Here is a 288,358-nt window from a genome sequence, read left to right on the forward strand (position 1 = left end):
AACTGTTTATTTTTGTTATTTTTTGTTAGCACGCACTAAGCCGAAAAACGATTTTTTACTAAAAAAAAAAAAAATGCCAATCCGCAGGAAAATGAACCCAAAAGCGCAAACAATCGGGCACCCAATGCACATCCCTACTGTTTTGCATCGGCCTCATAGTGCAAGCAAAGAAAAGTAAGGAGTGGAGACTGTCAGAGTAGAGCACTGGATGTCAGGCACATAGGGTACTCAGCAGGGGGGCCAATGTAATAAAACCTGTGCTAATTTTTAGCACTGGTTTTACTTTATTCATACGCTAGCAACCTACAGTGTAGCAGGATGCACTAAGTAAAGTAATGGGATCAAATAGACCAGGAGTAAAAATAAAAAAGCATGCTGAATGGAAAAAAATTCACTTTTTATTTTACTCCTAGTCTATTTGCATGCTGTTAAACAGAAAATCCGTACTAAAAAAATCCAACGACTGTAGATGGAAAGTTAAGGGTTTATAGTGAAACACATTGCATAACAAAATTCAAATATACCCAATAATGAAAACTTTTTTTCACCCTGGAATCACGTGGCAATAGATGAAAATATTAGTAGTAGAATTGACCACGTTACTATGAACACCCCTTCCATTTACAGACCTCACGCAGCACAATATAATTTGTTTAAAGAAAATGGTGCTTCTTTGTGGGCAGGGGTGGGGAGAAAATGTTCTATTTTTTTTCCTTCTCCAGTGTTAAATTAGGATAGCCATCAAATGATAAAAGCAAGCCAAGGCTCTGGGAATTGGTCCTGCAGAGAGGCACAAGAGGCACAAGCTCTGGGGACCACTAGAGGCTGTCCAGCCCAACTTGAAGGGCTGTTTGGGTTATGGAGAAAGGTCACAGCAAGGACAAGATGATCCGGAAACTCTCCTTCTCCTCCTGGACTGACACTGGGCCTCAGCCCACCTTGGGCCGTGAATCCTGTGCTTATTTATTTCTTATTCTGAAATACAATTCTAAGCGAAGTAGAGAAAAAGCATAGACAGAATAACATAAAACAAAACCAGCAACATAGGCATAACAAATAAAATACTTCAAAATATGCACAGCACTCAGGGAAATGCTAGCTTCAACAAATACAATTTTAACTTTTTGCGGAAATACACAAAGCACAAAGTTCACAAGGTAGCTCATTCCATACTTGCGGGCCTTTGACACAAAACACCCAGCTCCATATAAAATGAAGCCGCAACTCCCTAAATCAGGGCTTCCCAAGCTGTGGGTCGGGACCCTAAATAGGGTCATATATCCTTCAGTTGGGATCCCAAGGGCCTCAAGTAACAGCACTCTTTGGGTGCCAGCAGTAGCAGCATTAGTAGTGGAAGTCAGCATAGGGCCTGTAAATAAGCGCACACTCATAGGCTGTGCAGTGACACAGCCCTTGCGTGAGTTTCTGTGGTTGCAGGAAGCCCTGCACAAGGAGGGATCAGGGCTGCTGCAGGGCCTGATGTGATCTGCATGCGGCAGCAGCTTGGGACCAGCCATGAAAGAAGGGGAGGGTTGTGTGTAGGGCCAGTGGAGATTTTCGCTGCCACCCTCCCCTCACCAACCACTGAATCTAAGCAAGAGAAAAATGTTACTCCTGTCATCAGCCTGCTCTCTTCCCAATCCACCTTTTGCCCAGTGCCCAAAGGAAAATGTTACCATTGACTCTAGCCAGTGAGATGTTTGGAAGAGGGGCTAATTGATAGGGGTGTGCATTCGTTTTCGACGTATTGGCAATCCGCAACGTATATGTCCCTATTCGTTGTATCCGTGGGGAAGCGAAACGTATCGCGTCTCCCCACGAATATAAAGTATCATCCATTTCATCCGTTGCACGGCGCGCGCACGCTTTTCTTCACCATCATTTGCAATTGGAGGATGCCTTTTGGGTGTAACCAGAGCCAAAAGCCAGCCCTTTCCTGTGAGTCATCAGTGACCTCACAGCCCTGTCAGAGTGGGTTGGACAGGTTGGCACGGATACTGGAATGCAGCGTATCAGCGATAACATTTTGTGAAATGCACTGAATGCAGCCAATCGTGCTGTCATTCAGTGCTCGATGACGATTTTCCTGATGACCCAGCACTATATATACTTAAGCATGTGGCATGCCACGTACTTTCTTTGAAGGGTGGTCTGGGGAGGAGGTCTCTGCGGAAGGTGGCTGCACTTAGAGCTAGTCTGAGTTCAGAAATCTGTATTTAATTGCTAGCTAGGCTAGTTACTTAAGAGAAAAAGATATTTATTCTTTATTTGGCTGCAGTGCCAGCTAGCCCTGTTTGTTTTTTAAGCAGTTTATTTAAGTGATCTGAGACGGTCTCTCTGTGCCAGGAAGAGAAGCTGCTAGCAGTGCCATTTTGTTTAATTCACCCTCTGGGCTGGCTGCTAGTATGCACCATTTGGGAGTTGTGGCTGGGAGAAATGTATTCAATTTTTAGCTAGTATGCTAGAATTTCAATTGGAAAATATATTTCATCAATTTTCCTGCTGTGCCAACAATTCCAGGTTTTTTTAACTGACTTTGTTTAATTGAACTCACTCATTCTCTCTGTGCACTGGGCATCAGTGCCAATGGGCCGGCAGTTTAGCAGACTCAAGTTTATTATTGGGACAGTCTGTGCAGTGAAATTCCCAGTCTGCCTCTTTTGTGCTTACAAGCAAGCTGTGTGTGTATGCGCACACCACACACATTACATTAGTGCATAGCAAGGCTATGTGACAGTGGGCAGTGGGTAGTTTAGCTTAGCAGACTGAACTTTATTATTGGGACAGTCTGTGCAGTGAAACCCCCAGTCTTCCTCTTTTGTGCTTTCAAGCAAGCTATGTGTGTGTGTGCACACCACACACATTTCATTAGTGCATAGCAAGGCACAGTGGCAGTGGGTAGTTTAGCAGACTGAACTTTATTATTGGGATGGTCTGTGCAGTGAAATCCCCAGTCTTCCTCTTTTGTGCTTACAAGCAAGCTGTGTGTGTGCCCACACCACACACATTACATTAGTGCATAGCAAGGCACTGTGACAGTGGGCAGTGGGTAGTTTAGCAGACTGAACTTTATTATTGGGACAGTGTGTGAGTGAAATCCCCAGTCTTCCTCTTTTGTACTTACAAGCAAGCTGTGTGTGTGTGCGCACACCACACACATTACATTAGTGCATAGCAAGGCACAGTTATATCTTATATCTAGTTATATGTTATATCTAGTTATATGTTATATCTAGTTAACATGATACGCGTTTTATTGTTCGTTGTCTGTATCAAGTTCTTTACCTGTATCAAGTTGTTATACTGTAAACCGGAGAGAAGGAAGATTGCTATTCTTCGGTATATAAAAGACTTTAAATAAATAAATATAAATAAATACATTAGTGCATAGCAAGGCACTGTGACAGTGGGCAGCCAGTAGGCATTAGGCAGTGACATTAAATCCATAATGGCAGGGAAAGCTAGATGTGGTCGCGTGATTGGGACTGGCAGAGGAGGCACTTCAAAAGGCACTAGTGCCAGCCCCCCATTAAAGTTAAAAAGGGACCTGTTGCAATCTAAACTCTTTGGAGAGGCAGGCAGTTCCAACCGGAAAAAAATTAAATCTAAACATGATGCATCGCCACCACCTGTTTCTGACCCTGTAGTTTTGGAGGTGAAGGAAGGGGAAGCTGAGTCATGCCAGACAAAATGTCGACACCCAAAAGCAGCAGTGGGACAGAAGACTCAACTAAGCATTGACAATGTAGCGCAGGCACTGTTTGCTTCTGATTCAAATGAAGAATCATCTTGTGTGGGATTCTCATCAGAAACAGAAGAAGTAATAGCTGACGAAGTTTTAGGAGGATCAGTTAGTCCTGTGTTAGCCTCCACTTCAGTGCAGCAGGGGAGAGATGAAACTGATGAGGAAGAGCAGTCAGCGCAGGCACAGAGGGTGACTGAGGCCCCTGGCATTACTTCTCAGGGTGCACCCACAACTGAAACTCCAGTGCCAGCATCCATCCCCAAAGCTATACAGAAGGGAGGATCACAAAAGACATCTGCGATCTGGAGCCACTTTAAAGTGACGGATGACCTGCATTTTGCTCAATGTAATTACTGTGGCAGAGCTATTAGCAGAGGCAAGCAAATGGGACATCTATCTAATTTTGGCATGACACATCATATGAAGAGGCAACACCAAACAACAGTACTGCCATCTGGGGATGGTGGCAGTACCAGTCAGGGGACCCCTTCCATGCAGCGTAAAGAGGTTGAAAAGCAGCAGAGTCAGCCCACGCCCTCATCCCCTTCTAGCAGTCAGGTGGCAGGCCAGCAACCCCCTGACATGTGGCAGAAGCGACAACCCACCATGGAGGAAATGGGGTGGAGTTCGGTAACGTTATCCCGGCATAGGAGGCAGGCAGCCTCAAAAGTTGTTACCAGGAGCATTGGAGAAATGATTGCCCTTGATGACCAGCCCTTGCAGTTAGTGGAGAATGTGGGTTTCAAGCGTTTTCTGAAGGTCGTAGTTCCAAATTACAAAGTCCTCTCCAGAACCACATTTAACAGAAATGTTCTCCCCAGCCTGTACAAGCAGTATCTCAGTCACATCCAAGTGCTGCTAGCTAAGGCATAGGGGAGTGTACATTTCACCTGCGATATCTGGACCGCCATGAATGCTGCACACTCTTACCTCTCCCTGACAGCACACTGGTGGGACCTGGCTGAGGCAGGGGCAGGCAGCAACTCTATTACTGAACAAGTATCAGGGTGGAGGTGGGCTTTACTGCACACCCACCTGACGGACTAGGCCCATACCGCAACCAATATTCTAACATGCACCAGACAGATGCTGGAGACTGGCAACTACATCAGCGAGACAGGAATCCTCATGCAGGGTTCTTTGTCACAGACAATGGTACAAACATGGTTAAGGCAATAAATGACGGGCGCTTTAAGAACATATGATGTTTTGCACACACTCTGCACCTGGTAGTGAAGTCAGTTCTGGGGTTGGATTCCAATGACCAAGAGAATAAATACCTGCATAGGTTAATACAGAAGTGCAGGAACATAGCAGCACACTTCCACAGAAGTGTGAAGGCGGGGTAGGTTCTCCGACAAAAGCAGACTGATTTGGACATGCCTCACAAGCGTCTCATTCAAGACATTGCCACCTGGTGGAATTCCACATTTATGATGCTGGAGAAGTTAGTGGAGCTGCAGACACCCCTTCATGAACTTTCTGGTACAATGGACATAGGTGTGCTGAATCCCCTATGGCATCATGATTGGTTAGTCATGAGTCAGCTGGTAAAAATCCTGCAGCCCTTCAAGGATGTCACGGAGGAGCTGAGTTCCAGAAGTGCCACCTTGGCTGACATCATCCCTATAGTTAATTTCCCTAATGAAAATTTGGAGGCCTTTAAACAGGAAGAGGGAATGACAATTGAAGTGCTGCATTGTCTGGACATTTTGCAGCAGCAGGTGGAAGAGAGATTAAGGCCTTTAACAGAACAGAACACATACATGCTCACCACAGTCTGTGATCCTGTGTGAAAGGGAAACTCGCCCTACAGTACGATTGTCTCTTATTGGTAAAGGACCTGCTGTTATCAAAAGTCCGTGAACAGGAGCGCCATATGCAGAGGCAGATTAGGCGTGAAGCAGAGGTGGAAACAGCGGCCACATCAGAGAGTTGTAGTAGCCCAAGCTGGAGCAGCACTCTGTCAGTGACAGCTAGTAACTCCTCCTCCTCCACTTCAGAACGCCAAAGGCATGTTGCCCATAAAGATTCATCTGTTGGGCTACGGGCTAGAGAGAAAGCAGCTAGCATGAGTGACTTTCAGCCCACCCAAGCAAAGGACACACCAGCACAGCAGTCAGTGACAAGGTATCTCTCAGAGCCAACAGAGAACATGCAGACAGATCCACTGGCATATTGGGCACACAAGTCCACTGTCTGGCCACACCTAGCCAAAGTGGCTCAGCGATATCTGTCATGTCCACCAACCAGTGTGCCCAGTGAACGTGTCTTTTCAATGACAGGGGATATCATGAGCCCTCACCGCTCAAGGCTGGCACCAGAGTTGATGGAAATGCTAGTGTTTTTGAAAATAAACCTGCCTTTGCTTGGGTTTCCAAATTTTCCCTGTGAATGGCAAGATGAATAAAAGCAATTGAAAGCCTTGCAGCAGCTCCAACTGCCTCCTATGCTCCAGATAATATAAGCACTGCAGCACATGTACCTGACCTGAAACGCTGTGCTTGTCCGTCCACTGTCCAGGCCGTACGTCCCTACAAGGGCCTGACCTGAAACGCTGTGTCTGTCCACATTTGGAATGTAAGAACATAAAAAGCTGACTTAAGATGTTTGGAGCTTTCATATTTCATATGCTCAATATTTCTCAAGACCTTGCCAACAGTAATGTTTCTAGTACTATTGAAAACTGGTGGTAGTTGTACTCTAGTTCATCTTCTCTGTTCCCATTGTTTACAGAGGCACTGTGTAAACCACAAAGTCAACATAGGTTGATATTGTAGATTTTGACTTGAGTAGTGGTTTCCTTATTTCTGAGAGCTCTTCCTGTTCCTTTGTCATCAGCTGAAGTATATAAGTACAGTTAATAGCTTCTGGGTATTCACAAATTATCTCCAGCTCAGTTCTTGCTTCACAAATGGCAGTCTCTATTGCTCTAAAAGCATCCTCTGTTGAATTGTCTTTCAGAAATGAAAAATATGCCATTTTCTTCAGGCAGTGAACCAGTTCAGGAAGAAGTGACAGGTCAAACCACAACATACCTGCACAAAGGAAATCCTCGAATGCTGTGCCTGTCCGTCCAGGCCTTATGTCCCTAGATGGGATTGCCCTCTGTCCTCGACTGCTGTGCCTGTCCGTCCAGGCCTTATGTCCCTACAAGGGTTGGACTTGATTGCTTTGCCTGTCTGTTCAGGCCTTATGTCCCTACAAGGGTTGGACCTCAATTGCTTTGCCTGTTCATCCAGACCTTATGTCCCTAGGTGGGATTCACCTCTGTCCTTGACTGCTGTGCCTGTCCGTCCAGGCCTTATGTCCCTAGGTGGGATTGCCCTCTGTCCTCGACTGCTGTGCCTGTCTGTCAAGGCCTTATGTCCCTACAAGGGTTTGACTTAGATTGTAAGCCCTCTGGGGATAGGGAAATACCTACAGTACCTGAATGTAATCCACTATGAAGTGATGGAAAAGCGTGAAAAGCGTAATATAAATAAATAAATTTAAAAAACCAAATTGCTTTGCCTGTTCGTCCAGGCCTTATATCCCTACAAGGATTTGACCTTGATTGCTTTGCCTGTCCGTCCAGGCCTTATGTCCCTACATGGGCTTGACTTCTGTCCTCGACTGCTGTGCCTGTCCATCCAGGTCTTATGTCCCTACAAGGGTTGGACCTCGATTGCTTTGCCTGTCCGTCCAGGCCTTATGTCCCTACAAGGGTTGGACCTCGATTGCTTTGCCTGTTCGTTGCAAAGGGAAACCTCAGTCTCTGGCAATTCAAACTAGTAATCCTTCACAGCATGGATCCTTAAATAAAACAAACAGTTTTCTTTAGTTTCAGGGCAGAGAAGAGAACTTCCTCCGTCTTGCTTATGAAGTCATGATCTGTTTGCAAATGCTTAATCCTAACAATTTGTACCATTATACACTCTAGGGGCAAACCTATTCCAGGGAGCCCTTTCCTGCTCAAAGGAAATGGAACTCTCCCCGTTGTTGCAGCCTATCTCTTAGCACCTGTTGACCCATGTTCAGAACGAGAAAAGATCTCCAAGGTACTTAGACTGTGGCAAACACAACACAGTGAGACCATGCTCACAGTGATACCCTGCTCCATGTCACCACGCTTTGAAGGCTCATGCTCCACTCTAGGGGCCAACCCATTCCGTGGAGTCCTTCCCGGCTCAGAGGAAAGGGAACTCTCCCTGGGTGTAGCCAGCCTGTATCTACCCTCTGACCCATGTTGAACCACTGTTTACATGGTAACCTCCTCTACCTCGGCCTAGAAAATTCTCGTTTGTATATCTGCTAACTGTACCAGATTTTAAATGACCAGCGAAAGCTCACTAGATGCCAACGGAAACACCCCACTCTAGGGGCAAACCCATTCTAGGGAGCCCTTTCCTGCACAAAGGAAAGGGAACTCTCCCCGGGTGTAGCCAGCCTGTATCTACCCTCTGCCTCTGTGCCTTGTTGCCATACACCAGATGACTCACTCAACTCCTTGTGGTGTTCTGGCCACTATCATGGTTGCTTGGTGCTAGTCTTTCTGCTTGCTATGTTCCCCCTTCATTGTGTTGTAGGATGTTGATGCCACTTGTCTTGCCACTTTGCCTGTCGTGCTGCCTTCGAGGGTTCATGCATCTATTATCAGTGCTCTCTTTTGAAGCTGTGGTGTGTTTTTGACACTCTCGCTGCTGCTTTGCACCTCTATTAAAGCACTCTTCTTGCCACTCCTGGTATCCCTTTGCCCCTTTAAAGTAGCTTAGGCTATTCATGCCACTTTGGTACCACATTGCCACAGTCTAAGTACCTTGGAGCTGTTTTGTTATTCTGATGATTGCTCCCCAGACGTTTCATCAAAATTGATAATAAAACTCCAATTCTGCAGCCAAAAATAGGCTGCAAATACTTCCCCCATTGACTTTAATGGGAACCGGAAAATGAATGCACGTATCAATGTATCAGGGGCACCATTCAACGAATACAATGTATCTGGGCCCCGACGAATACGTATCCTGAATCCAACGAATACTTTCCGGCTGCACATCCCTACTAATTGAAGAAAGGGATGAGAGGCAAGAGGGGTTCTTTTGTGTTGGATAAGGTTGAAAGGGATTACTTCTGGAGAGTGAGAGATAAGGAATGACAGAAGATCAACTGAGGGATGTAAAAAGAATGGAGATGTGAAAAAAGGGTTAGAGGGAGGAGATGAAACTGGAAGGTTTGAGAGAGAGGATGAGAGGGAGGAGGCAATGGGAGATGGCATGAGGGAGCAGATGACAGAGAATCAACTGAGAGATGTGAAAAAGACTGGAGGAGGTGAGAGAGATGGGGTGGACTGGGAAGTGTTAGGATAAGTGAGTGAACCCTTTGGCCGAGGTGAGAGGTAGAATCACCAAGGGGGAGGAGCCCCGCAGAGCCTCACTATCAGGAGGCGGAGCCTCGGCTGTGGGATGGAGATACAACAGACGTAGAGGTGGAGACGTGGAAGGTGACCCCTGGAGATGGGCCACGGAACGGCAGCAACTGCTGATGTCAGTCTTGCTTGAGACAAGAGTCAAAAGAGGAAGCGGCAATACCCGAGGAGTGGGGGTGCTGAGAAATACAATCACTGTAACAGACTGAATCAGTAGTGGAGAAAGCAGGGAGGTTCCCTGGTGGAAGAATACGGTAGTGATCCGCAGACCGGGGTGCCCTGGCGAGGGTTCCTCAGATGATACACGGCACAGGTCTGTGAGTCCTCATGGCAATGGTCCGCAGAGTGGGGTACACCAGCAAGGGTTCCTCAGATGATATCACCGAGTGGGTCCGCAGAGCAGGGGGGAACCTGGAAGGGAGTCCTCATGGCAATGGTCTGCAGTGGGGTACACCGGCGGGATTCCCATGTAGCAATCAAGGCACAAATCCAGAAATGGTACTCACAGCGACAGGAAGCAAGCAGAAGTCCAGTAGAAAGCCTTAGGAGAAGGCAGGCTGGAAACTGGGTGAAAGGCCCTCGAGGAGCGGATAGACAATAGATGAGGGGGGCCCCCGAGGAGTGGGTACCCAGTAGTCTCACACCACAGAAGCAAACTGGAACAAGCAGAGTAGAATCTGGAACAACAGCAAGTGAACTCGTTGCCGGCTGTCTGGGCAGGCTGGAGTAAATATGAGAGCAGAGTGACATCATCTGGTAGGGACGCCCCCAAGGTTCCCGCCATGACATGGTTAAAGCTGATCGGGAAGCGTGCGCGCACGCCTAAGGAACCCCACAGGTAAGATGGCGGTTGGGAGCTTCCACGCTACTCATAGGCCCGGGAACGGAGGCCAGAAGGCTGATGGTAGCTGGCCGAAGCTGCGAATTCGCCCAATGGAGCCAAGGTTGTGAAAAGGGAGGTGAGCAATGGCAGCCACTGTCTGTGGCCATCTGTCTGTGGCCGTGGAGCGTAACAGTACACCCCTTCTTAGGGCCCCTCCCTGTGGGTTTGGGTTTCCTAGGATGAGACACTTGAAATTGTCTGATCAGTTCTTTATCGAGAATATTTGCTGCTGGCTCCCAATTGTTTTCTTCTGGCCCGAAGCCCTCCCAAGATAACAAGAATTCCCATCATCTTCCTCTTTTCCGAATATCCAAGATGTCTTGTACCTGATAAGTGATATCCTCCTCAGAGGCTAGAGGTTGCGGTTCGGGCGGTTTCTTGGAAAACTCGGAGAGAACAAGAGGTTTAAGTAAAGAGACATGGAAGGCGTGTTACACTGCGGGCGGCCTTAAGCATGGGATGCTTGGAGGCCTTGGTGAATCGTTGCGCTATGGTGATGGAGAGTGCTAGGAGGCACTTCCCAGCGTGGGACGAGGGAAGTGTGCCATTGTGGTAGGACTAAACCTAGTCTGGGACTGGGGCATGGAAGTCCGGAGGCAAGACATGGAGCTTGGAACTCTGAAGATCTTGGAACATAGGGGACGAGACAGGGTGAGCAAGGTCCCTCAGGCACCCTACACAGCCCGGAGGCTGGTCACGGACCACTCTGTCCTCACCATGCCCTACCAGCCGGAAGGCTGGTCGCGGACCATGAGAGGAGTGGGCAAGCACTGAACGAAGGGATAGGTCAGGACAAGTTACCCCTTGGATCCTCCGGAGTCAGGAACAGGAAACAGTCTTTAAAACCATGGAGCTTGGAACTGGAATCTGGATCAGGTAAAAGCAAGGAACCTACGGAGGCACAGGAACTCAGGACCTGGGACGACTAGACGAAGACATCAGGAACGTGGACTTCAGGAGTGAAACAATGGAGACATCAGGACTGGAACAGTGGAGACATCGGGACTGGAACAACGACGGAAGCCATGCAGGAATGGAGTGCAGTGAAGTCCAGGAGGGGAAGCTCCCTTGAGGACTGGCTCCATGAGAAAGCCAGGATGGACTGACTCCTTGCCAAGGTGACAATGGACTGACAAAGGAGCCCTTTTGTAGGGCTAGAAGGACAACGCCCAGGGAGGAGTCTGCAGATGGGCTAGTAAGACCCCACCTGGCTATCCCTTTAAGAAGGGAAGAGAGTCGCGGGCCTGCCCCCTAGGAGGAGCAGGAACAGGAAGTCCAGGACCCTGGTCAGCGGCACTGCAGAGCAGCGTGAGGAGGTGCCGGAGCAGGCCTCAACCAGGCCCGATGAGGGAGCAGCGGCATCCAAGCCGCGAAGGCAGGCCAAGGAGTGGCTTCCCTGCCTTAGGAAGGACCGGGGATGAGGGCCCCTCCCCCTGGAGGGAGCAAGGAACACTGGCGGCCTCCTGCCGAGTTGGGGAGTCCTGTGGGCTGTGAAGATAAACGCCTCCCGTGGCTCCAGCCGCGGCAGGAGCGCAACAAGGCGTTATGTATCTTGAGTGAGGTAGGCAGGCGTAGACTGTATGTAACTGGGCCCAGCTGACGAAGTACGGGGAATGGTCCAATATATCTAGGAGCAAAGCGGACTGAAGGTAGTTTCAGATGAATGAAGCGAGTACTCAGCCACACTTTATCTCCCGGACTGAATTGTGTTGCTGCCCGGTGATGCATATTGTAGCATTTTTTTTGGACTTCTGGGCAGCTTGCTGTATGAGTTGCTTAGTGTCTTTCCAGAGTTTATGCAACTCTTGAGCTGTGGCTTGCATCGCAGGAGAGGCCACTGACAGAGGCAAAGGAAGTGGAGGTAGGGGCTGGCGTCCATAGACCACTTGAAAGGGTGAAGACCTTGTGGACGCAGAGAGGTGAGAATTGAGAGCAAATTCAGGCCAAGGCAACAATTCGGACCAATCATTTTGTCATGAGTTGACGTATGCCCGAAGAAACTACTTCAAAGTCCGATTTGTTTGCTCCATCTGTCCATTAGCCTGCGGGTGATATGCCGACGTAAGATCCAATGCAATGTCAAACTTCCTGCATAAAGCCTTCCAAAACCTGGCTGTAAATTGTTCTCCCCAATCGGAAAGGATGTGCCTTGGGAGTCCGTGGAGTCGGAATATGGGTGGATGAACAATCTCGCCAGCTCCGTAGCAGAAGGAAGGCCAGGTAAAGCCACAAAGTGAGCCATTTTTGAAAACCGGTCCACTGTCACCCAGATGGTATTATTGCCATTGGAAAGGGGAAGATCCACTATGAATTCAGTGGCAATATGTGTCCAAGGCTCGCTGGGAGCAGGCAGTGGTTGCAACAGACCCCAGGGTTGGCCTGTCGGCGTCTTCTGGCATGCACAAGTGGGGCACGACTCTATGTACATCTGAGCGTCTTTCCTCATAGTTGGCCACCAGTAGAATCTGTGGAGTGACGACAGGCTCTCATTTTCACAAATGTGCACCCCCTTGCGTGCGCTGACCCCGGATTTTATAAGATACGCGCGGCTACGCGCGTATCTTATAAAATCCAGCGTACTTTTGTTCGCGCCTGGTGCGCGAACAAAAGTACGTGTTCGCGCAAATTTATAAAATCTACCCCAGAGAGTGCATTGTTTAAACTCAAAACCTCTTCCTGCCTGCTGGACCCTTCTCCATTTTAGGCTATACATGTTCTGCAACCACAGTTTTTACTAAAACTGTGAACCTCTCTCTTAAAGATGTCTTAATATCTAATTTTCTTAAGCAGGCTTTTGTCTTGCCTGTGTTGAAAATGAGCTCCTTACCCCTAGATCAGTGTTCCAGTTATGGTCCAATTACTAATTTGCCTATCCTAGCTAAGTTTATAGAAAAGTTAGTTGTGTCTCAACTTTATGAATTTTTGGATGACAATAACATCTTAAGTCCCAAAACATGCAGTTTATCCATTTCCACAGTACTAGGACAGTTTTACTTTTTCTGTTAAATTGTATGTTGCCTTAGATGGATAAAAGTGGAGCTGTGATCTTAGTATCACTTATTATCTCTGCTGTCCTTGATACAGGTAACCACCATATCCTTCTGGATAGGTTATTGCTGGGGTTTGAGGAGAAAGTGATCGGCAGCAATGTTTTATGTTGGAGCAATCTATAGCAACTTGGAAGGGAGTGATTAAAGGGATCCTTCAGGGTTTTGTTCAATATTTATTTGGAACCTCTCTGCTCTATTCTAGCCTCCTACAATATTAATTTAAAATATATGCAGATGATATGCAGTTGCTTTTTCCAGTAGATGAATGTTTGACCTCTAGAATTAACAAGTAACTGTTTGCATTTGAATTTAGCCAGATCAATGGCTTTGTGGGTTGCTCACAGCCCTATCCCCAAAGAGTGTTTAAATTTGTCTGTTACCAATTTTCTGGTATCCTTTATTGATTCCGTTCGTGATCGGGGTTATATTTTTGATTTATATTTCACTGTTAACCTACAGTTTAATGCCGTTATTAAGTCTGTTTTTTTAAAGTTAAGATTACTTCAGCAATTGAAATTTACTCTGCCTAAAGAAGATTTATGTACAGTAGTTCAGGCTTTTATTTGAACTAACCTGGATTATTGTGATCCTTTATATGTTGGTTTTTCTAAATATTCTATAAAGACTTTGCTGATGCTACAACATGCTGCAGCCTACTTGATTACAGATTGTTCCATAAGAGATCATACGTCTCCTGTCTTGTAGCAACTACACGAGTCCCAGTGCAATAGCAAGTGGATTTTAAGATTCTTAGCCTGGTTTGTAAAGCTCTTCAAGGTGAAGGTCCATTGTATTTGATGAATTGTATCTCTTCTTATATCCCATCTGACTCCTTGCATTCAGCTGATCATCAGTTGCTTTTTGTACCATCATTTAGGGCAGGGCTTCCCAAAGGTTTATCCAAAGTGACCCCATTTTGGAACTTGAAAATTCATATGATCCCAGAGGCAGACCTGGGAACTTTTGATTTCCTGTCACCCTGAGATTGTCGAGTGTTAGGATGGGGGCGGGGAGAGGCGATAGCAGCAAGCGCATAAACTTTCTCTCACACATTAGCGCACTCACATGTTCACTCACATACATGCTTATTCTCACATGCTCATTCATTTCCCTCCCTTGTCTGCATACATATGCACACTCACTTCTCTCCTTGTTCCACCATACACATGCACTCGCTCCTCTCCCTTTTACACACACACACACACACACACTCTCTTCCGAACACATACATTCACACTCACTCACTTTTCTCCTTCCACACACATACATGCATTCACTCCTGTTTTCCACAGACACAAACTCACTTCACTTCTTCTTCCATACATATCATGCACACTCACTCCTCTCCCTTTTCCACATATGCCCATAAATGAATACACTGACACACCATACACAATCATTTACTTCTCTCCCTCTTCCACACACATATGCACTCTCTTCTCTCTTCTCACCTCGAGTCTTATTAGCCACAGGAGCCTCCTCTCTCCCAGGGCACACAGGACATGTGCTCCACTTCCTCCTCCTCCTGCATTGTCTGGCTGCTCTGCCCTTGTTTTATTTTCAGTGTGCGGCCCAATGTTGTTGCTCCTTCTCCTGCTCATCTCGCTTTTCACGTCATTTTCCTGAGGCACCGGTGCTGATGCCCTTCCTTCCTTGAGCCTGCGCTGCTCCAGACTCTTTTTCTTCCGGCCGTCTGCAGCAGGGTACCCGGAGTTTTTGGGTGTTGGCCCAGAGCCCCGGCAATTCATTCAGAATTCCGGAGCCTCGGGGGGGCGGAGCCAAGATGGCGACGGTGTAGCAGCACAGCTCCATCGCCGTCCGTTTCCAACCTGAATTGCGACTGTTGCTTCTAACTATGCCCCCGAAAAAGAAAGGACGGGTTCGCGTTTACCCTGCAGCGCCATCCCGTCCATCAGGACAACAAACGACAAATGACACCACCCGCTGGGTTTGCACTGAGGTCCCGGCATCAAGCCTGAGTCCAGGCCTAGGCCCCAGTATCGGGACCCGGCCTACAGGTTGGTTCGTAGCCTTGGGCCTGGGTCTAGGCCAAGGCCCTGGAGTTAGGACCTGGCCTCCAGGTCGGGTCACAGCATTTGGTATAGATCCAGGCTGAACCTGCCTTTGGGTCAGGTCATGGTGTCAGGCCTGGTTCCAGGCCTATGCCCAGGCATTGGGACCCCACCTGGGTCCAGATTGAGGCCCCAGCTTTGGGACCTTGCCTCCAGGTCATGTCGCAGCATCAGGCCTGGGTCTGGGCCGAGGCGCTGGCATCAGGACCCAGCTCCGGGTGCAGTAGGTCACCATGACCTCCGGGTGCAGTAGGTCACCATGACCTCCGGGTGCAGTAGGTCACCATGACCGCAGCCTACTCAAGGCCAAGGCCAGCAGATCCCTACCAGATGGGGTAAATAGGAGCCGCGGGGCCATCCTGACCCCGGCATTTTTTTTGGACAGGGGGGCCTTTTTTTTTAATTGTTTGATTAATTTTTTTCTTATGAATGAAAATGAATCAAACAATCCATTCGTGAAAGAAAACCATCCCGATAACGAACTGAAAACGAAAACAATTTTTTTTTCCTGAACATCCCTATCTGCTATTTTGAAATAATGGTTTTGGGAGATAAAAAAATAGTATATGATTTTTTAATTATTTGATCAGCTACTTTGGTAATATTCTTTTTATTATTATGTTTTTACTATTATGATTATGTTTTTAGTATATTTCTTGATTTTATTGTTTGATTTGAGGAATGGTAATGGTTCTGTTTTTCCTTAGAATCTGGCATGTTGCAATTTCTAGTTCAGTTTTTGCCTGTATGTTTCTATTTATACTTTATGGATGCTCTGTTCTGTATTTGGTGAGGGTCTGTTAATGTTCTGCATGTCTGACCAAGGTGAGCTATTCTGCTAGCGTGTAGTTTCTGTGTATGGATGTATAGCAGCCTGACTTGCTCTGTTTTCCCTAATAAAAAGTACGTTGGTGTTTTAGGGTCTGATATAATATTTGCAGTACTGCCTTTTCACAGATAGGATTGTTACTGTTTGAGTGCTGGCAATTGGTACTGTTTTGGTATGGAAGGGTTATTATATTGTAATTGTAATTCAGTTTACTCATGGCTTTCTGAAGGTGAAGCACACACCGAACACACAATACAATAGGCCTAATATCATATGGGCAGGGGTGGTTCTATAATGAAGCAGAGTGAGGCAGCCACTTCAGGTGGAAACATTTTGGAGTGGCAAAAAGTGCCCTCCAAAATGCTTAGTGGCTGCCTCCCCCTGCCTCCTGATATATATTTAGCTAAACGTCAGCGAAGTTACAACCCCTGGCTGGTGAATGAAATAGAAGACCTTGCGCGTATCTAGAAGCCATCCCTCCAATCCAGCACATCAGCGCATCTGCTATCTAGCCTGAAGGACCTGTGGTTTCACTCCACAGCCTACAGTGGCGCTACGCTATGAGAAATTGCATAAGCACTTCCCCCTTCCCTCCTGCAGCAATGGCCAGCGTCTCAAGTCCCCTTCTTCAGACTTCCACCTGCGGCGCACAAATAAAGACCATTGGCATCTCTCCTCCGTCCGGCGGCATGCAATTAAAGGCTGCTGGCCCTTCTCCGTCCTGTGGTGTGCAATTAAAGGCCACCAGTACCTCTCCTCCCTGCAGCAGCACATGAAGAAAAGGCCCATTCAGGCCATCAGTATCTCCCCTCCCGCCCACCGCGAAACAAGGGAAGGCCCCGCAAGGCCATCGACACCTCCTCTACTGCCACGATGAATAAAGAAAGGCTGAAGCTGTTGACACCTCCTGTTGCTGTCCACAATGCATAAGGAAAGACCTAGCAGGTCCAGTGAGAGAGAGGGAGAGATGGAGAGAACACCAGTGAATGAAAGACAGCTTATATGTGTGTATGAGAAGGAAAATCCAAGACAGCTTGTTTGTGTGAGAGGGAGAGAGAGTGCCAGTGAGTGAGAGTTTGTGTTTGATAGAGAGCTTTGTGTGTCTGTGTGTATCTGAGAGTGTTGTCCTTGTGGCACTGTGGACCCTTCGTTGCAATGGAGATGACTCCGCCCATGGGGAGGGGCCCCATGGGGAACCACTGCGATAGGCTGAAAGATAGCAGACACAGTATGGATAGAGGCTTTATTGTACTGCTGTAGATAGATGATGAAAGCAGGAAGGTAAGGCACTGATCCACAAAGTGCCAATACGTTCAACAGGCTCAGAAGTGTAGTCTCACCCAGATGTTAACGATAGGCAGGAGCCCGCAGTGCGGGTAACGCTGCAGCTGGTGGGTGGAGCTGGAGCACCGGATCGTAGAGGTACTCACAGTAATGAAGGCGTCTTCCTGGTGGTGAAATGGTGGGACCGAAGATCCGTGGTGCAGGATATATAGCAGATAGGCCCTCGAGGAGCGAGTACCCGATAGTCCGATATCCTGAAATGTAGGAGCGGTTGTTTAGTTAGTGAGGACCCCGAAGGGTAGTTGGAAGTGAGAGACCCCCGAGGAGTGGGTGTCTAAAGATTCTACAGGAGCGAGGCCCTTGGAGTGAAAGCAGCATCTAAGCGGCTTAGAGCAGCTTAGAGTGGTCAGAGTAGCTAAACCGAAGTCTTTGCTAATTCAAGGTGGTAGCGGAAGCGGAGGCTTGATATACCCGGAGGTACTGACGTCATGCGGTAGGGCCATCCCCGAGGTTCCCGCCATGACGTGTATTTGAGCAGAGGAGATGTGCACGCTCGCGCCCTAGGAGGCCACAGGAGTGAGCATGGTGGACTGGGACGCCCATGCTAGTTTGGAAACGCCGAGACCCTCGGCACTCGGCACAGGAGGCAGCCATCTTGCCCAAGGAGAGAGAAAGAGGAGAAAAAGAGGTAAGGCAGAGCGGATGCAGCCATCTGCGTCCGACGGACGCAACAGAGAGAAAGAGAATGAGAGATATATGAGTGCTTGTGTGTGTCAGAGACTCAGAGAACTCCAGTAAGTGAGAGACAGTTTGTATGTGTTTGTGTGTGTGTGTGAGAGGGAGATTGTAAGACACCTTGTGTGTGAGTGAGAGGGAGAGAGTACCAGTGAGTGAGAGCTCGTGTGAAATAGAGAGCTTTGTGTTTGTGATAGAGAGAGAAAACGTTGTATGTGTGTGTGTGAGAGAAAGAGAGAGATAGAGAGTAAATAAGATATAGATGAGTGCTTGTATGTGTTAGAGATGGAGAGAGCTCCAATAAGTGAGAGGCAGCTTGAATGTGTTTGTGTGTGTGTGTGTGAGGGAGATTGTGAAACACTTGTGTGTTTGTGAGGGAGAGAATGCCAGTGAATGAAAGCTTGTATGTGAGAGTGAGTGTGAGACAGCTTTTGTGCATGTGACAGTGAAGGAGAGAGCACCAGTGAATGAGAGTGACCGCCAGTGAGTAAGAGAGAGCTTGTGTGTGAGAGAAACTGGGTAAGAGAGCCTGTGCGTGTGAAAGTGAGGGAGAGAGCCAATGAATGTAAGAGAGCCTATGTGTGAGAGAGGGAGAGAGAGCCTGTGTGTGAGAGAACCTTTGCCTGTGTGTGTGAGAGGATATGTGCATGAGAGTGAACATGTGTGAAAGAGAACAAACAAACATGTATGTTAGGGAGTGTGTGTATAGAGAGAGAGAGAGAATAAAGTATGCACCCTCTCTCTCCCTAACTAGTCCATGACAATCTCAGAGTGAATGGAAATCAAAAGTTCCTAGGTAGGGAGAGCGTAGGATAATTTTTATCCTTGTTTTAAATATTGGATTTTATTTGATGTATCTGCTGTTTTGAAATATTTTATTGGTGTTTGGTAAATTCAAATAAATGTTTATATGAGTTAATTATTGGATGTTATTCTATTTGACTCTTGTTTTGAAATATTTATTCTTATTAGTATGGTTTTCCAATTATGAGGTTTTATATTTCATGGTTTTATTGTTTGTTTTATGAGGAATGCTAATATTTCTGTTTTTCCATTCTTGAATGATATACATTGTTTGACTTGTTGCAATTTCCAACTATACGTTTCTATTTATACTTTATGATCACTGTTTTCTTTCTGTGTTGTGCATGTGTGACCGAGGTGAGGTATTCTACTAGCATATAGTTTCTGTGTAGGGATCTATGGCAACCTGTCCTGTTCTGCTTTTCTAATAGGTGGTAGAGATGTGCATCAGGTGCCCAATCGCTTCTGCTTTCGGTTTTGTGTAGCTGCGGGAAAAGTTTGTATTCCCGCAGATCGGCATTTTTTTTCGTATAAAATCTTTTCCGGTTTAGTGCACGCTAACATAAACCCGTTAGCGCGCACCCCGATCCTTCACATTTAATTATTTACAAAAAAACCCCCAAACCCACCCCAACCCTTCAGATCTAATTATTTACAATCCTCCACCCTCCCGACCCCCCCCCCCCCCCAAACTTGACTATAGTCCCTGGTGGTCCAGCGAGGGTCCCGGGAGCGATCTCCCGCTCTCGGGCCGTCAGCTGCCAGTATATAAAATGGCGCCGGTGGCCCTTTGCCCTTACCATGTGATAGGGGCTATCGGTGCCATTGGCCGGTCCCTGTCACATGGTAGGAGCAATGGACGGCTGGCATCATCTTAAAAAATGGAAGATTTTCTGTATTATAATTCAGTTCTCATGGCTTTCGGAGGACAAAGCCCACACCCAATATGCATTACAATAACCTAATACCATATACATTCCAAGAGTGTTTTTTGCTTTTTTTCAGGGTTTTCTGGTTGGCACATAACCATGCAAGTAAAAATAATATATATGTTGTTTTGATATCTTTACCTCAGAAGACTGCATTTTGAATGTCCTTTTTCATGTAAAATTAGTTATTATAAATGCAGAATTTGTAATTGTGGGTGGTGAGGGCAGGGGGATGTGGGCACAAGGCTGTACAGGGCCTAGTCTGTCTTATGCCCTTGCAATGGCTCGGAGAGAGTGCGCCACACACAGACCACCACCATTCACCCATCCCCCACTTCTCCAAGGGAAAAATGCTGGGAAACGGTGGGAGGCAGGTCTTAGGGTTCCTGGGTTTGCCAGCTTCCTAGAAGCATTATCACTCTGCCACTCCTCTGGGAACTCTGACCCCTTCTTTCCCCTTCTGCAACATTTCAAATCACTAAAATGGCCAGACTGCATAGAGACTCCCCTCTTGATGATTCGACCTGTGCCGTTCCCTGGCGGGGTGAGGTCAGGTGGCGCTGGGGGAGCACCACCTCATCCCTTGCTTCAGGCAGCAGATTCTCTAGAGCCGCCCCTGCAAATGGGTTCCAAGTATCTTTTAAGAAGGGATTTCGGGTTAGCACCACAGCAGTGCATGCAAATATAATATAATGTGAGTAACATTTTTATTTCAGAAGACTGTACTTTGTTCTTTTTCATGTAAAATCTATTATAAATACATCATTCCTAACTCTATGTGTGTGGGGAGGGCTGGGTGTGAGTATGTGTGTGCACGTGTGCAAGACTATAAGGTTTGCCTTGGGGAGGGAGTGAAGAGCCAGGGGTTCGGGAGGTGTCGGTTTTTAATGTTTAGATTGCTGGAAGGAGCTGGGCATTTTTTGTGGGCCTGGGAGAGAGGCTGAATAAATGAGGCTGGGTGGGGAGCACGGTAATTGATTGCAGAGGGCAGCAAATAAGCTAGCACCAGCCATGTCGTCACTATACCAAATTCCACCTACATTTTCTATTGGCATTTGTATTTTCCATATCTCTCAGAAAGTATGGGTTTTAGGTGTCACTCTTGATCTGACCCAATCCATGCCAGTTCAAGTAAAAACAGTAGTACAGGACTCATTCGCCAAACTCAAACATCTCTGTCACCTCAAACCACTTCTAGATCCCTCTGATTTCAGAATAGTTCTACAAACATTAGTTTTCTCATCCTTGGATTACTGTAATTCCCTATACCCAGATCTTCCACAAAGCATGATCAGGCCTTTGTAGATAGTCCAGAATGCTGCTGCACACATGCTCACTGGTACTGGCATCCATAAACACATTTCTCCATTGCCTCCCAATCCAGTGGTGCATGCAGTACAAATTAGCAGTCATAATGCATACATTTTAAAATAATATCACCTTGCCCTGGCCAAGCGCTACTCTACGGCTCTATACCCCTGCCAGAGCTCTCCGGTCCGCTAGGTAATAACTCCTCGATGTTCCATTTCCTAAATCTGCATAGCTTTCCATGACACATGAAAGAGCTTTCTCTACAGCTGGCCCAGTTTTTTGGAATTCCCTTCCACTCTAGCTTCATAGCTCGAAAGACTCTAAGGAGTCCAAAAAGACAGTGAATACGTTCCAATTTACTGCAGCCTTTTCAACAGCACCCTAACCAATAGCTCCTTTCTTATTACCATTGTCCTCTATTTGTTTTGTGCAGTTCTAGTATTCAGCAGTGATTTGTTATGGTTGGTTTGAACTGTTTATGTATTGCTTAACTTTTTTTATGTACTCCGCCCCAAACTTTGGAGGGTGTGTGTAATAAGTAATTTAAAATAAACAAATAAATAAAATGTAGACTCCTGGGTTGTTGCCAGTTGCCACTCTTAGTGCTGCTGCCCGGCCTACTCCTCATGCCTACCTCTCTTCTGATGCAGTGCCTTGCTGTGTTGCTGGGGCACAGTTTCTGCCCAGCCTGTTCCTTCTGTCCTGCTTCTCTTCTGCTTATACTGGGGTATTTTGGATACCCCCCCCCCCCCAATTCCAAAAAATAGATAAAATTAAAAATTAAAAAAGCCCTTCCTTGCACCACTCTGGATTCTTGGAGCCTTGCTGCTGCTGCTGCCCGCCATGCATGACATTCCTTATCCTCTGCCTCTCTTCTGGTTCAGTGTTTTGCTGTGTTATCTGGCCAATGTTGCTGCCTGGCCTGCTCCTTCTGCTCTGCTTCTTTCTTGGTTCAGCAACTTGCTGTTTGATGCCACTTCCCTTGCGGTCTTACTCTGCATCTGTGTCTTGGGGTGCTGATGCTAGTTTTCTTGCTGTCTTATCCCTCAATGTTTGGGAGTCTTACTATCTCACTTTGAACTCTGTGCATTGCCGGAGGTGTGGATGCCACTGGGCTTGCTGCCATACCCCTTACTCTATGCCTTGGGATCTTCATGCCACTGTTTGTGCTGCTTTGCTCCTTTCTTGTTGCTTGAGGTTTTCATGCCACTGTTGGTGATCTTTATTTGTGTTTTGGGGTATTCAGGTGCTGCTTTTGTTCCTTTTTTGATGCCTGGGGATCTTCATGCCACTGATGATTATGCCCTTTGTCCCTCTCTTAGTTCTTTGGGGTGTTCATGCCACTATTTGTGCTGCTTTGTCCCCTCTGTCAGTGCCTTGGGGTGACCAAAATGATAAAGGGGATGGAACAGCTCCCCTATGAGGAAAGGCTGAAGAGGTTGGGGCTGTTCAGCTCGGAGAAGAGACGGCTGAGGGGGGATATGATAGAGGTCTTTAAAATCATGAGAGGTCTAGAACAGGTAAATGTGAATCTGTTATTTACACTTAGATAATAAAGGACTAGGGGGCATTCCATAAAGTTAGCAAGTAGCACATTTAAGACTAAGCGGAGAAAATTCTTTTTCACTCAACACACAATTAAGCTCTGGAATTTGTTGCCAGAGGATGTGGTTAGTGCAGTTAGTTTAGCTGGGTTCAAAAAAGATTTGGATAAGTTTTTGGAGGAGAAGCCCATTAACTGCTATTAATCAAGTGGACTTAGGGAATAGCCACTGCTATTAATTGCTAGGGATGTGAATCGTTTTTTGACGATTTAAAATATCATCCGATATATTTTAAATCGTCAAAAATCGTTAGAGGTGATATACAATAGGAATTCCCCCGATTTATCGTCAAAAATCGTAAATCGGGGGAAGGGGGAGGGGAAGGGCGAGGGCGGGAAAACCGGCACACTAAAACAACCCTAAAACCCACCCCGACCCTTTAAAATAAATCCCCCACTCTCTCGAACCCCCCCCCCCACATGTCTTAAATTACCTGGGGTCCAGTGGGGGGGTCCCGGTGTGATCTTCCACTCTCGGGCCACGGATGCGTTAATAGAAATGGCGCCAGCGCTACCTTTGCCCTGTCATATGACAGCCATTTTGGTTCCTGTCCCCTGACGTCATGAGCGCAGGAGATTGCTCCCGGACCCCCGCTGGACCCCCAGGGACTTTTGCCCAGCTTGGGGGGGCCTCCTGACCCCCACAAGACTTGCCAAAAGTCCAGCGGGGGTCCGGAAGCGACCTCCTGCACTCGAATCGTATTTGCCGTATTGCAAAATGGCGCTGGCCATATGGCCATACGGCCGGCGCCATTTTGCAATACGGCAATATGGCCATACGGCCGGCGCCATTTTGCAATACAAAATACGGCCGGCGCCATTTTGCAAATGGCGCCGGCCATATGGCTGTATGGCCGGCGCCATTTTGCAATACGGCAAATACGATTCGCGTGCAGGAGGTCGCTTCTGGACCCCCGCTGGACTTTTGGCAAGTCTTTTGGGGGTCAGGAGGCCCCCCCAAGCTGGCCAAAAGTCCCTGGGGGTCCAGCAGGGGTCCAGGAGCGACCTCCCTGTGCTCTTGACGTCGGGGGACAGGAACCAAAATGGCGCCGGCGCTACCTTTGCCCCGATTTACGATTTACATGATTTAAAAAAAAAACAAAACCGCGATGATCCAATTCCCCCCCCAGCCAAAATCGATCATTAAGACGATCGATCACACGATTCACATCTCTATTAATTGCATCATTAGCATGGGATCTTCTTGGTGTTTGGGTACTTGCCAGGTTCTTGTGGCCTGGTTTGGCCTCTGTTGGAAACAGGATGCTGGGCTTGATGGACCCTTGGTCTGACCCAGCATGGCAATTTCATATGTTCTTATGACCCATCTGTTCCAGGTGATTTTCTACTCTTTAGTTTGTCAATTTGCCCTAGCAAATCTTCCAGGTTCATTGAGATCTTCTGAATCATCACCTTTGAATATCATTTCTGGCATGGGTATATCTCTTACATATTCCTCAGTGAATACCAAACCAAATAATTCATTTAGTCTCTCTGCTATGGCTTTGTCATCCTTAAGTGCCCCTTTCACTCCTTTATCATCTAATGGTCCAACTGACTCCCTCGCAAGCTTTTTACCTTGAATGTACCTGAAAAAGTTTTTATTATGAGTTTCTGTTTCCAAAGCAAGCTTCTTTTCAAATTCTCTTTTTGCCTTTCTTATCAATTCTTTGCATCTGACTTGCCAGCGCTTATGCTGTTTCCTGTTTCATTAATTCAGATCCCTTTTCCATTTCTCAAAAGATGTTATTTTACATATTATACCCCCTCTCATCTCACTTTTTAACCATGCTAGTAGTCATTTAGCTTTCCTTCCACCTTTTCTAATGCATGGAATACATTTGGTCTGGGCTTCCAAGATGGTATTTTTAAACAACATCCATGCCTGAGCTTAACTTTTAACCTTTGCAGTTGATCCTTTCAGTTTTTTCCTAACCATCTTCCTCATTTTATCATAGTCACCTTTTTGAAAGTTAAATGCTGTCGCAGTAGTTTTCTTTTTTGTGCTCCCTCCCGTTATTAAGTCAAATTTGATAATGTTGTGCTCACTATTGCCAAGTGGCTCCAACACTATTACTTTTCACATCAACTCCTGTGTTCCTCTAAGGACTAGGTCTAAAAGTGTTTCCCCTCTTGTTGGTTCTTGTACCAGCTGCTCCGTGAAGCAGTTTTATTTCATTTATGGATTTTACTACTTTAGAATGTCCTGATGTAAAATTCACCCAGTCAATGCTGGGATAATTGAAATCCCCCATTATTACCGTCCTGCTGATTTTGTTAGTTTCCCTAATTTCTTTTAGCATTTCATTGTCTGTTAGTTCATTCTGACCAGCTGAAGGTAATACACCCCCACTACTATTTTATTCCCTTTCTCACCTGGAATTTCTATCCATAAAGATTCAACATTGCATTTTGTTTCCTTCAGAACTTTTATGTTGTTTGAATCAATGCTCTTTTAACATATAGTGGCACTCCTCCATCAATTCGATCCAACCTATCATTTTGATATAATTTGTATCCTGGTATCACAGTGTCCCATTAGTTATCCTCCTTCCACCAGGTCTCTGAGATGCCAATTATATCTACCTCTTCATCCAGTGCTATACACTCTAACTCTCCCATCTTTTTTTTTAGATTTCTAGCATTTGTATGCAGACATTTCAAAGTATGTTTTTTGTTTGTATTAACAACCTGCTCATCAGCTGATGGGGTAATTTGGAATTTTTCTGCCCTTTACTTAAAGACACCTTGTTCACTTTCACATTTATTGCAGCCTCTCTACTGGGATGCCCTATTTACCTGTTCTCCTAGTATCCTTCAAAGATACATCATTTCAAACCATACACTTCCGAGTGACTGTCAGCTTTCCCCCATCATCTAGTTTAAAAGCTGCAGTATCTTCTTTTTAAAGATTAGTGCCAGCAGTCTGGTTCCATTCTGGTTAAGGTGGAGCCCATCCTTTTGGAAAAGGCCCTCCCTTCCCCAAAATGAAGCCCAGTTCCTAACAAACCTAAAACCCTCTTCCCTGCACCATCATCTCATCCATGCATTGAGACTCCGGAGCTCTGCCTGCCTCTGGGGTCCTGCATGTGGAATGGGGAGCATTTCAGAGAATGCCACCCTGGAGGTTCTGCATTTCAGCTTTCTACCTAAAATCCTAAATTTGGCTTCCAGAACCTCCCTCCTGCACTTAGGAAAGTCATTGGTACCCACATGTACCAAGACAGCTGGCTCCTCCCCAGCACTATCTAAAATCCTGTCTACTATCCTATCTACTATCCTTCCTTACTCCACTCCCCACTCTCTTTCCATTTCTATACAATTCCTTTTTCCTTCAATTCCCAACACAACCCACAGTACTCTGCCTCTCTGAGCTTTACTCAAATTACTCAAATAACTATTGTGTAAATATGTTTGCTAAATTATCCAAATTATTCAATATCCATTTATGTTATACTAGGTAATTTTATATGCTTAACCAAAGTATTATCTCTCTGGTACTTAGCTGTTACTGTTCCGTGTTCTATGTAAAGGATATGCCTATTTCTAGTGGCCCCTATTTTGTTATCTGTAAACCGGTACGATGTGCAAACGGCTATCAGTATATAAAAAATGTTAATTAAATAAATAAACAAATACATAAATAAATAAATAAATAAGATTCACCACCTTCACACCGGTTAGGCAAGTTACCAAGTGATCTTCACATCCACCAACCTCCCGGGTATCAACCTTCCTAATAACTGAATCACCAATTATAATGGCCATCCTAACCCTGGAGACCTATCCTTGGTGCAAGAGGATACCACATCACCTTGAGGGCAGGTCCTAGCTACAGGATTGCTTCCTACCTCATCAAGCTGATGCTCTCCTTCCATGTGACCTTTCTCCTCCAATGCAGCACAGGGACTATCATATTGGAGGTGGGACTTCTCTACTATGTCCCTGAAGGTCTCCTCTATATATCTCCTGTCTCCCTTATCTCCTCCAGATCTGCCTCCAGATATTGGACTCGTTCTCTGAGGGCTTGGAGCTCTTTGCACTTAGAACACACATAACCTCTCACCAGCTGGGAGATAATCATACATGTGGCATTCAGTGCAAAAGACTAGAAAGCCTCCCTCTCACTGCTGGAATACTGTTGCGGCGCTAGGGAGCGATCCCACTTTCGGGGAGAGTGGTGTGCCCTTGGACCACGACGTGACTGCAGAGAGGAGCTCCAGAGAAGCGCCAAGGCAGGAGAGACATGTCCCAGCACAGGCGGACAGGCAGAAGACCAGGGACTCGGACCTCCGCCAAACCTGACGCATCAGTAGAGACCCAACAACACAATGCTGGTCTCTGGGGTAGCCCTCCGGCCACTCGATAGCCCTTTCGGACCTGCCGTACAGGAATGGCAAATGCGCCAGGACGGACAGAGGTTGAGGACAGATGATGGAACAGGAACAAGACGAGACTTCAAGACTGAAGACGATCAGATGATACTTGAAGACGAGGATTGGATAAGGATGAGGCGAGGCTGTTGTGTCCGTTGCTGCTCGACGCCCTCACCGCCCTCCTTACCACTGTGGCAACTCCCTCTGGGCCTGATGGACGGTTTGCTGCCGCGGCGTCTTCTTGCCGTCTTCCTCCGGCGTCCCCGGAGCGGCACAATGCTGTGGATCCACCATGTTCCTGATGACGTAGGGTGCGCGCGCTCTGAATGATGTACCAGCAAAGGCGCGAACCTCGAGGGCGTCCCCCTGAACTGACGTCATCTGCTTCCAATATAAAAGGTCTCAGAAATTGCTAACAGATCGAGTTACCAACGGGTATTGCTACCTAAGCTACTCTGCCTCCTCGGACTTACCAGGGGTACCCGCTCCTCGGGGGCCTCGCTCTCTTTTCTCTATTTCAGAATGCTGATAGGAACCGGTACTCGCTCCTCGAGGGCCCATGTTCCTGAACACTCTGAAGATTCTCTACTGCCTGGAAGCTATCACAGATACAGACAATTGTGAGTTACCATCGCTCTCTCAGAGCTTTCCTCGAGGGCCTAACCCTTTCCAGCTACTGAGCATTCTAAAGACCTTATGTGAGATCTGTCATCCAGTTCTGGCTATGAACACCGTATACTGTCTACTCACTATCTATAGTTTCTCTACAGCTCAGCTACCCTGGGATTGTGGTTCCAGTATCTGAAGGACTTCAGCCCTGTCGGGCTTAGCAGCTCACTACTGCCACCTCTGGTGGTTCTACTACCTGTCTAATAAAAGAATTCTGTGTCTGTCTCCATACTCAAGCCTAGCCGGTGGCCCCTCCCAGGATATCCTCCTGGGGGCGCAGTCATCTGCCATCGGCCCAAGGATTCACCTATCTACATTCCTCTACAGCTGAGTGTCCTCTCCAAGCACTCCGCTGGTAACAGATGGCTACTCCTTTCCTACCAGGAGTCTTCAGCAACAGATTCATAACAGCTTGCTAACTCCACCTCCTTCTAGAGCTAGTACACAAAAGATTGCTACTCCTAGCTCTAACACAGAGCTTTCCTAACAAGATTGCTAACTCCTCCTCTTCATAGGAGTTTAACCGTAACAGAGTGCTAGCTCCTCCCTCCAGAGGAGCTCGCACATAACAAGATTGCTAACTCCTCCCCTCTCAGGAGTCGAAGTATAAGAGATTGCTAACTCCCTAGCAGATCCTTAACAGATTGCTAACTCCTATCTGATGTCTCCGCCCATCCAGCATCAGATCCATAACAGAGGCTGAAAAGAAGGACATCAGGGACACTGATGAAGACACTTGCTGAATGGAAAGACGACAGAAGAGTTAAAACTCAGTATGAAGGTATCCAGCCATGACTCGTAGCAGCATCCATCCTGGACTGAGGCTTCGGGGATCCGGCGTAAATGGTGCAGCCAACCTAAAGCAGTGGCGGCTTCAGACCCAACGCAGAGAATGAATCAGAAGGTCAACTGAAGTTGAAGAGGACGGTCCACTAGGAGGTAAAATCCGGAACCAGGATATCCGAGAGGAAGGCTACCCTGATGAGGGCGCCAAAGAGTCAGAAGGCTTCCTTGATGAAGGAGCCCCAAGGTTCCAAATGCTTGACAGCGAAAAGGACAGGACGTCAAAAGGATTCTGAAGATGAAGACAACTGGACACGAAGATGACAGATATATCAGGACATCTGGACTTCAACCCCCAGGACACTCAGTCAAGAGCATCAAGGAGGTGTCAAGTGAACTGGAGAACAAGACATCTGGGACATCTGGACATCTGGACTTCAGGCCCCCAGGTCACCCAACCAAGAGCAGCGAGGAGGTTCCGAAAGGCAGAACAATAGGATGACAGACTTCTGGAAGGACAGGACATCAGAAGATGAGGACTTCAGGAAGTTCTAAAGATGAAGACATCAGGAGGGTCAGACGACAAAGACTTCTGATGACAAGGACTTAGGATCCAGCGAGAGACCAAACATGGAACGAAGATGAGATGAAGGATCAGGAACCACAAAGGAAGACAAAGGAATTCTCACAGAGTGCCTTGAAGAAGTGGAGCTGGACAACAGGAACTCCTGGACCGAAGAGCTGGAATGGAGGATCCAGGAGCAGCCCAACTCCATGACTGACTCCTTGCGAAGGTGAAGAGGAACTGAAGGCTGAGCCCTTTTGTAGGGCTGAAGAGGAACACCCAGGATGACATCATAAGGAGGCGCCAAGAGGACTGACCCTTTAAATCCAGAGAGGAGGCACGGCCTTGCGCCTAAGGAGGTAGGAGGCAGGCCCCTGTAGAACGGCTATGCTGCAAGGAAGAAGAAAGCAGACCCAAGGCGTTGGAGGCAACTCCTGCCGCTGAAGAGATGCTGGGGGTGGCTCCAGCCACTGAAGAACACTGGTGGCGGCCTCCGGGCCGCGAAGAGGAGCTCTGGGGCGGCCTCCTGGCTGCAGAAGAGGAAGGTGGAGGCAACAGTCCTGCTAGCGCCGAAGAAGGAGGATGTTGGCAGCTCCAGCCATGAAGAGGGACGCTTTGGGCGGCCTCCGGGCCACATGGGAACGGCGTCTGCGGCCTCCTGGCCACGGGATGGAGAAAAGGCGTCAGTGGCTCCTGCCGCAACGAAAAGAGGACATTGGCAGCCTCCTGGCTGCAAGAAGAAAACAGCAGCAGCGGCTGACCCACCACGGAACATGGCGGTGGCTCCTGCTGCATGAAGATGGCATCGGGGCTGGCTGGCAGGAAAAGGTGAGAGACTGCGGGCAGGATCGTAACAATTACTTCCTGCATCATAATTTTGTTGATTGGTTATCAAGTTAAAATTTCCAAGGGATGTAAAGCTAACCTAAAGTACTTTTAGTCTACAGATTTATTTTATACTAGCTGTACCCGGCCATGCGTTGCTGTAGCTCAGTCTGGTTAAATGGAAAAGAAAGAAAAGAGAAAGCGCACGTTTCTAATATGTTTAATTTCACAATGCACATTTGCTCTGCTCCTGCCGTCCCAACTCCCTCCCCCCCCCCTTCCCTGGTGGTGGACGGACTGGCTCAGCGACTCTTCTACCCTTTCCTCCTCCTGTGTGTAACTGTCCGGCAGTCCCTACTCCCTCCCCCCTTCCCCAGTGGCGTTTCTCGGAGTGGTGACTCGTCTGCCCTTTCCTCCTCCCCTCTGTGACACCCAGCATGTAGCGCAGAGCTCTATGGTCTGCACATGAGCGGTAGAGCTGCTCTCTACTGCGCATTTGCGGTCCGTCGGTCAGAGCCCATTTATATTGTAGATAGCGTGTGTTGCTTTTACGTCCAACAGATGGCGCTGTTTTTCCAAAAAAGCATGTTTTTACCTGTCACAGGTGTGACATCTATATAATATAGGTATATAAAAACACGCGCATATTCGAATGCAACGTTGTGTCAAAATTTCAAAGCGATCGGTGAAGAACTTTCAGAGATTTAAGATTTTGAACAAACGAACATTTACATTTTTATTTATATAGATTTGTCTTGCAATGACCCTCAAAACACTACAATTAATCTACCTATAATCTTCCTAGTTACCCATCTTATTGACTCTTGATTTGAATTAAATTCCTTCTATATAAAATCTGTAGCAAATTACTCCTACCAAATACAATTAACATGTAAAATCAAAACATATAAAAACAAATAAAAACAAAAAAGGTCTAGTAAACAGATAAGTAATAGCAAGGTATGGATAGAGTATAGTAAGATAGTTTGAGGTGCACTTGCCGTTAGGTGGACATTTCCAGTTCTCTTCTGCTACAAGAGGTGTGAGGTCTCTGGAAACTGGGGCTGTGGAGTTCGAAGCCTGGATCGCTCACTGTGACTGGGGGGGGGGGGAGGGGGCTTTTTTTTTTTTGTAATGGTGATTTTCTGCCAAGTCATGCCAGGTCTCCAACTGGAACCTTTTTGAACTTGCTTCTTTTTCCCTATTTTATCTTAAGAGAATCATAGATACTCTCGCTGTTTACCTGTGTTTCATTGAATATCTTCACTTTGACATTCAGAGCATCATTGTAGCTGGGGTGGAAGGTAGAAATGGCTGCTGACCCCACACGGGTTAAAGAAAATTATCATTGGACATAGAACACAATTATAAAGACATTAGCAGTGCGCTATTGATGTCATGTCATGCAGGACTGAATAAACAGCGTGATGTTTCACATGCAGACTACACACTTTTTCTAAACCTATTTGAAAAAAGTTTCAGATTTTAAATATAGAATACAGAAGTGATAATGAGGAGAGCTGCTCATTTCATTAGACAGAGATGATTGTTACTCACTAAGATAAATTTCAGAATGATTTTTCCTCACTTAGGGGATATCTTATCCTTTCCAATCCATTAGGCACATTACATTTTTGCTTACACACAGACAATACAGTACTGGCAAAGTTCCCTTCCATCTGTTCTTTCAGACAAAAGACAGGTAGGGAAAATGGTCACATCCTATCCCAATAACCTTGTTGCTGGTCTGATCTGCAGCATGTAAAGAAAACAAGAGGAGATTAGGACACAGTGAAAGGTGCTCCAGCTGGACGGGCTGATTCTATTTCTGTAATGGCTCATGCTGTATTTAGTATTTAGCTAAAGTACCTCTTCATGCATATTTTACCTAGATGCCCAGTTAACAGCACAGAAGCAGCAGTTATATTGTCATATCAATATTTTATACCCCCTGGAAAGGATTAATGTAAATATGATTACCATTCATCATGCTAAATTACAGAGTTTATGAGTGACACTTCATTGGAGGTATGTATATAGCTCTTTCTTTGGTAAGGAAAATAGATGTGCTTATTTTTATCTCTAAATACAGTGGCAGAGCATGTGTGCATGTGCAGTGTCTTGGACTCTCCTCTGGAGGAACAGACATCGAGGGAGAAGAGGAACTGAGATTACTGGGGGAAAGGTGAAAGGAGAGCGCTGAAATTTTAGGGGAGAATAGGTACAGAGCAGTTATGATCAGAGCAGGAGAGATACCGAGGCGCTGGTATTAGGAGAGGGAGAAAGGCAAAAGAAAGCTCCTCTGGGGGTAAGTTATCAGTGCAAAGATTTTTCAGGGAGGAGGAGACGATAGCAGGGGGCCCTGGAAAGAAGGTTAGAGATGCAAGGCGATTCAAAAGCATGAGGGGCAGCTGCAATAATGGCATATGCCAATCTTCTATGGCAAACCAACGCAATGCTATTTTCTATTATTTCTTTGTATCCATTTTCATACAAAGGTAACAAAACCAGTACAAAAAAACGGAAACAAAATGAACCTCCTCCTTGTAACGCCCTAATCTGTCTTCAAGGCGTCAAGCGAGAAAGAAATACGATGAAACCGATAAATAACGAGGTCCCCGTCGGCGGCGCTAAAAAAACACAAAAATAAAAAGGACGACCCTTGGGAAGGACACATGGGCGGAGGGGGGGACGTCAGACATAGATCTGAAGGTAGGGGCGCTAGGGTGGGAGGGCGCCTGGCCGCAAGCAGCCTCGGCGGTACCGGCGCTGGGAGGGGGCGGGGCCGCCTCGGTGACATCATCGGGGGGCGGGGTCGGGCAGGGACTCCGGGGACGGGTGGGGGCGGGGCGCGGCGGGCTCCTCTCAGCCCTGGCAGCGCCAGCGCTCAGCCCCCGTGCATCGCAGGCGGCGGCGGTGGTGGCAGCGGCGGCGGCAGCTGCGCGCCCGTGGCTCCCGCTGCCCGGCAGCATGTCCTGCATCCACGGCATGAAGAACACCCTCCTCCTGCTCCTGCTGGGGACCTGCCTGCTCCTGCTCTCCGTCAGCGTCTGGCTCCGCACAGAGGGCAGCCCCCCTCACAGGTAACGAGCCCGCCCGGGGCTATCCTCCGTGAGGGATCGCCGTCGCGGGGCACCTTGCTCGGGGCTTTGGCAGCTTGCCTAGCCAGCCTCGAAGCTGGCCAGCTGCCCTGGGGTCAGCCCCGTACCCCCCCCCCCCCCCCCCACCCTTCTGACCCGGGCAAAGCTGGCTGCGACACCTCCGCGGACGCCGGCGGCAGATTTGGCCCCCCCCCCCCCCTCAAAGTAGCTGTACGGCATGGAGCTGCTCAGAGAAGCTCGTGTAACCCACAACTTCTCTAGACACTTCTGTCACTCCAAGAAAACGTGTCAAGACCCCCGCTGGCTGCCGAGGCACTGAAACTTGCATTATTCCAAAGTGTGGGCTCCACTGCCGTCAGCGCATCCTCTCCTCCCTGGTTTTCGAGGTCGGGTTGAAAGCTGTTGAATGTTGCCGTGCATTTCTCGGGCTCATCCCAAACTGCGCTAGTTTACACCAAATCTCAAGGTCGCTACAGCCCGGTAGGGCTTACAGTACGAGGATAAGGCAATACCTGTTGTACGTGAGCCACCAAATGAAAAGGTCCGAGGTAAATCTTACTCACACTGCATCTTATTACTCCACACCTAACCATCTATTTCACACCACGCCAGTAAGTACCTACCTGCCCTTAGCACAGTGACAGCAGGCATCACTCTTCATGCCACCCAAAAATGAATCCGATCCCCTTCCACACTCCGGCACACAGTCGCATACCCACTCCATGCTTGGTCACACGTTTACACCCAACCTAGCTAAATCCCAGAGCATGAGAGACTAAGCAGGGCATGGACCTGGCTAGTATTTAGGTGAGAGACTGCCTGGGAAGACCAGGTGCTGCGGGCTGCAGAAGGCAAAGGCAAAAACCCACTGCCGTCACCTACCAAGAAAATCGTGGTGGGTTCTGATATGGCAAATGCCACCACCAAAATACAAGGGTGTAGAGCTAGGGTGAAGGGCAGATATATGAGAACAGAGACTGGTCATGCCTTAAAATCCCTAATGAATGAATCACCTCTTTGAGAATCAAAACAGGAACATTTTATTTAAATATTACACTTGGAGGGCCTTTTTCAACGAGGACACTGCCCTACCTCCATTCTGTGACTATGGGACTGTGCAAATAAAGGCTAACACGTTATTATTGTATTCAGATGGACTAATATGGTAACCACACTGCTGTGCCCAAGAGAGAAATCTGTCTTGGCTAAGGCCCCCTGTGAGAATTAATTGGAAGCCTTAACTGTTGGTTATGCAATTCATTTATTTATTTATAACTTTTATTCTGCCTTTCTGAAGGCAAAGTGGATCTGAAAACTCTGCTAGAGTTGTCCAAGGTTCACCATGAATAATTTGGACTCAAAAGTGAATTGAAAGGGAGGGAGTTTTATCTGTACATAACTTATTTCCTCCTCACCTTCCAAAACTTGGGATCCTTTTGTTAAAAGCTTCAGTGATTCTTTTTCCTTTCCCTTTGCTGCTCCATATCCTGCAGATGTAGGTGAGACCTTGTTGCTTTTCTAATGCTCTAAATTTCATGCATGGGTCATGCCCACAATAAGGAAGCATCTAAAGGCAATGGTTGCGCCTCAGCACGCACAGCAGTTTTTGGATTGGGGAATGGGAAGCAAGGAGATCACCTTTGTGCTGCGTTAAGTACGATAAATGCATAATAGTTCAATTCAGTTTAAATGTGTGAGGCTTTTTTTTTTTTTTAAAATATATGAGACCATAGAAACAGAAAAGAATGTCTAAAACTGCCTTCAAAAGAATGCATCTTTTGGACTGCAAATGAGTAAACTTTCTTTGACAGGCTTGCCTGTAAGAAAAATATCAGGTTTTGCTCTCACAAAAAGTCAGTTTTGTTTAACGCATTTATATGGAGAGTGAGGTTGTGGTCTTTGGTGGCTGCCAGAGACTGAATAGCCTTTGCATGCTTATTTCCACCCTCTCGGACCAAGTGAGAGGGCCTCCGTCTCATCAGGTCTACTGCAAATTCAGTTGACTTGCATGGACCTCGCTTTTGCAGTACTGTGTGTGTGTGTGTGTGTGTTAGGTGCTGCCTTTGTATTCCTAATGTCTTTTGAAATCTCAGCTACAAGTCAGAGAGGGGAAGGCTGTGAGAGAAAGATAAGATTTTATTTTATTTTTTTTTTTACATGTGGCAAAAGAGACAGAGCACACTTTATAAGCACTGGACTGACAGCTTGGGCAGCAAAGGTAGAAGGAAGTGCACAGCAAAAGAGGAGCAGCAAAAAGAAAAGGCCAAATGGCATGTAGATAGATTAAAAAGAACGGAAAGATTGAAAGCTCATTTATTTTATCAGAGCTGAGGATGGAGGTCTTGTGGGGAAACTGATGCCTTCTCTTTCACTGTCATGCCATTTAATGGCTATAACTCTCTTCCCCCACATAATTGACCGTAGTGGTTATAAATATCATCACCCTGGTTAGTTTAAGAATTAGGCAGTGACAGTGATGGAGGTTCACCTCTCCCAGAATTGCCCTTTCTCAGGTTGAGAAGGCTGTATGGGGTGCTTGTGGTGTAGAGCAGGGTAGCCCTCAGCCATGTGCAGGAACCAAAGCGGCATCCTTCACACGAGCAGCTCCAAGACAGAGAAAATAAAATTGCTCAGCTACCTGAGAAGAGTAATGAAGTACAGCTGTTTGATTTCGCTTTAGGAAATATATTTGCTCTGATTACCTTTCAGTAGAACTGTTCTCAGAAGGTAATTAAAGTTGAGTTTGACGATGGTAACGCTGGGTTCAGAGAGCAACAATTAATTTACTGCTTGATCACAAGTTAAGCAAAGATTTGGTCAAGTGAAATATTTAGTTCTGCAGCTGGTGATTGTCACTAACAATGAAACCTTTCTGTGTCTGTATGCTCCTCCTCTTTGGCTTATTGCTAATATCTCTTCAAGTTGTAGGTTAATTTTTTTTTTTTTTTTACACATTCACTGAACTGAGAAAATAGAATTGAAAGCTCAGGTTGTATTTTTTTTTCCAGAGTGGATGTCATCAGATACAAACATATTCACACACACACGCACACCTTGCTCCAATTAAAAAAAACATACACCCTGCTGCTTGCTTTTACTTGTCAGAAACAGATGTGGGTCATGTTACTACGAGGAGGCGGCAGCAATGTGAGAGTGCATGTCCCGGGTGGCAAAAAAATGCCCACCCTGTTTGAATCTGGTGCCTTCTCAGGTTAACACCAGAGCCCTGTGAACCTGCTTCAGTTTCTGCAGTAGAAACTGGGCTGGTCCCTGCTTCGCTCGGGCATCTCAGTTTACAATTGTTTTGATGTATTTTTATTTTTTTCTTTTATTTTCCAGAGGGAAAGAGAATAAAGAAGAGAGACCAAGTACAAACATCACACCGACAGGGATCAGAAAGCTGGTAACAAACACTATGAAACTAGGACAGCATACTAATTCTTCTAAAGACAGGTACAGTTGATTATTCTTTTGTTATGGAGAATTCTTTGCTGCTTTAACTGTGTAACAGCAAATATTTACTTTAGTTCTCAGCATCTTTGAATAAAGTGATACCTTCATATATTATCAGAATGAACCCAACTGACTGACGTGTATCTTTTTTTAAACATTTTTCTAGTAATACGTCCCCATTTGACATCTGTGTACTAAATGAAGAGCTACCAAGTGTGACCTAGTTATTGGAAAGATACGTTGGGCCGAGCCCAGTTTTCTGATGCTCCCCTCTTGGCAACCTCACCAAAGGGCATCTGAACAGTCTGCCATGCATGGAGTTGGGGCTCTGATCTTCCTATTGATTCCCCTAAGAACGTAGGACATTAGGCACATGCATTCGTTTTTGACGCATTAGGAAATTCATGCGATATTTCCTAATTCGTCATGGATCGGTAAAACCGAAAAATGATTGCATTTTCCCCAAATTTTCGGGGAAAATCATTTTTCCGGTTAGCGTGCACTAAAGGGAGTTAGCGCGCATTAACTCCCATTAGTGCGCCCTAACCCGAAAACGATTCGCCACGAAAAAAAATACCGAACCGCAGGACATATGAAATTTCCCATGGTTTTACGAAAACGAAGCCCAATACAATTACCAGTACGATACACATCTCTATAGGACATTTCTATGCATGCAATAGGGCAAAACCAGTCCTACTTGGTTGACATGGGATGAGGTGGTAACCTTACTTGCCTTAGTCTGCACTTGTTAAAAAGCATCTTTTTCCCTTCCCTTCCCTTCGCTGCTAACCCAAATGCAGAGAGCCTTCCTTAAGTCGCCTGTATTTAAAAAGGATGTGCCTTTCAGCCCCAGGGGATACTGAGCTTCTTCCTCCTGTGACTGCCTGCTTTAATCTGGTTGTCAAAGCTATTCAGCAACTTTTGTATTTAGGGACGTAGAAGAGGTGTTGCATATGGCAGTAGCTGCCAGGTCTTTGGGCTCTGCTGGCTTAACTTCGTTCTCAGCTACAGGTAGGAGCGGTAGCAGAGATGCACAAATGATTGGTCAGAAAGATGTCAGGCCAACTAAAAACCAAAACAAGATGTAAGAAACTGCTCAGAAAGAGTAAGCGATTACTGCTTTTCAAAATGTAGTAGTCTTTTGACGTTAGGACAGGATGAGTGTTGCCTTGCTTCCTCTGTATTTGCAACCTGTTCCAGAGTTTAATATTTCCGATTGCTTTGTGTTTTCCTTTGTTTCGTTTAGAGTGCGCTAAAGTCATTTTAATGCGTGTTAATGATTTTAGCAAGTGCTAAATGAAACAAAACAGAAAACATGAAATGAAAGCAAAGCAAAACATTTTCCCTACACACTTCTACTTTGCAATATTTTTTGGGAAAAGTTTGCTGAAGAGCTGCAAGTCTGAATGCTTCTGCATTGAGAACATGGATCGATTTCAGACAGGTGATACCAGGTCAAGTGTAGGTCTGTGACTGGATCCTAAATGTGGCTTGATAATGTACCACACACACAGGTCTAGCCAGTAAAGTGCGGCCGCGTTTACCCTGCTCCTAACCCGCGTTCTACTCACTTTCCGGCCGCGTTAGCCCTTCCTGCGATCCACAACCCCCTTTAACCTACCCTCACCGCGTCCTAAAATCCCCGGGCAACCCCTTCCGCACGCGGCATGTATATTGCATGCAAACGAGCGAATTAGCTATTCCCTAGCATCCAGTAACCCGCGCCCTGACTATCGCTATTTTACCCTGCCATTTTGCCGCGCGTTTAACCTGCTAACTTACCGCCTACCCTTACCCCTGCGTTAGAGGCAGGGGTAAGGGTAGGCGGCAAACTTTCCCCCAGCCCCCGCTCACCTGCCTTGGCCGCATCCATGGATGCTGGTCTCCGGGGCAGCCCCAGTCCTCTCCCCTCCTCCCGAAGCAAAAAAAAAGCGAAAAAAAAAGTTGCAAGAGAGAGAGGGGAGAGGACGGGCAATCCTACGCTCGGCGACTTACTTTTGCAGCTCCCTCCGGACATCGTGGCTTTCCCCGTGCCAGTCCCCTCTCCCCTCCTCCCGAAGCAGGGTGCGAAAAGCAGCCTTGCTCCGGGAGGAGGGAAGAAGGGACTGGCAGTGTAAAGCGGCGAAGCGACTTACTTTTTGCACCCCACTCCGGACATCGGACGACCTCTCCTGCCTCCAGCTGCTCGCGAAGATGGACGCCTGCACGGCCGCTGAAGACGTGACATCACATGCCGTGACGCCAAACGTCTTGACGCCACGTCTTCAGCGGCCGTGCAGGCGTCCATCTTCGCGAGCAGCTGGAGGCAGGAGAGGTCGTCCGATGTCCGGAGTGGGGTGCAAAAAGTAAGTCGCTTCGTACTGCCAGTCCCTTCTTCCCTCCTCCCGGAGCAAGGCTGCTTTTCGCGCCCTGCTTCGGGAGGAGGGGAGAGGGGACTGGCAATCCCAACTTCCTGGTATCTGTCATTTCAAATGACATTTGAAATGACAGATACCAGCGTGGCCATGAAGCGTTAGGCCCGCGCACCCAGGATACTGTATAGGCGCTCTATACAGTAAAATGGGTTGCGCAGGCCTAACGCTTCACGGTCGCTTCTTAGACGCAGCTTGCATTTGCAAGCTATTTACATACAGGATCGAGCGGTAGGTGAGCTGCACTGTGCGTGCGGCAACTGTGGGTGCGCCGGGCACTAACGCAGCTCTTCCTACCGCTCGTTACTGGATAGACCTGACAATCAGTAGAACTGGGTTTGATTATCAATTTAGTTTCCCTGGAATAATGGTAAGTATTAGTGGGTACTGATTTTATATAGATCTCTAATCATAATCTATTGCAATTCATGCTCCCTGTGTTGTGATATATTTTGTGTGCTGGTTGACTAGTTTTTGTTTTGTGATTATTTTGCTTTGGTACCCTGGATGCAGTATCGTTTGAAGAGTTAGAGTAACATTCCTCTCCCTACATTTATGCTGCTCCTTGATTTTAGACTGGAAAATCAGGCTCAATTATTTTGTTGATGTTTCTGCTTCGAGCGTAAAGCAGCAGAAAAACGATTTCAGATACTTTTGCATGGCCGAAGAACTGAAGCACAATCTTCTAACAGCTTTGCTTCTTAGTACATTGATTCCCAAGTATTGCTTTTAACCATTTGACTCCGAACATTTTTGTGAGAAGGCAGAAAAGAACTGGAAGGACTGAGGAAATTGGGCTTGCATGTTTATGCTCTGCAGTTATTCCTCGTCTCTTTGTGTTTTCGGAAGTGGCTGTGAGGAGGAATTTTAGTGCTCTTGTAAGGGGTGCTCTTTCCTTTGATGTCCTTCTCTCTCTTAACAGCTTTGTGCTATGGCTGAGCAGTCCAGACAGTGCTGAGATGTCACCCACCCTCTCGCCTGAGTAAATGCCCGGGCCCCATGAGACACCCTGCTTTCATCCTTAAGATTAGTGTTACAGGAAGTTGATAACGATTTCCTTTCTGCTGGTCTGTAGACCTCAATTTGCTTGGTCATGCTGATTAAGCCGACTAACTCTTTGCTAACAGGCATCTCTTTTAAAGCTTGTGAAACTCTTTGAGTTTGGGAGGGGTTTTGTTTTTTTGTTTTTTTTTGTGAATTCCTGTTGGACTGTTATTGAACTGAATGGAGTTCTGTTCCTTCTCATTTTTTGGCAGTGTGGCAGGGGTTTGTAAGAAAATTTAGATTTAGAGAGCATGTCAGGTCCGTGCAGAGTAAATTAGCCGTGATGTGCTAGTCACAGAAATGACTTCTTGTCAGATCAATTGAAAGACAAGGTGAACAAGATCATCATGGTGGAATGTCAGATTCAGATAAATGTATTGGCGTGACAATTTTACATGTGTTGCCAGAGTAATATGTATAATGATTAGAATAAAAGGTTAGGAAATGGTAATAAGTCAAGTAAAGGTACAGGTTACGGAAAGTCCAGCATTAGGGACATATCTCTGGTTTTGGTGCTGGTCTGTGTTATCCCTGAGCAAGTTTCATTGCTGGCCGGTGGCAGGATACACACAGTTTGCTGCTATAACTGGTTTCTCCTTTTCTTCCAGGATTATGCACAGCTTTTTTTGCTCATTCTTTGTGGGACATCTTGGGTTTTCTCTGTCAGCTTTGGGAAAAGTGCATCTCTGATCTCTTTGTATTTTGCACAGGATGGGAGGAAATACATTTCTGTTTCTGTTTCTCCAGTGTTGTTGTATACAGAGTCTCTTCTTGGGATTTCCAGTTTAGTTTTTGTCTGCATCTTTCTATTTCTAGTCTGTGATCACTTTTCCTGTATTTGAGGGTCTATCTGTTTTTTTGCATTTGTGACTGAGGTGAGGTGTTTTGTTGATGTGTATATTCTATGTAGGTGTCTGTAGCAGTCCAACTTGTTCTGTTTTGCAATTTACTCTTCCCAATAGGAGGCTTATTGGTATTCTAGAGAACATTGTGGGGCAAACATGGAGAAGCACCATGTGATCTGCGATTTGAACCATCCCAACTTCAATAAATGGAATCAGTTCTCTCATGCTGATGAATAACAAAACAGGAATGACCTATCATGGGATACAGGAGGGAGGATAGGCTTTGATGGAAATGTTATTGGTCTGGGTGAAGATAGGGTAGAGGGCAGAGAGAGAGAGTTTATTTCCAAATTTAAGGAATACTTACTAAATAATCTGAATATTGGTGATGATTATTGTACTGTTTTCATAAATCATATGTATTTGCTTGAATTGCTAAACAGTCAGTTAAACCTTTTTCCTTTCCCAATTTCAAATACCAGAGAACTCAGATCTTGAATGCCAACTAACATTTGTTAGAAAGATGAACAGTTCAAACTCATTGTGGATATCAGTGTATCAAGAATAGCCACACAGATAGCAGAGCCTGGTTCAGCTGTTCTCTGGAGCCCAGTAGTCATAGGAGAGACATGTGTAACTGTAGTAGATGCTGTATATTCTAGTGAATAGTAGGGGTATAAGAATAAATAGACGAAAAAGCGATGCTCTAAGGAGTCTGTAGGGAAGGATAGAGGAAGCATTGTTAGCTTGTCAAGAACCTTTTCCCCCACAGTAATTATGTCAATCCCAGGCTGCTTTTGGTCAAGAGAACTCAGACACAGAGAGAGAGAGAGAGAGAGAGAGAGAGCAAAACAGGATAGATCCAATAAGGAGCTCAGAAACATTCAAACAATAACCAATCAGAAAAAAAACCCTCTACAACGTGCAGAGACTCTAAGCTAAGCAATATCATAAGATGACACTGGGTGGTAGCATAATAAAGAGACATGCACATAAACTGCGGAGGCAGAATAATTATAGGAATAAAGGATTTTTGTGGTTGATGCAAAGTGTTAAATTGCTCAGCTGTTACAAATGAGATTGGTTGCATTGAAAATGTATTGGTGGTTTTTGGATTTCTTCAAAGATGAACTGTGTTCTTGTGAGTTGATATTTCTACAAGAGAAGTTTTACAAATGAATAACAGGAAGTGACTTTTTTCTCTAATTTGAAAATGTTGAGAATTTGAAATCTTATTTCACTATTATTTTAAATGAAAAAGTGAGAGATTTCATTCTGACATTAAATTCATCCCTACAAGGGGAACTAATGCCTTGGTGAACAGACTCCTTTGATGGTTTATGCTTGCAGAAAATACTCCTGAAATCTTTATTTTATTTCATCTGATAACATAAAGGTACTTTGAATGTGTTTCTGCTACAGCTGGGGTGGAAATAATTTTCAACCTCCTGTCTATAGTTGTTAAATGAGGACTTAGAAATTATTAGCAGTCCTGCTGTGTACTTTGATCTCTTGGTCAGCTAAAAGAAAATCCTTGTATAATTTAGATACGCTCATGGTGGGTCATAAAACATCTGGAAAGCGACTCCTGGCCTTTCTGCACACTTGTCCTGTCTTCTTGTGCACCATATGATGACATTCCTTTTTCAGATACATCTCATTCCTTTTTTCACAGACTTCTTGTGCATTTTGAGTACAAAGGGAAGATGTAGAGCTGGCCTCCTGCTAGAACTTGCAGGGCAATGTGATTCTGGCTGGACTTTTCAGGAGTAGGTCACAAGTGATTTATTTTATAAAATGTATAGCCTGAATGCCCCACTGTTCACAGCAGGTAACAAAAATGCATACATAATAATAAATCAAACAATCACATGAAAACTACACCATAAAATAAATCAGAATACAAGTACAAAAACAAGTACACTATGATTATTTGGTATACTTATACAAATGAAGGGAGACTAAAACAGGGTTAATGTGCTCATTCATTTTTGTCTCAGTCAATAGCCAAGCTGCTGAATTTTGTATTATCTGTAATGGTCTTGTTAGGGAGGCAGGTAGAGGGCTCTACAGTGCTTGAAGAATGGACCAGAAATTGTCTTCAGGTAAATGTTTCAACAGACACAGCATACGTAGTTTAAAGAGTAACGGGCAAATTTTTAATTGGCCATGCACGTGCCACGCGTATTTTCAAAGGGGCCCAGCCACACACGTAACCCCTGTTACGTGCAGAAGTGCCGGGCCCATAGAAAGGGGTGGTCTAGGGGGCAGGGAGGGGTGGGGCTTGAAGGGTCGGTACAGCAGCCATTTGCCGCTGTGCTGGGGAAGTGCGCGTTGGCAGTCGTGAGCAGTAAGCAACATAAAAAAGGGAAAGGTAGGATAAAGGGTTTAGGGGGTGGGAAGGACAGGGGAAGAGGGAGGGAGTATGGGCAGGAGGGTAAAAAAGTTCCCTCCCAGTGCGCTTCTTAATTGGACTGAACTGGGAGGAAACTGGGAGAGGCCTGATCTCGTCGCAGCATATATCTTTATAAGATTAGGCCCCCACCCCCTGCGGGCGCTGCCTGCACGTACGCACGAGGATTATAAAATCCAGCACGCATGTGCGTGTGGCCCCTGGATTTTATAACATGTGTGTGCCAGCGCGCGCATGTTATAACATTGGTGTGTCCATGTATGCATGCTGAGAAGCGAGCGCACCTTTTAAAATCTACCCCTTAGGTTTTAGTCACCTGTTAACCTGAAGGTTCATTGACAAGTTGGTGTCAAATATCACTCCTAGATTACGAACAGATTGTACAATTGGAATGTTTTGGCCATCAAATCAGAGGACAGAGGGAGGATCTGGCACAGGAGTCCTACTTAGTATGATCAGCTCAGTTTTTTTCAAATTGAGAAAACGTTTGTTGTGATAAGAGCATTGTTTAATGGTTGATAGATAAATTATGGTAAGTTTCAAACAGTGGACCAGGGGGAAGTGAATGGAAAGAAAACCTGAACATCATCAGCATGGATTTTGTAATTAAGGTCCAAACCATCCAGAATTGTGCCTAGGGGGATGAGATAAATATTAAAGAGCATAAAGAGAGAGCTGAAACTTGTGGAATTCCTGTAGTCAGTTTGTACTATTTTGATGGGTTTTGCCCAATTCTCACTTAATGAGAGCACTTCGACAGATAAGATGAAAACCATTGGTAAACTATTCCTGAGATATTAATTTCATATAATCGAGCGTGCAAGATCTTGTGATCAGTTCTGTTAAAGACAGATCAAGGAGAACCAGAAGGTTTTTTTGTTTTTTAAGCTTTGTTTATTGAGTTGCACATATCATCACAACATGAAGAGTAGGCAAATCAGACTAGGCATTATACCCCACTTGGCAATCGACTCAATCAGTAAAATGTTTTTCTTTTATCCTAAAACACAATTCCCCCCCCCCCAGACATAACCTATACCACACCCCCCCAAGCAAACAATCAAACAGTCCAACATACAATTTCACCCCAGCAGGAATAGAGAAAACAAAATGTCTGTAAGACCCAGAAATATACACTTTACAAGTGATCAATATCCAAAATGCCTACGTGCCAAGGACCGCATTTGAAAATAGCTTTTGTTTGCTGCACACTGTTGAGAGTTACTCACACAGTCCATTGCTTGTAAAGTTCCTGTAACATCAGCTCTTTCCACTGCAAGTAGTTTGGTTGGTCTGCAGAGTTCCACACACCTATGAGAACTTTTTTCGCTAGCAATAACGCCACAGAGACATATTTTATACCACCCTTGGGGAAAGCAGTCAATCTTTCAGAAAGGATTGTAAATAAACCACCTTCCCAGACCAGGCCACTGTGCAATCCAAAACCTTTTCCAAACGTGCGCACACTTTATGCCAAAAAGTTTTTTTAATGGAAGCATCCAGAGAACATGTGACATAGCGTCCCTGGTTGCATTTTGCATTTCAGACACATGTCAGAGTCCCACGGCTTCACTCTTGTAATATACACTCTGTGTATCAACGTGAATTGTATCTCTCGCATATTAGCCGACAGCTAATGATTTGAAGGCCATATTGAGATTTGAAGTTTCCAAATCTCCTCCCAGATGCACATTCCATGCACTCACCAACCAAACCACCTTTCAACATGCCCATCCAGACAGAAATTTTATTGAACTCGGGGATTCTGTTGAAGAAGCTATTCTCCTCATCTGTGAAAGTCAACAATACCAGGCCTTCCTTTCCCATGTCCAAACAATAATGTCTCGCTTGTAAATAAGAAAAGAATTGACCCCTGGGAAGCAACCAATTATCCTGAAGCTGCTGAAATATATACATGGCACCCATATCTTCATCAACTAATTGACCCACACATTTTAACCCCATGTCCTCCCAATCCCAGAAATTTGCTGAAGAGAACCCCACTGGAAAATCCACATTGCCTCTAAAAGTTAGAAATGGTGATCAGCCCACACTGCGCTTCATAGCATTCCTCTACTAGCGCCAGGTTTTCTGGAGAACAACCATCCAGAAACTGGATTGACTTAACCCCTGTAGCCTATTGCTAGGAAGATGAAGTAAGTTAATAGAGTGATAGGGGTATCATTTGCACCTAGCAATGATTCAGGATCATATTTGTTGTTCATTGCTGCTGACCATTCCTGAATATACCTGAACAGACAAGCAACATTATACAATTGGTGATCAGGTAGCACAAGCCCTCCTTTGATCTTGACAAAACACAGTGCCCTGTAGCTTAATCGTGCTTTTTTACCTCACGAAATAAATGCTATATTTAAAGTGTTGCATTTGGCCGGTCATGGGTCTGTCCCGCGACTGGCTACTTTTATCTCCTTGGCCAAATCAGAGGGGGGCTGCCGCCGCTGCAGCTGGTGCCCGAACGAAAACGCGGCAGGCCGCCGCAAAGGCCTGACATGTTGTGCTAGGGACGCCACTCCATCGAGCAGGGTGTCCCTAGACGCGCATGGGGCTCAGCCCCATTTAAAAGGGCCCACGGCAGAAAAACCACTGCGGTGCCCGCAGATTATATCATATGCTCTCCACTATTTAAGGCCTGCTCAGACTTGCCTCAGATGCCTCGGCAATAGGTAGTACTCTTCTGAGCAGCCAATTGCTTTGTTCTTGATTCCTGGTTCTGCTTCTGTTCCAGTGTCTTGCCTTCATATTCCTGGTTTCTTCCTGTGTCTTTGAAGTTCCTGTGTTCCATCTCATGATTCCTTGTCTGCTCTCAGTGTCTTCTTGCTGTTCCGCCTTGCCTTCTTCCCCCTGGATTGACTTCTCGGCTTGACCTCTGTTCGGATCCCCGTTTTGTCTTCGTTTGGATTCCTGGCTTGACCGGACTGCTTCTTGATCACGTTGACTTCTGCCTGCCTTGTGACCTCTGCTTGCTCCTCGTCTTGCTGTACTCTGCCTGCCCTTGACCTCGGTCTGCTCTTGTCTCTGCTGCCTTCCCTGACCTCTGCAAGGATTGACTTTGTTTTCTTCCTGCTGGCCTCAACTTCTTTTGCGACGGATTCTTCTCTTCACAGAGGCCTGTGCCTACGTCCAGCCAGCCTCAGCACTCAAGGGCTCAACCTAAAGGGAACAAGGGCTGGTATTGGTGAAGTTCCTGTCCTCTGCTCCAGACAGCTCCACCTGCCAATGGTAAGGACCTGCAGTGCTCCTCCCCAAGGGTAGCATTAACCTCATCTTGGTCCACTTCTGAAACATAAAGAGAAAAATGTAATGACATCTGATTGCTTTATCCAAAAAGGTAACATTTGATGGCAATAAAGAATTTTTGGCAAAACTACCATTTTAATCAAAGCACACCTTCCCGACAAAGACAGGGCCAACTCTCTCCAGCATTTTAATAGTTTTTGGGAATATTCTAAAGCAGCCGTGACATTACACTTGTATGTCTTCCATATTGAAGTAGCAAGTATAATGCCCAGATATCGGAGTGAGGAGTCTGCCCAAGCCAAGGGACAAGAACCCTCCCTGTTCTCACTGCTGGGTATAATGGAAAAGCAAGAGACTTAGTGGGATTGATTTTTAGTCCAGAAAAACTGCTGAATAAATGTATCAAATCTAAAATTTTTTCTAAACTGTCTTTGGGATTCCCCCAATAAAGCAGAATATCATCTACAAACAGACTGAGACATACCAGTTTCTTACCAATGGGTAATCTCTCAAACCCACTCATAAAGCGTAATGCAATTGTCAGAGATTCCAGGAATAGGACAAACAATAACAGGATAGTAGATATCCCTGCCGAATACCTCTACAAAGCTGAAATGAGGAAGACAAGGTACCATTGACCAAAAACTGAGCCCTAGGTTGATTATACATATAATTATGGAGAGGAGGAATAGCCTAGTGGTTAGAGCAGTGGACTATAAACCAGGAGACCAGGGTTCAAGTCCTGCTGTCGCTCCTTGTGACCTTGGGCAAGTCACTTTACCCTCCATTGCCTCAGGTACAAAACTTAGATTGTAAGCCCTCTGGGGATAGGGAAATATCTACAGTACCTGAATGTAAACCGGTGTGATATCTTGATTGAGATTGAATGTCGGTATATAAAAATACTAAATAATAATAAAAAAAATTATACTGATTCAATACCCAATGCAGATATGGCCACTCAACACGATCAAAGGCCTTCTCTGCATCCAAGCTAACCAGCATGCCTCTTGAACCCTGATTGACTGCTGTTCTTATGGCAAGTATGACCTTCAACAAATTCAAGGATGAAAGTCTCCCCGCTATAAAATCTTTTTGGTCTGAAGAAATCAAATCTTGTATAATCAAATTCAACCTATTTGCTAGAACAGCTAACAAGATCTTGATATCTTGATTTAAAATGGATATGGGCTTATACAACTTTGGTAAACATGAATCTTTACCTTGTTTATGAAGAAGCACAATCGTAGGAAGATTGTGTCCCTCCTCAAAAGACCCCTTATCATGTGTCCCCTGGGACATATCAAGTAATAGTTTGGGCACTACTTCCTTCAGGATTTTATAAAATCTGGCTCCAAACCCATCCGGACCCGGGGCCTTCGGTGGTTTGAGCTCTGAGATAACTCTCTGGACTTCCACTATACTAATGGGAGCCTGCAAAAGTTCTTTGCATTCTTCTGTCAATCGTGGAAGGCCCAGAGACTGAAAAAATGTATCCCATACTTCCATATTAACAGGTCCCAAGCATATAAGATTTTATAAAAAGCTTCAAGTGCTTTACTTATTGCCTCAGTGGTAACGATGTGCACAGCGAGGAGCCAGATTGTTTCCAGTGTGCAGCTAAGAAATAACTATTTTTATTAATTTATAATTATTGTGGAAGGCTTCTGTGTATAATATATTGCTGTCTGCTTTCATTTCATTATAATCTCTTTCTCTTTCTAGATATTGATATAGTATATTAATTTGCTGTTGGGATTTCTTTGCTGTTGGGTTTCTTTAAGATTCAAGAACCCCACCCTCCCCCCCCAAAAAAACAAAAAAAACCAATCTAGCTTTTAATTAGATAGAATCTGTCTCTTATTTGGATTTAGCTGTCATTAATAATCTCTGTTTAGATATTAATATTGGGGCATAAATTGCTGAGGGATCATTTAAAGCAAAGGACAAAATAAGCTTCCAGAAAGTGTCGTGCTCTACCTAGCTTGGGCGTGGCTCAGAGAACCAGCAGGGGTCAATCAGATCCATTGTGGGCTGTACTCAGCAAGGAGCCAGGAAGCACTAAAGCTTCTTGTGTCCAGCTAAGCAAAAATTTAACTTAGCAAACCAATCAGGGGGGAGGGTCTTATCAAACTCAATTGCAGATACAGAGTCCTGAGAACATCCTTAACCAAGGGTTAACTGTTTAACAAATGCAAAGGGAAAGGGTGAAGTGGATCACAAAACTCAACTAAATAAGTCACAAAAGTAGTCCAGGAAAAGCAGTAACCTGAACAAGAAAAGCTGGAAAGCTATGAGCACAAATGCTCGTAGTTTTGGCAATAAAATCCCAGATCTGCAAGCCCCAATGGTGGAGGCGGACTTGGACGTTGTTGCTGTCACGGAGACATGGTTTACGGAATCTCATGATTAGGATATGGCAATACTGGGCTATAACTTGTTAAAGAAGGAAAGGGGGAGGAGTGGCTCTTTATGTCAGAAACAATATCCAAGCATCTGAGCTGCAAGGAAGATGGGGCAATGAAGAAGCACTATGGGCCGACCTAAAAAAAAATGATGGGGCATCCATTTTTATTGGAGTGGTTTACAGGTCTCCAAATCAAAAGGAAGAACTTGACAGAGATCTGGTTGAAGACATCAAAAAGATAGGAAAGAAGGGAGAAGTGGTGATCGTTGGAGACTTTAATCTGCCGGATGTAGACTGGAGAATCCCTTCTGCAGAATCTAATAATAGTAGAGAAATAGTGGATGCCCTGCAAGGGGCTCTGTTCAATCAAATGGTAATGGAACCCATGAGGAAGGGAGCTATACTAATGGAGATAATGTCTCTGATGTCCAGGTGGGTGCCCACCTCAGCACCAGTGATCATCAAACGGTATGGTTTCATATCACAAAAAGGATATGGAGAAGAAGCACAAAAACCCGAGTTTTGCAGTTCAAAAACACAGACTTTGATGAAATGGGGAAGGACCTGGAGGAAGAACTAGAAGGCTGGGAGAACGAGAGAGATGTGGAACAACAGTGAACCAAACTAAAAGGAGCAATTAGCAAGGCAACTAATCTATATGTTAGAAAAGTAAAGATAAGCAAAAGAAAAATGAAACCTATCTGGTTATCAAAGGAGGTAGCTGACAAAATAAAGGCTAAAAGAACAGCATTCAAGAAATATAAAGGATCCCAAAGGGAGGAGCACAAAGAAGAATATCTGATAGAACTGAGGGAGACAAAGAAAGTAATCAAGACGGCAAAAAGTCAAGTAGAAGAAAGGATTGCCAAAGAGGTAAGGAGAGGTGACAAAACATTTTTCAGATACATCAGAGAAAGGAGAAAAGTTCAAAGTGGTACAGTGAAATTGAAAGGTGAAAAGGATCAATGTGTGGAGAGAGACGAAGAAATGGCAGAAATATTAAACGAATACTTCAGTTCGGTGTTCACCAAAGAAGACCCCGGAGAAGGACCGTCCCTAATTAACAAGAAACTGGAGGGGAGTGGAATGGATGAAACTCTGTTTAAGGGAAGAGAATATATGGGAAGAGCTAGGAAAATTGAAAGTGGACAAAGCCAAGGGGCCTGATGAGGTTCATCCCAGGATACTGAGGGAGCTCAGAGATGTGCTGGCGGGTCCACTGTGTGTTTAATAGATCCTGTTTAATAGATCCCTAGAAATGGGAGTGGTGCTGAGTGATTGGAGAAGAGCAGTGGTGGTCCCGCTTCACAAGAGTGGGTGCAGAGAGGAGGCTGGTAACTACAGACCGGTTAGCCTCACCTCGGTGGTGGGAAAAGTAATGGAGTCGCTGCTGAAAGAAAGAATAGTGAACTATCAACAGTCGGAAGAATTGCTGGACCAGAGGCAGCATGGATTCACCAGGGGAAGATCCTGCCAGACAAATCTGATTGACCTTTTTGACTGGGTGACTAGGGAATTGGATCGAGGAAGAGTGCTCAATGTCATGTACTTGGATTTCGGCAAAGCTTTTGATACAGTCCTGCACAGGAGGCTGGTGAATAAAATGAGAAGCTTAGGAGTGAGTGCCGAGGTGGTGGCCTGGATTGCAAACTGGTTGATGGACAGAAGACAATGTGTGATGGTAAAAGGAACTTACTCTGAAGAGAGAGCGGTGCTAAGCAGAGTGCCGCAAGGATCGGTGTTGGGACCGGTCCTGTTCAATATCTTTGTGAGCGACATTGCGGACTGGATAGAAGGTAAGGTTTGTTTTTTGTGGATAACACTAAAATATGCAACAGAGTGGACACGCCGGAAGGAGTGGAGAGAATGAGATGGGATTTAAGGAAACTGGAAGAGTGGTCAAAGATATGGCAGCTGAGATTCAATGCCAAGAAGTACAGAGTCATGCATATGGGGTGTGGAAATCTGAAAGAACTGTATTCGATGGGGGGTGAAGGGCTGATCTGCACGGAGCAGGAGAGAGACCTTGGGGTGATAGTGTCTAATGATCTGAAGTCGGCGGAACAGTGTGACAAGGCAATAGCTAAAGCCAGAAGAATGCTGGGCTGCATAGAGAGAGGAATATCGAGTAAGAAAAGGGAAGTAAATATCCCCTTGTACAGGTCCTTGGTGAGGCCTCACTTGGAGTACTGTGCTCAGTTCTGGAGACCGTATTTCCAAAGGGACAGAGACAGGATGGAGGCGGTCCAGAGAAGGGCGAACAAAAAGGTGGATGGTCTTCATTAAATGACTTATGAGGAGAGATTGAAGAATCTAAATATGTACACCCTGGAGGAAAGGAGGAGCAGAGGTAATATGATACAGACTTTCAGATACTTGAAAGGTTTTATTGATCCAAAGACAACGACAAACCTTTTCCGTTGGAAAAAAATCAGCAGAACTAGGGGTCACGCTTTGAAGCTCCAGGGAGGAAGACTCAGAACCAATGTCAGGAAGTATTTCTTCATGGAGAGGGTGGTGGATGCCTGGAACGCCCTTCTGGAGGAAATGGTGAAGACGAAAACTGTGAAAGATTTCAAAGGGGCGTGGGATAAACACTGTGGATCCATAAAGTCTAGAGGATGTGAATGAAGAGAAGAGGCATGGGGGTGGCTTGCGGGAATGACAGCTACTACCTGGAGATTAATACCCTTATTCAATAAACATATACATGGTTAATGCGACTCCAACATTGCTCTAGGCTTCAACGGCAAGAGGAAATGTGGAAAAAAGGATTTGCATTCACAAAAAAGCGGGGGAGTAGCTTGCTTGTTGCAGCGGTTACTACCCCAAACCAAATAAGCCTGATACTTCACTTTCAATGCATATCCAGCAAAGCTCTCTGCTTCAACGGCAGGGGGGATGAAGAAAAGAGGATGTATATTCAGACAACCAACAAGGACTGAATTGCCTAGGTTGGGTAAACAAATAAGTGTGGGGGTAGCTTGCTTATTGCGGCGGTTACTATCCCTAACCAATTAAGCTAGATACTTAACTTAGATGCAGCTCCAGCACTGCTCTCTACATCAATGGTGCGGGGTGGAAGATAAATAGAACCAAAAAGTTACTAATAAGGGCCAAGAGTAACAGATAAGTATGAGAAAAAATAAGTGTGAAAGCTTGCTGGGCAGACTGGATGGGTCGTTTGGTGTTCTTCTGCCGTCATTTCTATGTTTCTGTGTTACTCATGTCCTTCAAGCTATGTATGACAGTTCTCTGTCTAGCATGCTTAACTAGCCTACCCAGTAATTTCTCTGATTTATTGCCCCATTGATAAAGGGAGTGTAAATTTTACAGAAACTGTTTTTTAAAGAGGCAAATTTAGCGATTTATCGATGATCCGAAGGGAGCAAGGCATAGGAGCGTCCTCTCAGTTGATTTCATTACCACGCCTCCTCCAAACCAGAAGGTAATGTCATCCGTCCTTAAAGACTCTCTGAGGAGACTCAATTTTTGCAAGGAACAGCAATGAAGATAGTCTAAAGTTAATCAATTCAGAGGCATCTAGAGTAGAATTCTTTAACACCAGACATATTGAGGCCTGTTTAAGGAGTGGTGGTAGTTTTCCTTCCCTTAAGGACAAATTAATGATTTGGGAGATAATGGGGTCATATCGTAATAATTTCAGCAATGGAGATGGACAAGGATTTAATCGACTAGAGGTACTATTCATCTTCAGAATAATATTGGTGATTTTAATGTTAGACACAGATTCAAATTTATCCCATTTTACGCCCTGAACTTGTGGTATAACAGGAAACGTACTTACACTACCACTATTGAATTGTTGGGGAATTTTCTGAATTTTACTGGAAAAGAATTTTGCAAATGTTTCACAGCTCGGGGCTGAATCAATAGTCACTCTTGACTTCAAATCTGATCTATTAAGGTTTTAACTAACAAGAATAATTTGTGAGAGCTACTTCCAACAGTATTTTTGCTGGAGGTATAGTAAGCTTTTTTTAGCTTCATTTGTAGCTGTTAGATATTTTGATTGCATTTTCTTGTATTCCACCAGATCAGTAAGACCTTTAGTTTTTCACCATCTACATGTTTTTTACATCTTATAGATCTTTTAAGCAATCTAAGCTCTTTAGTATACCACGGCACACAATTTGATCTATGAAGTTGGATACATTTTTCAGCCACAATCTCTTCAATTATGATAGATATGCAGTTTTACCAAGCCTCAGCAAATTGACAAGTATTTTCAGTTTGCAGGTCATTTAGTGTAGATATTAAATGATCTTTAGGAACCTCAGGCTCAATGCAGTTACATTGGGGAATGGTCATTTTTGATGATAATAGTCTAGGGCAGTGGTTCCCCAGCTGGTCGGGTTTTCAAGATATCCACAATGAATATGCATGAGAGAAAATTTGCATGTTATGGAGGCAGTGCATCCAAATTTTCTCTCATGCATATTCATTGTGGATATCCTGAAAACCTGACTGGCTGGGGGGTGCCCAGGACAGGGGTGGGAACCACTGGTCTAGAGTCTATACCACTATAGCGTACAGCTAGGGAGATCAACCTATCTCTCCAGGGAATCATCTTTGCTGTTGCAGCGTCATTTATCAATTTAAAGAAATGTTGTATTAATGAAAACAAGATCTAAAATATGACCTTTTTTGTGGGTTGGTTGTTGCACATATTGATTCCAGCCTTGCCCGAACATGGTATTAAGAAGAAACTCACAAACAGGTGAGTTAGGAGCTTTGTCCAGAAATTCAAATAAAGGTGAGAAGTTACACTCTAACAAATGCAGTGGAAAATAAAAGAGACAGATGCTGAAAATTTGAGATAATAGCACAAGTGATTTGTATGGAAGACTCATATGGTGATCTACTTCAGTTAGATTTAGTGAACGCTTATGATCATTAGACCACCTCCTTTCTTGGTTTCTCTATGGAGGGAATTGGCATTGTATTCTGGTGGACATATTTGATGAATAAGGACTGAGTTTGAATTTGTAAACAAAGTCTCAATAAAGCATACACAAACAGGAGACTGAAAACTATTGGTATTTTTTGTGCAGATATAGCTTGAGCATTAACAAGAAAAATTGACAGAGATAATTAATATATTATAGCATAATATTGAGTTTATTGTATCTATCCCCTGTCCTGATCCAGTCCTGGGTACATGGGTTCAGAGAGGCTCATGTCCTAACATAGGCCCCATGACTTCCGGGGTTTCTACCCAGAAGGGTAAAGATTTAACTCTTTACTGTGGTTTTTTTTGTTCATCAGTGCATTCAAAGCACAAACTGCTCCCCACCACTTGCACTCCAAACTTTTGTTAAAAAGAAAAGTTCTTTCCTGGCACTGATGGCAGGCAAAACACAAAGTCCAAAAAATAATGATACACCAATTGCTAGTGAACCAAATGGCAGCGCAAAGTACAAAAACAGCACAAAAAATAAATCTGTCACTTTTAACAGCAATAATAACTGCTGTCATACAAGTCAGCTGTATAGGATGGGAACCCTCCTCTTTTGGGTTCTCCTAGTATCTGCTTTAAAGGCAGCTCTTTATTTCCTCTCAGCAGCTTCTGAAATTCTGGGGAGCTTCTGGCTGACTTCTCTGCAGCCATGAACTGCTTAGCACTCCTTCCTCAGCTGCAGCTTTCTTTTTCCAGAACTCCCATAGGGACAAAGTACCTTCTCAGTAAGCACTTCTCCAAAATTTCTCTTGTCAGATGAGGAATTTTAAACACAATTCCTGACCTCTTCTTCTTCTTTATTTTGATCTTCTCAAGGTTCTCTCTGTTAAACCCCAGGGCCCCTTTTCCTTCCTGGAAGTACTGTATACCACTCCCTTGCGTTTCAGTCTCTGTCCCTGGACAGGAATTCTTCTCTCTCTCGATTCTCCTCAGTAGTGAGAAGGTCCCAGGCCACTAACTTTCTCTATAAAAGGAAATACCACACTAGCACCACTCCATGGGGAAGTGGCACGCTCAGACTGCGGGTTTACAGTCTCCTACTCCAAATTCCAAATCCTACTGCAGCACATAGGTGCAGAAGTTTTATTTAACCAATGACCCCCACCTGCTGGGGAATGTCAAACCTCCTAACACACCAGTCTACACTGACCTCATTAGCAGGGCAGGGTCTGTTGAGGACACTGATACTGCACTAGTGGCACACCAGGTCTGTTGAGACCACTGTGTGGCCATATCAGTTAAGAGCAACTCCAGTAGTAAGGGGCAAATATAGGGTCTCATTTAAATGGCTATTTCCATACCAAGAGCTTTGTAAGACTTAGTTTCTTGTATTAAATAAGCAAAGCCATAAATGTGGGATGCAATGGGTTCGTGAGCACCCCCAATATTGAGAAAATTCTTTCCCTGTGTCCAGGGATGGATAATTTGTGTTGAGCTCCTATGTAAATCCCAGTATTCTTCAGGGTGGGAAATAGGAAACAGCAGAATCAGAATCAGGCAGATAACTTTGGTCGCTTGTACTGAGGCTGATAAACTACAGAGAGTTGAGTACTGGGTGCTCAACTCTATGTTGGACCAGATCTGGCACATGCAGGTTTAGTTGCACATTAAAATTGTCAATAAGGAAAACAAGGCAAAAGGGGGACTTGGATTCAGGTGATAGCCAATGCTGGGCCCCAACTTTTACAGCCCTGGGTATGGATATGCAGACATCAAGGAAAAAGCACAGGACTGCTTCTATGGCCAAGTCCAAAAGCAAAACACATTCAAGCAACATTATCTAAATTATGAAGAAGGCTGCTCTCCCCGTAAAAGTGTTGCTAACAGTAATTTTTGTTATGGGTTTGACAGTTGCTTGATTTTGATTGGAAATATTACTACCCTTAACATAAGGCTTGGGGTAACTTACACAGAGCAGCAGTTACTACCCTTAACAGAAACATGGGGGTAAGCTGCACAGAGTGGAAGTTACTACCATAAGAAACTTGCAGAGCAGATTGGTTGTCAATTTGGTCTTTTTCTGCCATTGCTGCTATGCTATGTATTTTGTTCCATGTATGATTTATGCTAGCATTTCCATTCGGTGTCGATGCACACGCCATTGGCTGGCAGCATCTCCCATCATGCATGTTGTGCTCTCTGTTATAAGTCAGTGAAAGTAGCAGAGGTATGGAGGTTAATCTACATGTCGGAGCCTGTATTGTGTGCATGCAGTTTTGTATGCATAAAGTAATGCTATGTAGAATTGTCACAGAATGGAAGGGCCAACATATATTGAGTATGATTAGAATCTTCTTTTGCAAATGGAGCTCAGTAATATCAACAGGCCTCTGTCATTCTTCTTGTAAAGGCTCAGTTGAGTTCTCTGCTTTGAGATTCCTTGAGCATCCTCATGTACTTTGGTAATCCAGTTAATTTCCAGCAGAAAACCTGCTGTTTGTGCAAAATGCTGTTCATTGGTTTAGCCAAGAAGCTGAATGCAACACAGCAGATTTTTTTTTTATATTAATTTTAATTCTACTTATCTCACTTAACCTCGTGTAAACATGCACCGAAAAAGCAGCACTCTTGGTATGACTGGCTGTCAGTTTCAATGCAGTGCTAAACTGCAGTAAATAAAAAAGACAGATACAGGGTTTCTGTCCTTGATGCCGGTGCTGCTACACTGTAATCCAATACCTCATTAAAGTCAGGAGACTGCCCTCATGATGCAAGCCTTTCCCAATGAAAGTATCCTCACAGCAACCAGTGGCACCACAGGGCAAATAATCAAATGCATTTGACAGATCATAGTCTTATTTGCTCTACAGATACAATTCAGTGTGGTAAAATACTCATGCTTATCCTATGATAATTCCAAAGTGGATTTTATCCCAGTCTGATAATTAATTGGTACAAATGTTATAACAGTACAAAATCTAATAGCTCCCAAAAATACATTTTACAATGATATCTTGCAACCCCACCAAACCATTTATACTTATGTTTTAAATAGCCAGTGCTGGTGCAAGCGTGTGCAGCTGTGCCACGTGGCTATCTCTCTCTCTCTCTTCTTCCCCACCCCGAACTGCCAAATAATGCACCTACATCCCTGCTACCTGATATCTCCTTCTCGATGAACCTCCATTGGCACGCTGCTGCCGCTCTCATTCCTCCTGCACGCCTTTGAAAAAGGGCTCTCCGGTGATCAGCCAAGATGGCCGCATAAATGAGGAGTTCTGCAACCCCGATCACAATTTCCAGCCAATTCCATTACTTAAAGCCTGCATAATTATAATCTTTAACGATAATATTACTGGTCACACTTTCCGAATGGCGTCCAAATGAAAAACTGCCAATTTAAAGCAGTTTTTGTTCAGCAGATACGCTGCTGATCCTCCGGGTCTGAAGGCCCACTGCCCGCAGACATCCCTGATGGCTTGCCTATGGATGACACAACATCAACCCTCCTTCTCGCCTTCGACCAAGGATGAACTGGGAGTGTTGGTTTTTAGAAATCAGGACAGATCTAAAGCAACATAAAAAAGACCTCCTCGAGTCGATCTCTGAGGTGCAAGAGGACTTAGTGGCTCTGAGTACATGTGTGGATGAAATTGATGTCTAGGTCGAAGGCCATGCTGACCCCATAAATAATTTAACAGCGCAGCACAAGATTATTCAAATTTAAGCGGTGGCGCTGGCAGAAAAGCTGGAGTTCATTGAAAACCGCTCCAGGTGCTGTAATTTAAGGATACTGGGGGGTCCCTGAATATGTTACGTACAAAGTCATGGTCAATTGTGAAGAATATCTGCACTTTCATACTCTCTCTACAAGGAGATGCATCAGTGTCTGATGGCAGCCATTCTTCTCTGGTAAAAATTGAAAGAGCCCATAGAGCACTTGGCTTTAAAAATTTCAACAGAGTAAGAGATATTGTACTGTGCCTACATAGTTTTGCTCAAAAATCCCTTATTTTTGAGCTGGCTCGGAAGCAGATGGAACTGACTTGGGAAGGTCATTCCATTTCTATCTTTCATGACCTGGTACCCTCTACTCTTCGTAAGCGCTATGAACTCCGTGAAGTTACTCAAGCACTGAGAAATGCGCAACTCCGATACAGATGGACTTTTCCCTTTGGCCTGCTCTTTGTGGTTAAAGGCACCACATTTTGTATGAAATCCATAGCGGAGGTGGTGGAAGCTTTTAAGCTATCCAATATCTCCTTCAGCTTTTCTGCTCCTAAGATGGTGACCAATGTGTCAAAGGTGAATACCTACCTGAAATGGCAGCGTATTGGAAAATGATGCAGGAGACTCTGCAGGCAATTGGAGAATTCCCACTCGGCTATGTCTGACCAGGGGTGACAAGCGTCACAGATTTCCCTTTTCTGAAGTTCATTTGGACTTTCTTTGAGTCTAATTGCTACTAGCTATGGATTCTTTATCTTAGCATACAGTTCCATGCATATTGTTTGGGCTGCAGTGTTTTTTCCCCCCGTATTTTCATAGTTTCTATGTTGGAATACAGTGTAGGTTCTTTTTTCGCATAATACTTATGCTGGATGATGCGGGGGTTGGCTCTATTTCCATTTCAGTTGGTCACTTATGCTCCCCAGGAGTTGGTGGATCTGCTGAGGAGGTTGGGCAGATCGAATACAGGGTTTGGGGTATTTTTTGGATGGATATTTACGTTTGATTTTCCTTTCTGTATGTATAGTTATTGAAGGGGTTGCTTGCACTACTTGCCTGTACCACCAGGGTACAGTATATAAGGTTTTGCAACTCAGCTTAAGTAAATCAAATTATGACCAGGTTTTTTTCCTTGAATGTAAAGGGTCTTAATGTGTTTTGGAAATGTCAACTTTTATTTGCAGAACTCACACACTATAACGTAGCTATTGCTTTTCTACAAGAGACTCATTTATGGAAACAGTATGAATGTCTCCTTTTCCATAAGGATTATCCACATCAATTCTTCGCTGTTAGCACTATAGGGACTAAATAATACTCAGGGGTAGCTACCTTGATCTCAAACTCCCTTACTCATGAGGTAGTTTTCCAACTTTCAGATCCGGGTGGCAGAAATCTTTTGCTAAAAATCAGAGTGGGTAGTGACACCTTGACTTTAGTAAACCTATATTCCTCTAACTCAGGTCAGATTTCCTTTTTTAAAATGTTGTATGAAGTATTACTTTCCCATATGGAATGGCTTTTGATTATGGTGGGGGGGGGGGGGGGGGGGGGGGAGGAGGACTTCAATTATTAAAAGTCCAACGCTAGATAATTCACATTAGACTTGCACACAGCCACACGGGGCAAGGAAATTGCTCTGTTCTTTGATTTCTCAGTGGGGCATTAGGAATATTTGGAGACAGAGACATCCTAGCTCCCAAGTTAATACTTTGTCCTCTCCCCATGTGTCATACCCCCATATTGACCACTTTCTTACTGATAAACTATTGCAAAATCGGGTTACGGGGGCTGATATAGGGAATATTACCTGCTCCAACCATGCTCCTCTTTGGTTTGATGTTTCATTAACAGACAGGTTGTGGCCAGCAATTTTGGTGCCTTAATGAAAGTTTATTGAAAGATGTTATCTTTACTGATACTTTGGGCCAGCAGATGCAGGTATACTTCCGATTACATGCTCACACCTCCACATCTAAATCTGTGATTTGGGAGTGCTGTAACCATGCTATGCCATGCAGTGCAAAAAGGTAAAATAATCTAAATGCTCTCAATTTTAAACAGAGGTGGCACAGCTATTATGAGAACATTTGCGGATGCAATCTAAATTGACGTATTGTAAATTATCTTCAGACTGTTTAGAGCTACAATCATTAGATGATGCCAAAATAGCCCATCAGCTTGAACTAACAAAATAAGAATATTTTGAAGGGGGAAATAAAGCTGTACGCTATTTGGGAAGGCAACTTTGCATTTCCAGAACTCCATTGCCAAGGTTAAAAATGCACAGTGAACTGTGGTCACTAAATCAGCTGAAATTCGGAGCTACTTTACACAGTTCTATAAAGATATTTATAGTACAGATAAATCTATTTATCTGTACTATAAATTTATCTGTACTAAAAACCTCACCCAACCAATTCAAAACTCACCCAGAACTGCCAATCAGACAAACATCTGCAACGAGTTAGCTCAATTCTTTAACAAAATACTAAATCTAATCGCAAAGAACCCCAACGCAAGCATTGATGTCACAACAGACTCAAGCACAAACAACGACAAAGGGACACACTTCAAAAACGTCGCATCAACAGAAATGGAAGCAATCATACAAAACATCAATCCTGCGGCACATCCCATCGACCCAATCCCTATAAAATTCCTTAAGCAAATACCGAACACATAGCCAAACCAATAGCAAGCATAGTCAACCTATCACTCGATCAAGGCATTTTCCCTGATAATCTGAAATGTGCCATCATCAAGCCAATCCTCAAAAAGCCACAATTTGATGAAACCAATCCAGCATACTTCAGACCAATCTCGAATCTTCCCTTCATAGCCAAAATTCTCGAAAAAATTTTGAATCGGCAACTCTCCGAACACCTGGACACCCACAATATACTATTCCCTGCCCAACACACATTCAGAGTATCCCTCAGCACCGAAACACTGCTACTCTCCCTCTCAGACACAATCCTCAGAGGACTGGACTGTGATTACTCTTATTTACTCATCCTCCTTGACATCTCCTCGGCATTCGATATCGTCAATCACAAAACACTACTACACAGACTAAAAGAAATCAGTCTACATGGCACAACTCTCAGCTGGTTCAACTCCTACCTATCCAACAGGTCCTGTAAAGTCAAATTCAACGACACCGAATCCAAGCAGATCCCCCTCGCCCACGGAGTTCCGCAAGGCTCCTCCCTTTCATCTACACTGTTCAACATTTATATGACCCCTCTTTGTAAACTCCTAAACGAAATAGGATTGTTGTACTATGTATATGCCGATGATGTTCAAATTCTAGAGACTCGATTGAACACACCCTAAATCTATGGAACTCCCATCTAACAACAATAAAATACCTACTCTCTCAACTATCCCTCACTCTCAATCACAATAAAACAGAAATCCTATACATATCCAACAAACCCACTCCACCTCCCCTCACTGATCCCACCACACACCAACTAAAAAACCCCTCCACACACCAACTTATCAACCAAACACTCTCCTCAGTAAAAAAAAAAAAACAAAACCCAGGCATCGTCCTAGATAGCCAACTAAACTTCAAAAAACACATTAACAACATGTTAAGAGACAGATTCCACAAACTCCAGATCCTAAGAAAACTCAAACCACTTCTATACCCACAAGACTTTCAAACAGTTTTACAGGCTCTTCTGTTTTCTAAACTCGATTACTGCAACACCCTACTACTAGGTCTCCCAGCATCAACCCTTAAACCTATCTAACTACTTCAAAACGCTGCTGCCAGAGCTCTCACAAATAGCAGAATATCGGAGCACATCACACTCATCCTCAAAGAACTACACTGGCTGCCCATTCCACAGAGAATACAAAACAAGGCTTTAACCATCATACATAAAATTCTCCACGATGACAAATCCAACTGGCTGACCACTCCCCGTCACCTCCATACTCCCCCACGGAACCTTTGCTCCTCAAACACTGGACTCCTACAAACACCGTCCCCGAAAGCTACATACTGGTTATCAATAAGGGAACAAATGCTATCACTTGCCGGCCCCACCCTATGGAACAAACTCCCTATAGAACTAAGAACAGATCCATCCACTTAATCTTTCAAGAAAAATCTTAAAACCTGGCTATTCCACAAAGCCTTTGCAACAATAATGTGACTGAACCCTAAACCAGACCCTAACCCCTGCAGCTATGGAAAAACCTTACCGTTACCACTAAATCATCATCTACCTCTATATCCTACCCCCCCCCCCGCCCCCCAAATTCCTGTCTAATCGCTCGTCAATAATAATTGATTCATGCAATATCTACGCTGGTGATTTTTATTCAACTGCCTATCTGTCATAGATGTCATTTTATAATAGACAAAAAGAGTCCCTGAGCTTAACTGCTCCCCAGTTCCTGTATACCGATATGATATACAATAGCTATACCTTTGAATATTTGTTTAACCATTTATTAATTATAGATGTTCTCCTGTAATAAACAAATAGTCAAAGGTGTAGATATTATATAACGCCTATCCATTTTTCTGTTATAGATGTTCCTTGTATTAAACAAAAGGAAACACTTGGTTTCCTGCACCACTCAGTTGTCTGTAAACTGATGTGATATGTAAAATCGAACATCGGTATATAAAAAACAAATAAAAAAATAAATATTTCTGATACTACTATCGATTATTTCATTTCTATAGCGCTCCTTTGTCTTACTCTTGAACAACAGAGTTTTCTTGACAGCCCAAATAGTACACCTGAGGTTTTATAAGTTATTAAAACTTTAAAAGCGGGCAAATCCCTGGGATTGCATGGGTTGTCTAGTGACTATTATAAACGATTCTCCCATGTGTTGGTTGCTCCTCTGACAGATATGTTCAGTTCTTTGCCAGATGGGGGCTTACTTGCAGCTAACTCTTACATGGCAGGCATTTCTGTCCTTGATTTCTCTAATTAACTTAGACGCCAAAGTTCTAGCGGAACACTTGAATAAGATATTATCCCAACTAGTGCACTATGATCAAGTGGGTTTTATTCCACACTGCTTGGCAGCAGACAATCGGGCCGATACAGCAAAATGCATGGGAGAGCCGGTGTTCTGAGGCGAGCGCCAGCTCTCCCGACGTGTGCCCAGGCCACTTTCCTGGGCGCGTGATTTTGTATTCAAATGAGGGCCCACGGTAATAAGGAGGCGCTAGGACACTAGTGCGTCCCTAGCGCCTCCTTATAGGCAGAAGTGTCGGCTGTCAGCGGGTTTGACAGCTGACGCTTAATTTTACCGGCGTCTGTTGTCAAACCCGCTGACAGCCACGGGTTCGGAAAACGGACGCCGGCAAAATTGAGTGTCGGTCTTCCAACCCGCAAACCTCGGGCTGAATTTTTTTTTTTACAATTTTTTATTTTTTTTTATTTTTGAGGCCTCTGACTTAATATTGCTATGATATTAAGTCGGAGGGTGTACAGAAAAGCAGTTTTTTCTGCTTTTCTGTACACTTTCCTGGTGCCAGCCGAAATTAACTCCTGCCCAAAGGCAGGAGTTAATTTCTGAGAGTAAAATGTGCAGCTTTCTGTCTTGCTCGGGAATAACTAATATGCTCATTAAGATGCTCATTAAGATGCACTTGCATGTTGCGGGTGCTATTAGTTTTTGGGGGGTTGGACATGCATTTTCCTCGCACTATTACCCCTTACCGAATAAGGGGTAATAGTAGCGCGTCGAAAACGTGCATCCAGACGGGGGCTAATGGTGCGTTCGTCCGAGTGCACCGTTCTGTATTGGCCTGAATGTTCACAAAATTGTTGATTTGTTATGGTGGATCTGTAAAAAGAATGTGCCGGCATCATTGTTGTCTGTTCATGCCAAGGAGGCATGTTGCACTGGTCCTTCTTATTTAAAACTCTATGGAAAATGCAGTTTGGTTCCTTCTTTTTACATTGGGTTGAGAAATTATATAATTTTCCAGAAGCCAGGGTAAAGGTAAATGGCGGATATGGGGACTGTTTTGCAATAGGCCATGGAGCAAGACAAGGGTGCCCATTATCTTCTTTGCTATTTGCCCTTTTTTTAGAGCCCTTCACTACTCGAGTTAAGCTTTCAGACCAGATTAGGGGGGTTAGGGTAGGTAATAAACAGTTTAAAATTTAATTATTTGCTGATGTGATTCTATTCACTGTCACCAAGCCATCTTTTTCCCTAATAGGGGTCATGAATAAATTCCATTGTTTTAGCGAGGTCTCTGGGTTCAAAGTCAACATGGAAAAATCTGAGCTCTTGAATGTTAATTTGGATGTGACTACCCTGACTGGACTAAGTCAAAAGTTCCCCTTTCATTGGGATAAATCTCCTCTGAAGAACCTAGGAGTCCATATCGGACCCAATATAGATGACCTATTTCGTTTGAACCCATTAGTATGAGCTGTTTGTAGAGATTTGGATAAGTGGAACAGGGAATGCTTTTCCTGCTAGGCTGAATAGTCATTATCAAAATGAATATACTACCTAGATTTCTTTATTTATAACTCTTCCTAATTTTTTGCCTGCTGCTCTTTTGTGCTCATGGCAAAAGACCTTTTTTTATTTTATTTGGAAAAGGTGACCACCAAGAGGGGGGCTTCTCAGTCTTTTGCATAGAGTGTCACATGTATGATTTTTTTACCCACCGGTGAGAAGTTGTACATGTGCATGCGATGCAAAGAGCTCCTGGCTCTCAGAGAACGAGTCCGATCTCTGGAGGCTAGAGTGGCAGACCTGGAGGAGCTGAGGCAAACAGAGAGGTATATAGATGAGACCTTCAGGGACATAGTAGTCAAGTCCCAACTTCAGACTGACAGCCCTGGTGCTGCCTTGGAGGAAGAAGGTCTCATGATGGGAGAGCACCAACCAGGTGCAGCAGGAAAGGATCCTGTAGCAAGGTTCTGCTCTCCAGGTGATGCATTGTCCTTTCGTACTGAGGATATCTCCCCAAGGCCTACTGCCCAGGAGGGAAGGGTTAGGTCGGCCATCATAGTTGGTGATTCGATTATTAGGAATGTAGATAGCTGGGTGGCTGGGCGTGAGTATCGCTTGGTAACATGCCTACCTGATGCGAAGGTGGCGGACTTCACGCGTCACCTAGATAGGATTTTAGACAGTGCTGGGGAGGAGCCGGCTGTCGTGGTACATGTGGGCACCAGCAACATAGGAAAATGTGGGAGGGAGGTTCTGGAAGCCAAATTTAGGCTCTTAGGTAGAAAGCTTAAATCCAGAACCTCCAGGATAGCATTCTCTGAAATGCTCCCTATTCCACGCGCAGGTCACCAGAGGCAGGCAGAGCTCCAGAGTCTCAATGCGTGGATGAGACGATGGTGCAAGGAAGAGGGATTCAGTTTTGTTAGGAACTGGGGAACCTTTTGGGGAAGGGGGAGTCTCTTCCGAAGGGATGGGCTCCACCTTAACCAGGGTGGAACCAGACTGCTGGCGCTAACCTTTAAAAAGGAGATAGAGCAGCTTTTAAACTAGAACAAAGGGGAAAGCCGACAGTCGCTCAGCAGCGCATGGTTCGGAGAGAGGTATCTTCAAAGGAAACTAATGATGCATTAGAATTAGGGCATCCCGACAGTGAGGTTCCAATAATTAGAAAAATAGTCCAAGTGCCTGTAACTAAAAACTCACCTGAGCTAAAAAAATTCTAACTTATCCCTATCAATTAAAAAGCAGAATGAAAATACAAACAACAAAACAAACTTTGAAATGTTTGTATGATAATGCCAGAAGTTTAAGAAGTAAGATGGGAGAATTAGAATATATAGCAGTGAATGATGACATAGACTTAATTGGCATCTTAGAGACATGGTGGAAAGAGGATAACCAATGGGACAATGCTATACCGGGGTACAAATTATATCGCAATGACAGAGAGGAGCACCCGGGAGGAGGTGTGGCGCTTTATGTCCGGGATGGCATAGAGTCCAACAGGATAAACATCCTGCATGAGACTAAATATAAAATTGAATCTTTATGGGTAGAAATCCCTTGTGTGTCGGGGAAGACTATAGTGATAGGGGTATACTATCGTCCACCTGGTCAAGATGGTGAGAAGGACCTTGAAATGCTAAGAGAAATCAGGGAAGCTAACCAAATTGGTAGTGCAGTAACAATGGGAGATTTCAATTACCCCAATATTGACTGGGTAAATGTATCATCGGGACACGCTAGAGAGATAACGTTCCTGGATGGAATAAATGATAGCTTTATGGAGCAATTGGTTCAGGAACAGACGAGAGAGGGAGCAATTTTAGATCTAATTCTCAGTGGAGCACAGGACTTGGTGAGAGAGGTAATGGTGGTGGGGCCACTTGGCAATAGTGATCATAATATGTTCAAATTTGATTTAATGACTGGAAGAGGAACAGTGTGCAAATCCAAGGCTCTCGTGCTAAACTTTCAAAGGGAAACTTTGATAAAATGAGAAAAATTGTTAGAAAAAAACTGAAAGGAGCAGCTACAAAAGTAAAAAATGTTCAAGAGGCGTGGTCATTGTTAAAAAAAAAATACCATTCTAGAAGCACAGTCTAGATGTATTCCACACATTAAGAAAGGTGGAAAGAAGGCAAAACAATTACCGGCATGGTTAAAAGGGGAGGTGAAAGAAGCTATTTTAGCCAAAAAATCTTCATTCAAAAATTGGAAGAAGGATCCAGCAGAAGAAAATAGGATAAAGCATAAACGTTGGCAAGTTAAATGTAAGACATTGATAAGACAGGCTAAGAGAGAATTTGAAAAGAAGTTGGCTCTAAAGGCAAAAACTGACAGTAAAAACTTTTTAAAATATATCTGAAGCAGGAAGCCTGTGAGGGAGTCAGTTGGACCATTAGATGATCGAGGGGTTAAAGGCCATCGCGGAAAGATTAAATGATTTCTTTGCTTCGGTGTTTACTGAAGAGGATGTTGGGGAGGTACCCGTAATGGAGAAGGTTTTCATGGGTAATGATTCAGATGGACTGAATCAAATCACGGTGAACCTAGAAGATGTGGTAGGGCTGATTGACAAACTGAAGAGTAGTAAATCACCTGGACCGGATGGTATACACCCCAGAGTTCTGAAGGAACTGAAAAATGAAATTTCAGACCTGTTAGTAAAAATTTGTAACTTATCTTTAAAATCATCCATTGTACCTGAAGACTGGAGTATAGCAAATGTAACCCCAATATTTAAAAAGGGCTCCAGGGGCGATCCGGGAAACTACAGACCGGTTAGCCTGACTTCAGTGCCAGGAAAAATAGTGGGAAGTGTTCTAAACATCAAAATCACAGATCATATAGAAAGACATGGTATAATGGAACAAAGTCAGCATGGCTTTACCCAGGGCAAGTCTTGCCTTACAAATCTGTTTCACTTTTTTGAAGGAGTTAATAAACATGTGGCATTTAACATCATCAAAAATACATCATATGTATCACTTGGTGAGTAATTTATGTTGGAGAAATTGTGGGAATATAGGCACCTAAATACATGTTTGGTGGCAATGTACATTAGGGATGTGAATCGTTTTCCATATCGTCTTAACGATAGAAATCGTGTGGCAGGGCAAGAAAATCGTCTTAGGCACGATTTTTTAGTTAAAAAAATCGTTAAAAATCGTTTTTTCCGATTAGTGCGCACTAACTCTAGTTAGTGCGCACTAACGGGAGTTAGTGCGCACTAACTGGGAGTTAGTGCGCACTAACTGAAAATGATACAATTTGACACTTTTCAGGTCAGTTAAGGTCAGTTTAGGAATGAATATGTATTCCTATTGGCTGCCCTCTTATTTATTCATGTTACCAAGTTTCCTACTGACAGTATATGGGGGATGGGAAATGGAAACAGTTGGTAGCTTGACAAAACAAGTAATGTGATCAGTCAATGTGACTAGAACTTGTGCCCTAACCCTGATACCAGGGGTATTGTGATCTTCCTGCACACAGTGCCCTATCCCTATTAATACCAGGAGTGTTGTGATCTTCCTGCACACAGTGCCCTATCCCTAATACCAGGGGTGTTGTGATCTTCCTGCACACAGTGCCCTATTCCTGATACTGGGGGTGTTGTGATCTTCCTGCACACAGTGCCCTATTCCTGATACCGGGGGTGTTGTGATCTTCTTGCACACATCCCGATATCAGGGATAGGGCACTGCATGCAGGAAGATCACAACACTCCTGGTATTAATAGGGATAGGGCACTGCATGCAGGAAGATCACAACACTCCTGGTATTAATAGGGATAGGGCACTGCATGCAGGAAGATCACAACACCCCTGGTATCAGGGATAGGGCACTGTGTGCAGGAAGATCACAATACCCCGGAGGAGTGAGGGTCAGGCAGCTCCCCCCTGTCTGTGAAGCCAGCCTCTCACTAGTAATGCAGGGAGGGAGCTGTCTCAGACTTCACCATCCTCCCCCCCCCCCTTACCCACACACCATTCACTAGCTGGGACATGGGGGAAGTCAGGAGTGAGGGTCAGGCAGCTCCCCCCTGTCTGTGAAGCCAGCCTCTCACTAGTAATGCAGGGAGGGAGCTGTCTCAGACTTCACCATCCACCACCCCCCCCCCCTCACCCACACACCATTCACTAGCTGGGACATGGGGGAAGTCAGGAGTGAGGGTCAGGCAGCTCCCCCCTGTCTGTGAAGCCAGCCTCTCACTAGTAATGCAGGGAGGGAGCTGTCTCAGACTTCACCATCCTCCCCCCCCCCCCTCACCCACACACCATTCACTAGCTGGGACATGGGGGAAGTCAGGAGTGAGGGTCAGGCAGCTCCCCCCTGTCTGCGAAGCCAGCCTCTCACTAGTAATGCAGGGAGGGAGCTGTCTCAGACTTCACCATCCTCCCCCCCCCCTCACCCACACACCATTCACTAGCTGGGACATGGGGGAAGTCAGGAGTGAGGGTCAGGCAGCTCCCCCCTGTCTGTGAAGCCAGCCTCTCACTAGTAATGCAGGGAGGGAGCTGTCTCAGACTTCACCATCCTCCCCCCCCCCTCACCCACACACCATTCACTAGCTGGGACATGGGGGAAGTCAGGAGTGAGGGTCAGGCAGCTCCCCCCTGTCTGTGAAGCGAGCCTCTCACTAGTAATGCAGGGAGGGAGCTGTCTCAGACTTCACCATCCTCCCCCCCCCCTCACCCAGACACCATTCACTAGCTGGGACATGGGAGAAGTCAGGAGTGAGGGTCAGGCAGCTCCCCCCTGTCTGTGAAGCCAGCCTCTCACTAGTAATGCAGGGAGGGAGCTGTCTCAGACTTCACCATCCACCCCCCCCCCCTCACCCACACACCACTCACTAGCTGGGACATGGGGGAAGTCAGGAGTGAGGGACAGGCAGCTCCCCCCTGTCTGTGAAGCCAGCCTCTCACTAGTAATGCAGGGAGGGAGCTGTCTCAGACTTCACCATCCTCCCCCCCCCCTCACCCACACACCATTCACTAGCTGGGACATGGGGGAAGTCAGGAGTGAGGGTCAGGCAGCTCCCCCCTGTCTGTGAAGCCAGCCTCTCACTAGTAATGCAGGGAGGGAGCTGTCTCAGACTTCACCATCCTCCCCCCCCCCCCCCTCACCCACACACCATTCACTAGCTGGGACATGGGGGAAGTCAGGAGTGAGGGTCAGGCAGCTCCCCCCTGTCTGTGAAGCCAGCCTCTCACTAGTAATGCAGGGAGGGAGCTGTCTCAGACTTCACCATCCTCCCCCCCCCCCCTCACCCACACACCATTCACTAGCTGGGACATGGGGGAAGTCAGGAGTGAGGGTCAGGCAGCTCCCCCCTGTCTGTGAAGCCAGCCTCCCACTAGTAATGCAGGGAGGGAGCTGTCTCAGACTTCACCATCCTCCCCCCCCCCCCTCACCCACACACCATTCACTAGCTGGGACATGGGGGAAGTCAGGAGTGAGGGTCAGGCAGCTCCCCCCTGTCTGTGAAGCCAACCTCTCACTAGTAATGCAGGGAGGGAGCTGTCTCAGACTTCACCATCCACCCCCCCCCCCTCACCCACACACCATTCACTAGCTGGGACATGGGGGAAGTCAGGAGTGAGGGTCAGGCAGCTCCCCCCTGTCTGTGAAGCCAGCCTCTCACTAGTAATGCAGGGAGGGAGCTGTCTCAGACTGGTATCAGGGTTAGGGCACTGTGTGCAGGAAGATCACAACACTCCTGGTATTAATAGGGATAGGGCACTGTAAGAGATGACTGTAGTAGATTGAATAAAGATCTGATGTTTCTGCTCTCCTCACACCAAACAAAAACAACACACAAGCAGAGAAGCCCTTCTTACAAAGCTGAGCTAGTGAGTTAAGTAGGAGGAAAAGTAAACATACTTGTGCCAGTGTGGCTACTTAAAAAATACACTTACCAACAATCAATTACATATATTTGAACTGTGTACAGTTCCAGCCAGGACCACCTTTCTAAAATGCACAGTGATTGGCAAATTCAACATGCACTAGCATTTCAGGTGCCTGCTAACAAAAATAATAAACAAACAAGTTCTAGTCACGTGAGTGCTGATCATTACATTACTTTTTTTGTCAAGCTTCCAACTGTTTCCATTTCACATCCCCCCAACCATTACCTCAGTGTTAGCCTTGGTAACATCAATAGATAAGAGCACAGCCAGCCAATAGGAATACATACATACATATTCATTCCTAAGTGACCTTTACTGACCTGGGAAGTGTGAACACTTTGCTTCATTTTCTGTTGGTGTTCGTTAGTTTCCAGTTCCATTTCCCATCCCCCCAACCATCACCTCAGTGGTAACCTTGGTAACATCAATAGATAAGAGGGCAGCCAGCCAATAGGAACACATATTCATTCCTAACTGACCTTCAGTGACCTGGAAAGTGTTTATTTGTATCATTTTCAGTTAGTGCGCACTAAATCGAGTTAGTGCGCACTAACGGGGAGTTAGTGCGCACTAACTCGATTTAGTGCGCACTAACACGATTTAACGATTTTTAACGATAAATCATTAGAATTTCTATTGTATCGTGTTCTATAACGATTTAAGACGATATTAACATTATCGGACGATAATTTTAATCGTTGAAAAACGATTCACATCCCTAGAACTTACGATCTAAACTTGTACCTGAAGCAATGGAGGGTGAAGTGACTTGTCCAAAGTCACAAGGAACATTAGTGGGAGAAGTGGAATTTGAAACCTAGTTTACCTGGTTCTCAGCCAACTGCTCTAATCACTGGGCCATTCCTCTAGCCTGCATTTAAATGCCTGCTGTCTAGAATTATCTTGGTATCTCAGGGGCATGGAAATCTTTTGTTATCTGTGAAAGAACAAATTTTATAAGGAAAATAAAGAAGTGGCCAGGCTGTTATGTTAGGCAGGTGTTGCGAGCCTGCCCCAGGCAGCATCTCATGACAACTGTCCTGTTCATGTGCAGGTAGCGCATTCATGTGAAATCCAATAACCAATTAATTACTGCATTTGCTCACACAACATTCACAAGGGAAATCTAATTTAAAAATTCATTAAATCCTGCTGTACCTCACAGATGCATTAGTTACAACAATTTTACAGTTTAGGATCATGGGATTTAATGTCAATCCCCACCATGCTTTAATCCAAATATCAATTTTCTACATATTACAATCAAATCAATAATCATAAAAGAATGAGGTGAAATTTAAATCTTCATTATGGCCCATTGGATGAAGAGTTTTCAGACACAAGATACAGTAATTTATTCTGCCATCTCTTACTTCTATTTTCACTATCCTTAAATGTCAGGCAGTTCTCATCACCCCTGAGTACATCTGTGTAAGTCCCCAGTCTGACTTGTTCCTATCTTCTTGTTTCTCTTGCTGGTGATTGTTGAGCAACATTGATCCATGGCGCTCTGAATAATTTTCTGTAAGGCTCCTATGCAATGTGAGTTTTGGTGGTAGGATCCTTTTTCCATCCATAAGCAGGATGAATTAGCAATTACATGTGGGTGATATCATTCGGTGGCAGCGAATGGACCCAACTCTCCTAGCTAGTAGAGCTTTAAGCTCTACTGAGCGTGGGTGAAAGTGGTATCGTTAGTCTCAGTCATTTTTTGTCTGAGCATAGCACGGACGTGGACTCTGCATCTATATTTTTCTATAATTTAGCCTTCAATTTGAATTTTTTTCACTTTTAGTTGCCTCACTGTCTTGGCAGATCTACAACAGCACTTTTCAGTGTTATTCCAAAAAACCCCCAAGAAAACAAAAAAGTTTTTTTTCTTCAGTCCATCCTCAGCCATGTTGGGCATAAAGAAAGGTACCATGAGTAGGTTTAAGAGCTGCATATGTGGTATGGTTTTGTACCTTATGGAAGGACATGAGCGATGTTACAACTGCCTTGGCACAGAACATGACCAGGCAAACTGCTATTACCTGTGTATAGATGTTTCCCTGCTCACAACAGTCCAGGGCCCAAGGAATTGAGCAGCTGCATAAGTCCTTTCAGGGCTGCAGTCATTCCTCAATCCACATTGTAGCCTTGTCTGTCTTCTCTGGTAAAGAGGTGAGCTGAGGTTCTTCTAGGACTCCTTTGTCAGTGTATCATGAAGCCTCATGCTCGAGCAGCAGGAACAGGTCTGTGTTGAAAAAGACGCGCTATCACTCTGAAGCCTTCACCACTGAAGAAGCACAAGGTACACTGGGATGCATTGATGCATGATATACCGATGCCTTTGATACATGGTGCACTGAATCACGCACCGACAAGACACAATGCACTGGCACTGTCTATGTATGACACACCATCCACATTGATGCACGATGCATCAATCAAGCTAAAGTCTGCCTTGATGTATAGTGTACCTGCAATGCATGCACCTCTGAAGGCATCAGTGACTCACACATCAGCATGGGGTGCTTCTCCCCCTTCAGAGGACAGTGCATTCACAAAACATTCCTCAGTGCATACAGCAGGAATACACGGCATCAGGGTTGCTTCAATGTTATTGTATTCAGTTGCATTGCTGCATCTGCCATCAGCTCGGTCCTGCTCAATACAACCATCTTCCATGGCGTCTAAGAAAGGTTCGCTGGCATATTCAACGAAGTCTTCTTCCCAGTTGTCCAAACACTTGACAATTGAGAAAACTGCACGGGTAGCATTGACACCAACACATTATTGTTATGCCTGTCGGTCGCAGATAGCTGCGACCTCTCATGCTTACCTCTTTTCTCCCTGCGCCATCAACTTAGTACCTAACTCCGAACCTCCCAGAGGAGGGTCAGAGGAGGGTCTCTGTCTGAGACCCAGGCTATGTCGGCTTATATTCAAGAGAACTTGGCGAAAGGTTTCATTCGGCCTTCTAAATCTCCAGCCGGAGCTGGATTCTTTTTTGTGGGTAAGAAGGATGGATCCCTTCGCCCATGTATAGACTACCGCGGTTTAAATGAGATCACCATGAAGGACCACTGTCCATTGCCATTGATCTATGAACTCTTTGATCGGCTCCAAGGGGCCAAAAATTCACAAAGCTGGACCTCAAAGGGGCATATAACCTGGTCCCAATATGCCAGGGTGATGAATGGAAGACAGAATTTAATACTCACGAAGGCCATTTTGAATATTTAGTCATGCCCTTCGGCCTTTGCAACCTCCCAGCTGTATTTCAAAACATGATGAATGAAATCTTCAGGTGTTGCGCCCGTCTGTTGCAGATGGCTGCGCCTTCTGTTTCTTATCTTTTTTCTGCCTAACTCCACTCACCTTGGGAAGATGGCTGCCTCTGCTTCTCTACGCCGACCCCTCCGGCATCCCCAGACCGACATGGGCAATTGTGTTCGCCATCTTTCTCCCGGGATCACCTAGGGCACACACGCACAGCCCCGTCCTTTACATGCGTCATGGCAGGAACCTCGGGGGCGTCCCCACTGCATGACGTCACAAGCTCAGGACATTTAACCCAATTCACAATTCCAGCTACAAGTTAGCAAGGAATCCTCCATGCTGATCTCTCCTCTTTACCAGTTGCCTCTCTCCAGGATGACTTAGGTACCTGGTCCATGGGGCCTTGCCTCGCTCCTCTTTACTCTCCGGGCTATCTGCTACCAACAAGGATGCCTAAGGCACCCGCTCCTCGGGGGCTTTACCTTGCTCCTCTTTACTCTCCGGGGTATCTGCTACCAACAAGGATGCCTAAGCGCTTCTCAGGGGCGTTCCTTTGCTCCTATTTACCCTTCGGGGTTGCCTATCTATTACCAGGACGCCTATGGCACCTGCTCCTCGGGGCCTTGCTCATCCGAGAAAATCATCTTTATGCCAAGTTAGAAAAGTGCCTTTTTGAGCGAAATCATTTACCCTTCCTAGGGTACATCATATCCAATCGAAGGTTCTCCATGGATCCAGATAAAGTCCAGGGGATCCGGGACTGGCCCCAGCCAGTAGGCCTATGGGCCTTACCACGTTTCCTTGACTTTACTAACTATTACAGGAGCTTCATTGCCAACTATTCTACTCTAGCTGCTCTGCTTACCGCCTGACCAAGAAAGGGGCTAACACTCGTGTGTGGACTCCCAAAGCACAAGCCGCCTTTCAGATGCTAAAAGAAGTATTCTGTTCTGCTCCCTGTCTAAAGCGCCCATTCATCGTAGAAGTTGATGCCTCTGCAATTGGAGAGGGGGCCGTCTTAAGTCAGTTTTCTCCAAAGGGTAAATTGATACCTTGTTCATTCTATTCACACAAGTTCTCTCCTACAGAGCAGCACTACACCGTTGGTGACCGAGAACTTCTAGCTGTCAAGCTGGTGCTCCAAGAGTGGTGCCCCTGGTTGGAAGGGGCGCAACATAAATTTACCATTTTCACCAACCATAAGAATCTTGAGCACCTTAAAGAAGCTCAACTCTTGAACCCTAGACAAGCCCGATGGGCACTCTTCTTTGAACCTTTCAATTTCAAACTGCGTTATCGCCCGGCTTCCAAGAACCTCCATGCTGATGCACTATCAAGATCCTTCGAACGAGAGGATGTTCCTGATGTTTCCAGACACAACATAGATCCTGCCTGCATATCCCTTACCGTGACTACTACAGTTCCAGTTGGGAAAACTGTTGTTCCACGTAGATTACTTGAACGAGTTCTGAAATGGGCTCATGATTCCAAGTTGGCAAGACACCCGGGTTGTACCAGGACCCTAGAGATGTTGCGAAGATATTACTGGTGGCCCATCATGGTGCAAGACTCTCATAACTATGTAGATTCATGTCCCATCTGTGCCCAATAGAAGCCACCTACTGGACGGCCTTGGGGCCTACTCCAACTGCTCCCTGCACCTACCGAGCCATGGTCCAGCATCTCAACGGACTTCATCACAGACCTGCCTCCATCCCAGAACAATATCGTAATCTGGGTAATCATCGACCGTTTTTCGAAAATGGGTCACTTTATTCCCCTGCCAGGCCTCCCATCGGCCCCAGAATTAGTCAAGTTGTTTCTAAAACATATCTTCTCTCTCCATGGACTTCCAAAGGAAACCATATTTGACCGAGGACCACAGTTTTCCGCCAGGTACTGGCGTTCTCTATGAAAAAAGTTCAACATTACCTTGAATTTCACGTCGGCCTATCACCCACAGGCCAACAGTCAAGCTGAAAGGACCAATCGGACCTTGAAAACATTTCTTTGTTCCTACATGAATGACCAGCAGGACAACTGGTCCGATCTGTTATCCAGGGCTGAGTTGTCGCATAATACCCACGTCGCTGCTGCCACCGATGTATCACCGTTCTCCGTGGTATTCGGGTGACAACCTCGGTTGCCACTTCCAGTTCCTCTCACCATTCCTTCTCCAGCTGCGCAATTCATGGCCCACACCATTCGCCAGGTATGGAATCAAGTCAAAGAACGCCTTACTCAGGCTGCCGAGTGCTCCAAGCGCACTTCTAATGCCCACAGATGTCCCGCTCCACTCTTCCGTCCTGGTCAGAAGGTGTGGTTAAGCACCCGACATATAATGTTGAGACTCCCTTCTCATCGCCTGGCTCCCAAGTTCATCGGCCCGTTTCCAGTTGTCCGGAGAGTGGGATCATTGTCTTATCAATTTCAACTACCTCGTGTCATGGGCATCCACAACACATTCCATGTCTCTCTTTTGAAGCCATTGGTCCTCTTCTGGCCCTCTAGCAGAGATCCTTCACCTCCACGGATCTCTACTGAACCAGATTTGTCACTCCAGGGAAGAGAGGTCCTCGACGTCCATCGGTGTCGAGGCAGATGGGAAAACCTCTTATCCTGGGAGGGTTATGGGGCTGAGGAGAACTCATGGGAACCATCCCATAACATTCTTGATAAAGAACTCCTCAGGACATTCCACAGGACCCATCCTGAAAAGCCACGGCCGCGTAGAGGGAGGCCTAGAAGGGGGGGGTATTGTTGCGTGCCCCGTTCATGCTCGGCCCACACACGGGCCTGCTCACCTTGCTAACTCCTCTGCAGGTCACAGGTCGGCCTCCCCAGTGGCAGCCGTGAGCTCCTCCAGGCCTCGGTGTCCCGCAGCAGCAGTTGCCGGGCCTTCCACTGTGCACCAGGCCTCACGCCGGAGTTCGGCATCCTCAGTGGCGTCGGCCACGCTCCTACGCGCGCACGCACGGACTGCCCGGCCTCTTGTAGGCCAGGGGCGGGTCCTAACTCCGCGGCGCGTCCTGATTGAACGAACTACATAAGGAAGTTCCTGCCTGCTCTTCCTTGCCTTGGCAATTGGGTCGGCACTGTTTGTGTACTAGTTTGCCTCCGCATTCACTGTCTTGTTCCAGTGTTGTTCCAGCCTTGTTCAAGTCTTGTTCCAGCGCCCTACTGTTCCAGCCTTGTTCCAGCATCCTCCTGTTCCAGAGTCCTTCTGTTCCAGCGTCTGTCTGTCCTGTCTCCTGTCTCTCTGGTACTGACCTCTGCCTGCTCCATTGACCATTCTGCTTGCTGCTTGGATCTTGACCCCTGCCTGCCTTCGTGACCTCGTCTGACCTCTGGAACCTGACCCCTGCTTCGTTGACTACTCGGACTGATTCCTAGTATCTGACCCCTGCTTTGTCTGAAACTCTTCGACTGATTCTCAGAACCTGACCCCGGCTGCCATTGACCACATCTCTTGATTCTGACTTTGCCCCTTGCCTTGTCATCGCCTACGCTGTACTGGCCTTCCCTGATTCTCCAGGCCTACAGCCTAGTAACCGACCGCACTCCCTTGCTGCTCGTGGGCATGCCTTTCTTCTACCTCTCCGGGAGACCCTGCGAGGCCCATCTAAGTCCAAGCGGCCCGGGTTTTCAGGCATTCTGTGCAGTGTCAGTCAGAAATACTGACCGAATGCTAAAAGTCCAGTTTTGTAGGTGGCTCCTGTTCTCTCCTACAGCTCTTAGTTAGAGGAAGGGAAAGGCAGGGTTGTAGCCTGTCAGAGGAAAGTTGTGCTGTTACTCTGCCCTCTGCTCCACCCGGGGGGACCGCGGGCTTCCAGTAGTGAAGCTCATCCTAGCCTCTGTCTCCTCCTGTGCTCTGTCCCCTGGGGGCAGGTGCTTCCTGGTCCCTACCAGGGAGCCATTCTACACTGCTCCAGGACAAGGGTCCACCTCCAAGTGCAACATTAAACATTTCCTGAATTAATCATCAAAGCTTTCTGCACTCAGGCGAGAATATTCTCCGGTATGCACACATTTCCATAAGCTGGGCCTAAGATTTGCTCTGCTGTACCCAGCTAAACTTCGAGTACAGCTCAAATTAGTGGCAGAAGCAGCAAAGTTGGTAGAAAGCTTGGAAAAAGCCAGCAATAAGTCCTACACCAGTTGAGAAACTGCCTATTTTTATTTTTATTCAGCTGAACTTATTGCAAGGACTTTGCAGTTCTATTATATTGTAGAACTAGAGGAGGAGGTTTTTTTCCTTCTCTTAACCCGGATGTTATCTGGTTTGGATACGCTAAGCCTTGAACTGTTCAGGCAGTACTTATTGTGTGCTGAAAACTTTCTGGGAATAACAAGTTCTGTACTGGGAACACAGGGCTTTTTTCATTTTGGAATTGTCAAGGACAATATTACTTTTAGTTCAGTTTATCAAGCGAGGTCCTTTAGATCTCAGAGGTTTTTTTCTCTCTTTGAGAGTTGCTCATATTTATGTTTTCATTTGCATTGTCTTGAAGAGGGGTTTTGGAGATGGATGATGGTGACAGGGATGGGGGGTTGGCTAACGTTAGCCAGGGTTCATTGTGTACCAGTTAATAGTGTGGTCCCAAGAAATAACATGGAAGCCAATCCAATGTAGCAAGAAAGCAAGGAAAACAAAAGTGGATCGGTGATATGGGATTCTTTATTAGTAGTAATTATAGAACACAAAAGGCAGACTCAAGCCGAATTTCGCCTACGCAAGGTGGACTGCATCAGGGGCTACAAAAATAAAAATAAATTACATAATTAGATCTAAATTCAGTCAATATAAAATGATATGCTAGTATGCAATAACATACATGAATCATATTACACAAATAAAATGAAGAGCACAAACAATATGAATATAATGACAATTACTTCAAAAACATAGAAAAACATATAAAGAAGGAGAGTGGACAGCCTCAAGTGCTTAATTAATTATTTCTTTACTGATAAGAATTTAAAAACCAAAAGAAAATAATATTAAATAATATTTTACCTATGTTCTTTGACAAGCACAACCAAAAATGTACTTATTTATACCGTGCTATTCAAAAAAGGTTCACTCTGGCGAACAGTGCACAACTTCAGATTTGTGCTGAATTCAACAATCTTATTTACACTGAACAGGTGCTAGACGATTGAGATAACATATATTTCATAATGAATTGCATAAAAATACATTTACCATAGGAAATGGTTATTGAAATAAAATTTTGATTAAATACCTATACGTCTGATGTATGTTGTACTAGTTTAGTTCTAAGTAAAGTGATTCCTGTTAGTGAGTATAAAAACATTTTAACTCCCAAAAATAAATGAACACATGATTATAAATTTTATATTGTATCAGGTGTTTCCAAACTGAGGCTATAAAAATGCTTAAACCAATTCAAATATTAATAAAAAGTAACAAACACCATATATGTGACATCTTAAACTTCAAAATGTATAATGTGGCGAAAGCGTCTTACACATAACCAAAGGCTTGAGCGAATACATAACTAAACAACTGGTGTTTAAATTTCATGTAGTCCCCAATGTTTTGTTAATAGCACTGTATTTCTATCTGTATCGTATCTTACCCGAATATTACAGTTTCATATTTTGGGTGCACATATAATCTATCAAATAAATGTGTATGGAAATAACAACTATTACCCTATGAAAGTCGTATCACACAAAGAGTGAAAGCTGGAAAATGTGCGATTTGATGGCGGTATCATCTACTATTGCTGTACACTCAAATCTTGTGCTGCAAACTTAGGGGTAGATTTTAAAAGGTGCGCGCAGGTGTACATGTGCACGCGCCACCCGGCACGCACAAATGTATGCTCGATTTTATAACATGCGCGCGCATGTTATAAAATCGGGGGTCGGCGCACGCAAGGGGGTGCACCGAGCCGTGCTGCCTTCCCCTGTTCCCTTCCCCCTAGCCTGACCTTCACACCCCTTACTCTAACCCCCCCGATCTTTGTCTTACCTTTTGCGTCTGCCTCTGCGCCGATTTTATAACGTGTGCGCGCTCCATCTGCCACGTCCACATGCACGCAGGATTTTATAGCCTGGGGGGTAGATTCTAAAAGGAGCGTGCGTGGTGTACATGTGTGTGCTCTACCTGGCGCTCCGGGCTTTACGCACGTGGCCGGGCCTTTTTAAAATAGGCCCAGCCTGCATAACCTTTTTAAAATCCGGCCCTGTGTACGAATGTGCAGGCGGCGCACGCAAGGGATCCTAATTTTATAAAAGTACGCGCGACGACGAGATCGGGCCTCTCCAGTTCCCTCCCAGTCCACTCCAACCAACCCACCTAACTGACCTTCGTCCCTCTTCCCCTCTCCTCCATGCCCCATCCCTATCCTGGCTAAGCCCCAATTTTTTATTTTACCCTTTATTGCTTCAGGAGCAGTAGCAATTTGCGCTAGCCGGCAGGTTGCCAGCATGCACTTCCCAGGCACAGCGGCAAATGACTGCTGTACCAGCCTCCTCCAGCCTTGCCCCTTTCCGCCCCCTGGTCTGGCCCTCCCCACCCTCCCAGACCACGCCTTTCTCTGGGGCCAACCCTTCTGCGTGTAATGGGGGTTACGCATGTGATCGGGCTGTGCACGGCACGCGCAAGGCCTGGCCATGCGTGTAACCCCCGTTTTTTATGCCCATGACCGATTTAAAATTTGCCCGATAGTGTACAAACGTATTGGACCATTGCCAAGAATTAATCATTAGACACTGTACTATTAATATTTATAATAATAATATAAATAAACCATATACCTGTAGCAATTAATTAAATATATCGGAAAACCTCAAAAAAAGTTTTATATGAATATATGTGGCCAAGTATTGTGAAATTAAAAAATCATTAAAAAACAGAATAATCAATCTCTTAATTTAAACCATGTGGTATGGTAGTATTAAATTCATAAATATATTTCTTTTCTAATCTTAATAATAGATTATCTAAATTACCACCTGTCCAAGTAAGTGTTGGTTTGTGTATTACACAGAATCTGTATTCGTCAAATTTATGATGGGCCGTGATTGAATGTTCAACTAATGGTTTTCCCTCTATTTATTTATTTTATTTAATGGTTTTTATATACCGATAACCGTTTGCACATCATGTCGGTTTACAAGGAACATTATAGAAACATAGAAAGGACGGCAGAAGAAGATCAAATGGCCCATCCAGTCTGCCCAACAAGCTTTCATACTTATTTTTCTCATACTTATCTGATCGCTGAGGTCAGGACCCTTATTGGTAACTTTTTGGTTCCAATTTCCTTCCATCCCTGCCATTGATGTAGAGAGCAATGCTGGAGCTGCATCAATGTGAAGTATCAAGCCTAATTGTTTAGGGGTAGTAACCGCCGCAATAAGCAAGCTACTCCGCTTATTTGTTTGCCCAGCCTGTGCCATTTAGTCCTTGTTGGTTGTTGTCTGAATAAAATTCCGTTTTTCTTCATTTCCCCCCTGCCATTGAAACAGTGAGCTGCACTGTATATGTATTCAAAGTGAAGTAACAGGCTTGATCGGTTCAGGGTAGTTATGAACCTGAAAGTGGACTCCTGTTCCGAGGTAGAGTCAGTGTAACCTGAAAGGGACGCAATCCCCCTAGGTCTCTACAGTCGAAGGGCGAGGCCGCAGGCTGCAATTGTTGTACTAAGACTTCACTCTGGAAGCTCGAGATCCCCCCAGGAGGAGCCCGTAGAGATCCGGCCGCTGGGACTTAAGAAGACTCCTTTGAAGACTGAAGAATGGTCTGGATGCAGGCGCCTCCTGCAGGTTATGGGTTCCAGACGGCTGGTGCCTCCAGCAGGTTGTATTAGTCTGAGGACGGAGTCGTAGAATAGTCCAAAGTCGGTCCGAGGGTTTGGTACACAAGAGGGGTCGAAGTCCAGTCCAAAATCAAAACAGGAGAAGGGTCCAAAGCCGTACCAGGATCAAGCCAGGAGAAGGGTCCGAAGCCAGGAGAAGGGTCCAAAGTCGTACCAGGGTCAAGCCAGGAGAAACGCGTACGCCGGTTCAGAAGTCAGAAGCCAAGAATCAATCCACGGAGCAGGGAAGCAGAGGGGGACGAAGAACCAAGAACAGAGAGCACAGGAACAAACTCAGGCAGGAACCTCAATACCAAGGCAAGGTCTGAGAACCAGACCTTGCCTTAAGTACAGGATGTTGGAGGCGGAGTCTCAGGGAGAGCCATGACAGTTTCCTGTCATGGCTCCTTTAAGAACAATCTTCAGCCGCGCGCGCGGCCCTAGAGGAAACAGTGGGGGTGGAGCCGAACCCTCGATGAGCCATACTGCTAAGCCAGACGCGGCAGCGGCCGCAGGAAGAGCAGAAGGGGCTGCCTGCCCCGCACGAGCCCTTGACGACGCCCGGTGCCTCGGGTAACTATTTCCTCTGCGGCCGCCGGCCCAGCCCCAGTCGTGGTCCGCCACGGCCGGCGGCCATGACGCCCAGCCCCGATCGCGGCTTGCCATGACCGGCTGTGCTAACAGTACCATCTCCTTTAGGCCTCCCCCCTAGAAGGTTTGGGTTTACCAGAGTGTTTGGAGTGAAAGTCCTTGAGCAGGGATTTATCCAATATGTTCTTCGCCAGCTCCCAGGAATTCTCCTCAGGTCCAAATCCCTCCCAAGCTAGGAGGTATTACCAAGTGGTACCTCGTCTCCGGACATCCAGAATGTCACGTACTTGATATATGGTTTTGTCCACTGCTCTATGGTGCACTACCTCGGGAAGTTTCCGGGTAGGCCACTTGAGGACCAATGGCTTCAGAAGAGACACATGGAATGAGTTGTGAATTCTCAATGTAGTAGGTAATCGAAGTTGGTAGGTCACAGGACCTAATTGTCTCAGTACCGGGAATGGTCCAATGTAGCGAGGAGCCAATCTCATAGAAGGGACTCTCAATCGGATGTGCCGGGTGCTGAGCCACACCTTTTCCCGGGATGGAACTGGGGTGCCCTTCGTTGATGTTGATCAGCAAATCACTTAGCGGAGTGAGCTGCTTTACGTAGCATTTGTTGACTATGGACCCAAAGCTGTTTCCGTTGTGTAGCCGTTAGCTGAGCTGCCGGTGACGGAACAGGCAGTGGTACAGGCAAGGGAGGCTTGGGCTGATGACCAAAGACAATCTGGAAAGGAGATGCTTCCGTAGAGGTACCAGCATGCGAATTGTGAGAAAATTCAGCCCAGGAAAGAAGTGACGCCCAATCATCTTGTCGTGAGTTGACGTAAAGCCGTAGAAACTGTTTCAGCGTACGATTTGTACTTTCCGCCTGACCATTAGCCTGAGGATGGAACACTGTGGTAAAGTCCAGAGAAATCCGGAATTTCTTGCAGAGGTTGAGCCAGTATCGAGCCGTAAACTGAGGACCCCGGTCAGAGGTGATGTGTAGAGGCAGTTTGTGAAGGCGGAAAATGTGAAGCATGAATAATTGAGCCAGCCGTGGAGCAGACGGAAGGGAGGGGAGTGGAATGAAGTGAGCCATTTTCGAAAAACGATCTACCACTACCCATATCACAGTGTTGCCTTCAGATGGTGGAAGTTCTACTATAAAGTCTGTGGAGATGTGTGTCAATGGTTTAGTGGGAATGGGTAGTGGTTGTAGCAGGCCCCAAGTTTTCCCTGTGGGAACCTTATGTTGCACGCAAATTGGGCATGAGTCTACATAAGCTCGTATATCCTTGCGCATCTCGGGCCACCAATAGTATTGTTGGAGGAGTGTTTGAGTTCATACTCATCCAGGATGACCAGCTAACTGGGAATCATGACCCCAAGCCAATACTTTATTACGGAGTCTCTTAGGCACTACTGTTTTACCCTGTGGAACCGTGAAAGTAGCAGAAAGAATAATGTGTGCCGGGTCAATAATATGCTGTATGGGTTCCTCCGTATCGTCCGTGGAGAATGATCGGGATAAGGCATCAGCCTTAATGTTCTTATTGGCTGGTCGGTAGCGTAGTTCAAAATTAAAACGCGTGAAAGAGAGCCCAACGAGCCTGACGGGGGTTCAGATTTTGAGCTTGTTGAAGATAAGTCAAATTCTTATGGTCTGTGAAGATGGTTATGCAATGTTGCGCTCCCTACAATCACTGCCGCCACTCCTCCAATGCCAACTTAATGGCAAGAAGCTCCTTATCCCCGATGGAATAATTGCATTCTGCCGGAGAAAATGTTTTGGAGAAGTACGAGCAAGGATGAGAAGTTCCTGATGTAGTGGTTTGACTCGGGACGGCTCCAACTCCCTCAGCTGATGCATCCACTTCAACAATGAATGGGCGTCTGGGATCGGGATGTCGAAAACATGGTTGTTGTAGGAAAGAGTTCTTAAGTGCCTGGAAAGCTTCTTCAGCCTCTATGGGCCAAGCCTTGATGTTGGCTCCCTTACGAGTCAGGGCAGTGAGAGGTGCCGCTAATTTAGAAAAGTTCTGAATAAAACTTCGATAATAATTCGCAAATCCAAGAAAGCGTTGAAGCGCGCGTAATCTATTAGGCTGGGGCCATTCTTTGATGCATTTCAACTTGGTGGGGTCCATTTGAAAACCTTGTTTAGAGATGATGTACCCCAGGAAGGGTAATGATTCTTTTTCAAAAATGCATTTTTCAATCTTGGCATACAGTCTGTTTTCTCTTGGGCGTTGTAAAACTTGAATGACATGTTGCCGGTGTGACTGCAAATTGGAAGAAAATATAAGAATGTCGTCCAAATAGACCACTACACAGACATAAAGAAGATCTCGAAATATTTCATTAATGAGGTGTTGAAAAACTGCATGGGCATTGGTCAATCGAATGGCATAACGAGATATTCATAATGGCCATCTCTAGTATTAAAAGCCGTTTTCCATTCGTCACCTTCACGAATCCTGATAAGGTTATATGCTCCTCTGAGATCTAATTTAGAAAATACCCGGGCTCCTTGTAAACGATCAAAGAGTTCAGCAATTAAGGGCAATGGGTAGCGGTCTTTTATGGTGATGGCATGGAGTCCACGGAAATCGATACATGGACGCAGAGTCCCATCCTTTTTCCCCACAAAGAAGAAACCGGCTCTGGCTGGGGTCATAGATCGTCGAATGAACCCCTTCTGTAGATTCTCTTGAATGTATTTAGTCATGGCTTGGGTCTCCGAGGCGGATAACGGGTAGACTCTACCTCGGGGAGGAGATGCCCCCGGAACCAGGTTAATGGCACAGTCAAACTCCCGATGTGGAGGCAAGGTATCAGCAGCTGTTTTGGAAAAGACGTCCGCAACTTGACCATATTGAGCTGGTAAACCTTCAAGAAGAGTAATACAGATATAACTGTCCGCTGGAGTGGTTCTTTTCAGGCAGGTTTTTTGACATGCGGAACCCCATTGAAGAAATTTTAATGACGTCCAGTCAAACTGAGGGTTATGACGTTGTAACCAGGGGATGCCCAATACCACGGGATGTATGGCTTTCTGGATGACGTAAAATGATATCTGTTCAGAATGATTGGGAGCAATGTGACAAACCAGAGGGACAGTCTGATGAGTTATCCTCCCAGGCAGAGGATCTCCGTGGATTGAAAATATGATCAACGGCCTAGGGCAAAGTCGAAGAGGAATGTGAAGCTGTTCCACGATATCTTGGAGGATGAAGCTCCCTCCTGTCCCTGAATCTACTAAGGCCAGAATAGAGAATCGAAGATCTCCAAGAACCAAGGAGACCTTTAGAGTGAGTGGGGGAGCCGGAGAAGTAAGGCCTAGTGTTATTCCCCCACAGGAGTCTAGGCTTGGGAGTTTCCCGGACATGTTTGGCAACGAGCTATGAGGTGACCCGCTCCTCCACAATACATACAGAGACCCACTCGGCGGCGTCTTTGCTGTTCCTCTGGAGAGAGGGTTCCGCGTCCCAATTGCATAGGTTCTTCAACAGTCCCTTCAGTGGTGGGCATTGTTCGTGGAGTGGAAGCAACTGGACGAGAGGAGTTAACTGTCGTGACCCTTCTCGTGTTAGCTCCCTCACGGGCCTTTCTTGCAGTCGGTGATCGATCCGAGTTAACAAATCCACAATAGAGTCCAAAGATCGTGGTAGTTCTCGGGCTGCCAACTCGTCCTTTATTCTGGCAGATAGACCTTCTAAATATATGGATCATAGACAATTCTCCTCCCAGTGGAGTTTGGATGCCAGGGTTCTAAACTCAATGGTATAATCCGCCAGAGGTTGGCTTCCTTGCCGAAGTTGCAGAAGTCTGGAGCCAGCGACCACCTGTTTCCCTGGGTCATTAAAGACGGCTTGGAACAATTCCAAAAATTTTTGAAGATCTTGTAGGACTGGATCCGATTGTCACCAAAAGGGAGAAGCCCAATCCAGGGCTTTACCTTCTAACAGAGACAGAATATATGTAGTCTTAGTAAGGTCATCCGGGAACAGCGAGGCTTGAAGCTGAAAGTGCATGCTGTACTGGTCGAGGAATCCCTGGCATAGGCGAGGATCACCTGCGTAACGTGGAGGGATAGGTAGCGGAATAGTAGGCTGGGTATTGCTCGGCATCACCAATGGTACTGGTGGAGAAACGGCCTGAGCAGCTGCCATCAAATCAAGATGTGCGTTAAGTCGTTCCAACGAAGATGCCATGGACTCCATTATACGTTGTTGTTCCATGACCTTCTGAGCTAGTCCTGGAATGGCTTGTCGAGTGGAGGCCTCCGCCGGGTCCATGGCCTTGGTATTCTGTTATGAACCTGAAAGTGGACCCCTGTTCCGAGGTAGAGTCAGTGTAACCTGAAAGGGACGCAATCCCCCTAGGTCTCTACCATCGAAGGGCGAGGCCGCAGGCTGCAATTGTTGCACGAAGACCTTGCCTTAAGTACAGGATGTTGGAGGCGGAGTCTCAGGGAGAGCGATGACAGTTTCCTGTCATGGCTTCTTTAAGAACAATCTTCAGCCGCGCGCGCGGCCCTAGAGGAAACAATGGGGGCGGAGCTGAACCCTCGATGAGCCATACTGCTAAGCCAGACGCGGCAGCGGCCGCAGGAAGAGCAGAAGGGACTGCCTGCCCCGCAGGAGCCCTTGACGTCGCCCGGTGCCTCGGGTAACTATTTCCTCCGCAGCCGGCGGCCCCGGTCGCGTCCGCCACGGCCAGCGGCCATGACGCCCGGCCCCGGTCACGGCTTGCCGCGACCAGCGGTGCTAACAGTAGTAACCGTCTTAACAAGCAAGCTACTCCCATGCTTATTTGTTTTTCCAGCCTGTGCAATTTAGTCCTTGTTGGTTGATTGAATATGAATCCTCATTTCTTCATTCCCCCCTGCCATTGAAGCAGAGAGCTGCTTGGATATGCATTGAAAGTGAAGTATCAGGCTAATTTGGTTTGGGGTAGTAACCGCCGTAACAAGCAAGCTACTCCCATGCTTATTATGATTATATAGTGTCTGTTTACAAGGAACATTATGATTATATAGTGTAGCATAACATTTAAACAATTACATAGAACAAAAAGTAGCATTTAGGGTTAACATATATATATAATGCTCTATACCAGGGGTCAGGAACCTTTTTGGCTGAGAGAGACATAAACGCCACATATTTTAAAATGTAATTCCATGAGAGCCATACAATATGTTTAAAACTAAATATAAGTAAATGTGTGCATTTTATGTAAGATCACACTTTTAAAGTATAATAAGTCTCTGAAAATATTACACCAGGCCTTAAGACACCAATACATCTCCTATTAGGAAAACGGACCAAGTCAGGCTGCTATAGAGTCCTACACAGAAACTACACGCCAGCAGAAAACCTCACCTGAATCACGTGCTGTCCCTCACCTAACATAGAATAAAGAGACCAAAATGCATAACAAGAAGCATGCAGAAAAAAATGAATTGGAAACTGCAACAAGCCAGAGTCTCTGTATGCAGTGTAACAAAGGAAAAAAGAAACATCACCCATCCTTATAAAACAAATCAAGAAATATAAAATCATCAGCAGTAAAACTGTACTAACAAAAAGAACATATTTCGAAACAGCTGATGAGTGGAATATCCAATAATTAAAAACACATATAAAACATTTCCAGATACCAACAAAATATTTCAAAATAGCAGACACAAAGACCCAGTAATGAAAAATAATGATACAAAAATTTTTTTGCTCTGCATACCTGGGAACGTTTGATATCCAGGTCTCCTGAGATTGTTCTGAATTAGCAGGAGGAGGGGTGGTTTGCTTGGAACTTTCTCCTCTCTCAGTCACATACCAGCGCTCTCTCTCACACTGGCTCTCAATGACACACCTATACACACATGCTCTCAGTACTCACATATACACATGTTTTTTCTCTCTCACTTATATAGGCTCTTAATTACACATTTACACACATGCTGTCTATCTTTTCACGCTTACACACACACACAGGCTTTCAATCACATAAATACATGCTGTCTTTTTCTCTCACACACAGACTCTCATTCACATGCTTACAAACATGTCCTCTCTTTCTCTCATTTACACACAGGCTCTCAATCACATACTCACATGCTCCATCACCTAAACCAGCTCTCAATCACACACAGACACACATGATCTCTCTCTTACTTATACACACAGGCTCTTAATCATACATACACATGATTTCTCTCACACATAAAGGATCTCAATCATACACACATACTCTTTCACACAAACAGGTTTTCAATCACAAACTTACACATACAGGTTCCCAATGGTAAAATTACATTCATGCTCTCTCTCTCTCTCACAGGCAGGCTCTTAATCACAGACATACTCTCTTTCACATGTACAGGCTCTCAATCATTCACATACATGCAAACACACACACACACACACGCGCACGCACGCACGCACGCGCGCCCCCCCCCCCCCCCCGCGGCCCGGAAGAGGAAGTGGAGAGTATCGGGTGCCTGCGCGGCAAGAAGAGGCCACGCTGGTGCGCTCGGCATCGGCCCGAAGAAAAGAAGACTGCAGCGCGGCTCGGAGGAAAATGAAGAGGTTCAGCCGCGGCCGATGGGACTCCGCCTCCGCGAGGGCTGAAAATGAAGAGGTTAGCGTTGGGAGGAGGCTGCTGCTGCCGCGAGTTCCCGGGGTGGGGGAGAGAGCTTGCTCTCTCTCTCCCCCACCCCGGGAACTCGCGGCAGCAGCAGCCTCCTCCCAACGCTAACCTCTTCATTTTCAGCCCTCGCGGAGGCGGAGTCCCATCGGCCGCGGCTGAACCTCTTCATTTTCCTCCGAGCCGCGCTGCAGTCTTCTTTTCTTCGGGCCGATGCCGAGCGCACCAGCGTGGCCTCTTCTTGCCGCGCAGGCACCCGATACTCTCCACTTCCTCTTCCGGGCTGCGAGGGGGGGGGGGGCGAAGAGAGCACGCCAGTGCCGCTGACTCCAGCTGTCCTGCCTCGTTCTGCCCGGGCTGACAGCATTTTAAGCCCGAGCGGAGGAGGACCGGGGAGCAGCTGGGTCAGCGGGAAAGTGTGGCGACTGTCTGCGAGCCAGATGCAGCCCTCAAAAGAGCCATATCTGGCTCGCGAGCCATGGGTTCCCGACCCCTGCTCTATACATATTAATAATAGAGTATAATGTTGGCATATATGAGTAAAACAATGTACAAGTTGATAGGTAAGGCTGGAGAGAAGTCAGGATATTATTTGCAAATAGACAATTTAAGAAAGGAAAGGACTAAAGGGGGTATTAGCAAGGGATCGTAATAGAGAGGGGGGAAGGGGCGGGGGGAGGGAGAGATGGGGAGGGGCATGAGCAAGGACAGGTATTAGTCGAAGGCCTGTTTGAAAAGCCATGTTTTTAATTTTTTTTTTAAACTTCTGTGTGCAAGGTTCTGGGGCGGATTTTAAAAGGTGCGCGAATAGCCTACTTTTGTTTGCGCTCCAGGCGCAAACAAAAGTACGCTGGATTTTAGTAGATATGCGCGGAGCCGCGCGTATCTGCTAAAAACTGGATCGGCGCGCGCAAGGCTATCGATTTTGTATAGCCGGCGCGCGCCGAGCCGCGCAGCCTACCCCCGTTCCCTCCAAGGCCGCTCCGAAATCGGAGCGGCCTTGGAGGGAATCCTCTAACGCCCTCCCCTCACCTTCCCCTCCCTTCCTCTACCTAACCCACCCCCCCGGCCCTGTCTACACCCCCCCCTTACCTTTCTCCGGGGATTTACGCCTCCCGGAGGGAGAAGTAAATCCCCGCGCGCGAGCGGGCCTCCTGCGCGCCGGGCCGCGACCTGGGGGCGGGTACGGAGGGCGTGGCCACGCCCCCGGACCGCCCCGGGCCGTAGCCACGCCCCCGTACCCGCCCCCAAAACGCTGCCGACACGCCCCCGAAACGCCGCGACGACCGGGCCCGCCCCCCCGACACGCCCCCTCGGAGAACCCCGGGACTTACGCGAGTCCCGGGGCTCTGCGCGCGCCGGGAGGCCTATGTAAAATAGGCTTCCCGGCGCGCAGGGCCCTGCTCGCGTAAATCCGCCCGGTTTTGGGCGGATTTACGCGAGCAGGGCTCTGAAAATCCGCCCCTCTATGCGGAGGTCGGAGGCATTGTGTTCCATATTGAAGGACCTGCTATTGAGAATGCTCGATCCCTTGTGGTGGAGAGATGTGTGAGTTTAGGGGAAAGTATGTGGAGTGTTCCTTGATAGGCGGATCTGGTGGGTCTGTTGGATGTATGGAAGTGGAGGGAGTCGTGTAGCCATTGTAAGATTTCATTGTATAGGGTCTTGTGTATAAGGGAGAGGCTTTTGTAGAGGATTCTTGAGGAGATAGGGAGCCAGTGTAGTTCTCTTAGAATGGGAGTAATGTGATCTTTCTTGCGTGTATTGCTGAGTATTCTGGCTGTTGCATTCTGTAGCAATTGTAGGGGTTTGATGATGGAGGCGGGGAAGCCTAGGAGGAGGAAGCTACAATAGTCAATTTTGGAGAAAATAATGGTCTGAAGAACCATTTCTATTAAGGGCACTTTTATGTTCAATATTCCGTTTATTGAGAGATCTAATGGTTTTCCCAATATACATGTTTTTGCATGGACAAATGGCTGTATAAATAACTCCCTCACTTTTACAATTCCTAAAGCTTTTCAACAAAAGAATTCTATTAATTGCAGTGATGGTTATGCTATTTGTTTTGATGTTAACATTACAAACAGTATAATTACCACAGAGGATAAAAGTAGATCTTTTACATTTTTATCTCGTTTGTGGGCAATTATTATTTCTTTCTCTTTAAACAAAGGCAAAGTTTCCATAACATGCTAATGTTTTTTTTAGAATTTTTGTAATGTCATTTGATATGTGAGTGAATGTTATTGGGCAAAATATTTTATTATTATGAGGCTTTATTCTCAGTGTCAACAGATCTTTTCTATTTTGCTTTAATGCATGTGTAAAACCGCTGTCTATATGTATTTCTGGATAATTCCTATCTAAAAAACACGCCTTCACCTCACCTGATCTATTATTAAAAGTACACTCATCTGTAGTCTTAAAAATTGAGAATAGGGAAGATTTTTTACGAGAGATCTACTGTGGCAACTATTGAATTCTAATAATAGTTTTTATATCTGAAGCCATATTAAATTTGAGATTGTCATCTAAACTAATGAGCCATATATGGAACGTGTTCAATTCTTCATAATTACCTTTCCAAATAACAAAGATATCATTTATGTATCTTTTCCAAAGTAAAATATTTCAAATGAATACATGGTTACTTAAAAATAAATTTTCAAACTTTGCCATATGTAAATTAGCAATTGAGGGGGCTATGGCCTTCCCCATAGCTACACCTTTGATTTGCATAACAATTTGTTTGTTAAATGAAAAAATTTTTTGTCAAAGCAATCTTAGCAAGAGCCATAATTAATTGTGTAGGAATACGTTTGTAGGTACTTCTGTTTAAAAGGTTTGTTGCGCCCGTCGGTTGCAGACAGCTGTGATCTCTCATGTTCACCTCTTTTTTCCTTTCTCCATCTTCTGGGAAGAGTGGCAACCTCCACCAGTCAACGTTGACCTCCTGGCGTCCCCGGGACAGCGTGGGCGCTGCCGATCGCCATCTTGAACCTGGAATCACCTAGGCGCGCGCACGCACACACGAGGGCGCCCTTTATACACGTCATGGCAGGAACCTTGGGGGCGTCCCCTCCGGATGACATCAACACAATGCTGTACTGAAGCTGACCAGCCCTCTGCAATGATGAGTTAGCAAGGAGTTTAGCAAGGAATTTACTCATTGCTGAATCCGATCTACACTGGAGTTCCTGCTCCGGATTTCCCTCTGGGTAATTGGACGTTCTGGGTACCCGCTCCTCGGGGGCCCTTCCTCGTTCTTGGCTATCTACTCCTCGGAGGACCTTTCTACCCTGGAAACTCTTCTGTTCTACATTTGGACTTTTACCTTGGATCTCCACCTGTGAGTACCTCTTACAGACTTCTACGAGTTAAGTCTATTCTGAAGCCTTCCTGCGGGTTACCCCGTACTCCTGGCCACTACTGCTCCTGCTTCAGTGAAGCCTACTCTACATATCCTGAGCTACTGGGTATTTGCGCTACAGCTACCATTTCCAGTTCTGGGTTCTATATCTGTCTTCTCATTTCTGTACAGACTCCTCGGCATGCCCCGCTCCATGGGCCACTACCGGATCTGCAACCCTGAGATCATCCACACCTATGGAGGGAACTTATCGGCGTACCCCGTGCTGCGGGCCACTACCAGATCATCAGCTGTGGTATTTCGCTGATATACCTTCTTGCTCAAGTACTGTGTTTGCTAACAATCCCACTTCGCGGGTTCTGCTTCCTTCCTCATATTAAAGTCTCTAACTAGCCTTGTCCTACTTTGCTGAGACCACACCTGTTGACATGAGGCTCACAGGGCTCCTTCCTGTGGGCGGGAACAACACTCATCTCAACCCAAGGGTTCACATCTACCCATGAACATAAGTTTGCTATCTCCATGGACCCAGCTCAGCTCTCAGCCCTTCAGGCCATTCCCGGCCTGACCCAGCAATTGTCCGAACAACAAAGGACTCTAGAGACTTTGACTAATGCCTTTAATCAGCTAAGTTCTCGGCTGAATTCTACGCTGATGCCTGACAAGGCCACCTCCTCGCCTCATGTGTTACCAACACGCATCTCTGTGCCCTTGCCAGCCCCCACTAGTTTTACAGGAGATCCCCTTTTATGTAGATATTTTTTTTCACTCTGAGTGTAGGAATGTTTCTCTTTCGTTGCTTCATAAAGAACCTCAGAAGTTAGATTAGGAAGAATGGGTTTCCTTCCATTGTGAACGGTGGAGACAGGAGAGTGGTTTCTCACTGCAGAGTAATAATTTATTAAAATATTCCGGGAGGGAAAGAGCTTAACTTCTAATAGCTATTTAAGGGAAATGCAATTTTAAGTTTTGCATAGGGCTTTCATTTCGCAACAAGTGGCATTTAAGGCCCATGTTGCTTCTATAGTGAAGTGTCTTAAATGTTCGTTGGACATGGGTTCTTTTATCCATGCATTCTGGAGCTGTCCCATAATCTCTCATTTTTGGACTAGGATCTTGCTTTATTTTAACAATCTGATGGAGGGGGGATATTTCCTTACATCCAGAACTCTTAGAGGTAAATTTTCAAACATACGCATGGGCGTCCATGTGCGAGCGCTACCCGGGGGTCGGTGCGCGCAAGGGGGTGCACACTAGTGCATCTTGCGCGCTCCGATGGCCACGGATTTCCCCTATTCCCTTCCCCCTATTCTAACCTTCCCCCCCCCCAGCCCTACTCTAACCCTCCCGACCTCTGTCTTACCTTTTGCGCCTGCGGCAGCCTGCCAGCACACAATCCTCTGACACAGCAGCAAATGGCCACTGTGCCGGAGGCCTCTGGCCCCACCCCGCCCCTGGACCGCCCCTTTTGTAAAACCCCAGGACTTAGATGCGTCCCAGGGCTTTACATGTGTCGCTGGGCCTTTATAACATAGGCCTGGTGCGCATAGGGCTTTTAAAATCCGGCCCTTATTGTTTGAAGTTGGCTTAGCCAAGTATGTTCGGAAAATAGGGGAGAGGTTTCTAGTACGAAAGTTACTGGCTCAGGGGAAACACTCCATTTTATTGGCATGGAGGGAAGTAATGTCACCCTCTTATTGGCAATGGTGTAATGCTGTCCATAATATGATGTTTATTGAGTCAATGGCGGCTTGCTTGTCCCTTCGTTTCTGGACCCGATTTCAGGAAATCTGGGACTTATATATACAAAGCCTTTCTATCAGAGTTAGGAGTTAAATTTTGAATACCCTATAGGGGAATCTTTAATAAGCACACTAGTTTCTACCCAAGGATCGGGTAGAATCTAGTGGGAGGTTTTGACAGTGGAGGGGGGTAAGAGTTAGGTTTTTCAGAGGAGATTGGACATACAAGAACATGATGTTTGATACATGGCTGGGGGGGGGGGCGGTATGTAGGGGAGGAAGAAAAGTGGTAAATGTTTATATTGATCTGTATGTTATGTGATTGGTTGCAGTGTTTATCTTGCACTGTTTATTGGTATTTTCATGTTATATACTGAACTTACTGTAATTTCCTCTTCTTTGTCTTCTGTGTTTCCACTTGCAGTACTATTTGCTCTTGAGTCGATATTAATAAAGATATTTAAGCAAACTTTTCCTGAAATTTTTTAAATCAGTTTCTGCTCTTGATGTGTCTTTTAAGGCATTCCATATCATCGGCTGTGCTACTGCAAATGTGCTATCACTTGTCTTGCATAGATGCAGGACTTTCAATTAAGGTATTTTGAGTAAATTCTTTGCTTGTGAGCATAACACGTGATTGTTAGATTTTTTTTTTAAATAATGTGCTGATACTGTATGGTCTCTTTGAATTTGGTGCTTTAAAGATTAGTATAAGAATATACTATTTTCCTCTCCATACTGTTGGTAGACAGTGTAACCAATAAAGCATGGGAAATGCCAGTGGAAGGATATCCAGCCGTCCTAGGTAGTGATGTCACCTGATCTTTCTCTTTCTCTCTACAACAAACAACCCCAGCTCCTCAACAAAAACTAAAACTCCTTCTGGCTTCATGCCTCATCCGTGCCACTTGCCTTACCGGCTACTCTACCGCTCCACCCACTGCCAGTGCCCTAGGCCACTACCTACCCCGCCTAATGCTTGCACTGGCCATGAGTACCGGAAAATATGCTTGCTGTGACAAGCCTCCATTTATGCCTCCTGCAGAGCTCAGAGACTCAAATCCAGCAGACCAATGTATACAGCATTGCAATGATCCACGCTAGAGAATACCAAAGCCTTCAATGCTGTTTGAAAATCATTCATCCTCAGAAACGGGTTTCATCTCCATAACATCTGTAGCACGTCTCTCATCCCTGTGTTTACTTGTGGTTTTAGAGAAAAGTTCATGTCAAATACAACACCCAGGTTATGAACCTGGGTAGAAATTGGGATCTTGCAATCACCCAACTGGATGTTATTGTACAAAAATGGCTTTTCACAGGTTTTATGTGTAATTCTGTTTGATATGTTGTGGAATTTTATGTGAATGGGAATGTTTGGAACTATCATTATAATTATTGTATGCTGTATTTTATTTTCTTTGATATATGTTACCATGCTGCATTTTATTTATTAAAAAGTTCTAGCTATATTATGTTGTTTGATGTTGTTGTCTGCTCCGAGCAATATTTTTTTGTAAAAGAGGAATATAAGAAATAAATAGATAGATAGATAGGAGGGTAATTTTATAACAGCCTACCTCGGGCTAAGGTCTGCTTATAGAATGTTCATGCAGACTTTAGCTTGAATTTTCACAGCATGAGTCTACATTGAACTCTTAGAAAATGAGTGGGTGTATGCAGAACCCTGGTAACATTCATGCACCTGCCATTTAGCAGGTGCAAATGTGTCTACATAGATTTATATATGCGTACGTTAGAAAATTGAAAGTGTGTGCATAAATGGTTTCCTTGCCCCCAACTCCACCCCCAAAATACCTCTTTCTGGTGAACATAAAAGTACCCCCACATCACCCCCCCCCCCCCCCCCCCCCCGGTCAATTTTCAAAAGCCCATTTACATTCATAAATCCTTTTGAAAATTCAGTCCAAAATAACTAAATGAGATGCTCCATTTAGAGGAATTTATCTATTGTTTCCATGAAAAGGTTGAAAGAAATTCATATCAGCGTTATTGATAGCAAAGCAATGTATTTTAATTGGATTGAACAGGAACCACCATAATTTACATTATGGTTCTCATAGATGACTAATTTTATGCAAATGAAATGTCTCTATGCCCAGTTAGTAGAGTCCAAGCAGGGTAGGATATCATGAAGCATGAAATTTGTTTTTTAGTCTGTTTCCTCAGAGTGTACAATTCTTAGGGGAAATTTAATTTCACTAATTACTGGACTCACAAATAATGATATATGGTGCATGCAATTTGAGTCTCAAGGATGGGTAGTTAGTTGGGTTTGACTGTGTTTGAGTTTGTAGACTGATGTGTGTGACTATTGGGAAGATGGAGGAAACGAGAAAACTGTATGACATGATTATTCTATCTTGACATAGAAGAAGGTACTTGTACAGAGCTATCAAATGTGCACTGGTTGTAAAAGATCCAGTATTCATTTTCTGTTGTATGTTGCTCATGCCAATAAAATATTTTTAGACCTGAAATAAAGATTTGGAACTGGGGCTAGGAATTTTGTTTCTGAGGAAGAAAATCTGTTCATACAGACTTTGTGCCATAAAATGTTAATAAATATTTAAGCAAATAAAAGGATAATTTTCAAAGGCATATCCCTGGGTAAAAAAGTGCTTTGCTTGGAGAAATGGCTTGCTATAAAATTGCCTGCTTGATATGCAGGTAAACCTATGCATGAATAGTCTTTATATGCATAAGTTTGCCTATAGTGAGCAGAAGCGTCCTTGGAGGCAGAGTTGAGGAGGAGTCTACATTTCCATGCATTCTTTTGCATTTTCAAAATTATACATGTAAATTTCCTCCAGAAACTTCTGCGCACAAAGTAGCAGGCATAATTGTGTGGGGGTAATTCTGGCAGCATATTTTCAAGGAAAAGTTATGGGTGTACTTTTTTTTTTTTTTAATTAGTATAACTTAAGCATGCATTTGATTTGAAAATTTGTGCAGGCTGTTACTTTCAGGGCATTACAGGGACAATTTTCAGTCATTTACATACACAAAACCTGGGTCTATATGTGCAGATGGCTTGTTATAAAATTGCCTGGGGTTTGTGTGCATACATTCATACACATAACCCAATTTCACGCATACTTTTGTGTACACAAAAAAGAGGCCTGCTGAGGGGCGTAGTGGGATTTACATGCACACTTTTTCATTTTAGAAAGTATGGGGTCGATTTTAAAAGGCCCGGCTTGCACATATTATAAAATACAATTCCCGTGCGCACATGTGCGCTGGAGTTTAATGTCCACCCATGCATGGGCGGGCTGGTGGCCTCCTCCGCGCGTAGGGGGAGAGGGGGTATTTTTTCAATTATGTACGGCGACGCGATCGGGCTTCTTCCCAGTTCCCTCCCCCCCTACCTAACCTTCCTCCCTTTTCCCCTCTCCACCCGACCCCTAAATCTAGCCTAACTAACCCTTTTTTTTTTGTTTTGTAACTTACATGCCCTGATGATCAGAAGTAAGTTACGTGCACCAGCCGGCTGCCGGCACATGCTTTCCTGTGACAGTGCGCCCCCTCCCCGCCCAGACCCTGCCCCCCCCCCCCCGGCCTGCCCCTTTCGTCAGACCTGGCACTTTGGTGCGTATCAGGGGTTACATGGGTGGCTGGGCCCTTTAGAAAATGTGCGTGGCACGTGCAGGGCCCTGGCATGCACGTAAACCCCAAATTTTACGTGCACGGGCTTTTTAAAATCTAGCCTTATGCGCATAAATTAACCAGCACAAGTTAAATCTTATAAAGGGCAAGTATAACTTTGTGTGGGTTAGTTTGTGCATGCCCTTAGGGATAACTTTCAAAGCGAACTGCTGCACTTACATTCACTTTGAAAACTGACATAACTTAGGAGGGTTGTCACAAAATTACCTCCATGGAGGGTATTTTATAACAGTGAAAGGTCTGAGGAGAATAAAACATTAAAACTGGATGGCTGGCAAAGTTAGTCAGATAAACTTATCCAGCCAACTTCACTGTGATATTCAGCAGCATGGATGTGCCAGTGGATATACCCGCCTAGCTTAAAGTTAGCCAGATAAGCCCATGTGCGGAGTTTACATCTCTTCTGGAGGAACAGTAAGTAATGGAAAAAAATGTGAGTAGCTAGGTAGGGGGGAGGAGAGGGGAAAAGGTAGGAAGGTTAGGTAGGGTTATAGGGAACTGGGGAAGGCCTACTCGCGTCGCCGTGTGTTGGTTTAGAAATTCCCTCCCCCACCCCCGCGTGCGTGAGTGCCAAACCTCCCGCACATGCGCACGCGGGATTTTAAAATCCGGTGCACATGTGTGTGCGGGAACCAGATTTTATAACATGCGTGCCCTGACGCGTGCATGTTATAAAATAGCCGAATCCATGTGCGCTTGCCAGGAACCACCTGCACATGCATGCATGCACATTCAAAAATCCACTCCTATGGCTCATTAAGGCTATTATGAAAACCAAAATACCAGAAAGCCAGGCAACACCTAAGGTTTTCCAAAATGTATGATTATTATTTTCATTTATTTGCCACATAAAGTGGCACTGCTGGAACCAGTTACCAAGAATAACACTATACAAACTGATAACGACCGACTATACTGCTATACGCTGAGTCAGGTGGCTCTGCCAAGCAGGCATTCTAGAAATCAAATAAATAAATAAATAATGAGTAACATCGCTAGCCATATTGACTCAACATTTTAGGACACTCTCCTGCATTCTCCTGTCTACATGTCAGTTTTATCATATAATAATAAATCCCACTGGAATGGATATATTTTTTTTCCCCAATCAGATGAAAAGTCTGCAGAAATAGTTATGCCTAAGGCCTCTGAGCAGAGTGCAATTTCCTGTCTTGCCCAGTGCTGCATTATCAGTATCTTGAAATATATCAAGGGGCAATAAATAAATGTATAAAAAGGTTTATTAAAAAAAACAAAACAATTTTTAAAACCTTTTTCTTCATTTATTACTTCAGGCTCTGCTGGTAGAGCAGGTTGTCATGGTGACAACCATATCAGCTGATTAATAACTCTGGGCAGGCAGGCTGCAGGCCTCAACTCCTGACGTTCTAGGCCACTGCCCTGCTTATTCATTAATTTTATCTTTCTGAATGCATGCTGCCTTTGAAAGAAACAATCTAGTGGAGATATACTTTTCTTACGGGAATCCAATTAAGGAAACTTGAGCAAGCAGAAAAGCTGTCATTTCAATACAAAACAGATTAATGGGCACAGGGTTTAGTTTAGCCCTTTACATTTTCTTTTACGGTGTCTGTTGTTTAAGTGATAGAGCTTTAAAATGTCACTTCCTCCAAAGCCGTGTTTTAATACAAATGAAATTATTTTAAAACAGTTGTCAAAAAGACATTTTGCATTCAGTCTCTACTGCAATTTGAAAATCATTATTTTATAAATGTATTTATGTATGAATAGGTGCAGGACAATGTACAAGAAGAACACAAAGTATTCTTAAGAAATGAATGTCAATAGTGGAAAAGAATTCTCATCTTTTCTTAAAGAAACTTCATCCCAAAAAGGGAATCAAAAGTAGTTAATGCTATTTTTACTAATAAACTTGGTAACAATATATTAATTTTGTAAAATTACAAAAAAGATAAATGATACTTTCTTTTCCACAAAATACTTAGTTTTGCTTTTTTTTTATATATATAAACAGGGAACATATAACTGAAAAAGGCATCCCTTTTGCGAATGCAACACTGTGCAGGGAAATGCAAGACAAATTACTATCTGCATCTTTGAGAAGAAGGTAAAGTATGTCTATGTTTCTCAAAGTTTGTATTTAATTGACATGCTAAACTAAGACTATATGTTATCAGAATGAAAATATGTTCCCAACCTTTCTTGACTGAATTTATTGTTGGAAAATATGGGTAGTGTTCTAGCTGTCATTGTCTGCTTGTATCTGGGATGCTAGTAGAGAATCAAGTCCTTGGTTCATTGATCTTGACATATTTTTCAGTTTGGGATTCTTGTTACATTTGATTGGCCAGTCCAAAAATTCCCAGATCCGGATGTGCACCATGAGCGTTTAGCATCAATCCAATCAGATAACACTTTTTGGGTGATAATGAAAAAAGTACATAGAGATCAATATGAAAACAATCTTAAAATGGATAACTTATCCAGTTAATGTTAGCCAGATAAGTTATCCAGGATATTTTGTGGGATAAATGTCATGCTGAATATCCATAATTAAAATTATTCATCTAACTTTAGCTAGCTAACTGGCTCAATTTGACAGTAACTTTAAAACAAGCACGCGGGCTCCCATACACACGCATATACGCACACGAGTATAATTACACTGGCGTTTTATGTTGTCCACACAGTTGCGCACACACTTTTTAAAATACTCCAGGTGCACATATGTGTTTCTAATTTTAAGTGGCTACATGAGCAAAATAAATCGCGTATCTTCCTTAGGAATTTATCAACTTTAATGTGCACAGGTAAGCAGATTTTAAAACATGTATGCGTGAAGGAAACAGCCGGTTTGACCAATGAGTCCACCTATTTGCCCAGCCTACCTCAGGGATGAGCAAACGTTTTGAGCCGCAGACCCCCTTCCATTCATGTTATTGGTTGGGGCCCCTAAAATGGATTATTATATACTGTATATCTACACACTTACATATATACATGAAGGGTATTCGCCAGGCAGCCACACTGCCAACAGTGGCTAAAAGCCCTCATTTTGTATCTCTTCAGGTTGCTTAAAGAAGTAAGCTCACATATACACATGGGCACAAAGAGGCAGATACCCCATACTCAGACCAACAGAGAGCAAAACAGACACCAAGTTAAACATAGACAGATATGGAGACCCCATACCCAAACAGAAAGACCAAGATACCCCACAGAGAGATAGAAACCCAACAATCAGATGCATACACACCACAACTAGATAGAAAAATACAGACACACCACAAAGAAATGGACAGATGCATAGACATGACACACACCACAGACAGACGCCATCACACACAAAGACTGCACACACAGACCAAAGCACACCAGACACACATTCTCCATGCCACATGTTACAATGCTAAGGACCAGAAAATGTTTCCAAAAATGATTTGACAGCCAAAATTTATTAGGAGCTGAGAAACTTCATCTCACCTTGCCCAAGTTTTTTCTTTGCTTTTTTACTGTTATCACTAATTTTTCCAATTTATGTGAGTTTTGTATTAGTTTGCTCATTTTTTTTTTATTTTCTCATGTTAACTTATTTTACACTCTTTTGCCTTTATTCTTCCCTCCCACACCTCCTCCCTCTCTCCCCTCCACTTTCATTTCCTCATTCTCTCTAGCTTCCTTGCCCAATCCCCTCTCCTGTATCACCACTTCTTTTTTTTTTCCTGGTGTGCAACAGTTGTGATCTCTCCCTCTGGGTAGGGATCAGGCAAGTAGCAGCAGCAGCAGCAGGAACTCCTCCCGGGAAGAGGCATCAGGATGGCAGGTCTTCCTGGGCAGCGGCTCTTCCCAGCTCCAGTTCTGCCACAGAATAAGCAGCTTGCCCCCGAGCCTGCTGCGACACAAGCAGCTCCTGTCCCTGGCCCACCAAAAGAGGCATGTTTAAGCCATGTCAGGCTTATAATGTCATTACGTTCTGGTAGCTTCCTCCTTCCCGAGCTTGCAGTGCCTCCACGACATCAAGACTTCACAGTGTAGCCATTTTTTCTTCCTTGATTGGGCTACTAGTGGGCCTCCCTTCAGGATTGTTCAAGCCCCCCCCCCCCCCCAGTTTGCTCACCCCTGCTCTACGTCATCCAGACCCGTCTGGGTCTTCAGCTCGCATTCCCACCTCACCCAGCTGTTTTGGCCTAAAACAAGTTTTCTTCAGGCTTGCACCTCATCAAGGGGTGGATGCAAGATGGCGCGCTGAACAGAGCGCACTGTATAACCTGCAGTCGGACGTGGGTAGAATAGGCATTAATCAATCCCCTAATGCAATAAGGGGATTAGCGCCTATTCAATGCGCGTCCAACGTGGAGTGAATGTAATAGCGCTCTTCACATGCAAATGCATGTGAATGAGGCTGTTAGGCATTCACTCCCGATACAAAAAAAAGAAATGTGCATCTTGGATGCACATTTAACTGTCATCTATTAACACCTGCCAGGAGCAGGCGTTAATAGATGTGTGCGTCGAAAAATCAAAGAAATAAAACTAAAAAAAAAACAATTTGAAAGTCAAACCCATCACGAAAACTGACGTCGAGTTTATCGGTGTCTGTTTATCTTACTGGCGGACAGCCACAAAAACCGACACCACGAAAACCGACTTTATTGCATCAGCCCCCAAGAGCAGAAGTAAATATGTGTGGCTAACAGCCCTCCATGTGCTGCGGCCACCAGATATAAAATACGGATTTACAGGCAAAATGTTGACCCTAGCCTGGAATGCCCCCTTTTCCCTGTGTGCTCTATTGCTTGCACACCCATGTATGCGTGCAGAATTGGGCCGTTTTAAAATATGAGTTGCTCATGCTCTACCCAGACACTTGCTGTTGTCTTACAAAAAGCACACACAGGTGAAAAGATTTGCCAAAAATTATTTCCAACAGAAAACCAGGTCTGGCTACTAAATGCCACTCTCTCTGTCCTTACAACACACGTAGAAAGGGAAGCATCCATACCCTTCAGTCCCTTCCACCTGGAGATTCTGATTGGATGACCAAGTGCTATGTAGCCCAGCCATTTTAACACTTGTTGGGTTTAGTTAGAGAGAGCAGCTGCAGAGACAAGATGTATGTTTTCCACACTCTGGTCGGGCCTCCCAGCCTTTCCAGAGGAGTTTTCTTTTAGAGGAGATACCTCACCGTGCACTCTCTGCCAGAGGGCCCTTCTTATAATTTACAGTGAGAAAGACGTTTACACCTGATACCCCTTTGGGGTGAAGGGGTTCTCCTCAGGGGACCAAAGATCTGTGAGCCCACTCTACTCACTAGGTAGGCGAGCACCAGTGATGGATCCTGCTGCGAGAGACAGTGAGGGCAGAGAAGATGTCCAGATTAAGATTTAAAGTATTTTTTTGTAACTACAGAGTTGTGGGGAGATTTTTGGATCCTCCTTCCCCAGTGGGATTTCAGCGAAGGATTCATAGCCTGGTCCCCAGATTTTTCCACAGGAGAAATTACCTGAAGTAACAGCTGAGGAATAAAGAACAGCATAACCAAAAGGAAGAAAGTACAAAAGAAGGAGATCCCACCCGGATTTCCACTCAGGGAATCAGGACAGGCTGGGTGTCCATGGGAAAGAAAATGTCTAAAGGTAGGATTTTTACAAAGCAAAGGGGACCCCTCCATTAGGATTCCCACATCACAGCTGCTGAGAGAGTAAGCGCGTTTAAAATCACCATGGGCTCTACCCAAAGGTCTGTAATAATGGCACCTACCGACACTGAAGAAAACCCTGTAACTACCGTCCATCTTGGAAAGATGGACTTTAGTTTAACTTTATTAATCAGTAACACGCAGACCTGGTCCTGTCTATTCATGGTTACATCCTCTCACCTCATGAGAAGCACACACACACACACTGGCGACTTTCTTTCATCATCTGGGCCATAAGCGAGGGCTTCCTCCCAGAGATTAAGAGTCCGTGTGGGAGTGAATGGTTAAGCTGGAGCAGCCCCAGATTGGGTGCCCTTGGGACTTAAAACACCCCACTAAAGTTTACAGAAGAAACTAGTATCTCCTCCAAATTCATTCTGCACTTACATACATTTATTAGACAATTCTCTTACTCAATTTGAAAGTTGTTGGTTGAGTTGGTCAAATAAAAATAACCATATTGTACTTAAAAGATGCAAACTGGAAGCCTTGTCAATCTCAAAGTCAAATAAAACCCTTTTATGTGCATTTTGAAATGTCATGGGTAAATTGTATGGCAGCTACACATGTAAGTTATATCAATTTTCAAAGTGAACTTAGCACATAAGATTGCTTTGAATATTATCATTATGAAAGCACACAAATTAACCTGCACAAAGTTACAGCTGCTCTTTGCAGGGCATAACTTGTGCTGGTTAATTTACGTACAGTGAGGATAACTTTAAAACATGTGCGCGTGAGCCCATATATGCAGCTCTATGGATACGGGCATGCATGCACAAGTATTTTATGTTGTGCATACAAATGTGTGCACACTATATAAAATACACTTAAATCTACCCGACAACATGTTCACGTATAAAAAAAACGAAAAAACGCTGCATGATTTGTAAACATAGCCGCATGTGTTCTGACAAATCCGGCTAAGTGGTGACAAAAGTACAGCTAAGTAGTGATGTGGCAACTTATTCATCTATATAGCACTGTTTTAGACTTATCCGTCTAAGGGGTGGATTTATCAAAATGCGGTAAGTACCGCATGCGATAGCAAAAGGGGTGTGTTTTATGCTAATATAGCATTTATCACAATTTGCGCTAATTACCTGTGCGAAGAGCTAAGTTAGCGTAAATTGCGATACCATTTTCAGATTCTGCGATAAGTGCCAGACCTGTTCTATTTCCTTCATTCAACCACCAGGGGACCATTGTTGAGAGGGAGAGAGGGAGAGGGAGAGAGAGAGGGAGAGACCCCATAATGTCATGGCCCATAGGTAGGTATTTGTATCTCTATGGTAACTCACTCCAAGATGAGATTTGGGCAATGTTCTCTCAACCTAGCTTGATGTTACCCAGGTAGAGAGTCCATCAAGCTAGGTTGAGAGAACATTGTCCAAATCTCATCTTGGAGTGAGTTTCCTCACTTCGAAGGCCATCAAATCTTCACAAGAGACCACTGTTCTGTTCGTAGGTGTCACATAGAATGTCAAAGTGGCCCCTAACCCCCTACACTCTTACCTAATCCCCACCTCGAGTTACTAGGTGGGCCTACCATAGAGATACAAATACCTACCTATGGGCCATGACATTATGGCCAGTCTCTCTCTCTCTCTCTCTCTCTCTCTCTCTCTCTCTCTCTCTCTCTCTCTCTCTCTCTCTCTCTCTCTCCCTGTCAATTCACCTGAAATAGGACTTACAGGAGACATTGCAAATGACGATGAAACCTTACCGCATGGTCACTGAATTTGCATTGCACCATACGATATGGTGCAATCACATGCATTAACAGGGCTTTTCGCATGCAAAAACACCTTATCACATTTTGATAAATGACCCCCTAAGTAAGATAGCCAGATAAGTAAAATAAAAGAACTTAGCTGGATAAGTAAGATAGACTGATAACTACCGGGTAACTTGCATATATTCCTTAGTGGTTGTCAGCTTTGTGTTTAAAGGATCACATTTTATAACATGCGCGCCTGAAGAAAATTACTAATTTTATCAGTTAGTCTACCAGTTTGCCCAGTCTGTCTCTAGGTCATCAAGCCCCCCCCTGCCCCCCCCCCCCAGTTCTTCAGTCTGCACTCCCCACATTTTATCCAGACCCTTCAGCCAGTCAGTGTTTGGCTATAACGAATTCTGTTCTGCCTTACACCAGATAATTACTAGGTGAAAATATGCGCAGGTAGCAGCCATACATGTGCCACTTTTGCAGGTTATATAATAGCAATTAATACGTGTAAACGTTGGCCTTGTCCTAGAATGCCTCTGTCTCGCCCCTAGCTTGCCCCTTTTTTATATAAACAAATTTATTCGTACTTGTGCATGTATGTTTGAGGTTCACAAAATAACATTTGTGTGAATATGCGCTATTTGTGCATGCGTGTGCTCATTTTTATGTGTGCAGCTCTTTTAAAATTCACCTTTCGAAAATCAAATGTGTGTGTGTAAATCTCAACTTCACCCATATTTTTTGTGCACATAAAAGTTTGAGTGAAATCAGATTATGCAGCTTATGCAAGCTTGTCTTGCCAATAGAACTATAATCAAGGAATAATGATCACATCTCCAACATTTGCCTGTGTTTTACTTCTCTGAAGCTTCAGTCTCCATTCCACTCCTCCTAGGATAGGTGACTTAACTCAGAACTGACTATAGAAAGCAATCTATGAAACAAGCTGTAGGGGTATGGGGAAAGGGATTCATATCTGCCTCACATATCAAAGTAATCATCAGTTTTCAACAATTCATGACTTTAAACTCACAGGAGAGGCACATTATGAACTGGATAAGTCTAACACACTCTCTGCTCCCTCTCCTCACAAAACTAGAAAAAAAGCCTCCGGTCAAGACTTTTGCATATAGTACAATACACTCCCTAAATTTGAAAATAAATTCTTCATCTGTTCATACTTTGAGACTTGGTATTTGCCAAGAATATTTTGTTCTCTATTGAGCAGTCCTACTGTTTGAGCTGTAGAGCACCATAATTTTAATATTGCACATTTGTGTGAGGGGTGGGGGAGATAGGTACAAGTTGGGCAGAAGAAAGAGGGGCATTTCAGTTTATCGAACTCTGAGCCATCTAGTTTGTTGTCTTATCCACCTATTAATACATTTTTTTACTTTTATCCCTTTTTTAAATTATTTTTTTCTCTTTTGAGACTAATTTTAATCATATCATATTTTATTAATGCATGTGTTCTATCTGGTTGTTTGTTTTACTTGTTATGAGCAAAGATAAAAAATGCTTAGATAGAAAAATCTATTTTTTGCTTATTTTCTTGGAATATTTCAAAGCTGTAGATATTGAATGCACTAAGCCTCTCTGTTTATGGGAGTACCCCTCCAGAACGTCCTTTTCTCCAGGCATGGGCGATTGGCATCCTATACTTACTTTATCCTATTTGCGTTTCGGAGTTATCACACACTTAGCGGTACCTGCTAAACTGACTGAGTAACATGAGCAATGTTGCCAGTTGCACAAGTAATACTGGTGAAAATAAAGCCTTTGGTTCTTCACATGTGCTAGGACTTATTAGGGATGTGCTGAGGTTCAAAAGCAACATGAAAACACCAATGGTATATCTTATGTTTTATGTCATTTTCAAACAAAATAGCCATTTTTTGTTGGTGCTCAAACTGAAGACCGAAACAAAAAAAAAAAAGAAAAGAAAGAACCTACAAATTTAAAAAAATGACGTAAAACAAAAGCTTTTGCCACGCACAGCCCTAGGGCTCCTGACACAAAACAGAAGTACTTTTACGTAATTATAGTGATAAACAGATGCCCTGTCGAGTAGTGCTGGCTGCTGGAATGATGCAGACATCTTCCTTCATTCTGTTTCATGAGATGCAGTCAGGCTGATAAGGTGACAGAAGTGTTTTAAGAAAGGCAAACGTGAGTGATGGTTGTCTGCTCAGACTTTGTTTGACTCTCTGATCGGTCTTTAATGTGGTTGTTCTTAGATTCCTTTTTATGTCTGTATTGCTGCCCTGTTCTGGTGCCATCTCATTCCCAACCTGCTCTGAAGCCTCCATCTTCCTCAATCTCTGGCTTCAGCAGTAGGCCCTAGCTAAGACTGATTTGTGCTTCTCTTGGTTGCTGTCACTGAAGAAAGACAAATTTTTCTCGCGCTCTCATTACTCAAGGCCAATTTCTTTGGGCTGATCTCTGCTTTGGAAAACCACAATAAAAGCAAAATAAATGTAATAAAACAGCTGTAACATGACTGGGTCTCAAGGATGACAGCAAGTAATAGCAAAATCGGGAAATGAATTGTATTGAAGGAAATATGAAACACAAGCTCATGCCAGGAGGAGACAAAAATTACAGATTTTTTTTTTTTTAAGAACTGAAATACAGAAGGAAAGGGAACTGGCAAATACAGATAAAATACAATCTATAACAAGCACAAGCAGACGTTACACTCTGGGACCTGCAGTGAAAAGAAACCAGTTCAGAAGAAAGACCAAAGAGAGAAGGGAGGGACAGGATAAAAAATGTTTGAATTCAGAAGGAGACCTAAAGATAAAAAAAAGAGAAAGCTGAAGAGGACCGGATTTAGGGATAGGCAACATAGGCACATACCCAGGGCGACAAATTTTGAAGGTACCCGAAAACTGGGACTTACCCCCCCTAGCTCTAAGTCCTTTGCCTATGGGCACCGTAATCTTAAATCCGACCCTAAAAGCAGGCCCCCAAGCATAGAAAAGAAAAAAACCCAACAAAGCCATTTCGAGAGGACTTTGTAAAGGGAATGGAATGGCTCCCTTATTAAGAAAGGCTACAGAGGTGAGAGCTCTTCCACCTGGAGAAGAGATGATTGAGAAGGGATATAATAGAAGTTTAGAAAATCACGAGTGGAGTAGAACAGGTTCGGAGCATAAGAGCACATGGTATGTTGTGCTGGGTCAGACCACTGGTTCCATGGAGCCCAGAATCCTATCTCCTGCAGTGGCCAAGCTGGATCACTAGCAAGTACCTGGCAGGTACTAGTGGGTAAGTCCATTTCATGTTGCTTACTCATAGAAATAAGGAATAACAGTTTCCAAGTTAGCCTGAATAATAGTAATTTTTAATAGACCTATCCTCCAAAAACCTGTCTGAACCTTTTTTTAAACCCAGCTATATTATTAACCTTGACCACATCTTCTGGAAACAAATTCCACAGCTTAATTATTCATTGATAGAAAAAATACTATTAAGTTTGTTCTAAACCTCCTGTCAGTAGTTTCGTGGATTAAACCCTAGGGATCTTCATTTTCAGGTTTTATTTAATTTTTCTTAGGAATTTCAAAGTCATTTTTTCCACTGTTTTTTTTTTTTTTTTTTTGTTATAACATTGAAATTCCTAGGAAAAAATAAAATAAAAATGAAAATCCCTAAATATCCCCTAGTCCTAGTCATATTTGTTTTGTTAATAGGGAATGGCGGTTTACTCTTCTAAATAGCACTAAGACTAGGGGACACTCCATGAAACTAACTGGTAGCAAATTTAAAACAAATGTAAGAATGTATTTTTTCAGTCAATGCATAATTAAGCTATGGAATTTGTTGCCGGACCATGTTTAAAGGTTAATAGTATAGCTGGCTTTAAAAAAGATTTGGATACGTTTTTTAGGGATGTGCAGAGGGACCGCATACGTTACATTTGGTATTCGTATTCGTGGGGGGGGGGCAGATACGTTGCCTTTGGCAAGGGGGGGCCCCAATCCATTCATGCATTCCATTCTTATTCATTTCCCGGCTAAAATTTAATTAACTACAACCCCCCCACTCTCCTGACCCCCCCCCCCCCCAAGACTTGCCAAAACTCCCTGGTGGTCCAGTGGGGGTCCGGGAGCCATCTACTGCACTCACGCCGTCGGCTGCCGGTATTCAAAATGGCGCCAATAGCCTTTGACCTTACTATGTCACAGGGGCTACCGGTGCCATTGGTCGGCCCCTGTCACATGGTAGGAGCAATGGATGGCCGGCGCCAGAGGCAGGCGTAACTCCATCGAATAAGGTAAGTGGGGGGGATTTAGGTAGGGCCGGGGGTGGGTTAGATAGGGGAAGGGAGGGGAAGGTGGGGGGGGCCTGAAAAAAAGTTCCCTCCAAGGCCGCTCCGATTTCGGAGCGGCCTTGGAGGGAATGGGGAAATCCATCAGGGCTCCCCTCGGGCTTGGCGCGCGCAAGGTGCACCCCCTTGCGCGCGCCGATCCTGGATTTTATAACATGTGTGCAGCAGTGCGCGCATGTTATAAAATCGGGCGTAGATTTGTTTGCGCTGGGTTGCACGAACAAATCTACGCCCGCACATAAGATTTAAAATCTGGCCCTAAGGCTTTTCTCCCATTCTGTGTGTATGGGAAATAAATACCTTGATAAACAGGCCCTAAGTTACCGGAACCCAAGGTCATAAGATCACAAGAAGCAGTAGTTTCCCTGGTTTTCCTGGTTCATAGCCCCCTGTTCTAAGCACTAGATTACTCCTCCACTCCAGTACATTGACAAGTTAAATGTAAAACATTGATAAGACAAGCTAAGAGAGCATTTGAAACAAAAGTGGCCGAGAGCAAAAACTCAGAGGGCTCAAAATTGAAAGCTGGCCGTTCATGTACCTTATCTGGCTAAGTTACAGGGGATATTCAGCGGCATAGGTATGCCGCTGAATATCTGTGTCCAAGCCACTATTTAACCGGCTAAGTTAAACCTGCTCATTGGCAGGTATAACTTGCCCACATAACTTATCTCACCAAGGCTAAATATTGCTACTTAGCCGGATAAGTTATCTGACTAAGTAGTGCCGCCCAGTTCCGCCCACTGCCCACCCACTATCAAGTGGGCTAATAGATAACTGGCTAGGGCCTAGATTCATCAAAATGCTATAAATATAGTGGAAATAGCACCCATGATGAAAAAGGAGGTGTGGTTAGGCTAATTTCCCTGCTCTTACTTTGCATGCTGATTAACCCACTCCTCTTTTACCTTTCATCGCTCCAAATGACAGAAAATCTTCAGTGATGTCAACTCTACTGTTCATACTTCTGACTGTGGAGCTAAAAGTGCCCCCTCTTACAGTGGTATAAATAGTAAACTTACATAGTGATCTCTCTCTCTCTCTCTCTCAGCATGTGTAATAAAAACTTGTTCAGTCAGTAATGTGGGTACAACACACAGAAAAAAGTTGTAGTTATTTCCAGTGTTAAAAGCCACATTGCTGTACGTTCTCTATCACATTTGATGTTAGGAGTCATTAATGCAATACGATAAAGGAACCAGTATGTGACTTATCTGGCAAACTAGCAGCCTCTGATATTAGCAGATCACTAGATAGCTAAATAAGACCTACTTAGCTAGCTATTGAGTGCTGAACATGTTTTCAGTATCAGGCTCAGAATAAAACTTTAAAAAATATATCAGAAGCAGGAAGACTATGAGGGAGTTGGTTGGACTATTAGATGATAGAGGGGTTAAAGGGGCACTTAGGGAGATAAGGCCATCATAGAAAGACTAGCTGAATTCTTTGCTTCGGTGTTTACTAATGAGGATGTTGGTGAGATACCTGTTCCGAAAATGGTTTTCAAGAGTGAAGATTCAGATGAACTGAACCAAATCTCAGTGAACCTGGAAAATATAGTAAAGCAGATTGACAAACTGAAGAATAGCATATCTCCTGGACCAGATGGTATACATCCCAGGCATCTGAAATAACTAAAAAATGAAATTTCAGATCTATTAGTAGTAATTTGTAACCTATCATTAAAATCATCCATTGTATCTGAAGATTGGAGGGTGTCCAATGTAATTCCAATATTTAAAAAGGGCTCCAGGGATGATCCGGAAGACTATAGACTAGGGAGCCTGACTTTAGTGCTGGGAAAAATCGAAACTATTCTAAAGAACAAAATCACAGAAAAGATAGAAATAAACGATTTAATGGGACACATCCAGCATGGAGTTACACAAGGAAAGTCTTGCCTCACAAATCTGCATATTTTGAAGAGGTTAATAAACGTGAATAAAGGTGAGCCAGTAGATTTAGTGTATTTGAAATTTCAGAAGTCTTTTTACAAAGTCCCCCGAGAAAGACTCCTAAGAAAATTAAAAAGTAATGTGATAAGAGGCAATGTCTTTTTGTGGATTTAAACTGGTTAAAAGATAGGAAACAGAGAAGACTAAATGGTGATTTTTCTCAGTGGAGAAAGGTAAACAGTAGTGTGCCTTGGGGATTTGTTCTGGGCCCAGTGTTTTAAAATATATTTATAAATGATCTGGAAAAGGGGATGACAAATGAGGTGATCTAATTTGCAAATGATACAAAATTATTCAGCGTTGTTAAATCACAGGCAGATTGTGATAAATTGCAGGAGGACCTTGCAAGACTAGATGACTGGGCATCTAAATGGCAGATGAAATTTAATGTGGACAAGTGTAAGGTTATGCACATAAGAAAAAGTAACCCCCACTGTAGTTACACAATATTAGGTACCACATTGAGAAAAAAGATTTAGACATCTTAGTGGACAGTACATTGAAATCCTCAGCTCAGTATGTTGCAGCGGTCAAAAAGACAAACATAATTTTAGGTATTATTAAGAAAGGAATGGCGAATAAAATGGAGAACGTTATAATACCTTTGTATCACTCCATGGTGAGACCGCACGTTGAGTACTGTGTGCAATTCTGATCGCCACATCTCAAAAAAGATTTAGTTGCAATGGAAAAGGTACAGAGAAGGGCAACCAAAATGATAAAGGGTATGGAACTGCTGCCCTATAAGGAAAGACTAAAGAGGTTAGGGCTGTTCAGCTTGGAGAAGAGATGGCTGAGGTGGGATATAAAGAGGTTTATAAAATCATAAGAGGACTAGAACAGATAAATGTGGATCGGTTATATACGCTTTCAAATAATACTTGGTCTAGGAGGCAGTCTCTGAAATTAGCATTTAAAATAAATTGGAGAAAGTTATTTTTCATAACGCACAGTTAAGCTCTGGAATTCAAAACCAGAGGATATGGTTAAGGCAGTTATCATAGCTAGATTTAAAAAAGTTTTGGACAAGTTCCTGGAGGAGAAGGCCTTAAACTGCTATTAATCAAGTTAACTTGGCAAATGGCTCTACTTATCACCAGTATTATGGGTGTCAAGAAAACCAAGATTGGCTACTCTGAGCAATGTAGTAATAAATGGGGAAAGAATTTTATTTGTGGAGCAAGTCAGAAACTTAGGGGTTTGCTTTTTGTTTTTTTAAATCGGTTTTTATTATGAAACTTAAACAAATTCCAGTTGCACAATAGTCAATAAAAGTAGTAAATAATACTCTCCAACAAACCTCATAGTAGTTAGATTCTTCTTTTGTAAACATATTTATCATAACATTACATTTGATATTATAAACATTATGGTCATTAACAATTGAGCCACTTTGTCTTAACTGTATGCTAATAAACAACTATTTCTTAACAGTCTATTGGTGTCTAATATGTGTGTAAATTATTTCCCTTCTCCCCCTTCCCTCCTCCTCAACTCCCCCCCCCCCCCACCTGGTCTTTGATAGTTCATTGAAATGTATTTCTCAATTGAAATCAGTTCTGTCGAAGGGTTACTTTAAAGTAAAAATGCTTCGTCATTTGCAACAGATTTTAGATCCACCGGATTTTAGAATTATAGTGCAAGCCTTTATTCTGACCTCAGTAGATTATTGTAATTTGTTATATATTGGCTCGCAAAAAAAATCATTTGCAAGTGCTCCAGTTATTGCAAAATCCTGCGACACGTTTGGTAGTAAAAACTGCCATTTTGAACATATTACTCCCCAGTTAAAATGTTTACATTGTCAGTTGATTGAAATTTAAGGTTTTGGTCTTAGTATTTACAATATTACAACCCGTTAGTCCACCGTATTTAAAGAATTTGTTTGTCTGTCCAGGAATTTACGGTCTTCAGATCTTTTTTTATTAGAAATACCATCAGTGGTAGGGCTCAGTTACAGGAGACTAGAAAGCAAGCCTTATCCATTGTGGGAATACAATTATGCAATGAGTTATCCATAGAGTTAAAGCAATTGCCAGATATAAAATTGTTTAGAAAATGCCTAAGGCATGCCTTTTTAGGGATTGATTTTGTCAGGTGCAATAAATAGATAGCAGCATTTTTATATTTTCCTTTCTATATTTTAATATTTTAATATTTAATATATGGTTTTATGTGGTGAAGTATTCTTTTGTAAAGTATGTAATTTACCCCTAGATTTATCAAAATGCTATAAATATAATGAAAATAGTGCCTGCTCCCTCATCACATAGACAATTTTCACAAGGTGTGATAATTTAGAGAGAGAGAGAGAGTCAGGCTGACACTCTCTGTATATACATACCACTCTAGAAGGGCACTTTGTATCTGGGGTTGGTTTTGGAAGGTGGGGTGGAGTTTGGGAGATGTTGTAACAGAAACATTCTAAGGTATTCATAGAAATATTGACATCAGTAAACATTTGTAGTCATTTTTGCTGTATCGCAAGACTATCGCAAGCACAACGCACTGAAAATAGGTGTAATTATTTCCGGTGCCAAATCCAGTTACTGTTATCACAAAATGATAAATGCCCCTGTTAGTTATGTACCATATGTTTTTATGTTAATCTTGTACTCCACTCAGATGATAAATTTATTAATATAAGCAGACAATAAATAATATAAATAAAATTTAAAAAAATTAATTAAGTAGCATGGAATTTATTTACTGTTTGTGTGCTTGCCAGGTAGTTGCAACCTGGATTGGCCACTGTTGGAAACAGGATGCTGAGCATGATGGACCCTCATTCTGACCCAGTATGGCAAATTCTTATGTTCTTATATTCATGCCAGTCAATTCAAAGTCATGGAAATACCACACTGCACACAATGGCAATGGTAATTTTATTTAATAAACCAATTTTCTAAAACAATCAAAACAGTGTCAATAAAATAATAAAAAATGCATCAAACACAGCTAAAAATACAATGCAAAAATAAAATAATCAAAACATTAGTAAACTAGGAAATAATATAAAACAATGAAACAGAATGGGGTAGATTTTAAAGACTTACGCACGTAAACCCGGGCCTTACGCGTGCTGGGCCAATTTTAAAGGCCCGGCCACGTGCGTAAACCCCTGAGGTGCGTATAAGTCCTGGAGTTGGTGAAAGGGGTGGTCCACGGGGCGGGCTAGAGGTGCCCAGCACAGCGGCCATTTGCTGTGCCAGGGAATCGCGTGCCGGCAGGGTGCCGGCGCACGCAACTTGCGCCAGCTCGAAGCCGGCGCAAAAGGTAAGTCAAAGCATTTGGGGGGGGGGTTAGAATAGGGATAGGGGGAGGGCGGGGATAGGGGAAGGGAGGTCAGACTAGGAGCGGACTGGGAGGGAACTGGGGAAGGCCCCGATGCGTCACTGCGTGTAACAGCGAAAATCCTCCCCCCCTTGCGCATGCCGAGCCAGCATTTTATAACATGCGCGTGCCAGTGCGCATGTTATAAAATCGCATGTCAGTGTGTGTGTGCCAGGTAGCGCGAGCACATGGACGCGTGCGCAATCTTTTAAAATCTACCCCAATATCCCTTAATAAAATTGTTGTCCAACATAAGTCTTTATTGGTTGCTGATGGCAGGAAAAAATATCCAGAGCAGCATATTGAAGCTTAGTGCTCCACTCTGTTCAGGAAATAAAGTCCAAAAGCACAAAGAACTACTCAGCCACTCACAGTAGCACAATGCATGGCAGATAAGTTTCCCGGGGCAGGAACTATCCTCTTTACTTCTTTCTGGTACCTGATCTGGATGCTGTTTCCTTCCATTTTTCTCTCTGTTCTCTTCCAGTCTCACAGCAGATGAGTTTCTGGCTGATTCCTTTCTTCAGTCAGCAACTCTTCAGTACCTTCCTCTGAGGGGCAGTTTTCTCTCCTAACGCCCACAAAGACAATCCTCTTCCTCCATACTTCTGCAGCACTCTCCCTGGATAGATAAATAAGGAATACTGACCTAATCCTCTCTTTCTTGAGACTCCTGTTTGTCTCTCTCCAAGATCCTGAATTTTCTTCCCTCTCCTGGAAACCTGGGCACGTCGACCATGGGCCCCAGGTACTCTCCCAGGACAGGACTCTTCTCCAGGCTTCTCTCTGCGTTGAATGAGGACACAACTCCTGGTCCTTTCCCTGTGAAGGGAAAAGACCACACACACAGGCACTTCTCTGATAAGAGAGGCATTCCAGCCAGCACTCTTCTGTGGGAAAGGCACTCCAAGACTCCCAGCACTCACGTGGGCACAGGAATTTTTATTAAACCTATGGTACATCCCACTAGGGAATGTCCAAACCTATCGTGAACACTCCTACTCTATTCTGACATAACGCTCAAAGGCAGGGATTGTTTAGACCACTGACTCTTTATTAACAAGGGTTAACCATACTAGTAAGAGTAAATTATGGACCCCTTTACATTCAGATACATAGAAACATAGAAATGATGGCAGAAAAAGATCAATCGGCCCATCCAGTCTGCCCAGCAAGCTTCGACTCTTATTTTCCCATGCTTATCTGTTTCACCAACCATCAACTTCAGGGCTCTAACTGATTCAAATTTCCTGCCATCTCCTGTCATTGATGCAGAGAGTAATGTTGGAGTTTGCATCAAAGGTGAACATAAGGCTTATGTTTAAGGGTTGTAACCGCCGCATCAAGCAAGCTACCCCCGATGCTTGTTCACCCAGATTGCACAGATCAATGCCTTGTTGGATGAGTCTGAATGCAAATCCTGTTTCCTTCCTTCCCCTTACTTCCCCTACCATTGAAAGCAGATAGCAATGCTGTATATGCTTTCAAAGTGATCAGGCTTAATTGGTTTAGGGTATAACCGCTGTAATAAGCAGCTACCCCCGCGATTGTTTACCCAGATTATGAAGTTCAGTCCTTGTTGGTTGTTGCCTGAATGTAAATCCTGTTTTCTACTTTTTTCCCCCTGCCGTAGAAGCAGAGAGCAGCACTGTATATGTATTCAAAGTGATGTATCAGGCTTAATTGGTCTAGGGTAGTAACCCGCCGTAATAAGCAAGCTACCCCCACGTTTATTTACCCAGATTGTGTAGTTCAGGTCCTTTTTGGTTGTTATCTGAATGCAAATCCTCTTTTCCACATTTCCCTTTGCTGTTGAAGCAGAGAGCAATGTTGGGGTTGCAATAACCATGCAAGGGATTTTTGAGTAAGGGTAGTAAATCACCAGGTAGTAAACATTCCAGCAAGCCAACCCCAATAGATAAAGAATGATTTTCCTCCATACTTATTCTTCTAAGTTATGCCTAGAATTCTAGTTCACTATACATTTTTATTGGGCTAACAATGCATTTGTGACTAGTTTCCAGAGCTTTGTCCCTTTATCAGATCATTGCAGAGAATGGGACCTAATAAGGGAGCCTAACACTTGATAGCTAGCCAAAAGGCATTAACTTAGTTCAATAAAAATCATATCACATACAACGTGTGATCTTCATGTCACAGGCAGAATGCTTTTATTCAAATTGTTAAATGTGAGATGAAGTAAAATGAAGACTTTTGGCAAATACCATATGAGGGAAGGTCTGCAAAATGCAAACATTTGATAAAAAAAAATAGGTGGTGGCTGAGCAAAAGTGCTTACATGCATTTGAAAGGAAAAAAAAACCAATGATGAACTAAATAGATGTTTTATGGAGCACTTAGCAAAGTGTGAATTGGTGCCAAGCCCCTGCAACTCCCTGAAAAATAAAAGCTAAATTACAGACTTGTGACCCAAGAAAAAAAATCCTTCAGTTTAGATTCTGTTATCTGTGTGGTATAAAAGAATTGCATGTAGCAAAACTCTCTGTATCAGATCTGCCCATTCCATTTTTAAAGAAGGTCCTCAGATAATACATGAGCTCCATGAAAGAAGGAAAAAATAAATGACTTGACTAGTCTTTCACAAGTGAACAGGAACATGGAGCAGGTGTTGAGGTTCATGATTCTGGACAGCTGTCTTGGCACACAGGATGTGCTCATGTACAGTACATTATTCCTGGGGGAATTCTGCACTATTGTGGAACGTAGAATTTACACAGAATTCCCCTCCTGTGCAGAATTTCCATTTTTTGCGCAGAATTTGGACAGGCCTCAGCGTGCCACGAGCAGAGCCCATCCCGCTCACAGCGAAGATGGAGCAGGCCCCAAAGGCCGTGTTGCAGCGAAAATGGTGCAGGCCCCAGTGAGAGTGAGTCCTGTGTATAGAGGTGTAATGTGTGTGTATAAGAACTGTGAGCTTTGTGAGTAGGGAGAGGGGTATATGTGTGAGAGTACATGGGTGTGTATGCCACAGAGAAGGAACCTATGTGAGGAGATGTGAAGGAGTGTATATAAGTGTGAGAGATTGGGAGCTGGTGTCTGTGAAAAAGGGATTATGTTTATGGAGGGAGTGAGGGTGCTTGTTGTGTGAAAGAGGGAGCCTATGTTAGGGGTGTGTGAGAGAAAGGGAGCCTGTGGTGAAAGGATGTGTGTTATGTGTGAGAGATAAAGGGAGCCTGTGTGGGTATGTGAGCAAGAGAGGTAGGATACCTGTGTGAAGGTGTGTGAGTGCATGAGTGAGAAGAAATGGAGTTGTACGAGGGGATGTGTGTGTGTAAGAGAGAGAAAGAGAGAGGGAGCCTGTAATGAGGGTGTGTGTGCGAGAGACGAAAGAAGAGGGAGCCTGTATAAGGGTGTGTGTATGTGCCACGAGAGAGCGGGGGAACCTGTGAGGGAGCACATAGGCCGTCTACCTTAAAGGGACCGGGCTCAGGTATCCCGCCTGGTCCTCCTTTAAGCATGGGCTCCCCAAGGTATCCTGGAAGGAGGAGGAGACCAACTCCTGAGCATAAAAATCTAGGGCCTAGACTGATTAGACAGGACCCAGGTAGCTGACAGAGTCCCAGACCACTTATATGTGAGGTGGGTAAACCTGTATGTGTTTAAGCCAGAGACTACCTGAGTAAAAGGTGCCTGCTTTATTGTTTGCTGCCAACTGTTTGCAGTCTGATATCACTGTAAATAAAGAGCACTTAAAGCACAGCCAGAATGTATGTGTGCATTTCTCTGGCTGTACCCATGACATTGACCACTCTTGTGCCACATAGGTTTTCCTACGTGGATTCCCCTAAGCCAGGCACAAGGGAAAAACCAGTCCTCTAGGGAGGACTGTGGAGAGGAACAGTGTGCTAGCTGCTGCACATGGCAACACGCGATTGGATGCACGTTTGGATGCATGTCCATAACCCCCAATCCAACATGGGGGTTAGCACGTTCAAAACATGTGTCCATATCACCATGTAGCTAATAGCGCTCATCATATGTAAATTCATGTAGATGAGGTTATTAGCCAATACCCGCGATCCAATAAATTTTCCTTGTACCCAATGCACCCTTGCCACGTGGCGTAAAGTTATGCCACGGTCAGTGGTGCATTGAAAAAAAGAAAAACCCTGCTTTCTATGATTCCTCCTAATAGTATCGTCGAGATACTAAATAGGAGGAACCAAATAAAGCAGTGTTTAGTTAATAAAAAATATTTTGGGGAAAAAAAATGACTGGATGCCCAATACATATACAAGATACATGATCCAGGCCGTGTATCTTGTGAGTGTCTATGCTGGTAGTGGGAGAAAATGGACGCTCGAAGATTGATCGTCCATTTTCCCATCCCACTTGACAGCCACCTCTCCTGTGCGCCTGATGCTGAGGAGGTGCTAGGGATGTACATTGCTCCCTAGCGCCTCCTTTTTAGCGCGACTTTCTCGTTTAAATATTGGATCGCATGTCCAGGAGTGATGTCTCGGCGTGCATTAGGGAAACGGGTACTCAACACTGTGCACCCATTTTCTGCACACAATTCTTGCATCAGCCTGTTTGTTGTGTTGGCTTGTAACAGCTGAGGAAAGGGTGTGGCTGCTGAGCCCTAAGGAAAAAAAAAACTACAGAGGACCAGGTGGGATCCCTGAGACCTCTCTTGACAGAGCATCAGCTGCGGGGTACTGTCTCTCATGTGGCATTAGCTTCTGGCTGCTGTAAGCCAATGGACATCTTTGCCCAACTTTCTTCTGAGCTATTACGGTTTTATCGGCTTCTTCCGAACCTCAGATCTTCTCTGGCATCCTTTTCATCCGTCACCTTGTGAGCGGTTTGGTCTCCCTTTGCAGGAGCAGTACCCTGGTGATTACCTCGTCTCTCCAGGCCTGTGGAAGGACCTTGCTCTTCCCCAGGGTGATTTGTCCTGATGGCATTGCTGCCGGGGCTTGTGAGGTTTAGGGTTCTTATGAACGAGGACCAGGTCCTCCCTTGAAAAGAGCGTTGTATGCTGATCCAGAGGGCCCCGTGGTTATGGGACAATCCTGCCCAATAATCACAGGGCAGAGTAACCAGGGCAGTACTCTGATCTCCATTATCCCTTGACTGGCCGTGGGTCTTCAGGTGTTCTTGGCTGGTGGGATATCGTTGATGGTCCCCGTGAACACCTGCCAATGTCACTACTTTTCCAGCTTCAAAATGGATCCATTTCAGCAAATTGCTGCACACCATCGTTTTTATACTACCGGAGTCCATTAGCTCTTGGGTGGGAACTCCATTCAGCTCCACGGGTATCGCCCATTTAGAGGCTCCTAATGTGTGTTGTGATGCTCCTGTGATGTTTGTTAGAGGGATCCCAGTCTTGCCCCTCGGCCTGAGTGTTGAAATCAGTGGGAATCTAACGAAACCATGTTTCCTACTCTCCCCTCCCCCCCCAAACCAGTCCCTGAAGTAGCAGAAGTTACCAAATTTTTATAAAGTGTCCAGTGTTTACCCCTTCCCCCAAGCCCCGACCATTGTTAGTCCATAAAATTAAGCCCCCGCCCCCTCCCCAGATTCCCAGTTATTGTGCTTCATTTCCAAAATTTTGCCAGCCATCCTCAGGCTCCCTTTTGTCTTCATCACATGACAGGAGCAAGGGGTGTCTGAGGCTGGCTGGTGCCGATTTGGAAATGGTGCACAGCACTGGAGGCTTAGGGGTCAGGGGCAGTGGAAGGCCTTTTTGGTTGGGGGGGGGGGGGCTAACCAAGCTCCACCCCAACTCCGCCCACATTCCCACTGCCAAGTTTTTACTTTACATTTACAGGTAGGTATTCTATTTTACGTACATTCGCATACATCACAGAGTATAATTATTCATTCCCAGACCAATTAAATGTTTGATGCTAGAAAACCAGACCTAGCCGTAAAGGAGAAAATGACAAAAACAGCATTACTAATAGAAATGTCAGTACTAAGTAACTATTTGTGATCATAGACCATCTCCCCCCCCCAACACATACACAGCCCTCTAACAGTGGGCAGAGTAAAATTATTTTTCCCCACACCTCACCATACAAAGAAATAGTTGTGATAGCTAAATAACAGAAACACGACATTTTTCCACTACTCGGCACATTGCGAAATAATACTAAATCCTGGGGGGAAAAAACACTCAGCACATATATGGCAAACCTGCCATACCAGAGCAGCACTAACTCACAAGACTTCCAAAGCAATAACTCGACCTAGGAATAGGCCGCGCTGCAAATATTACGCCAGGCCCTAGAATACCAATTCACCTCCTGTTGGGAAAACACAATGAGCAAAACCGCTACAGATCCCTACACAAAAGCTGCATGCTAGCAGAATACCTCACCTTGTATACACATGCAAAATATGACCCTCAACATACAGAACTATGAAGACAAAAACTGGAATGATAACCTGAAGAAACAAGACTCTGCATGCAGTGCAGCACTGCAGCCCTAGAAACAGACGTGCATTTCCTCCAGACTAAGCCAGGCCCAGTCATTATTCTTGTGGGGAGTGAGGACTGTTATATTACATAACACCCCTTAAAAGAAAAACAACAGTCCCGGCAGTACCTACATAATATGGTGTTATGTTGGGGTTGCAGAGCCTTTGTCGTTTTTCTTGTGATAGGTGGGTAGGATTGGGAGCAGGAGGGAGAGAGAGAGCTACGGAAGGAGGAGAGGGAGCAGGAAGAAGAGAGCAAGAGGAGTTGGATAGGAGCAGGGAGACTGAAGGGGAGGAGGGGGGATGGAACAAGGGGTGAAAGCAAAAGGGAGTGGAGATGGGGGAGATGGGTTTGTTGAAAGGAGGGAGGGGAGTGGTGTACCTAAAGTATTTGGCATCCCCATATATAATTTAAAAAATTAAATACTGAAAAATATATGATTATGTTTGAAGTAGATTTTTAAATAGTACACGAAGAGGTGAATTTTAAAAAAGATGCATGCACCAAAATCGGGAGATGGGCGCGCATCTAACACATGTGAGTGTCCGCCTGATTTTATACAGTGCAATGGAGGAAAGAGGAGCATGGTGTGGGTAGGACACGGGCGTTCCAGCTCGTGGCCAAGAGATGTGCATGCAAGTACCTGTGTGCACACACCTAGGTCCAATGTAGCGTAAGTTTACTTCTGCTATGGAAGAGTGTAAGTAAAACACACACCTGTTATACAATTCCCCAACTTGCAAGGCTCAGACATGACTTTATGTGGCTGTGTGCGCCCACTTGCAAAATTAGGTGCACACATATGGCACCTAGTGTTGTGGTCCCGGTCGCTAGACTCGCGACCGGGTCCTTACCTTTTTACCCGCGCTGCGGGCCGCAACGGGGTTCGGCATCCCTCAGGCCTGTCAGGCCTCTCTGCGGCAGCGTCTCCACGAGGGAGACGCCGCTGAGCTCCGAGTCTGACTCCGCCCCTCCCGTAGGCACGCGCGCGAGGGGAGGCCTTTTAAAGGCCCAGCTGCATGAAGTCCCGGCCAGCCCCCTAGATGACGTCAGACGCCGGCAGGGTATTTAAGCCCGGCGTCTGACTAGGGAAATCGCCTTGCAACAGGGTTCACTCCTTGGAGTCACTAGTTGCCTTGCGTTCCTGTGTTCCTGCCTTGTTCCCTGAGTTCCTTGCTTCAGTTCCAGTTTCCTTGCTTCAGTTCCAGTTTCCTTGTTTCAGTTCCTGAGTACCTGCTTCTGGCTCGGCTCGCCAGCTTCAATTCCTGGCTCCTGATTTCCGGACTGTCTTCCTGGTCTCATTCTCGGTACGTCTTCTCTCTGCTGTTCTGCTGCCTGCCCTGACCTCGGACCGTCCCACTGGACTACGACTGCTCCGGGAGACCTCTCCTAAGCCCCAGTGGCCCGGGTCCTCACAGGATCCTCCTGGGGGGACCACGGGCTTCACAGGGTGAAGCTCTTGCCCGGTCTCCCGGATCCGTGCCGCCTCCCGGCCAGTCTTCTCAGCGGTGGTCCACCCTCTGTCTTTCCTTCATCTTCATGGCCGGCCCAAGGGTCCACCTCTCCAGTGATACAGTTCACAACACCTAGGCTATTTAATAATGTGCGTGTGAACATGAGCGCATGTTATAAAATTGCCGCATCTCTGGGTGCACGTCAACACACAGGTTGTTGCCGGAGGAAAGGTTTCTTTCAGGTACGGTGTTGAATACACCTACGGGGTTTTTAAATGGATGTCCTGCTGTAAGGTCCCTTTCTGGTATTCCCCTTCGTTCATTGTCAAATCGCCCGACTCTGCAGGGTTTCGGAATATCTTCCATATTCTGGGATCCAGCAAGCTTGTGAGTGCAAAATACTTTTAAACATGCCACAACTGTGTGTGTGCTGAAGAGTGATTTGCGGCTTCCAAACAGTCAACATAAAACCATAGTCCATGTGAAAGGTGCCCACAATATGGAACTAAGGATACTAAAGGATCTGTGCATCAGTAATTCTTACCGAATAGTTAAGTTTGATCAGCGCTATTTGTGAAAATGCTTCCTGTCACCGCAGGAGCATAGGTTCGCAATGCTGTGCATGCGCTGTTATTTTATCTTGTAAAAGCCCGCGAAACAGCAGGTGCTCGAAACTCGGCTGGATCGCCGATGTGATTTAGCTAATGAATATATTTGAATAAGGTCTTGTAATTATGACTGCAAGGTTGAATATGCAAGGACTGCATATCTTAATAACGGGATATGAGAGACATATTTATAGTGGCAACAAAAGAAATCTGAAATATAAGATCTAAATAAAGGGGTTATCATGATGACAATGTATGCCAGCTTGTCATTAAGACCTGCTAGTTCTACTGTTTTAAGTTTAAATATCCAAAAACGCTCTCGAAGATTGTCTTGCTCTGCAATTTTTGCCCTGTACAGTACTGTCATAAGTAAACTGGAAATAAGAAAAATGCAGGACATTTAATAATTCAACGAACAGGTATTATTGCACATGGAACTAAAAATATTGGGGTAGATTTTCAAAGGGTTACGCACGTAATACATGCGCATAACCCTTTAAAACCCCCCCTGCACGCGCCTAGCCTATTTTGCATAGGCTCAGCGGCGCGCGCAAGCCCCGGGACACACGTATTTCCCGGGGCTTTGAAAAAGGGGCGGGAAGGGGCCGGGGTCGTGGGCAGAGCACTGGTCCGGGGGCGGGACCGAGGCCTCCGGCTCAGCGGCTGTGCTGGGGGATGGTGCGCCGGCAGCCGGCCGGCACCCGCAAGTTACGCCTGCCAGAGGCAGGTGTAACTCCTTGAAATAAGTTAGGGGGGAATTTAGGTAGGGCTGGGGGGTGGGTTAGATAGGGGAAGGTGGGGGGGGAGCAGAAGAAAAGTTCCCTCCGAGGCCGCTCCGATTTCTGAGCGGCCTTGGAGGGAACGGGGAAAGCCATCGGGGCTCCCCTAGGGTTCGGCGCCGATCTCCACATCGACTACACAGAGGCCCACCTAAGTCTAGCCAGCCCCGGCACCCAAAGGCTCAATATAAAATTTCATCTCCTACCTCTCTATGCAGTATTCTCGTGGACCTCACATTCTCCTCAAAATACCAGACTGATACTGTGGTTAATTCTGTTTTCCCATAATCTCCAATGGAAGTGAGCCCTTGAAGGGGTTCACGATGACTCCGTTCTCTTCCTCTGAATGTCTGTAAAGCATCCCTCCTTTGGATACAGATGATCCCAGTTTCCTTCTAAGTGAAGGGACGTTTCCCTTTTTTACATCAAAACAAAAGGCTGAGCCCCTACTTAATGGGAAACCCAGCAAAAGGTTAAATAAGTCTTTTTACAGAAAAGAGGGAATAATGCATGAGCCCCAGGAAGGTGGAAGAAACTCCTTGCTCAGCTAAAGAATGTCCTTAAAAATGGTTCTTCACAAATAAAGGAAGACTTCTCTGACTCCACATTCTTTCCAGGTCTCATTGTTGAGAACCTTGCCCCTTCAATACAAGAAAACAGGGAACAACCTTGAAGAACAGAAGGAAAAATGACATGAAATGACATAGACAATATCATTTGAAATGAATGCACATCCCTAGTCTGCTTTTTCCTTTGTATAGGTTTCTCATTTTATTCTGCCTGCCCCCACTATCCCAGTCTCCCTTTTTCTCCCCTATAGTTCCTTCCCTCTTTCACTCTCCATTCTGTCATCCCTCCTTTCTTCATCAGTATATCTTTCATCTCATTTCTTCTACTGTGAGCTCTTACTGCCTTCTTCACCTTTTTTTTTTTTTTTACCCTCTTTCTACTCAGTTGCTAGCCTCCTCCTCTGCTTTCTCCACCTCCTGATCATATTATAATGGGATGAATAGCTCTTCTTCCCCATTCACAATAGATTGTTGTTTGCAAGGAAAGATGTATTCAGGTTGGAACTAAGAAATAAAGTAAGACAAATGAGAGAGAAGAGAGCAGCCTTTGGTCATTCAGTCCACTGAGAGCTGTGAGCAGCAGCTACAGCGGCAAATTTAGACGTTTATGTATTAACCCAGCAAGCTAGCAGAGTATCTCTAATGTGCATGCAAATAATATGCTTTTGAGGTGGGTGTTAGAAATTTCTGGTGCCCCAAAAGAGAATTCCATTGTAGAGTTGGTGGGAAGTGTGTCCATGAGGCGATGACAGTTCATAAAAAACAGGTGATATAAACATGATCCGTATATTCTGGAAGCATCAGGAAGGTTCTAAGCAAGTGGTAAGACCAGCAGGGTAGATTCTGGGGCATCCCCTGGAGAACCTTCCCTATCACTTCTTTCTTAAGATGTGAGAAGGAATCAGAATTGTAGTAAAGGCCTAGGGCAAGACTGTAAAATCTCTAGTGGAAGGGGCAGAGGGCGTGATAAGGCTGGAGAATAGCACCCAGGAGAAGTGAAGCTAGACAATGTTTTGCAAAAAGAAAATATGGAGTTGTAATTTATTAAACGCATTTATGCAGTTTAATGTTCATTTTCCCCAAGTTGTAATAACCTGTGTTGGGTTTTGCTTATCCCTTTTGCAAAGTTAAAATTCAGACATTGAATAGGACCTGATGTGAGGGAGATGGCACTGTGAATGGCCATACCCAAAAAAGGGAGAAAGTCCCAGCATTCCTCCTGTGACAAAAGACATCTAAAAGGACCCACTCGGCGAGACAGCCTTCTAGCAGCAATAACTTTCCAGCAATTAGAAAACAAATCGTGGTGTGACAGGAAATGTGTATACCCCTGACCTTAGGGAATCCTCTGTGAACCACAGAACAGTTGCTCTTGAAACTGAGGGGCTAAGTCACAGTCCCAAAAAACCCGTCCACTCTCCTTAAGCCCTTTCTAGTGGATTCTTTGCAGGGTGGAGGTTATCTTCCAAAACCCGGATGTTTCTGTGTGCCTATCTCCAAGTGCACAGAAAGAACCAGAGAGACATTTGAGTGGTGTTCCAACATAAAATCTTTCTAAAGCACTTGTTCAACAAGTATGATCACATAATACACTTTCTCTTTAGAAAATCCATAATCAAGAAATAAATATATGGCAGACTTCCCTGGTGTAGCCACCAGGTGTCACTGTTCCTGTAGAGAACATACTATCAAGGAGCCATCCATTCCCCTCAGTCCCTCCCACCTGGAGAGCCTGGATTGGATACTTAAACACTATTTAGCCCAGCCATTTTAGAACACCTTGGGATCAGTCTGAAGAAGCCTTTGAACAGTAAGAATGTTTGTTTCTCACACTGGTGAAGACCTCCCAGCTTCACCCATGTGGAGTTTCTTTTATAAGTGATACCTCATTGTGCACTCCCTGCCAGAGGGTCCTTCTCATACTAATTTACAGAAGAGATATACTTTTGAGCCTGATAGCCTTTAGGAGCGAAAGGGCTCTCACAAGGGGACCAAAGACCTGTGAGCTCGCTCTGAATCCTGGGTGGGCAAGCACCAGTGATGGATCCTGCTGCAAGTGATAGTAGGTGCAGATGATGTATCCAGTTTAATTTCTGATGTTTTGTTTTTTTTACTTAAACAGAGTGGGGGGGTTTTTTGATCTTCCCTGCCCACTGGGATGCTGTGCTGAGGTAGCCTGATTCTCTCTGACTTTTCCCTTTGAGAAGTCCCCCCAGAAACAAGTAAGGATGGAAGAAGAAGATCAGGAGACCCCATCCGGATCTCCACCCAAGGGACCAGGACAGACAGGGTGTCCAGTAAGGAGACAAAGCAAGATATGACTTTTTGCTGTGAAGTTGGGGATCCCTCCAATAGGTTTCCGGAGCTGGATGAGCTTTGTACAATTAAATTCACATGGAAACTCTACCCAGAGGTCGGACTAAAGGACACCTACCCACAGAAGAAAAATACACTTGTTCCAGTAGTCAAATGTAAATTCATTCTTATGGACAAATGGACTTAATTTAATGATTTCCAATCAGTAAACTTTTATTTAACACCCAGAGCCTGGGCCTGTCTGATTTGTCCCAGCCTCTCACCTCATGAGATGCACCTACAGTCTAAACACACTCTGAGAGTAGCACAACAATGTCTGGACCAAATTGGTTAGCTTCCCTGATTTCTCTTAGCATTTCATCATCTGTCTGACCATTTTGTCCAGGTGGATGGTAGTATACTCCTATCACTATACTCTTACCCAACACACATGGGATTTCTACCCATATAGATTCTACTGAGCATTTAGTCTCTTTTATGATCTTTATCCTGTTGGACTCTATACCCTCCCAGACATGAAGTGCCACACCCCCACCAAGTTGATCCTCCCTATCATTGCAATATAATTTGTACCCTGATATAGCACTGTCCCATTGGTTATCCTCCTTCCACCAAGTCTCTGTGATGCCAATTATGTCAATCTCATCATTTGCTGCTATACACTCTAACCCTCCCATCTTACTTCTTAGACTTCTGGCATTGGCATACAGACATTTCAAAGTGTGTTTTTTGTTTGTATTAACAACCTGCTTTTCAGTTGTTAGGGATAATTCGGAAATCATTAGCTTCAGTGATTTTTTACATATAGATACATTTGGAACTGGTTGTTGCAGTCTGGGAAGCTGCAGTCCGGAAGTGAACCCTTGGGCCGATCTACCCCAAGGATAGGGTAGGTCGGGAGGCGGAGCCACAGGCCGAGGTATTCACCCGGGAACCAGGAACCCCCCAGGAGGAGCCCGTAGAGTCCTGGAACCTTGGGACTTAGGAGGACAGTCTGAGTCTCTATAGGTGGAGAAGGCCTGGGCAGAGAGTATGATAAGATAGTCCAATAGGAACACTATAGTCTGTAGACTGGCTGGGACGGACGTGTACTGGAGCAAGCTGCAAGCAGGAACGGAGTCTGTAGCGTGCTGTGAACTGGAGCAAGCTGTGAGCAGGAACGGAGTCTGTAGCATGCTGTGACCTGGTGCAAGCTGTGAGCAGGAACGGAGTCTGTAGCATGCTGTGACCTGGAGCAAGCTGTGAGCAGGAACGGAGTCTGTAGCATGCTGTGACCTGGAGCAAGCTGTGAGCAGGAACGGAGTCTGTAGCATGCTGTGACCTGGAGCAAGCTGTGAGCAGGAACGGAGTCTGTAGCATGCTGTGACCTGGAGCAAGCTGTGAGCAGGAACGGAGTCTGTAGCATGCTGTGACCTGGAGCAAGCTGTGAGCAGGAACGGAGTCTGTAGCGTGCTGTGAACTGGAGCAGGCTGTGAGCAGGAACGGAGTCTGTAGCGTGCTGTGAACTGGAACAGACTGTGAGCAGGAACGGAGTCTGTAGCGTGCTGTGAACTGGAGCAGGCTGTGAGCAGGAACGGAGTCTGTAGCGTGCTGTGAACTGGAACAGACTGTGAGCAGGAACGGAGTCTGTAGCGCGCCGTGAACTGGAACAGACTGTGAGCAGGAACGGAGTCTGTAGCGTGCTGTGAACTGGAACAGACTGTGAGCAGGAACGGAGTCTGTAGCGTGCTGAGAACTGGAACAGGCGGTGAGCAGGAACGTAGACAGATCCAGGTCAAAGGCTGGCGGCAGGCAGAAGCGGGGTCAGGCACAGGCTGAAGTCGGAGGCTGGCGGCGAGCAGAAGAGGAGTCAGGGACAGGCTGAAGTCAAGTCAGGAACATGGAACAATCGTAGCGCAACTCAGAACTACTAACCAGTAGTGAACCTCGTTGCAAGGCAATGAGACGGTATCCGAATGCCGGTTAAAACAGGCTTGGGGCGTGGCGTCGTTAGTCCAGGCGGGGCCAGATTTCCGGCGGCTGTGCGCCCATAGTGCGCCTCCTCACGTGCGCGCGTGGCGGCAGGAAGATGGGCCGGCAATGGCGGACGCCCCAAGAGACCGGCAGAGCCGCAGGAGCAGCGTTTCCACCACTGGAGGTAAGCACAGGGCAAAGCGGATAGAGGGGAAGCGATGGAAACCGCAACACTGGTTTATAGGCCTAGCAGGGGCATAGAGGATTTCAATGGAGGCAACTCAAAGTTCTTAGTTGGAGAAAACCAGAAAATGCTGAGCTAATAGCCATATTTCAAAAGATAAACAAATTATGATACAAGAGGGGTTTTTTTTTTTTGCTGTCATATGCTGATTGTGAAGCAGATATTTTATATACAGCATTCATTGATCTATTTTCAATTTTGAATTGCTTTCTGAAAATTTTAGTTTTTCTTTGGATTCATGAAAAAAGTTTTAAAACCACAAACTCCAAAAAGAAAGATTTTTTTTTTATTGTAATGTCTAGGCTAGTGTCCCATTGCAGGACCACAAAGACGACACCTGAAATAAATTGTTACTTCTCCTATACTGAGGTTGAACAGAATCTGAAAGTCCAGAATTCCCTGTCAGGGGGAAGATTTTCTTCTAGACCCCGAGGTCATTTATGTCTTAATCAGTGATTAAAATCATCTGGCAAACAGCACTAATCACGCTGGCAGCTGATGTGGTTGCCAACTCAAGTTTTTACTGAATTAAAGATGGCTAATTTAACTGTGACCCCCCCACCTTCCCAAGGAGTCTCCTTTCCAGCCCTGAGGACATTGAGGTAACTCTGCCAGGGTGGGGTATCATTTAGTCTCACAGGACAACATGGGGGGACAGAATCATATACAGGACCCAAACCAGGCAGAATTTTGAATATGATATTTATTAAAATTGATTTGCTACCTCATCATAATGAAAAGAGTTAGAGGCAGATTACAAAAACTAAATATATATAAAACAGGCAAAACATAAAAGAAAATGAAAGGAACCGCACGGCACATGCAAGACAAAACTTCATCCTAATATTCTGCAGATGTTAGATTCTCAAGTTTGTGTTAATGTTCCTAATTAAATGCCTGGCTGAACAAAAATGTCTTCGGTGCTTTCCTGAAGGATCTATAGCACTCAATAGTTCTAATCCAGTCTGGCAGCGCATTCCAAAACAAAATATAAATAGGGTGACCAGAGTTAAAAGATACAAGAAGGTTACCTGGATCCCAGGTCTGGCAGGGCAGGAGTGGGCTGGCTGGTGAAGGCCTGACGGGTGAGGCTGTTATAAGTGGAAGCCGCAGAGTTCCCAGAGCTATGATGTCATTGCAAACAAGCATCCCAGAATGCTGGTTAACTACCTGACAGCTTAGAATCAAGAGAGAAAAAAAACCTGACTGTTAGAGCAGGAGCGCTGATGTAGTGCTCAGCTCCCCAGGCCTAGTGAAAGTATCAAAAACATAAGAAAAAAAGAGAAGGAACAGTAAAAATAAAAATAGAGCATGACTGGGAAGTATGTATGAGTGTATTTAGAACAAAGGTTTCTGTAATGGTAAGGGCAATAAGAATAGAATAGAGTTACCGATAAAGTTGACGCTGCCCTGCATGATTTCGAGCAACTGAGTTTTAACAGGTGTAAGACTGGAAGATACGTCTGAAAGAAAAGAAAGAAAGAAAGAAAGATTTGTTGAAGGGACAAATGAACTGTCACTGCCCAAATATCTCAGAATCAGCTCTGCAAAAGAGGTTTGTCTAATGATTTAGCTTAAACATAAATGCTGACCAGAAACAAAAAAATTGACTAACTTTCATCACACTTGCATCCCTTCATGACAAACAAAGTTACCAAATTGAAATTTAAGGCAACAGAGAAGCACTCGTCTGTGAGCGTGAAATCATTAAGTAGAAAAGTAATAACAACTCTGTAAGTTACAAGTGAAGCAAGTGTTGTGCGCCCCGTCCGCGTCCGGCCCGTGCTCGGGCCTGCTCGCCTCTCTGGCTCCTTGGCAGCTCCCGGGTCGGCCTCCCCAGCTGCAGCCACAAATTCCTCCAGGCCCTGGCGTCCCGCGGCGGCAGTCGCCGGGCCTTCTACTTCGCACCAGGCCTCACGCCAGAGTCCGGCATCGTCCATGGCATTGGCCATGCCCCTATGCGCGCGCGCGCATGGATCGCCTGGCCTCTTGGACCAATCGGACCTTAAAGACATTCCTCCACTCCTATATGAATAATCAGCAGGACAACTGGTCTGACCTATTACCTTGGGCTGAGCTGTCGCATAACACCCACGTTGCAGCAGCCACTGATGTTTCTCCATTCTCTGTGGTATTCGGACGACAACCCCGGCTGCCTCTTCCAGTTCCTCTGTTCCTTCTCCAGCTGCACAATCCATGGCCCACACCATTCATCAAGAATGAAATCAAGTTAAAGAGCTCCTTTCTCAGGCCACTGAACACTCCAAGTGTACCTCTGATGCCCATAGACATCCCACTCCACTCTTTCGTCCTAGCCAGAAGGTATGGCTAAGGGCTCGACACATACGACTAAGACTTCCCTCTCCTCGCTTAGCTCCTAAATACATTGGTCCATTTCCAGAGATTCGAAGAGTGGGAGCTGTATCGTATCAACTCCAGCTACCTCGTGCCATGGGAATTCATAACACATTCCATGTGTCGCTATTGAAGCGTTTGGTCCTCTCCTGGCCCTCATGTAGAGTTCCCTCTCCTCCACAGGTCTCCACCAAACCTGACACATCCCTTCAGGTAAGAGAGGTCCTCGACGTCCGTCGGCATCTAGGGAAATGGGAGTACCTCCTAGCCTGGGAGGGTTATGGGGCCGAGGAGAACTCATGGGAACCGTCCCAAAACATCCTTGATAAGGAACTTCTGAAGACCTTGTTTCAGTCTTGAAACAAGGAACTTCTGAAGAGTCTTGTTTCAGTCTTGTTCCAGCCTTGTTTCAGTCTCGTTCCAGCCTTGTTCCTGCATCCTACTGTTCCAGATTCCTTCTGTTCCTGTGTTCGTCTGTCCATCTCCCCAGGTAGTACCTTCGGACTGTCTCTCTGGTACTGACCTCAGCCTGCTACTTGACCACTCTGCCTGCTGCCTACTTTCTGACCTCAGCCTGTCTGTGACCTCACCTGTCCTCTGGATCCCAACCTTGCTATATTGACCACTCTCTGATTCCTGATAATTGACCTTAGCATGACTGACTACATCTTCTCATTCTGGCTGTGTCCCTTGCCTTGTCATCGCCTACGTCATTCTGGTCTTCCTTGCTCTATGTGACCTCCAGCTCTGAACCTGACTGCACTCCTTCCCTGCCCGTGGGCCCTGCGAGGCCCACCTAAGTCCAAGCGGCCTGGGTCCCTAAGGGCTCCACCCGGGGGGACCTCGGGCTTCCAGTGGTAAAGCTCATCCCAGCCTCTGTCTCCTCCAGTGCTCCGCCCCCTCAGGGCAGGTGCTTCCTGGTCCCTTCCAGGAGGCCTTCTTTCCCTGCTCCAGGACAAGGGTCCACCTCAGAGTGCAAGGTTTCAGTGTGCAACGTACGATGATGTGAATGGATACAGATGCTGTTCCTTCTCACAGAATAGGGTGATTTGTTTTGTTTTGGTTTTTTTTTTTTAAAGCTAGTTAACACAATTCACTAAGCCATCGAGGAAGCTTACACCTAGGGAACTCATCACATACATTAACTAGTCTATGGAAGAAGCTCGGTATAGGGAGGGGGCCTCTCTTTTTGGTTTTGTATAAGCTAGGCTAGTAGGAAGAAGATTGGAAGAGCCAGAAGGAAGAGACCAGAAGAACAGCAGAGCCTACAAAGACTTTCAACCTGTCTTGCAACAGTCTCAGGAAGCATAAAGTTAAGTGTACGCTGAACATACCAAATTAACCAGATCTGAGCTTAAAGTATACAAAAGTCAACAAATATACAGGAAATGACAAAAGATACAGAAAAGAACACAAAGAAAAATAAGGAAACTCACATAGAAAGAAGAAAACAGAAAGGAAACATGCTAACATAAATACTGAAATCATATATTTACCTGAACAGGAACATAAGAAAGCTCTTGTTGACCTGAAAAAATGTAAAAAGGACATAAAGACTCAATTCTTTAATGAAAAACATTATTAAGAGAAAAGTGAAGTTATTTTAATAGTTAAGTGCTTATGTCTATCTTCTTTATCGAATAGCATCTGGTCCATTGTCTTATTGATAACTTTACATAGGTCTAGAAGGTCTGTGTAAAAGTAGAATTATTAATACTTGTGTAAAGAAAGAAAATATAGAAAGAGTATTATAGTGTAAATAAAATTATTAGAAAAACATATCACACACCAAGAATAATTATAAAATTTTAATAAAAAGAAACTTAATTTGCATAATACTGTGACATGAATTGCATCTATTGGGGCAGATTTTCAAAGGGTTACGTGCGTAACCCCCGAAAAGCTGCCCCAAGCTGCCCCTGCATGCGCCGAGCCTATCTTGTATAGGCTCGGCGGCACACGCATGCCCTGGGACGTGCGTATGTCCCAGGGCTTCGAAAAAGGGGTGGGAAGGGGCGGGTCCGGGGGCATTGCGGGGCTCCGGGGGTGGGACTGAGGCCTCCTTCATTGCGGCCGTGCCTGGGAATGGCGTGCCGGCAGCTGGCCGGTGTGCCCAAGTTACACCTGCCCAGAGGCAGGAGTAACTTCTGCAACAAAGGTCAGGATGGGGGTTTAGGTAGAGCTGGGGGGCGGGTTAGGGAGGGGCAGGTGGGGAGTGTTGGAAGGAAAGCTCCCTCCGAGGCCGCTCCAAAATCGGAGCGGCCTCGGAGGGAACTGGGAAAGCCATCGGGGCTTCCTTAGGGCTCGGTGTGCGCAAGGTGCACAAGTGTGCACCCCCTTGCGCGCGCCAACCCTGGATTTTATAGCATGCGCGTGGCAGTGCGCGCATGTTATAAAATCGGGTGTAGATTTGTTCGCGCCGGGATGCACGAACAAATCTAAGCTCGCGCTTATCTTTTAAGATCTGGCCCAAAGTGTTTACATATCCTTGCCTCCCCTTCCTAGCTTAGAGGAAATTGCTGGGTGGGTTGTGGCCCTGATCCTTGTGGGAGACCTAGTTGGGAGGACAGCATTAAACTGCACCCCTGTGGGAAACACCTGAGAGTTTGCTGCCCTAGTCACATGACTACACTCTTTTAACATCAACCTCAGCTATGATAGCAGTCTTCACCCCGCAGAGGTGGCGGTTTACAACAGGTCCAGCATCAGAGAATGCTCTCTCTGGTGATTCTAGATGTGCATTCTTTATTGATGGAACCTGAAGAGGCATTTGCTCTCTCATCTTAAAGAATGTGATGGTTTATAAACCTACAATACTAAGTTCAATCAGAAGTCAGAGCCGCCATAGGTGATCTTATGTATTAATGATGCAAATTTGAATTTACACTTAAATTTTATTGGTAGCCAATGCAGGGCAACCGAGACCGGAGAAAAGTATACGTGCTGCAGTATTCTGCACCAGTTACAAGGGCAGCAATGCGCTTCATGGTAGGCCATTATAAATCAAATTCCAATAATCCAGTTTCTACAGACCTAATGGCTAAAGTCAGAGGGTTCAAGCAGGGAATGAAGTCCCCGCGAGTCAGTGTCAATGATCATACCTAAGTTCCGGACACGCTGACTGGATTGAAATGTATCTGGAACATCCCTGAGAGGAAATTTACTGAGAATTACAATTTCTGACTTTTTAATATTCAGGAGTAATTTATTAAAAAGAAACCAGTTATTTACAGCTTGCAAGTATAATGATACCAGTTTGAAAGGTTTCTGACTAGGATGATTATTTTTGAAAGAAGAATTGAATGTCAGCTTAGTTAACATTGAGACAGGAAAAGATCTTGTAAAAGGGTTGCCGATAAAGCCGAGAGCCCTGAGGAACTCCATTTGTCACATCATTCCAGTCAGAAAAAGCAGGCCCAGTTCTTACTTGCTGAGATTTGTTGGATAAAAAAAACTCAAACCAATTAATGACCGTCTCAGAGAGGCCTAAAGATCTCAGGCTGAATATATTCCCACAAAATACAAAAAATTCCAATATCCACTCGTCATTTGTGCTCCAAAAATTAAAACCTTTATTTTAAGACACACAAAACAGCAGTAGAAAAAAAACATGTGTTTCAAATCACAATCCATATCCATAGTCACTTGCATCTTGGTCAGATCACAAAGAAAATCATAGTCCAATATTTTCCACTTCCCAGCTGTTACACGTTTACTTTTCTTTGCTATTTTCTGCAGCTCTAGCTCACTTTCCCACAGTGTCTCTCCACAATGTTTTCTCAGGGACAGTTTTTCTCTCACTTCTCCCTCCCCAAAGTCTCTTTCCAAAGTCTTTCCTGTCTATGACCCTTGGGGAGCCCCTGGTGTATGCTCCCTTTCTCAGACAGATCAATATTCTTACACCAGGAGCAGCTCACACTTCAGTCCTCGCACACCAGAAGCTGCTTCAGGACAATGCACCCACTTCCCTTGGGCATTTGTGGGTCCAAGCTCTGCAATTAAATAGCCAGCCTGGCACCTCTTCCCCAAGTCCAGCTGGCCCACCTACCACAGTTCCTGTGTCCAAATTCCAAACTCCAAATTTCTTTTTTTTCTCTCACATCTGGAACACAACTTCTACTTGATTGCTCTTCTTTTTCCAAAAGCCAATGGTAACTTCCAGATGGTTCTCTTTTCATTCTCTCCACATGCACTCTTAACTTCCAGGGCACCACTGGAGATGGTACCTTAAGTCTGTATTCCAAACTCCCCAGCTTGGTTCCTCCAGAATCTCACAGCCTCCTGAGATCCCTTTGTTTGATGACCAGCTCTTTCCCAAGGGCAAACACCAGTTTTTATACCACTCCAAGCATGCACTGCCATTGGCTCAGAGTCACTCTGCCATTAATGCTACTACTGACACACTCCTACTTGTGCTATCCTTGCCCCTATACTCTGGAATTTTCCCAACGTTAACACATAGCGTAAACATTTGATCTCCCCATTATAATTCCTCCCAAAAGAAAAGGGCTACCGATTTACTCCTCCCACACTAGCCATTCCCCCAAGTGTCCCTTGCCTAACATTGCCCAGGCCAGAATGTTCTCCATTGTAAAATATAGCAATGAATTTAAAACCTCTCACATTAAACCTAAACCCATTAAAAGCATAGCCCCCTGTAGATTACAAGGCTAGTTCGCCATGTAGTGACCCAGTAAAGTTATGTAACGAACAGGTTCCTTACAGCTCTTGATGTTTACAAGGCTGTTATCACTGCCTCAGATCTTCAATAAATTTGTGACTTTACTCTTCCAGTCATGTTGTTATAAGGTTAAAGCCAATTCCAATTAATTATTGGGGTCCTTCCCCATTCCATTCATTGGGGTAGTTTTTGACCTTCCTCCCAAGAGCTGGTCGACATGAGTTTAATCCAATTTAGATGTATGAATTTCAAGTCCTTTTGCTTACCTTTATTGTGGTTTCTCCCTTTGTTTCATTCCTGGGTGGCAGCTTTATACTCCTCTCTTCCCTTGAGGATTTTATTGAGATGGTTGTGGATACATCACCATGGTGCCACTGGTCTTTTTCCAGCTTTACCTGCCCCTTTTCCATAAGAACAAATGAAGATTCATTCCTCCAAAAGGATTTTGATGTCCATAGGTTCTTGATCTGTAGGAGACACCTCTTCTTGAGATTGTAGTAAAACGGAGTCCTTGGACCCTAGGGTACTCAGGCAAATGTAAAAAAAAACCAAAAAAACAACTCTTAGGCAAAGGGGGAAACCAAAACCACAGGAAGGAAGGATGGAAAACAAAAACCCTTCCTCTTTCAAAATGAAGTTTAAAAAAAATGGCAACAAATAGGAAAAGGCACCCTGTCTTCTTTACTTCACCCAGGTCTCAATCCTAGAGACCGCAAGGTCCTTTCCTAGGAAAATAAACCACACTGGAGTAGCAAAAGGACAAACTTGCCCTAGAAGGGTCAACCTATGAATCCACACACTAAAGTGTTGGGATGTGTTTATTTATTCTAGGAGCTCACCATCTCAGTCTCCCACCTAGGAGAACTAAAACCCACAATAAACTATCTTTGTTCTCCCTATGAAGATGAAACAATCCACTGAGTAGGAACTCACAGCAGCTCTTTTTGCCAGTTATCTGTTGAGAAGTTCATGGCGTCAACTGACCAGGAGCCCCATCATCCACCAAAAACCATACAGCAGCAAAAATAAAAATTTGAAGCTAAAAACATTTAATAGTACATTGATAATGCTTGTTAACAATCATCTATAAAAGATGAAAAAAAAGCATAGTTTACAAATCACAATGTGACATATTGTGTTCTTATTACATATAGGGGTCGACTTTAAAACATATGCATGCGCGTCCATGTGCGCGCGGTTCACAGCTATTTTATAACATGCGCACGTCACCGCATGTATGTTATAAAATACGATATCCGTGCGCACATGCATGCCTGATTTTATAATCGGCGTGTGTATCTGCAAGCGGGTGCCCCATTCGTGTGTGCAGGGAGGGGAATTTTTCAATTATGTGCGGTGAAGCGATTGGCCTTTTTCCCAGTTTCCCTATCAGTCCGCTCCAATTAAGGAGTGGACTGGGAGGGAACTTCCCTAACCTTATCCTTCCTCCCTCTTCCCTTCTCTTCCCCAACACCTAAACTGAACCTATCTGTCCTCAATGTTTTTTTTTAATACTTACTGCTCCTCCGAGGCAGAAGTAAACTCCAGCACGCGCTTCCCTGGGACAGCATCTAATGGCATTGTCCCGGTCCGCCCCCCCACCCTGCCCCCCGTCCCACCCCTTTCTTCAGGCCTGGCACTTGTGCATGTATCAGGGGTTATGCGTGTGACCGGGGCCTTTCGAAATGCAAGCGGTGCGAGCAGGGCCCAGCCACACACACACAACCCCCGATTTTTACACACACACGGCTTTTAAAATTTGGGCGAAAGTGTGTACTCTGGGTAGGGATAGGAGGAGGAGAGGAGCTAGAGAGCTTGCTTCCAGCAGAAGCATGCAGTCAGGGCCTTCTAGGGACTCAATTAAACCCCTCTCCTAGGTGTCACAATGGTTTGGCAAGTGCCACTCCAATTTTTGTACACTGGATCAGGCAGGGATAAACCAAACCCCTGCATGATCCAATCACTGGTGATACATCTCCCTACACACCCACCCCCTGCAAGTAGCAGGAGTTGCATTTAACCAAACGTCATGTCCTGCTACTGCAGAACCAGTCTCACTGCTCTTTCTGGAAGACCATCCCTGTGGCAGCAGGAAGTGTTTGGTTAAACACCAAACATTTCAGCCACCAGCAGACCCCCGTCCCGCTGGTGGCTGAAGATTAGCAGATCCGACAGGCTGCAATGGAGCCATCCTGCGGCAGTCAAAGAGAGAGGGAGGGTACTCTGCAGCCACCAGCAGACCTCATTCTGCTGGCGATTGAAGAAGAGGCCTAGGCCCTGAGAATATATGTGCGAGCTTGTGTGTCTGTGTGTATATGTGTGTGTGTGTGTGTGTGTGTGTGTATGAGAGAGAGAGAAAGGGTGTATGTGAGAGAATCTGTGTGTGTGTATGAGGAAGAGAGAGCCTTTGTGTATGTGAGGGAGGAAGAGAGAGACTGTGTTTATATTGGGGAGATAGAGCCTGTATGTGTGTGTGTGTGTTTGGGTGAGAGCCTGTGTGTGTGTATGGAGAGATCCTGTGTGCATGTTTGTGTGTGTTGCAAGACAGCACCTGTGTATATGTATGAGAGAGAGAAAGGCTGTGTGTGACAGCTTTTGAGTGTGTGAGGGAAGGAGAGAGAGTCTGTGTGTGAGGGAGAGGGGCCACTGTGTGTTTGTGTGTGTATGTTTGTGAGTACGAGGAGGAGAGGGTCGGTGTGTTTGTATATATATGAGGGAGAGAGCCTGTGTGTGTCTGCATGTTAGGGAGATAGAACCTGTGTATGAGAGCCTGTGTGTGTGTGTGTGTGTGTGTGTGAGAGAGAGAGAGAGAGAGAGAGAGGTTTTATGTGTGTGTGTATGTGTGTGTGTGTGTGTGAGAGAGAGAGAGAGAGCCTGCATGTGACCATGTGTGTGTGTGTGTGTGTGTGTGTGTGTGTGTAACCCTGTTTGTGTGAGAGAAAAAGAGAGGGTATGTATGTGAGAGCCTGTGTACTTGTGTGTGCGTGTATGTGTGTGTGTGTGTGTATGTGTGAGAGAGAGGATAAAGTTGTGCAGCCCCATTTCCTCCAGTCCATATCAATCTCAGAGTGGCTGGAAATAATGAAAATCCCAGGTATGGAGAGTGTGAGATTTTTAAAAGTATTATTAGTTTCATTATTGGATGTTATTTGATTTGTCTGCTGTTTTGAAATAAATTAGTGTTTTGAGAAGAAATTGTGTAACATTTTTTAAGATGGTTTTAATTATTGGATGTTGCATTCATCACTTGTTTTGAAATTTTATTATTATCGTTTTACTTTTAGGATTGATGTTTTATTTTTCTTAATTTTGATTGTTGGTCCCTTATTTTGTCTTTGGTAAGGATCTATCTATGTTCTGTATGTGTGATCAAAGCAGGGGATTTTGCTTATGTATAGTTTCTGTGTATAGGGGTCTATAGCAGTCCATCTTCTGTTTTCCATAGGAGGTATATTGGTCTTCTAGGGCCTGATGTAATAATTACAGTGCTGCTCTTTCCTGGGTAAAGTTGTTGCTGTTAGTATTGTTTTGATATGGCAGATTTGTCACTTGGGGTAAACCATATTATGGGCAGGCAATGTTTAGCTTTTATTAGATCTATATAAGTATCATCCAAAAATACTATACAGTACATGAGCTATTGAAACAATATAGGACCTGTGATCATATGGCCTGAGTCAGGGTTGTATATGGCAGCCAAAAAGACCAGATTTTTTTTAAAAATGATCCACGAAAACTGAGAGTGGCTCAAGTAATAAGCCAATACCTGATACGATGGGTAGCCTGGTGGATGTGTAAGGAATTTGTGCATTTTTGGTAAGCATAAAATATTGGCATACAAGGGTAAGGTTCAATGAGAAAATCAGCCTCATTAGAGGGCAAAAAATGATTATCTAGTCCTGTTTGCACTAAGGAGAAAATACTGTAGATTGCTAGAGTTCAGGACAGAAGTCATGGTTAGACAATTGTCTTTAAACCCGAGCTAAATAGACAAGTCAATTCAGAATAGCAATACCACTATCTTTATCGGCTGGTTTAATGATATTAGAAGCTGCCTTATTTTTATTGGATAAATTCTGAAAGGGGAGGTGGTATTGGGATTCAGCCTAAGATAGATCAAATAAACTAAATGTTCAAAAGCAGCAAATAAAGAGTCGGTAGGTCCTGGTGGAATCCAGCAGGACTATCGAGAGACAGCTGAAAGATCTAATATAGGCGTTTGGGCTGAGAAAACCAATTTAATTTTCAAAAGCCAAAAAAACCCATTGTAGAAAAGGACCTGATCATATCATAGTGAAGGTACAAAGATAATTCTTTTTCAAGTAATGAATATTCCACATGGGTCAGTTAGCAAGATAAATTAACTAACTACCATTGGAGGAAGCATCACTCTAAAGGTCTTTCAGGATCAGCTTCTGATAAGAACATGTTACCCGTTGTTGACTTGGCACCGTCTGCAAGCCCGAGTTTGTGAACAAGACTGTCTTGAATCAGATGGATCTAGATCAGTGGTTCTCAACCCTGTCCTGGGGACCCCCCCAGCCAGTCGGGTTTTCAGGCTATCCTCAATGAATATGCATGAGAGAAAATTTGCATACACTGCCTCCATAACATGCAAATTTTCTCTCATGCATATTCATTGTGGATAGCCTGAAAACCCGACTGGCTGGGGGGGTCCCCAGGACAGGGTTGAGAACCACTGATCTAGATGATTTAAAACTGGTGGAACGGTAGAAGAAGCTAGAGTCCTAGTGCCAAGTGTCTTTTATGTCCTGGGGAGAAGGGATTGAGGGAGGGAGACTGCTGGAGACCTGGGGGGAGGCGGTTGGGGTGGGTGTGGGAAAGGAGAAGGGAGTGAGACTACTGGTGGCTCAGAAGAGAGTGGAAGTGGAGAGGGGGTGGTTAAGGAGCAAAGCTGAATCCCCTGCTATAGGTGCCACAGCTGCCAGGCAGACTTGTGAGAGAAATCTGCCTTCTGGGGGAATAAATCTCGCCCATGAGGTGGCTTTCCTCTTACAGTACAATCTCTTTATTTCAAAAGAGAATGGATGAATTGGATGAAAACACTTCTTTGTTGGAAGATGCTGTGAATCTGCTATAGGACAAAATAAAAATCATGGCTGAACTGAAAAGGGACTTCAAAGATGCAAATTATAGGAGCTGCGAAAATAGAAAATGTGGGGATTCCAGCGGGAATGGAACGAGAGAATGCAAGTGAAATTTATGGAGAAATCTCTGTTAAAGCTACTGGAAATTCAGTTTAGGAAGGACTTTGAGAATGAAAGAGCACACAGCGGGGTGCATCTTTCACACTGTGTGCAGACATGTCATGTCTGTAGGTATTTTTTACCCACCGGCTTTACATCAGTTTGCCAATGGAAAGTTTTCCCTTTGAAAAGTAGTTTGGAAAAAGTGCACACACAGACCTGCACCTGCTGGTTGTGCACGTCCTTTTCCCAGCAACATTACATGCACACACGTTCCCACGCAACTGTGCTTGAACATGCTAATGCTGATCCCAGGAAGGCCTCCTCTCTCTGCAGAAAAACGTGCACCTATACTGGCACTGTGTGTGTACTCACAGAGAGAGTAGGCGGTCCTCAGATAGCCCATTTCTGCACTGCTTCACTAGAGGAAATGTCTTTGAAAATTGCCCTCAGAATTCCTTTCCATCACATCAGCAACCAAGAATACTCGAGAGTAGCAGTTGTTCGTATCTTGAAATATCCTCAGTACTGGAAATCTCGAAAAAGAAGCCAAGGTATGGGCATCTGCTCTGTGGGAAAGACAGAACTGTTTGTTTGTCATGGTTTTAAATTAAGTCACAGCATGGAAAATAAAGATGTTTCCAGCAATGAGAGCAACTGAGAAATATGAAAGCAAACTCAGATTCATCTTTTCAACAAAGATGAAAAGTCATTTTGGATAATAACACCAAAACATTTGAGGATCCTGAAGAACTACAAGATTGTATTGATTCTCTTTCAGTAAACAAAATGGAGTCTCTGTGATTCATATGTGCTGAAGGAGACAGAGTACCAAGGTGGGTTTGCGTTGTGTTTCTGGCTAAGATTACATATTGATTTTGGATTTGCACTGTTGTTGTAATCACAAAGTAATGTCCGTATATGGCTTTGGGTTTAAGTAAGATTCTTGGTTACAAGCAGACTAACTGCAGATAATCTTTGAGTACCTGAGAGACTTAGGAAGAATTACTGAATCGGTTCATGTGAATCTCGTATAGTTTGAGAACTTCAGTTCTGCAGGCACATTTGTTATCTGGGACCAAGACTTACTTGTGTGTTTCAGTTTACCACAAACACAAAATGAAGTCTCTTAGTAGCTGTGCACAGTGTGAAAAATCTCCCACAGAGAATGCCTTGCAATACCATATAAAGGATATAAAAGACATAAAAAAGAATAAAAGATTTAATGATGGGGGTTTTTGTTCACTTTATATGGTGGTACGTTAATGATTATATGATAATATAAGACCATATAAACTGCCGGGATGGCGGGTTTGTAAATGGCTAAAAATATGAAACTACCACACTCCCACTTTAAAAATTTTTCTTTGGTTTGATATAAAGGGGGCCGATACAATAAAAAGCGCGGAAAGTGGGCGCGACCTTAGTGCCTCCTTGCTAACGCGACCCCGCGGTTACCGGCGTTCTGCCGGTTATGAACACCAACGCCGATAAACTCGGTGTTGGTTTTTATAACTGTAGTCCGCCAATTATGAAAACAGACACCAATCATATTGCCGTCGGTCTTCAGTGCGGCCAATTGAGGGGTTTTTTTTTTTTAACTTTTTAAAAGAAGTACAGAAAAGCAGTGCTTTTCTGCACTTCTTTTCAGTGCGCTCAGCTATTAACGCCTGCTCCAGGCAGGCATTAATAGCTGAGCGATAAATGTGCGTCTGAGATGCACATTTATTTTTTTGCATTGGAGTGAATGAGTAATAGCCTCAGTGATGAGCGCTAACTCATTCACTCCGCGTTGGACGCACGTTAAATAGGCGCTAATCCCTCTATTGCATTAGGGGGTGGATTAGCGTCTATTTATCCCGCGACTGACTGCGGGTTAGCCGAGCGCACTGTATTGCATTGGCCCCAAGGAGTGGAAACAGTTGGATTATATTTCCCCGGCACAAGTCTTACAGAGGGGGTTGCAGTTTTGCATTGGTTGTTATATGGAAAGTTTGCAGATATTTGCCACTACATCATTTAACTCTAAATGTGAACCAGCTAGGTTTTCCAACAACCTGTGGCTTTAATAGAAACTGTGGAGATGAAGACATGAGAATGCATACTGTAAAGTAACAGAAATCTTCTATGGAAGGGATTCCCAAGCTTTTTGAGTGTGCGGACCCCTTCTCAATCTCCCCAGTCCATCTCTACTCCTCTTTCTCTTAGCACCTCTAGCCTGCCCATCAGTCTCTATCTCTTTCTTCTAGCCCATTTTCACCCCTTTCTCTTCTCCACTAGTCCCTCCTTACCAATCTCTTTCTCTCTTCCCAGTCCCTCCCCTCGGTCTCTCTCTTTGTCCTTCCCTCCAGCCTGTCCCTACCAAGTTGTCTCTCCCCTCTCCCAAACTGAACTCAATCACCACCAGTCTCCTTGTCTCTCCCTCCTCTCACCAATCTTTCTCTACTCTCCTACCATTTTTTTTTTTACCCCTGCAACTTCCTGTCCCTCTCTCCCTCATCGCCCATCACCAGTCTGTTTGTCTGCCTCTCTCTCTTAACTGTCTGTGGACCCTTGGGCTGAGGTGAGATTGGCAGACCCAGGCAAAGCAGAGACCAGTCAGGAGCTTCACCTATACCAGCCCACATTCCCCTCGGGTTGAGCCTTTGCGTGCTGGGCCGAAAGAACTTTGGTGAAGATCTCTGCTGTAGACTAAGGCCGTGGTCCAAGGGCAGGCTATGGTCAGGGGCAAGCAGCATTCAGGTGAGTTGAGAGTCCAATCAAGGGTCAAGACTAAGTATCCGTCCAAGTGAGAGAAAGAGGGATGGATAGGGACAGAGACAGGCTGGCAGGCAAAAGGCTGGAACAGGCTGGGCAGACGAGGGCTGGAACACGCCGGGCAGATGAGGGCTGGAAGCAACATGCACTATAGTGTGGCTGGACCTACTGCTGAAGTATATGAAGGGCAGCTGGACTGCCCTTATACAGGAGCATGTGGTGATGTCATCTAAGGGTGCTGCAGGGGTTTTCCTGCCATGGGCCCTTTAATTCCGGGAGCGTCAGCATGCTAACTAGAGACAGCCGGCAGCATCCTGCCACGCCGGCGGGGATATAAGCATGTTGCTGCATTTGTGAAGGAGGCCTGGCCACCTTGGGGTGAGTAGTGTGGCTCATGGAGGTCTGCGAGCCGTGAAACACATCTTCTTTCACCTTATTGCTGCTGCTGCTGCTGCACCATTGATCTGTCTACGCAGGCCATTACTGCTCCCATCACTGTCATTTAACTTCTGGCACATGCAGAGAAGAACGTCCTAAATAGACTGGTTTGATTTTGGGGTTTTTTGGCTTTCCTGAGGACCCCTTATAATGGCCTCATGGACCATAAGTTGAAACCACTGGTCTATGGGAGCTTGTTTTTGCATTATAAGATGTTGTGAAAACATGTTCACTGACCTAAAAGTGACAAACCTAAAGGGGGCTGGCCATTATGGAGGCTTGGTGTTTTATATGCACAGGAAAAGGAGGGAGTCGGAGAATTCCAACCAGCCATATTCAAAAATAGCAAGTTAGGGATATTCAGCGAGACTTTTAGGATGCTGGATATCCGAGATAAGATATCTGGCTAATTTTAGCTGGATAACTTTTCCGTTTGTTGGCTTACTAAATATTGGCCTCCTAGTTTCTCATGTTATTTTGGATATTATACACATGGATGCACTTCACAAGGGTGTCTTAACATTTGTAGAGCCTTAAAATTCTCTGTGACTGTAAGGGGTTCAAATATTTTAGCATGGCACAGAAACCAAAGCTAGCATGAAAGCACTAACATTTTCAAACATTGGGCAAAGGGCATGAATAGTAAGAGCTTTCTATCTTTGTTTTAATGGCCCTAAGCTCTACAATTACAAGATTTATTTCCAAGATTTGGACAATTATTAAGTTTACATTCTATTTCCCTAGGAGCAGCTTCCATGGCCACCTCTCTTTGTAGCAAATTTGAAATGTTTTATTAAGGAAAGGAATATCCTTTAAACAAAAGTATCTTGCCTATGTTTAACTGATCATTGTTGTATGTGCTTCCATATCATCTTTCTCAAGTCACTTTTGGTTTGCAACTCTTGAGTCACATCCTATTGGTAACTTTAGCTGCCTATGTGATAACTTCATTATGAAATTGTATGTTAAAGATATCTGATTCAGAACACTGTCGTCATAATTCATTCTTCGTTTTAGGTACTCTGAGGACTATTACATTCAGACTGTGATGAAAATACAGAACTGCACATGGAAAAAACAAGCAGAAGAATGCAGAAAGTTCAGGTAATGACATTGTGCCAATGAAAAAAAAAGCTGTACAATACATAGAATATGATTAAGGACCCTCCTTTTCAGTTTACAACAAGAACAAAATTATATTGATCCGGTAAAATGATGAGCAATTTCTTTCCACTGATTTCTCCCATTTTTATTCTTGTTATAGTGAGCACTGATAAATTTCTGGGAAACAAATAAGAACTGAAAACTAGGCTCCCTAAATACAATAAAGTAGTGTTGCTGCCATTTTAGTCTATTTGAATGCACGGATTTTAAAGGTTTTGAAGTAAAAAACAAAAAACTATATAAAGTGATCTCTTTTAATTAGACTAACTTTATGCAATTCTTGACTAGCTTTCGGGATCTAATACCCTCTCAGAAAAAGATACATAGACTTACATAGGCAGCCCTCTAGACAGTAATACACTGAAGAATTGAAAAGTCTCATCAACTAGGGATGTGCAGCAGGGATGGAATCATCAAATTCGGTATTCGTATTCATCGGGACCCAAATCCATTGCACCCGTTCTCGGGGGACCCCGATCCGTTCATTAGTTACATATTTATTCGTTTTCCCCCAAAAAAACCCATCCCAACCCTTTAAATTTAATTTACTACAACCCCCCACCCTCCTGACCCCCCAAGACTTTGCCGACAAAGGTAGGGGGGGGGGTTTAGATAGGGCGGGGGGGTGGGTTAGGTAGGGGAAGGGAGGGGAAGGTGGGGGGAGGGCAAAGGAAAGTTCCCTCCGAGGCCGCTCTGAAATCGGAGTGGCCTCGGAGGGAACAGGCAGTGTGCGCTGGGCTCAGCGTGCGCAGGTTGCACAAATGTGCACCCCCTTGCGCGTGCCGACCCCGGATTTTATAAGATACGCGCGGCTACGCACGTATCTTATAAAATCTAGCGTACTTTTGTTCGCGACTGGTGCGCGAACAAAAGTACGCGATTGCGCAAGTATTTAAAATCTACACCTTAGCGTATAGTTAAACTCTGGAAATCATTGCCAGGGGATGTGGTTTCAGCAGTTAGCGTTACTTGGTTTTAAAAAGGTTTGGATAAGTTCCTAGAGGTTAAATCCATAAACTGCTATTTCGGTATTTAATAAGCAATAGTAGCTTGTGATTTAATGTTTAGGTACTTACCAGGTACTTGTGACTTGGAGTGGCCAATATTAGAAACAGGATACTGGGTTGGATGGACCCTTGGTCTGACCCAGTATGGCATTTCGTATGTTCTTATGTTTTTAAATCATAATAGACCTACAGCCACTACTGCTGGAGGATAAATCGCTTAAGAAATAATCCCTACCCCACTGCTCCTGACCTTCAGGCAACCACCTAATCTGAAGGAAAAATTTTCAAAAAAGCAAGCTTCTGATAGAAACTCAGAAAGAAGAAAATGGCACATATCCCCGCAAAGTTCCATGCTGCCAACTACGCCGATAAATATAAGACTGTTGAATTTATGATGCAATCTTTTGTCAATTATTTAAAACAACATCATATTATACCATCAATCTTTGCCGTAGCCTGTTTGTTAGGTAATGAGACCTCATATATGCTATGGCAGGGTACTAGTGAGTTAGTCCCTAAATGCCAGTAGTTCAATAGTGCGGTGATAAGCTCTGCGTGCACCGTCTCAAAATTATAATCATAGGTCTCTCTGGGTGATCAAAGTACCGACAACGTCTTGTCAGTTACAAAGTGTTATAGGCAGTAAAAAGGATAAACACTTATCGTAGCATGGTTTGCAGTCAGGGACTTGGTACTGGCGTGTTGGCCCGACACGGCTCGTGTTTCTGGGGAACCTTCTTCAGGGGCCACAGTGTGCCAGTGTATTTTCCAGACTGCCAACTACGCCAGCACATATTACAGTATCCCACAGACACCTATATGGGGAAAGATTTTCAACACAAGGGATCCTACTCATGTTCCACCTCTTACGAGGTATATATTATTCTCTGCAGAAAATGTGAAGAAACATGCTACACTGGTGAAACATGCCAAAATCAATTCACACAGACACAAGATCAATGGCCAAGCAGAAAATAAAGGTGATACTTATGGGAACCAGACCACTGCATCAATGACTTTATGATCAGGATAATTAAAGGACAATTTAAAAGAATCCAGGAACTTAAGACTTTTGAAATTAAAATGACTGGGCACTTTAGAACTGACAAAAAGGGTCTCGACAGAAATATGGCAGCAGAAAAAGACTATTACGGCCTATCTAGTCTGACTGTCCACATCAGCTGTTCAGCTTTACAGCCTCTTCCGCTCTTCCAGATGCCCTCTGTGTATATCCCATGCTTTCTTGAATTCAGATACTGTCCTTGTCTTCACCACCTCCACTAGGAGGCCGTTCCATGCATGCATTACTCTCTTTGTAAAGGAATATTTCCTTAGGTTACTCCTGTCTACCCCCTTTCATCCTCATCTCTTGTCCCCTTGTTTTACAGCCTCCTTTCCTTTGAAAGAAGCCCACTTTCACTGCATGGGAACCTTGGAAGTATTTTAATGTCTCTATCATATCTCCCCCATCCCACACTTCCTCTAGGTTATACATGTTTAGATCTTTAAGTCTGTCTCCATATGCTTTAGAACGAGGAGCACTGAGCATTTTAGCAGCCACCCTCTGGACCAACTCCAACCGGTTTACACCCTATATAGTTCTGGAGACAAAGTAATGTCCATATATGAGTTTGGGTTTAAGTAAGATTCTTAATTACAAGCGGACTAACTGCAGATATTCTTTGAGTACCTGAGAGGCTTAGGAAGAATTACTGAACTGGTTCATGTGAATCATGTATAGTTTGAGAACTTCAGTTCTGCAGGCAGATTTGTTATAGAGAACCAAGATTTACTCCAGAACTGTGTACAGTATTTATCTATTTATGTATTTATTTTGGTATTTTATACCAAAATAAATACATAACAGCTGTGATCTTATATTCCAAGATAAGATCACAGCTGTTTACAAAGTCATAGTTCGGTTTCAGGTTCAATATTCCAAACGAGGTCCCACCAGGGACTTACACAGGGGCAATATTACCTCCTTTTTCTGCTGACCATTCCTCACCTTTTGCACCCATGCATCTTTTTGGCTTTTGCCATTGCCTTTTCCATCTGTTTGGCCATCTTAAGATTTCAAATATGTTCATCTCCAGGTCCCATTCTTTTTTCGTGTTTAGAAGAATTTCACCCTAAATGTATAATTTTGCATCCTAAATATATAATTCTGCATTTCTTTTAACATATTTTAGCTGCCAATCCTTAGACCATTCTTCGAGCTTTTCTAGTTCCCTTCTCATGTTTTCCACACCTTCCTGGCTCTCCATACTGTTGCAGATTTTTATATCATCAGCAAAAAAACAACCCTTTTCTGATATTCCTTCTGCAATGTAGCTCACAAAAATATTAAAAAGAATTGGCCCAAGCGCCAATCCCTGCAGCACACAGTTAGTAATTTATCTTTCCTTGGAGTGACCTCCATTTATCACTATTCTTTGTTGCCTCCCACTCACCCAGTCAGCCACTTTAAAGCCCATACCAAGGGCATTCAATATATTTGTTAAGTCATCTATGTGAAACTCTTCTAAAGGTCTTTCTGAAGTACAACACATCTAGCACTCTCCTTTTATCACTCAAATAAAGAAATTGACAAGATCTACCTCTGGTAATTCCATACTACCTCGGATTTTCTAATCCATTGGATTCCAGAAACTGCTCTATCTCTGCTCTAGCAGCAATTCCATTAATTTGCTCACCGCAAAGCTCAGACTAACTGGCCTGTAATTCCCAGCTTCCTCAATTCCATTTTGTGAATAGTAACCACATCCACCTGTCTCCAGTCCTCTGGAACTACTCCCGACTCTAACAAAAATCAGTCAGTCGAGCTGCCAGAATTTCCCTTAGAACTCTCTGATGTATCCCATCTAGCCTCATCACTTTAGCTAGCTTCTCACGAACACACTTTTCTGAAACATGATAAGATTTAATTCACTTTCAATCCTATTTGTATTTGTTTTATGTGATCCTATTCCTGGCCCTTCCACAGTGAACATTGAATAGAAATATTTGGTGAGCAATATTGCTTTTTCCTCATCAGTCTCTATATATTCCTCCCTTTCACTGAGTGTCACAATATCACATTTTCACTTCCTGCTATCACTAACACATCTAAAAAAAAGTCTTGTCCCTCTATTTTAGTGTACTTGATATTTTTTTCTTCCATTTGCATCTTTGCATTCCTGATTACTTTTCCAGCTTTTCTTAGCTTTTCCAGATATTGTCACATTTCTTCCTCTTTCTGCAATGTCTTGTAGTTTATGAACTAACCTTTTTTCCTTAGCTTTTCAACTACTTTTATGGAAAAGCATAGATGTTTCTTTTTCCTCTTTTCTTTATTTATGTTTCTAATACAAAGATTAATTGCCCTTATAATATCTCCTTTTAATATGCCTACTGCTCTTCTACGTTCCTAGATTTTCTCATTCAGCTAACAACTGCTTCAGGTATGCCCCCCGCACTAACAATAGTTTTCCTGAAGTCTAGAACCCTGGCCTTTGAATGAACCTTCATCTCCTGCGCTCTAATACTGAATCACATCATCTGGTAATCATTGGATCCCAGATGATCATCCACTGCATTAGAAACACTTTCCCCATTGGTAAGCACCAGATCTAGTATCACCTCGTCCCATGTAGATTCTGTTACCAGGTGATGAAACAGGCCTCCTTACAGAGAATCCAGGGTCTCCCTGTTTCTAGAAAAATTGTAGTTGGGATGTCCCAATCAACATCTGGCAAATTGGAATTTCTTAGCTATAGCAACTCCCATTTCACAGCAATAATGTGAATATCCTTCATTAAATCTCTATTGTCTCTTCTGTCTGTGATGGAGGTATGTATATTACACCAATATAAATAGATGTTCTATTCCCTCTGTCTAGATTAATCTACAGTGCCTTCTTCTTACCCTGTAAGCCCTGCTATTTTGTTGCTTTAATATTATTTTTTATATAGTGATAATGGTGATAATAATTTTATTTTGTTATTCCATTTCACGTCACCAAACTGATTAACGTGTCATCCTCCTCTCTTTCTTCCTACCCTGTCCTTCCTGAATAGATTTTAACTCAGTATAACTATATCCTAGATTTGGTTTTCTGTGTGCCATGTCTTCATTATAGCCACTACATCCAAGTCAGTTTCTTCCATTAACTTTAGATCTAGAATTTTATTTCCCATACTATGAGCATTAGTGTACATAGCTTTCCAGATGTTTCCCTTTTTCCCCTATTTCTATACAAGTGTTTAATATTTTATTTACATGAGGACATTCACTTACTTTAGAGCTTTGTTCACCCATCCCTGAGAATCCTAGTTTAAAACAACTCAGTAGGTTTGCCAGTCTATACTGAAAGACACTACATCCCTTCTTTACAGGTACACGCCATCTCTGCTCAGCATGCCTTAAAACAACATCCCACTGTTCATGAAGCCAAAATACTTTTGTCAGCACCATCTATGCAGCCATTCATTAATCTCCAGAATGTGAGCTTCCCTGCCTGAGCCTTTATCTTATCTGGAAGAATGGAGAAGAATACCATCTGTATACCTGTCTCCTTTACCCTCTCTCCCAGAGCCATGAAGTCACTTTTCATATGATCTGTGTGGTACCTAGCAGTATCATTCGTGTCAAAATGGATGAGCAGTATCGGATAGTAGTCTGTAGGCTTGAGGATTTTCAGCAGTTCCGTCATTATATCTTGGATTATGGCATTCAAGAGATAGCATTCTTCTCAGAACCACATATCTGATCAGCAGATGGATGCCTCCAAGTTTCTCAGAAATGAATCATTAACCACAACTACTTTGTGTTTCCTAGGTGCAGTGGTTGATGAGCCTACAGCTTTGGGGTACTCATGTTTCAGTTCCTCCTCATCCTGGGATGGCTTTTTCGTCTTCCGCTTCCAGGGCTGCATACTGGTTCTTCAGCTCAAGGGAAGTTAGAGTGGGATGTAGGATCTACTATCTGTAGTAATCTGGGTCCAGCTGTCATCTTCCCCTTTGCTTAAGTTGCCCATTTTAGATACCTCTATAAGCATGTCATTGATGTAGCCCTCATTCTCCTGGATGCTTCTTGGTCTTGCCATCTCCCCTCTGAGTTCTGACACCTGTTTTCTGAGGGAGTCGATCTGCAGACATCTTTTACACAGAACTGTTTCCTCCCTATGGATGAAGGCATCAGTCTGGACAGCAGTAGAAATAATAACAGTGACAACGGCTGTTGGGAGATTCTGGTATCTTTTGAAAGAAAGTGAGAAAGACCTACTATAGTCCCTACCTTTTCCTCAACTATCCTACAAGTAAACAGGCTAATTTTAAAACGAACGCATGTGCACTCATACATGTGTTAAATCATGCACACTTGTGTGTACATGATTTAAAATACACTTACTGCACATAAGTATGCTCCTAAGAGGTTATTCGAGAAAATCTATTTCGTGTATCTTCCTTAGGACTTTTCCGGTTTTAACGTACGTATGTAAATATATTGTAAATCCGCAATAGACATTCCCAGATTTTCCAATTAGTCTAACAGTTTGCCTAGTCAATATCAAGGTCTACCAGACCCCTCTGGTTCTTCATCCTCTACGCCCCCAGTTGACCCGGACCCTTCACCCTGTCCTTTAAGCCCTAAAATAAGAGATCTACAGACTTGCTCCTCGTCAGGAGCAGCAGTAAAATTACTTGGCTAACAAGCCAATGTGTGTTGCAGCCTCCGGCTTTAAAATATGGAGTTAGGCGCATAAGTGTTGGCCCTGCCCTGGAGCACCCATGTCCTGCCCCTATTCTGCCCCCTCACTTTTGCACACGAGTGGGTATATACACGCCTAAATCGCAGCTTTTAAATTCTGCGTTGCTTGTGCATGGCCCACATATACCCGTATATGAGCATTTTTGCATGATCAATGCTTTTAAAATCAACTTCTAAATTATCTAGCCTGTGGATTCTAACTTCCACCTGCATACTCAAAATCCCTGTTTGCAGTAGTATTGCTTGTTTGCTTACTACTTTAGAGTATGAAGTGTCTTTTCTTATTCTTTCAGACTACAATATGTATTTTTAAATCTCTGAGGTGTGTAGTTTACTGTAACTCCCTTTATAGACTTGTTGCTTTGATATAAAAGTAAACCAGAGCAACTAGAAATCATTACCACAAAGATCTAATATGATGATACCAGTCAAACTCCCCCAGAAATTATTTGATTTGCTGCATTTGCTGTTGACCAAAAAGACCTACGTTTCTTAACTCATGAGTCATAAAATTCTGCTGCCTGTCACTTTCTGATAACCATTAAGCCTTTCCTCACATCCCTTCCTATTATCACTGGAACACCTTTTATGATTCATTTATATTTTCTGGTAATGTCATCTTTTGCTCATTCTGTTTCGCCTTGAGGAAGAGCGTATAGCTCTCAAAAGCTAGTCAAGAAATGTGTTAATTTAATCTAATAAAAAGGTTTCACTTTTATATAATTTTTGTTTTTACTTGTTAACCTTTATATGCATAGAATATAAAGGCAGATAAGGACATTACAACCCATCTAATCTTCCCAGTTTCCTTCCTATTACAATGCCATAGTCCCTACTCCAGTAGGGTTGTGCATTTGTTCAATTCATGTTCAGAAGTGTGTGCGAGTCTATCCACACAGAGTGTTATAGCCTGATCTTTTGTTCTGGAACATTCTTTCCACTAGAAAATGTTTGCTTCTTGTGGCTAATTTATAATTATGAGGTATTCAAATGTCTCTGCCATATCCTCCCTCTCTTCCCAAGTAATACATATTTAGGTCTGGGGAGGGCAGGTTTGAAAGGTTTTTTTTACTTTTCAGCCATGTAAGTCCACTTTTTTTGAAAATTGTTCACCCTGAATGTGAGTAAAAGCATGCCCTTTGTTCCAAAACTTGTGTGCTCTTACCTGCCTTGTCAGGACATGTTCCTGAGGGCGTCTTTAAGGAAAATGATGTGCATAGATTGCATTTTCAAATTGATCTGTGTTATTTTCCTTTAAATTGTACACATGACAATAGTCAAAACAAAAGTAGGTGCGTAATTGTGCTTTGTTTATTGGCGCAAACCCCACAGATTTAAAGCATCCCTCAATATTTGCTCCAATCTGGGCAGTTTAATTATTGCCCCCTTAAGTCTTAGGACTTTTTGTGCAGACCCTGTATATCTTCCATTTTACAAAATGGTGCGTCTGGCCTGTGAGCACGCCTTGGACCTTTTCATGCATAAATAATGCACTCTGTATCAGAAATTCACTGATGAATTGGTTTGGAAACTTGCTTGGTCTCTGCAGAAGTTTCCTAAGCAATTCCAAAGCATCTGCGTTTCCATTAGAAGCTGGGTATCCTATCTGAGGAATTTCTATAGAACTCTTTAAAATGTAAAGATCTGTGCAGGTTTTTTGGAGCACAATGCAGTTTCTCTAAACTTTAATAGATCTCTGTGGATTGTTTATATGTGCTTTTAATTGATGCTGAGGTTGTCATTAGCAGTTTTAAAGCAGGAGATGCTGGTGATGCTGCTTGTTTTTATATTGCTTTAACCTATTTATGGGGAGCTTTAAGGCAGTGTCACAATGTTTACCAACCTAGTACTTACCAGGCTGGATTCTGCTTAGTTTATGAGATTAGGCAAGCAGGGTCACAGTCTCTGATCATTTTGAGGACCATGTGTTTGGAGCCAAAGGATTCAGATTTCTTGCAGTCCCATTTTGCCAGGTTGGCTTCAGTAGCAATGACAACACAGTGTGGTCACAAGGAAGGGGAGGAAGGTCATCGAATGCTAAAAGTTATAGTAACAGAATGAAAATCTCAGGATGGTTCTTCCAGGAGCTGACTTCAGCAAGAGGGAGGCACTTTTTAACTGCAGCATGAAAAAAGCATCATGAGCTTTTCGGTATCTTATACTGCGCATTAACTGCTTGTCTGAGAAATAGTGATTATTAACTAGAAAACTATACAATTTTTGTGCAGAGAGACATTTTTGGAGGGCTCCTGTAAAGATAACACTGATATTCTTTCAGTGGGCTGTCTCAGTATCCAGTCAGGTGGTCTCCCATGCTCAGTGCTAGTTAAATAAAAGGGTTTTTTAAAAAGTAACTTTAGTGCCCAAACAGCATTCACAAATAAACTTTGTCATTTCTTTAGAAGTTCCTACAAACCAACTAAAGCCAGAGAAAATTATATCTGTGGCAGGACTATTCATAATACCTATGCATTTGCTAAGCTCTTGTTTGCTTTATATACCTTGGGTCACATTTAATCATTAAATTCTGCCACACCAATGCTTCTTATTTTTTGGACTTTTCAGAATAATTGCAAATAAAAGAGAAAGAACATTATTCTCCTTTATACTTGAAATATCTTTGGTACAAAGTGTTTATATTAAATTTGTGTTATGAAGCGGAAGAGACCAGCCCGACATAGTGCCATGTTTTGCTTATTGCTGCTTCAGTGGTGTCTGGTCAAAGTTGCGGGATCCATTTTCAGCAAATGTAACTGCAGATAAAGGAACACATGTATGAGAGAACACAAACTAAAGTTTAACATCTACATATTGTATTGAATAGAGAATACCTTTGGACCCATTCAACACATTACAACGTGGGCATTGATCACCGTACTCGGAGAATTCTGCCGCATTATTACTGGATGGTCAACTTCTTGAGGTGAACAAACATGTATTTCCAGCACCTGGAAAGAGTATTGAAATCCTGTAGGGAAAAAGTTTCGAAGGGATTTCCGTGGATAAAAAAAAAAACTTTACCCATGCAAATCACCTGTCTGAAAATTGCCCACCCTGTCCACAAGTGAAAGTACTCACGCACTTCCACAACCCATGTACTCTTACCCGTGTTATAACAAAGTAGTTCCCAGGGCAGGATTACTTTGGGAGAGAACACCATATAATATAGTTTTTGAAAACTATGCATGACGTTTGGTCAGAAAAAGCAGATGCAAATCTCTGGGTATAATTTTATCCTTGGACAATTTTCAAAGTAAAAGTACATGTGCATTTTTCCTTTGAAAATTGGTGGAAAGAATATGGGTGAAAAGTCCCTGCAGACTTTGCAGCTATTTGGGCAGTTTGAAAGTTGTCACTTGAAGATTAATTTTAACAGCAGTGCTTCACCTGTGGAAGCGTCCTTTTTATAAAATTACCCACCCGCTATATGAGCTGTTAACATCAACATGTATCTTGAAGTGTGTTTTTGAACTTCAAAATGACCTGTAAGAAGAAGAATGCATTTTTGCTTTTAAAATAAAAATAAGCAACTTTGTAATAGCTTTTTAATTATCTCGGTTGACATATAGAGAAAATTGTGATTCCATCAAATGTTATTTATGCAGCCTAGCCATTATTTGATACCTTATGATATGCTCACTGAATGGTTTTGATTCAGTCATATTATGCTGACAAATCATAAATTCAAGAAGAATTTGCCCCATTAAATCCTGAATTAGAGGAGATAAATGAGGGAGAGGAAGAAGTCAATGGATCAGACTCTGAATTGATTGTCATATGAGTAAGCTCATGGTATTTAATGAAACCACACCTTTTGAGATCAACAAGGTCATGGCCAATATGAATGCTTCCACTTCAGATAGGGACCCTGTACTAACCAATCTAGTTAAAAACCCAGATCTCGGGCTTGCCAAATATTTCTCAATCATTGTAAATTCAAGTTTAAAGCAAGGCATTTTAGTCAAAAGTCTGAAACAAGCAATTGTAAAATCATTATTATAAAAATTACTACCTAGTGTCAAATTTATCATTAGTTTCCAAGGTTGTTGAAATCAATTTGTGAAGTTCCTGCAGTCCACAAATGCATTTCACGCAAAGCAGTCAAGCTTTAGACAAGGCCACAGCATAAAAATATCCCTTTTGACCCTGACAAATGAAATCAGAGGAAGAATGGATAGCAGTAAACATGTGTTATTAGTTTGTACAGATATGAGTTCAGCATTTGACACTATCAGTCACCAGCTTCCAATATCACATTAGGGGGCATTACCAATGCAAATGGAGAGAGAGAGAGAGAGAGAGAGAGAGAGAGAGAGAGAGAGAGAGAGAGAACCTTACTATAGTGCCTATGCCCTAGACAGGTATTTGAATCCCTATGGGAGGGCCACCTACTAACTCGGGGTGGGGATTAGGTATGAGCGTCGGGGGTTGGGGGCCACTTTCGCATTCCACATGAGACCTACGGACAGAACAGTGGTCTCTAGTGCAGATTTGCTGGCCGTCGGAGTGAGGACGCTCACTCCAAGAAGTGGTTTGGGCAACGTTCTCTCTACCTAGCTTGATGGACACACTACCTGGGCAACAACATGCTAGGTGGAGAGAATGTTGCCCAAATCTCCTCTTGGAGTGAGCGTCCTCACTCCGACGGCCAGCAAATCTGCACTAGAGACCACTGTTCTGTCCGTAGGTCTCATGTGGAATGCGAAAGTGGCCCCCAACCCCCGACGCTCATACCTAATCCCCACCCCGAGTTAGTAGGTGGCCCTCCCAAAGGGATTCAAATACCTGTCGTAAAGTGCTTGGAAAATGAGGCCCTAATTCACAGATTATGTGACCAGGGATTGTGGGAATCCCTTTAATTTGGTTTAAATTATTTTTAAAGTATTGAACTTTCCAGGTTAAGTGAGAAGAATTGTCAGAAGTGAAAACTTTGCCTTAGGGTGTCTCACAAGGTTCCCTTTCAGCCTCATGTCAGGCTGAAAACTTTGCAGCTCATGCCCACACAATTAGGTTGCAATAAAGATTTTATTAGAGATGAAAGCAGCAGAAAAGTTCCTGACTTATACACTGCAGGTAACTTGAAGGATGTAACAAAGTAGGATAAGACTTACTCTCAGTCCAGACAGGTCTTTGCACTGTAGAATCCTTCCAGTAACAGCACATACATCATTGTAGACAGACGTCACAACTTATTTTTTATTCATTCATTCTTATTAACTGCTCTCACAGGAGACTCTGATTGGTGCAGTGCACAACAGATTTAAAAGATCCAAATACAATAATTAAATATAATAAAATGACTAAAACAAATCATGATATAATAATAAAATAATATAATAAAATGTTACTGCCAAAAAAACCTCACCTGCTTTTAGATCTTACTTAGAAAGAGCTCAAAATGCTCATTAATCTAACTTGGAAATACCTGGGACTTCCCCTTCTTCCGAAAAAGCAGGTAACTAAATTCCGTCCTCAACTCTAGGTGCTGAATTTATAAGAGAAAAAAAGCTTCTTCCTGTTTGCACTTCCAGAAACCTTCTTCACTTTAAGAACTTTGAAAATAATCTCTAATACTGAATGGAGACATCTCCTCGGCTTGTAGATCTCTACCAGCTGATGTAAATACTTTGCCCCTTATATTAAACTCATGATCTTAAATTGAATTTTTTTGTTGAACTAGAAGCCAATGCAACTGCCTTATGACTATCCTCAAAAGACCAGCTGCAGTAGTCTTGAGAACAGTCATAAATCAACTTTGATGCCATATTTTACATAACCTGCATCCTATGAATGCATTTAGCTGGTAATCCCACCAACAACCCACTGCAATAATCAATCTGAGGCAAAATAAAAGCCCGAACCACCAACCGAAAAACTGACAAAAATAAAAATGCCTGAAGTCTCCTCAATAGCCGAAATTTCAAAAATACCTGCTGTACTACCATAGATACATGAGACTCAAAATTCCACTGATCATCACAAATCACCTCTGAATTCTTCACTTTTGAGCTGATACCCAATTCCATTCCTTTTATCGTTAAGTTCAAAGGTCTTTGTACTACATCTTCCATTCCAATATACAACCACTCTTCTTTCCCAATATTTAACAATAATCAATTTTTAAAGAGTTACTTAGAGAGCCGACCCAAGTTCCCATTGATCCTAATCTTGCTTCCTCCAGATTCTGTCCTGCAGGAAAAACCAGTTGCACATCATCAGCATAGAGAAATCTCTTAAACCCCAAATCTCTAATCGGATTCCTTAATGGCTGCATGAAGAGATTAAATAACAAAGGTGAAAGCTTATTAAACTTGGTAAGAACCCCAGGTCTCCTCCAAGGTCTTACACTCTCTTTTGGTCCCCAATCTGGATTCTAGGGACGGGACCATAGAATAGGCTCTCCCTAGGCTGAGTTTGCTATTCTTTGAGCCACCCTGTGGCTCAGTGCACAGTACATTGGCCTCGAACCAAGCAAACCATAGTACAAGACTGGGAAGTATATCTTTTTCCCTGACAGAATTCCTCCACCAGGGAGGCCCTTGTGGGATCTCAAAGTTTACTCGGGATCTGGCATCAGGTGGCACACCCTAACCCCCATCAACAATGAGTTTGCCAGGAGGTATCACAAGCAACCCTGCAATGCAAAGGGGTTCATTAGTATTGGGTGGAAATCTATCTCTTCAGAAGCCATCTCTCTGGGACCTATCCACATAGGGGCAGGTTCTCGATCAGTGGCTGAAGAAACAAGAACAGAATACTTAGTTATGCTTGCATATAAAGCTTGCATATATCTGCGTGATCTTGTTTGGAGATAGCAGAATATACAAAATATTAAATAAATAAATAAATAAATAAATAAATAATGACGAAATATTGGACAACATCTCAGATTTATCTAGTTCCCTAGAACTCAAACCCACAATTATGGGAATCAGATCTGAATCCAGCAATAGATCATGGTCCGGTGTATCTGGAGCACTGGGTGAAGCACCTCCTTCTGGCACAGGGTCCAATGCATCAGGATCACTGGGTGAAGCACCCTCTTCTGACACAGGATCAACTGTATCCGACACACTGGATGGAGTGCCCCCTTCAGGCACAAGATTTATCTCATCAGCTAGAGCACCTTCCTTGGGCACAAGATCCAGCATGGCAGGTGAAGAGTCCATCCCAGTAACTGCAGGCTACAGAAAACTGGCAGGTGTATTAATCCCACTCAAAAGCTTCTGGATCTCTTGCAAGCTTCCTTTTATTTGTTTAATAGTTCCTGTTAGGTTAGGGATATCCTGTTGTGAAATAGCTTTAGCCCTTACTATCAGATCATGTAGAGCTGGCATAGAGTCTGGCATAGGGCTTGTAGCAGGGAACAGCTTGGAATCAAAACCCAGCTGAACTTTTGGCATAATATTTGGCCCAGGAGCTGGAATCCCAGCAAGCTGCCAGAAGTAAGGGTCAAAAGTAGATATAGTTATCTCCTCCGGATGGCCAAACCTTTGAAGCAAGGCAGTGGAATACCCTTGAAAGGTATGTAGAGTTGGTCAGCCTTTAAAGGACCATTTCTAATTTAGGGCTAACTCTGTGAGCATAAAGCTCACTGACTTCACTTTTCTAGTCCCATTTCTAAAGTGAAAAAGGGGTTGCTGTATCCAAGTGTGGCACTGCTTCAGATATCTTTGTAGTTGCCCTCTGCTACCATCAAAAGGCTCTGGATATTGAGGTACAGCCTCAGTACACGTGTAGCAGGAGTCAGTTCCCTTATAGAAATTGAGGTAGAAGGTGGTTTAGGTGAGACTTCAGGTTCCCAAATCTCTGTTTCAGTGCTTCCAGCACTGGGATGTTGTCTGGAACCAGTCCTGGGCAAACTTCTTTGCTTCTCCCTGGAGTTTCTGGCAAATATGAGACATTTTAGTTGCCTCAATATAACACTCTGGAAACCGTAAGGTACACTACACCGAGGGCACTGTTAAACTACCAGTTCTCTTAACCAAATAGTTACACCACAAATAAGAGAACTCAGAAACTTTCTCAAGTTATGTCAATATTCAATTTCCCATATTTATTCACGAAACATACACTTCTTAAAAGATCCTATCTAGACAATAATTCCTCTCTAGCACACTCATCCTTCCATACATCTATCATACACACCCATAAAAACAACATATTATAATGTGAATTCCATCCCCACAAATTTGATTACAATTCAAATAACAATGTAACATAGATTTTACAATCTACCTTATAAATGGCCTGTGACCGACGGCCCGCAAATGCGCAGTAGAGCGCAGCTCTACTGCGCATGTGCGGGCAAGGACGTCGATCAGGAAAAAAAAAATGGCGGTGGGGCCGCAGGAGCGGGAGGAGAAGCAGCGGCGCCGCGCGCGCGCGGTGCCGCTGCTTCTCCTCCCCAGATCTGCCGGCAGATCTCGGGGGGGGGAGGGTGTCACTCCCGCGCCCCCCGAGATCTGCCGGCAGGAGCGGGAGGAGAAGCAGCGGCGCCGCGCGCCGCGCGGTGCCGCTACTTCTCCTCCCCAGATCTGCCGGCAGATCTCGGGGGGGGGAGGGTGTCACTCCAGCGCCCCCCGAGATCTGCCGGCAGGAGCGGGAGGAGAAGCAGCGGCGCCGCGCGCGCGCGGTGCCGCTACTTCTCCTCCCCAGATCTGCCGGCAGATCTCGGGGAGGGTGTCACTCCCGCGCCCCCCGAGATCTGCCGGCAGATCTCGGGGAGGGTGTCACTCCCGCGCCCCCCCCCCCCCCCGAGATCTGCCGGCAGGAGCGGGAGGAGAAGCAGCGGCGCCGCGCGCGCGCGGTGCCGCTACTTCTCCTCCCCAGATCTGCCGGCAGATCTCGCGGGGGTCACTGCCGCGCGGCGGGAGTGACACCCTCCCCGAGATCTGCCGGCAGGAGCGGGAGGAGTCAATGGAGCCGGGTGAGGGTTGCGGGAAGTCGCGCTTACGGCGCCGGGAGGAAATGGAGGTGGGTGAAGGGAGGGACTGAGTGGGAGGGAGGGAGAGGGGGACTGAGTGAGTGGGAGGGAGAGGGGGGACTGAGTGGGAGGGAGTGAGGGAGAGGGGGGACTGAGTGAGGAGAGGGAGGGTGGAGAGGAGTGGGTGGGGGAGGGGGGTGGTGAAGAGTGAGGGGAGAGAGAATGAGGGGGAGGTGAGAGACAGAGGGATGTAGCCCGTTTTAACGGGCTTTACGGCTTGTATTATATAAATATAATTAATATTATTATATAACAATGCATTGGTTTGAAAATATCTATGTTTTCATTTGCTTATGTCACCACATCTAGGCTTTTCTTTGAATTCTCTCAATCACAGCGACATCGTCCATGGGACCTATCCGACAAGGCCTCCTTGTTTCGCCCACTCATCTGGGCTTCATCAGGGATTTTATCGTCACGAATGCCTCTAATTCATTCTGTATTAAATAAAGCCTCATGTGAATATCACAAAAACCCATTTTTTATTATTTATTTTGTATGTTATTTATATAATGTGGACCCTTAAAACTAACCCCTAAAACACCTCCTTAAAACATAGAATGGATCTACCTCTGCACAACATGAAATCGTTATTCACCACTTGACAACCATTAATCTCCGAAACTGTGTTCAAGTCTACTTTCATCCATATGATTTAGCGATGTTATATATGTGAAATTGTTCTCAACTACGTTTTGGAAATCATATGGATGAAAGTAGACTTGAACACAGTTTCGGAGATTAATGGTTGTCAAGTGGTGAATAACGATTTCATGTTGTGCAGAGGTAGATCCATTCTATGTTTTAAGGAGGTGTTTTAGGGGTTAGTTTTAAGGGTCCACATTATATAAATAACATACAAAATAAATAATAAAAAATGGGTTTTTGTGATATTCACATGAGGCTTTATTTAATACAGAATGAATTAGAGGCATTCGTGACGATAAAATCCCTGATGAAGCCCAGATGAGTGGGCGAAACAAGGAGGCCTTGTCGGATAGGTCCCATGGACGATGTCGCTGTGATTGAGAGAATTCAAAGAAAAGCCTAGATGTGGTGACATAAGCAAATGAAAACATAGATATTTTCAAACCAATGCATTGTTATATAATAATATTAATTATATTTATATAATATTGTAAAATCTATGTTACATTGTTATTTGAATTGTAATCAAATTTGTGGGGATGGAATTCACATTATAATATGTTGTTTTTATGGGTGTGTATGATAGATGTATGGAAGGATGAGTGTGCTAGAGAGGAATTATTGTCTAGATAGGATCTTTTAAGAAGTGTATGTTTCGTGAATAAATATGGGAAATTGAATATTGACATAACTTGAGAAAGTTTCTGAGTTCTCTTATTTGTGGTGTCAATATAACACTCAGCAGACCAGCTTTCATAAAACCAGAAGCGGTACCCATCAATAAAATTCCACAGTTCCTTTGGGTTGCCCCATTAGTGCTGGCTAAAATAAAGAGTAGCCGACACCATTTACAACACTCAGTCCTCTTCAATTTATATATTGCTCCCTTGGCAACTATGATACAAGAGAGGGGCTATAGCTGTTTTATGTATGCATATGATATACAGGTTATAGCCTATTTAGACAATAAGCAATTGAGTGAATTAGATGAATTTAACAAATGCCTTATTGATGTAGCAAGTTGGCTATTTGATCAGAGGTTAAAAGTCAATCCATCTAAATCAGAAACCATATGGATCAGAAGGAAGAGAGATACATCAAAAACTTCTCCACAAATCACAGATATCCTGTTAAAAGAAAAGGTTGTAGGGTCTATACCATGCTTTGGGAGCATCTGTGCCTTACTTATGCACTTAATATTCTTGTTCGGGCAAGCTTTTGATATACCCAGGTAATATGCTTGTAACGCAGAGCTTCACTGTTAATACTGCCCTTTCACAGCCATTTACTTTTGGTGCTAACTTATGTCAGCAGTTGATTAATTAAATGCATTATGATTCAATATATTTATTAGTCTAAGTTGGCTTACACTGGAATAGCTTTTATGTTTGTAGCCTGTTTTTATGTGATAAATTGTTAAGAAGGTAAATCTGTGCCCCAAATTGAACTTTGAATTAGTGCAGGTTGTAAGCTCTTTCAAATAAATAAATAAATGCTTTTTATTACTTGCAATATATACTGGACTAATGCAGTAGTCTTTTGCAGGGTGCTTCTGGAATCTTGATTAAAAGACTTCAGAAAATACAAAATACAAAGGCAAAATTGATTTGTGGACATGCAAAATATGACCATACCTCCCCTTGTCTTGTTGAACTACATTGGTTGCCTATCATATGCAGAATGAGATTTAAGATTTTGTATCTCTCATTCAAAGCTTTCTATACTAGTGTGCCTTTATATTTGTCAAAATTACTAATACCATATAAAACAGGAAGAACTCTTAGATCATCCAATCAAAATCTCTTAGCTATACCACTTCTGACACAGATGAGGCTTGATTGCCCCCATTGCTCTTCTTTTAGTTATCAAAATACTCTATTTTGGAATTCTCTTTCCCTAGGGGCATGCAAAAAATTTAATTAGCCTAAATCTAGGTGTAACTCCTGTTTGGAGTATATAAATTGATGGCGGGGGTTGCCCTATTGGTTAAGAGTCATCTTCTCCACATTTGTTTAGTAGGTTCCTAGAATAGGTCATACAGATAGCAAAGTGAACCTGTATAGATACAGCTAAGATAGTAATTCACCATATTCTTTTTTCAGACTGGACAAGGAGGACTCACTGCAGCTTCCCTCCATGAACTCTGGCACCATGCTTCCCATTATTACTGGCTGAAATAAAGAGTAGCAGACAGCACTTACAACTTCAAGCTCTTAAATTTATTCCCGGATTTACCAATCAGCATACTGTAAAAAGGTACATGCTGAATATCTCAGAAATGTATGTGAAAGGAACAGTCAAAACCACTACCATTACTGGAACAGCCTCTCAACCTTCCTGTGGAAATATCTTAGATCTCCCACAATTTCTAAAGAACATTAATGGATAACATTCCCTAAATCACGTCCATAGGTACTCATTTGTTCTTCTATAAACCTCCCTATACTTCTGAGGCTAGTCTGAACTTTTCAAAGTCCTCTTCAAAGTTATCTCATTCCCATCCCCATTCCCATCACCTTCACCATAATCACGTCTAAAGGGAACAAAAAGCAATTTCTGTTCCCACGCATTATTCACAACTCAAGGACTTTGTCCAACTGCTTTCCACACCATTCTATCCCTGTTGTGTGCAGGTTTTTCCCCAGCATCCTCCATGCAGAAGGCTTCTAGGATACTTTTCATCTTAGAACTTCCCCCAACTCCTTCCATCCTTGGTCTTTTCCCTCAAGGGGAGGAACTGCTACCACTTCACCTTGGTTTGAAGTTAACTACTCAGGAGAAGGAAGAGAACCCCTCTCCACACCATGGCCTACATGACCCCATTCTGACTGTGAGGGTCCCCGGGCTGGCCACATCAGGTGGCTACATCCCTGGAGGTCCCTTTCACACTCCCCACTCTGAGAAGGGCAGGAACAAAAGGGCAAAACCTGCCAAAAACTTCCCACTTCTATACTGTCCCTCCCCTTAAACCTTGTTCACCCAGTCAGAAAACCCACATATTTAAGGGAACACACACCATTATTTCCTGTCACCTTATCCCATAAACAGCAATTGATAGCTTTTTAAAAGTGTCATTCTGTGGTCATTTTGAGATACTACATCAGAAATCCAAATCAAACATATGTTTCAAGGTTTCCCCCACTCTTGTGCTCCTAGAACCAAAAGAATGTCCCCTCATAGGAAATTAATTAAAGAAAGGTTGAGGGCTTACCATCCTGAAACGCTGTCCCTGCTTCCTGGTCCTTAATATCTGGACAGGCATTGTGGTGGGTTTCCTAGTGCTTCAAAGCTATGTGCTGGGACTATGATGGTTAGCATTTAAGCAGGTATCCTGCGGTGCACCACCACTGGTGCATCACTGCTGCACACCTAAGGGGTGTGCTCCCAGGGGAAAAAATTTGAATTTTGGCAACATGGAGTAGAAATATAAAGGAAAGTCATCTTCTTCTCCTGCAATTTCTACTCTGGTAAGGGGACCTGTGGATTCTCATGTGATTCACTCTGCTGCCCATGTTGGGATAGAAGTTTATGAGGCAACAAACTCCTTAGTTTCTGGAATTTGTACCCCTCCATACTCTCTATGGGAAGTGTGTGATGTCTTTTCAGGCATCAATTTTTCTGAATCCACTGTTGAGATTGTGACCCTTCCAAGTGGCACAGGCTCATTGGAAGAACTGAGAGTGAGCATTTCCAACTGCCCATCATTTCTCCAGTTTCCCTAGTGTCAGAGGGTGGTGGTGCTAGTGGTTCTGATAATGTCACCAGGAGAGATTAATGCTGGTGAGGTGATACTTATACCAGCTATTTTGACACTTCCCCTTGATTTAGGTGGACTGGGGATTAGAGAAGGATCTTCTGAGCCAGATGTAGTCACTTACGGGCCGATACAGTAAGGTGCGGTAGAAAGAGGTGTGTTAGTGCCGGGCGCACCCGTGTTTGCCGCACGCACAGTCCGGATCACATACCACTTGATACAGTATTTAAATGGCATGCAAATGCAAGCCGCGTCCAAAGCGCATCCAAGAAGCGTCCATGAAGCGCAATCCGTTTTACTGTATAGGCGCTATACAGCGCCTATACAGTATCCTGGGTGTGCTGGTACCTGTCATTTCAAATGACATTTGAAATGACAGGTACCAGGAAGTGGATGGTTCTCCTACAGACCCCGCTGCCTTGAGCGCCCGGTGCCAGCAAGCCCCAGCAGCCGGCTCTCTTGCCTCTCTTGCCCGTCCTTCGGATGGGCAAGAGAGGCAAAATTTCACAGTCCCAAACCAAACCAATTGTCAGGCAAGCCCCAGCAGAGAGAGATGAAATTTAACAGTCCCAAACCAAACCAACCCAATCCAAGCCCCAGCAGAGAGAGACGAAATTTCACAGTCCCGGGCAAACTTTCCCCCAGCCCCTGCTCACCTGCCCTGGCTGCAGCCACACAAGCCCCCAGCAGCAGCAGCAGCAGTAGAAGGGCGTCGAGAGAGAGTGGCTTCAGCAGCCCGGGGTGGATCAGGCGCTCCCCATGCGAGGCGGCTTCCAGCAGCCCCGTCGGCGAAGGTGAATACGTGCACGCCTGTACGTCCAATATGGGTGCTCAAGGCAGTGTAGGTGCATGTGCACATGCCGTGACCTGAGCGCCCGGCTGGACATCGGAGGTCACGGTGTGCACGTATTCACCTTCGCCGACGGGGCTGCTGGAAGCCGCCTCGCATGGGGAGCGCCCGATCCGCCCCGGGCTGCTGAAGCTGCTCTCTCTCGACGCCCTTCTACTGCTGCTGCTGCTGGGGGCTTGCATGGCCGCGGCCAGGGCAGGTGAGCGGGGGCTGGGGGAAAGTTTGCCCGGGACTGTGAAATTTCGTCTCTCTCTGCTGGGGCTTGGATTGGGTTGGTTTGGTTTGGGACTGTGAAATTTCGTCTCTCTCTGCTGGGGCTTGGATTGGGTTGGTTTGGTTTGGGACTGTGAAATTTCGTCTCTCTCTGCTGGGGCTTGGATTGGGTTGGTTTGGGATTGTGAAATTTCATCTCTCTCTGCTGGGGCTTGCCTGACGATTGGTTTGGTTTGGGACTGTGAAATTTTGTCTCTCTTGCCCGTCCGAAGGAGGGTGCTTTGTTACGCTCCCTGCCTCCGATCGCCGGCTGCTGGGGCTTGCTGGCACTGGGCGCCCAAGGCAGCGGGGTCTGTAGGAGAACCATCCACTTCCTGGTACCTGTCATTTCAAATGTCATTTGAAGTGACATTCTGACCTCGCCAAGGGCTGTTCTTCATGTCTGCTGAAAACGGAAACTTTCTGTTCGCTGCATCGTGCTGGCTGTGCTCTGCTCCGAGCCACTGGATGAATGCATTTTAGAACAGCCAGCACGATGCGGCGAACAGAAAGTTTCAGTTTTCAGCAGACATGAAGAACAGCCCTTGGCGAGGTCAGAATCCTATGAGGTTGGTTCACATTTGACATCAAACTCCCCTGAAGAAAGATCAGTCTGAAACACGAACTGTTTGTGTCGGGATTGGATTTCAATGCTTGAAAATAACCAACGAAACAGGGAAGTCGGCCTTGTACTCGCTTTAAATTAAAGGGTAATTTTGAAGATTACATCAGTTTCTTCCGCGAGGAAGGTAAATTCCAGCATTGCCACAGATGCCTTTGAATTGTTTGGGACTATATTTTCAATACAAAAATTTTTTTTTTTTTAAATTTTGTTTTTTTGGAAGTGGTGGCAGGTTGATGATTATAAACAATTATACATTGGTGCGGAGTCACCTACACTATATATGAAACTTTCCACTCTCTCCATAAATATATTTTTAGTTTTTTTGAAAAGTCTTTTTGAAAATTAATCAGATCCACAGAGTGTAGGCTGATTGAGTCATTTTTGAATTCACATAAATTAATATATTAAATAATTTACTGTAAAACACATTTTGGCAGCGATAGAGCAGCTTTTAGTTGCCCTTGATTTATTTTTAACTCAGAAGTTAGTCAGCTAAATGAATATTTGGAAACACATCTGGCTAAATTCTAGCCAGCTAAGGTGGTCATTTTCAAATGCTTATCGCATGCGATAAGCCGCTATCGCACGCGAAAAGTCCCTTTTCACGTGTGATAGCATGATGGGGGAGGAGTTGGGGCAGCAAGGAGGCGGACTCCGTGGTGTCTTCGCTGGCGGTGATAAGGTAAGCTACGTTATCGTCGCCAGTAGGATGCCCAATAGCGCCACCTTTCAAGGTGGCGCTATTGGGTGCGAAAGCCAGAAGTGATAACACCGCGGTGGTGCGATGGCTGCCGGCTTTCGCAGGCCCGCTCCCCATTTTCACTGGATTCACCATTCTGCGGTAGAATTGTGAATCCAGGCCTAAGTTAGGGGCATAGGAAAACAAAAGGAATAGATGTCAAGGTCTTTTTAAATTCTTTATAGAGGTGGAGACGTGTCTAAAATAAAACAGCCCAACTTAGGCCGAGTTTCACTGCTCTCACAGGCTGCCTCAGGGGCTTAGATATATTTTTTTTTTGGACTCAGGGTAGTTAAAGAAGCTTCTAGCTTGTGTATCAATATTATCTGTACGAAATCCGCAGTAGCATTGAATCTTATCTCTTTAGAAAAAAATCATAGTCGTGTAGACTCGATTCATCTATTGGCTCCTTGTGCTTCACATCCGGATCTTTAGTCTCCACTCACAACAAAAACCAGTTAGGGGGATTCCAGGGGCATAGTCTGCTAAGTTAACCAGCTATCTCCAATATTCAGAGTTAGCTGGAAGACTTAGCTGGCTGTCTGGTTGAGCCAAAGAACTGTCCTAAAGTTAGACTGCTATAGTTAGCCACCTAACTTTAAGATAGCCAGCTATATTCAGTATTGTGGCTGCACTATTGAATATACCTCTAAAATTAGCCGGCTCAGCTTATCCAGCTTATTTTCCTATCCGGACTGTGTCTGAATTTAGACCTCTTATTGTTTGAAATTTTGATGAATGTACTATTGTACATTGCCTAGTGCATTATGCTTAGACGATTAACAAATTTTAATAAACATAAACAGTTATTTGCTTCTACTACAAAGACTGCCTCTAAATTGTTAGATCTTGAGAAAAGATTGAGTACTACCGAGAAGCAGATTGTGTCATCACTCAATTTACTATGAAATGTTCAGTCCTCTGTGGTTGCTCATGTGAAGGACTGTTTAATTTTGCATGATAAGATTGAACTTCTTGACAATGCTATTAGATCAAAAAATCTTTGTATACTGACATTTTCTAAATATAGGCTAATTTCCCCTAGCGAGATGGTTAAAAAAAATATACAAATGCAATTTTTTTAGAGTTCTCAGGATAGAACTATTACTTTATCTAGATGTTTCTATAGAGTTGAGGAAAGAACTTAAAGAAAAGGGAAATATGGATGTCTTCACATCTTTTGACAATTCTAATCTATCTGCTTTCCTGCAAGATACCGAAGACAATATTGCCACAAGTGCTACTTTGTTACCTTTTCTTTAGATCTTGAGATAGAGTTAGTTTTAAGCCAATATTTTAAATATAAAGATCCAAGCTTTTCTTGGAGAAGGCTGCAAATTTTTCCATATGTGTTTCAGGAAACTCATATGCATAGAAGGTCTTTCTTTAAAACATAAGCAGCATGTACATTCCACAAGGGCCTCCTCCTTTTTGAAATTCCCCTGCAAATGCTTGGTACCTTCTCAGGGTAATAAGTATATCTTCTCTGATTTGGTTCACTTGGAGAACTTTATTGTTATGTTTGCCGGTTGCGGGCCTCCACGACTGGCTCCTTGTACTCACCTGCACCGCAGCACGGCTCAGACAGGCCCCGGGACGCTGGTGATGACAGGGAGCAGCTACAGACGCAGCTCCCTCTCGCAGGCTCCCTGCCAGATTGACGCCACCGGCTCCTCCGGCACTGCTTCCGGCCTGGGCACGGCCAAAAGCCACCCTGGACACCTCTCGCCCCCCCGGATGCCTAGGCACGCACACGCACAGTTCTCTAAAATTTAAAGTGACCGCAGTGGGATTATGCTGCGGCCCCTCCCTCCTGAGGTGATGTCCCATCCTATTTAAGGCAAGGCCTGGCCTGGAGACCTTGGCTTGGCTTCTTGGCCCTGCTTCTGTTCCCCAAGAGGTTTCCTAAGTTCCTGAGTCTTGGATCTCCCTTGGATCTTCACCTTCGCCTGGACAACGGCCCTAGCCTGTACTAATGACCATGAGATTTGCCACCTGCCAAGGTCACGGATTCATCTTGTTGTTCCAGTACTTCGCTCCTGAATGGGGTGCCTCCACAATATGGCCAATTTGCAGGTGTCTTCTGAAAAAGGGCTGCAGATACTCTGCCCCCTCACCAGGAGTTCAACTGCGCCATTAATCTGGTACCTGGCTCCACACCTCCCCGAGGAAGGGTTTGTCCCTTGTACCTACCGGAGACCCGCGTTATGTTGGACTACATCCGGGAGAATCTACAAAAGGTTTTCATCCGACGGTCCACCTCCCCGGCCGTGGCCAGCTTCTTTTTCATTGGCAAGAAAGACAGGACCCTTCGTCCATGTATTGTTTACCGTGGCCTGAATGCCATCACCGTGAAGTATCGGTACCCACTTCCCCTCATAGCCGAACTGTTTGACCGCCTTCAAGGGGTGATGGTCTTCTCTAAGCTGGATCTCCAAGGGGCCTATAATCTAGTTTGGATTCGGGTGGGTAACGAATGGAAGATGGCGTTCAACACCCGGGACGGCCATTATGAGTATCTGGTCATGCTGTTCAGACTCAGCAATGCTCCCGCCGCCTTCCAAAACCTCGTGAATGAGGTATTCCGTGACCTCCTCTACAATTGTGTGGTCATATATCTTGATGACATCTTGATTTACTCCAATGAACTGTGTGCTCATCGCCAGGATGTGGCCAAAGTCCTACAACGCCTAAGGGAGAATCACCTGTACACGAATCTAGAAAAGTGCATTTTTGAAAAGGATTCTTTTCCATTTCTGGGCTACATAGTCTCCAACCGTGAGTTCCAAATAGATCAGCTAAACTTAAGTGCATCCAGGATTGGCCGCAACCCAGTGGCTTATGGGCTCTTCAAAGATTCCTTGGCTTTGCGAATTACTATCACAGTTTTATCAGGAACTTCCAATTTGGCTGCACTACTCACGACCCTAATGCGCAAGGGGGCTAACATCAAAGACTGGCCTGTTGAAGCGGTAGAAGCCTTTCAAGCCCTCAAAGAGGCCTTTCTTCACAAACCATATCTCCGGCACCCGGATTCCAAACTTTATTGTTATGTTTGCCGGTTGCGGGCCTCCACGACTGGCTCCTTGTACTCACCTGCACCGCAGCACGGCTCAGACAGGCCCCGGGACGCTGGTGATGACAGGGAGCAGCTACAGACGCAGCTCCCTCTCGCAGGCTCCCTGCCAGACCGACGCCGCCGGCTCCTCTGGCACTGCTGCCGGCCTGGGCATGGCCGAACTCTGTCCTGGACTCCTCTAGCCCCCTCCACCTCCCCCCCCCCCCCCCCCCCCCCCCCCCCCCCCCGTGGATGCCTAGGTGTGCACGCGCACCGTTCTCTGAAATTTAAAGGGACCGCAGTGGGAATATGCTGCGGCCCCTCCCTCCTGAGGTGGTCCCATCCTATTTAAGGCAAGGCCTGGCCTGCAGACCTTGCCTTGGCTTCTTGGCTCCTGCTCCTGTTCCCCAGGAGGTTTCCTAAGTTCCTGCATCTCGGATCTCCCTTGAATCTTGACCTTCACCTGGACAACGACCATAGCCTGTACAACTGACCACGAGATTCACCACCTGCCACTACCCTGGCCTGGACCCCAACTGTGAGTTTCGTCACTAGCCTCAGCCCAGGCCAGAGCCCCAGCCCTTGAACTGCTGATTACTCTGATCCCTGTCGGTATCCAGACCCCGTGCTGGGCTCCAGTAGGCGTCACCACTCCACTGGGCCTTCCAGAGACCCCATGTAAATCCAGCTGGCCCTAGTAACCAAGAGCTCAACCTGAGGGGAATGTGGGCTGGTAGTGGTGGTTCCAGTGGGGTCTCCACTCCTATCCAGCCTCGCCAGCCAACGGAGGGGGCCTGTGGGGCTCCTCCCCACAGGTGGCTCCAACTCCCCCTCGGCCCATTGATCCACGACCGGAACATTTATCACTGATAAATCTTCTGTATCCTAGATTATTATTGTGCTAGTAGATGGACCAGAGTATTCAATAATTGTAGTTAATTTTTCTTAATTCATTTCAGTTTTCCTGTGCTCCCGTTTCAATGGGAACATTGTAATCTGTTTGTAACTTTTTATTTTTCCTTTTGATATTCCATCTGAAATTTTGTTACAATACATTTTTTTCCTGACTTTTTATTCATGTATTTGTTTAAATGCCAATAAAGATAAAATAAAAAAAGGACCAAGGTTATTTAATCAAACTTATGGGGTCTATTATGAGACACTGGGGATCATGGATCGGAGAATGATTTGTTTTTGATAATAGAAACCCCTTTTTTATTTCACTGTTGTTTTATTCTAAATTTTACTATACTTATATACTATTAGATAGAAAATGTTTGTTTTAGTAACAAAACGTTTGTCCTAGGTGTAGGCGAAGGTATAATATAGGTCAGGGCTTCCCAAACCTGTCCTGGGGACCCCACAGCCAGTCAGGTTTTCATCATATCCACCATGAATATGCATGAGATAAATTTGTATTTCATAGAGACTCAATATATGTAAATTTATCTCATGCATATTCATGGTGGATTTCCTGAAAACCCGACTGACTTGGCGTCCCCAGGACAGGTTTAGGAAGCCCTGGTGTAGGTTATGGTGATTTTAGAATATGTGCTTGTGTCTAGAACATTAAACTTTTCTGCTTCATGATGATTAGGATTGTAACATGCTGACGTTTTTTGTTTTAATTGTGGATATTCTCCTTGTTTTTTTGATGTTTTGAATTGTAAATTTTTATTTTATTCTTGAAAGCTGGTCTATTAAGAAATTAAACTAAACACTGCCTCATTTCTCTCAAGCATCCTATAAAGATTTTTATCTGATCACTATTGAACCTGTCTGAATATTACCACCTACACTTTTCTGAATATCAGTCCCTTTATATTTAGCACAACATAGGAAGAAATGCATTCCGTTTCTATTTTTCTAGTGTTTCATTGCATGCAGAGTCTAGATTCTTGGGTTTTCTTGTCCAGTTTTTGTCTGGATCTTTCTCTTTCTAGTTTTGGATCACTTATTTTGAATTGAGGGTCTATCTGGTTTTTATTTTTGCATTTGTGACCAAGGTGAGATATTCTGCTAGTAATTTGTGTGCAGGGCTCTGTGGCAGTCTAGCATGTTCTGTTTTCCAATTTGTACCTCCCGCTCTCCCGGCATGCGCACCGGCCACTTGCCGGTGCACGCGATTCTGTATTTAATTTAGGTGGTGCGGTAGAAACGGGCAAAAGGAGGCACTAGGGACACTAGCACATTCCTAGCGCCTCCTTTTGACCCAGAGCGGCAGCTGTCAGCGGGTTTGACAGCTGACGCTCAATTTTGCCGGCGTTGGTTCTCGAGCCCGCTGACATCCACGGGCTCGGAAACCGGACGCCAGCAAAATTGAGCATCCGGTTTTCGGCCCGACAGCCGCCGGCCCATTTTAAATTTTTTTTTTTTTTTTTTTTACTTTTCTTACCCTTCGGGACCTCCGACTTAATATCGCCATGATATTAAGTCGGAGGGTGCACAGAAAAGCAGTTTTTACTGCTTTTCTGTGCACTTTCCCGGTGCCCGCAGAAACTAGCGCCTACCTTTGGGTAGGTGCTAATTTCTTAAAGGAAAATGTGTGGCTTGGCTGCACATTTTACTTTCTGTATCATGTGGGCATACCTAATAGGGCCATCAACATGCATTTGCATGTTGAGGGCGCTATTAGGTGCCGCGGGTTGGACGCACGTTTTCCGCCCCTTACTGAATAAGGGGTAAGGGAAAACGCGCGGCCTGAATAGGAGGTATATTGGTATTTTAGGGCACACTGAATTGTTTGCATTGCTGCTTTTTTCGTAAGCTGGGTTGAAATGGTTTGAGTTCTGGATGTTTGATACGATAGGTTTTCTACATAGGTGCTGAGTGTGTTTTTTACAAGGTTTTGTGTTACTTCAAGTGGAAGTAATTTGTGTCATATTGAGATTATACCAAAATGTGAATATTCTATATTGATTAATAAAGAGAAGCATCCTAATTCTGCTCTGCACCCATTATTAAGAGTGTTTCTGTGGACACGGAAAGCCTAATATTCTGAGAAAGCTAAGCAATTAAATTTAGGGACCTAAATTATATACCTAAATTGCCTATTTTCAGTCAAACTTAGATGTGAAAACTGACCTAAACTTAGGTTGCTAAAGTAAGGCCTGTTATTCATGTGCCTAGATTTAGTATGCTAAGTTAAATGCCTGGTGCTGAAAATCAGTGCTAAGCTCCTGACTTTTTTTTCCCATTTTAACTCCACTCCTGTAGCCACCAATGTTTAGGACCCTAAATTTAGGAGCTTAGTAAAACTAGGAATTCCATCCTAGTACATTTTCAAAGGGCCAATTTAGAATCCCAACTCCAAAAGTTAAGATCCTAAACCCTTTGAAAATCAGTTCCAGAGTTCCTATATGTATTTCTGGAAAGGATGAACTGACTGCAGATGCAGGGCTAGAAAAGTTAGCAGGCATGGACATTAACATAAGCAGTGAAAAAGGTCATACACGTAATTTAAGCAATTGCAACATTACCTGACAATAGGTTAGAGGGATTGAATCATGCAGCTGATAGAGACTCTGATTTATAGTTGCTTAAAGGAATGCAGTACAGCGGAAAGCCTTGCAGGAGAAAGCAAGCGGATGCTAAAGGTCAGCCTTATTGGCCAGTGACATAGAAGCTATACATAGAAAATGGTTTCATAATAGTGACTAAAAGCAGCATCACACCTAAAGAACAAAGACCAGATATGCTTCAAAGGCCTCATACATCAAGGAATGCAGAGGTCAAAGACTCAAGTGAGAGCTGTATGGAACTTGCCATTCCCATGAGTCATGCAATAGGGACAGTATAATGGTAATGGTTAGATTTTTTTTTTTGATCTTGCCAATAATTTTATCCTTATTCAAAAAGCGCTTGTGTATTCACATTTAATACCTGAGATGCCATGGTTAAATCTTGTAGTAGGCATTTTTGATTTGAAAGGGCATTTCTGCTTTGTAATAGGAAACTATTTTTCCAAATATTCTAAAATGAGTTGTCCGTGATACCTTTTTATTGGACTAACACTCATGAAGGCAGTTTTTGGGAAGCCATTTACCTGGGCAAATAACCAATTTTAGTGGGGTAATTTGGCTGTCTGAAAATTACTCAGCCCTTACCAGACTAAAAGTACATGCAGGGATGTACAAAGTGCATGCTTTCAGCTAGATAACATAAGTAGGTGGGCCTAAGGCACACATGTTATATAAAAGGTTTGTGGCCATTTTATTACATACACGCGTATATGCGCGCATGGTATCAAAGAGGCTGAAAGGCCTATATGTGCGCCCTATTTGATATTTATTTATTTATGTATGTATTTAAACACTTTTATATACCAAACATGCGTGGTAGCTTCATGTCAGTTTACAAATCTATCAACTAATACAATTCATGTGTAATACAAAATACAAAGTCATAAAATATACTTAACTAAAACTCTTGTCAAATTCCTGGAAAAATAATTCTATAAAACGAGAATCAATAAACTCAATAATAAAACAAAAGAAAAACATTAAAATAAAATATGAAGGTAACATTAAAACAAAAACATTGCCCTCAAATTTATAAATAATTAAAATAAATCTGTCATAACTAAAATCTGCATTGCAGTATAAAGGAAACAAACCCCAAAAGGGAGAGTGTTACAGGAGCATGGGATCAGCCAGATGGAGTAAAAGCTTCTTCAAACAGCCACGTCTTTAGTGGGTTTATGTTTGCCTCCAACCGAATCTCAGCTGGGAGTAGGTTCCAGAGTTTTGGTCCTGCCAATGAAAGGGCCCTTTCCCTGACAGCATTTAAATGAGCTGATTTTGGTGAAGGAATCGTTAATAGCGCTGTACCTAAAGATCTTGATTTGAGCGCACGCCTGTGCACTTAAGTATTTATGCACACATCTGTTGGCCTCCCCTACGCGTCTAAGCTCCGCCACTTTTTTGATACTTTTCACATGTGTGCATAGAGGGAGATAAGCGTGTTCTCGGTCGGCTTTTAATGTAGGCCCACATGTGTGTGCAAATCCCGATTACATCACTTAACTGGACCAATGAAGCAGCCAGTATACTAGAATATTTTGGAAGAAAAGGGCAGGTAAGAAAAGGTATTTTATTTAGCCCAGCAGGGCTGCGTAGGTGTGTATGTGAGAAAAGCAGTCATTTTCGCGATCATGATATTAGCTGCCATTATAACGGCAGCTATCCTGCAATAAAACCTTTCCCCCCCTCTACTGCACCAAAAACAAGTGTTGTTATTTCCGATGTAAAATTATTTATTTATTTATTTTTAGATTTTTATATACCGGTGTTCCTGTATTAAAATACAGATCACATCGGTTTACATTGAAACATAAAAATTACGCCAAGAGGCGGTACATATAACAAGGTTATAGAACTTGGAAAACATGGAAAACAGGTTCGAAAAATAACATTGAGAAAATTGTATAGTCTCTTTGAGAAACCAAATCATAAAATAAGGCGTAATTGTCTAAGATAAATGTGATCTGCAGAAGGGATTGCGATGGTGAGAAAATCTTGATAGCTGGAGGTAAAAAATAATCAAAGTTCTGGAAAAGCTTGGCTAAAGAGCCAGGTTTTAATTTTCTTTTTGAAGGAAGCGAAGCAGATCTCAAGGCAGATGTCTGGCGGGAGCATGTTCCATTGGACGGGTCCTGCTAAAGAGATGGTACGTTTCTGATGTAAGGATATTGTTGAAGGAACATAGAGTGTGCCTTTATAAGCTCAAAATCCGGCAATAGTGTGCATTAATTTTTTGCAACATGCAGTAGGAGTCTCTCATTTGCATAGTAAGCTAGCTTTTGCATGCTCATTTTAAAATTTTCATGCAGACGCATGACAGGATAAACATTGCGCAGGTATCATGCGTTAGACCCCTTTTATTGCACGATAAGGCCCTAACGTGATTTCATGAATGACCCTGTAAATTTGTACCTGAGGTGACGGAGGGTAAAGTGACCTGTCCAAGCTCTATGCTGCCTCTTCTGTTCTTTGAAATATGTGTCTTTTGTTTTCTGTAGCCAAGATTCCTTTCTTACAATAGACCACAATGACTGCATTACGATTTATTTCGCCTTGCATATGTTTTTGTTCACCTCTTTTATTGTGCATGGGAGGTAATTTTCCAGGGGGTCTTCTACAGATAAAGTAGTGCTTTACCTGCAGACATAAATCTTTTAGAAAAATATGCAGTCGGTAATGCATACTTTTATGCACATTGGAGCAGATTTTAAAAGGCTTAGGCGCGTAAATCCAGGTAGATTTACGCGTGTGTGGGGGGGGGGGTTACGCGCGCGCCGGGCCTATTTTCAAAAGGCCCAGCGACGTGCATAAAGCCCTGGGACGCGTGTAAGTCCCGGGGCTTGCAAAAAGGAGTGGGGAGTGGGCGGGGCGGTCCAGCGATAGGGTGGAGGCATGGCCAGAGGCCTCCACACGGCTGCTGTGCCGGGTATCGCGCGCCGGCAGTTGGCGGGCACACGCAAGTTTGCCTGCCTCTGGCAGGCAAACTTGTGAGATAAAAGTACGGGTTTTGTTTTTTTTTGGGGTGGGGGGCGGGACAGGTAGGGGAAGGGAGGGGAAGGTGGGGGGGAGGGAACGGTGAAAGCCAGCTGTTTCCCCGAGGGCTCGGCGCGCACAAGGTGCACTAGTGTGCACCCCCTTGCGCGTGCCGACCCCTGATTTTATAACATGCGCACGGCTGTGCGCGCATGTTATAAAATCGGACATACATTTGTGCGTGCCGGGTAGCACGCACAAATGTACACCGCGTGCGTACCTTTTAAAATCTGCCCCATTATTCTAGGAGGTGGGGTCTGGGCAGAGTTGGGACTTAAGTGCATATGTTTTTATTTAAAAAAAAAATATTATCATTTTTCCCTACCATGTCCTCTCCCCACCCCAGGAACACCTTTCCTCTGCCAGGCTAAAAGTACATGCGCTATGAAAGCTCAGACATATTTTTATCCAGGCAGAAGGAGGGAAATTTTGAGACAAGTCATTTTTCCTGGTAAATAGATTTGAAAATTGCCCTATGTGGGAATAATTTATAAGAAGCCAAGTTGTTATGCACCCAAATTACATCGATTTTCGAAGTGAACTTAAGCATGTAATTTTGCTTTGAAAATTATCCCAGCAAAACTAGGCGCACACAATTACACTTGCTGTATCGAACATGTAGTTTTCCCAAGAAAATTTCTGCTTCAAATCTACACATTCTTTTTGTACTATATTTTTTGCCTGCACAAAAAGGAGGTGCAAAGTTCAAGGATACTTTTTAACCACAGCCCTGAAAGGCCTTTTTTCAAAGGAAAACTATCCAAGCAGTTTCCCTTTGAAATTAAGCTACAAACTCCCCTGGATAAAAAAAATACTGCTGGACTTTACAATACCATGGGCTATTCAAAATTGCCCCAAAATTGTTGTCATCTTTACAGCTGTTTTTCATCCGAGTTGGAGAATGAAAGAAAGCTATTGTGGAAGGTCCTGTTTTTTAAGGGTTTGGACTGCTAGAGAGCCCCCAACAATATTAGACAACCCTGTTCAATTCCGTAAACCCGGGAGACGAAAGGGTCTTCATTAGTCATGCCTTGGTTTACTAATGCCAAGTCACAACTTCTCCCACACAATGAAGAATGTCCTCCTTCATTGTCATGAAATCATCAGGGAGCAACCAAATCAGGAGGAAATGAAGAAAGTACTATTCTGTGAAGGAAGAAAATTCAATCAGATCAGTATTGTTTTGGCCTTTTCACCCTTTTCAGTCCTAGACATGTATCTTGATTTTTCATTCTCTTAGAAGAGAAGTAATCCTCAGGTCAGACTTGACTCTCACTAGATTCCCGGGCTTCAGCAGAGTTGTATGGGGGATCCTCCTCTAGACCAGGATTAATTTTGTCCGGACTGTTATTACCGGTGTTCCCTTAAATTGCAGGGAACGTTTGGTGTGCCTAGTTATTGGCAAGGAAGGTAATAAAGCTGTTCCTCAAGGAATGTGCAGTTTCATGGGTACTTTCTATCACCAGGACTACAAAATAACAGGGTCATTTATCAAATCGCATTAGGGCCTTATCGCAAGCATTGGGGCCCTAACGCCCACGATAACGCCCACGATAAATAACACATCACAAGATGTGTATGCAAATTTAAAAATTTTTCCCAAATGGGAAGAGTTTGGGTGGAGTAAATTAAAATGAGGGGTACTTAGCGTTGCATGCGCTAAAAATCACAAATCCCATTTCAGAGAGAGAGAGAGAGACTCTGGGGAGGCACACATATTAGTCATCTTTTTATACCACTGTAAGAGGGGCAACTGGTAACGCGGGTTGAGGTTTTGGTGGTGGCCTAGATTTTGGGGGGCACTTTTACATGCACAGTCAGAGGTATGATCAGCATAGTATACATAAGTGAAGATTTGATGTGATTTGGAGTGATGAAAGATACACAAAGTTGAGATTTGTACACTGTACTCTCGACCTAGTTTGATGCACTCTCTACCTAGCTGCTATCAAGCTAGGTCGAGAGTACAGTGTACAAATCTCATCTTTGTGTATCTTTCATCACTACAAATCACACTGAATCTTCACTGATGTGTACTGTGCTGTTTGTACCTCTGACTGTGCATGTAAAAGTGCCCTCCAAAACCCAGGCCACCACCAAAACTTCACCCTGAGTTACTAGTTGCCAGAGCTGTAAATTGTTTACTTATATGCATGTCTTATAAAGAGGCACTCTCTCTCTTTCTCTCTCTCGCTCTCCTCAAAACATGGGGCAAGTGAGGAATGCAAATACTTTGTTATCCATGAGCTTTTCACCTACTTTGAAGCAGGTGCAAAATACATGCAGGAGATTGCAAAATGAAATCTCCACATGTTATTCACTCCCCTTAATGCCATTCTTTTTTTTTTTTACTTGCTTCTTTTTGCACTTTTACCTGCATGGGGATAGGGAGGAGAGGCAGTTTTTCAAAGGAGCTTTTTTTACAAAGGTTAACAAATTTATGCCCATGTAAAAAGTTTTGAATATTACCCCATACCAATGAGGAACTGGATTAACTGGTGCATGGTGCAGGGTATAGTCACCTTGTCACAGGATTCCTAATGCATGATTTTATTTGACTACTCAGCTCAAATATATTGTGAAAATACAGTTGTTTATATTGCTAAGCTGTATAATACACTGTTATCTTCAGCTCTTAAAATGTTTTACCATCAGCCCAAATTTGGCCCTGAATTTTGCATTCAGAAGCATTTTAAGACAACGTCTAAGCTTGTTCTGTTTATCAGATAATATAAAATCAGGGCTAGATTTAGGAGGTTTACCATTGTAAACCTGAAAGTTATTCAACGACGAAAGAGTAAGGCCAGTTGAAAACTGGAGATTATAATTCCACTTCTGTATCTTAAGTATATTTAATAGTGAACTGTTGTGCTGTCATAATGGAATAATGTCTCGCTGATCTCACGGTTTGCTTGCTGTACAATGGTAGCATCAGCAATGGACAGCTTGTTTCTTGTTTTACTGTTTGAGTGTTGGCAGTGCAATTTTCTTTTTTATTGACCTATAAAGATGATTTTTATAACTTATGTACATTGGAAGAACTCCCAGAAAAATATTTTGAAAAAAGCATACTTCTGATCTTTGAGTAGTCTTGTAGGTTGGAAAGGCGAGGTAGAAAACTAAAATAGAATACTACTTCTATTATGAAAAAGAAAGTTGTGGAATATTGAGGTAATGTTATTAAAATTATCATCACAACAGGGCTGAGCCACCCATTTTGAGGCTGGAAAAGAGGTTGAGGTGAATAACTGTATAGGGGTGGTCTGTGAATAAATGTTCAGAGCTGAAGCAGATGCTCTGTGAGAAGCCAAATGAGGATGAACAGGGGCGTTAAAGGAGGCATTTCAGAACCACCCTATACTGAGATATGGACATGTATTAGTTGCTTCATCTTCTGGTGCAGAGCCTCCTTTATCCCTTCTTGAACATGAAAAATCGCTCATTTCATTTTGCAGTTATACCCCACTTTATTCAAACAAGACTCAAAGAGACCAATCTTCAGTGGGCCGGATTTTAAGAGTTATGCGCGGGCGTAGATTTGTGCGCACAACCCGATACGCACAAATCTACGCCCGCTTTTATAACATGCGCGCGCAATCCCTGGGCCCAGCAGCAGTGGAGAGGCCTCTGCCCATGCCCACGCCCCGCCCATGTTTTCAAGCCCCGGGATTTACACGCATCCCGGTGCTTGTGCGCATCACCGAGCCTATGCAAAAATAGCTTGGTGCACTAAATGGCAAGTTTTTAATATCTGTAATACTTATCTGGCTATCGTTTAGCCAGATGTTTAAGGGCATTCCAGGGCGAGGTTGATTTAGACGAATACCTTATCTGGCTAACTATGATATTATTCGACTAACTCTAAACTTACCCAGTAGCACTTCTAAAGTTATCTGACAATATTCAAAAGAATAAAGCTGGTTAAGTGTTGTTGCTCAGTTAAAAAAAAACAAAACAAAAAAACCCCCAAGAACTTGGTGTGCCTAGCGGCCCATTCACTGCTCCCCTCCCAGTCTCTAAATCATAGGCCCTGCCAGGCCAAGCCTCTCTCTCCCTCCCAAACCTCTCTGAGGGGTTTTTGACTGCAAAAGTGAAAGAGGTCTGGGTCGGCCTCTCTCCTATCCCCACTCTCTCTCTAGTTCCTATAATCAAAAATGAATTCCTATACATTCCTTCCACCCCCACCCCACCCCATCCTAACCCTTACACCCTGCCAGAATCTTTTCAAATAGTTTCCACCAGCTGGGATTGCAGTAAACTAGCGCAGTCCAGTCCCAGCACATTCACATAGCAATGCTGAAAGCACTGGGCCAGGATCGCTCTAGCAACATATAGTGATCCATGCTGGTGATAGCCAGGATAAACATTCCCCTAAATTTCCAGCTAAATATAGCTGGGTACGTTATCCATTCTACTTTTTTAAATATTGGCTTCAGAGCAGTTTACAACATAATTGTAGCTCTTGTCCCACCAGTTAACAGGGCTCACTGAGGCATGCTGGGGCCACATTCTGACCCATTCTCGTTCTTCTTCTGACAGGGGAAAAAGGAAATTATTTCAAGACCTTTTTCTAGAGGTATTCTGCAAGAATACAGCACAACAAACACACAGGTACAAGGTGACTGTTCAAAATAAAATCATTTTACTAAAACTTGATTGCAGAAATAAAATCACAAGTAGTTCACTATTGAGTAATGTACTTCAGTGCAGAAAATAAAAGTCCAGAAATAAAATCGCATAGACAGTCATTAATAAATCTACACACACTGGCAGTAAGTATTCTTCATAAAGAATCTTCCCTGGGCACCTCCCCCTGAATAGTACCTGCAAACTTGGATGCAGAATCCTTCCCTGTAGTCAGTAGGAACTGCTGCTGATGCTTCTCTGTAATCCGTAGCTTTGTAGCAGACCAAGTCTGTAAATACTCCCTTGACTCCAACTTGAAACTCCGCTCTCATTCAAGATACAAGAGGAGTATAGGACCAACTCTCCTCTAGCCACAGATCACCTTCTGGTTCTTCAGTAGTCTTAGCGGACCACTTTTGATCCTAAGATAGAAACTCTCCCAAGTCATGAATGCCTGGGCACTCCATCCCCAGGCTCCAGCCACCTTCCTAGGACAGAAATAAGGACTGTCTGTCCTCTCTCTTAGAGAGACAATCTCCTGAAAAAGGGTTGTCTCTCCAAGGGATAGGCAGACAAAAAGAGAATTTCAAAAGAAGCTGGCCGTAGAGGCAAAAACTCATAATAAAAACCTTAAAAAATATATCAGAAGTAGGAAGACTGTGAGGAAATCAGTTGGACCATTAGATGATCAAGGGATTAAAGGAAAACAAAGCCAGAGAGGAAAGACTTAGGGAAAACAAGGCCAGAGAGAGGAAAGACTAAATGAATTATTTCATTTGGTGTTTACTAAAGAGGATGTTGGGGAGATACCTGTGCCAGGAATGGTTTTTAATGGTGATGATTTGAAAGAATTGAAACAAATCACAAAAATCTGGACAATTAATAGAGGAGACTGACAAACTAGAGTAGCAAATCCCCTGGACCAGATGGTTTACACACCAGAGTATTGAAAGAACTAAAAAATGAAATTGCAGATCTATTACTAATAATTTGTAACCTATCGTTAATATAATCTATTGAACCTGAAGATTGAAGGGTAGCCAATGTAATGACAATATTTAAATAGGGCTCCAGGAGTGATCCGGGAAATTATAAACTGGTGAATCTGACTTCAATGACAGGAAAAGTTATAGAAACTATTCTAAAGAACAGAATCACAGAACATATAGAAGGACATAGTTTAATGGAACAAAGCCAGCAAGGGTTTACAGAAGGGAAGCCTTGCCTCATCAATCTGCTACATTTTTTTGGAGGGGGTTAATAAACATGAGGATAATGGTGAGCCAATGGATATAGTGAATTTGGATTTTCAGAAGGTGTCTGACAAAGTTCCCTATGAAAGATCTTTATTTATTTAAAACATTTGTTTACCACTCAATCCAAAGTTCTTGACAGCATCCAAAAATGCAATCATAAAATCAAAACATTCAAATAACATACAAGTCAATACGTCATAAATAAAATAGACAAGTATAAAATCTGATAACAAAGCTTTTATCTGAGAAAATTAAAATGTCATGAACTAGGAGGCAATCTCTTATTGTGGCTTGCAAACTGATTAAAAGATAGAAAGTAGAGAGTAGGGCTAAATAGTCAGTTTTCTCAGTGGAACAATGTAAACAGTGGTATGCCTCAGGGATCTCTACTAAGACTGATGATTTTTAATATATTTATAAATGATCTGGAAGAGGGAATGATTAGTGAGGTGATCAGGTTTGCAGGTGAGTCATTATATCACAAGTAGATTGTGAGAAATTCCAGGAGGACCTTGCAAGACTGGGAGATTAGGTATCCAAATGGCAGATGAAATTTAATGTGGACAAGTGCAAAATGATGCTGTAGTAACATAATATTAAGTTCCATATTAGGAGTTACCACCCAGGAAAAGGACAATATTTTGAAATTCTCTGCTCAGTGTGTGGCGGTACTCATAAGAACATAAGAAATTGCCATGCTGGGTCAGACCAAGGGTCCATCAAGCCCAGCATCCTGTTTCCAACAGAGGCCAAAACCAGGCCACAAGAACCTGGCAATTACCCAAACACTAAGAAGAACCCATGCTACTGATGCAATTAATAGCAGTGGCTATTCCCTAAGTATAATTGATTAATAGCCATTAATGGACTTCTCCTCCAAGAACTTATCCAAACCTTTTTTTAACCCAGCTACACTAACTGCACTAACCACATCCTCTGGCAACAAATTCCAGAGCTTTATTGTGCATTGAGTGAAAAAGAATTTTCTCTGATTAGTCTTAAATGTGCTACTTGCTAACTTCATGGAATGCCCCCTAGTCCTTCTATTATTCAAAAGTGTAAATAACCGATTCACATCTACTCATTCAAGACCTCTCATGATCTTAAAGACCTCTATCATATCTCCCCCTCAGCCATCTCTTCTCCAAGCTGAACAGCCCTAACCTCTTCAGCCTTTCCTCATAGGGGAGCTGTTCCATCCCCTTTATCATTTTGGTTGCCCTTCTCTGTACCATCACAATTATATCTTTTTTGAGATGCGGCGACCAGAACTGTACACAGTATTCAAGGTGGGGGTCTCACTGCAGTCTCGCCTTCCCCTGGGCGGAGAGCAGTACCGTCATGTATGCCCCCATTCCTCAGAAGGTCAAGTAGAAGAAACAGTGGACACAAAAACTGGAGGAAAGCATGTGCTGGGCAAACAGGAACCAGCCCTCTCCTTGGCCTGGCTGCCTGGAGAAGGGGGATGTTCCCATTTCTATTCTTGGGCTGCTGGGTAAGCTGTCTGATGCATCAGCCTCACCACTGACAGACCCAACAAGGGATCTGCCCCCTACTGTGAAATCCTTTGGAGAGGGCCCAAAGGGAAATAGAGGAACCACTTTGCCTAAACACTGGATGAGCCGGCCCATAAGGGCACCCCTGTTCAAGATGTCAAATCAACTGGTGGGAAAAGAGGAAGATGCTCTGAAGACCCAGCGACCCTCTGCCTGTCTGCCCATCCACCTGCACGCCCAGGTCTAGTGTCGTGTAATTTTACTGCTGCTATGGAAGAGGCATAAGTTTAAAAAAAAAAGCTATTCTTGAAGGGTCTGGGGTAACAGGCGGGAGTGCAGGCTATTAAACCAGGGAGGTCTGGAAGACCTAGCTCTAGACTGGGCGAACTGGTGGATGAACTGGTGAAACTGGTCTTGGCGTAGATGCATGCTGGTTATAAAATGCCCTGACTTACGTGGCCAAAACCCGATTTATGTGGTTGGACATGCCTACTTGCAAAATTAGGCACATTCATAAACACACCAAGGCTATTTTATAATGTTCAGAAATATATTATAAAATTGACCCGTCCCTGGGCACGTGCCGGTGCACACACGTCAGGGTTTGCTTTCACACCCTTTTCAAAGTTACCGTCTTTGGAGGTAATTTTCAAATGCATTACACGTGTAAATGTAACATACTATTGTAGCAATTTTCAAAAACACGTTTGCACGCATGGGGTAGATTTTAAAAGGTGCGTGCGCACGTTCGTGGACACGCCGATTTTATAACATGTGCCCGCTGGCGAGCGCACATTATAAAATCGAGTGGCTGCGCGCACATGCATGCCGGATTTTATAATTTGCGCATACGTGTGCAGCATGCGCAAGGGAGGGGTGTACTTTCGCAAAGTCTGCACGGCGACGCAATGGGCACTTCCCCCATTCCCTCCAATTAAAGAGCGGACTGGGAGGGAACTTCCCTAATCCCCTGCCTAACCTTCCTTCCCCTTCCCCTCTCCTCCCCACCCCCTAAACCTATCCTACCTTTCCTCTTATTTTTTATTTCGTTACTTGCTGCTCCTTGGAGGCAGAAGTAATTTATGCCCGCTGGCCGGATGCTGGAGTGCACTTCCCCGGGACAGCGGCTAATGGCCACTGTCCCGGCGGGCCTCCGTCCCGCCCGCCCCCCCGGCCCACCCCCTTTTCAGGAACCGGGAATTATGCGCGTATTGTCACTTACATGCGTGGCTGGGCCCTTTTGAAGATGTGCGCTGGGCCCGGCCACATAAGTAAGTGACAATATTTGCACGCGTGGACGATTTAAAATTCAGCCGTTAAAGTGCATTTTATGTGTAAAACCCAATTTTAAGCATGTAAATCATTTAAAAGATTGGAAGTTTTTTTGGGTAGGAACATCATACCTGAATACTTATCACCATTGTACAGTGCTGTATATGTCCACTGTACTATAAAAATAAGTATTATGGGGCTGATATTCAGCTGCTGAGTGGCTAGCTAAGTTAGCCAGATCCAGCTAACTTAACCGGGATATTCAGTGCCGGGATATTCAATGCCGTGGCAGCAGCACTGAATATACCCGGCTATCTTAAAAGTTAGACAGATAGGTTTATCTGGCTGAGTTTAGACCTGCCCTGTAGCATGGCTAGAATTAGCTGGTTAGGTTAACCCACTCCTCCCCAGAACATCTACCACCCACCCCAGTTATGCCCCTGACATATTCAGCTAAATTCTAGCTGGGTAAAGAGTTATCCAGCTAGAATTTAACCAGATAAGTCATTTAAAATAGCGGCAAACCCATTTAAACGGATAACATTTCAATTATCCATCTAAATGGCTTTTAAATAGTGGTCCCTATTATTATTATTATTATTATTATTATTATTATTATTATTATCAGCCTGAGCTGCCTGGCGAGTGCTCCTGAGGGACTAATCACTAAGTAGATGTAGGCAGCCAACTAATCCAAGTTGGAACTCTTGTTTTTTATATCTGAAGTGTAAGGAGCTTATTATATTTCAAAATGGCAGTGCCTCCGTAATCCACACCTATGTTCTGACCTCAGAAGTACTTATGTGCGCATCCCCAGAGACTCCTTTAGCTCTGGGTGGATCTTCTTGCGTCAAAAAAGATGCTCCGTTAGTGATACCTGGCCAAATACATATACACTATGTTGTGTTCATTCTGTGAGTGGCTTGTTGTTGTGAATACGTTTCAAAATGCCTTGTTTCTTTACTTGAGGTGGCAGGTTACTGATTTCTTACTTTCAGCAGTTCTTCTTTTGCAGATCTGAATTAGCCTCCTGTTGCAATGCTGTTCACAACTTCATTGTTTCACAAAATAATACCTTGTTGGGAAGCAATATGACTTATGAAGTGGAAAGCAAAAGAAACATTTTGATTGCAGAGAACATATTCAGGATGCTACCTCAGGTAAAAGCAATGTCTAGTACTTTTATTTCTCTAGTGCTACTAAATGTACGCAGCTTGCTTGCTGTACAGACACATAGCACTTTGATACTCTTATTTGGAGAACTGATGTAAGACTTGTTTAGTCACGATAATCAAAGTCACACTGCGCTGGTAGTTCAGTACATCAGCCCCATTTTCCCCTTTGTTCAGGTGTCTCTTTGAAATGCATGACTATTTTCTAACTAGAACAGAGTGTCCCTATGTGTTTTGTTCATCATGTATGTTGTGTAATGCTCTTCTGTCTTGCTGTCTTGCTGTCTTGCTGTTTGACTCCCTAACTTGGTAGCAGCCATTGAAGGTGAACGGTGTTTATGCAAATGTTGTGTAAGGCTGTTCAGTCTTAATGGACCTATTATACACATGACTAATGTTATGACATTAATGTTATGTTAAATTAGTTAAGTTTTAAAGTAATTTTTCTCTATAACTGCATACAAGCTAGCATATTCTGAACAGGTCTGATTCATTTAAATTTGGGACTCAGAAAAATTTCCAGCAGCAATTTTTCCAACAACTTTGGTGAATTGAAATCAAATTCCATGTTAAAAATATAAAAAAGATAGAACATGATGGCAGATAAAGGCCATGCAGCCCATCCAGTCTTTCCATCTATATCTCCTGCTTACCATTCCATATGTGTTCCAGCCTCCAGCACCCCTTTGCTAAAGCACCTGAACATCTTGGGATAAATTCTCTACTCAGAAAAATAGATCTCTAAAAATATTTCCTTTCTCCCACCGAACCACTCTTCCACCTATCCAAAACTTTTAATGTGAGAGCTATGGTTGGTGGAATTGAACCCTGCTGTGTTCGAGCCATAGCTGGTAACCACACCAACTTATCCGATGAAATTCCATGCAGCAAATATTTTTCCAAGGCAACCCACCTCTTCCCCTCTCCATTCCTATGCCAGTCAATTATTGCTCTGAGCCGCAAAGCCACATAATACCACAACACCCATCCCACCCCTATCTTTAGGCAAGTACATAACCTTACTGCTTACCCTAGGAGGTCTTTTCTTCCAAATCAAGTGAAAAAGTCTACGTTGCCATAGAAGGATGCATGCATCAGGGATAAAAACTGGCAAAGTTTGCAAAAAGTAGCTGAACCTGGGCAATATATTCATTTTTATCGCTGAAATTCTACCTAACCAAAACAACTGGGCCCCTCCTACCTTTGTAGATCTTAAAGTATCTTTTTCCACACATCTTCATAGTTCATAGCAGAGACTATCCAAATTGGTGCCAACCCTCACCCCTAGATACTTCACTCCGGGGGTCATAAATTTAAAAGGAAACTTCCATTTTATTTCTGCTACCCTCTCAGCCGATAAAGTGATATTCAAAAACCTGTGCATATCATATACATGCAGATTATAAGATCAGAAGTAGATTTTCGCCTGCCCATATACATGCGTATATGTGCGTGTACATAGCTGTTTTCAAGTTATCCTCTTTGGATTTATGATCAGCTCCAATGCTGCATCGTATACCATGAACTAAAGTAGCAGGAGGAGATGTCAAGACTATTACATTTAGAGATGGACATTAGGTTTTCAAAATTAATCCAAACACATTTGATCAGAGGCAAAGTGTACTTTCTTAATCTTTATAAAAGATCTGGAAAAAGCAGATGGCCAGAAATTTGATCTGTGCACAAGCAATAGGCTGATCCATGCCTAGTTCATGATGAACTACAATGGAAAATAAGTATTCTAGTAGTATCTTGGATTTCATTCGTTCTGCATATGCTTATCCACTGCCATATCTGGGCAGCTATTGCAAGAAACATCAATGTGTTGTGCTGAGAAGAAGTGAGGTGTGAGAAAGAACAAGAGACAGACAGGTGTCAGAAAGAGTAGAAAGATATGAGAAAAAGTAGTGAATATTAACAGCAAAAAAATATTAGAAAAGAAGCTAAGAAATGAGAATGACCCGATCCTAGTCCTAGACCTAGACTGTTTTTGTTTCCTGTTTGAAATTATCAGGATGCTGCTACTTTTGTGTATGCAGCAAAAGAGACAGTAGACAGTGTGTAGTAACATTCATGTTGCGCTGGAGGTGGACCCTTGGCCTGGTGCAGGACTGGTACAGCCCTCCGGTCAGACCTGGAGAGCGCCTGCCACCAGGAGGCGGAGCACAGGAGGAGACAGAGGCTAGCTGGAGCTTCACCAATAGCAACTTGGGGTTCCCTCAGGTTGAGCCCTTGGTTACCCGGGCCGCCTGGTCTTAGGTGGGCCTCGTAGGATCTTGAGGGGAAGTGCAGAGGAGTGCCCACCACGAACAAGAGTGTGCGGTCGATGTCCAAACAAGAATGTCCAGAGGTCACAGTAGGCCAGATCAGAGAGTCCAAGAGGAAAGCGAGGATCAAGGCCAGAGTATTAGTTCAGAATGGTCAGCCGAAGCAGGGGTCAGTACCTGTAGTCAATCCAGAAGTAGTCTGGTCAGGCAGAGGTCACGTTCCAGGCAGCGATCAGGAGAGGTCAGTGGTCAAGCAGAGGTCGGTTCCAGGTAGCGATCAGGAGTAGTCTGAGGTCAGGCAGAGGTCAGGTCCAGGCAGTAATCAAGAGTAGTTAGGAACAAGCAATGGTCAGTACCGTGAGATCAGTCCGAAGGGTACTACCAGGATTGGAGAGACTAAGGAACAGGAGACACTGGAACAGGAGACGCTGGAACAAAAGACACTGGAACAGGAGATGTTGGAAGGCAAACTAGAGACACTGGAGTGTACGATCCGATTGCCAAGGCAAGGAAGTGGTGTTAGAGCACTTCCTTTAATGCAGCCATCAATCAGGGTGCGCCGCAGAGGTGGGATCCACCCCTGGCCCTTTAAGAGGCCGGGCGGTCTGCGCGCGCATGCCTAGGGGTGGGGCCAATGCCACGTAGGACGCCGAGCCCCGCCGTGAGGCTTGGATGGGAGACTGAGTGCGAGGGAGCCGGCGACGCCGCAAACTGGCTGGCTGCGGAATAGGAGAGCTCGGAGCTCGTGGACAGACGAGAAAGGTGAGCAGGCCTGGCCACAGAGTGGACGCGGCCAGGAAGTGCAACAGTACCCCCCCACTTCTAGGCCTCCCCCTTACCGGACTGGGCTTGTCAGGATGAGTGCTGTGGAACTCCGCGATGAGGTCTTTGTCATATATGTGGTAGGAGGGCTCCCAGGAGTTCTCCGGCCCGAAGCCCTCCCATGACAGGAGGTATTCCCAATGACCTCTTCTCCATCGGAAATCAAGAACCTCCTTGACCTGGAGGACGTCTTCGAGTTCAGCGGTGAGTTGGGTAGGAGCATGAGACCGTCAAGAAGGCCAGGTCAAGACTAGTTGTTTTAGTAAGGAGACATGGAATGTGTTGTGGATTCCCATGGAGGTGGGCAGCTGTAGCTGATATGTAACTGTTCCTATTCTTCGGATGATTGGAAATGGTCCATTGAACCTGAGAGCCAATCACTGTGAAGGCAGACGTAACTTAATGTGTTTCATGCTGAGCCAAACTTTCTGGCCTGATTGGAACAGAGGTGCAGTGCAATGGTGAGCATCAGTGAAGCGTTTGGCTTTCTCGGCTGCCTGACCCAGTCTCTCCCTGACCTGATTCCAGAGATGGCGAATCGTCTGTGCTGTAGACTGGGCTGCAGGCGAGGGTATGGAAAGTGGCACTGGTAGGGGCAAGCGTGGCTGGCAACCGAATATTATGGAGAAGGGAGAGACATCAGTGGCAGAGGCGAGATGAGTATTGTGGGATAACTCGGCCCAGGGCAAGAGATTGGCCCAGTTGAGCGGATTGTCCTTTCGGCTTGGCCGTTCGCTTGAGGGTGATAGGCCGACGTCAGGTTCAGGGTGATATCGAACTTTGTGCACAGAGACTTCCAGTACTTGGCTGCAAATTGTGGGCCACGATCGGAAATGATCTCCTTGGGTAATCCATGTAGTCGGAATACATTATGCAGGAAGAGTTTTGCCAATTCAGGAGCCGAAGGGAGGCTCTTTAGTGGAACGAAGTGGGCCATTTTTGAAAAGCGATCGATAATAACCCAGATGACCATGTTGCCCTTTGATGGGGGCAGATCGACGATGAAGTCAGTAGAGATGCTTGACCAGGGTTCGATGGGAGCCGGGAAAGGTTGGATGAGTCCCCAAGGATGGCCAGTCGGAGGTTTTTGCTGTGCACAGATGGGACAGGAGTCCACATAACTGCGGGAGTCCTTAACCATGTTAGGCCATCAGTAATCTCTTCTTAACATCTCAAGGGTCCGAGCCTGGCCGGGATGGCCGGACAAATTTGAGTCATGGGCCCAGTGGAGCACGCGCTCTCAGACTGCATGGGACCACTGTCTTCCCGGCTGGCACTGTGTGGGTAACTGTGTGGGTAACTGCGAGGGTTATACAGTCTGGGTCAATGATGTGCCTAGGAGTTTCGGGTGTATCTTCTGGTTCAAGAGAGCGAGAGAGAGCATCCGCTCGGGTGTTCTTTGCTGCAGGGCGGTAGCAGAGTTCAAAGTTAAAACGTTCAGTGCCCACCGGGCCTGTCTGAGGTTGAATAGTTGGGCTTCCTTTAAGTGTTCAAGGTTCTTGTGGTCTGTAAAGATCGTGAATTTATGCTGGGCTCCTTCTAACCAGGGGCGCCATTCTTCTTGAAGAGCTAATTTCACTGCTAAGAGCTCACGGTCCCCAATCGTGTAGTTTTGCTCTGTGGGTGAAAACTTGTGAGAGTAGAAGGAGCAGGGTACTAAGACCCCCTTGGAGGAATATTCACTCAGGACTGCCCCTGCCCCAATGGCGGAGGCGTTGACTTTGACGACGAAGGGACGGTTAGGATCTGGGTGACATAGACAAGGTCCAGTGCAGAAGACCTCTTTCAAGGTGTGGAAAGCAGATTGAACCTTGGGGCTCCAAACTCAAAGGTTACTTCCTTTCCTAGTTATGGCCGTGAGTGGAGCAGCTAGCATGGAGTAATTAGCGATGAAGTTCCTGTAATAGTTTGTAAGGAATCTTTGTAAGGTGCGGAGGCCTACTGGCTGGGGCCAGTCTCGAATTCCTTGGAGTTTCTCAGGGTCCATGGTGAAACCACAATTGGAGATAATGTAGCCCAGAAATGTGAGATGAGTCTGTTCAAAGATACACCTCTAATTTTGCGTAGAGACGATTGTCTCTGAGATGTTGGAGGACTGTCTGAACATGTGAGCGGTGGGACTTCAGGTCTTTGGAAAAGATCAATATATCGTCTAGATATAGCACGACAAATGAATAGAGTAGGCCCCGGAAGATCTCATTCATCAAGTGCTGAAAGACCACAAGGGCGTTACAGAGTCCGAAAGGCATCACTACATATTCGTAGTGGCCGTCCCTAGTATTGAAAGTGGTCTTCCAGATATCCTCTGGCTGAATCCGTACCAGATTGTATGTCCCTTGGAGATCTAACTTTGTAAAGATCTGGGCTCCTTGTAGGCGATCAAAGAGTTCGCTAATGAGGGGCAGAGGATAACGATCCTTGCGAGTCACGGCGTTTAGCCCATGGTAGTCAATGCAAGGACATAAACTGCCATCCTTCTTCTTTACGAAGAAGAATCCGGCTCCTGCCGGGGAATCGGAGGGTCTTATAAAACCTTTATTCAGATTCTCCTTAATGTACTCAGACATTGCTTGAGTTTCTGGCAACGAGAGTAGGTTATGTCCTTGGGAGGCGTGGTACCTGATAGGAGCTCAATGGGGCAATTGAATTCACGGAGTGGAGGCAGGATATCAGCATTTTGTTTGGAGAACACATCTTGAAAGTCGGAATACGAAGCCGGTAACCCGGTAAGGGTTGTAGAGTTCAGAACGGTGACCGCTGGAGACATCTGTCGCAGATAGCGGTTCTGGCACTGGGTTCCCCACTGAATTAGCTGCAGGGATTGCCAGTTGAAGTGGGGTTCGTGGACCTGGAGCCAAGGAAGTCCTAGGATTATTGGATGTGTAGAACGCTTTAAAACATACAGGGAGATCTCTTCCTCATGGAGGGTTCCCAAGGAGAGACGGAAGGCCACGGTGCGATGAGTAATGCGTCCAGGGAGGTGCTCTCCCTGGTTTGATGCAATGCGGAGGGGTACCTCCAGGAGCTGAAGAGGAATCTGGAGTAGTGTGACGATATCATCCAGAATGATGTTGCCACTCGCCCCAGTATCCACGAGCACGGTTGGGGCAAAGGAGCGTGATTCCCTAGAGAGGGACACAGGGAGAAACAATTGAGGGTGTTACGCTTGGGCTCCGGTCAGGAGTCGTGAACACCACCCAGCAGGGTGGCTCCAGGTGGAGAGAGACAGGAAGCTAGAAACAGTGTCAGGTTCCAGGCTGGGTCAGGGCAGGCAGCAAGTATCAGAGTCTGGGTTCAGGCTGGGTTAGGGCAGGTGGCAAGTAGCAGTGTCTAAGTACAGGCTGGGTCAGGGCAGGCAGCAGTAGCAGTGTCTAAGTACAGGCTGGGTCAGGGCAGGCGGCAGTCAGCAGTGTCTGGGTCCAGGCTGGGTCAGGGCACAGTAAGCAGGGCAAGGCAGGTCAGAAGGCCCGTAGGCCACACACACACACACAGAAGGCCCGTAGGCCACACACCAATAGCGGGGCAAGGCAGGTCAGAAGGCCCATAGGCCACACACACACAGAAGGCCGTAAGGCCACACACCATAAGCGGGGCAAGGCAGGTCAGAAGGCCCGTAGGCCACACACATACACACAGAGGGCCCGTAGGCCACACACCATAAGCGGGGCAAGGCAGGTCAGAAGGCCCGTAGGCCACACACACACAGACAGAAGGCCCGTAGGCCACACACCGTAAGCAGAGCAGGCAGGTCAGAAGGCCCGTAGGCCAGGTAAGAAAAGCGAGAAAGAAGGCCCGAAGGCCGCGCAGGGCAAGGCAAGGAAAGGCCCGAAGGCCGCGCAGGGCTAGAGCAGGGAGCCCAGGTGAGCTCGATGCCGAAGCACCGAGGGAACTGTCAGGCAGGGTTATAAGGGCCAACCCAGAACATAGAGTGGACAGGGGAGATGGCCTGGGCCTGTCAGGAGAGCCAGCACTAGAGGGACCCCTGGTGGTGAGGCGGTTGCACTGCAGCCAAAACTGTAACAGAGGGCCAATAACAGTAGCGCCCAAGCTTGGGACCCCCGCCGGGCTCAGGCTCTGCAGTTTCCCAGACATACGGGGCAGGATTGCAGGAAATGTCCGGAACCACCACAGTACAGGCAAAGGCCTTGCTTCTTGCGACGAAGGCGCTCTTCAGGAAACAAGCGCCCGCGATTGATCTGCATCAGCTCCTCTGGTGATGGAGGAGGTGCCGGTAAGGCCTTCAACTGGGGACTCGTAGCACGAATTGGGTGTGAGGCCGGTGACCAGGAGACCTTTACCTCCTGGTGTCGCTGATGTAGGCGATGGTCAATCTTGCCAACCAGGGAAATCAGGTCATCCAGAGATGTGGGAATCTCACGAGCAGCCAACTCGTCCTTGAGGGCAGGAGACAAGCCATCCAGATAGAATGCCCGTAGGCAGTCCTCTTGCCACCCCAGTTCTGTGGCTAGTGTCCTGAATTCCACTCTGAATTCGGTGAGCGAATGCGAGCCTTGACAGAGGTGAAGAAGCTGATGACCCGCAACCACCTGTCGGCCGGGATCTTCGAAGGTCCACTTGAAAATGGTCATGAAGTGGGAGAGGTGATGGAGAATATCATCTGAATGCTCCCAGAGTGGGGAAGCCCATGCCAGGGCCTTCCCTTGAAGGCGTGAGAGGATGAAGGTAATCTTGGTGGTCTTACTTGGAAACAATGCAGGCTATAGTGCAAATTGCATGAAGCACTGATTGATAAAGCCTCAGCAGAGGCGCGGATCCCCATTGAAATGGGGTGGAGCTGGAAGAGGCAGTGATGCCCGTGGAGGCAGGGTTTGAGCCCAACCCCCAGAATTAGCCATAACAGAGTCCTGTAGCTGAGACCCTAGTCTCTCCATGGATGAAGCCAACGCTTCTAGTGTTCGCTGTTGTTCTCGGACATGAGCGGCTAGGCAATGGCCTGCAAGGCGGGAGACTTTGCCGAGTCCATGGCCTTGGCATCCTGTTGCGCTGGAGGTTGACCCTTGGCCTGGTGCAGGATTGGTACGGCCCTCCGGTCAGACCCAGAGACTGTTTACCACCAGGAGGCGGAGCAGAGGAGGAGACTGAGGCTAGCTGGAGCTTCACCAATAGCAACCCGGGGTTCCCCTTGGTTACCTGGGCCGCCTGGTCTTAGGTGGGCCTCGCAGGATCTCCTAGAGGGGAAGTGCAGAGGAGTGCCCACCATGAACAAGGGTGCGTGGTCGATGTCCAAACAAGAATGTCCAGAGTCACAGGAGGCCAGAACAGAGAGTCCGAGAGGATAGTGAGGATCAAGGCCAGTGTATCTGTTCAGAATGGTCAGCCGAAGCAGGGTTCAGTACCTGTAGTCAATCCAAAATTAGTCAGGTCAGGCAGAGGTCACATTCCAGGCAGCGATCAGGAGAAGTCAGTGGTCAGTCAGAGGTCAAGTTCCAGGCAGCGATCAGGAGTAGTCAGTAGTCAGGCAGAGGTCGGTTCCAGGCAGCAATCAGGAGTAGTCAGGAGCAAGCAATGGTCAGTACCGTGAGATCAGTCCGAAGGGTACTACCAGGGATGGAGAGACAAAGGGACAGGAGGCACTGGAACAAGAGACACTGGAACAGGAGACGCTAGAAGGCAAACTAGAGACACTGGAGTGTACGACCCGATTGCCAAGGCGAGGAAGTGGTGTCAGACCACTTCCTTTAATACAGCCATCAATCAGGGCATGCCGCAGAGGTGGGATCCGCCCTTGGCCCTTTAAGAGGCCGGGCGGTCCGTGTGCGAGTGCCTAGGGGCGTGGCCGATGCCACGGAGGACGCCGAGCCCCGCGATGAGTCCTGGACGGGAGACTGAATGTGGGAAAGCCGGGGACGCTGCAAACTGGCTGCGGCTGCAGAGTGGAAGAGCCTGGAGCTCGTGGGCGGACGAGAAAGTTAAGCAGGCCCGGCTGCGGAGCGGGCATGGCCGTGAAGCGCAACAATTCATATACTATGATAGAGGTTTACAAAATTATGAAAGGACTTGAATGGGTAAATGTGAATCAGTTATTTACTCTTTCGGACTATACAAGGACTAGGTGGCACTCCATAAAATTAACAAGTAGCACATTTAAAACAAATTGGAAAAAAAATCTTTCACTCAGTGCACAATTAAGCTCTGGAATTCACTGCCAGTGGATGTGATTAAGGAAGCTAGGGTATCTGGGTTTTAAAAAGATTTGGATAAGTTCCTGGAGGAGGTGTTCATATACTGCTATTAATCAATAGGGAATAGCCATTGCTTGTTGCCAGCGTTATTAGCATGGGATCTATTTAATGTTTGGGTAGTTACCAGGTACTTGTGATTTGGATAGGCCACTGTTGAATACAGGATCCTGGGCTTGATGGACCCTTGGTCTGACCCAGTATGGCATATCGTATGTTCTTATGTTCAAATTTGTCCGCATTCAACTGATAACCAGAGACATTTTCCAAACCTCATCAGTTCATCCACCAGAAAAGGCAAAGAGGTCTCAGGATAAGCTACTGTAAAAAGAACATCATCCACAAACATGGAGTTTATATTCCTGATCTCCCACCCTAAGCCCTTGTATATCCTTGGAGCTTTGTATTTTAGTTGCTAAAGGCTCCAAATATAATGCAAAAAGTAAAAGGGAAAATGGACAGCCCTGTCTCGTACCTCTTCCTATCGGAAATGTCTTCGAATACCCTCCATTGACCTTTGTGCTAGCACTGGGGTTACAATACCGCTTCCTTATCCAAGTAGAAAAATTTCCCCCTAATCTGTTTCTCCAATACTGAAAACAAATAATCCCAATGAACCAGGTCAAATGCCTTTTCGGCATCAAATGTGAGCAGAGCCAGTGGAATCTTGGATTCCTGCACCTACCATATTAGATTAATCACTCTCCTCACGTTATCCACACTGTCTACTCAGTTCAAAATCGGTTTGATCTGGATGTATCAGTGAATTTGCCACCCCACCTAAGTGTTTGGCCAAAAATTTTTACATCCAAAATTTTTACATCCAAATTACTAAGAGAAATGGGCTGAAAGGACTCGCAGACGGTCACATCTCTTCCTGACTTGGCCAGCACCATAATTCTAGCTCTATTGGCATCATCAGCTATTATAGCCACTCAGTAATAAATTATTAAAAGCTGCCACCAATGTTCTTGCAATGACTGAGTTCAGCTGCCTATAAAACCCTGCAGAGAACCCAATTTCAGATCTTTAATCGCTTGAGCATCTTCAAATTCTGATATTTCTTTATTAAGCCTTTCTTGTTGAATAAGATCTGCTCTGGGCAGATTAATTTCTCCTAAATATTCATGAATAGTGAACTGACGAATGTCTTTATGTGGGAGGTATAGCTCCTGATAGAACTGTGAAAACTGTGAAAACCATGACATATGCTTGCATTATCTGACACCAACTTGCTAGATCTATCTTTAGATTTTAGAATGTGATTTTGTGTCACCTTAGTTTTAAGCTTCCTCACTAGTAATCTACTTCAAGGAATTCCTGTTATGTCCTATCTAGTTGAAAGAATCTCCCCCACATCTAGATCCCTTAATTCTGCTCTCAACTTCACCAATTGCTCCCCGATCTGGGCATCCATGCATCGTTTGTTTTACCTCCGATTTACTTAACCGTTCTAGTAGCTGCACTCTCATCTTCTCCAGCTCCTTCTTTAAATAAGAAGCTCTGGCTATCAATTTACCTCTAGCAATGGCTTTAAAGCAGTCCTATAGAATCCCTGAGGGCCCTTCCCCATTCTCATTTTCTAATAGATAGGTGCTCATCTCACACCTCAGGAACTTACTAAAGTCCTGATCCTCCAATAAACTTTCATTTAGCCTCCAATATCTATTCCCTGACTGACTACCATACCCCTGTAATGTCAACCACACAGCTCTGTGATCGAACCACGTTATGGGATCAATCTCAGTTTTCCTCACCCTATTCACCAGAGCTTTATCCACCAGGAAAAAAAGCAATCTGGGAATAAACCTTGCGGGCTTTGGATAATAGAAGGACTAGGGGGCAGTCCATGAAGTTAGCATGTAGCACATTTAAAACTAATCAGAGAAAGCTCTTTTTCACTCGGTGCACAATTAAACTCTGGAATTTGTTGCCAGGGGATGTGGTTAGTGCAGTTAATGTAGCTAGGTTTTAAAAAGGTTTGATAAGATCTTGGAGGAGAAGTCCATTACCTGCTATTAATCAAGTTGACTTAGAAAATAGCCACTGCTGTTATTGCGTCAGTAGCATGGGATATAAGTTTTTGGGTACTTGCCAGGTATTTGTAGCCTGGATTGGTCTGACCCAGTATGGCATGTTCTTATGGCTTGTGAAAAGAAAGTATAATTCCATTTAGATGGATGCAAGAAACGACAGATATCCCCAACCCCTAATCCGCCATTAATACCTTTAAGCCTTTCTGATTGACCATTGAAGCCCCCCACTCTCCACACTATTATCCAAAAATGGGTATCTAGCAATATAAAAATCCCCTCTGATAATGATGTGACCTTCCGCCCATTGCTGTAATGTGTTTGAAAACCCATCTAAGAACTTCCCTTGACCAGATTTGGGACCATGCAAATTCCCTAGCATATATGTAACATTTCCCAACTTAAATTTAATAACGATATACCTCCCTTACACATCCTTCAGAATACAAAGCACATCCATCACCACATGTTTAGAAAAACGAGTGCCCACCCCACAAATCTTATTGGATGACGTGGCCGATGCAAAACAATGTTGAGGAAAGTGTTGTGATGCTATCAGCCTTTCACATTTTTTCCTTAAGTGAGTTTCCTGTCAAAGCAACGCATCCATCTTTATATTAACAGCATCTTGCAAGAGCCGTTTTCGCTTAATATATGTATTTAGCCCTTCAACATTCCATGACATAATCTTTAACGCCCCCATTTTCCGTACATATAGAAAATTTCTCTGTACCTACCTCCAACAGTAAGGAAATTAAGACCACCACCCCCTCCCAAAGGGACACTAAACTTTTTACTAACCCATCTTACCTATATCACAGGCAGTCTTCCCAATACCACATATTTCCAATCCTAGCCACCCATCCCCAATTTCCCTCTCCTCCCCTACCCCCCATTCTCTTCCATAACTCTCCCACCACCCTCATGAGGAATGATGACAAGTAGCAAACCCTGGCCACTCTTGAACCCCTCTACCGACCCCCCTCTAGTGTTAGCCGTAATTTCCTTATGGTCTTTCCCCCTAGAAAATCCTTTAAGTAATAAGAACATGCCATACTGGGTCAGACCAATGGTCCATCAAGCCCAGCATCCTGTTTCCAACAGTGGCCAATCCAGGCCATAAGAACCTGGCAAGTACCCAAAAACGAAGTCTATTCCATGTTACCATTGCTAGTAATAGCGGTGGTTATTATCTAAGTCAACTTAATTAATAGCAGGTAATGTACTTCTCCAAGAACTTATCCAATTCCTTTTTTAAACACAGCTATACTAACTGCACTAACCACATCTTCTGGCAACAAATTTCAGAGTTTAATTGTGCGTTGAATGAAAAAGAACTTTCTCCAATTAGTTTTAAATGTGCCACATGCTAACTCATGGAGTGCCCCCTAGTCTTTCTATTATCCGAAAGAGTAAATAACCGATTCACATCTACCCGTTCTAGACCTCTCATGATTTTAAACACCTCTATAATATCTCCCCTCAGCCGTCTCTTCTCCAAACTGAAAAGTCCTAACCTCTTTAGTCTTTCCTCATAGGGGAGCTGTTCCATTCCCTTTATCATTTTGGTCACCCTTCTCTGTACCTTCTCCATCACAATTATATCTTTTTTGAGATGCGGCGACCAGAATTGTACACAGTATTCAAGGTGTGGTCTCACCATGGAGCGATAGAGGCATTATGACATTTTCTGTTTTATTCACCATTCCCTTTCTAATAATTCCCAACATGCTGTTTGCTTTTTTGACTGCCGCAGTACACTGAACCGACAATTTCAATGTGTTATCCACTATGACGCCTAGATCTCTTTCTTGGGTAGTAGCACCTAATATGGAATCTAACATTGTGTAACTATAACATGGGTTATTTTTCCCAATATGCATCACCTTGCAATTGTCCACATTAGATTTCATCTGCCATTTTGATGCCCAATTTTCCAGCCTCACAAGGTCTTCCTGCAATTTATCACAGTCTGCTTGTGATTTAACTACTCTGAACAATTTTGTATCATCTGCAAATTTGATTACCTCACTTGTCATATTTCTTTCCAGATCATTTATAAATATATTGAAAAGTAAGGGTCCCAATACAGATCCCTGAGGCACTCCACTGCCCACTCCCTTCCACTGAGAAAATTGTCCATTTAATCCTACTCTCTGTTTCCTGTCTTATAGCCAGTTTGTAATCCATGAACGACATCGCCACCTATCCCATGACTTTTTTTATTTTTCGTAGAAGCCTCTCATGAGGTACTTTCTCAAATGCCTTCTGAAAATCCAAGTACACTACATCTACAGGTTCACCTTTATCCACAGGTTTATTAACTCCTTCAAAAAAGTGAAGCAGATTTGTGAGGCAAGACTTGCCTTGGATAAAGCCATGCTGACTTTGTTCCATTAAACCATGTCTTTCTATATGTTCTGTGATTTTGATGTTTAGAATACTTTCCACTATTTTTCCTGGCACTGAAGTCAGGCTAACTGGTCTGTACTTTCCCGGATTGCCCCTGGAGCCCTTTTTAAATATGGGGGTTACATTAGCTATCCTCCAGTCTTCAGGTACAATGGATGATTTTAATGACAGGTTACAAATTTTTACTAATAGGTCTGAAATTTTAGTTCCTTCAGAACTCTGGGGTGTATACCATCCAGTCCAGGTGATTTACTACTCTTAATTTTGTCAATCAGGTCTACCACATCTTATAAGTTCACCGTGATTTGGTTCAGTCTATCTGAATCATTACCCATGAAAACCTTCTCCAGTACAGGTATCTCCCCAACATCATCTTCAGTAAATACTGAAGAAAAGAAATCATTTAATCTTTCCGCGATAGCCTTATCTTCTCTAAGTGCCCCTTTAATCCCTCGATCATCTAAAAGTCCAGCTGACTCCCTCAAAGGCTTTCTGCTTCGGATATATTTAAAAAAGTTTTTACTGTTTTGCCTCTACGGCCAACTTCTTTTCAAATTCTCTCTTAGCCTGTCTTATCAATGTCTTACATTTAACTTGCCAACATTTATGCATTATCCTATTTTCTTCTGTTGGATCCTTCTTCCAATTTTTGAATGAAGATCTTTTGGCTAAAATAGCTTCTTTCACCTCCCCTTTTAACCATGCCAGTAATTGTTTTGCCTTCTTTCCACCTTTCTTAATGTGTGGAATTCTTCTGAATTGTGCTTCTAGGATGGTATTTTTTAACAATGACCACGCCTCTTGCACACTTTTTACTTTTGTAGCTGCTCCTTTCAGTTTTTTTCTAACTGTTCTCTACTGAGAATTAGATCTACATTTGCTCCCTCTCTCGTCGGTTACTGAACCAATTGCTCCATAAAGCTATCATTTATTCCATCCAGGAACTTTATCTCTCTAGCATGTCCCGATGATACATTAACCCAGTCAATATTGGGGTAATTGAAGTCTACTTACACAAAAGAGTCAGTGGTTAGCCACAACAGCAAATCAAATAACAAAAATGTGGAACCCAAAATATATTTTAGATTATAGCCTAAGAAAGTGTCAGCATGCCTGACGTTATATGTCTCTTAAAATAGACACTAACCGGTCTTTTCAATCATCCATCTTCATCATCTTTTAATACGTCAAAATATTTTTATACATTTTTTTCTTATTATTATTAAAATAGTCCTCCATCCATAGTACCAAAAATGACTCTGACTCTTAACAACCGAATATTAACATCACCCTACACAGGCCAGTGTTTCGCTTGGTCAGCTTTCTCAGAGGCATGTAAAGAATGCTTTAGCAAGAGTCATTTACCTAGAAAAGTCAATAACATTACTCGTTTAGATGACAAATAGCAAAAATGAAGATAAAGCCAATACTTATCTGAGAATAGCATAGCTACCCTTTCAGACGGGACCAGACTTCTCAACCATCTTGTCAGGAAAACAGGAGGAGGAACCAAAACCGAGGCTCACGTCTCTTTAAATTCTCCCTTGTTGTATGACGTCAGCGACCAAATCATACATTCATAGTATGTCAGTATGATAATCTGCCAGACATAGTAAATGAAAATGATCATCCCAGAAATGCATATAAGTCCAACTCGCTATTTAGACCTGATGGATAAACAGTATTCAATCTATAAATCCAGCGTTGTTCAGATTGTAATAAGAGACGTTCCCGATCTCCCCCGCGCCAATGTTGTGGAACATGATCTATCGCACAAAATTGCAAATCATCAAAGGTATGTCTCTGTTCAAGACAATGTAAAACCAAAGGTTCATTTTCCCTACCATTTTTTATATTGGACCAATGTTCGATCATTCTTGTCTTCAGGAGATGTTTTGTCTTGCCAATATAAAGTAGTGAACATGGGCATTTGATCAAATAAATAACCATTGAAGAATCGCAAGTAGTGTTATGTCTAAGAAATATCTTATAGCCTGTTGGCACAGTCAGATGATCTTCAATGGACATTGACGAGTTACATACTGAACAAGTATTACAAGGATGATGTGAACCTATTGAATGATTCGACGTAATCGACGTCAAAGAACTGTCAGATCTCACTAAAAAAATGTTTAAGTTCATGGCGCACGAAAAGGTGATACGTGGAGGTGATTTAAAGATATCATGCACCTGTAGAACGTGCCAATACTTTAAAATAGACTGATGAATCTTAGAAGCCACTGATGAATACGGTAAATAATAAGAAGGTTAATAATAAGGTTAATAATAAGAAGAAAAAAATTTATAAAAATATTTTGACGTATTAAAAGATGATGAAGGTGGATGATTGAAAAGACCGGTTAGTGTCTATTTTAAGAGACATATAACGTCAGGCTTGCTGACACCTTCTTAGGCTATAATCTAAAATATATTTTGGGTTCCACATTTTTGTTATTTGGTAATTGAAGTCTCCCATTATTACCGCACTACCAATTTGGTTAGCTTCCCTAATTTCTCTTAGCATTTCACTGTCGGTCTCACCATCTTGACCAGGTGGACGGTAGTATACTCCTATCACTATAGTCTTCCCCGACACACAAGGGATTTCTACCCATAAAGATTCAATTGTGCATTTAGTCTCGTGTAGGATGTTTAATCTGTTGGACTCTATGCCATCCCGGACATAAAGCACCACACCGCTTCCCGGGTGCTCCTCTCTGTCATTACGATATAATTTGTATCCCGGTATAGAACTGTCCCATTGGTTGTCCTCCTTCCACCATGTCTCTGAGATGCCAATTAAGTCTATGTCATCATTGGCTGCTATAAATTCTAATTCTCCCATCTTACTTCTTAGACTTCTGGCATTAGCATACAAACATTTCAAAGTTTGTTTTTTGTTTGTATTTTCATTCTGCTTTTTAATTGATAGGGATAAGTTAGAATTTTTTAGTTACAGGCACTTGGACTACTTTTCGTATTATTGGAACCTCACTGTCGGGATGCCCTAATTCTAATGCATCATTAGTATCCTTTGAAGATACCTCTCTCCGAACCATGCACTGCTGAGTGACTGTCAGCTTTCCCCTTTGTTCTAATTTAAAAGCTGCTCTATCTTCTTTTTAAAGGTTAGCGCCAGCAGTCTGGTTCCACCCTGGTTAAGGTGGAGCCCATCCCTTCGGAAGAGACTCCCCCCTTCTCCAAAAGGTTCCCCAGTTCCTAACAAAACTGAATCCCTCTTCCTTGCACCATCGTCTCATCCACGCATTGAGACTCCGGAGCTCTGCCTGCCTCTGGTGACCTGCACGTGGAACAGGGAGCATTTCAGAGAATGCTACCCTGGAGGTTCTGGATTTAAGTTTTCTACGTAAGAGCCTAAATTTGGCTTCCAGAAGCTCCCTCCCACATTTTCCTATGTCGTTGGTGCCCACATGTACCACAACAGTCGGCTCCTCCCCAGCACTGTCTAAAATCCTATCTAGGTGACGTGTGAGGTCCGCCACCTTCGCACCAGGAAGGCATATTACCAGGCGATCCTCATGCCCACCAGCCACCCAACTGTCTACATTCCTAATAATCGAATCACCAACTATGACGGCCGACCTAACCCTTCCCTCCTGGGCAGTAGGCCTTGGGGAGATATCCTCAGTACGAAAGGACAGTGCATCACCTGGAGAGCTATATGAATGAGAAACAAAGAACTGCTGGCAGGAATTAGACCATTAGATCCTAAAATTCAAAATGATTGGCTCCGCCAAGTCTGCAAACATTACTTGCAATGACCATATTGTCCCCAAATATAGCTCAAGTCACCGCCTCCCTGAAGGAAGAAGAAGATCCTTCCGAATGCCTTCTCAAGCGCTTCCTACCACATTGCAACCTTTGCCATCTGGGGCTGCTTTCTCCATTGGTTGTAGCAGAAGAGTGTCTGGCAGAGTGATCCGAGTTCTTCACCAAGCCAGCTGCCTGAAGAATCCTCATTGACTCTTCCACAAATTTAACCCTAGATGAACCACATCACTTATGGAAAATTGTAATTCAAAGGGGAATAACCATTTATTGCTATCATTTCCATTCTGCAGCACTTCTTTGAAATTGTGCCTTTTCATAATCGTTAGTGGGGAAAGATTTTGGAACACTTCCCCTTTGTGCCCATGCCACTGGATTTCTTTCATTTTTCTCACCTGAGCCATCACGTTTTCCTTTATCACATGTACATGAAAACATACTACAGTATCTCTGAGCAGATTTCCTCGCAGGTGAATCAGGGACCTATGAGTGCTATCTTTAGGTAGCTTCTCCATATCCTCAGCTTTGTTCAAAATCAGAGCACAAACATCTGAAACTATCTTTGTACAAACAGAGTAGTCAGCTTCCTCAGGAACAGCCCTGAACTGCAAGTTCCCTCTTTGGGACCTGTCTTCCAGATCCGCCACCCAGTTTTTAAGAAGAGCATTCTCCTCCTGTAGCTGTTTCAGGCCATGGTGAATGTTTCACAGGCATTCTCCTGCTCATCCAGTTGGTGCTCCACTGTTTCCATCTGATCTCCCAGCTCAGCACTTTTTCGGCGCAGCTCATCCATGATCGATTTAAGCTCTTGTTTTAATGAGCCCATATCAGCCCTTAATTCACTGAACCAGAGCTGGAAATCATCCCTAGAGACAGGAAGCTCTAATTGCTGCAAAGGAACTCCTGGTATCTCGCTTCCCCGTGGCTATCCAACTCACTGTTGCCATTTTTTTTGGACTCTTCCACTTCCGGGCCCTCGGATTTTTTCATTGCGGCCATGTCGAAGGAGAATTGTTTTAAATCTATTGATTATTTGTATCCAGGCATCTCCAAGACAGCCACAATGAAGACAGGAAACTTTGGCTGAGTTCAGCGACCCGATGGCAGTGCTATAGGGGAGATTTAAAAGCTCAGGATCGGGAGTGCGGACCTTACATGGCCATTTGTTAGCGTCATGTCACTTCCTCTGCAAATGCCACTTCTACCTCATAAGTGGGGGGGATTTTAAAAGACACATGTGCCGATGCTATCACCCGTTTTCCCAGTTCATCCAGGTAAGGAATAGGACTTCCAAACCTTAGTTTAATAGCTTCCCTTCTCCCCTGTTAGCTACAACCCTTAAAACACCAGCTCAGCAACTGAATGCTAAGCAGGCTCGCTGGTCCTTGTTCTTCGTTTGCTTCGACTATGAGTTATGGTATCTCCCTGTGCTCAAGAACCAACGGGCAGGAGACACCCCAGAGCCTCCCAAGCATATCATCGACCCCACTAAAATCCTTCTGGCTACCTCCATGACATCCCTCCAGGAAAGATGGTCTTACCTTCCCAACTACATGAAAAGGTATTGAAATGGGTCTATGACTCTCATGTCTCAGGTCAACTCAGACATGCTTGAACATTGGAATTGCTTCAGCAATACTACTGGTGGTCCCAAATGAAGCAAGATGTCAAAGCCTATGTGGATTTGTGCCCTACCTGTGCAGAGCAAAAAACTCTGCATGGCTGCCTCTGGGGCTGTTACATCCTTTGCCAGCCCCCAGGGAACCCTGGACCCACCTGTCAATGGATTTTATTTTGGACCTTCCCCTCTCAGATGGCACCACCATGATCTGGGTGGTCATAGATCATTTATTTAAAATGTCACACTTAGGTCCACTATCGGGCCTCTCATCTGCACAAGAATTGGCCCGCCTCTTTACTCTTCACATCTTCCAGCTGCATGGTTTGCCAAAGCATATCTTGTAAGACCATGGTCTACAATTTACAGCAAAATACTGGCCTTTCCTCTGTAAAAAATTTGGTCTCACATTAGACTTCACGACACGACAGCATATCACCTACAAGGAAACTGTTAATCCAGTTTTTCTTAAAGAACAAGGACAAGCTGAGCACAACAACCTGAATCTCAAGACTTTTCTCCACTTGTACCTCAACAAGCATCAGGCCAAATGGACTACCCTTTTACCCTGGGCTGAGTTTGCTCACAATACCCATGTAAATGCAGCCACTGGGTCCTCTCCCTTTTGACTGGTCTGTGGGAAACATCCATTGCTACCTCTGCCATTACCGATCACAGTGCCCTCTCCAGCGGCCCAACTGTTTGCCTAGGAATTGCAAAAACTATAGGCACAGACCAACATTCTAATCCAGAAGGCTGCTGACAGGGCCTTGAAGATGACCACAGAAGACCAGTCCCTAAATTTAAGATCGGAAAGAGAGGAGTATTGCTAAGCACATGGCACCTACGTCTGCGAGTTCCTTCTATGTGCCTGGCCTCGCGCCACATTAGACCCTTCACTGTACTACAATGATTAGGACCCCTCACATATCAATTAAAGCTGCCAGCCACTCTAAGGATACATATGTCTTCCATGTATCACTATTCAAACCGCTAGTGTTCTCATGGCCCTCCAGGGCATCACCGGAATCACAGGAAATATCCACCGTCAGAGACGCAATATACGAAGTTGCAGAAGTCTTGGCCTCATGCCGCAGAGGCAAAATAGTCGAATACTTGCTAACATAGAAGGATTACAGCCCTGAAGAGAACTCTTGGGAGCCAGCCGCTAATATATTGGACTGTAATTATTGAAGGAATTCCATCTTCGCCACCCCAAGAAACTCTGAGCCTCAGGGAGGGGATTAAGGGGGGGGGGGGGGGTACTGTTGCATTTAGAAGTCCATGGGTCTTCCCCGCAAACCGTAGCACTTACCCTCCAGGCCTAGCTTGTCTGTCATGACCCACTGCCGCCAAGCTGCTCCATTCTTCAGCACAGTGGGTTGCCACGCCTCAATGTGGCAGGACACTGCCAATGCCACTTGCGGCAAAGATGCTACTGATGCTCCCCAGGCTTCCCTAAGGTGTGTGTGCACATCCCTTCCTTTAAAGGGCCTGTGGCAGGAAAACACCACGGTGATGTCCTCACACTGATAGGCCTATAAAAGGCCCTCTGGAGAACCTCTTCCTTCCTACTGTTTAAGTAGTCTGAGTTGCTTCAGCATCTTTGTTCTCTAGTTCCTGTGTCTTCATCTTCAGTTCCAGCATCCTTCATTCTCGCTGTTCAGCTGAAGCACTCTTCATCCTTGTTCTTCAGTTCCAATTTTTATTGTCCTTCATTTCTGGTGGTCAGTTCTTCAGTGTTCCATGTCTTATCTGCCTGCTTGTTCTGCTTCTTGCCTTCCTGCCTGCCTAGCTGTCCCACCTTCCCTTCAGATGAATATCCGGGATTGACCTCAGCTTGCCTCCTAGACTTTCTTGAATTCTGCCTGCAACTGACCACAGCCTGCTTACTTGGAGCTTCTTGAATGTCACCTGCTACTGACCCCAGCCTGCTTCTGGATTCACCTGTGCCATATCTGCTCTGCCCTCAACGGATCTCCATCTCATCAGCAGTAGCCCCCACCTAAGACCTGCTGACCCCAGCACCCAAAGGCTCAACCCGAGGGGAATGTGGGTTGGTAGAGGCGAAGCTCCAGTTGGGCCTCTGCCTCATCCATATCTGCCAGCCAACAGTGGAGACCTGCAGGGCTCCTCCCTGCAGGCTGCATGAACTCCATCTCAGTCCAAGGGTCCAAGAACCCAACAGTCTCAGAGATAAATTCTTAAATTATTCCTGACTAACAACAATTGTGAGTTATTTCTTTTAAGGAACTCTGTGGTAGATCGAGTGTTAGCATGTTAGTATCAGACAGAGTAAAAAAGGAGGCAGACTCTGGCTATTCCTTAGGTGCAGTTATTTACAGTGCAGAAAAACAAACAGTGCAGCTCACCCTAACTTCAGGTAAGACATTAGTGGAGTGCCCAGAGGTCTGTATTTAGCATATTTATAAATGATCTGGAGAAAGGAACACTGAGTGAAGTGACCAGATTTGCAGATCTCACAAAATTGTTTAGAATCATTAAAACGGCAGCAGATTGTGAAGAACTGCAAAAGGACCTTGTGTAATTAGGAGACTGGGTTTCTAAATGGCAAATGCAATTTAATGTGAACAAGTGCCAAGTAATGCATGTAAGAAAAAATAATCCTAACTACAAATAGACGATGCTGGGTTCTGTGTTAGGAGTCACCACCCAGGAAAAGGACTCGAGAGTCCTTGAGGACAATACCTTGATATCTTCAGCTCAGTATGCAGCAGTGTTCAAAAAGGCAAATAGAGTATTAGGAATTATTTGGAAAGGAAAAGAGAATAAAACTGAGAATATCATAATGTTCTTGTATAGCTCCATACTGTGGCCATATCTTGAGTATTGTGTGCAGTTCTGGTTGCTTCATCTAAAAAAAGACATAGTGAACATAGAAAAGGTACAGAGAAGGGCAATAAAAATGAGATTTGAGCTATTTAGCTTGGAAAAGAGATGACTGACAGGGGATATAATTGAAACTTATAAAATCTAAAATCGAGAGTAGGGTGGAACAGGTAAATAGGGAACGGTTATTTACGCTTTTAAACAACACTGAGACTTGGGGGACACTCCATGAAACTAGCAACCGACAGATTTAAAATAAATTTTAGAAAATATTTTTTCACTCAGTACACAAGCTATGAATCTGGAGGACGTGGTCATGGCAACTAACAGCGGGGTTCACAAGAGGATTGGACAAGTTCTTGAAGGAAAAGTCTATAAACAAGTTATTAGCCAGATAAACTTACGAAAGCCACTGCTTATCCATGGGAATAAGATACAAGAAATAAATCAACAACTGAGGATGTGTCAAGTATGTACTTATGACCTGAACTAACTACTGTCGGAGACAGGATGCTGGGCTCGATAGACCTTGGTCTGACCCAGCATGGCATTTCTTATGTTCTTAAGGGATATGATGAAATCCCTCTAGGGTCCTCTTCATTCAAATATTGTGGAACACATAGACAAGACCTTGATGAAGAGGATGGAGGCAAGGGGGTGTGACCTCTGATGGTTCAAAGGAGAGAGGACCGATATTAACTCAGTATGAACTGATTCCACCCCTTCCCCATCCAATTCATGGGGGTACACCTCGGGGGAGGCAAACTAGTCAACCAGGTAGCAGACTCATCAGTTACCTGTGGTGAGAGGCATGGATTTCCTGAGCGCTCACTGGTGCCCTGCTGTGCAAGAAAAGTTCCTCCATCCTAGATAGAAGACGCTCCAACTTCCCTCTTTGGTCTTCCAGGCTTAACAAGGCAAAGAAATTCTTTACTATTTCCAACAGCTGGGCTCCCATTGGCTGAGAAACCCTCTATGCTGGAGCAGGCAGAGAGAAATCCTCTTTTGACAACTATATGAGCTCATCCTTACTAGTCGTTGAATTTGCAGGCAGTGTCAAATACAAGCTTGGGAGTACAGACATTGTGGCTTCAGATGCCCTGGTTTTGATATACTCCATGCTGGCTGATCTCACCTTTGGCACTAGCAAGGAAACCTTTTGCACCAAGGCTTTATATTCCAAGAAGATTGGGCACTTGCTCCCTTGTGCCAAAGTGTTCTGCTCTAATGAAGCAGACAATGCCTGAAGCTTTGCACAAAGAGGACTGACTGTATCCTTTTGTGTGCCGGTATGCTTCGTGCTGATGAGATGGATGGTGGGCTGGTTGGCACCGGAAACAGGATGTCCAGATAAAAAGAAGTTGCTCAGCATCATGGGAAGCTTCTGTGCCAGGAAGGATGAAGCAACATGCCTCGAGACCACTTTTCTTAGCTTCCAGGAAGAGTCTGCCCCAGTGGAGCTCTATGTCTTGACTGACACCGGCTTCTGTGGTATTGAGGGAGATGGCGCTCAGGGGGATCCCTTACACTGCTTTGATGCTGCTCATGGCACCTCTTCTAGCATCTTCTGCTTCTGTAACATGCTCAACTCCTGCTGGGTGACGGATTGGGAGACTGGTGCCATGGAGGGGGAGGGGAGATTTCCCAGCAGACTTGCAGGGGTAGAGGAAACCAAGTCCCAGTGTGATATCTGGCCACAACTGGAGCAGTTGGATGCATCATGGTCTGGCCCCAGCAGCAATAGCAAACAGAGTGGGTGTCCATGATGGGTATGTGATGCCCACATTCACAGACCTTGAAACCACTAATTGCAGGCTTCTTGGCCTTGGGTTTCTCCATTCTTCAAATTTGCTAAAACAATTTTTTTTGGTTTTGGTTTTTGATTTTTTTTTTTAATTTAAAAGATCTGTTGAAGGGCTGCCAAAGCAGCAGCAGTAAAAGGGGACTTGCAAACTTGCAAACCCAAAGCACAGAATACAAAGTAAAAAAAAAGAGAGACTGGTGAACACATCGGTTTGGTAGCTCAGAAGAAAAAAGACTGAGGGGTCTCACAAGAGAGCAACTGCACACGGGAACTTCCATGCATGCTCAGAAAGACTATCTGAGCTCTGAGAGCCGGGTCCTTGTCAGCACCGTTGGATGATGTCACTCACGCATTATGGCTGATTATTGCCTTTTTGTTGATGGAGAAATGATGTATACAACTCTTCACAGAAAGTTGTTTTGGATTACAATATGAGAGATGAAGAGAACTGTGTGCAAAGAATGCCTCTTTGCACAGAAAGGAAAAGATGCAGCAGTTTAATGAAGTAAAATAGTCTTTGTGTCTCTTTCCCTCATTGCACTGCAGCAGCTGGCATTTTCAGCAGGAGTAACGAGAACCACGAAGCAGAGCCATTGTCTTTTCCGAAGACTGTGACAGTGGAGAGAGGCTGCAACTTCTGACTGACTGATTACTGTTTGATACAATTTATGTATCATTCATAGCTTTATTCATTTTTAACATGTTTACCAGGATAGAAAAAGGCTGACCTTTTCCCATTATTTATTTATTTATAGTGATTCACAGGCACCATTTTGAACTCTCTTCAGATCCTGAGGCCTTGTTTAAGTCCTAAATTAAATTGATGTTTCATTTCATTTCCTCTCCCCCCCCCCCTCCAATTTGTGCTCTGTGATAATCTTAAGGAAAAGGTTCTAGAAAAGGAAAAGGTTCTAGACCCAGAAATAGGGTTACTGGACGAGGATACATATGGAATTCCAACTGTTATTCTGGAGGGATTGCATAGGTGGGGGTTTTAATTAACAGTCAAGTATCCAAAGGCATGTTTTCTATTTTTAATCTAAGGAAGAAAACGAAAATGAAGGCAGTTTTTATAAGAGATTTACCCTGGTAAAAGGCTGTCTGGAAATTGCCCTCCTTTTACTCGGCTGAAAGTGCGCACGTTGTTCCATAGCACATTCACTTATGGGTACATTGGACAGAGGCGCTCCTGGGGAGCGTATTTAGGAGGAAAATAATGTGCATGGATTAGATTTGCAAATCTACGTGCGTCTTTATTTTCCCATGGGAAAGGGATCCACAGAAAAAGCCAATGCAAATGTTTTCGGATGCTTTGTCCCCAGGGTCAATTTTCAAAGGGAAAGTAAACACATACTTTCGCTTTGAAAAATTGTGCAGTTACCACAGGTAAGTTGCTCCCATATGACTACTGCTACTGTATTCAATCCAAATTTATAGTAAGGCAAAGGGTTAAGGTTAGGGATACGTGCACCACTAAAAATCTCATGTTCTTCTTATGAGGAAATGCTTTGTTTCAGATATTCAGAATCCTGATACCCCAGGAGTTTGATCTGTGACAACACAGTGGGAAAAATTGAGATGAAAAAACTCAAATTTTTAGTACATGGTCCAGTGCTAGCACACTGCTTAGCGCTTGTTGTTCCTTCCTTAGCAGTTATGTATCTCCTCCCTTCTCTGATGTGTTCGTTGTGTTAGACTGTTGTCCTAACAGTGAACCAACGACTATAATATGGGTGCGACAGAGTAATAAGAGCTGGATATGAGCAGCTTGGCTAAGTAGTAGATAGGGGTCTCCTGCTAACTTAGCTAGGGAATTTGCTCCTTAGATTGAGCTGTAAAGTCCCTGGTCTGAGACCAGAAGGGTATAGATTTAAGTCCTGAGAATCCTATTTGGAAAAATAGGCTCTGGTACTGTGAAGTGTGCAGCAAGTACAGAACCTTCACAGAGGGTTGAGAAGAGGTCAGACTTGCATGAAGAATTGCAAAGGAGAACACAAACTGCAGGAGAGCATGTGTGTGGATGCTATGGGAAGATTTAGAATTTATATTTGCAGATAGTAATTAGCAGTTATTGCAAAAAAAAAAAAAAAAAATGAGTATGGATTGTGTCCAATGATGATTTTACATTATTCTTTGAGGGTAACTCAGTCCTGGAGAAATCTAACTGTGAAAAGCAAAGATGTTGTAGTGCAATAATTTATTCTTCTTCATTCCTCATTCTTGCAGTGCCTTTTATTACCTCTGATTTGTTTCTGGTCGGTTCGGCTTGGATTTCTGTATGTACCCTCTTGATTTGCTCCAGAACTAGTCTGTAAACACCTGAGTGGCTTCCATGTCATATTTTTCCAGATGAAATGCTAAAAAAAAACAATAACAAAAGGCTTTTCTCTGCTTTTTTTTTTTCTTCTCACAGTCCCAGCCCTTCTTGGGGTATCCTTTCAAGCACTGTGCTGTAGTTGGAAATGGGGGAAACCTGAAAAACAGCAGCTGCGGAGATGAAATAGATCAGTCGGAATTTGTATTTAGGTAATATTTGATATATCATCTCGTGTACTTAAAGTAAATGCTGGACACAGTCAAACAGCTTTTTCATCTGCAGGATATTACAACAACAGTCTGTGCTAGATGAAAGTGTTTACAGCTGCTGGGTAACAATTATTTACAGTAAATCCAAGAAGAGAGAAAGAGCCCATAAAGGGGGTAATTTTTAAAGTGTCCAGGCAGGTTGCAGTATTTTGTACCCAGGGAACTAATTTTCTAAAGGAAAACTCTTCATGGAGTTTAGTTTTGAAAATTCAGGGCTGATGGGGACCTCGTGTACAAATGTAGCTGCAAACTTTATGCTTGAAAAGAAATCACTAAATGTGCTTTATCTTCCCTGCCCTTCCCCTGCTCCTGACACCACAGATACGAGTATGCATGTAGTGAAACAGTTCATGTATTTAGGACCACTGAGGGGAGAGCAATATTCAGCCTGGGGAATTTGCCTGGCTAACTACTAAGGAGTCAGTTTTCCAAAACTGCTCAATGCGTCAGTTGAGACCCCTAACTTTTAGGAACCTAAATGTAGGTAAGATTTCATTCAAATGTATTATCTCCAGTATATTTGTGAACCCTTATTTCTACAAACAGGGAAACAGACCCTGTTGTAGGGATGTGCAGCAGGGACGGATTCGTCCCATTCGCTATTCGTATTCGCTGGACCCAAATCCGTTGCATCCGTTCTCAGGGGACCCTGATCTGTTCATTAGTTACATATGTATTCATTTCCCAAAAAAAAACCCCATCCCAACCCTTTAAATTTAATTAACTACAACCCCCCACCCTCCTGACCCCCCAAGACTTGCCAAAAGTCCCTGGTGGTCCAGCGGGGGTCCTGGAGCGATCTCCTGCACTCAGGCCGTCGGCTGCCGGTATTCAAAATGGCACCGATAGCCTTTGCCCTTACTATGTCACAGGAGCTACCGATGCCATTGGTCGGCCCCTGCCACATGGTAGAAGCACAAGATGGTGCCGGCCGTCCATTGCTCCTACCATGTGACAGGGGTCGACCAATGGCACTGGTGTCCCTGTGACATAGTAAGGACAAAGGCTATAGGTGCCATTTTGAATACCGGCAGCCGAAGGCCCGAGTGCAGGAGATCGCTCCAGGACCCCTGCTGGACCACCAGGGACTTTTGGCAAGTCTTTGGGGGGGGGGGGGAGTCAGGAGAGTGGGAGTTTTATTCGTTAGTGATAAATTGCATTCGTGGGGGTTCGCCATACGTTTCAGAACCCCATGAATGCAACGAATAGGGACCTATATGTTGCGGATTGTGCACTCGTTCAAAACAAATGCACATCCCTACCCTGTTGGCCATTAGTAGGGATCACCTTTAATTTAAGTAAAACAGAAAGCTTCTCTTTAGGACTGTTTTGATAAATACAATTAATTGTTTTCACTTTCGGATAGTTAAATTAGCTCTCATACTTGTCAGACATTTTCATTTAACAGCAATATGAGGCACTGCTTCTAAGTTTGTTATATGAAATAGGGATGTGAATCGTTTTTTTACGATTTAAAATATCGTCCGATATTTTTTAAATCGTCAAAAATTGTTAAAGAGTGCGATACAATAGAAATTCCCCCGATTTATCGTGAAAAATCGTTAATCGGGTTTGTGTCCACCAACGGGAGTTATTTGGGGGGGGGGGGGCGGGAAAACCAGCACACCAAAACAATCCCTAAACCCACCCCGACCCTTTAAAACTAATCCCTTACCTTCCTCCACTCTCCCAAACTCCCCCAAAACGTTTTAAAACACCTGGTGGTCCAGTGGAAGCCCCGGGAGCGATCGCCCGCTCTCGGGCCGTCGGCTGCCACTAATAAAAATGGCGCCGATGGCCCGATAAAAAAAACAAAAAACACCCCGACCCTTTAAAACTGACCCCTTAGCCTCTCCCACCCTCCCAACCCTCCCAAAAACGTTTTAAGATCACCTGGTGGTCCAGTGAAAGCCCCGGGACCGATCGCCATTTTTAAAGATGGCGCCGGCCATCCAGTGCTCCTACCATGTGACAGGGGTCGGCCAAATGCACGGATACCCTGTCCCATGGTAAGGGCAAAGGGCCATCGGCGCCATTTTTGTTAGTGGCAGCCGACGGCCCGAGAGTGGGAGATCGCTCCCGGCGCCCCCACTGGACCACCAGGTAATTTTAAAACGTTTTTTTTTGGGGGGGGGGCGTTGGGAGGGTGGGGGAGGCTAAGGGGTCAGTTTTAAAGGGTCAGGGTGGGTTTTTTGTTTATCGGATCGGGCGCAGCCGATAAAAAACCAATCAGGCCGGACGATAAAAATTATAAGATTTGAACCGGAACCAAACCGATTCCGGTTCCGATTCACATCTCTAATATGAAAGTCTCCCCTTCCCTTTTTGGGTGATCCCTTCTTCCCTTTCATACCATCTTTTCGTGATTTTAGCTGTATAAGTCAGCTTTTCCTAGTATCAAGTCTTGCTTCCATTTCTTCCTGCCTCCTTCTGGTTCTCTGTCAGTAAAAATCCATGGGAGTTTCTGGAGGGGCAAGGGAAAAAAATCTGCAGTGTTCTAACACCACATGTCAGCGTTGTATGTCTGCCACTTTTTCAACTTCACAGGCCAGTGAAATTACATTCATTTTATCAAATGACCTATTCCTCAGTAAAAAAGATATTATCTTTAAAGTAGAACTGGCCAAGTGGCTTGAAGGTAGTGCTGTGTATTACTATGTGGAAGTCCTGGTTTTAATCTCTGGCCTAAGACTTTGTTCTCCAGGCTCGTGGACTGAGCAGAAACATTCCCAGGGCAGAGTTGGGGAGGGGTTGGACCTACGTGCATATTTTTGCTTTTTCCAAAGTATGCGTGTCAAATTTCCTGAAAAATGTTTTGCATACGGTTTAGCTGGTATAATTGTGTGCATGTAGTTTTGATGGGATGATTTTCAAAGTGAACCCACATGTGTAAATTCGATTTGAAAATCGGTGTTACTTATCTGCATTTTTGCCAACTTTCTTATGTGTCTCTTATAAAACTACTCCCTTAGGTAATTTTCAAGGGAGTTACATAAATGTAACATCCTATCGTAGCAATTTTCAAAAGCCATTTACTCAAGTAGTGCATTTTCTCAAGTAAAACTGGGTTTTACTCCAGTAAATTCTTTTTATGTTTAAATATCTTTGTTTAACAAAGTATAACACTTCAATACGATTACAAACAAGAATGGGTACACTGGGAGCCCCGAGTGTCCCTATGTGAAGATTGCATACAATAACATCCCTAATCTTGCACCCCAATCTCCCTCCATCCCCCCCCACCCCAAAAAAAAAATAACCCTCTTCCATCTCCGCCAGTTAAGTATTAGAAAAATTAAACAACATTTCAACCCCCAGGCAATCCAGCGCACATTGTACTATAGAAACAGAGAGTAGGCTGGTGGAATCTTCTGAGCCCCTCTCTAGTAAGAATAAGCCCAACCAACCCCCACCCCCCACCCCCACCCTCTCAAGGCTCCAGCTATCACCTATAGGCATGGTATCAAGGAGTCCTAAAGGTTTACTACCGTATGTGTGGTCCAAGGAATAATCATTTAACACCAGACTATGAGCCCGATGTGGCAGGGATTGAATATAAGCATCACAGATTAACAGAAAAGACTTAGATTTACGAGCTATATCAATCCGCTCCACCAACTTCTCAGTAACATATAGGAGGTGGATTTGGTTCAGTCAATATGTCAGGTTTGGCGGATCTTTGCCCACCCAGTAATAATGAATGGATTTCTTTGTGAGCAATAAAACCCTCCGGATCCACAGCCTCTTAAGTCGTTGTCCCAGGGCGATATTACGTAATTGATCAAAAAGAAGTACATGGGTCTGTAAAGGCAAATGCACTCCCAAAAACTCAAAAAATATAGTTAACTACGGCCTTCCAGAAGGACAGAATTTTTAGACAGCCCCAAAATGTATGACCCAACATGCCAGGAGATTGAGCACATTTCTCACAGGTGGGAGAAGGGGCTAGCTTTAAGTAGTAAGCCTGCACCTGGGAGTAGTAATATCTCATCAGAAATTTATAGTGGGTCTCCCTGAGATCTTGGCCACTCGCAGTAGTCAAAATATGTTTAAAGCATAAGGCATTTTGGGCCATATTCATATCCAGTGGGAGTTTACTTTTCCACTGTGCTAACAAACTGGCTAAGTTTAAAGTAGGCTTTAGACCCAGGAGTAACTTGTAAAAGTAGGAGGTAGAATGTGGAGAAGGATCTTCCACATCTAAAATGTCAGACAACAATGCCTTCTTGTCACCATTCCAAACCTGGACCTGGAGAGACCTAATATAGCTTCTAACTTGGAAGTACGCAAATATGTGTTTCTCCTCTAAATCGAATTCTTCAAGTAAGATGGAAAAAGACTTAATTTCACCCTCCTCAGAGATAAATTGACCAATCCATTCCAAAGCATTCGTGGCCCAATGGGAAAAAATACCCCTAGCGAGCCCCAGTAAAAATTTAGGGTTGCCAAGAAAAGGGAGAAATTGAGAGACTGTACTGTCCAAGTTAACAGCATTACAAAAATACCTCCATAACCGAAGCAATGGAATATACAGTGGGCCATTCTTCAAAATCTTGGGAGCATCACACAAGGGAGAGTGCAAAAAGTATCTTAGACTGAAACCCTACCTTTATTGCAGGAGTTACACCTGCCTCTGGCAGGCGTAACTTGCACGCGGCTGCAGGCGCGCCATCCCCTGGCACAGCCGCTGTGCTGGAGGACTCGGGACCGCTCCCGAACTGCCGCCCCGGCCCCGCCCCGGGCCACCCCTTTTTCAAAGCCCCGGGACATACGCTTCGCCGAGCCTATGCAAAATAGGCTCAGCGCGCGCAGGGGTAGGTTTTAAAGGGTTACGCGCGTAACCCTTTGAAAATCTACCCCAGAATGAGCAGCATAAACTTTACCCACCCACCGGTGGCACAACTTTAAATGCTCAGCTGCATCAAGGCATGTTTCCTGCAACAGTGCAATATGCACTTTCCACCGCTGTAGAGGCTGAAAAACTTTAAAACGCTTAGTTACACAGCCCAACCCACATACATTCTAGGTGGCACAGCACGTGATCTGTCATAGTATGCCACTAACTATTAATAGATACATGATTTGCAGAATAAAATGTACGCATGCTCATGGGACTGGGCCCTCTAGCCTAGGCCCTAGTCCCAACAGAAAAGAAAAGCAATCTCTGGTCTGAAAGGACTGCCTACAGTACTCGCAGTATAAAAGCTTAGACATAGCACAAGGCCTATACCCCCTCCCCTACCCACCTTTTTCCCCCTCCTGACCCTCCCTCCAACCTCCCAACCCCCTACCCCTGAACAACACAACCATTTATAGCAATTAGAGCTCAACAATGAGCAAGACAGAGGTCATTGAAATAAAATGCATTAGGGCTCCACTCTCCAGTGAAGCCATTGTAAAGTTCACTTGTCGTCCTCCTCTCAGGTCTCATCCACCTTGTAAAGTCTCTATGGAACTGTTCGAGCGCCCCCCCCCCCCCCCCAAAAAAAATAAAAAAAATAAAAAAATAGAGGGTCAGCAGGATCCTTCCCAGCCCGATCTTCTGTTTCTTTCAGCCTGGTGTGAAAGAAAGGTTGGGCTTCCTGTACTGAATCAAAAAAGTGAACTTTTATTGGCATGAGTCACTTTAAGTCTCGCCAGATACTAAAGTGTAAATCGGACCTGGTGATGAGCTAATTTGGAACCAGTGGTGCAAATAGGCGTTGATGGGACGAGACTGCCGGAGAGTAGTCAGGAAAAAATAAAATGTTCCGCCCCTCATATTCTAAAGTACAATTTTGCTTGAACAGGCACAAAATTTCCTCTTTATGGTAAAAGTTCAATACCTTGACGAGGATCGGGCATGGCTTACTCTGTTCGGCAGATCGATTCCTCTCTCAGTGCACCCTCTCAATCCGGAGGCCCTCCAACATATCCGGGGAGTTGAAAACACGCAGTAGCCACTCTTCTAAAAAGGACTGTAAATCCCGACCTGAGAGCGATTCCGGGAGTCCGATTATCCGGAGGTTACTCTGGCGCAAGTGGTTCTCAAAGTCCTCTAGTTTGGTCTCATGCTCAACCAATTCTGCCTGGGCTGCGTGCACATTGCACTCCAGGGCCTGGAACTGGTCTTCCACTGCCCCGATATGCATCTTTGCATCGGTAAGGGGCTGTGTATGTTTGGTAAGTAGAGATTGAAGATCATCAGATCGGGAGTGTAGCTTATTTAGTTTCTCATCCATAGCAGCTAAAATCACCATTGCAATGCTGGTTGCCTCTTCTGAAGGCTCCTGTAACACCGCCGGGGTGCTTGGTTGGGCTGCCATGTTGGAAACCACACCGGCCTTCAGCCTTTCCTTGCGGATTGCTTTAGCAGCCATAAACTACCCCAGCCCAGGTTGCTGAGGAACTTGGTGAAGAGCAATAAAGAAACAGCTATCCCGTGGTGAGAGAAAACCCAAAAAGTGCCTGGGAGAGGGCAATGGTCATGATTTAGGGAGTGGAGCCCCAGAGCAATACAGAACACATCCGGTTGCTCTCACTCCATCAAGTGACCTCCCTCGTAAATATTTTTTTAAATCAAACCCTTAGTGACCAATTTTATGGTCCACATTAGCTGGATTCCAAAGGGAGTCTAGGTTTGTGGCACCTAGCCAAGGGCTATCACTGCTGAGCAGTTGGGTGGGTGATACAAAAGAGAGGATAAAACCTTGGTTAGCTTCAAATGAAGGCTTATGAGACCGCAGACCAATAGAGGTCATCTCCAGTTCAGCTGGAAGTCCAAAGAAGTAGGAGGAAACCACTGGCTGCTAAATTTTGAATTCTTCAAATTTTTTCAACTTGTGGAGGAGTACTTTTTGGCTCATTCCCTCTGTCATTGTCCCCTCCCCCCACCTCCCACCCATACCCCCTACATCTCTCTTTTTTTGTCAAAGGTTATACTATTTCCAATATCTTCATATTTGTTTGGCATACTAGGTATGTACATTCTTTTGTGCCCCAGCCTCTGCTGTTGAAAAGGGGATCCCTGCCCTCAAAGTCATTATTCGCTCTGCTGTGTGCAGCAGCCTAATTTTCTTATGAGAGATCTGTGCTGGTGAGTGTGACTGAGTAGGAGAAACTGTTTGTATTTTGTGTTGCTTATGGTAACCTAGCCTTTAGTGCATTGTTGTTTGGACTTTGTTTTGCCTGCCAACAGTGCCACTAAAGAACTTGTGTTGTGAGCAACCACCCCAGTGAATAAAAAGACATAAATTATAGAGCACATCTGGAATCCTGTTTGGTTGAAAAGTGCTATTATAAATCCAGATTATAGGATGTGTGTTATTTTGGGTTGAAGTACAAAGTGGGGTGCGACCACCATTAACAGAAAATACATTTATCATGATTGTTCGTTATAATAAACAGCAAGGGAATAAATTAAGCAGCAGATGCAGCATTCCCTGCCCTGTGAGTATTTCCCATGAGATAATGGCCCGTGACTGGCTAAATTTCTAATCTTAGGTCAGTCTCTCAGTGGATGCTCAAAAGCCAGGAAGATTGTTGCTGTTTGAAAAAGGAGTCTGAAATTGTCATTTTCCTAAATTAAAAATTACAAATAGATGTTTAGGTTCTGCTGCTCTTGTTAACCAGCCATTGTTGATGTTTGTAATATTGATTACCAAAAGCAGTAGACTCACCCCCAAGCTGGAACTATACCTATCTTTGCTTTCCACTGGTTGGTTTGTAGTGACAATTGGAATATATTTACAAACTAATGGACAGGCCCCTCAAAAATGTTAAGGTAAAATGCCATCAAGTGTGTACTTTCACTCCTCCAACGTCCTGGCCCCCTGCCTCCAACATCGCCCTTTTTCTGTACCACAGAGACAAAAGACAAGGGATGGATTATAGCCAGTAAGAGTTCACAGGCTGTGAGATAGCGAGCATACTGTTCCCCAACAACAGAGATAGCTGCGCTCAGCAGCGTGCATGTGTGTCCCCGATAATTTGCATCTGTGTTCCCAGCAGCGCATGCTCCCCATTTCTCCAAGTGTCCATAGCTGTGCACAATCTCCACCTTTAGAGCACACGCACATTTGTTTCACAGCAGGCCTATGCCTCAGCAACAGCGTGTGTATCGTATTTCCAGAGTGCGCCCACGTTAAGCATGAAAGCGCACTTACTATAGTGCCACAGCATGTGTACAGTTACCCACTATACCAGTATCCTTTTGTGCTACAGTGCACAAACAGAGCCACCGTAAAGCATGTCGTTTGCCACATATCATAGCGATATTAAGTCGGAGGCCCCAAAAGTTAAAAAAAAAAGAGTAAAAAGAAAAAAAAAGAAATTAAAAATCGACCCACGGCCCGTGGGTGGGAAGACGGATGCTCAATTATGCAGGCATCCGTTTTCCAAACCCATGGCTGTCAGCGGGCTCGAGAACCGACGCCGGCAAAATTGAGCGTCGGCTGTCAAACCCGCTGACAGCCGCCGCTCCTGTCAGCGGGTTTGACAGCCGACGCTGTCAAACCCGCTGACAGGAGGGTTTGACAGCGCGGGCCCTAATTTGCATAGGCCACCCTCCTGAATTGCGCACCCAGGAGTGTGGCCTGTGCGCGCGCCGGGAGAGCGGGTTCTCGCCAGCTCTCCTGCGCATTTTTCTGAATCGGCCTGATTGTGGGTAATTTATATTCCTGCTACACCAGCCAAAATTACACACACTGTGTGACTTCCGCACCCATGCAAAATGCCAAAGTCATTTCCCTCAGATCTCTCTCTTAATTCCCATTCCCATAGGATAATTATAGGTGGGAAATGCTTGTCTACCGTAAAAATCATTAAGTTCTTCTTGCTGTCCAACCTGCCATCAAGTTTCTCCTCTGTATTCTCCTTTTCAAGCTAAATAAACCCAACTCCCGGATCATGTTATTTAGACGAGAAACCATTTTTGTTACTGCTTCCTGAATTATTTGCAGTTTCTGCCTGTTCTTTTTGTAGGATGAGGCCTGAATCTGGATACTGTGCTCAGACTGATTTCACCAGCACTGAGTAGTGTGAGACAATTACTTCATGTGTCACATAGGCAATATTCCTTTCAATCTCAGAATGAAATTAGTGATATTTTTAGTGATCAAACTACAATCCTGCCACTATGACTAGTCTGTAAAAGAGATCCAAAGGAAGATAAAATAAAAAGGTTTATCATATTATTTATTATCTCTGCCCTTTAGAATCTACCCTGTGTGGTTTTGAATGGAATCTGCTTGCATCAGCCCCTAAAATCTAATCAAATCATTACACCTCCTAATCTTTTCTTCCTTCGGGAACTCATTCTACAACCTCTTTAACATATCAGTAGATGTGGCTAGGACATTTTCTGAAAGCAAGTTACACAGCTTTACCACTGCTTTTTCTAGAGGTTATAAAACCGATGCCTCTCATTTAATTATTCTGTTAATTGTTTAGGGATGTGTTTCACAACCCAGTTCTGGAGGTACATTTAACAAGTTTCGTTTTGTGGATAGCCACCAAGAATATACATAATATAGATCTGTGTACACTGAGTCTGCATTATAGGCAAATATACTCAAGCATATTTATGTAGAGCATCCTGAAAAATAGGAATGTGCATTTGTTTGAAACAAAATAGAAAATGAAACATTTCCTATTTCGTTTTATAATGTATTCAAAAGAAAACGATAGAAAAACCATTGAAAGTTTGTTTTTTTATTTTTGCTTTGAAAAAAAATGTAGAAAAAACCCATCAGGCATCAGGACTGGGCCTAGGCTTACCAAAGCCTTAGTACAAGATCCAACATCTGGGCCAGGCATTTGCTTTGGCCCAGACTCAACGCAAAGGCTTCTCCTAGGCCTTGGCACAGGTCTGATGCAGAGGCCTCAGCCTAGACCTGGGTGCAGTGCCAAGGTCTTGGCTTAGATCTGGGCCCAGGCCTGACACCAAAGCTGGGCCTGGAAGCCACCTCCAGAACCTCTCCCGCCCAGAACCTCTTTAGCCCCTACTTACCTAATCCAAGGGGGGTTCTAAAAACACGGCGAGCCTGATGCCTGATCCTGACGTGGAGCATCAGCCTACACCCAAGCAGGTTGCCATGGCCCGGCCTGGAGGCCAGGTCCCATTGCCAAGGCCTAAGCTAGGCCTAGGCCCAAGACTAAGGCCTTGCCTATGCCTAGGCCAGGACTAGGGCCATTGTGTGGGCTCAGCCCACATGCAGGGTCCAAATGCTGAGGCCTTGGTCTAGGGATAAAACCAGGGCCCAGCCCGAAGAATGAGTCTTGTCACTGGACCCATGGTCTAGGCCCAGGCCTGATGCTGGATCTCAGCCTGGAGGCAGGTTCCCAGGTCCTGATGCCTTAGCCTAGGCCCAGGCCTGATGCCAGGGCCTTGCCCTAGGCCCAAGCCAAATGATGGGGGCCCAGCCCAGAGGCAGGTTGCCATTGCTGAGGCCATGGCCTATGCCTGGACCCAGATCCAATGCAGGACACTTGGCCTCAGCCCAGGCCTAGGCCTGGGCTGAGGCCCAAGATTCAGGGATCGTCTTCTTTCCACCATCTTCTTAAAATGACATCTTCCGCATGGAGGATGCATCAGTGTGACTTTGTCTTGAGTGGATAGCATCATTTTGATGATCAGCCATTCATTTTAAGAAGACATTGGAGAAAAAAGGATCCCTGCAGCCTGATCCCTGGCCTCTGAGCCTGGGTCTAGGCAGAACCCAGCTTTCGGGCCAGGCTCAAGCTTTGGGCTTGGGCCTAGGCTGAGGCAACATAGGGCAATTCCCAGGATTTGGCTGGGGCCTGGGCCTGAACTTAGGCCTAGGTGTCTGGACCCAGCTTCCAAGCCGAGCACCAGCATCGGGCCAGGCCCAAGGCCCCAAGTCGGACCTGGAACCTGAGCCTATGTGAAGCCTAGATTTTGGGCCTGGGACTATGTCAGCTGTTTCAATGGATCCCCCATGGACGTGGTGAGTGGGGGCAGTTTTTGGGGGTAGGGAGATGAGATGCAAGTGGGCCTGGGGATGTCCCTTTTTGGGTTTTTTTGTTATGTTTATGTTTTACTTTTTGTAATATTTATTTCATTTCTGCAAACTATAGAAACAAAATAAACATTACATTAAATGAAACCTGGGGAAATAACCTCCCCCAAAGCCAAATTCTTTTCTCTATACATGGGAAACACTAAGTTAGAGCAGCGGTTTCAACCTTTTTTCCATCATGACACACCTGACAGATGATGCTCATGTGCATGACACATTGCACACTACATTTAACAGCTATACAAAAAAAAAAAAAATCCTATATTTTTTATTGTTGAAAGTGATTCAGGAGAAAGATAACAATTCTTTAATTACAATAATTGCTTATAAAATATCATTATTAAATGTTATTGTTTTCACAAAAATGTTAATCTTGCTTACTGCATTAGTGAAAAATCTGGGACTGATATGCATATGCAGCACACAGATTTTCGATACAGACACTCTCATGCATTTCACTGTCAACCTCAAAGTTCTGATCTCTTCTGGAGGTTATAGAGAGTGTTAAAGACATTAAGGAATATCATCGTAAATGGATGAAGCCATCTAAAGAATATTCAGATTTTGTGTGGCCACAACATGACTCATTACAATCTTCTGTGCTGTTAAATTTGCTTAAATATATTAGACATTCAAAGAAAGGGAAATCTTTAGATAAGCATTTGCAAGTATTTGATTTATGGTATAGGCAGAGAGATTCTGTTAGTACAGCTACTGAGGGGGATAAGAGGCCGCCAGCGTATGCACCGGAGAATCCCATGCTCCATGCCTCTAGTTATTCAGGATTATACCCAGCATTGCCACAGGTTAATTTAGGGCATTTTCCATTATATACTATACCTAAAGAATTAGGACCTGTCAATCCAAAAGATGTAGCCCCAGGTTATAAACCATTGCAGTTAGATCCTCTCCCAGTGACTCCATTATCAGTTATTGATAATTCAGGAGAGGGTATGTCTGGGCAATCTCAGTCCCCTAGTGCTTTTGCTGCTGCTAAGCCAGAAGTGGTTTCCCCTGCTTCTGTGTCAGAGGAAGCACCGGTGGTAGTGCAGCCAGCAGAGGTATTTGTCCCTCCTCAGGTAGAATTACAGGAAGGATGGCAGGAGATGACTTGCATTTTGAAGGGGTTAATGCATCCATCTAACACTGTGCAATCAGGTTTAACTGTAGATGAGTTAAGAAAAAGGTTTGGAGAAGTGCTTACAATATCTGAAAGCGTAGAGAAAACAGGGGACAGTGATATTATTGTGGAGGGAGAGGATAAAAGCGTAAGGGAAAAGGTTAAAGCCAAACAAGACAAGCTAGGAAAGTATTTTACTAGACAACAGCCACTCAGAAAATGTAAGACTCACGGATGTGTAATTATACACGAAGGGAAGGATGAAGAGACAGCTTGTAGAGATGAAAACGGGGGTCTGATTATGGTAGTCCAGAGTGTGTGTAAACAGACACCAAAAGAAATAGTGGCTGAGAAAGAAGCTAGTCGCTATTATGTGGATTTATGGGTGGATAGGCTATCTAGATGGACTGAGGACAGGAGAGGAGATATGTCCCCGTATCCAAAACAGGGTTCTTTATCTTCCAGAGATATGAATGTAGCCCGCCAGTGTATTCGAGGTCCTTATGGGGATCCTGAGTGGGATGATCAATATATGAATTATATCATTTTCATGATGCTCATGTGCATGACACATTGCACACTACATTTAACAGCTATACAAAAAAAAAAAAAATCCTATATTTTTTATTGTTGAAAGTGATTCAGGAGAAAGATAACAATTCTTTAATTACAATAATTGCTTATAAAATATCATTATTAAATGTTATTGTTTTCACAAAAATGTTAATCTTGCTTACTGCATTAGTGACAAATCTGGGACTGATATGCATATGCAGCACACAGATTTTCGATACAGACACTCTCATGCATTTCACTGTCAACCTCAGAAAGTTCTGATCTCTTCTGGAGTTTATAGAGAGCAGAGTTAGGAAATGTCTCCTTTTAATTCGCCATACAAGAAAAATATTCAAATTCTGATACCCCCTCAGTAATAGTAGTTCAAAATCCCTTCCCTGCCAGCCACTTTGTGAAATAACATGAAAACCTGCTAAAACAACTTTTAGAAATGATATAGCATACCAGCCATACCATAAGAGTATGAATACCCAGGGCTTGAAAGGCAACAGCCTTACCTATGAAAAAGTAAGACTGCAAATATGGAACCCAGTCCACTTACTATTGGAAAAACAAAAAAAGCCAGACTACTTTAGATCCCTACACAGAATCTACACCCTCGTTAGCAGAATCCCTCACTTCTGCTAAACATGCAGAATGCAGACTGACTCTTATCTAATGCAGAATAAAAGACCATAAATTATAAACAAGCATACAGAGAAAACCTAAAACTCCAAGAAGGGAGGGGAGGAGGAGGTGTGGTGGGATGGCGGGGCAGGATACTGCATGCCTGCAACATTTCTGGCTTGGATTGGTGGTGGCATGGATTTCCAGGGGAACAGAGAAAGGTGATGAGGAATTTTAAGTACCAGGTTCCTGACCCTGCACTCTCCTCGAACAGAAAAGCACACGTGGCTGTTACAGAAAGCATAGGCTTGCTATGTCAAATTATAAACACCAACTCAAAAAACAATTTTTCGTGAAAAAAAAAACCTCGAACCACAAAAAAACGACATTTCCCGCGGCGGCTGAAAAACGAAAAACGACACGAACACAAAAAATGATTCACATCTCTATTACATACTCCTAAATACACTAAGCCCCGATGTTTTCATGCAGGGGAGGGGGTGCTGCCGCAATAGTGGGGCCCCTCCCCCAAAACACATCTAGCGGTGGGGGGGGGGGATTGTATGTGTGACTTTGGGGGGACCTGGGGATGGGGGGGACTGTTTGCTTTACTTCAGGGGGGTTGGGGGAGTTTCATGAGGCACTTCGGAGGGATTAATTTACATAAGGGGTGGGTATGGGAAGGGGCACTGGGGCCTGAAGGTAATTTTTGTTGTGGGGGGGCTCCTGCACACATATTTTTAACTTTTTTTTCACATGTTGGGGGTGTCAGGGCTGCCTCAGCTGGCGGCCTCGCTCAAGCTCCCCGTTTGGCCACATCTTTTTTTCAAATTTTTCTGTCACTTTAGATGTGCGGCCAGCTGCGAAAAAATATTTACATCAAATTGACTAGTAATGACCTTTGCATGCATTTGCATTATTCATGCATGCAAATCGCATGCAAAGAAAGTCACTGCAATAGGAGAGATGCAAAATATTGTGGAGAGATGCAAAATATTTCATATATCGCACAATATATGCATTATAACACGCGGTAGAGCCCTCACACGGCTTGAATGAATCACCCGGATAATTTGAAATGCCTCACCTTTTTGTCCAAGAGTTTAATTTCCTGTAACTTTTGTGAGGAAAAAAATCCTTTAAAAAAATTGTACCTATAAAAACATATGCGAGATAGCACTGTGGGACTTTTCTTCCTAAGCCAGGGCTAGATACAAGTGGCGTGCACCCATAGGCAATATAGTGGAGGGAGGGGAGGAGAAAATTGCCTCCTTTCTCCAATTTCCCTCCCTCTTCTCTCACCTCCATATCCTGGTGCAGGCTCCAGGAAGCAACAGCAACTTCAGATAAAAAAAAATCAGCCTGGGACATCCTGCAGAACCTGCTGCATCCACCCCCCCTTTCCTAGATTTCCCAAGGTAACATGAAGCTAGTGAGAAAGGAGGGGGTGGAGCGCCACAGGGCCTGTCAACACTCACGGGTTGCAGGAGACCCGCACTGAATGTTTTGTTTTTTAGCTGTTGCTGCTGCTGCTAACTGGAGCCTACGCTACTAGAGAAGACAAGCGACGCTTGTCCCACATGAACGCATGGCAGTGGCAGCAACAGTCTGCTGCCTATTAAAATTTGGCACCGGAGACAGTTGCCAGTGTTTCCTAAATGTGGGCCTGCCCTGAGCACTAGATGTTAAGAATTGGATGAAAGCTCAGTAGTGAATTTTCTACAAGATTTTGCTTGCAAAATAATTTTATGTGAAATGTATATTTCAGACTCTTTAGACACAGTCATAATTAGAATGCATAACTAATGCACAATAATAAATCTCTTTTTTTTTTTTTTTTTAAGCATGAGAGCTGTACAGACCTCATTTTCTGATAGAGTGACATGGTCAGTGAGCCCTTGGCACTGAAGCATGATTGACTCTGCCTAGGAGGTGAACCCACTAGGCTCATGGCATCAGTAGGCAGACACGCTCAGGGTTACGAGCTTGTCTTCATCTTTACCAACGCCTTTCCCTGCAGGTTGAGCCCTTGGGTTCAGAGGCTGGCAGGGCTTAGGCGAGGTCCCAAGGAGCAGAGAAATCCAGTGGCAGGTCAAGTGTCAGGGCAGGCGATGCACCAGGCGACCACTGGCAGGCGTGAGCCAGCCAGTGGTCGGGACAAGCAGCATTCAAGTGTGAACGGATACCAGGCTGGAGTCTGGGCAGGCAATGTTCAGGCAAGGACCAGAAATAAGCAAAGGAGTCAGTCCAAAGAGCAAGGGAAAGGAGAGGATGGGACACGATACAGGAGATGGGTCAGGCAAAGGAGAGTGTAGCAAGGCCAGGGAGCATTGCCAAGGGGCGGAGGCAAGTAGGACAGGGTCCAGAAGGGAGTTAGGAAGGGCAAGAGACAAGACAAGGACAGAAGCTGGAGTGGTGGGACAGGAACAGGAATTGGAGCACTGCACAGGATCAGGAACAGGCGTGAAGGATTGGGAGCCATATATATTGCAAAGCAGGAGGACCTGTTGCTGAGACACCGGGTAGTAGGCTGAGTGGTGCTAAGTAGAGCACAGCCAGTGATGTCATCTTAGGGCGCCATCGAGGGTCCTTTAAGTTTTAACGTGCACTGTGTGTACACGACTAAGGGAGACCCAGGAGGAGGAAGCATGGCAGCGTCTCTGCCGTGAGCCAAGGTGAGTGAGACCAGCTGTGAGACAGCCCTGCGGTCGGCCAACTATGACAGAGTGATATACCAAGAAATAATTATTTGATTTTATTTAAAACATTTATAGCCCTCCCGACGTTCAGGGCAGGTTGCAATATCACATTCACAGATTTTTTTAAAACATGGCGACAAAGTCACATAAAATAAAAATTGCATAGCAGCAAGTAATCAAACAATTATACATCTGGATTTAGACATTAAAAGCAAGTTTAAATACAAACGTCTTTAAAGCTTTCTTTAAAAATCTAGGATCTTTTAGGTGTTTCAGTTCATTTGGTAACGAATTCCAAAAAGTTGGACCTGCTATTGAAAGTGCTCTTTCCCTAGTTTCATCCAGATGCACGATTTTAGGGGAGGGGATATCCAGAATATTCTGATTTGCCGATCGGAGGGATCTCACCAAGGAATGTATTTACATGATGGCGTTTATCCATGGTGACTGAACATTATGTATGAGAGAGTGTATGATTCTGGCAAGTTTATATTGAATTCTGAATGCTATAGGTAACCAGTGGAATTACTATAAAATTGGGGTAATGTGCTCATGAACTGGCGTGGCAGTCAGTAAGTGAGCTGCAGAGTTTTGGATAATCTGTAATGGGCGGAGAGTATATTTAGGCAAGCCAATGAATAAAGAATTGCAGTAACCTATACTAGAGAATAGCAGTGTCTGTAAAGCTGTATGGAAATTGATGGGATCCAGAAATGGCGTCAGGTGTTGTAACTGCTTCAATTTGTGATAGGAAGTCTGCATTAGACTTTTAATTTGAAAATTCATGCTTAATGATGGATCAATTTGTATGCCAAGATTTGGAACAGATTTCATCATTTGAATACTTTGACCATTAATAGTAAGTTCAAATGGGGCATTGCTCTATGCTTCAATGGCAAGAGGAAATGTGGAAAAAAGGATTTGCCATTCACAAATAAGCAGGGGAGTAGCTTGCTTGTTGCAGCGATTACTACCCCAAACCAAATAAGCCTGATACTTCACTTTCAATGCATATCCAGCGCAGGGAGTAGTTTGCTTGTTGCGGCGGTTACTACCCCAAACCAAATAAGCCTGATACTTCACTTTGAATACATATCCAGCACAGCTCACTGCTTTAACAGCAGGGGGAATGAAGAAAAGAGGATTTATATTCAGGCAACAACCAACAAGGACTGAATTGCACAGGCTGGGTAAACAAAAGCAAGGGAGTAGCTTGCTTATTGTGGCGGCTACTACCCCTAACCAATTAAACTTGATACTTCACTTTGATGCAGATCCAGCACTGCTCTCTACATCAATGGTGGGGGTGGAAGGAAATTAGAACCATAAAGTTACCAATAAGGGCCTTTAACTCAGTGGTCAGAGTAACAGATAAGTATGAGAAAAATAAGTGTGAAAGCTGGGTGGGCAGACTGGATGGGCCGCTTGGTCTTCTTCTGCCATCATTTCTATGTTTCTATGTTATGTTTCATTGTATAATGGGAATTTTGTGAGGTATATTATTTCAGTTTTTTGGATGTTGAATGATAGCTTATTTTGAGATAGCCTATTTTGAATAGTAGTGAGATAATTCAAAAGAACTTGTTCAGTTTGTGTCCATGTTGTTTTAATAGGAAAGAAAAATTATATATGATCTGCATATAATCTATAGTGAAGGTCAAGATTTGTAAGTATTCGGCACAATAGTGTCATCGTTGACAACGCAGAGCCTTTGGGTTCTCTAGAGATGTCACTGTCTGCCAGGATGAGGTGTACGATTCAATTTTAACTTGTAAAGCGCAGTTTGACAAAAAAGAGTTGAACCAAGTCAATACCTTCCCCGTTTGTCCTAGTGCACCCAAGTGGTTTAGCAATATGCTATGGTCAATTGTGTCAAATGCTGTAGAGATGTCTAGAAGCCCCATAATGAAGCTAGTACCATGTTCAAAACCACATCTTATGATATCAAAACTAGAGAGCAATAGTAATTCAGTATTTTGAAATTTGCGAAAACCAAATTGATATTGGTCTAGTACATTATTGCAGTCAGTGAAGGAGGCGCAGGTGCCTCCAGCATCCAGCCCTGGGTTAAGTACCTGGCACCTGGTAGATGACATCAGGTGGGCGGGGCTAAGGGCCACGGGGCTCAGAACACTGCTGTAAAGTCACTGAGATGGCAGACAGCGACTGGTGTTCAGTCCAGCTGATGGAAAGAAGCAGGTCAGCTTTTGGCAAAGCAGGTCTGGTCTCCTCCAGTGTCTGGCCCTGAGTTAAGTGCCCAGTGCCCGGTAGATGACATCAGGTGGGCGAGGCTAAGGGCCACAGGGCTCAGAACATTGCTCTAAAGTCACTGAGATGGCAGAGAGTGACTGGTGTTCAGTCCAGCTGATGGAAAGAAGCAAGACAGCTGTTGCCAAAGCTTATCCTCTTTTAGAAAAAGAGGATAAGTTCTTACAAAATTCCAGCAGTATCCCATCATAGCCTTCCTTGACAGCATACTTTCTATGCCATATATAGAGGGTAATTAAAAAAATCATTGGTAGGGCTAATATGTGCAGATCTTATATACCTACAAACGTGAATTTTAAAAGCCCAAGGTGCCAAAACCAGGAGATATGCGAATATGTCGTGCAGGCGCACGCCAAGCAGATTTTAAAATTCACCCGAGTATAAGCATATCTCCCATTGCGTGCACAAATGAAAATGTTGCGCGCCCCATCCACGTCTGGCCCACACACGGGCCTGCTCACCTTTCTGGCTCCTCTGCAGGTCCCAGGTTGGCCTCCCTAGCGGTAGCCGCGAGCTCCTCCAGGCCTCGGCGTCCCGCAGCGGCGGCGGTGGTCGCAGGTTCTTCCACTACGCACCAGGCCTCACGCCGGAGTTCGGCGTCTTCCATGGTGTAGGCCACGGCCCTACGTGTGCGCGGACCGCCTGGCCTCTTGTAGGGCCAGGGGCAAGTCCTAGCTCTGCGGCGCACCCTGATTGAAGGAGCTACTTAAGGAAGTTCCTGCCTGCACTTCCTTGGCATGTGGCCTAGTGCCTAAGGTGAAGAAACCTTGATCCTAAGGTTCTGGGTTCAAGCCCCACTCTTGGTACTTCCAAGAATTGATTCCTAGCTCATGGATCCCAGCCCACACATCCCTGAATCCAAGAACACTTGTTTCCAAGCTTGTGGGTTCAAGCTCGCACGTCAATAATTCCAACAACATCTATGTTGATTGGAACATGGAACATCACTGTCCCGTTCAGCTACTTGCCCCGGACCTTGCTCCTGTCCATCAGTTTTGTGTCTGTCTGGTCCTCCTTGTTCCTCTGGAGACGTGGCCCGGTAGGATGAAGATTGAGCACTGCTTTGGGTTGGCATTGTATTGTGTGTTAGATTGTCACTGTGAGCTAAAGCTTTGTTCCAGGATCCTACTGTTCCATCCTTGTTCCTGCATCTGTCCATCTCCATCTCCCCAGGTAGTACTCTTGGACTGTCTCTCTGGTACTGACCTCTGCTTGTTCCTTGACTACTCTGCCTGCCTTCTGACCTCTGCCTGATTGACCATGTCCCGATTCTGGCTCTGTCCCTTGCCTTGTCATCACCAATGCTGTTCTGGTCTTCCTTGCTCCATCTGACCTTGAACCTGACTGTGCTCCTTTGCTGTCTGTGGGCACATCAGTTTACCATCTCTCCAGGAGGCCCACCTAGGTCCAAGCAATCCGGGTCCCTGCGGGCTTCCAGTGGTGAAGCTCATCCTAGCCTCTGTCTCCTCCAGTGCTCCGCCCCCTGGGGGCAGGTGCTTCCTGGTCCCTACCATGGAGCCATTCTCCCCTGGTACAGGACAAGGGTCCACCCCTGAGCACAACACACATGCGCCTGCGTGCCAGTTTAAAAGTTAGCATTTATGTCTTTATCTCAAATTTTCAAAGTGGACTTATGAGAATAAGTCCGAGTGTTACATTTGCTGACTCACGGGACAGCTCCGCAAGCCTGCACATTCACCCCGAGACCCACCAAAGCTGCATTCCTTTCCACCACAGCAAGAATGCTGCCATCATGCTGTCTCCAGAATTTCCCCTAGGTGCACGCGTGCGCGGCGCACACCTACTTTTAAAAGCCCTGTGGCGAAACCTCTGCTACCAGCTACCAGCCACGCAGCAAGCAGACACCTCAGCAACGGGTCATCTATCGGCTGTGCAGAGTAAGTTGCTGCTTCTTCCTGTTTCTGTTCTTGTGCCTGCCTCACCAGCCCAGCCTGCCTTGTTTCTCCAATCTCTCCTGTCTCATCTTATCCAGCCCTTGCCTTCCTTCCTGCCCTAGCATATCAGTACTTCTCCTTGTCTCTTACACCTTTCTCAGACTGATTTTGAATCTGACTCTCGCCTAGACTTTGACTATCTTTGCTTGCAGCCTGCCTCTGACTCTTGCCCGGATACTGACCATTCATGCCTGCTGCCCACCATTGACCCTTGCCTAGACATTAACCCTTCTCGTCTGCCACCTGCCTCTGACCCTAGCCTGATACTGGACCTATGCCCCTGCCTCCTCCTTGGAAAAGCTCGCCTAAGACCTGCTGGCGCCTGGAACCCAAGGGTTCAACCTGAGGGGAGAGGGGTTGATATAGGTGAAGCTCCTGATCAGTTTCTTATCAGCGCAGATCCACCAACTGTCAGTGTGGACCTATGGGGCCTTCTCAATAGGTTGAGCCAACCTTACCACAGCACAAGGGTCCACGAATCTTACACCCAGGTTGGCTCAGTATGTGCACAGACATGCTCACAAAAAGGTACGCCCTACTCGGGAGCATGGTGTAACTGTACATATGGATTTGCAAGCATACATTTGAAAATCAATAGTATATGCATTAATCCTTTCTCCATCCCAACTCTGCACCTCAGAATGCCTCTTGCAGCCGTGCACAAAAGTATGCGTGAAATAAGGTTTCACATCTACTTTTGTGCATGTAGTTACCTGGACGATCTTAACAAAGATTTTTATGAACATAATATCCATTTGAAAATCTGTCCTGTTCTGTGAAATAAAGGGCAGTGTCAAAAGCTTTACAACTACAATCAGGACATAGTGTTTTGCAAATCTCTGGGGTAATTATAGTAAACCTGCTTTTCCTTGATAGAGGGTTCTGAAAAATGGAGCTGGCTTAGTAAACATAAAAAGACTAATAAAGACAGCTGTGTACAGAGATTTTAGACTTAAAGCTGCTAAAAATAGACATTGATTCAGGTGGCCTTAGGGAAAACCATAGGTGGCTCCTCTGATTTGATGATAGAGATCAGCTTCTTCTAAATTTGCAACTACTGGTCTTGCTGCACCCAGCTGGAGAAAGCTCCCTTTGCTTTCAAATCAATTGAGGGAATGATCCAGAAAGTTATATTAAAATCTCTGAGAGGTAGCAAGTGATAGAAAATGTGAATCATGGGTAAAATTGTGAATACATTTTCAATAAACAATGCAATTAAGTCAAATCAAAGACTTAAATTTGTGTCAGCACATAAAGAAGAACATATAATAAAACCCAAACCAACTAAAAGTTCACCATTAAACAAATAAAAACATAACATTTTAAAATGGTATACTAAAAGTAAACAAAAGAATCAATATCACAGAACCAGAACAGTACTAGCCTTTGGCTAGACATAAGGGGATCAATATTCAAAACTGGCCAGTTAAGTAACTTAGCCAGTTAGAACTTATCTGGCTAAATTATAATGTATATTCAACGGCACAGCTATGCCACTCAATATACGCATATAACCAAGCGCTTAGCCATATAAGTCTAACCAGCTAAGTTTAGACCTGCTCTATGGTGGCTAAATTTGAATATCGGCAGTTAGCCGCAGAAGTTATATGGCTAACTCGCTCCGCCGTGATCCACCCCCTTTACATACAGTTCCTATGTGGCAGTTTGTTCTCTCCCCTACTAAATTTGCCCTGTCATGCCTTGCATCCTTCACCCCATATCTTAAAATGTGATGGAGCCATTGTGGGCCCCCCCCCCCCCCAGATAAACATCTTCTTCAGAAATAAACCTGTCACCAGGCCCTTCCCCCTCCCACTCTCAGCAATCTAAATTAACACCCTGCCGCACCCCCAAACCCCCTCCACTTCCCAGGTCAAAAAATCCCTGCTGGGAGCAGGGTCAGCTGGGAGCATAAACTACACTAGAGTACTTACTTTTAGTGCTGGTTTAGTTTACACTTCCAGTTCAGCTTTGACAGAAGCTGCGCTGGACCTCACCAGGAGTGGGTAAGTGCTGATAACTTTAAGCAAATATATTGAGCAGAACATTTATCCCGCTGAATACACGGGACTAGTTATCCGTCTAACCTACTGAATATTCGCCTCTTAAAGTTTTAAATCTAATTATGATCTTTTTATATACTTATGGATGTGACTTGAAATTTAACCAAAACCAAAGCTAGCCAAATAGTCATGTGGCTAGCTGAGCATAATTGATCTTAGCCACTGGATTTGTGCATATATCTACATGAAAGAAGAGTCTCCAAATCCGCTTTCTGTTTTTCTTCCTATTTTTTTTTTTTAATTTAAATTATGAATGTGATGAATCACTGGACTAGAAGATGAATGACTTGTGAAAGCTTAGTTTGTTAAAAGCTTTTAAAACCTTGTTTTTGAACTTTAGGTGCAACCTCCCGCCTATCAGGGGAAATGTTACTAAAGATGTTGGGAATAAAACGAACCTTGTGACTGTTAATCCGAGCATCATAGCCGTAAAGTGAGTATTATAATTAATCATGCCTAAACATTTTGGGCCAGATTTTGTAATTTATGCACGGGCGTAGATTTGTGCGCGCAACCCAGAACGCACAAATCTACGCCCGATTTTATAACATCCACGCGCATGTTACAAAATCCAGGGACGGCACGCACAAGGGGGTGCACAATTGTGCACCTTGTGTGCGCCGAGCCCGAGGGGAGTCCCAATGGCTTTCCCCGTTCCCTCCGAGGCCGCCCTCCCCACCTTCCCCTCCCTTCCCCTATCTAACCTGCCCCCCAGCCCTATCTAAATCCCCCCTACCTTTGTTTTATTATTTACGCCTGCCTCTGGGCAGGCGTAGGTTGCGTACGCCGGCCGAGTGCCAGCACGCAATCCCCGGGCCCAGCGGCAGTGGCGAGGTCTCTGGCCACGCCCACACCATGCCCACGCCCCACCCACGCCCCATCCATTTATTCAAGCCCCGGTTTCCTCCCTTGGTAGAAGAGGATTCAAAACCGGAAGCGCGCGGACAGTAGCCATCGCGAGAGTGGGGGCAGCACGGCAGAAAATAGCAGAGGAGATCCTGGCATGCCGCAAATGGAGCGCGTCCCGTGGCACACGGGACATGCTCCGTTCGCAGCAAAGATGAAGGTCCAGTGCGCCGTTGGCGGCGAAAAGGGGCCCCCGTGTGCTGCGAATGGCGTGCCCGGGCCTTCATCTTCGCCATGAACGGAGCGCGTCCCGTGGCATGCCGGTGAGAGAGAATATGTGTGTGAGAGAGGGGAGGGTGACAGAGAGCATGGCTGGTAAAAGGGGGGGTGGGGAGGGTGAGAGAGAGAGCAGGAGGGTGTGAGAGAGAGCATGGAAGGCAAGAGAGGGTGGGTGGGGGTGATGCTTGAGTGTGGGTTTCAGAGAGGGAGCCTATATGAGGGGAAGGGGATGCCGGTGAGAGAGAATGTGTGTATGAGAGAGGAGAGGGGGTGTGGGGGAGGGTGAGAGTCAGCTTAGTTGGTAAGAGGGGGATTGGGGGGGATGCTTGTGGGTTTAGAGAGGGAGCCTGTATGAGGGGAGGGGTGTGGGGGAGGGGAGGGGAGGGTGACAGAGAGCAGGAGGGTGAGAGAGAGGGGGGCTGGTGGGATGCTTGAGTGTGGGTTTCAGAGAGAGGGAGCCTATATGAGGAGATTGTGAAGAAGTGTGTGTGTGAGAGATTGGGAGCTTGTGTGTATGAAAAAGGGATTGTTTGTATGTGAGGGTGCTAGCCTGTGTAAAGGGATTGTGTATGTGAGGTAGCCTGCATGAGGATGTGTGTGGATGCGTATTAGAGAGAGGGAGCATGTGTGTGAGAGAGGGAGGGACAGTGGGAGCCTGTGAGAGGGGCAGTACTGAGAACAAGGTCAAACTCTGGGACTGGCAATAGAATGGAAGGGGTTGAGCCTAGAGGTGAAGGGGAGAGATATTGGCAGGTGGAGGAGTTGGGGCCTGAGAGGGCAAATTGGCCAGGGCAGTAGGGAGAGCGAGTGGAAGGGACACGCTTACAGTGAATTTCTAGGGAAATTCTGCTCAAAATATTTAAAATTCTGCAATTTTAAGTAACAACTTTTTTCTGTAATAGTTTAAAATGTAATTACTTAAAGACTGTCATGTAAATTGTATTTTGACCAATATAAAGTTTGCAAATTTTGCAGAATTTTCAGTTTTTGTGCGCAGAATTTAAAATTTTTTTGTGCAGAATTCCCCCAGGAGTAGCCATGCTACTGAATATATAGGCTAAGTTAGCTGGATAAGTTTAGTTGGTTAACTTGCCAAGTCACATAGTGGCTGAATATGGACCTCTGCTGAAGTAAGCTGAAGTAAGTTGTGAAACAACAGGAAAAAAAAGAAAAAGGTGTGGTTTAGGGGGTGGGAAGGGGAAGGGAGGCTAGGTAGGAGGGGTAGGGAAATTCCTGGGAAGGAACTAGGGAAGGCCGGAATGCATCGCCGCGCAGAAATTGCAGAAGTCCCTCCCCCTTGTGCGCGTGGCTACCATGTGTGCGCTGGCGCTCGCATGATAGAAAATCGGCACATTCATGTGCGCACGCAAACTGGAAAATCTACCCCAATATGCATGGTAAACATACAATATAAAATACAATAAACAGAACTATAAACTGAAAAAAAAAAAGAAAAACCACGAAGCAAAAAAATACATTACACTGAAATAAATCCACAGCAACATAATAAAACTGTAAAAACAGTATTATCTTCATCACTCAAAAGCTAATGTAAAAAGCCAGTCCTTACTTTGTTTCTAAAACCTTAGGTAATCTAAAATATTTTGAATTTCATTTGACATGGAATTCCATAAAACTGGCCCTCTAAATGAAAAAGATGATTTTTGTGTTTTTACCAGCCTTTGGTGGGGGGAACTCTTGGAAGGACCTTAAGTTCCTAATCAAAGTTGATTGCAGCAACTGATCCTTTGGAGATAATCTTTTGTCTGTAGTCTTTAGGTGGAACAGAAGAAATAGAGATTTAAGGAGATTTAACAAAATTGCTATGAAAGGGGAGGTGGTATTGCTTGGTGATTTCAGTCTGCCGGATGTTGATTGGGATGTCCTGACAGCGATGTCTTCTAGAAGCAGGGGGGATCCTGGATTCTCTACAAGGAAAATCATTCACATGAGAGGAGAGATATTGGACCTGGTGCTTACCAACAGGGACTGCATCTCTGATGCAGTGAGCATTTATCTAGGATCCAATGGTAACCGGATGGAGTGGTTCAGTATTAGAGCGCAGGAGATGAAGGACAATTAACTTTGTTAAAATGGGGGAATACTTAAAGGAGTTGTTAGCTGGATGGGAAAATCTAGGGGAAGTAGAAGGGCAGGGGGTAAAAGGAGATATTTTTTTAGGAAAGTAAATAAAGGAAAGAAGAAAAAGAGGCCATTTATGGTTTTATAAAGAAGTAGCTGACTTACAGGCCAATATAGGAAAATATACCCTCAGACATTTACACCTGCTTTTACTGTGAGTACTATTTCTGGTAAAACTGTGGGCCTGATTTTAAAAAGTATTTAAAATTGGGGTTTACATGTGTAAATACACTTTACCCATGTATTTACACATGTAAAACCCAATTTGAAGCAGGTAAATTCACGCTTGGATACCACAACCTTTTGAAAATTGCTACAGCATATGCCATTGAATTGTCCATAGGATATTCACAAGCACTTTACACACATAAATGGCTTTTAAAAATTGCTGCGATAGTATATTACATGTGTAACTCCTTTTAAAATTACCTCTTGCGTGCATTGTAACATTCCCCACCCTAATCCCAACTCTGGAAATACCTCCGCTCTACGCGGGTAAAAGTACACAGACTTTAGCCCAAATTTTCAAAACTGGTTTCTACACATCAGTGCGGGTGTGTGCAGAAAATAGCAGGGCATATGTGTGCATGTTACACCTGCTTTATCAGGTATAAATGTGTGCATGTAGATTTAAGCAAATGAAAATCAAACGTGTATGTGTGTGAATCAGATTTCCTATCCCCATCTCTGCACCATAGAATGGCTCATTCTGGTACACGAAGAAGTGCACGCGGAAATGCTTCTGTCTGTACTTTTATGCACACAAACACCTACCCCAGAAGCTTCCCCGTCCCCCCCCCCCTTCAGGAAATTTTCAAAAGCCCATCTCCGCGCATAAAACCGGGTTTTACGCATGTAAATCCTTTGTGAAAATTCCACTTCACAGCCTGTTCAGCCGAACCAATGCGCGAAATTCATTAGACTGTTTTTTCTTTGACAGATATGGCAAACTCAAGGAAAACAAAATGTCTTTCCTGGAGAACATCACGCACTACGGCGAGGCTTTCCTTCTGCTACCAGCCTTCTCTTACCGAGCCAACACTGCTCTTTCCTTCAAAGTGTACCACACTCTGCAAGAATTCCAGGCGAAGCAGAAGGCAATATTCTTTCATCCCAAATACCTGAAAAGCCTTGCCCAGTTCTGGAGGAGCAAGGGAGTGAGGGCGTACCGCCTGTCGTCTGGACTGATGGTTACCAGCGCGGCCATAGAACTGTGTGAGAACGTGCGGCTGTATGGATTCTGGCCTTTCTCCAAATCCATTCAAGGGCAACCAATCAGCCACCACTACTATGACAACCAATTGCCCAAACCTGGTTTCCACGCCATGCCTAAGGAATTTTACCAGGTTCTTCAACTCCACAGCAAAGGCATACTCAAGTTACAGTTTGGTGAATGTGAAAGGAGACGGAAAGGGTAGATTTCTGTTTCTTAAGTGCAATTGTATTAAAAGAAACTTGGATTGATCAGGGAAATATGTGAAAAATACTGGAAGGCTGCTGCTGTTGTGACCTACGTACACCAAAATGCACCTCGGAGATTACCTTTCCAGATGCTGGAGATTCACATGTTTTGGTATAAAGGAGGATTGTTTTATAGCATTTCTGGCTATTTGTATGTATTTGGGTGCCTGCGTTACAAAGAATCATGAAGAATTTTGCTTAGTTACAGGAAGTTAGAATAAATGCCCTGGGGAGGAATTAGCAGTCCCCAGACAGGTTGGACCATTCATTGTCTGGTGATCTCAAGATAGTAATCGGTATAGCAAAGTAGTAGGGAAGGCTAGCAGTTTACATAGTTGCTTAGGGAGAGCTATTCTTAGTAGAAAATAGATAGTGTGCATCCCTGGTGAGATCCCACCTTGAATGGTAGACCACATCTATGAAAGCACATTGTGTAATTGGAGACATTCAAAATAGGACCACCAAAATGGTGTATGATCTGCATTATAAGCCTTTCATAGAGAGGCTTAGCCTCTCTGTAAGGCTTATTAGGCATTATCACCCAGGAAAATGATCTAGGAGTCATAGTGGATAATACATTAAAATAATTGGCTCACTGTGCCGTGATGGTCAAAAAAGCAAACAGAATGTTAGAAATTATTAGGGAGGGAATGGTGAATAAAACAGAAGATGTCATAATGTATCTGTATCGCTCCATGGTGAGACTGCACCTTGAATACTGTGTGCAATTCTGGTAGCCGCAACTCAAAAAAGATATAGTTGCACAGGAGAAGGTACAGAGAAGGGCAACCAAAATGATAAAGGATATGGAATGACTCCCCTATGAGGAAAGGCTAAAGAGGTTAGAGTTGTTCAGCTTGGAGAAGAGACAGCTAAGGGAGGATATGATGGAAGTCTATAAAATCATGAAAGGCTTGGGCAGGTAAATGTAAATCGGTTATTTATTCTTTCAAATAATAGAAGGACTAGGGGGCATGCCATGAAGTTAACAAGTAGTACATTTAAAATAAATTGGAAAAAATTATTTTTCACTCAACACATAATTAAGCTCTGGAATTCATTGCCAGAGGATGTGGTTAAGGCTGTTAGTATATCTGGGTTTAAAAAAGGTTTGCACAAGTTCATGGAGGAGAAGTCCATAAACTGCTAATAATCAAGCTGACTTAGGGAATAGCCACCACCACTATTGCCAGCATTAGTAGCATGGGATCTATTTTATGTTTGGGTACTTGCCAAGTACTTGTAGCCTGGATTGGCCACTGTTGGAAACAGGATGCTGGGCTTGATGGAACCTTAGTCTGACCCAGTATGGTAATTTCTTATGTTCTTAAGAAGTACTTGCTAGAAAAAAAGAGTAAGGAAAAGGGAGATATGACAGTCATATTCAAATACCTAGCAGGCTTCAATAAAATACTAGGTTACATGTTCTGAAGAATGAGAAGCTTAAGGAATTATCATAAAGTGAAGAAAGAGAGATCCCGAAGGAGTGTATTTCTTTCCTGAAGGTAGTGAACACCTGGACCAGACTTCCAGTGAAAATTGTAGGAGCCAAAACAGTGAGCATTTTTTGTTTGTGCTTTTCACCTTTTTGGCTTTTTCCACTGTAACCCGCTATAAATCTTTTAAAATAAATAAAATAAGAATTCGAGCATGCTGAGGAAAGACACTAAGCCAGTGCAGTGGCTCAGCAAGGGAGGAACAAGGCAATAAATGGAGTAGTGTCTGATCAGCAAAGTAGGCAGGTGTAAATGGGCAGAGCATATTGAGCGATCGTTATCTGCTGGCATCCTCTGCGTTTCTAGGAAATGGCTCAAGATTATGTATATTGAGCTAAATGTTTTTGGCCCGTTCACTTAAAAAGACAAAAACAAAAGATTTTATTTGAATTCTCTAATGAATGAAATTTTGAAGATTGCAAAATTGGAGAAATCCTCACCAAATTAATTTGTTTATATTCAGTAACCACAATATATTTTTACTTTCATCCTTAAAAGCAAATCATTTCTGTCTCATTCCCCATTCTTTCAATTTTTCCTGCTGACATAAAGATGAAGGTTTTTGTCCAATTTTTTAAAACACAGATTTTGAATTTAAAATTGCAGTGCACTCATATTTTTGATCATGCGTGGGCAGATGTCAACACAAACATTGGACTTTTTTTTTAAATAATCTTTTCAGTACATCCAGACACAGTGCAGATTTTAGATAAATGAAGACACAAGTCAGAAAATTGATTCTCAGTATCTTTTGAAAATAGATATATCAATGTATTGGTTTTTGCACCACATAGTTTTATCATATCTCTCATTGACTAGGGCAAGGAAGCATGTTTGATCACAATCAAACTATTGCAGAGTATCTTGTAATCCAGCAAGATCTGTGGCAGCACGGATGCATTAAGGTTGTCGGATCAGACCGAATTCTTTTACTGAGTGACCAGGAAATTAGATTGGGGAGAACACTGGATATGATCTTCTTAGACATGACAGCCTTTCACGCTGTTTGCTCATTTCTGTATTTTAATAAGTGATATTTCTAAAGGGCTAGAAAGGTAGACATTTAAAATCTGCAACAGGTTGACAGTGTAGAGGAGGAGGTAAGGAAAAAAGCTGAGATGTAATGATGTTTGGGGAGTGTCAGAAGTACGGCGCCTAACATTAAATATAAATGTGTGCAGGTGATATCCGTGCCCAATTGGCTGATTTTCTGTTAAGGAATTTAGAAAAGACTACAACCATGCATTCAGAATGGAGAAACCTGGGGGAGCAGTGAGGTATTGATAACATGCAGGGATTATTATTTGATAACATGGGGGATTATTTCTGTTGATGTAAATATAGCCAAAAAGAATGTTAAGGCAGTGGAAAAGCCAATGGAGTGCTAGGGCACAGAGGGAGAGGTATAACCGGACGAGAAAAAGGAAAATGGTAAGACGTCTGACAAACTATTGGGAAGACCTGATCTGAAAGCCACATTTCCAGGGAGAATTTTCAGTGATACAAAGGAAATCCAGAGTAGGACTAACAAAGCAGAGCAAAACTAGCACCATGAGCCCTATGAGATAAAACACTTGAGGACATAAATATTGTGGAAGAGAGGAAGGAGGCAGAGGAATATGATGGATATATTTCATTACCTGAAAGGCATAAATAATGGCCATGAGGCAAACATTTTTCAGACGAAAGTAAGTCATAATATGAGGCTAGATGGGGTTAAGACCAGTAGTAACACTGGAAAATATTTCCTCATAGAAAAGGTGCCAAATAAATAAGAACTGCCTCCAAAAGGAGTGCAAAACAGATACAAGGAAGTATAATGGCATGGGGGAAGCAAGGATAAAGGCAGAGATTAGATTCTGTAGAGCTACGGCAGGTAGGGAAGATGAGCAGAGCACAATTTCTCTTTCCATCTAACATATAAAGTTAAAAAGCTTCAGGCTTCTAAGGGCAATCGGTGTAACTAGCTGCAGATTTCCAGTAGCCAGTTGCACAGATCTGCAGCGCTTTTAGCTGTCAGCATTGTGTGTTGTCTTGAAGGCTAGCGCAGCAAACTGTATACAGCAAATGTACAAGACATGTGATGGTTAAACAAAAGAGCTCAACTATCAGTAAATTATTTTCTTTCTAGGACCGATGTAACTGCACACATTTTTATCTTGTTCCCTTTCAGTAAACTGTCTTCCCCCTCTTTTACTTATTGTGCCTCAGAAAGCTGTACCATAAACGTTACTGCTGTGGCACATGGAATGAGGTGTTCAGCGGGCTTTTGGAATCAAATAAAAATGTTGCAGTGTTTAATAGTGTAAGGGTCTATATATCAAAAAGTGTTAAAATGGTACATTAATGCACAGTTTAATATGCGTGTTGGCACTTCTAACACACTGTTCACTACAGGGCGTATTGCCTTTAGTGAATAGTGTGTTAAACACAGTACTTTGCATTAAAACTAACATGCTAGTGTTTTTTAAAACACTTAATTGGAGCTGTAGTTGCTGCTGCCGTTAATGCAAAGTCTGCTACATTTAAATTGAATTATTTGCATGCCTTTGCATTTTATCAGCTCACTTACTCTTTTTACATAGTAATACATATTAATGTTTACAACAGAGGATTACCGTTAACACAAGTGCTTTGAGGTTGATTTAATGCATGCTGAATGTGGTTAAGGTGTGTAACACTGGTGTTAGTGCTAATGCGCTCTGATAAATAGACCCCTTATTATTCTTATCAAGCCATATTATGTTATGTTGGTATATCAGTTCAACGATACAAGCCTGACAGCCCTGTATGTTGAATTTTACTTTTAAAAAATGACTTAAGTAATACCTAAGTCGTATATATGTACTGTATGTATAGAAAAGTTAAAGAAATGTTCTTGTTATAATTACATACTAAATGTTATTGAAAAGGTGTAATGATAAAACGTCTTGGAGTTGGTAAAATGTGAATTTGAAAATCTCTGATATCTGCAGCAAAGAGGAGAGGAGCAAACTAGAGGTAGGTCAATTTCTGCTTAAATAGTTCTGGACAGCAAAGGTACTAATCTGCAGAAACTTCTGCAAAAGGAGGTTTTACACGCAAAAATGCTCAGAAATCTAAAGTGTTAAGAGCTTTTGAGTATTTTTGCACACAGAGCCCCGTTTGCAAAAGGTTTTGCAAATGTCGGCCTTCACAACAGTATCATTCTTTGCTTAGTCTGCTATTTTATTTAAATTCAAAATGAATGAGCTGCTACATTGCGAGATCATGCAAAGCTGCTCAGTAATTTTGAATTTAGTGAAAACCACCACATGAAAACATCTTTGTGAGCCATTTTCCCCACAGCAAAATTTTTCATGGTTTTTTAATGGAACTCATTTGCATCCATAGAAAAATTGTACATAAACCGGCCACTAGCCCGTGGGAAATCCTGCAGATTAGTGTATCAGCCTTTTAGTTGGGGCAGGAGCTGGATCTAGGTGTTTTCCATATCCCTGTTTTTTTGAATGAGATCCACAATTTTGACAATTCAGAAATCAATCCAAGTAGAGAACCAGTAAAATTCTCCTATGTGATCAGAGTACTTTACTCAGATCAGTTTCCTGGATCACACAATTCCAGTTGTCAGTCTTGATCCAAAACAAGTCTGTGCTAAAAGAAATACTATGATCTCTGTAATCCCAGATTTGGCCCATCCCTATAACGAAGACACTCAAAATTCAATCAGCAGAGTTAATCCATCACATGCACTTCATGAACTTGTCCCTGGGCAGCTGCTGTTGTTCATGTCACCTGTCTTTGCTGTCATCCAGTACGGCTTTGCACACCATAGCGCCAAAACTACAACATTTTCATTAGAAAGGTTTCATTACACAGTCACAAGGTTATAAGAAACAAAACACACAGCACTGGGATGATAATATTTATCTTTTAGATTGTCAGATTCACATTTTACCAACTGTGGCAGTGTCCCTGTAACATGTTAGCATACTTTCTTTCTTGTAGTATATGCGGTATCTGGAAGCCACAGTGAAACTTGTAATACCATGAAATATCCTTGAACAGACATGTTCTTTTGAATGCGTATGTACATACAGAGCCAGAGTTAAGAGACTTTTTCTTTGCAATTCTTCTGTACTAGATATATTTTAGGAGTTTGATGCTAATTAACGGCCTGCTTCATCAAGGGCTTTCCCCACAGCACAAAATGGGCCTGGGTTGATAACATTCATTTACATTCCATTGCTAAGCTTAGAGCATTCAAAGGTATTTTGCTCTGAAGAAGAGAAGCAAGTTCAAATCTGATGGAATTTGTGAACTTCACAGTTCTTGTAAATAGTTTTGCTGTATCGCAATATTTATTTGGACATTTTTTTTTGGACTGCAATTTGAACAAAGTACTGTCTCAGGAACTTGGGAGATACTTGACATTTTTACTATATTTTCTTGCAGATTTATTTTATTTATAAAATGTTTTTGACAAAAGATGTCTATTTTTGTTAATGTTGAAAAATAGAGAAAAAGCTGTATTACATTTATGAATTAATCATAATAATATTATTGAAAAATCTTTTATGTCAGCTTTTTTATTTATTTATTTTTTATGACCAGCCTTGTGTCCTTGTTCCTGGCAATGTAAACAGGTCACTATCAACTCCATTTTCGCATGAAAAAAAATAAAATCTCTATTTTCACTATGATTTAAGAGTTTTTTTGTGTGTTTGTTGGTTGTTACATCATCCTGTCACCATTGGGGGTCAGAGGTCAAGATGTTAAACCCTCCCATAACATCCCAACTCCATATTGTATGAATTAGTCTCTGATATAAGGCTAAGAAGGGACCATCCTCAGCTCATAGCCCAGACCCTGCCCTTGGATCTTAGCTAAAAAGTGACTGAGAAGCAATAGGAATGTGAGTGGATGGTTGAAACACATTTGTTATTTTTTTTGCAATCTGATGTCGATCAACTCCCCCGAGGGGCGGAGTTAGCAATCTGTTACTTCTTCAGTTTAAGGAGTTAGCAATCTGTTAATGATCAGCTTCTCCAGAAGGGAGGAGTTAGCAATCTGATCAATGCTGTACCCCGAAGGGGAGGGGCTGGCAATTTATAATACTCCGTAGGCAGAGTTATCAATCTGTAGTGGGTTGGCTCCCCACAGAGTGACAGTCTGTACAATACAACTCTTGAGGTTTGGGGAAGAGCACCCAATGTAAGTTGGTGAATCCCTGGGCCGATGGCAGATGACAACGCCCCAGGAGGATAGCCTGAGAGGGAAAGCAAATATAGAACCCAGTCCACTTACTATTGGAAAAACAAAAAAAGCCAGACTGCTCTAGATCCCTACACAGAATCTACACCCTCGTTAGCAGAATCCCTCACTTCTGTTAAACATGCAGAATGTAGACTGACTCTTATCTAATGCAGAATAAAAGACCATAAATTATAAACAAGCATACAGAGAAAACCTAAAACTCCAAGAAGGGAGGGGAGGAGGAGGTGTGGCGGGATGGCGGGCAGGATACTGCATGCCTGCAACATTTCTGGCTTGGATTGGTGGTGGCAGTGACTTCCAGGGGAACAGAGAAAGGTGATGAGGAATTTTAAGTACCAGGTTCCTGACCCTGCACTCTCCTCGAACAGAAAAGCACACATGGCTGTTATAGAAATACCAGGCTCATATTTTGTGCCAGTTTGCACTGGAAGATTTGTCACATGTGATCACAGCAGTTTCTTCAAAGGGCCCTTACAAACTTGCTTCATGCCTAATCGAGAGACTTTGGCTTGTCTATTTATTTATTTGGTTGCTTATTTATTTATTTATTTTGATGATTTATAGAGATGTGAATCGGAACCAGAATCAGTTCGGATTCTGGTTCCGATTCACATGTGGTTTTTTTTTATCGGGCCCGATCGCGGTTTTATTTATCGGCTGCGCCTGAGCCGATAAACAAAAAACCCACCCCAACCCTTTAAAACTAATCCCTTAGCTTCCCCCACCCTCCCGACCCCCCAAAAAAAAACTTTTTACAGGTACCTGGTGGTCCAGTGGGGGTCCCTGGAGCAATCTCCCGCACCCAGGCCGTCAGCTGCCACTAATCAAAATGGCGCTGATGGCCCTTTGCCCTTACCATGTGACAGGGTATCCATGCCATTGGCCAGACCCTGTCACATGGTAGGAGCACTGGATGGCCCACGCCATCTTGTGCTCCTACCATGTGACAGGCAGCCGATGGATCACCAGGGGCTTTTGGCAAGTCTTGGGGGACCCTCCTGACCCCTACAAGACTTGCCAAAAGTCCAGCGAGGGTCCGGGAGTGACCTCCTGCACTCGGACCGTTGGCTGCCAGTATTCAAAATGGCACAGATAGCCTTTGCCCTTACTGTGTCACAGGGGCTGCCGGTGCCATTGGTCAGCCCCTGTCACATGGTAGGAGCACAAGATGGCGCCGGCCATCCAGTGCTCCTACCATGTGAGAGGGTCCGGCCAATGGCACGGATACCCTGTCACATGGTAAGGGCAAAGGGCCATTGGCGCCATTTTGATTAGTGGCAGCCGACGGCCCGGGAGCAGGAGATCGCTCCAGGGACCCCCACTGGACCACCAGGAACCTGTAAAAAGTTTTTGGGGGGGTCAGGAGGGTGGGGGAAGCTAAGGGATTAGTTTTAAAAGGTCAGGGTGGGTTTAGGGGTTATTTTTGTGTGCCGTTTTTCACGCCCTCCCCCAAAACGATAAGAGAACCCCCACGATCAATACCATGGGGTTTTCCTATCATTTTGGGGGAGCCCCCAATTTCTGACGATTTTGAAAATATCGTCCGATATTTTCAATCATCCGAAGCCCGATTCACATCCCTAAAATATTCCACTTATCCACAAATCTCAGCGAATTATAAGTAACATACACAAAAATATTTAATGACAGCAATAATACTGTACATTATGAAACAGCAATTGATTACAAAACAAATAGTGAAAAACAATAAGGGAGGAGGACTGAGGGAGAGTCTCTCGTTAGAGAGAATCCGGCCCGGGGACTGTGTCTGAGACTCTGAGTTGCCTGCAATGCTGGAGATGTAACATCATGACTTGCCCGTTGTGCTGCCCCCCGGTGACGTCATCAACCGGGGACAACCTCCAGAGGTATAAATTCGGGGAAGGAGCGGCTCTAACCCCAGAGGAGGACCGAGGGAGAGTCTTTCATTAGAGAGAATCCGGCCCGGGGACTGTGTCTGAGACTCTGAGTTGCCTGCAATGCCGGAGCTGTAACATCGACCGGGGATGACCTCCAGAGGTATAAATTTGGGGAAGGAGCGGCGCTCCTTGAGGTTTTTTTTTTCTTCTTTTTAATTCTCCCATCTACATGGGTAGAAAAAGGAAGGTAAAAGTTTGTACATCAACTCCACTGGTACCAGTTGTTAGGGGCCCAATGGATTCCCTTGTAATAAGAAGGGCTAGTCAGTCTGCTCATGAGGCTTTGCCAGAAATTTCTTTTTCGTCTGGAACCTCAGATAGTCCTAGGCTACCACAGCAACCTCAATCCTTATTAGAAGTTCCTAACCCTATATCCCAAACCTCGTTACCAGGGACAATGAATGTACAAAACCTTGATACTATACAATCTATGAGTGCTGGGTGTAATGAGGCAATTGGGATTGGGGTGGGTTCTGTCCTATAGGGATGGTAATAGAACCCTTAGACCCTCAAAATATTACTCTTGTCGATGTTTGGCAGGCATTAACTAATTTACAAAAAGTTATGTCGAGTTCAATTATTCAGAACAGTAAGAACTGTTGAAATTAAAAATATGTTGGAGTTACATAATAATCGATTAAACCATTTAGAAGAACAGAGTAAAACAATGTTAACACAAATAAAAGTAGTTCAAGATGTTAATAATTCTTCTATAAAAGATGGGATAATAATTCATAGGCAGATAGAAAATCTGGAAAATCAAAATTGAGCTAGAAATTTGAGATTTTTAAATTTTCCTATAACCAGGTTACTATCTCCAGTTGAATTATTGAAAAAATATCTTGTTGAGATTTTATCTATTTCAACAGTTGATGAAAGTTCAATATCTAAGATTTATTATATCCCTAGATCCAGACTAGAGATTCAAGAGGGGGAAGAAGGTATGGATCATGTCCAACAATCTCCAAATTTGACTTCTTTTCTTGAATCATCTATAGATGATATTCCTCAGAGAGCAACTATGTTAGTCACCTTTTGTAGGGAAAGGGATAAGAATTTAATTTTACAAAAGTATTTTCCTAATAAAGATTTCCAGTTTTGTGGGCAGAAGATCCAAATATTTCCAGATGTGTCTAGAGTGACACAAATGAGGAGGAAACAATTTTTGGTATTGAAATCGAGAGTATTGGCTCTAGGAGCAACATTTTTTTTAAAATTCCCTTCAACATGTTCAGTTGTTTTTCAAAAGAATAAGTTTATCTTTCAAGATCCTTCCCACTTGGAAGCTTTTTTGGGTGATAAGGAACAGGTTTGAGGTATAAGGCTGTAAAATGTATTTCTCCTTGTTTGCTGTATAAATATTACAGTTTTTCCTAATATTGATTATTATTTGGGAAATCTCCTCCCATAATGGGGACTATTGATTTTTGAGAATTAAGTTTGTATGAGTTTGTGATTATATTATTGATAATTTTGTTTCTTTAACTCAATAATCATTTCCTGATTTTTGCAAATGTAAACATTTGTTAAAAATTTCAATAAAATATAAATTAAAAAAAAAAGAAAATCAATAAGAGTAATGAGAAAGACAAATATTCATTAACCAATGTCAGGAAAAACTAGAGAGAAAAAATATGTTTTTAGCTGCTTTTTTGTTGTATTTTTTCCCCTTTTTCTTTTTTTTAATTTTTGGTTGCCATACAGGGTGCATCCTAACCCAATGTAACACCAGTGTGCTAGAGAGAGAGTGAGAATGTGTAATATGTAGAGAATGTATTGTGGTTGAGGTAATTTCCCCCCTATGGGAAATCCTGAGAGTTGAGGTAGTGGAGCTATGAGGTTCCAGTAGCCAAAGGTTATCTGTTGGTCAAGCGGTGTTTCTGAAATCCTTGACAGGCAGACTGGCTCAGCCCCTTTGGGCAGGATTTTTGCATGATATGTTACCTTGGTTAAGATGTGGGCTGGGGTTCCCTCAGAGTTATCAAGCCAGGAGAAGGAGGTAGCTGTAACCTACTCTAGAGGTTACAGAGGAAAGGAGAAGATGGATAGAGATACCATACAAGTGTCTCAGGAAACCTGAGTAATGTGAAGAGTTGACAAATTTAATCTTGGAGTTACAGAGTGACTAAAGGAACTGTAAGAAGTGTCTTCAGGACCAGAAGGAAGTTTGTACCTGATTGGAGACTCTGAATATGGTTGGTTAACTGCATTCCATCTACAAAAGAGGGAGTGAGTTACCTTGCAGCCATCTTAAAAATTGTGAGTAATACATTGGAATTTAACTGCTTGTGGATGCTAGGGAAGTTAGGCCTAAAGAAATTGAACATTTGATGTAATGGACTCAAACTTAACCAGTTAATTAACAGTGAAACATTTACCAATACTAGTCCATATGTATAACAATACTTTTTGTTAGCATGTAAAAATGTATCTAAAAATGTCATTTGGATTTGTTCTGAATCGTTGAAAAGATCTGAGAGTGAAATTTCGGATTTTATTTTTCTGGAAGAGTGAATTCTATATTTTCCGGACTGATTGAATAGTTGAATTAAATTAATTATTTTGTTGGCGCAGATCCTCTGTAGTGGACAGTGAATTTCGGGAGATGTTGTGGCAGTGCCTTAGGCTCATTTTGGCCCTGTAGGTTCACCTGCTCCCAGCCCACGGCCCAGGATATTGTTTTCACCCACTTTGGGAGAGTGACCCCAGTGCTCCCCAAGGCTGGGAAGGGGACCCCAGATGGACCAGGGGTTACACCAGTGTGACTGTTTAAAGTTTAAGCAGATTCGTAGTCATGACCATTTTCTCTGCTAACAAAAAGTATTGCTACAATGTTTTGAAATCTTGTCTATGCTCAATTTACTGTTGTTCAAACTGTTATACATATGGACTAGCACTGGTAAATGTTTCACTGTTAATTAACTGGATAAGTGTGAGACCATTATATCAACTGTTCAATTTCCTTTATTCATAAATTACCACCTGCTTCACTACTGATTTTTATTATTAAATCTAATTACAGTGTGCTTATTAAGTATAATTGGTATTTACTGCTATGAGTAAGGAAGTCTTGATAAGAGAACAAAGGTGGGGTATAGGTGCTGGGACTTCATACAAGCCCCTGAAGGCTGAACCTGGGAATATATAGATAATTTACTATTTATTTTCTTCTATAGTGTTGCTCCCTTCTTAGACTTGGGGAATCAGTTCTTACTCTGGAGGGAGGGTCACACATGTGAAGATATGCCCAATGGTGACCTTGATTTGCAGAGTCCGAGGAAGCCTATACTATGAGGATGTAATGTGGAGAATGAGCAAAAGATCCAAGACAACATGAGGAGTGAGTAATGCTACGGGAAATGTGATTATGTATTTGGTGCCCATTAGTTGAGAGTTTTGATATGGGTAGTTTTGAACAACTTGGGCCTCCCTTACTACTGAGAGAGAGAAAAGACAGTGGAGAGGATAACAGGTTGACCCATCTGGTCAACAGTAGTAGTAATATTCAGTGTTATGAAGCCCATGATTTTCAGACTTGTTCAGTATCTATGTTGTAACACCTTCTCATCCATGTACATAGTTTTCGCTGGCTGGATATTCCAGAAAATAAAGTTACTGTTGGTTTGAAATTTGACACCATGTGTCAGTCTCCATTATTCTGCCAGACTATTCTTATGGGTGGAGTCAGAGATGATATGGAGGGGAGTGAGGGGGGTTTCACCCTTTCCTAACTGTACTAGCATTTTGGTTTCCTTCACTGATCCACACTGAGACACCATTTTGAGACTCCGAGTCCTGTGGAAATGGTAGTACTTGATGTGCAGATAAGTAATTTTTTTTAATTTTGATACTTGAACTTCAATTAAAGGATTTTTTTAATTGATTTGCAGACAACGGTTTTCTCAGTGGATTTGAAGTGTTTACTCTCCCCTGAAGAAGCTTTTAGCAAAACACTGGCCGTTTTGGGCTTTTTGTCTAAATAATTTCTGGGTCTGATGTTACCATTGTTTTTAATCTGCTTTTCAAAAAACTGTCAATAAAAATAATATTTTCATTTTCAGAAGGAGAATGATTGATTAGTTCGGGCGGTCCTCGTCTGTCAGGACACACTATCAGGCTTGCTGACGCATTTATATAGCTATAAGAATTCTGCTGATCAAGCTTAAAGAACTGTTTGCTGGGTCCCCTCTATTTTTTTGCCTAACAGTATTAAGTGTCCATAGAGTTGTGTTAAATCATGCTATCACCATCAAAGTCCACTTCACCATTTGCAGGACTTTTCTGAAGAATGCACAACATAAATTTAGAAGGGACGAGCACCGCACAACAGGGAAGTCCCATTCCATCATTGTATGTACCCAGCCAAAGGGTTACACCAGAAAGCATGGAACATGTGTTGCGTCCGTCAGTCTTCGACGGCTTCACCCCACCTACCTCGCTCTATTTGCGGCTCCTCCCGCTCACCTTGGATTGATGGCCGCCACGGCGTTTGTTTGCCGACCTCTCCGGTGTCCCTGGACCGGCTTTGGTGCTGCCTCCCGCCATGCTCCTTCAAGGTACCTCTAGGATGCGCGCGCGCACACGCCGCCCTCATCTTTATTTCCACGTTGGCGCGAACCTCAGGGGCATCCCCCTGTTCTGACGTCACGACTCCAGGGTATATCTGCCTACTACTTTTGCTAGCTCGTTGAGTTAGCAACTTCACGATTCGTACAGATGGGATTCGCTCTCCGTTCCTAAGCTACTCTGCCACTCCAGCCCTAATGGAACTCTTACTACCGTTCAGGGTTACTGACAGGGTACCCGCTCCTCGGGGGCCTCTCTGCTTCTTTCAGGTGCTATCAGGAAACCGGTACTCACTCCTCGAGGGCCCATGTTTCCTGTGTCGCTGCCTGCAACTTCTACCTTCTACTTGGAAGAACTAACTACAGTCACCATCTGTGAGTACAGAAACATCTCTCTCTCTACAGTACCGCTTTGCTGGAATCAGGTACTCGCTCCTCGAGGGCCTGCCCTCTGCTCCGGGGCCAGACCTCTTGTCTAGTGGAATCTCTGCTACTGCTAGTGAGTACAACGCTACCAAGTCTCTCTGCTCTAAGGGATTAGATACTCGCTCCTCGAGGGCCTGCTCTCCCTGTTCGGAGCTCTCCTATTCTACTTGGGACTCTGAATGCTATTTCTACTGTGTGCTCATAACTCTCAGTCTCTTTCCACTACAGCACTGCTTACTAAGGATCCGTTTCCAGCATTCTGTGAGAGACGCGTCCAGCCGGGCTCTACAACCACTACTCGCTCACTACTGCCACCTCTGGTGGTTCCATATGCTGTTTAATAAAAGATTCAAATCTGTGTTTGTCTGTCCGGAGTTTAGCCTGACACTGTGGTCCCTCATGTTACTGCCTCCCCGTGAGCATGGTCAGCTGCCACAGTGTCCAAGGATCCACCCAAACATCAATAACCCTAATAACATGGAAGAAGCTGAGAGGTAATCTGAGTGCATGGATGTGCCAGGAGTATGACTGCTGAGAGTGTGCTTAAGAGGTCAAGTGGTGAGGTGAGGATAAGTAGGAATGCAGAGATCATGACTGCCAAGAAGACCAGTGCAGTCCAGGTTGTGCTGGAGAACTGGGTGATGGGCAAGGAGGTGCAGTATCAGAGTAACTAGGTCAGGTGAATGAGGATGAATAAAAGAGTAGAAGTTTGGGGAGGTCAAGTCAGGGGAGGGTGCCTCCACACTCTTGTACTTTACCATTTTTTTCTCATTCTCTTCAGGTCTTTAGGACCCTGCCATCTACTATGTGTTCAGCTTCTGTACTCCAGTGCCCATGCCACATCCTATCTATTCCCACCATCTTTCCAAACTAGTACTGGTCTCCTCTCCTTCCACCCAAAGTTCAGGCCTTGACTCCTTCTTCCAACCCATGATAATCTAGAAAGGGCCAATGTAAGGTATGTTGAGAGAAATAGAATTCGAGAGAAAGACAGATGGCATTGTTGCCAGCAGCAGCTTTTCCTGGGCCTAACAACCTAAAAACACAGACATCTTCCTCTCCCCTGCTATCTCTCTCCCTCTCCTTCTTCTTCCCTTTTTTCTCTCCCCTCCTCCTTCCCTTTTCCTTCCTAGCAGGCTCACCAGTAACTTGGGTTTCAATTCTACCATCACAACCGCTTTCAGACTCTCTCTTGGACCTCCACTATCACACCCCCTTCTGTCTCATATGGAGTACCACAAGGATCCTTACTATCACCCACTGCCTTAAAGATTTACATGCCCGCGCCCCCTCCCCCCCCCCCCCCCCCCACTCCAAGCAAAGTCATCAGATCACCTCCTACTCATTCCTTTCACTGATTATATGGATGACATTCAGCTCGTGATCCCACTTGGCCTAGACTCTCAAAAAACAATTAACAACCCAAATGAATACTTGGAAAAAACCTCTTGTCTTCGAAGAGGAAAGGTAGAGTAAGGTCTTAACCTTCAACCCCTATGATCCCTGCCAGGCAAAAGATGATCTCGCAGTGCGCTGGTACTACTGTTAAATCGGGGGCGAGAGATCCGGCTGCTGGGAAGCACAGAGGAGTGTACGTCCCAACCTTGGAGGAAGCTTCTCTCTGCCCCCTTGATGAATGACCACCCCTGGCTGCGCGGGAAACCTCAACATCGCGCTTGGGCTGGAACCCTGAAATTGGAATCCATGCTACAGAGGAGGAGGGAGCTGTGCCGGTGGCTGATCCTGTGCTGAGATCCTCGAGGAACGAAGGGAGCATCTCCGGAAGGGGCTGAAGATCAGGCAATTGGAGGAGGTGAGAGGCCTGAATATGATTTCCCTTCCACTCCTGGAGTAAGTTTGATACACAGAAAGCTGCGGTGGTAACACTGGATTCCCTTTGGGATCTCACTTCAGCTATGGTTAAAACTTTTTCAGACTGTTCTATGAAAATTAACTCTTTATCACAGCAAATGGATATACTGAATAAGAATAATGATCTATATTGGCAGGAAACTATGGAAAAATTTAAAAATGTGGAAAGTGACCTACTTTATGTAAAAACAGTGCAGTCTACTATTATCCAAGACTGTGGGGCTATAAATAGAAAGATAGTCTATTGAAAATCCATTGAGGCATTTAAATCTTTGAGAATTAAATTTTCCCAGGGTTGTGGGAGAAATTCCTCGTATTACCATTAGGAGATATTTCCTTGAAGTATTGGAATATACATCAGATTCGGCTCCCCCCCCTGGACAAAGTTAATTTTTTGCCTACTCGAATCAATACACAAATGCAAGCTGTTACGCTTGGGCTCCGGTCAGGAGTCGTGAACACCACCCAGCAGGGTGGCTCCAGGTGGAAAGAGACAGGAAGCTAGAAACAGAGTCTGGTTCCAGGCTGGGTCAGGGCAGGCAGCAAGTAGCAGTATCTGGGTTCAGGCTGGGTCAGGGCAGGCGGCAAGTAGCAGTGTCTGGGTTCAGGCTGGGTCAGGGCAGGCGGCAAGTAGCAGTGTCTGGGTCTAGGCTGGATCAGGGCAGGCAGCAAGTAGCAGTGTCTGAGTTCAGGCTGGGTCAGGGCAGGCGGCAAGTAGCAGTGTCTGAGTTCAGGCTGGGTCAGGGCAAGGCAGGTCAGAAGGCCCATAGGCCACACACACACAGAAGGCCCGTAGGCCACACACCGTAAGCAAGACAAGGCAGGTCAGAAGGCCCGTAGGCCACACACACACAGAAGGCCCGTAGGCCACACACCGTAAGCAGGGCAAGGCAGGTCAGAAGGCCCGTAGGCCACACACACACAGAAGGCCTGTAGGCCACACAAGGCAAGACAAGACAAGGCAAGGAATAAGGCCCGAAGGCCGCGCAAGGCAAGGCAAGGAATAAGGCCCGAAGGCCGCGCAAGGCAAGGCAAGGCAAGGAATAAGGCCCGAAGGCCACGCAAGGCAAGGGAAGGTCCAGGGACCAAATGCACAGCAAGCAAGGAGGGCTAGAGCAGGGAGCCCAGGCGAGCTCGATGCCGAAGCCCTGAGGGAACTGTCAGGCAGGGTTATAAGGGACAGCCCAGAACATAGAGAGGAGAAGGGAGATGGACTGGGTCTGTCAGGAGATCCAGCTCTAGAGGGACCCCTGGTGGTGAGGCAGTTGCACAGCAGCCATAGCCGTAACAGTACCCCCCCTCAAGGCCTCCCCCTCCTCCTGGATCCCATCTGTGCAGGAGGTAATCAATAATAACGTGAGACCACTCCGGGGGTGATGCGGCAGGTTCAACTCCTTCCCGAGGCAGTAAGGCAGTCCATACCCCCACCTGGGGTGAGAAGGCGGCAGGGGTAGACCCCTCCTGGGGTAGCAGAGGCGGTGCAGATTTCCATAACCCCTCCTGGGGTGACAAGTGGAACACAAACCCCACCTGGGGCAGAGAAATAGTCCATAACCCATCTTGAGGCGACAGTAGGGCCGGTCCGGACCCTTCCAAGGTCGGCATCAGGACCGGTACAGACCCCTCCAAGGGCGGCAGCTGGACCAGTACAGCTGGCTCAGATAGTTGAGTAACAAAGTCAGTTGGCAGGCCCGGTTCGGACCCCTCCGGGGGCAGCAGCAGGACCGGTACGGACCCCTCCAGGGGCAGCAGCAGGACCGGTACGGACTCCTCTCGGGGAGGCAGCTGGACTGGTACGGACCCCTCCAGGGGCGGCAGCTGGACCGATACAGCAGGCTCAGATAGTTGAGTAACAAAGTCAGTTGGCAGGCCCGGTTCGGACCCCTCCGGGGGCGGCAGCAGGGCCGGTATGGACCCCTCCAGGGGTGGCAGCAGGACCGGTTCAGCAGACTCAGATGGCTGTCAGGAAGTCTGTCAATAGGACTGGTTTGGACCCCTCCGGGGATGGCAGCAGGCCCGGTTCGGACCCCTCCAGGGACGGCAGCAGGACTGGCTCGAGCCCGGTTCGGACCCCTCCGGGGGCAGCAGCAGGACCGGTACGGACCCCTCCAGGGGCAGCAGCAGGACCGGTACGGACTCCTCTCGGGGAGGCAGCTGGACTGGTACGGACCCCTCCAGGGGCGGCAGCTGGACCGGTACAGCAGGCTCAGATAGTTGAGTAACAAAGTCAGTTGGCAGGCCCGGTTCGGACCCCTCCGGGGGCGGCAGCAGGGCCGGTATGGACCCCTCCAGGGGTGGCAGCAGGACCGGTTCAGCAGACTCAGATGGCTGTCAGGAAGTCTGTCAATAGGACTGGTTTGGACCCCTCCGGGGATGGCAGCAGGCCCGGTTCGGACCCCTCCAGGGACGGCAGCAGGACTGGCTCGAGCCCTTCCGGGGGCGGCAGCAGGACCGGCTCGGACCCCTCCGAGGACGGCAGCAGGACCGGCTCGGCAGGCTCAGATGGCTGAGTCAGAAAGTCTGTCAGTAGGACCGGTTCGGACCCCTCCAGGGGCGGCAGCAGGACCGGTTCGAGCCCCTCCAGGGGCGGCAGCAGGACCGGTTCGAGCCCCTCCAGGGGCGGCAGCAGGACCGGATCAGCAGGCTCAGATGGCTGAGTCAGAAAGTCTGTCAGCAGGACCGGTGCGGACCCCTCCGAGGACGGCAGCAGGGCCGGTTCGGACCCCTCCGAGGACGGCAGCAGGGCCGGTTCAGCAGGCTCAGATGGCTGAGTCAGAAAGTCTGTCAGCAGGACCGGTGCGGACCCCTCCGAGGACGGCAGCAGGGCCGGTTCGGACCCCTCCGAGGACGGCAGCAGGGCTAGTTCAGCAGGCTCAGATGGCTGAGTCAGAAAGTCTGTCAGTAGGACTGGTTCGGACCCCTCCAGGGGCGGCAGCAGGACCGGTTCGAGCCCCTCCAGGGGCGGCAGCAGGGCCGGTTCGAACCACTCCAGGGGCGGCAGCAGGGCTGGTTCAGCAGACTCAGGCTCTTCTCGTGGTAGTGCAGGAGACTCGGACCCCTCTTGGGGTGAAACAGCAGACCCAGACTCTTCTTGGGGTTGTGCAGCAGGTTCAGATGGCAGAGTAGCAAGGTTAGAAGTAGTGTGCATGGAAGACACAGATTGTACTGCCGTGGGCTTGATACCTCGAGCCAAAGTCTGACGCTCCTGATTTTGTTTCTGGAGGAACAGTTTAGAGAAGGCACAGGCAGTTCTAGGACGTCTAGGGAAGGTGCTCGTTAGTGTCCACTTGGCAGCTGTGGGAAGCAGAGCCCTGCTAGAGTTAATTACTTCCCTCTGCTTCTGTTTCTGGTGCTCTAGCTTGGAAGTTATCGAAGGCTTCTTAACCCGGTGAGTTCTGAGATTTTCAGAGCAAGTTTTTTCCAAAGTGTCCAGAGATGAAGTGCTAGAATGCTTAATCCATAAACTGTTACATGAAATAATGTTGTTAACTGGGCCAGAAGCTGAACGCACGGTAGTAGAGCTGACTGTTCTCCCTAATGAAGCAGCTGGTCCTGTAGCTGAACAACAGGGGCACGGTCTGCCTGGTGGTAATAGGCTGGGAATACATGAACATTTCCACCATCCTGGCTTTGGAGTAGAACAGTTTAAACACTCTTGGTAGACAGAGACATTTCTCTTATTGCAGTTACTGCATGTCCAGTGTTCCTGACCAGCAAGTTGACAGGCTAGGCAGTTCTGATAGCTTGGGTAATTCAAGGTCTGACAGGAATTGCAGGTATAAAACTTTGAAGAAGGAGGCATCTTGTAATAGTGAAAAAGTTGACTCACCGGTTTAGCACACAGACCTATCTCTTCCCCTGGAAATTTGGTGGCTTCGGCATACTGTTACGCTTGGGCTCCGGTCAGGAGTCGTGAACACCACCCAGCAGGGTGGCTCCAGGTGGAAAGAGACAGGAAGCTAGAAACAGAGTCTGGTTCCAGGCTGGGTCAGGGCAGGCAGCAAGTAGCAGTATCTGGGTTCAGGCTGGGTCAGGGCAGGCGGCAAGTAGCAGTGTCTGGGTTCAGGCTGGGTCAGGGCAGGCGGCAAGTAGCAGTGTCTGGGTCTAGGCTGGATCAGGGCAGGCAGCAAGTAGCAGTGTCTGAGTTCAGGCTGGGTCAGGGCAGGCGGCAAGTAGCAGTGTCTGAGTTCAGGCTGGGTCAGGGCAAGGCAGGTCAGAAGGCCCGTAGGCCACACACACACAGAAGGCCCGTAGGCCACACACAGTAAGCAAGGCAAGGCAGAGAAGGCCCGTAGGCCACACACACACAGAAGGCCCGTAGGCCACACACCGTAAGCAGGGCAAGGCAGGTCAGAAGGCCCGTAGGCCACACACCGTAAGCAGGGCAAGGCAGAGAAGGCCCGTAGGCCACACACACACACAGAAGGCCCGTAGGCCACACACCGTAAGCAAGGCAAGGCAGAGAAGGCCCGTAGGCCACACACACACAGAAGGCCCGTAGGCCACACACCGTAAGCAGGACAAGGCAGGTCAGAAGGCCCGTAGGCCACACACACACAGAAGGCCCGTAGGCCACACACCGTAAGCAGGGCAAGGCAGGTCAGAAGGCCCGTAGGCCACACACACACAGAAGGCCCGTAGGCCACACACCGTAAGCAGGGCAAGGCAGGTCAGAAGGCCCGTAGGCCACACACACACAGAAGGCCTGTAGGCCACACAAGGCAAGACAAGGCAAGGAATAAGGCCCGAAGGCCGCGCAAGGCAAGGCAAGGAATAAGGCCCGAAGGCCGCGCAAGGCAAGGCAAGGCAAGGAATAAGGCCCGAAGGCCGCGCAAGGCAAGGGAAGGTCCAGGGACCAAATGCACAGCAAGCAAGGAAGGCCCAGGCAAGCTCGATGCCGAAGCCCTGAGGGAACTGTCAGGCAGGGTTATAAGGGACAGCCCAGAACATAGAGAGGAGAAGGGAGATGGACTGGGCCTGTCAGGAGATCCAGCTCTAGAGGGACCCCTGGTGGTGAGGCGGTTGCACAGCAGCCATAGCCGTAACACAAGCTGCCCCGATTGACTTATATAACTTGACCGGTTTTCTTGAATCATCTAATTATGAAATTGTGGAAAGATCACCACTGCTGATATCTTTTTTTTCAATGAGAAAGATCTGGGTGACGTTATGAAGGCCTATTTCAAGAAATCCAATGTTCTTTTTATGGGTTTTAAAATTAGGATTTTTCCTGATTTGACAAAATCCACACAGTTGAAAAGGAAAGGTTTTTTGGCATTACGCCAAGAAACTTTGGCCCTGGGAGCGACTTTCTTCTTAAGGTTCCCGTGTAAATGCATCATAAAATATAATAGAGATACTTATATTTTCTTTTTACCAGAACAGTTAAAAAGTTTTGTTGAATCCGAAAGTTCATCATAATATGTAATTGCAGTAGTACAGAGTCAGGCCATTACTACTCTCTGTTTTTTCCTGTTTTATCTCCTTATTTTGCCTAATGCTGCCTCCCCCTTTGTATTGTGGTCTAATGGGTAGTTAAACAGAAGAGAATATTTCCAGATATTAATATATTTTCCTTTATTTGTTTCATATTATTTCCAATGTGAATACCATATTTCTGAACAAAGTGGATACTTTGTTTGATATTGAAAACTATAATAAAGAATAAATTAAAAAAAAGAAAAAATCTCTGTCTGAAGTACTGTGTATTGGGAAAAATTATCCCAGCCACCTAAACTCAAATGTAACCCTTGGAGGTATGACTGTCCCCCATAAAGCAACCAAGTTCAGAGCCTAGGATTCTTACTAGAATCTAAACTCACCACAGAGCCCAGGTTCTAGCAGGGAATAAAGCAGTTTTCTTCCAACTACTGCATCTCTGGCTTCTTCTCGAGGATTCTGCCTTCACAGCATTCATTCAGGCCTGCGGTGATTTCCTATCTGGGACAATAATTCTCTCTACATTGTACTACCCAACAAAGTAAATCAGCCAATGTAACTCCTACAGAATGCTGCAGCTCAAATGATGATGAATTTGAGCAATCTTAGACTTTCCACTGGCTCGCAGTGCTCTAGTGTGCTAAATGTATGTAACCTTTACTTGGGGGTGTTTAGCTCCCAAGGACACACAAACTTATTTTTACTCCTCAGGGCATGCATTTGGCTAGTACTCCTCCCATACTTGACTCTCTATCCCAAGGGTGGATCCTCTTTTGGTGGGAAGATCTCACTTATGGCCCAGGCGATGGCGTGTTCCTTATGGGGTAGATTTTATGAAAGTATGCCCACGCGTACTTTTGTTCGCGCACCAGGCGCAAACAAAAGTACGCTGGATTTTAATAGATATGCGCGTAGCCGTGCGTATCCTTTAAAATCCGGGGTCGGTGCGCACAAGGCTGCCCAAAATCAGCAGCCTGTGCGCGCCGAGCCGCGCAGCCTGCCTCCGTTCCCTCCGAGGCCGCTCTGAAATCGGAGCAGCCTCGGAGGGAATATTCCTTCCACCCCTCCGCACCTTCCCCTCCCTTCCCCTACATAACCCACCCCCCAGCCCTATCTAAACCTGCCTGAGGCAGGCGTAACTCATACGCGCCAGCTGGCTGGCCGGCACGTGATTCCCCGGCCGGGAGCAGTGTCGGAGGCCTCGGCCACGCCCCCGAAATGCCCCCGGGCGCGCGCAGGGGGAGGTTGGGGCAGGTTTTCGGGGGGTACGTGCGTACCTCTTTGAAAAATCTGCCCCTATGTGTGGTGTTAGATGCTGCACCTGAAGGGGTGAGATGCTGAGACAAACCAAGCAGGACAATAAATGTTTACTGATTCTTATACATTTAAAGTCCAATTTTCATAAAGATGAATTTACAGCTGGCTGAGGTACAAAGATGGTTTTTCCCTTCTGGGTAGGTGTCCTTTATCTCAGGTATCTGGGTAAAGCTTCCATGGTGATTTTAAAGTGCACAAAGTTTTCCCAGTGGGCCAAAAAGGAATCCTATTGGAGGGGTTCCCTCAAACATGAAAAGTCCTGAGTCTAGTTTATTCGCGATTGCCCAGCCTGTCCTGGTCCCATGGTGTGGAGATCCGATTGGGAAACTCCAGATTCTTGGTCCTCTTCTTTGATGTTGATACTGGTGACGTCTCTGGCAGGAAAAGTCTTTGGACCATGGGAACCAGGCTATCCCAACCCTGGAACCCAGTGGGAAGAGGGCGAGTCAAAAACCTCCCCACAAAACAACATCCAAACATTTGCTTTCTGAAAATCTCTCGGTGACTGCTGCTTCACTATCACTAGTACTTGCCTCATCTGGGGAGTACATTAAGGCTCACAGGTCTTTAACCCTTGTCCTTTGTGTCGGGGCTGGGGGGACGGACGGACGGGGAACGACCTTCTCCAAAGGGTGCAAGTTTTAAGCAGGAGTCCTTTCTGAAAAAGTCAGGATACATCTTGGCCATCAAAATCTCGCACAGAGCCATCTGTTACTGGTGCTTACCTCACTAGGGTGTAGAGTGGGCTCACAGCTTTTCAGGTCTCTGGGATGAGAGCCCTTTTGCCCCAAACGGATTTCCAGCAGGGTGTGTACAGAGAGGAACTCAAAAAATAAAGTTCATGCTAAGACTGGGAGGCCTCAACAGAGAGTATAAAAACTACATCCTCACTTCTCTGAAGTTAGCTCAGAATGACTCCATAGATTACTAAAATGGCTGCACTAAATAGGATGAGGCGTCCAATCCAAAGCCCCCAGGCTGGGAGAGGCTGAAAGGGGTGGAAGACTCATAGATGTAAGCGTTCTTAACAGGGACCTAGGGCCATCTTAGTGGCTGACCCAAGGGAGCACGACATTTAAAATCTTGACGCCAGTGATCAAGGCTCCCAAAGGCAATGCACCACTCTAGTTCAGCAGCTGTCTTGTCCCAAATATGCATTCCTGCCCTTTGCACATGTCAAAAGCCCGGCTGTTTGTGCCAGCCCTCAAGGAACTATACTTCAGACGTGTCAGAAAGAAGAGCTTCCAAGATGTGGTCCCAGCCCTATGGAACTCACTACCAACAAATATCAGACAAGCTCCAGGCTTTCAGAAAACGTAAATATAGCTCTACCAAGCAGCATTCAGCCCACAGCCACAACCTAAGTTGTAAGCTTAACTCCCTTCCAATGACCATTACACTTATATTGGGTATCCATCTGGTGAATCTCAGCTCCTGAACTGTGATTGACCTAATGCTCTCTTAATGAAACATGCTGAATTGTTGCCCCTTTGTTATTGGAAATGTTGAATGCTGTGATTTGATTTCTGACCTGCTATAACATTGTGCTAACCTATTTGTGAGAGATGAATACATTGATGCTTCCCTCCGCCTTTTGCTTTAACTAAGCTACCAGAACCATTAGCCCATTACTATTGTCCTATGTCTTTCACAAATTTGTAAGATTATGAATGTATTGCTGCTCCCTTTGCCTTTTGTTTAACTAAGCTATTAGAACTGTACTGTGCTGTGCTTTTACCCTAGTTGCATAAGATTGCGAATGGAAACATTAGCCTGCTATAACACCCTTTGAACTTGGGAGCTGTAAATTTGTGAAATAAATGAAGGATAATAATGACAATGATGACGCACACTGTTAGTGACCTTTAGTGAATTGGCTGCTACGTGTGGAAAGCTGCATCTTTCTCACCACATTTCAAACTACTAAGGACATTTGATATAAGATCCTCTAGTTAATGATCTAATCTTATTTTGAAACATCATAGCAAGACACTGAATTTCAGTAGCATCATTTGGGATCACCACCTCGGTGAAAGCACGGGGCTTTCCTATCAGATTTGAGAACATGCTGTAAATGCTTTGGCTGGGTGTCAGAAAAACAAAAGGCTGATTGATGTTCTCTCACTACCTACTTACTGTTCCAAATGAGGGGAAACTCACAGATGGTAAATACAATCTTAAAAATCGTCCCCCAAAATGGATCTTTTATGCGAAAGCCTGTGAACAACAGATGCAGCTTCCAAAGAGTATAGGTTACACCGGACTGAAAAACAAATTAAAGCATATAATAGAGAAAAAGGAAGCTATGAGGTCTTTTATCACTACTTTTTTCATTGGAAAGAAAGCTTATTTGGAAAAAGTTGCCATTTAAAGCATAGAATGCATTCGTGTGTGTGTGAATTTAAGTTAGTTATCATTAAGGACTTGTTATTTTGCATTATATGCTAAAACATCTTAATACAAAATTGTTCAGTGGTTCTTCATGAAGTCTCATAGGCTAGAGTAGACTATATGGAGATTGGACACATATCCAAGCAAACTGAAAACCTTCTAGGCTTTCTTATCAGGCTAGCTCAAGACTGCCAGTCATGACCTGGTGAACTGGGAACTCTTCCTTATTCTTATCATAATTACCAGATTGATTTTTTTTTAATTATTTCAAAGCACAATAACCAAAACCAATACTGGGAAGTTAAGCAGGGTATGTGGTCATGGTTCAGAATTGTAATTTTTCTTCAATGTTTAATAAAAATGTCATCTCCAAAAAAACTTGTTTTTCTTAGGGTGGTGGTAGGGAGGAGTCTTTTTCCCTATACAGTGCCAAGCATGTAATATTATTGTTGCAGTGCATTGACATCTAAGTACAGAGTTAGTTTAGCAAGTGCTGTGACTAATTTCCTGCTTGACACTGTAATTTTTTTGTTAGCATTGATGAAGCATTCTGTGACCCAGAGACAGGCCAGTCCCAAAATGCCTGATATTTGCAAATGTTCTATCTCCCATGCATCCTCCTCTTTCTCCTGAGCTCTCTCCTCCATTCCTTTCCACCTTCCTCCTCTATGATCTTCCTGAATACCTCCTCCAAGCCAGGGTACTCTCCTCATTCATCTCCCACCACCCTTGGTCCTCTCTCTCCTCCTTTATCATCCTCCTCCCCATCTCGCCCCTTTGCTCATCTCTCCCCCTTGCCCTCATCTCTCTCTCTCCTCTTTGCTTTCTCTTTACCCTTGCCATCCCCATCTTGCCTCCCCCTCTCTCAGCCCACTCCCCCCAACTTTTGATCTCCCCTCTCATGAGCACACACAATTACACTAAGAACATAACAAGTTGCCATCCTGGGTCAGACCAAGGGTCCATCAAGCCCAGCATCCTGTTTCCAACAGTGGCCAATCCAGGCCATAAGAACCTGGCAAATACCCAAAAACTAAGTCTATCCCATGTTACTCTTGCTAGTATTAGCAGTGGCTATTTTCTAAGTCAACTTAATTAATAGCAGGTAATGGATTTCTCCTCCAAGAACTTATCCAATCCTTTTTTTAAACCCAGCTACACTAACAGCACTAACCACATCCCCTGGCAACAAATTCCAGAGTTTAATTGTGCATTGAATGAAAAAGAACTTTCTCCAATTAGTTTTAAATGTGCTACTTGCTAACTTCATGGAGTGCCCCCTAGTCCTTCTATTATCCAAAAGAGTAAATAACCAAGTCACATCTACTCATTCAAGACCTCTCATGATCTTAAAGACCTCTATCATATCCCCCCTCAGCTGTCTCTTCTCCAAGCTGAACAGCCCTAACTTCTTTAGCCTTTCCTCATAGGGGAGCTGTTCCATCCCCTTTATCATTTTGGTTGCCCTTCTCTGAATCCTTCTCCATCGCAACTATTTCTTTTTTGAGATGTGATGACCAGAATTGTACACAATATTCAAGGGGCGGTCTCACCATGGAGCGATAGAGGCATTATGACATTTTCCGTTCTATTAACCATTCCCTTCCTAATAATTCCTAACATTCTCTTTGCTTTTTGACTGCTGTAGCACACTGAGCTGACGATTTTAAAGTATTATCCACTATGACTCCCAGATCTTTTTCCTGGGTGGTAGCTCCTAATATGGAACCTAACATTGTGTAACTGCAGCAAGGGTTATTTTTCCCTATATGCATCACCTTGCACTTGTCCACATTAAATTTCATCTGCCATTTGGATGCCCAATCTTCCAGTCTCACAAGGTCTTCCTGCAATTTATCACAATTCGCTTGTGATTTAACTACTCACACACACCCCCTCTTGCCCCTTCTTCTCTAGCTTTCTCCACTCACTGCCTTGCTCTCCTCATGCATAAGTCAGTGAGTCTCTAGCTCTCTCTCTTCTCCTATACCCTTGGTCAGGGCAGTCCCTGGTAGGGCTGAAACAGCAGGAAAAGGGCTTCCTAACAGAGTACAGCTGTTGTTTCCCCTCTTATTACTGCTGATTGGCTCTAGTTAGCAGAATGAGTCAATTGGAGGTTGGAGGGGGGAAAGGGGGAAAGTAGATGTAAGCTAAATGGCTCCTCACCCCTGCCACCTGCCTGCCTCCACTGCTGCCCTAGTACCTGCCTTTTCTGCATCATTCACTCTAGGAAAACAAATAAACAGCCACCGCAGGGGGACCTGGAGATCCTGAGTGCTCTCCTGGAGTCTGGGAGTTGTGTCTCTAAAGCATGAGGCTCCAGGTCAAATCCAGAGAGAGATCCCAGGTATGATCCGGAAGAGTTATTTGCCACGGTTTCCTTCCCAGCCTCGATTTGAGAGAACGGAGCCCAGAATGTTTATTCCCGCAATCCACTGCCCTGCTGCAAACTCTGCAACGTACCTCTTTCTTTGTCATCCCGCTGTGGCTCCGTCCCCAGTCTCCCACGGTACTTCCACTCCACGGGAAGGAATGGATTGTGTGTCCCTTCCTGCAGCTGTGGAATTGCGGGAGACCAGCAGCCATGACCATAATATACATACAATATTCAGAAGCTTGCAAAACAAATCATACACGGAAGTAAACCTCCATAGGATGCAGCCAGATATCCTCCAAACAAACACAGACTCTTTTCCGAAGCCTTAAAAAGCAAACTGAATTTTTCCAGACATTTAATTCAGATAGGTATTCAGTCACTGATGCAGCTGAGGAATTTGGCAGGATATATGTTTCAGAAGATACAGACTTTATAATGTAAACAGAGTAACACCTAGGCCAGTACATTTCATAGGAGTATTGTTAGCAATAGCAGTTGTTTGGCATGGCCAGGACAAAGCTTTACTGCACCACACCGATGGTTAAATGTAATCTTGTTAGCAATAGTAGTAGTCTACAATGGACTTAATTTATAAAATGTTTTATTCCTAGGCACAGAACGAGGTAAACCCTTTCATAAATCAGGCCTATGTCTGATCAGCTGTATGCCTCTGGTTGCACTGTGTATCAATAACAGACTTTCTAGAGTAGAAAGTACACCATTGTCCAAAATGGTAGGGAAGAATGGAAATGTTTCTTTTCTGATAAAACGCCAATACTCTACTTATGGTACAGTGAATGCAAGCAATTGATAATAGAGCACAGGCAGCATTTCTGGAACTCACTTAAATGCTTTTGATGTAGAATAGATTTCAGTCACTTAAAAGAATATACTTTTTAAGCGGTAACTATGTCAGCCAGGGCCGGAGCAAGAGAGGTAAGCGCCCTAGGCGAACCTTCTGCCTTGCGCTCACTCCCCCCCCCCCCCCCCCCCCCAGGTCCTGACCTCATTTACTGAGTCGCCACTCATGGCCCGCTGAGTCTTTGCTTTTCTTGGCCGCAAGCAGGATGTTCACTGCTCACAGCCAGCCGATGCTGTGCTTCTCTAGGCTGCGAGCAGGATGGATGCCACTCGCGGCCCACCGAGTCTCTACACCTCAGCCGTTTGCGGGATAGGCCCCGCTCGCCGCCCCACATGGCTGCTCTTCACTGCCCCCTAATGGTTGGCACCCTAGGCGACTGCTTAGTTCGCCTAATGGGACGCACCAGCCCTGATGTCAACCTACGAGCTGCGCAAGCTTCATTCTGTATCGGCATTAGATTTTTAAAGGACATTTGAATAAAGGTATTTGAAACTGAAGTGGCTTGCTGTTCAGACACACTGGGGCAGAAGTGAAACGAGGACCGTGCTGTGGTTTTCCTTTGTGAAATGTTTTAATCTTGCCCGTCAGAATGAGATTCCATCATTTCAGAAAAGCTTACCTTAGAAGTCTTTACCAGGCCCCAAAATGCTGGAGTGGCCCTGATTTTGATCAAGCATCCTTTTACCTTCCTTCTCGTCTGCTGTCCCTCCTGAGGCAATGCCAGCATGCATTCTGCTTCTGGAATGTCGCATGCAGCTGAGAATCCCGGAGAAATGCACATTGTGTGAAAACAGCTTAGGTTCACAGGTCCCTGAAGATTTAGCTTTCCTTTTCTTATCTAAACATTTTGGGAAAAGGAAGCATCAAGCCTCCATTTACTTTTTTTTTTGTCTTTTCCTCTCTAATGACCCTACACTTCCTGCATGAGGATGGCTGTAAACAGCTAAGCAGTTGTCAGGTGCATTTTTCTCTGCCTGCCCCTCTTTGAGTCCCTTCACTGGATTGCCATCTCCTTCCACGCTAAATTCAGGATACTACTGCCACTCTCAAAAGACAACACTGCTCTTATTGCAACCGGCCCTAGAACATCAAAACACTTCCTTTTTTGAAGGTGCAGCTTGGAACACAAGAGGCTATATTTGTTATCGATCCCTAAACAGAATCTACGCGCTAGCAGACTCTCACCAAATACAGAATAAGAAGCCACAAATTAGAAATCGAAATATTGTGTGCCCATAAAAACTGAACTGGAAACCCCAAGAAGCCAGACTCTGCATACTGTGCAACAACACTGGAGAAAAAGAACCAGAAAAGGAACCGAAATTCATTTTCTCTCACACTGTGCGAAATACAAAGATATCAGAGGTGCACATTTCCTAAAACTAAAAGACAGAATCAAATATTTCCCATAAAGGAAAGAGCAGAAAAACCTCTTTATAACCCTGGGATGAAGAAGAGAGACAGCAACTATAGCAGCAAATTATGTTGTATCCTGCCACCAGGCCAGCCCTTCAATCTGATCAAAGACCATACTTCGAATTTTCCTTTTTATTGGGTTTTTTTGTTTCTTCTTTGTAATTTTCTTTTAATGTCATTTCTAGTACTGTATCTATTTTTTTTTTTTTTTTTGCACAGCCAGGTAACTCGTAGGAATGTGTATTCATGTTCAAACAAATGGTAATTTACTGGAATGAATCATAAATGACGCCAAAACCCCTGAAAAATGTCATTTTGTTATTTGTTTTGGAACACAGCGCACACTATTTGCAAATATTGCTCACTATTTTCCAAAACAAATAAAACTGACATTAAATGAAAACACAAGAAACCCTTATAATGAATTTTGAGCCCAAAGTGGCCCGTACATGAAAGAAAGGAACTGAAAGGGAAAGTTTTGGCCATGCTCTGACCTTGGTAAAACTGGGTGGCTGAAAATTGCCCTCCTCTGGCTAAAAGAAAGTGCACGTTTAGTTTTATCTGGGTTCAAAAGAGGCATTCATGTGACAGTGCTGGGGGAAACAGCATCCATACATGGGATTTAGAAATGGATGAGCACTAATTTGCCCCGGCTCAGCTGCCTGCCAGCATAGCAGGTGCACAGTGCATGGGTGCAATTTAGCTTGTGTACTTTGCAGCCACTAATTTTCAAAGTGAAGCAATGCAAGTGGTTTTCCTCTGAAAACTGACTGCAAAGTATGCGGGCTATAAGTGCCTGTATATATTGCAAAGAAACGCAAGCTATGCAAAGTTGCCCCCTTTTATTCTTTAATTTGACAACTCAGGGAGAAACTGTTGTTTCAATAAAGTTTCCTTAACCTGAATCTTCTCATCTCATTTCTTGTTCTCCCCCTGCTCCCTGGCCTGCCTGCCTTCAGCATAAGTTTTCTCTTAGCCTCATTTGTCTCCTCAATACCCGCTTGCCTCTGGCCTTTTTGCTTCTTGCTCCCTAGCTCTGGAACTTGTTTTTCCTTTGTATGTGTCTTCCCTCCCCTCATGTTGACCATAAAGTGAAGAGAGAGTTTTTCAGCAAGGCATCTCACTAGACTTTCATAGAGCCCAGTCCTCATCTGTGATATAAACCCACATCACTCCTGCAAGCACTCCAGTCATTATATCTCTTCCATGTCTCCTTTTTTTATTGTTTTACTGCTTTTAGTGGATGACACAAAGATCTGCAGCAGAATAATATCCCAAAGGGAGTAGACAGAATGAAAAACGATCTAAGAAAGCATGAGGAGTGGTTGAAGGCTTGGCAATAGAGATTCAATAAAAACAAAACTGTATATATGTATGATGTATTATTCAAACAAGAGGACACAGAAACATCATATACTTAAGCTGAAGAGTAATATAGTTGAAACTTGTGGACACCTCATAAGTTATACATGGGATTATTTCTAAATGCCTCACGTTAAAGGGTGTGCAGCGTTTTTAAGAAGCTGCTGTGCACATCAATTAACTTGACCTTGACTGTGCACCGATTGTTTTTAATCATTGGTGACCACACTGTTTTTTGTTAGATTTTTTATTTTAAACTGAATTAGTTGCAGAAGAAAACGGACACTTATCTGAGCATTGCTTGGACAGTATCTGAAAACACCGACCCAACACGATGCGTGTTTCGTGGGCTTCATCAGGGGTGGAAAACCTATGCGGTGTATTCTCTCTGTCTCTCTGCATGCACTGCTACTCACTATGTCACTAAGTGCAGAGTCATGCCCTTGGGGTGCAATTCTCTTTGGGAACAGTATGTGTGTGTGATAGTTGATGAAGAGCTGATGTGTACTGCCCTGGAAAGAGACCTTTTTGGGGTGACAATCCCTGATGATCTCAGGGTAATGAAACAGTGTGATAAGGTGGTAGCCAGAACCAGAGAAATGCTGGGGTATATAGGGAGAGGCAGAACCAGTTGCAAAACGGATGTGATCTGATCACATCTCTTTATAGGTCATTGATGAGGCCACACCTAGAGTACTGTATTGAGATCTGAAGGCCATAGAGAAGCTAGAAACAGTCCAGAGAAAGGCAGCCACAATGGTGTGGGGTCTGCACCAAAAGCACCTATGAAATAAGGCTGAAAGACCCAAGAAGAAAGAAGAGATAGAGGGGATGATACAGAGATTTAAATTTCTGAACGATATTTATGCACAAGAAGAAAACATTTTTCAAAGGAAAAGAAATTGTACAATCGGAGATAGTAGAAACATTGACGGGAAGTATTTTTTTTCATGGAAAGGGCGGTCAGATACCTGGGATACCCTTCTGGAGGAGAAGGTGGTGATGTGAAAAACAGTAATGGAATTTTAAAAATAGTGAGATAAACACAGAGGATCCCTGAAGACAGACGATGTTAACGAAGCACTGGGTAACCAGCACAGAGTGGCAGATCAGCCCATAACAGCAGTGGTAGGACTGTTCTGTGCTAGGAATACACTGGGGTGACCTGCAGAGCAGCAGTAAGAACCCTGGACCATCAGAGTGCTGGTTTAGGTATCGGTTTTGGGAGAAACATAGTTGAAGATGGCAGAGCCTGAAATGCTCTACTAGCAGAAGAGGTGGAGGCCATCACTTAAGGCAAATTTTGAGCCTATGAGAGGCACTGGTGCGAAAAGGGTTGAAAGAACAGGCAAAAAGGGAGGAAAAGGAGGTTGGGTTATATAAGGATTTTACCTGTTCATATACCTAAATTGGATAAATCTCTACTGGGCAGATTGGATGGAACATTTTTGTTATTGTTTGTAAGGTTTTGGGTGGACCCTTGGACACTGTGGCTGCTGACCATACCCACGGGGGGAAGTCCAGTGAGGGACCACAGGTCAGGCTCAGCTTTAGGACACACAACACAGATAGATCTTATATTAACAGTATTGAGGAGCCACCAGAGGTGGCAGTAGTGAGCAGAGATGAAGCCCGGCTGGGCTTGTAGTCCCTCAGGGCTCTGGAACAGCGATCCCACAATAGCTGTGCTGTAGTGAAGAGAAACTGAGATATTGAGTACAATGAAGTATGCAGGGTTCTGGAATAGAGCCTCGTTGGTTGAGTACTCACACAGCGGTTTCTCTCGGTAGGAATCACAGGAGCTGGAGTAGAGGTAGGCCCTCGAGGAGCGAGTACCTGGTTCCAGGGAACAGCTCTGAGAAAAGTAGATGGTAACTCACAGATGTTATAGGCAGCGGTATCTTCCAGGCAGAAGTGGAGTTCAGGCAGCGAGTCCAAGAACACGGGCCCTCGAGGAGCGAGTACCTAGTTCCAGGGAACAGCTCTGAGAGAGAAGTAGATAGTAACTTACTGATGGTGTAGGCAGCGGTATCTTCCAGGCAGAAGTGAAGTCCAAAGAAAGTATTTGAAGCAGGGCCACGCGGCCCGCGCGCACCCTAAGGCAACTGGACAGCATGGCGGGAGGCAGCCCCCAAGCCGGACCGGGGACGCCGGAGAGGACAGCAGGCAGACGCCGCGGCAGCCAAACGTCCGTCAATCGCGGGAGGAGTCGCCAGAGAGGTAAGGAGGACGGAGTGAAGACGTCGCGCAGCGACAGCCATATCAATTTTCATTTTATTTATTTATTTATAGGTTTTTATATACCGATAGCCGTTTGCACATCGTATCGGTTTACAGAGAACTAAAACTTTTTGACAGTGTCATTATACAGAACTTTTGGCACTGCCATTACATAGAACAGTAAACTTTGCATACAAGAGATAAACATCAACAAACAGTAACTGGGTAACTATCTACAGGGAACGACGGTTCCTCAATTGGGAGCAGATGAGGGAAAATTAACAAGAGCACATAGTGACGGTAGTACATGGAAAGCATTGTAATCAAATCAGGAGGTCATAGGGGAGAAGGTAATTGAGAGAAAAAGTCAGCAGAAGCACATTGTAAAGGGTGATACAGGGAATGCATTATACACAGCTTAGGGGGTCATCAGGAGGATGATTGTTGAGGGAGGGGTAGGCCTGTAAGAATAGCCAGGTTTTTAGGTTTTTTTTTAATTTGGGTGTAGATGTTTCAGTGCGCAAGTCTGGGGGCATAGAGTTCCACAGGGTGGGGCCAGCCAGGGAAAAGGCTCTGTTCATTGTGGAAATAAGTTTAGTGGATTTGATAGAGGGGGTACGGAGTGTCCCTTGGAGGGCAGTACGAGTAGGTCTAGTGGATGTGTGAGTAAGCAGTGGGGGGTTGATCCAGTCAGTATTTTCATTGGTGATGCTTTTATGAATGAGGGAGAGAACTTTGAACAGGATGCGAGACTGTATTGGGAGCCAGTGGAGATCGATGAGGGTAGGAGTAATGTGGTCACGTTTCCTGGAATTGGTGAGGATACGTGCTGAGGCGTTCTGTAGGAGTTGTAATGGCTTAGTATGTGTAGCAGGGAGACCAAGGAAGAGTGCATTACAGTAGTCTATTTTGGAAAAGATAATAGACTGTAGTACTGTGCGAAAGTCAGTGAAGAATAAGAGGGGCCGGAGTGTTTTGATAGTTTGAAGTTTGAAGTAGCAGTCAGTAAGGATAGATTTAATGAAGGGTTTGAAAGAGAGCTGGCTGTCAATGTCAATTTTAGTCTTTATTTGTGCTCATTTACTATTTTACTGTTTTACTCAGTTACTTAGATTCAAAACCCTTTGAGGCAGGGAACAACTTTACCAACTGTACCTGTAAAACTTGTTTCAAGCATTCATCACTGCATCCTTATACCAATGTTTTGTACACCTTGCACAATGCTGTGTATGCTCCCCCTGCCTGAGAGAAAGGACATAACAAGAACAGAAGAGAAGCTTCCAGCGTCTGAGGTGTGCAGAATGCTGCAGAGGACTCTAAGGGTGGGACTAATTTGTAAGGTGCTCAGAAAAATAGAGCTAAGGGACAGCAAATTTGTGACTGGAGAACAGAGGTAGGGAAATGTCTTTTAAAGGTCCAACCAATAAGATGTTGCGGTACATGACTTTCTGGGATTCTACAGGCCTCAAAAATTCATGTATGACAAAAATTATTTTGCTGGCCCTTCACAAGTTATCACAATCTACAAAAACTCCAGTTTTTTTCAAATACTGTTACTAGAAAGCTACACAGAGGCAGGATAATAAAAGTTATATCTACATGAAGGTACTATTCAAAGTATTCTGAGGACAGACAAACTTCCCTTATAGTGTGTAACGCTGGCATAGAGCAGTGACACAGAAGTGCTGGGAGTATCATTAAAATGTGTTACATTCTGAGTTTTCATTTGAAGGAGATCTTCTTTGAATTGTTCCCTATCTCTTTCTCCCTCTGACATGCTCTTTCCTGCCTCGCCAATGATGAGTTGATCAGGCTGGCCAACTAAACTCCCTAATGACCTTTCTGAAATGAAGCTCTGTTCCTTTGATTCTGTCTAGTCTCTTTATAGCCACTGCTAATAAAACTTTATTGCTGCCTGGGAGAATACATTTATATTTGCTCCTTCCATTTTAGCACTTTTTACCAGTGATCCAGATATTTTAGGCTGAGCTATCAATGACTGCCCCACAGATTTTTATGAGCATTCCGGCAGTCAACAACACCTGGATGTTCCCTTACTTTCAGGACAGCAGGCTATATTCATTAGGCTACCTTTAAGAGTTTCTTCTTATGAAATCATCACTGTGGACTACAGTATTTTCTTCTATCATTTACGTAGTCTGGGTGACGAGGGTATAATGCTAGAATGGTTCACTTTATACAACAGGTCCAACAGGATTTGGTCCCTGGAAATTAGATCATGGAGTGCCCTAAATGTCAGTATTATCTTCTCTCTCGTTTAATATTTAAGTTCGGCTCCTTGGTGCTTTAATTTTGATCAGTTGGGCTAAAATGTCTGATGTAAGCAGATGATTATCAGATTTACACTGTATAATGAAATAACCGTAATCTGGCTATTGAAAAGTTAAATAAGCATGTAGAATTAATAAGTGTCTGGATGTGCATAGGACTGGTGGGTCCCATTGAGGTGAATTTTAAAAGAGCTGTGTGCGTTAAAAATGAGCACATGCGCGTGAGTAACGCATATTCATGTAATTGCTCTTTTATAAACCTCAAACATACATGCGCAAGTAATGGTGTGCAAATATTTTTGCTCGCATAAAAAAGGGGCGGGCCAGGGACGTTCCAGAGCAGGGTCAACATTTATGCATATAAAGGTGCTTTTTTAAAACCTGCAAACACAATGGGGTAGATTTTAAAAAGCATTTACTCGAGCAAAACTGGTTTTTGCTCGAGTAAATACACTTTACTCAAGTAAGTGGGCTTTTCAAAATTGCTACAATATATGCCATTGAATTGTCCATAGGATTTACTCAAGTAAGTGCACTTTACTCGAGTAAATAGCTTTTGAAAATTGCTACGATAGTATGTCACATTTACATGCGTAACTCCTTTGAAAATGACCCCCAATGTGCATACAGCTGTTACCTGTGCATATTTATACCTGCTAATTATCAGGTATAAATCAGAATATAATTCTGTATAGGGTGAGGCATCAGGATAAACTGGGAGGAGTGCAGGCTGAAGAACTAAGGGGGTCTTGTTGACCTAGAGAGAGTCTGGGCAAACTGGTGGACTAATTGGTAAACTGATAAATTCCTTCATGTGCACGCTATTAAATTTGATAATTTACACACGTAAAAAGCCAAGTGCTAAGAAAAATACGTGAATTACATTTCCTCTTGTAAATGATTAAAATTAGAAGCACAAACACATGCACATAGCAGATGTTTGCCACTTATCTGGATAATGTTTGAGAGAAGTCTTAGAAAGTGCTAATAACTGCGTATATGGGCGTACACTCTCATGTTTTAAAGTTATCCCCCGTGTAAGCTGTACATTTGCACAGGGCGGCAGCTCAGAGGGGACAGCAGCCTGGCCCATTAGTTACTGCACTCCAAGTTCATGTGCTCATCTCCTGGGGAGCCACTCGCATCATATTGCTGAATATCAAGGCAAGATGGGAGGGAAGGTAGTTGGCCTTGAGTGTAAATACTACTACCCCCAACATGAGGCCCGGGGGCCACTATCACAGGGAGCTTGCTGGGCAGACTGGCACTTTTAACCACCACCAAGGAAATGTCACATGGCTAGCAAGCCAGCACTGGAACCATCGTCCACCGCATGCATGTTAAAGCCCAAGCACTGGCAAAGAGACTGTACTAGTGAACAAATTGGTGTCAAAAAAGGGACACATGAGGTAACGTGCAAGGAGTAGCAGCCACTACCCTGCGTTACCCACTTCAGATGTGCATTGGGACGAACAACACACCCCCATGCCTAAGCAGAGAAATGAGGCCACAAGCCTCACCCTCCTGAACTCCTCATCCTCCTCACCCTCCAGTGCAATTGTTGCATGAAATTCTTCTCATTGTAATGTTGCCTGAGCAAGGACACCATAAGGCTATGTGCCTGATCTGGGTACACACCCCACTGGAAACCACATCCATCCTTTCCGTGGCTTGTTTTCGCCAGTCTATGGGGTGTCTCATTTTCTATTGCAGTCCCTCTTCTCACCATTCTGGCAGTGGGGAGGGATGCTACACTACCCAGAAAGGTGCCATAGCCCATAATCACCCCAACTGAAATGCACAAGCTCCCCCCAAACAGGACGCAGGCCTGGACCTCCTTCTGGCATCACTAACGAGCACCACAGCCCGAAGTTGCAACTGATAGCTGCCAAATGGGACCTCGCTCTTCTGACGGGCAGGTGACCATACCAGCTACCATGGAAGTCTACCAGTCTTGGCCCCAAACATGCACACACTGCCAGCATAGGAGAAGCAATTCCCCATCTCATCAGTGCCTGATGAAAAAGCCGCAGCACTGAATAGGCCATTCCCATGATCCCAGGCCACATGCACACTCAGCAGGGTAGGAGAGGGAAGGAAAGTCTCTTCCCAGCATGGGAAAGGTGGCAAAGAAGCAACCTGACTAGTGACGAGGGGAGGGGGGAATGCAGCCTTCCCATGGGAGGAATAAAGACGATGCAGTTTCCTCCATGCACCGCAGTAGCAGGGGCAGCTCAAAACAAAGAATGGCAGACTGGAAAGCCATCCATCACCATCCTTGTTTTTTTATTTGTAGAACTGCAACGATGCCTGGCAGAAACATTAAGAGCCTGCCCCTCACCTGATCTTGTTCTCTGATGGCACAAAACAGATCTGCAAATGTGCGCTCCCAGGCCGCAGGCCCGAAGGTAGGCCCAACCTTGTTGGGAGTGGGTGGAAATGTTGGCCTGCTCCTACCTCCCACAAAACCATGTTTGTTGGAGCATAGTCTTGGTAAAACGGAAGGAGCACCACACCCCACACTGCCAGCGGGCCTGCTCGTTGCCCGAACTCCCATCCCCTCCGCACACAAGGCCTACGACCGCAGGGGAATAGTGCCCCCAGCTCCCGCATAGGCCAGACCAATGCCGCTCCACTGAAGGAGGGTGGGGGGCAGGATGTATAGGGCCCGCGCACCGGGAAATCACATCCTCCAAAAGGAAGGGGTGCAAAACCCACCCCCGAACACCATACGGCCAAAAAGCCCCCCACACACACACACAATTGCCCAACCTGTATGAGTCCAGGGAATTGACGCAGTAGGAGCTTGTGGCCACGAGACCCAAACGCACTCGGCAAAGCTACGGCTGCCCTTCAAGCCAGCACTGCTCTCACACTATATCCTGCAGTCAGGTCAGCTGTGGGCTGCAATTAAGATGCGAACCAGAAGTCAGAAAGAGGTCAAGATCATGTAGGCAAGTGGCCCATTTGAGGCCATGATATCCCCAGAAGGGAAAGACAGTAGGTGTTGCATCCGTCGGACTCAGACGGCTTCGTCCCACATGCCTCACCTCAATATTCGCTTTCTCCACCAGCCTCGGGAAAATGGCGACCGCCGCGTCTGCTTGCCACACTCCCTGGCATCCCCGGAACAGCTATGGCAAGGCATTCCGCCATGATTCACTTGAGGGCCTTCTAGGGTGCACGCGCTACCCACGTCTTTATTCCAACGTTGGCGTTAACCTCGGGGGCGTTCCCCTCGAGTGACATCACAACATCCGGGTATTTAGCCTGCCCATTTGCTGACTGACTTTGAGTTAGCAAGGATTGGACTCGTCCGGTCTAAGCTGCTCTGCCGCTTCTTGCTGCTGCTAGAAGCTCTCTCTACCCTCCGAAGTTCTACTAACTTGGGTACCCGCTTCTCGGGGGCCCTATGCTTCTTTCCAGGTGCCTATCCAATATCCAGGTACTCGCTCCTCGAGGGTCTGAGTTTTCTACCTTGGTGCCTGCTACCAATACTTCTACCTGCTGGGAATTCCAGCATTACAGCTTCAAGAGTGTGAGTAATCTAACATCTACCAGTCTGTCTCACCTACAGCTCCTCATTGGAAATCTGCATCGGAGCTCCCTATATCACCATTGTGGGACGGGTCTCCTCAGCCGAGGACCCACGACTGCTGTTGCAGGAATCTACTCACTACTGCCACTTCTGGTGAAATCTACAAGCTGTACAATGAAATCTCTCTCTGTGTTTGTGCACCTGAGTCTAGCCTGGTACTGCAGTTCCCCGTGGGGCTCCTCCCCGTGGGAGTGGCCATCACTGCAGCACCTAAGAATCCACCAAACACCTCAAAACCATAACAGTAGGGAGCCAGGAGCTGCTGCAGGGGGTGGGCGGAATGCATGCTACCCCGCCATAGCTCTGTTCCATTAAAGGAACCGAAACCCTTCTAGAGGGAAAATGTTCTTGAGCAAACAGGGGATTGCTGCAGAATCTAAAACAGTCATGTTCTTCACTGCATGGTCCCCTGGAGCAAGGCCCTCAGGGAACGGTCAGATATCGCCAGGCAACAAAGAATGGGTGCTTAGGAAGGAAGACCTTACTTGCCAGAAACCATAGAAAGAAGAGGCTAAGGGGGCGCACCAGCTCACCTTTAACTTCTGTTTGCCGGCTCAAACCCCAGTTTCTGCCCCTCCCTTGCTCCAGAGGCTGAGCATGTCGCTGGTTGTGGCCTCCCCGCCTTAGTTAGAGGTGGGCTGGCCCCTAAATATCCTCAAGAATTTATAAAAGTTGGATATCGAAATCAGCAAAGGGGCCAGGAAAGGGAGAGTGCCCTTTGCCAGTGGCTCACCACCAGCAGGCCCACTGACATCCGGGTCTTTTTTGAAAGGCAGCGCGTCACTCAGGGATAATGCTGTCATGGTGGGAGGCAGGGCTAGCAGCCTCGTAAGCACATCTCACTCCCAACCAACAGAAAGGAGAAATCCTTTAAACAAAGTGCAAGTAAAGTGCAAATCTCGGTTCAGCTCATAGTCACCTCACTTCTCAACAGGCAGCAGGGCCTTTTTGAAAGGCAGCGTGTTGTTCAGTGATGACACCGTCATGGTGGGAGGCATGACGGGCAGGCCCACATCTCACTCCCAATCAATGAAAAGGAGAAATTAAATATGTGCTTTTTACAACAATATATTCCAACCATAATAGCAAGGCTTCCATGCAGCAGGAGACATAGTTCACCCCTGGAAAGAAAGCTGAGCATTCTCAGGGGGAAATGTGTAAAAGAGGATTTACATTCAGACAACATCCAACAAAGCATTGATCTGTGCAGTCGGGGTAAACAAGCATCGGGGTAACTTGCATGATACGGTGGTTACTACCCTTAACCATTAAGTGTTACGATTCACCTTTGATGTAACTCCAACATTACTCTCTGCATCAATGGCAGGGGGTGGCAGGAAATTCGAATCAAACAGTTACCAACAAGAGCCCTGAACTTGGTGGTCGGTGAAATAGATAAGTATGGGAAAATAAGTGTGGGAGCTTGCTGGGCAGACTAGATAGGCTGTTTGGTCTTTTTCTGCCTTCATTTCTATGTATCTATGTATCATCCTAAGTCACATCAGGAAAACTACTTGAGCTGAGCTAAGGAAGCAGCTTCAGCACCTGCTTTCATTTCCTATTATAGTCAAAAAAGGTAGCAATGCAACCTATTTTGGACTCCAAAATTGGGGTTTTCTAGTTAATTCTGATAAAACTAGAGAGCAATCATCAGAAGGGTGAAGGCACATAAGTGCTTCAAGACTATATCACCTTCGCACCAAAAGTGGCATGAAGAGCCCAAGAACCCACAATGGGGCAAAATGGTACTAGCAGCAGAGGTATTTCTCCAAGGCACCGTCAGAAGAGCAAAACAGCATTAAGAGTGATCGGAATACCCCAAGCCTACAAAAGTGGGGCAAAAGGCACCAATAACAGTGTCATGAACCCCCTTCCCAAGGCTGCAAGAGAGGGGAAAAGCTGTACCAAGTGGGATATGAACAGCTCAAGGCATCATGAAGGGGGAACAAAGTACCAAAAGAGTCAGGAATAGAGGGTTAAAGGCAGTGATAGAGAGTCAAAGCAACATAAAGAGCTGCATGAAGAGCCCAAAGCATCATAAGAGGTAGAAAGCAAATACCCAGAGTGGCAAGAACACCCAAAAACCCCAAATGAGGGGCAAAGGGCACCAATGAAATTGGTACAAAGCCTTAAGCATGGAGAAGCCAGAGAATATCTCTGGAGAAGGCTTGATGTTTACGTATGGAATTATTAGGTAAAGTAGCTGGCTGTTCAGGCTTGGGGTTGGTCTCCTTTAACGTGTATGATCTGATTCTCAGATTTGTTAGTATCATCTGCCTCTTCTACCTCCTGTCAGGAGGCTAGGATGCTGCTGACTAGAGGCACTAAATGCTCTTCAGCCAAATGCTTTAATATTGTGTAATTCAGAAAATCCAGGACATGATTTTTCTTCTGAATCAGTTTTTGTAAATACTGCCTCCATTACCTAAGATATTATAATGGAAGGAAGTGGTCCTGGTTTTGGATACTGCACTTTTGCTGCCTCTTCTTTCTGCTATGGTATAATCCATTGTGTTGAAGGCTAAATAGTGGATGAAACCAATAGTCATAAGAAATGTAAGGAAAGGGAATTTGAAGACAAAATCTGAAGGCATGAAACTATTAAAGATATCTAGGAAAGGCCTGTATAAAGCATTGTATTTCCAGGGCAAGACCAAAAGTTGGCAAGAAGCAAAGGGGAAGGGGTTTTTGAAAGAACCTCAGACAGCTGGAGCAGAAGAGGAAGATCCTAAGGTACCAAGAGTGGCTTGGAGCAGCAGTCAAGCTGGTAATTAAAATCAGAAATGGTAGAAGCATAGCAATGCAGCAAGAAGAGTGGTAGCAAGTCCCCAAGATGTTCATGAGAATAGGCAGGAGGAAGAATGTCCAAGACTTTGAGGAGCAAAGCAGTACCAAAGTGGCATGAAGGGCCTGAGGTTCCATAAATGATGCCACAAGTGTGTAAAGAATCGGATTGCCAGGGCAAGACCAAGAGTTGGCAAGTAGCATAGGAGAAATAGATTTGGAAAGATCCTTAATGACAGCCATAGCAGAGGAGGAAGCACCCTAAGGTACCAAGAGTGACTGGGAGTGGCAGCAGCAACAGTGACACTGATGATTAAAATCAGAAAAGGTAAGAAGAGAGCAACACATCAAGAATAGTAGCACAGCCATGGGTGGGCCTGGGTGGACCATGACCTACCAACTTTGAACTCAGGCCCACCCACTTGGTGTTGCTCGGTGACCGAAGAAGAGAGGCCCTGTTGCAGGGCCCCCTGTAAACAGGCCTGGCACTGCCAGGTGTGCACACTCAGCAGAGCAGAAGCCGAAGAGGGGAGGTGGCCCAGGATGCCTCTGGTGGACCCTGTCCTACCAGTGACAGGAAGAGAATGAGGCCCGGGAGGCTGCTGGTGATGAAAGAAAGAAAAGGACTAGATGGTATATACTACAGGGTTCTGAAAGAATGCAAAAATGAAGTTTCAGACCTATTAGTAAAACTTTTTAACCTATCATTAAAATTGTCCATTGTACATGAAGACTGGAGGGTGGCCAATGTAACCCCAATATTTAAAAATGGCTCCACTGGAGATCTGGGAAACTATAGACCGGTGAGCTTGACTTCAGTGCTGGGAAAAATCATGGAAACTGATATAAAGAATGAAACCACAGAACATTTAGATAGACATGGTTTAATGGGACACAGCCAGTATGGATTTATCCAAGGGAAGTCTTGCCTCATAAATCTATATTTTTATGAAAGGGTAAATAAACATGCGGACAAAGGTGAACCCTGTAGATGTGATGTATTTGGATTTTCAGAAAGCGTTTGACAAAGTCCCTCATTAGAGGCTTCTAAGAAAACTAAAATGTCATGGGAGAGGAGGCGATATCCTTTTGTGGATTGCAAAGTAGTTAAAAGACAGGAAACAGAGAGTAGGATTAAATGGTTTGTTTTCACAGTGGAAAAAGGTAAACAGTGGAGTGCCTCAGGGATTTGTACTAGGACCTGTGCTTTTTAATATATTTATAAATGATCTGGAAAGGGGCATGATGCGTGAGGTGCTTAAATTTGCGGATGATACAAAATTATGCAGAGTAGTTAAATCCCAAGTGGATTGTGATAAATTGCAGGAGAGTCTTGTAAGACTGGAAGATTGGGCAACCAAATGGCAGATGAAATTTAATGTGGACATGTGCAAAGTGTTATGACCGTCGGATGTAGGCCTTGGGCTGGTCTAGGCCTCACTGACAGCCACCTATCCTTGGGCCAAGCTCTGGCATCAGGCCTAGGCCTCAGCGACAGAACCCAGCCTTGTGTCAGGGCTCGGCACCATGCCTAGGCATCAGTTGTAGGCCTCAGGAGGATTCTGGTTTTTTTCTTTTTTTTTTTACAATGAAATCAATGGGATTGCTTCCTCCATTGTTTCAATGGAAAATGAAAAATGAATGGAACGAATAAATTATGTTTTTTATACATATTATAAACCAAACTAAGTTACCTATGGAATGAATAGAAGAACCAACATTAAAATTTTGCCTCTGTACATGCCTATGCTCTATGTGCTCTGTACAAAGTCTCAGTAATCATTCAAATTATTTTATTTAAATGGGTATTTTTTAAAAATTTCCTGCAAACAATGGCACAGAAAAATGTCCATCCAAACAAAAGTTTCTGCAGAGCTTCATGCTGCCAAAGTGAGACAGCCCAGCCACTTTAACCAAAAAAGGTGATTACAATTCTTCATGGGGAAAATCCCTGCTTTCTCTAGGTAAAGTTTGCTTTTCTTGGCTTGAGCAGCACATCTGCAGGAGTTTTTCCATGTTCTGACTCTGTCATGCTCCTTTGAGCCACAGAGAGTGGTCTATAAACAAAAAGACGGTAACTTTCAAACAAATGTGGGGCACACATTGGTGCATGTGTGTTGGCACACGCCTAGGGATGCGGTGATTTTATAATATGAGCGCACATATACACGCATGTTATCAAATACACTGGACATGCACACGTGTGTCCAATTTTAAGTGGGCATGCGCCTAGCCATATAAATCCCAATTTCTACCGCAATTGTCAGGTTATTTTAAAATGGGTGTGCGTCCACACCATTGCCAGTTTCACCAGTTTGTCCACCATTTTGACCAGTTAGGAGTTAGATTCTCCAAATACCCCTGATTTAATAGCCTGCTTGCCCCCAATTACCCCAGATCCTTTAAACCTGTCAGGGATGGCAGATTTTTTTTTTTTTACTTACACCTCCTCCATAGCAGAAATAAAGATGAGCGGCACCGGACCTGGGTGCATGCCCAGATGCACAAGTATTTACGCGCACATCTCTTGGCCCTGCCTCGAAATGCCCACGCTCCATTCAGACCACATCCCCTTTTTGAAACCGAATGAAATGTGCGCACTGCCCGAGATGCACACGCATCTCGGACTTTGAAAATAAAGTGGGCATGTATAAGCCTGATTTGTGCATGCGTCTCCTAATTGATGCGCACGCTGGGCTTGTACAATTCACCTTAAAGGGTGCAGCTGGATGACTTTGCCTACTCTATTCCTTCCTGTGTGCTTACTTCCCCTAGCAGAAGCTTGATTCTACTGTTTACCAGATCTGAATTACTTCCCTGAAAGTCATGTGGAAGAAAGTGTTGACTCTGTCACACTCCAAAATAGCACTTGGTTTTGCCAAAGTTAGCAGTGTATAGAACTCATGCTTAAGGATATATGAAGTGATCAAGAAATATGAAAATGTGATTTTTGAATTAAAAAATAGATCCAGATGTATTCTTTGCATTTCAGCAGAAGCATCTAACTGAGGTATACATTTTTTGAAAACGCAACTCCTGCAACTGGATTCATTATCAGTCTTATTCCAAGATCTCCTCATATCCCTTTCTGAAGAAATGCTCCCCCTCTCTTCCAGATGACATCATGCACATCTGGTATAGGGTTGAAAGGAGGTCATTGATCAGGGTCCAGCTGTTGATGTCACTTCTGAGTAAGGCCATGAAACTCAAAAGTAAATGCCCATGCTTAAAACAAGTTTGAGGCTTTTTCCCTATATCCTTCATGTAGGCCAAGTGTCTAAGTTATGGGAAAGGGGCTGAAAGGGCTTCTTTCACACATATACAATTTAAGAAAAATTACCCTTAAGGGTGGGAACAAGGAGGACTAAGAAACTAAAAGCTTGTTACTTTAACTTTTCCTGGAAAGCAAAGTAATAGAAACATTGCGGAAGAATGGAATAGTGCAGTGCCTTGAAATAAATACATTGGGGGATATTAAGCTAAATGGTTTCACGATTGAGTTCTTTGCTGAGTTGATTAGAGTTGAGGATCAAGAAGGAACAGTAAATATTACCTATTTTGATATCAGTAAGGCCTTTGATACAGATCCATATAGAATTATACTAGTAAGCAAACTAGCCAGTGATGGAGTAGGACAAAATATTTTCAACTGGACAAAAAGCTGGTTGAGCATCAGAGAGTAGGGATTCATGGAGCCCACTCTGGGGAAAATAAAGTGATCTATAGGGTACCTCAGAACTTAGTGTTTTGGCCAGTATTTTTCAGCAAAAAATAAAGTGGATCAGTGTGCAGAAAACACACGAATGAGGAGAATAAAAAAATGCAAATTGTGTGCTGTGTTGACACTCAGAATGGTTGCATACAAACAGATTTTACAGAACTAAATGAAATGGAGATATTTCATTATTCAAACACATGTCCTTTTCATCAGAGAGAGTGTGTCCATAACAAATGAATATATCTTCAGATAATGATAGCTTAATTACCTACATAAGCATTGTTAAGAACATAAGTAATGCCATACATAATAAAGTATGAATGCAAATAGAATGTGAATAGGGTATAACAAATAAAATAAAATATATACCTGGGATCTGGTCCCTGGATTGGCTGAACAGGAGGGCCTGAGAATTGGTGCTCTGAATGGGGCCTGATGTTGCTGCTGAAGTCAATTATGAGATGGCTGTGCTGGGGCCCAGGACTGGGCCCACTGTGGGGAAGTGGTAGGTGTCCTCCCACAGTCCTCCAATGATGTAGGCCTGGCCCAGAGGTAAAGCAGCATGATGCTGCTGAGGGCAGCTGTGTGCCATGTTGGTGCAGAGCCACGGGAGCAGGGCAGAAGCTCGCTGTGGCATTAAGAGGCAGCTACAGGGGCAGGGCTGGATCGAGCAGCTGAGCTGGATGCCACTGCCAGCCTTGCAGCAATAATAGGGCAAACAGCAATGAATAAAAATGAAAGTCCTGCTGTGGGGACACTGGGAAATGGCATGGCAGCTGTGGGAAAGTTGCCGCTATAAATGTGAAGGCATGGGAACATATCAGGGGACTTGAGAAAATCCCTGACGCAATTGCATTGAGCAAGCCAGGTCCTACTGACATCACTGATGATGTCAGCATCGTGATCAAGAGTTCAGAGTTCCTATCTCCGATATCAATCTCTGTAATCAAACACCGATCTCAAGCATCTAAAGTTTCTCACTTCACTGATGATCATTCCCAAATGGAGAAGGGACAATCCCTATGCTGCCTAGTAATAAATGTTAATGAAACTGTGCTCTATAAACTTGTTCAAACCTTTTTGAAACTCCTGCCATGCTATTAACTTTGACCACATCCTCCAACAATAAATTGCTTCATTGTGCATTGTCTGAAGAAATTCTCTGTCTTACATAGAAACATAGAAATGAAGGCAGAAGAAGACCAAACGGTCCATCCAGTCTACCCAGCAAGTTTTGCACTTTTTTTTTCTCACACTTAACTGTTACTCTTGGCTCTTAGTAACCTTTTGATTCTATTTCCCTTCCACCCCCGCCATTAATGTAGAGAGCAGTGTTGGAACTGCCTCTAAGTGAAATATCTAGCTTAATTAGTTAGGGGTAGTAATCGCCGCAATAAGCAAGCTATACCCATGCTTATTTGTTTACCCAGACTAAATAATTCAGACCTTGTTGGTTGTTGTCTGTATATAGATCCATTTTTCTTCATTCTCCCTGCCGTTGAACCAGAGAGTTATGCTGGATATGCATTGAAAGTGAAGTATCTGACTTTCTCCCCTGCCGTTGAAGCAGAGAGCTATGCTAGATATGTGGGAAGTATCAGCCTTTCTCCCCAGCCGTAGAAGCAGAGAGTTATGCTGGATATGCATTGAAAGTTAACTATGAGACTTTCTCCCCTGCCGTTGAAGCAGAGAGCTATGCTGGATATGCATTGAAAGTGAAGTACCAGGCTTATTTGGTTTGGGGTAGAAACCGCCGTAACAAGCAAGCTACTCCCCGCTTTTTTTGTGAATGCAAATCTTTTTCCACGTTTCCTCTTGCTGTTGAAGCTTAGAGCAATGTTGGAGTCGCATTAACCGTGTGTATGTTTATTGAATAAGGGTATTATCTCCAGGCAGTAGCCGTCATTCCTGCGAGCCACCCACTCTTCATTCACGTCCTCTAGACTTTATGGATCCACAGTGTTTATCCCACGCCCCTTCACAGATCTGGTCTTCACCAATTCTTCCGGAAGGGCATTCCAGGCATCCACCACCCTCTCCATGAAGAAATACTTCCTGACATTGGTTCTGAGTCTTCCTCCCTGGAGCTTCAAATCGTGACCCCTGGTTCTGCTGATTTTTTTCCAACGGAAAAGGTTTGTCGTTGTCTTTGGATCATTAAAACCTTTCAAGTATCTGAAGGTCTGTATCATGTCACCTCTGCTCCTCCTTTCCTCCAGGGTGTACATATTTAGATTCTTCAATCTCTCCTCATAAGTCATTCGATGAAGACCATTCACCCTTTTGGTCGCCCTTCTCTGGACCGCCTCCATCTTGTCTCTTTCTCTTCGGAGATACGGTCTCTAGAACTGAACACAGTACTCCAGGTGAGGCCTCACCAAGGACCTGTACAAGGGGATAATCACTTCCCTTTTCTTACTTGATATCCCTCTCTTTGTTTTAAATCTGCTAGTGGTTTGTTCCTTGGAGTGTCCCCTAGTTCTAGCAATATTTCACATATGAACTGCCATATTGCATCAATGTTATTATTTAGGAGAGTTGTGGGTGGATCCTTGGACCGGTGGCAGATGACCACGCCCCCGGGGGAAGATCCCGAGAGGGACCACTGGTCAGGCTCAGAGTT

The 288,358-nt window shown here is 44.5% G+C and overlaps 1 protein-coding gene across 1 annotated transcript; it reads left to right on the plus strand.

Annotated features, from left to right (window-relative positions):
* Nucleotides 1-32,718: 32,718 nt before the first annotated feature.
* Nucleotides 32,719-241,053, plus strand: ST8SIA6 (ST8 alpha-N-acetyl-neuraminide alpha-2,8-sialyltransferase 6). The gene is made up of 8 exons (XM_029588758.1): nt 32,719-32,950; nt 36,308-36,421; nt 98,957-99,049; nt 144,820-144,906; nt 186,856-187,000; nt 213,221-213,333; nt 236,039-236,131; nt 239,906-241,053. The coding sequence occupies exons 1-8, from the start codon at nt 32,838-32,840 to the stop codon at nt 240,381-240,383; spliced, it is 1,236 nt and encodes a 411-aa protein (XP_029444618.1). The 5' UTR covers nt 32,719-32,837; the 3' UTR covers nt 240,384-241,053.
* The last annotated feature ends 47,305 nt before the right edge of the window (nt 241,054-288,358 follow it).

Source organism: Rhinatrema bivittatum, chromosome 2, assembly GCF_901001135.1.
Source record: "Rhinatrema bivittatum chromosome 2, aRhiBiv1.1, whole genome shotgun sequence".
Taxonomy (NCBI): Eukaryota; Metazoa; Chordata; class Amphibia; order Gymnophiona; family Rhinatrematidae; genus Rhinatrema; species Rhinatrema bivittatum.

Bases quoted from the DNA above. Each gene is read 5' to 3' on its own strand.
- ST8SIA6 (XM_029588758.1), top strand. From the start codon at position 32,838: ATGTCCTGCATCCACGGCATGAAGAACACCCTCCTCCTGCTCCTGCTG. The intron at 36,422-98,956 runs GTACAGTTGATT...ATATATAAACAG, and splicing joins ACTAATTCTTCTAAAGACAG to GGAACATATAACTGAAAAAG. The intron at 213,334-236,038 runs GTAATATTTGAT...TTTGAACTTTAG, and splicing joins CAGTCGGAATTTGTATTTAG to GTGCAACCTCCCGCCTATCA.